Below are 276,817 nucleotides of genomic sequence, written 5' to 3'. Positions count from 1 at the left end.
TTTCTTGGAAACTTAACGATGCACTTGCAATGAACTTAGTTCAAAAGGGCAATGCACTCAGTGTCCTTTTGATGAACCAAAACTTAACAGCAAAACAGTTCTATTCAGGTGACAGAAGACACATTAATATTCAACTTTAAAATATGAAAACACTCAGTATATAAAATCATATGATAATAAAACAAATACAGAATATAAATGCAATATGAATCTCCCAAATTCTCTCACACCTTGTTCACACAATCCCTCTATCTCTGTCTCACTCTCTCGCTCGCTCTCTCTCTTTCTCTCTCTGTCACTCTCTTTCTAATAACTTTATTAATAACTGCATTAGAATGCTATTAACATTTTTTTTTACTTTTAAACTAAATTGCTCTTTGGAATGACATTAATTGGGACCTAGGCTGTTACAGTATATATTTAATTGCAGGTTTTTTTCACATGTGCAGTTTGTTGTTCATATTTAGCTGAAACTCATTTCACTTTTACTTTTTCAAATGAAATAAAATTCATACAATAATTTCTGAACATATCATTGCATTTGTGTTAAAATAAGTAGTTTTTGACTTGAAACAGTTGCATATTAAACTAAAATGTAGCTTATCCTTCCTATTTTGTTGTTTTTTGGGGCCATGTCACAGTGGGATTCTGTTAGGTGGTCCTCAGAAAAAAATTGGAAGATAAAGCGGTCCTTGGGCTGAAAAAGTTTGAGAAACACTGCTTTAAATATATTATGTGATATCACTCCACTTTGCGTCGTAGCTGCATCACCACCTCGGGTGTGCATCAGTGATGTGCGGGTTGATCCAAAATGAGCGGGTGCCTACGGTTGCCTGCGGTCACCCGTGGTTACGAGTCGTCCAAAAATATTTTTAATGGTATTCGGGTCATGGTCGGTCAGGTCATTTGAAATAAAGATGCCAATGAACTATTTTAAACAATTACTACTTTTAAAAAAATGCAGGCCAGAAAGCGGGTCGGGTACAATTTTTTGGGGGGGTCCGAGTTGCGGGCGGGTTAGTTGAAAACGTCGGTCAGGTGCGGGTTGTTTATACAGTAACCCGCGCATCACTGGTGTGCATTATTTTTCTAATAATTCAACGGCCCGTTGTCAATTATTTCTTAATTAGCAACGTAATCTTTCAAACAAGGAAGGAGCATCACATTTTCAGTTGACGTCAGAAGTATTCAGGGCAATCACAACGTACATATTAGCTGCCCAATCAGGGACACACACTTTTCAAATTTAATTAGTTTTGTACAAAATCAGTGTGTTTCAGGAAGAGAAGGAAATCTGGAGCTACAAAAATGTACGGTATGTGGAAAATAATGTGTGTTTTTAACCATAAACCACGCAATCATATTACCAAATACACATAACGACCTTGTTTTTTAGCAATGAAATAGGTGCCAGCACCTGACCGACATTTTCAACTAACCCACCCACAACTCGGACCACAAAAAAAAGAAAAAAAATTTACCCGACCCGCTTTCTGGCCCGCATTTTTTTTAAGTAGTAATTGTTTAAAATAGTTCATTGGCATCTTTATTTCAAACGACCCAATTGACCGTGACCTGAATATCATTAAAAATATTTTTGCATGACTAGTAACCGCGGGTGACCCACTCATTTTGAATCACTGATAGGTGCACTTAAAATATATATCGCTTGGCAGAACTTTGAGCTTTATGATTTTACAGGTATTATTTATGCTCTAACAGCAACATTACACACTAACTAAAGTATGAAAAATGGGATCACAAAAAACGTGACCTTTAAAAAAAGTCTTGTGAAAAGTCAGCGATGCCATAGAAGAACCTTGTTTGGTTCCACAAAGAACCATTTAGTTTAAGGTTCTTTTAAAGAACCATTTGCTTCATACATTTTTTAGAATCTGGAGAACATTTTTCATTTTCTTCAGATGTAAAAGGTGCTTTAAAGGACCATTTTGACAGAAAATTTTCTTTTATGGCAATGTGAAGCACCTTTATTTTAGATTGTAAGTTTTCGAAAGATCTGGTCCTAAATATTTGATCACATGATTCATTGCTAGTGTAATCTTTAGTGTGTGTGTTGTGCCATGTAAATCCAAGTGTGTGGAAGTTACATTTACCACATCCCTTGTGGTAGACATTTTTGTATTTGCTGACAGGTTTGAGGATGAAACTGATCTAGTCATAATCATAAGCTTATATGAATTTGTAGAAAAAGAAGTGAAAATTATCTAAATGACAAAAATTCCAACTGCTGGGTTGTTTTAACCCAACTGCTGGGTTGTTTCAACATGGTTTGGTTGACAATAACCCAGCAGTTGGTTTAAAACAACCCAGCAGTTGGGTCATTTTTTAATCATCGGGTTGTTCTGTCCAATAGTGACCCAGCCCTGGGTTAAAAACAACCCAGCATTTTTTAGAGTGATAGAGGTGTCTTCTCTTCCTTGTTCTCAATATAGATACTGGTACCATGTTCCACAAGAATTTTTGCCTCCTCTGTGCGCTCTTCGTCACATGCAAGGTAACTGCAAAAATAGTGAGGTTGATTTAATGTATGTCTGGGGTAGCATTCACATAAAAAGATGTGTAAAGTACATGGATAATACTTACAGTAGTGTATTTCCTTCAGAGTCTTCTATGTTGGTGGAAGCGCTCTGCTTATCACTTTTAGGCATCAAGTCAGAATGAAGGACAGAATGCTGGGTTACCTCCACCCCCCACTCCCCTCCCATGTTGCAAGTCGTGTGTTTTTCATTTTGTACCGCTTATGTGCTTATGTTGCTGGGGTGTTTTTTTTTTCTGTTCCCACTCTGTACTCCCCACAGGAGCATAGTCTGGGGGTTACTTCCTGTCCTGTTCCCCTCTTGTCATATTCAATGTATTGTATGTATGGACAGGTTGATGGCAAATTTCGCTGGTACCTGTGAAAATAAAGATTTCTGATTCTGCTCTAAGCAGATGCTTCTTTACTCTTCAATATAATGGTACCCTCCTAAAAATACATTTATGTGAGTGTGCAGTCATACTTTTTTATAAACCACCTAAAACCCACCGACATAACAGAAATTCTTTCAACTACAAACACTACAGAATACTAAACAATAAGTCTTCTCTTTATTTTCACCTTCATTAAAGCATGAATTAGGACTTTATTCAAAATGATTTGCATGCACAATTCCATGCAAAGCTTGCTGGTAACAGGAAATCCTTAACCAGGTTTAAGCAATTAAACGTTTACACATCAACATGAAGTTATTAATTAATGTAGTTAATGTAAAAAGGACAATGAATACAATTCATTTCTTTCAAGGCCTTGTTTCACAGACAAGGCTAAAGCCAGGACTAGGCATCTTTTATAAACATGCATGATGTGTATCTTGAAACAAATCAATGGCATATTTTAAGAAGGTATTTTCAGTTGAGACAGCTCAAACATGTTTTAGTCTACGACTAGCCATAAGCCTTGTCTGTGAAACCGTGGGTAAATGTTTGAGCTACTTGATTAAACCATGTTTATTTCAAAATGAAAATAAGTTATACTAAAGATTCAAGTCAGTTTAACATGATGCAATTGGCCTTGAAAAAGAAGAACGACCATTTACACGTCGGTGCTCTCAGCAGCACATTGCCCACATCGTGGCCACAGATGAAGAAGCAGTCTGGGTAGTTTTTTTCATGTTCTTTCCAGGGATCATCGCCTTGCTCCCATTGGGACAGAATCCCTCCACAACAGAAACACTGCACGGTGTCTTCCCTCCCAAGCCAAAACATGCCCGCCTCCGCCAGTTTTCTGGGCTGCACCAGCGAATTCAATGGCCAGTTGCTGAAAGTACTCAATCGAGCTTCCTCGCTCTTCATATGTGGCACCTTGGGAGACCTTGGTAGATACCTTGGGAGACCTTGGGTGTTATCCATAACTTCTCCCGTATGTAAGTCAGTGGCTTCTGTCAAAATTTTTTGTTAAATCACAAAACAAACAAAAACAATATTAATATTAACCATAAATGTCCACATCAGGTCTTTAGTAGTTTAAAAAATTTCACTTGTAGCCTGTTGCAAAACACTTTGTGTTCCGGGTGGTTAGGCGCCCACACCTTTATATTCTCTAATGATATTGTGATTCTTAGATACAGCTAAAGCCGATATGTTTTGGTAACCAAGAGCAGTAATAATAGTAATGGGTCAATATCACCATAGAGTGTCTTTGGGATTCACCGTGGTGCCGGTTCTAGATATGAGGGGCCCCCTGTCAGTGCCCCCAATTTGCGTATAGGAAGGACCGGTAGGCCCTGCTCTCACACAGGCTCATGCCTACCATTGAGATCCCTGTGTTGTGTATGCTAATAACAGTCATGAAAAAATTGCCTAATATGCCTAACTGTAAATACTGTGCAATGCTTATCTCTATCTGGTCTGCATCAATCAGCAGTCTAAAAGCAGAGGTGGGTAGAGTACCCAAAAAATGTACTCAAGCAAAAGTAACAATCTAATTATTAACTTGAGTAAGGGACCAGTCACACCAAAAGCGTTTATGGCAGTTGCAGGCGCCTTTTTTGAATGATATTCTATGGGCAGGGCGCGTTTGCGCGCTGTTTATGCGCGCCGAGCGCCTTGCGGTTTTTTGCCGCCTGCCGCGCACGCGTTTTTGAAGGAGCGCTGAGAGCGGAGAAGCGTCTTTCCATTGTCCAATCGAATGAGGGGAGAGGCGGGCCTTACGTTGTGGGGAGGGAAGTTTACAGTTGCTTTGAAGAACCGGACTCCACTCGCTCACTCTCTCCTGAGTGTTTGTGCACATCTCACCCTCAAACAAGGCCAGAGCAAGCGTCCTCTTTTTAAAGTTTCTGCTATATGACAGTTAACAGCAAAAGAGCGCTCACGCTTCAATATTTGATTGACAAGACAGCTGACTCTGTGTTTTTTTAAAAAGGCAGTGCGTCGCGCCTTGCGTTTGCAAGCGTTTAAAGCGCTTTTGGTGTGACTGGCTCCTAAGAGTAAAAAAGTATAAGATGAAAAAACTACTCAAGGAGTTAGTTACTCGTTACTTCCGATCTGATTGAAAAGAAGCATAAAAAAACACTGAATTTCAGACTACTTGGAGGGCTTTTACAAACCTCTCCTTAAAAGTCTCATTGTTCTGCTTAAATACTACTTAAACCTAGGTTAAAGTAAAGCAGCCTATCTCAGTCCTGCAACATCACATAATGCGTCATTAAAAAAAATCTCACTGACTGGTGAATTGTTACTTTTTTAACACAACAAAACAGGGTACGTTAGATTTTCGTGTTACACTTGTTTTTATATACATGACTATGACCTCTTTAATATGTAACTGCCAGAGGTGGGTAGAGTACCCAAAATCTGTACTCAAGTAAAAGTACAAGTACTTATACAAAAATTTACTCAAGTAAAAGTAAAAGTAACAATCTAATTATTTACTTGAGTAAGAGTAAAAAAGTATTAGATGAAAAAACTACTCAAGTATTTAGTTACTCGTTACTTCCAATCAGATTGAAAAGAAGCGTAAAATCCCTGAATTTCAGACTACTTGGAGGGCTTTCACAAACCTCTCCTTAAAAGTCTCATTGTTCTGCTTATATACTACTAATAAACCTAGGTTAAAGTAAAGCAGTCTATCTCAGTCCTCCAACACCACATGACGTGTCATTAAAAAAAATCTTAAACAAACACTGACTGTTTTCTGACAGTTAACTGTGTCTTTATTTTCACGTTCACAACAAAATTTGGCTGGATCTGCCTTTAGACAAGTATGTATTTTCTACATTCAAGTAAGGTGTCCGGTTATGTGTAGGGGAGAAATTTTTCTAATTTTTTAAAAGTTTTTTAAATTTTTAAAGATAATGTTTCAGACAGAGATATATTTTTGCTGTGGTCAGTAACTCACAAGTGTGGTCTATCATTACCAGGTGGAATTTTGAACAAATGTAAAATGACTAGTATAATTTCACTTTGAACATAAGTGGTGAATTGTTACTTTTTTTTTTAACACAACAAAACAATGTAGATTTTCGTGTTACACTTGTTTTTATTAAATATACATGACTATGACCTTTTTAATATGTGACTGCAAACATATTTTGTAATTTATCTTTGTAAAAAATAATGAAATTACATTTTCATTTTAAATTTCAGTTTTATCAAATGTTTCAAAAGCAACAAACAGTACAAACTTAAATTCAACAGTTTGAACACTATGAAAATTAAATTAAATAAAATTAGAATAATATAAATGGTACAAAAGTGTTACTTTCGTCCTGACAGGATCTCCTCAAATTTAAACCAGATTTACTTTTATTTTGAAAAACTCTTGAGAAGTCAAACTTCAGGATGTGTTAGTTAGAGCACTAAATAACCTGTAGATTGATGAAACGAGAAACATAACGCGTTATAAGAAAACAATGACCGCTTTTGGAATTTACTTATGGTTGAAAACACCTTTCTGGATCTACACCCGGAAAATGGTGAGTAAATAACGCGATATTTGTCAGCTCTGTCAAAGGTTGCAAAGATGCTGTCATAGTTTGGGATGCAAATGTTATCAGTCCTCTGAGAAAATCGCTTTGTTACTTTCGTCCAGTGTTACTTTTGCCCCGGTTCTCACGTATTATATTAATGCAAGACTTAACACTATACTGTTCAATTTGTTTAGTTTTATGAGGAAATGATATGGAAATGTGCAGATGTGAACGTGTGTTGTTTGTAAGGTTAGAGTAATTTTCATTGCTTGCACAAGAGCGCATATGAAATGAATTATAATAAGGCACTGCACAAAGTGACACGTACCGCCGTGTTGTTTCAGGTTGGAGCTTGAATTCCTGTACGCTGAGATGTCAGTTCGTTTTGGTGCACAAAGAATACATCGCATTATGAAACTATTCTTTTTTACCTTTTGTAGTGTAAACATAGACCAAACTTGAGGCCACGAGTGATCTGCCTCCGATAGCTTGCATAGGTCATCCTCCGCTTCAGTCATCTCCTTTCATCTATGTTTCATCTAGGCGCGCTAAAGTGTGATACGTAGCCACCCCTCGCAACGCACGCAGCCTCTCTAACGTCTCGCGAGACTTTCGAGCAAGCCATATAAACTTAAAAAAAAATATTCATTAATTATTACCATTTGGAAGTAGCGTAGTAACGCCACCGAATGTAGCGAAGTAAAAGTACAGTTTTTTCATTAGAAATGTACTTGAGTAAGAGTAAAAAGTACCCATCCTTAAATTTACTCTAAAAGTACTAGTTACCCAAAAAATTTACTCAAGTAAATGTAACGAAGTAAATGTAATTCGTTACTACCCACCTCTGGTAACTGCAAACATATTTTGTAATTTATCTTTGTAAAAAATAATGAAATTACATTTTAATTTTAAATTTTAGTTTTATCAAATGTTTCAAAAGGAACACAACGCGAAATATAAGAAAACAATGACCGCTTTAGGAATGTACTTATCATGGATCTATACGCGGAAAACTGTGAGTAAATAACGCGATATTTGTCAGCTCTGTCAAGGGTTGTAAAGATGCTGTCATAGTTTGGGATGCAAATGTTATCAGTCCTCTGAGAAAATCGCTTTCGTTCCGCGTTCTCCCCTATTATTAATGCAAGACGTAACATTATGCTGTTCAATTTGTTTAGTTTTGTGGGGAAATTATATGGAAATGTGCTGAATGTGTTAGTTTGTAAGGTTTACAGGAATTTTCATTGCTTGCACAAGAGCGTATGACAAAAACACTCGGACAGTGTGTAAATATATTATTGAAATAAGATAACAGTGCCCATATTACCAACTGGCCATTACTAGTGTTCAAATGGGAATTACTGCACTTACCGTTTATTTCAGGTTGGGGCTTGAATTCCTGTATGCTGAGATGTCGGTTTCGTTTTGGACTTTTTGTAGTGAAAACATAGTCCGAATTTGAGGCCATGCGTGATCTGCCTCTTATCATCCTCAGTCATCTACTTTCATCTACGCGCGCTTATGGGTGATACGTAGCTACCTCTCGTAACGCACGCAGCCTCTCCAACGTCTCGCGAGCCCTACAAACTACAGAGCAAGTGCATGTCTGCGCGATGCTTCAGGTTGTTAGCGGTGGTGAAAGAGCAACACACGAGTGGCTGCCCTTTGATCAGAGTACCGCAAGAGCAAGAGGAAATGTTACAAAATAATCCGCCTTTACCCTTTCTCTCGCGGTACACTGATGTCATATACCGATCAGCTTGCGCAGCACCATACAAAGTCGATCAAACAAACGTCAAGGTCTGGATGAAAAGCTGGCCTGCCCAGGTTCCACGCACGCAGATACCCTCAGATTTAACTGCAGATTTAAGTACCCATCATTGATGATAAGTATTCATACCCCGCGTGTGCATGTTTGTACATCTGTAAACAATTATATATTTATATATACAGAATATAAGAATATGGTCTTTACATGCACATCTCTGTTGCTTTAGTTTAATATTAAGTGCTCATTCGGTTTGGTGTATTTTAAGTGACAGTCCCTCTATTAGCACCAATCAATCACAAATCATCACTTTATGCTCCTCTTTCTCGGGATGAACTGAATCAAATCTGCTGTCATCTGCAGTTATATAGAGAGAACAGTATTCATTAGATTTTAAGAACTTTTTGGCAATTTTAACAGGAGAAAAAGTAATAGAATGGGATAAAATAATAAGAGACTGCAGCTCAGGACTATGAACTCACTAAAAAGCTTTTAATAAAATTGAATTTCTTTGAATTGTATTAGGAACCATTTTTCTGCAGACTTTTTCACCAATTCAACATAGAAATAAAAATCAACACTTTTATCTACTAAGTTGTTTGGCAAATGGTTATTTTAGTAAATAACTTAAATAATAATTTAAGTCTTTATTTAGTAAATAAATAATAATTTAATAACCACCCCAAGATGCCAAACTTTCATGCACCCCCGATCTCACTCCAAGCTGAACTCAAAGGTTTAAAGATCCCTATGGATGAAATCGCAAGTCTTCTTACCTTAGATCAGATTCAGATGTTATTCACTTGACATCAACTTCAGAAATTGCTAAATGTACTCAGTTATCTGTTTAGTTTTGATAGAGAGTGGCAGACACATATATACATTGTGTCTAACCCTAATGTTAAGATCCACCCTGTTCTGTCGACACTTGGCTCATTAATATTAATTATGTTATGTAATGAATAACTGTGGAAAATATGCAGCATTTTTGTCAAATCAACATAGTTTGTGTTACTTTAACTTATAAAATGAAGTTAAACAATTTCAAATTGATTTTATAAGTTATGTCAACTCATGAAAAGCCAAAACTTAAAAGGTTAATAGTAAATCATTTTATGTAGCATATTATTCCTTATCATTATAAGGTTCCAAAATGATTCATCTTGGACATTAAAAATATAGAAGCACCATTGTGGTAACACAATCTTTAATTATGTAACTGGACATTTTGTACGCAGCTCAATACTTCAGTAAAGTACAGCGAAAACATATTGAGTATAGACTATTGTGATTCAATTCAATTAAAAGAGACGGCGGAAGAAGAGTTGAAACTAGTAGGGTACCCGCGGAGTCTTAAAAGTCTTGAAAAAGTCTTGAATTTCATTTTCCCATATTAAGGCCTTAAAAGTTATTGAATTTCACCTCAAAGTCTTGAATTTTTCACGGAGGTCTTAATTTTTCAAATGATCAATAGAATTATATGCTGTTAATTCAGGCACAAAACTCGCGTGCACGAAAAGATAGACAGTACGAGCGCAGAACACTCTCCATGTGTGGAAAAGCATCTTAGCGAGCGCGCGGGAAAGCATTCTTGCGTGTTCACAGAACACTATTCGCGCGCAGAAAAACGTCCTCCCGAGAGCGCACCTCTGTTCAAAGCGCACAAACGCAGTCACACGGGCTGGGATGAGCGCTCGCTCGACTCTCTCTATGCGCTTAGAGCTGCACAACACGCACTTGCTCGATCAAGTTGACTTTGGGACTGTGGGGGTGTGTCCTCGTACCTGTGATCGGTTGTTTGATTTAATCAGTGACACACACACAATCTTCTGTTCCACAATGTCTCTAGTAAATCTAAGACACGTTTTAATATGATCATTATGTCGGAAAAGGTAATTTATAGTCTTGTGTGAGCCATGCAATAGTACGCTGCAAACAATAACGCACATTTTAAGCTATTATTGTTTACTATTTAATTAGATAATATCATCTTGCAATACTATATAGGCTACATATTTACATTGTCACACTAAGTTAGCATTAGAAAACTTTAGTATGGTCCCGTATAAAGATTAACAGAAAAGATTAACAGAATGAGCTTGTGTCCAGTTTTTTGTTTGGTGCAGTGAACAGATCTCTTGTCTTTTTAGGGTCAAAATAGCATTACATTTAATTTGTTGTTGTGTTTGAGGGGTTTTTGTCCATTTTGCCTTAATATGGTTAATTTTGTTTGTCAGTTTTGTTCTGCAGAGCATTACTGATGAGTGTTATTAGATGTTGTATTATCTTAACTACAGCAAAAAAAAAAAAAAAAAAAAAAAATTAATACTTCCAAATTGGTGTTATTGTTTGGTTTGCATCTTATTTCATGGATCAAACAAGACATATTGTTTTAACATAAATTACCTTCTCCGACATAATGGTCATATTAAAGCTTGGCAGGCTGCACAAGATAAAGAGGAGGGCCGCCTGTGGCCCCTGGCCCTCCAGTTGCCCATCCCTGATTTAGTGATTTCGAATTTGCAATAATGTGCATTTCAATCTATTTGATTGTTGGTTTTGATTGTTGGGTAAAGAAAAGGTTTAGGTCGTTTGGGCCTTGGACCTTTCAGAGGCATATTGTCATGAATGTTCAAGCACTTGTAAATAGTAATTATTTGAGGTATATTTACGTTATTTAAAATTATTTATTCTACCCGATTGGGTGCGATGTAGGTATTAAATTTCATTTGAAGTGGTATTAAAAAGGCCTTGAATTTAGGTTTGACAATCCTAGGGGTATCCTGATACAGAAAAATTATAAAATACATATGGTATTATTGCAAAAGGTGGACATGTCTGAAAGATATGATGCCAAACTAGAATCCAGCTTATGTTTGTTAAGGGTTCTCATACAAGTTACTAAATTTCATGTACCCCAAAACTCAGATGTTACTGAACGGTATATTAGATATTATGTGGCTTCTCTTGAACATTAAAGGATGAGTGGGGAAAACTATTAAAACGTAGGGAGCACCCCAACTAGGGGCAATTTACCTACTGTTTTTCGCCAAACTCAGAGGTCCTCTGAGAAATTTTATCCCGTCCGGATGCAAATGTCTGTGTTTGCCCGCAATATCTTTTGAAAACGCGGTTCATTTCGTGTTTTGGCCAACGTGATCTGCCGTATAAGGTCTTATGCGCGTATATTGTATTTCCTGAGTCCCATTCATAAACAATGCTTAAACAATGCCAGCATCATATGCCAAACCTGAATAAACTGCATAAAATTAATGATAAAAAATAAATTTGTGATGTGCCATCAGTTGTGGTCTTGACCGGTCTTGGAATGAAATTCCGAGTCCTCTTTGTCTGAGACCGAGACGAGACAAAATCCGGTCGATTCCAAGACTAGACCAAGACCTTTAAAAAGTGGTCTTGAGACCACTCAAGAACTACAACACTAGGAATAGCCTGAATCATTTTAATCCCGTCCGAATCGGTACATAAAATCACAGACGTCCTGGGGGACACGTTGAAACTCAAACGTTGTTTGGAAAACGAATCCCGTTTAAACATGGTGTTAAACTGAGCTAATAATACAACAGTATTAGAAAGCATAATGAATCAAAATTGTACAAAATATTTTCATAAATATGAAGAAGATAAATCACAAACTTTATGAATGACTGGCAAGTATGGGGAAGTTTTATTGGCACAGCTTTCATGTTGCTGTGGCATAACTGACATGTGAAATCTATGGGCGTGAAAGTAAACTGATGGCTCTTTTGTATTTGTTCCTCATTTTTCCACCACCATGATAGTCAATCAATCTCCAGGCTATTTGATCAAAATTTTAAATATTTGATCACAACATGAATAATATGTAAGGTCTTCTCAGATAGAGAAAACATGACTGAATTAAGTACGCGCAACAAGATTTAAAACATCAAAAAAATCTAGCAGCAACAGATAGCAAACCTATTTTTAAGCACTTTTAAACATTCTCAGTGGCATCAAGTCAGAATGACGTGCTGATCATGACACTAGCATTGCCAATATAATGGTTTAAATCAAGCAACATCCAAAACGTTTTAATAGAGTCTGTTAGAACTTCTCACTACAGAATAGGTAACAATTTAGTCTTCTCTTTATTTTCATCTTTATTAAAGCATGAATTAGGACTTTATTCAGCATTTACTGAATTCCATGCAAAGCTTGCTGGTAACAGGAAATCCTTATCCAGGTTTAAGCAATTAAACTTTTACACATCAACATGAACCATTCATGTAACTCGACTGCATTAAGTAAGTTAATGAATTTTTAAAATAAGTAAAATGGACAAGGAATACAATTGTTTTGGAATGGCCGGCCCAGCTAGAGTCCGGATCTAAATCCCATTCAAAATCAATGGGGTGACCTGAAGAGGGCGGTGCGCAGGAGACACCCAACCGATGTGACAGAGTTAGAATGCTTTTGCAAGGAGAAATGGCAAAATATTGCAAACTCAAGATGTGTGAAATTGATTGACACATACCCAGATTGAATGCAGTTTTTTTCACAACAAAAGTGTTATTTACTTTAATATATTGGTTGGAAGTACGGAATTAAGTTGGAACAGGTTCCAAAATGATTCATCTTGGTTTCATTTTTTTAAATCACAAAAACCTGCTATTTTAACAGAAGTGTGTGGACTTTTTGTATCCACTGTATCTTGAAACAAATCAGTGGCACTGGCATATTTTAAGAAGTTAAGTTGAGACAGCTCCAATATGTGTTTTAGGAATAGCCTTAAGCCTTGTCTGTGAAACCAGGGGTAAATGTTTGAGCTACGTACTTGATTAAACCATGTTCTTTCAAAATGAAATAAAAGTAATACTAAAGAGTCAAGTCAGTTTAACATGATGCAATCGTCTTTGAAAGAGAAACACGACCATTCACCTGTAGTGAACAGCGTACAACAAAGCATTCCAGGCCCCTCCCCAACTGCTACTTAATTTTGGTGGGTTAACACAAGCAGGTGTCCAGTTCGATCAGATAAGACAACTGACCGACATCTGTTATGGCCGACCTCAGTGTCAAAGCTGAGGGGAAGAGGACGTTTTGATTGGTTCACACCATTTCTCCTTATCATCCTTTCATCTGAAGTCAGGGTGTTCATAAAAACTCTTTAAGGAAACAGAATGGCTATGCAGTATTGGCTTGGTAAAGAACAAATCTTTATATTTTTTCACCAACAAAATGGACATAAAACCATCACCTATTGACTTCATACTCGTTTAAAGAGACTAGCATTCTGAATTACATTGTTATGTTATGAAACTGTTAAAATAATCACAGTTATTAACATATGAATGAATGCATGTATGTTATGGTAACATTTTGCTGTCAGGTTTATAATTTTACATTCAGGACAGTGCCAATGGTATTTTGGAAATAGTTTGGTAGTGAAAAATGCATAGATGAAATTCTAAAAACAAAGTTAATGCTATGCAGATGTGTTCCCCACTGAAAGTTAAAAAGGATATTTTTTTCAGACATTTCTAGTTCTGAGTCTCATGCACGCTAGAGATTGTAACAGATCTAACTAAATTCATATGACACATAAATAGAAAATGATATTCCATCACGTAGGCAAAGTCAGCAGTGGTTACAATGTATTTGGTTTCATTTATTCATATTCTATTTCATTTAAACATTTGTATAAAATGTATTTAAACATGGTGTTAAATTAAGCTGATAATATAACAGAATTATTAGTGGAAGAAAGCGATTCATCAAAATTGTACAAAATATGAAGAAGATAAATCACATGCATAACTTTATGAATGACTGGCAAGTATGGGGAAGTTTTATTTGCACAGCTTTCATATTTGCCTGCATATGTGGCATAACTGACATGTGAAATGCGTGTGAAAGTAAAATGATGGCTCTTTTGTATTTGTTCCTCATTTTTCCACCACCATGATAGTCAATCAATCTCCAGTCTACATTTGATCAAAATCTTAAATATTCGGTCACACATTTATCTAGAATAACATGTTAATTAATGTCATGTTGAAGACAGAATATATAAGAAAAATAGTAAATGAAATAAATGCAAGTGACATGTTTGTCAAGGACGCTAGCCCGTCCTTAAAATGTGACCTCTGTATTTAACCTATCCCAGTGAGAAGTGAACACACGCACTGCAAGTTGTGAACAGACACACATGCACGTTACTGGTGTGTATCTTGAAACTAATCAATGGCACTGACATATTTTAAGAAGTTAATCCAAGTTAAGACTTAAACTTAAACGTGTTTAAGTCTAGAAATAGCCTTAAGCCTTGTTTGAGCTACTTGATTAAACCATGTTCTTTCAAAATGAAATAAAAAGTTATACTAAAGAGTCAAGTCAGTTTAACATGATTCAATTGTCTTTGAAAGAGAAACCTGCTGCAATGGCGTTAATTCAAAATAAATGACACTAAATTAGATTACACTTAGTGTGATCACAAAGTGAATGCTAAAACAGCCTTATCGAGTCAAAAGCAATGTCTGAATATGACGCTAATGGTTAAGAATCCACCTTATGTTAGTTAAGGGTCTTCCTGCAGGTTGCTACTGAATATAATGTAGCATAATATGTTACTGAACTATGATTTCAACATTAAAGGATGAGTGTGGAAATGTACTAAAACGTAGGAGCAGCCACATGAGTGAAACTGATTTTTTATGTTCTATTAAAGGGACATTTTAACATGTATATTAATAAATCTGTGTTAACAAAGAGAAATAGATTTAAACATGGTGATATGTAAATGGAGCTACAGTGTTTTTGATAATAACCAAACAGATCTGGGACACCGTTCACTTCTATAGTGTTTTTTCTACTATGGAAGCCAATGGTGACCCAGATCTGCTTGGTCTTCTGTTGTGTTCAGCAGACCAAATAAATTTGTATAATATTAGAACAACTTGAGGGTGAGTAAATAATAACAGAATTTTCATTTTTTCAGTTAACTATCCCTTTAAGCATGGTGAAATATTTTAAACGGGGCCGATAGTGCCACAAAAATATTGTGTGAAAAAAGCATAAACATGTATCCTGTAACTTGAATACAACATATTTAATAAAAATGAGGAAGTGAAGCAGTGCAGAACTTTATGAATGACAGTTAATTATGAGGAAATTCTGTTGGCACAGCTTTTGTGTGGGCCTGCATGTGCGGCAAAACTCACACAGGTAAAAGCCAGGAGGGTGAAACTAATCTCTTTGTTCCCTATTTGTACAATACAACCACAACATCGATCTACATTCAGAATAAAGATCCAACACTCTAGAAATAAAGGTGCTTAAAAGGTTTTTCACAGCGATGCCACACCATTTCATTCATACATTTTTATTATCTGAAGAACATTTTCACCTTGAAAGGCGGAGTCCACGATGTTTGAAAGCCAATGTTGATATTTGTAATCACCCAAACAAACACGCCCCTACCCCAATAGAATCTGGACCTTCTGTTGATAGACCCGCCCCACACATACGCAACCCGGCATTTGATTTGATTTGATTGGCTATAAGTGTGTTTTGGTAGTCGGCCCATCTCCTTTTCCAAAGCGTTTTTCAAACATTATGGACTCCGCCTTTAAGAACATTTTTTTTAAACAGAAATGTTCCTCAGATGTTAAAGGTGCTTTAAAGGACCATTTTGACAGAAAATGTTCTTCTATATCATCGTGATTCATTGCTAATGTAATCTTTTGTGTGTGTGTTGTGTCATGCCATGTAAATCCAAGTGTGTGAAAGTTACATTTACCACATCCCTTGTGGTAGACATTCTTGTATTCGCTTACAGGTTTGAGGATGAAACTGATCTAGTCATAATCATAAGTTTACATGAATTTGAAAAAGAAGTGAAAATTATCTGAATGGCAAAAATTCCAAAAGCATCCACGTCACTGCACAACACCACCAAGTGTATTTAGGTATCATTTATTTTCCCTTTTATAAAACAAGCAATACAATGAAAAATGACACTATGGTGTTTTGACCTTCACACAGGAGAACAAAAAATACAAAAGTTAGAAATTAAGCGCTAAGTGACCAAACTGTGAGAAAATCTGCAAAAGAGAAAACACTGACTAAAACATCATTTTCCTCTTTAAGAAACTCACATCAAAAAAGCAGATGTTTTGCTTTACTTGTTCACATTAAGTACTCATAAACTAAAACAGCAGCTTAATAAAAAGCTGCAAGTGCATTATTTCATCTCTGTTGAAAGTCCATCAGCCCTCTACAATTCGTCTTAACAGAGTTGCCAGACCACCTTTAGCTACTTGTAGAGGTGTCTTCTCTTCCTTGTTCTCAATATAGATACTGGCACCATGTTCCACAAGAAGTTTTGCTGCCTCTGTTCGCTCTTCATCACATGCAAGGTGACTGCAAAAATAGTATGAGCTGAATTTTGTGTCAATATTATTCATTCAAACATATAGTATTTGAGAGCAAAACTATTAAATTGTTGTAAAAAAAATTAATTCGCATTTAAAAAAATGTTATCTTAAAATTATTTTACCTACAAAATACAGTGATTGTTAACCAAATTTTTTGCAATATGAATTTTTCTTTGAGCAGTTTCATCGCGTGTCCGTACATTTTGCTCTCTGCTACGCTGATTTTGTTTGCGGATCAGAAAACTTTGCTTTTGAGTCAAAAAGTTTTGCTTGCGAGTGAGCCGCATCATATTGGGCGGGGTCAAGCTAGCTGAATGAAAGACCTGATTCTATTGGCCACTTTCGACTGGAGCTACAGGTTGGCCACGCCCACTGCGCTTCACCGCCGTTCCGCTAGTCGAAGAAGAGCGAGACATGGAGAGCAACTCGTCGTTTGCAAGGTGAGGTAGCTAATTAAGTTTTATAAACTAAATGTTTTAATCGGGATTACGTGTTTGTAATGTCCATATGTGTTATGTTATTATTTTCCACTTAGATATGCAAATTAAGGTTGGCTAGCGTTGTACCAATCTGTAGTTACTGATACCGCTTGAAAGTTTTGATCAGTCATACGATGCTTTACGCTTGTTTTACATACTTAAAGCGTAGTAAACATGTTTTAGATATGTACCATATGTATCACCAATAGTTTTAAACTATGTGATCGTTGTTGATGGTGGCTGTGTAAGTTAGCACAGTGTTTCCCAAATGCAGTCCTCCCGTAACATTAACGTTACCCCCTCACAGAATTTGAAATGTCTCCTCATATGATTTAACTCATCATCTTGTTGATGTGTGTTAATTAGGGATACCTTAGGTAACATTAAGTTCGAGTTCACAAAAGAACCGACAGGCCGAGGACGTCAATGTACCGCGAGGGCGATTCAAGAAATCATATGGAGTGGAATCGTCTGCTTCGTATCGCTCTCGCGGTACTTCGACGCCATCCGCCTGTCTTTTCTTTGCAGATAAAGCGCACTGCCAACCCTTCATATGTGAATATTGGAACACGGCATAACTTAGGTCTGTACGTGAAATGACAGTGAGGGAAATGCAATTGATCGATAATGTATTTGTGATCATATTTCATCTAAACATCTAACGTTAGCTAGTGTTTTACCAGTCTGTGTTGCTCCATAGTTTTGATTAGTCTACCATTACATAAATACTTAAAATAATGAAAATATACATACAAAATGACCACAAATGTACACAGTTAAATATACATGTTTCTGCATGTTATGCATTTGCTGTATTAGTATTTTTTGCTTATGAAAGTCTTCTCCTCTTTGCAGGTCTATGCAGTACCAGCTTTTGCAAAGAACTGTGGATAGACTGGGTTCCATTATTAACAGGCAGCCCATTGATTTTGAATACCTTCATTTTGTTTGCTGTCAGGAGTTACAGTTTCTCAGAGCTGGGGTATCATACATAGATATTCCCCAGTGTGTGGTAGATGCCTTAGAACACTTATGTGAATTTATCTCCAATTACATCTCACATAGTACTGTCACTCCACTGTTGGACAATGTCGCTATGACTGAATGGAGTGGATGTGTGGGGCGTCCCAGACTAAACATTTCAAGGGAAACACTCCATGATTTGCTGAACTTGCATTTACCACTGACTTCTTTGGCTGATGTGCATGGTGTTTCGAGATCAACCTTATACAGGAGAATGAAAGAGGAAAATCTTTCTGTAAGAAGCACCTATTCTAATATTTCAGATTCTGAGCTTGATCAGAAGGTTCGATCTATAAAAACAAGAATGCCTCATGCTGGATACAGTCTGGTTAAAGGATCCCTGCAAGCAATGGGCCATCGAGTTACATGGAGAAGAGTGAAGATGTCTTTGCAGCGTGTGGACGGTGCAGGGGTACTTTCGAGGATGGTCCAGCTGTCATGCATTGCAAGACGTTCATACTCTGTTCCTGCTCCCTTGTCTCTTGTCCATATAGACACTAACCATAAGCTAATAAGGTAATTTTTACATGATTATTGCATCATTAATCATCCCTGTAGCATTTACAACATTTGTGAAATGTTGCACTTGCATAATTAAATGATACTATCAGTGTTGGTTGACATTTTTAGGTATAACATTGTAGTTTTTGGAGCCATTGATGGGTTTTCAAGAAAGGTAATCTTTTTAAGCGATTGTTCATTATTATTATTTTTGTATGTTTTAGTTTTTATATACAGTCATGTTTATTGTGTCTCACTCCTTAACAGATCTTTTACCTGGATGTAGCTGGGAATAACAAAGCGGAAACAGCTTTTGGTTTTTTCATGGATGGAGTGCAAAAAAATGGATGGCCTTCAAGGCATGCACATAGTTTGAATAATGCCCACAAATGTACACCATGTATAACAAAGTGTAAATTACAAATTAAAGTAGTACGCTATCTTGTAATTTTTCCAAGAAATCTTTAGTTAATGACAAAACAACAAATGTGACAATGCCTGTAATTTTTTTAAGATTTACTGTTTTCTACATAAAATCATCCTACATAATTCAAAGAACATTCTGTAAAAATTAACTCTTCTTTCTTTAGAGTGCGAGCTGACCAAGGGGTAGAGAACGTAGACATTGCAAGATGCATGTTTACTGTGCGAGGAACTGGCCGTGGCAGCTTTATTGCAGGCAAAAGTGTGCATAATCAGAGGTAACTATATAGAGAATATATTATGTACTGGTGTAAATGGTTATTGGACTGTATGCTGCAAAATTATTTTAATCCAAAGCAACCTAACAGTGCATTCAAGGAATCCATTTTGTATCAGAATTTGGGATTTGAAACTATGATCTTTGTGTTGCCAACACAGTGCTCTAAAAACTGAGCTACATAAACATGTCTAGTGTTTGTCTGTTTTAGAGTGGAGCGCCTATGGAGGGATGTTTGGACTGCTGTGACATCCAATTACTACAATGTGCTCCACAACTTAGAAGAGGAAGGGTTCATCGACCTGTCCAGTGATCTTCACCTCTTCTGTGTGAATTATGTTTTCATCCCTAGACTACACAGAGACCTTGAGAACTTTATAGACTGCTGGAACTGTCATCCCTTGTCAACAGAGGGAAATCTGACACCAATTCAGCTTTGGAATATTGGGACGCTGCAAACACCTGTGCCAGAGCCTGATTTTGCAGAGGTATGCATTTAGTCGAGTAAAATAAAGAAACCATACTATAAATTAATGATAATAACTATGCTTAAAGGGACAATAAGTAGGATTTTCCCCCATCTATCGGTGAAATTGAATTTTGCATTCAAACGTATAGTGCTCTCTAGCACCTCGATTTTGCAAATGCGTGTTGCAACTACGGTAGCTGTTATGTAATCACTGATCTCCTTGTCAGTTTCAGCTGGTTACGTCTTCTGAATGAAAGCGCATTGTGGTAGGCTAGTGTTTTTTGTCCCTCTCTGCTATTATAGTTTTTCAATATGGCGGAATGACATGGAAGCCTCCTTGGACTTAAAGGAATAGTCTACTCATTTTCAATATTAAAATATGTTATTACCTTAACTAAGAATTGTTGATACATCCCTCTATCATCTGTGTGTGTGTACGTAAGCGCTGGAGCGCGCTGCGACGCTACGATAGCATTTAGCTTAGCCCCATTCATTCAATGGTACCATTTAGGGATGGGGTTAGAAGTGACCAAACACATCAACATTTTTCCTATTTGGGACGAGTGGTTGTACGAGCAAGTTTGGTGGTACAAAATAAAACGTAGCGCTTTTCTAAGCGGATTTAAAAGAGTAACTATATTTTATGGCGTAATAGCACTTTTGGGAGTAATTCGACTCGGCGCAGTAACACCCTCCCTCTCCCATTATGAGAGGGAGAAGGGGAGTGGACTTTTCAGGCGAGTCCAAGTACTCCCAAAAGTGCTATTACGCCATAAAATATAGTTCCTCTTTTAAATCCGCTTAGAAAAGCGCTACGTTTTATTTTGTACCACCAAACTTGCTCGTATAACTACTCGTCTTAAATAGGAAAAACGTTGATGTGTTTGGTCACTTCTAACTTTATCTCTAAATGGTACCATTGAATAAATGGGGCTAAGCTAAATGCTCTCGAAGTGTCTCAGCGCGCTCCAGTGCTTACGTGCACGCACACAGATGATAGAGGGATGTATCAACAATTCTTAGTTAAGGTAATAACATATTTTAATATTGAAAATGAGTAGACTATTCCTTTAACCGTTCAATGTAAGTAAAGAGACGAAATTCTAAGCTTACAAAGAAAAGTCAGATCATCGGCAGAGGTCGTTTGACACTAATGAGGACATATTCATGAATAAAGACATTGATTTTGATTAATAAAACACTTAAAATCTTACTTACAGTCCCTTTAAAAAGACCTTGAATGCAAAGTAAGCAGATATGATGCACTGTAGAATGATTATTGTAATCGGTGTGGTGTATTTTTTATGTCAGATGCTGCAGGCTGAGGACATTGTGTATCCGCAAAATACAGATTCTGAGCATGGAGCCATCTGTGTCCCTAATATACTTTGCCCTTTGTCATCTGAAGGTCTTGCTGTTCTACAGAACCAACTAAACCCCACCAAAGAGTCCACATGTTTTGGTTATGACATCTACTTGGAAGCACTTGAATTAGTTTCAACTTTAATGCCATAAAGAAATATCTTGTAAAGTTTAGGCAGCAGCAGCAACATTAAAAGAACAGGCTAATATTTTGGGATTTTAACTTATTCACCGTATCCCCCAGAGTTAGATAAGTCCATACATACCTTTCTCATCTCTGTGCGTGCCGTAACTCTGTCTGGCGCACCCACCGCTAGCCTAGCTTAGCACAAAGACTGGAAGTAAATAGCTCCAGCTAGCATACTGCCCCCATTTTCCTATTTATGTGTTGTGATTTGTACATTCACATTGTGTACAAATAACAAGGTCATATGAGACACTATATTCTCAGAAGGTGAAGCACTGCTACTGGGCGGAGTGTTTAGCACAACTGTCTGGTTTGATTGACCAAACTCTCTGCTCCTCACCAGGGGGCTTCTTAGGTGCTGCGAGCAAATAACTCCACCCAAATAGCAGTGCTTCGCCTTCTGAGAATATAGTTCAGTATGTATACTGTTAAAAGATAGTTGTCTCTCATATAGTCACGGTGTGAATATACAAATCACAACATATAAACAAGAAAATGTTTGCGTTATTTTGTCAATATGTTAGCTTGAGCCATTTACCTCCAGTCTTTGTGCTAAGCTAGGCTAGTGGTGAGTGTATCAGACAGAGTTACGGCACGCACAGAGAGGAAAACGGTATGTATGGATTTGTTTAACTCTGGGGCATGCAGTGAATAAGCTAGAATCCCAAAACGTACACATGCAAGTTATTAAGCAATGTGTTAACATTAGTGAAATTGTGCTGTGTACAGTGTAATATGATGTACAAAAGAACAAATAATGGTTTGTTACAGATTAAAAGTATTACATTCAATTAAAAAGTGCAAAAACATTTGTTTTGACTTCATTAAGAAAACTGGGTTATGTTCTGCGAGGAACTTACCACAAAACATCTAAATTTACTAATGTAGCACAACAACATGCCTTATAAACATTTCAACTTGTCAAGTGTGGCAGGTAAGGATATAAACTATCTGAAATAACTATCCGAAAGGCCAGACAAAAACATTAGTACATGAACAACAGAAACCTTCTTCAGTACAGTGGATAATTTCATAAAATTTGTTAAACTCTGTCAAAACTGGCCCCGTATGTAACAGCAGTTTGCAGGACAGTTTTAAAAGACTCATAATCGGCCATATGAACTACTGGAAGTGTAAGTGTGTTGGTGCAAGCACTGACAAGTGGATAGCACACTTTGTGGTTAGGCATTCGCTGTAAACAGCAATGGTCAAATTTAACAACTATTTTAAATTTCTGCCTTTCTGCTACAAGAAGATGCATGTGAGCTTGCCCTGTCATCCACTGCATTATGTTTGGTACAGACAAGGTTCCTCCCGCTACCCCATCCTCTGGTTGTGTGTCTTTAAAAGAAATTAATAGAATACATTAGAACATTTTATTTTAAACCCTTTAAAAACTAGAACTTATAGAGCATATTTATACTTTGATAAAAACAACAACAAAGCACGTCATATTAATTGTTCATACCTTCAAGTTCAAGAAGGAAATCTTGGAAGAATTCCATGATTTTTGCCTCAGCCACTTGTTTACTGGAACCAGTTGGACTCATCTCTGGAGCCAGGTGGGATAAAATGTAATGGGAGTCAACCTAAACAACAAAAATAATACTATACCACATTCTAATAATTTAAAACAAACATAAATGCTCAAAACAGTATTGCTCAAAACAGTATTGCTACGTACTTTGTCATCATGTCCTATAACAAAAAGATCATGACATTCTTTTGGTTTTCTCTGCATGACTTTGATAAGATCGTACACCTCTAGGCCTTCACGAAGTTGTTGTAGCATTGGGATGCGTTTTGTAGTAATATGTAGAGAAATAGACCTGACAAAACAAAAAATGTGTAACTGGAATGTTCAAATAATGAAAACTTAAGAAATATGAACAATGCCAAGGAAAAACACTACATTAGCTTAAACTAATTTGCTTAAGTGTTGTACAAAGCTTATTACATAATTAGTTGTAGGGCTGCATGATAAATCGCATGCGATTGTCACGCGCATCTCGTCAGTAAAGCCTGTTCCTTGATGAGTAATAAATCACCATCAGCTGCTTTCAGATGAAGCGGCATATACTACACAGAGCCATGGTTCAAGCGGGGAAATATCGCATTCATACTCGCCGTCAGTGTTGGTCAAGTTACTTGGAAATAGTAATTAGTTACTGATTACTTCCTTAAGAAAGTAATCCCGTTACTTTAAGTTCACCCTTGTTTCATTTAAGCTTAAGGGTGTTACAAATTTTTTTTTCTGTTACATCTCCATGGCAACAATAGTATTTTATAACAACAAACCTGGGTCACTGTCGTGAAACATTTAACGATTACCCTTACCTAAGAGAATTATTTAAGGGATTATACTGTATGCAACACCTTTAAATTATTATCTTACAGTAGTGGGGAATTTACCCTTTGTCAAACTTAAGGGAAAAACTTAAGGTGCTTTATGCAACCGGGCGAAGACCTTTCAGCCTAATTCTATTCTTTCTGCATATTCCATCATCTAAAATTGAATCAAATGAAACATTATCTGTTTTAACCTCTCGACGCACACTAATTCGTGGGTGTAATGACGTTGTTTTTTTAAACGCAGCTAACAAAATCTATATAGCCTACTGTCTACAAACATTAATTTAATAATATTAAATTAACATTACTATACATCGTTTAAAAGGTCTACGGGTTAAGCATCAGTGTATGGTCTCTGTTTTGAGATACAGATGCTCTAGCATCATAAATGTAGTATTTTGTTACAGAAGTCCAGATGACAACATGCAGAATATAAACGGGACTTCTTACCTTGGTGTTAATATTACGATTGTGAGCCGAATCCAGTCTGTTTCAGATGTGTGAATAACCCATTAAAGCAGTCTAACAGAGTTCATCAAATGACAATTTTTGTCCACAAATGCGTATAATCCATGAAATAAGAGATTTATAGTCTGTTGTTTACATCAGATTTCGCGTGAACGTGTATGAGATGGAGCCGCAGCGGTCATGTCAGCTGGGGATTCAGGATTTTTTTCAGTAATTTCACATTCCTGTGCCGGCTTGCTAGGTGTTTGCTTAGATTTGAGGTGAATCAGATTACAGTAACGCGTTACTTCTAACACGTTACTGCCCATCACTGCTCGCGTACATCGCCTGCGATTATGAATGCGATATTTCCCCGCCTGTCTGTAAACCACGGCTCTGTGTAGTAAATCTCACTCCATCTGAAAGCATCTGATCGCGATTTATTACTAATCAAGGATCCGGTTTTACTGACAAGATACGATTTATCATGCATCCCTAGTTGATTCCGTATACTATTCTACATTAACTGACTAATAGTAGTCTATGAGTTTACATATATCTATATCTATATATCTATATATCTAAGTGTGAAAATGTGACAATAATAGTGCTTGAGTTAATCTGTATCATATGTGACAAATCAACCTTAATATGCTTTCCTTGTGGTCAATGTTGATCGGTCCAGTGTAGCCACAATCCAGGATTTCATTTGTGATGGTGGATAGGTCAGATGCATCTTCAATCTACATATTGATAAAAAAAAATGTTAGCAGCTTAGTATCTGCTAATTTAGAGGGTTATATATAAAATTTGTTAACCTACCATTTTGATCAGTGGTGATAACTCTGTGTCATGCACACCATCCTTTTTAATGTTACCAGTAACAAGATATTCATAGCACCACTCCTGCATAAACCGTGGGGCTGGTCCTCCTTGGGCAATGCTCACAGCAAATATTTCACCAGCAACTCTAGAAAAATATGCATATTGTACATACACAAGTATTTAAAAAATTTAATTCAGTTTTCATTGCTGTAATTGAAAGAACTGCAGTTAGGATGAATAAAAAGCAGAGACATTATTACAAAGATATGTCTAGTGATCTGCAGAAAGAAAACTTGGAAAATCATGGGAAGATTGAGTTGTTAGGATATGAAGAAGTAAACTCAAAGTCAAAGACATACTTGAAGAGCTCGTTATCTAGATCGTTGAGGGAGTACTTCGGCATTTTTCCATATTTCACATCACCTTCAAAGAGACGCTTTTCAATACCAGCAACCATTGCTAAATCCAGAACAAATAATAAAAAGCATTAGGCGAGAGAGAGGCAGCCATGACCAACAACACACCTGTATATGTAGAATGTTGCCTATAGATTCAGATTGATTAGATAAAGTTTAATAAATTAACAAATAAACAAATTTTAAACATTGTACTTATCTACATACTGGACAAAAATTCTTTCCTCAATGCCCCTGTATCAACTCCTGGTTCTCCCAGGAAAGTGATTTTCAAGGGATTGATGGGGCTTCCTAATTTTTGCCGTTTCCACAGCTTTAGACCTCTCTCAACCATGTTGTCTCGTGACACACAGATTTCAAATGTCTTTGTGGCATTTATCTGTGCTGCTGCATGAGAAATCACATTTTCCTCACTGTAAAAAAATCAGAGTTTATGAACTTTGCAAGGTACTACATTAAACTAAAGCAATGATCACTTGTAGGATAAGTTACCATGAGATGCAGAGTATGATCCAAATCAGAGTTCTGTAATTTTTCTGGCTCTCCATCTAGACTAAAGTAAAAACAATACACACTCTTTCAAATATAGATACTCAGGTTTATACAGAGGTTTTAAACAAATGTAGAAAGAAATGTTTAAAAGAGAACAGTAAGTGAGATTATGGTATAATGTTACCATATAAGAAAACATGTCTGTGAAAATCAGTCTAAAACCACAAAATCAAATTGACATTAAAAGGTTAAAAGTTTGATTTCAACCATTAATTTCAAATCAATATCAATCTTTAACACGATTGTTAATACTCTGTTAATATAAAAGATATCAAGACTATGTTTCCACAGAATGTTCTTTTAATTATGTACCATGATTTGATCTAGAAAACAGTACATCTAAAAACGACTTTAGCTGAGTTTTCACAAGCAGATGTGAAAGTGACAAAAGACTTTAAAGGGAGTCATTACAAGATATTACCTTTCTCCACAAAAGCTGGCATGGAATTCTAATTCTGACACCGGAAACGTATCTGTGCATATTGGGCATTGGGCCTCATCATGTGTCTAAACATTCAAAAAAAGAAAAAAGTTTATGCAAGGGGCAGTTTTGTAAAGATAATTGATAATTAATTTGGCTTTTGATGGTGTACCTTCTGTATATTTTGTGTAACATTGCACAATGTTGCATCTCTAGAAGGCCTATGGCTTGGACTAAGAGTTGCCTCCTCTACGAACACCACATCTTCTTCCTGCAAAAAGAAAAAAAAAACCATGAAGTTGTACTGATAGAATGCTAGGCTAATGGAGTCGCCTGAAGCAAAAACACCTCTTAAAACTAGGTGTTCTTATCACAACATAGACTTACCTCAATTTCAGAGTTTTGCACGCTGTCACACTGGTCAACATGCAAAGCCAGTGTCTGGAGTGGCATCACCGTCTGGCATTTTTTACACGTTGCCTTCGGCATTTTGGCAAATTCTGGTGCGTCTGGTGGCAGTGGTGTCATATCAAGCTCATCTTGCAATGGTACAATATAAAGCAAATTTCTCCCACTATTTGAAGCACTTTTGATGACTGATCCAGTGTATCCCTCAGATTCCAGAGGTATTGCTGATATTCTTCTCCTTCCATTACCACCTACATTAGCAAATAAGTCAACTGAAATTAAAAAATAACTGTACAGTGTGCTTTAAAGTTCTGTACTGGATGGACACATGCATATTAAGGCATTTTAACTCCAAGTTATTAAAAAAGCTCACCTGCAGCTTTGAAAAGAAGCCATCTGTCTTGCAAATCATTCATCTTAGAATAGGTTTCCTGCAGTAAACTTGATAACTACATGTAATGAGTTAAAAAAAAAACAGTTAAATACTAATACTGTGACAAAAAATACTTAATAAAAATATGTGTTTGATCATCTTTACCTCTGCATGAGTTATGTCAGATGCTACAGACAGTGTCCTCTTTCCAAGGCCTGCCTGCATGAGTTCCAGCTCCTCAGAAATGGATGGGGTCATATCAGATTTACAGCAAAGTAATGACAAAGACAAATCAAAGGTTTTTCGTGTCTTTGCTAACACTGCAGGTCTCTGACTTTTAGCAAAATGTCTTTTGATTTTGCCAGAGCTTTTAAAAAATCCAGGGAAAGACCTACAAATTATAGAACAGGTGAAACAATTTGTGATTACTTTTGAGTAGCAACATGTCTGCAAATCCTGTGTTTTTAAATAAAGAATAATTGACAATGGACAATTGAATTATTAGAAAATAATGCCAATGTTGTGCCATTACACCACAGGTGTGCATTATTTTCAAATAATTCAAAGGACCAGAGTCGATTATTCCGCTTATACCACGATTACCACGTACATTGCTCTGGTGGTTGTTTTTAGACATTTGACAGATTAAGTGTGCTTTTGTCAAAAAATAATGCATACCCATGAAACATTTCTCAACCAGAATAAAGCATTTAACAGCCCTGTGGTATAAATATCCTTCTATGGCTATATGCCACACAATTAAGGAATGTTTAAATATTCTGACTAACACTTTAACTGGCCCTTTTAAATATGCTTGCTTTTCTACCTAGCCATTTCATGCTCCACTGTTGGTCTTGGACCTGACTGTTGAACCTGGCTCTGACCCTGTCTTGTGCTTTCACCAGGGATCACTCTGGCAATCAGGGACATGAAATGTTGAGCGGCCTCTGTTGCAGCACGTTGATCATACTGGAAATAAGGTTTTGGTGCAAAACACTAATGTGAAATATTAAGTAAATCATTTTTATTAGATAGGTTAGATAAGTACTAAAACAGATAGATTAGATAGGTACTAAAAAGGTAATATCATACCTGTGGTTGAGATCTGCCTGTCTGGTTTTCCATTCTGAGAAACATAAAATAATAATAACAAATAAGTTTAAAACATTTTGATGACAAGATTTAAGACGACAACAATATATATTTTAAATGACTAACGTTATAAATGTTAGACGTTTAGGTGGAATATAATCACAAACACACAGACAAAGAGACTGGGACAGCGGTATTAAAATGGTATATATAACAATACATTATCGATCAATTGCATTTCCCTCACTGTCATTTCACGTACAGAAGTTATGTAAGTTATGCCGTGTTCCAATATTCACATATGAAGGGTTGGCAGTGCGCTTTATCTGCAAAGAAAAGACAGGCGGATGGCGTCGAAGTACCGCGAGAGCGATACGAAGCAGACGATTCCACTCCATATGATTTCTTGAATTGGCCTCGCGGTACATTAACGTCCTCGGCCTGTCGGTTCTTTTGTGAACTCGAACTTAATGTTACCTAAGGTATCCCTAATTAACACACATCAACAAGATGATGAGTTAAATCATATGAGGAGACATTTCAAATTCTGTGAGGGGGTAACGTTAATGTTACGGGAGGACTGCATTTGGGAAACACTGTGCTAACTTACACAGCCACCATCAACAACGATCACATAGTTTAAAACTATTGGTGATACATATGGTACATATCTAAAACATGTTTACTACGCTTTAAGTATGTAAAACAAGCGTAAAGCATCGTATGACTGATCAAAACTTTCAAGCGGTATCAGTAACTACAGATTGGTACAACGCTAGCCAACCTTAATTTGCATATCTAAGTGGAAAATAATAACATAACACATATGGACATTACAAACACGTAATCCCGATTAAAACATTTAGTTTATAAAACTTAATTAGCTACCTCACCTTGCAAACGACGAGTTGCTCTCCATGTCTCGCTCTTCTTCGACTAGCGGAACGGCGGTGAAGCGCAGTGGGCGTGGCCAACCTGTAGCTCCAGTCGAAAGTGGCCAATAGAATCAGGTCTTTCATTCAGCTAGCTTGACCCCGCCCAATATGATGCGGCTCACTCGCAAGCAAAACTTTTTGACTCAAAAGCAAAGTTTTCTGATCCGCAAACAAAATCAGCGTAGCAGAGAGCAAAATGTACGGACACGCGATGAAACTGCTCAAAGAAAAATTCATATTGCAAAAAATTTGGTTAACAATCACTGTATTTTGTAGGTAAAATAATTTTAAGATAACATTTTTTTAAATGCGAATTAATTTTTTTTACAACAATTTAATAGTTTTGCTCTCAAATACTATATGTTTGAATGAATAATATTGACACAAAATTCAGCTCATAAAATAGTGAGGTTGATTTTATGTATGTCTGGGGGTAGCATTCAAATAAACAAAAAACAGTGTGTAAAGTACATGAATAATACTTACAGTGGTGTGTTTCCTTCAGAGTCTTGTATGTTGGTAGAAGCGCTCTGCTTTAAAAGAAGCTGAATGAGACGGTAGTTGCCCTTGGCAGATGCTCGGTGTAAAGGTGTGGATTGCAGCTTGTCTGTTGCATTAGGATCTGCACCATTTTCAAGCAAAATCTGGGCTATCTGTTAATATAAATAAATTAAGTGCTTTAGTTCAATGTAGGGGAATGTTTTTATAAATCTGGATTGTGTGAAAAAGATTAAGTTGGCACAGAAAGATTTAATGTCATGTTTTTATAGTCATACAATGAAAAAGGAGAGCTTACTTCATATCTGTCTTTAGATGCTGCATAGTGCAGTGGGGTACAACCATTTTGGTTCACAGAGTTCAACTGAGCTCCTTTGGATATTAAGGATCTGACAATTTCTTCTCTTCCAGCAGATGATGCTATATGAAGAGGTGTCCAACATGCCTGAAATGGTTTGCATCACATAAAAAATAGTAAAGAACTCCACCAAGAGGATACTGAGTGAATGACAAAGCATCCACAGTGGTATTATCATACATTGAATCACACAATATTCATATTCATATAATTTGTTAACGACATGCTTTATAAGTACACTAAAGAATTAAAAGAATATTCTCAAAAAAACTCTCAAATGTAGCAATGTTGGGTTGATTGAGTGAAATATAGCTCACTGCTGACTCACATCATCTTGGGGATCCACATCAACTCCAAGATCCAACAGAAACTGCACTATTTCCACATGTCCAGCAGAACAGGCCCAGTGCAGGGCAGTTCTGTTGTCCTACATGAAGCAGAAAAAGTAAGTGCACATATTTTTGAATCAATAAAATAATCATCAGCATGCTAACCACTGGATGCATGTGCGCCAACACTTTGTTTTTAACATAACGTTACCTGGTCTGTTTTCGTAGCTAGCAGGTTGTCAGACAAAATACGTGTTTTAAGTTCTTCAAAATTTCCAGCATAAGCTAAATTACAAACTACAACATTTGATACACTTTTCTCCATTTCGACTGTTAGGTAGCGCGAGTATGACAAATCAACATAAACGACTCCTCCCCCAACAAACAGGCTGCAATTTCATTGGATAACGCAAATTATTTAGGCGCCTTCAAATGTTGCCTGATATAAAAGCCTTCACATGAATATTAAAGGTTTTTATTGGTCTTTGGTTTTTACAGTCAGTATAATCACACAGTCTAATCAGTTTTTGTCAAATTTTTATTTTACTTTAAACTAAAACACAAAAAGATATCATTAAAATCAGTTGACGTCTCAAACTACGATGGGAACTAACAATTGCCGTGTTGCTTTCTAGAGGGACATCTATTGTGAACGCACGCCATCGAGCGCATTTTCCATTTTCAACATTTGGATGTGTTTGTTTTTAAATGGTGATTAAATATATGTATCAAGATTTTTTTTTTAACCGAATGTCATTACTGTCAGATTTGGCCTAAATATTCCAATATTATTATTATTGTTGTACACCGTGAAGCTTTGTTACTGGTGCGTTTCATGTTGGATTTGCTATTTTGTTTCATTAGTTGCTTTGGTATTGTAGAGCGAAACGCATTGATATTTGGAAATAATCAACATTAAACCGGATACGTCTGTGTGGCGTTTAATGTCATGGCTTTAACGGTGGTAAGTCTGTTTATTGGTTCCATCAATGTAATCGCGTTTATGTAATGCGTTTTTATATAATGCGTTTTTATATAACTGTAACTTACAATGATTCTTCTTTGATTCTTCTATTGACCAGGACTTCCGGACTAAAGTTGATCAGTCATGCAGATACTCTGAAGAATTCGTCAATATTTATTATGACTGTATGGATAAAAAACGAAGGGTATGCACATTTAATTTTTGGGGTGGATCATTCAATTGAATATGCAATGAGTGAGATCCATTATATTTTAATCTGAATGGCTTCATTATGAAATATAATTGCTTTTAGCATTTGACGAGGCTGTATCTGGACAAAGCAACACTGGTGTGGAATGGCAATGCTGTCACAGGACAAGATGCTCTGGGTGAATTCTTTGAATCCCTCCCCTCCAGTGAATTTCAGGTCCACACTCTTGACTGCCAGCCTGTTCATGGTATGTAGGCTAGGCTTACAATATCAGTTATACTCTTTCACGTGATCTTAAATAATTTCTGAACACTTTCTCTTGTAGGTAATTAAAACTTAAACCCCATGTTTAATATGAACTAATAAGCATTTTACTTTTTTTGTTAATAGAGCATGCAACTCAAGGCCAAACCACATTGTTGGTGGTCACAGCTGGCTCCGTGAAGTTTGATGGAAACAAACAGAGATTTTTCAACCAGAATTTCTTATTAACTGCCCAAGCCTCCCCTAACAGTGACCAGCCTGTTTGGAAAATTGCAAGTGACTGTTTCCGCTTTCAAGACTGGGCAAACTGACTTTTTTTTTGTATAGCTTTATCTTTTGTAAACAAGAAGCAATTTATGTATGCATAATAAACAAAACCATGACACGAAGTAGAAAACCATTTTACTTTTCTAAGCATATATTAATACAGTGACCTACAATGAAAAACAATCCAAATAAATATTCATCAGAACACACCACAGGCAAATTCACATATTTCCAAAATTCAAACACTTTACCACTGTATAATCTTGTTTATGGACACTGAACCCTGAGGGCTGTGTGGGAAAATAATATTTAAAAGGGATGAAGTGACTGCTATTTGTTGGCTTAATGGCTAATAATTTAACAACTGCTAAAATCCCTGAAAAAATAGTGCAAATGACAAAATAATTATAAATAAACTTACAATGAACAGTTTTTTCTTCAGTCAAACATTTGGTACACCAAAATATTACAGTATCTATACAATCATACCTTTTCAGAAATAAATTAAACAAGGGTTAAATGAGTAAAATGCACATTTCTGACCAAATAAATTACAATGAGTGCAATGCTAATTGGTAAGGATTGTGGAGAGCAAAATTCATATGAATCCCAAAAATTTCCACTTAATGGAAAAAATATAGATGGCATATTAAGAGTTATTAGTAAATTAAACAGTTAATTTGTAACCAATATGAGAACTTGTGACATTAAAACAAATGGAAATTGGAAATACTTCCGTGACATGGTCAACATGAAAAAATTAAAACCATACAAAAAGATGATACAGCTGAAATGCAACCTTTACCTCTGTGGCTTAAAACATATCCTTCAAAGTGTTCCCTTCATTTAAGTTGTCAGTATACAGTAATAGCAACAAACCACTTTGTTTGTCCCGAGTCATTCTACTTAACAAATGTGCAAATTAGTAAAACAAAAAAACTCTGAACAAGTAAACGGCTAGTTAATCTTACCGACAACGAAAACCAAAATGTTATATAATTGTAACCGTTATGAAAGCACAAGCTCCTAGTGTACTAAGTGGATGAAGCACATAAATTCTTATGACCAATAGAGAATACTGAAGACAGTGACCAATCAGAAGGCACAAAACATCACTATACAGTATAAATTACTTGCCCCTAACATTAGGCAAAACTGCAATGACTTCACTTCAGCTAGCAATTTATGCTTTAAACATCTATTAAACTAAACAAATGTCCAGAGCAGATCAAGAATACATTTCAAACACAGTAAAAAAAAACGCAAGGTGAAGGCAGTATATCTCTGTTGTATGGTTGCAATCTTTTTACAAGTAAAGTGACTCCTTTGTTATACCGAAAGGAGAAATTGGTTATGTTGGACAAGCTGAATATTGACTCCATTGTAAACCATTTCACAGCAGAAAGACTACAGTGCTCCAAATGAAAATATCACATAACTTCTCTTAATTTATCAGGAATAAAAAAAAGTTCATTTTTCAGTCTTCAAAAATTTGTGTGCATTACACTAAGCAATGGCAGTGGTGAAACTGTTTCAAAGTTTTTTTTTAAACATTGATCAACAGCAATTTTGCAGGGTGAGGGCCTAATGGAGATGTCTTTGGCTGTGATAGAGGTCCTACTTGTGGCCATACATTCTTTCAATGTCGGTGAGATAGTGGTTCTTCAGCTCCTTCCTCTTCAATTTGAATGCATCCGTCACTAGGCCTGTTTCAGGGGTCCAAGGTTCCGGACTCAAATGGACCATGACTGGTATCTCAAAACGCTGGAGTTTAACTGGAATGATCAAAAAATCATGAGTCTAAATAATTTCATCATATCATTCATTCAGATAAACTGGCTCCTCAAATTGAACCCGATAAAGAAATGTTTCTATTGTCCAAATGTTCGTTTTGAATAAATGAAATTAATCTTGACTCTGAATTAAAAAAGCAGGCAAATACTAAATATCAAATTTTCTTTCAAGCACTTTAAAGATTATTGAATTATTTATTTTTTTAGTTTACGCCTTTTCCCTCCCAAAGCCGTCTCTGAAGTTCTTTATGCAATTTTCAGATGTTAAGCTGCTGTACTTTAACTTACTTGAATTTGCAACTTCTTTAATTGCTCTTAAAACTTCTCTCTCCATAACTGGATGATTGCAGATCTCTTCCCATGTGCCCTCGATGCCTTTCTGATGGGCAAGAGCTGTGAGTTGCTTTTGATTGGGAACAACAAAGCTGATAACATAGTTCTGATCACTGGTGGGCAGATAGAGAAGCGACAAATGAATTAATCTTCTGTTTTAAAAACACTCTTCATTAATTGAGTCACACTGGTCAAGCAAATTCAATCGTACAAACCTGTTAGCGTATGCGCAGATGTTGTCAATAAGAGGGCAGTTCTTCAGTGCCGACTCCACTTTTCCTAAAGACACATATTCGCCTGCCTGAAGTTTTACGAGGTCCTTCTTGCGATCTAGGCATTAGAAACAGAATATAAACATGTATATTTAACAAACACAAATACCAACAGATGTCCTACAAACACAAATGGCACAGTGTGAATCCAAACCAAACATACCAACAATCTGAAGACAACCATCAGGATGCATCTCTCCTATATCACCAGTGCAGAACCATCGCTGCCCTGCCTGATCCACATAAAAGTCCTCAGTTTTAGAAGCATCAATCCTGTAGTATCCCATGGTCACATTAGGACCACCGATGAGGATCTCACCACGTGGATGAGGCTTGTCATGCTTTGTGTAGCCACCTAAAAGAAAAGGCATTTTCTCAATTAAAAGCCTTTTCATCACATTGGTTAAAAAATGTAACTACATTACTATGCTAAACAAGTATACTGAGACTGTGTGCAAGCAAAGTCCATTAAAAGCAGTCGCACCATTTGAAGGCCATGTTTGCAATGCCACCAAGCAGTTATTTCTAAGATAAGTCATAACTTCTTGAATGGGGGAAGACAGATACCTCTAAATCTGACATTAATGGTACCACGACTTTCTTTTCAAATCACGATAATCTATAAAGCCCATCTTCTCTAGTCTTTATCGATTAATAGGGATGCTCCGATCAATGCCGATCTCCACTAATAATACGTTGCAGATCACTATTCTGAATCGGACAGCCGATCTTATTACAGCTATTTCGCGTACTACGGCTTTTGATCAGTAAGTCCTTATCGATCTAAAATCACTGTTAGTTTGAGTCGTTTATAACATGCAATTGAAAAAGCAACACTAGTCAAACATAATTATTAAACATATTCTTTATTATCATGAAAATACCTTGAAAAGGTTTGAAGAACAGAAATATAAATATATCCTTCAGCCATTTCATGGAGCTGCGTGTCATCATAGCTGCGTGTGTATTGTTCTTCGTCTACAGCATATTTTGAGTTTCTGCACGAGAGCGCCCCCTGGCTTTTGGATGTAGCGGCATTTCACCGTAATTCATTGAGAAACATAGCAAGCATTATCGGCCGATCGATCGGAGCATCCCTATCGATTAATGATTGGTTCTTACTAAAAAGTGGGACTTCGCTCACCAGAGCAGCCATATTGAGCATTGCATTCTCCCCCATTCATAGTAACTGCAGTGCCTAATCTTGCTATATTTATTATTTATGGTACAAGTCCTTGAGTCAGGGACACGCTGTGTTACGTTTTGTTGCTTCTTTATACTGTCGGTTTCATTTTTGTGTTTCATGAAGTTATCTAATTTTAGGATACTGTTTTGTCTCATTCTTAACTGGAAAACAGAACCTTATCATTGTAAACATTAGTATCTTTTAGGGGTAATTTCTTGTAAACTTGATTGTTTTAGTGAGATAATATCAGTGGATGGTGATCAGCTTGAAACACACTGGTATTCATAAGAATAAACAGCGCTAAGGGCACATATTATGCAAAATCCGTGACGTCACCCATAGGTTTCCGAAGATCGTTTTTACAGCTTAAAGTAGGCGTTGCCTGCCGTCGCTCTTTGTTTGTTAGCACATTGTAGCGCTAATGTGGCTGAAGATACTATTGTCTCAGATTTAATTTATTCACAGAAATCAGATCTATTATAACCAAAAGCGCTCATTGTCTGTTGGTGAGTGAAGAGCTGTAGCTCATTTACATTTAAAGGTACAGACATGAAAACAGCGTTGTTTTGCTCCCACCCAAATGGACATGCTATAAAAATGTCCTGTGGGGTATTTTGAGCTGAATTATCACAGACACATGCTAGAAACACCTGAAACTTATATTACATCTTGTAAAAGGGGCATAATTAGGGCTGCACGATGAATCATATTTTTATCATGATAACGATATGTGTGCCCCATGATTAATTAGTGAAAATCGGTGCAATAGGCTTTATGCCCAGCTGCACTACTTCCTGAACTTCAGCCAGCTCCTTGTTTCCTGTCTGCCATTATTGGACAAACTGATTAATCCAGGTGTGTCTGGTTATTGTTGTTGTGACTACTGAGGTCAGGCACACTTGGATTAATCAGTTTGTCCAATAATGGCAGACAGGAAACAAGGAGCTGGCTGAAGTTCAGGAAGTAATGCAGCTGGGCATAAAGCCAATTTATGTGAAAAGACCAAGCACAAAACAGACGGTCTAGAATCAAGCAATGTGTTTTGTTTGTTATGGGCGGAGTCAGAGTACACGGAACGGATGTTGGACAGCAGCCGACGTGAAGTCTGACGTGAGCAGCACGTGTTTTTTTTTGGCACCCATGTTAACAAGTCAAGGGCCAGGTATACCCTTTTCCATGCGCATGCATCAGCGCAGCTTTCAAAGTATACTCACCGCACCTAAGCGCGGATGGCCGTGTTCGACACGTAGCCTATGCGTATCATGTAAGTTAGCCAAGGACGTGTGTTCAATGATCACCGTGAGCAGCAAGAGGTTTAAAAAAAAGATTGCCACAAAGGCATTTCATAGGCTAGCAAACACATTATTTTTCTAAAATGTTTTGTTTCTATTTCAGTTTTACTCTAATTTGATTTCTAGGGATAATATGTGCCCTTTAATGCCTATATGGATTACCAACCTTCTGCCCAGTCTTTAAGTTTGATCTCACAGCAGATCAGAGGAGCTCCTACTCGTCCAGTGCTATAATCTGCAACTTCACAACAAAGCAACAGCTGTTGTTAGTTCTAATGATTATTTTACTTTATACCATACTATACATTATGGTTATACAAATTTTACAAACATTATAAGTAATAGTCTGAAAAATCAGAAATCTACTTTTACCATGGTAACGTTCAGCATGGTAAAGCTTTTGATGTCCCAAAAGACAACACTGAACTGTTAAAAGACACCTGAGATGTGTCAGGTTCCCTTTACCTTCAGTAATAGTTCCTGCTCCACAGGTCTCAGTAAGACCATAACCCTGACCAACAGGACAGCAGAAACAGATGTTCATGAAGCGCTGAGTGGCAGGAGACAGAGGAGCTCCTCCAGAGAGCATCATGCGCACATTGCCGCCCAGCAAAGCCCTCACTTTCTTAAATAGCCTAAAAAGAACAAAAGCATATATCACGACAACTGATAAGGAAATGTGATGAAATAAAAGCCAATTTTGGGTTTCTCTTACATATTGCAAAGGGGTGCATCATAACCCTTCTTGATCTGTTCAAGCTTGTAGTCGTAAGCCAGTTTAAACAGGGTCCTCTGCACACAGCTCATCTCTTGCACTTTACTCATGACATTTTTATTGATCCGGTCCATTATTTCCTGATAAAAAAAGAAAAATTATTATGTTCGTTCTTATGAAAAAAAGTAAACGAATATGCAAGGATACGATTTTTACGAAGTCAAACTTACAGGTACGGCAGCCATTAAGGAAGGTCTCAGCACAGAGCAGTCACCTTTACTTCCCTTCTTAATCTTGGTTGACTACACCGCAAAAAACAAGGCATTAGATGAATAGTCATCAAAGATTTGCTGTAATTTTGTTATTTATTAAACCCTAACCCATCTGGGTATAGGTGTGACACAAGCTTTAATAGGATTGATTTGTCTGATCCAATAATGAATAAAGTGCAATACCTGATCAGACAGGGTTTGTGGAGTGGAATAGCCAATCCTGCAGCCATAAGTCACACATGAAATCTCGGCAGTCATCTCTAGCACATGAGCCAGAGGAAGATAAGCGATATACGTGTCTTTCGGGCTGTAGGAACATACAAACACATACAGATTAGAGAAAAACTACTTTGCTGCATCTCATTATATTATATATTAATACTTTATTATATATAAATATATATATTTGTCTAACTTTAACCACAAGCTCTTTGTTTAACACCCCGCCCAACAAAGACATATCCACCACCTCGATGTGCAGAATGTGCAAATGATTTGCATGCAAAGGGTATTTGTGTATTTCCATTTGTTTACTGAGCATAGGGTTTTTATAGATACAGGTGTGGACTTTTGCACATGCTATTTAAATAGTATTATACACACCCCAAACCAGGTATCCTCTCACACTGGCCCGCCATCCCAGCGATAAGGTTACTGTGCATGATCATCACCCCTTTAGGTCTGCCAGTAGAGCCGCTGGTATACATTATAACAGCGAGGTCTGAAGGAACTGGCTTGACTATTTCTCTGCTCACTGTAATAGAAAAGCACACAGTTTTGATTCATGTTGATAGAGGTGGATCTTTCCTGCTACAGCTTAAATCAGATCAGTAATGTGTGGGTGAACTGTGGGCATGCTACAGGAGAGGGTTAACTTAATTAACATATTAATAAAATGTCGCTTAGTGTTTATTATGAAATATATACAGTATATTAAAACACAAGTAGGCCTATAGAAAGTGTGCTTACAGTTTTCTGGTTTAGCACCGAGCTGCTGCACAGAGTGCATGCTGTGGATCTGTATGTTTGGTGGATATCCCGTAGCGCTGATAGGCTTCTTGTCCACATAGATGATGTGCCTCAGATTGGGGATTTGAGGAAGAACGCCCTGGAAAATTACAATTTATTTAAAGTGAATATTATTTCATGTTATGCAATGCAAGTATCATTTTGGCCGAGCATGGAATGACGGCTTTCCTGCTTGTGTTGACATTTGAAACAGGAAGTTAGGGTTGGGAGATAACAGAACACAATTATTATTATTATTGGTTTTACGCTGATTGGTTGCATTTCATGATTATGCTTCTCCTGAACTTAGTTAAATAAACTTCATAAAGACACTGACTGTACATTTTAAAGAGCCACACAGATCCCAAATCGAAACTGACCTGTATTGGAGTGTGTCATGTAGCTGTCCATCAATGTAAACAATGTGCACAGTAGTTGAACCAAAAAAGTGCACGATTAATAAAGTTATTGGCTTCTAAAGTATTGAGTCAACTCTGTATCGCTAAAACGAGTCGTCATATGGATTGAATCTCTGCCTGTCTTTATCCACGTAATACCAACACTTGCATAATAATCTCTGCCCACAGCCTTGCCCGCGGGAGAAACGAAAACTATGACCAGGCAGCACACATAAACTTCAGCTAGTTAGTGTGTAAACATCATATCATGCTGTGTTTTCAGTTTGTGTTGTTTTCACTACCAAAGGATATAACTATATGAAGAATCTGTGGTTAAATTACTTTTTCAAGGAGGGATATACTAAACTTTTGTCTGTGAAGAATCTGTGGTTAAAATTACTTTTTCAAGGAGGGATATAGTAAACGTTTGGCTGTGAAGAATCAGTGGTTAAAATTACTTTTTCACGGAGGGTTTACTAGACGTTTGGCAATGAAAGAAGTACCCACTTTTTGGAACAACATGCGTCTCCTAACCACAACCTGTAAGTATGATTATAGCTACATACTTGCTTAAATGAGTGTAAAAATGTTCATGTCTGTCGTCGTTTTTATAACCTGGACTAATGATGAATGGTGTGTATTGATGTTGTTGTTTAAACTCTTAATATACTGTCAGAGAGTCACGTTAGCAAGTGGCTAACGCATGTTGCACTTACGGTTTTGCTATGACCCAGTTAGCTTACATAAATGCTTAAATGAGTGTAAAAACGTTAGTTTCTGTCGTCGTTTTATTGCTTGGAATAATGATGAATGATGTGTATTGATGTCGATAATGTCTTCTCAGTAAATCATGTTGGCACTAGGTCAATACGTTTTGCATTATTGTTGGTCAGTGCCACTAATCTGTGGTCTGTAGGGAGACTGTGTCAGTTGACCAATCAGAGCAGAGTAGGCTACTGAAAGGTGGGGTTTAGGCAGACTGAAGGGGATCTCACCCCAGACGCGCAGCTCAGCGCCGTTCTAAAAAAACCCGAAAACATTGTTTTCTATGAGTATACGCACACCGTGCCGCCCAGCTATGACTCAGAAAGTTGCTCAAATCCCTGTCACGCCACAGAGCGCCACTCACACAGTTTAATATTAAATAACATCATATTTGTCCCAAATCAATAACGATTAACATTGGCTGAGCTAACGTACATTAAGCATTTTGAAGTAGACGCTATCTGACGAAGTTCGCGCTATTTAATGTGCACTTCTGGTTTACGATACCTCCGAGTTGTCCTAGACGCGGCTCGAATCGACGCAGTGCTGAGGTCCAGTGTGCGACCCCTTTAGTCGTTGAACGGCTTCACACGAATCGTTTGGGGATCTCATAGAAATGGGGTAATTTTAAATTTATATTTTGAGAAAATTACAGTGTTGCATGCATTTTAACCTTTTGTCCAGGACTTATAAACAGTGATAGGATGCTTAAATTTTGCATCTTACTGGCTCTTTAACTGTATTGTCTGTATCTTCTAAAAGTTTGTCAATTAACATATAGAAGACGTCTCATTTAAAAAAAAATATATACCTATACAAACAATTTACCAACTAGTTAAAACTTTTTTCCAAAATTTCCAAGACTCACCTTTAGTGTAGTTTCGAGCAGTTCTGCACTGGTAACAAGGTGTGTGACACCACACTCGTTCAATCCAAATGCTACTGCATCTTCTCCAAGAGTAGCATAAAAGGTGACCACTAAACCAACAACACATCAAACAAAGTATTACAAAAGAAGAGACACAGTTATTAGTTTGTGATAAAGTAATATTAAATCAACACAAGACAATAATTTATTTAAAATGATTTAATCCTTTTCGGACATGAAAGCAAAGTGTGGCAAGTTGAAGTTAAAATAACGGGTGTGCTTACATGGGAAATTGCGTCTAAAGCAGGTCTGAGCAGTGATCATCCACTCCGCTCGTGTCTCGCAGAAAATAGCAATGGTGCTTTTTGGTTGCTGCCCGATTGCTGCCAGTCCACTCCCAAAATGAGTGATCTCAACATCCAGCTCATTGTAGGACAACCACTTATATTCACCAAGAATTAACTGCCAAAAAAAACACCTTGGGGTTAAAATAAATAATACTTCCTTTATGTTTTTTCTCCTTCCATCACCACATGTAACAACATAACATCATTATTGCTACATCCACACAAGGTTTCTGTGTCTTGTGACAAACTTTTGAATGAGAGTGATATAATTCAGCCAAATGTGGCATTGGATCAATTGGATCAGATCTCTTGCATTGTGACTTAAGTGTGAACAGTCAGGTCGAAATTCATGTGACTTTCCTGACAGATCACATTATTATTATTTTTCTTTAGGGTAGTGTCTGATATGCACACCTTTATGAAAATTAACCATGTTTTTGCAGTAATTGTGTTTTGTAATCACTGGCAAAACTATTACCATGGTTTAACTATAGTTATTTTTGTTTTAATTGTAGTAAAAAAAAAAATCATGGTTAATTTTCATGCAATGCCTTATCCCACAGACCAGCATTTGATATGGGCCATATTTAAAAAGTCATGTGACCAACCTTACTAAAAAAAATAACATGTCAGTAAAGTAGCTTGTCTTGCATTGTGAATGTAACTTTAAAGATCATATTTTTTAAAAGATATACCTTTTTGAAGACTTTCCCATTTGCTTGGGTCTCATTTTCTTCACTCAGAACTTCTCGAGTTCCCAAACAGTCCGCATTACCGAAACGCTCCACGGCATAGTCGAAAAGCTTATCAAGCGTATCTTTTCCTGGGAAGTCCACTGTTACCAGAGAATCGAAGTGATCCACAGATCGATAGGGCCCATCTGTCTGGTCTGCGGTAGACTTGGATTTGAGTCTCTTTGCTTGGACTTTCTTTTCTTGAGCTCCCGTTAGGAAATACCATGGCAGAAAACTTATAAGGGAGTACAGCCATACCAGTGCATGTACTGGAAACAGCAGAACGGTGCTTAGGTCCATGTTCAGACTCGCGTCTGTTGAAAAGGAGATTGGACGATGAAGGGACCAGGCCAAGGCTTAGATAAAGGAGGTGTGTTTGTCCGGCTGAAGGTCGTGGGGCCAAAGTTTAGAAAGATACTAAGAGAAGACTTACTCCAAAATCACAACCTGATGAAGAAAAACCCACAAATGGAATAAATATGACAATTGCTTTATTCAAGTACATGGAGAAACCACATATGTGACTATGTCTGAAAGGTTTGTATTCATTCAGATGCATTAATGAGACATGCATGGCTCATTCAAGGATGACCACATGATCCGAGGAAAGGCACATTTTTAGGCAATGAATAGTTTATATCTAGGTTGAAAGGCACTGTTTGATGTGGCAAACATCCTGCAATGCGGCCCTACCCTCAAGACAGGGCGGACTAAAGAACCAAAACCAAAACAAAGAGATAAAACTGTAATATTATCACATGCATAGATTTCAAAGATTTTTCAAATCAATTAAACTTATTTTAAACTTTATATTAGACATCTAGATGTGATCTATAAGAGGAAGTGAAAGTACATTACTTAAAATAGAGGAAGTATAAATGAATGCCACACAGCAGAAAGCTACTTCAGTTTTAACACTACGATTCAAAACCTGACCATAGAATTTGCATAGCTTTGCATCATGTTTCGTGGACATTGTTTATCACGTCAGATTCTTCCACGCACGAGCCCTTCCTGCCAGTAAAGACAGATAACTGCAGTGAATGTTGCAATAGCAGATCTAAAGAGCAAACAGCTGACTGCTAAAGGTTAAAGCAGGACACACACTACAGTACAGAGGCCACAGACAGACAATGACTCAAGAGCAACAGATAAGCATCTATTCTATGTTAGTTTAGTTTGTTATCTCGCTCACATTGTTTAGGTTGACAACATACTGGTCTACAGGCGATCATGTTATGTCATGATCAATACTGGTGAAACAGCATTTGATGTTGACACAACCAACAGCTTATGTTCATGATTCGGCCAAACAAGTTTCCTATTCAAATGTAGAGAAGATAATCAATGCCGGCAATTGTATCAGATGCCAATATCGTTGGGTGATGGCAAAATAATACAGCTTGCACAAATAAGGTTTGTAAAAATAGATTAATAAAAAGTATAAAATATATATGTACTATTATATATTATTATAGTATATATACATACATACATATCCTGAAATTTTACCAATACACCATTATTAAACAATCATCCACATACCTTCACAAGTGGAACAATGATAGCATCACATAAGTTAAAACTGTATCTTGTGATATCATTACGCTTATATGATCTAATTAGGAGACAAAGGTTAATGCTGACTAGCTCGACTGTTAAATGATGAGTTGAATCCAGCACAAAGGTAACGCTTGCTCTGAACTCTTAAATCTCACTTCAGAGTGGTCAGTGAACAGAGACAGCCAATGACAACAATCCTTACGGCTCACCCCACTCGCTGACCACATCTTCAGCAGGTGCACACACTGCGTACCGGACACAATTGATTGGATCGTGAAACTGATCTTATTATCTCTGTAGCATTTCTTGTTATATTTATCTTCATAAAAAGGTCACTTTGGCCTCAGTGGACGAGCTGACCTAAAGGTTCATGTCAAAAAGTACTTCAAAGACATGCATTGTTTTCAGAACAAACAAGACTGCTATTGCGTGTCTACAGTGACATTACAATGACTATGAATGTACACAGTACATAGATGAATCTGCCATGTAAAATATGGTAAACAAAAAGGTAATATTTTGACATGAAATATAAAAAATCCTTAAGATTATATAGTAAAACTTTAGTAACCATGCTTATTGATTTACATTTGTATAACCATCGTTTTAATACTAATAATACCATAGTAAATGTGTGGTTATTATTTATAATTACTGTAGTAAAACAATGGTTCATTTTGTAATGGTTTGAGATTAGATAAAACACATGTATTGTTACATTTTATATGTATTGTACAACAACAAATAAAACAGGATGTGTAAAAACGTGGTGTGCTGTCCAGTTACATCATTTTTGGGGTACGTCTATGGTAGATGGTTGTGTATGATTTGAAAATGATCTATAATGATCAACGTAAGGCATTTTCATCCATTATAACTTTTCAGTCAGGAAGTGTGATCATGTTAAAGCGAGGGAAGATGATGACGATGTTAGAGTTCTTTGTGAGATGCTCACGTCAAACGCAGCATCATCATCCTCCTCGTCAAGACAGCGTGCCACGACATGCTGTTACCATACTCAAATCAATTCGTTCTTTACGTTATTTTAAACATTTATTAAATATCATAAAAAAGTGATTCAAATCGATCAATTACATCTCATATTCAGATCGCATGATAACGTGCGTTGGCTGTTTTATGAAAGCCAGCTACCCCTCGACAAAGTTGTCGACCAGAATATTTTTAAAACAAGGTCCTGTTTACATTTTATTAACGGAGTAAGATTACAGTAGTAGTTGGTAAGAATAAGATGCTCAATCGTTTAGTATCTTACCTCATGTGCCGGGATCCTGTTCACGCTCCCCGCTGCCAAACCGTTTCCGAAATGACCGACAGTTACCTTAAGTGTGTGCTGTTGCACCCGGAAATAATGCGTCATCTGACTCCATCTTTTTCAGCCAATGAGCGTTCAGTTCAGGTTCAGATGAGTAAAAAAACGCATCATTGACCTCATGCTGTTTAATCTTGCTGAGGCCAGTGCAGATGTGATTGAAATAACAATAATAATATCGCGCAATAACAACATCTGTAGTTTTCCAAATAAACACTATTTTGTTTATTTTTGTTTAGTTTGAGGAAAATGTAATTATCAAGTATTAAGTTATTTTAAGCTTATTGTAAAAAAAAATCAAATAATAAACTAGACCGTGACATGAAAAGACCCTGACGACCAGTCACGTGGTTAGTCATTCAGGATGCTGCGGTCCTCAGGAAGTAGTGTTTTACTCAGGAAGTAGTGTTAACACGTATTAATCTTTTTGTAGTTTGTAAAAATGTAAAAATGTCAGTGTTTTGGTTACCATACAATGCTACAACATTTAAAAAGAAAAAAGCCAAAGATAAAAGGAACTAACACAGACGGCTTGTTAAGATCCATTTTTATTGGCTGCTATTTACATGATGAAAAATGGCCTTGGGAATGAATTTGACTACATCTGTGTGTTGTGTACAATCAAATGGCACCGATGCACAACAATCAAGCTGTTTAGTCCATTTATAAAGGCTCACTTTTTGCCTTCAACCATGATGATATGGTAGCCAAACTTTGTTTTTACTGGAGGATCCGTATATACAGGTTTGTCCATGGTGCTGACGGGTAGTGCGAACGCTGCTTCCTGAAATGGTCCCACCATTGATCCTCTTGTCATCCATCCAAGGTCACCCTGCCATAAGCAAGCCCAAACTTTAAGATATACAAGCCTTAAAACATTTTAATAAATGTAACCATGTCTGTGACATTCAGGCAAAGTCTAATCTAATTATGAGATTAGGAGCATCAAAGTTTGATTTCAGTAATTGATTTCACATTGATTTCAAGCTTTGCATGCATGACCTTACTCAGTCAATATTGAAGATATCAATGTTATATTTTCACACAATGTTTTTATGTATTTTTATGTAGAAACTTTTCTAGAAAAAAACTAGAAAGGTGGGCCTTTTATATAGAAAAGGGCAATGCTAACAGCATAATGCAGAACTAAAAGATAAATTTACCAAAACTAAGCACATAGGGGTGGTTTCCGGACAGGGAATAAAAAAACTTGTACTGACAAATATTAACCTATGTCAGTGCCATTGTTTTGTCTTAAGATAACAGTATTGTTTTTGTAACGCTTCTAAAAACTACCCAAATGTCATAATATAACTAAGACCTAGTCCTGGTTTAATCTTAACCCTGCTCAGGAAACCACCCCATTAAGTTTGAAAGTACTTAAATGGTACTTAAATACTTTATTAAGTATATTGTGTTCATAACCTCAGTTGACAATTGTGCAAAGTGATAACAAACAAACAAATTTGATCTTATTTAAAACAATAAGCTTGATGGATAACATATGTCAACAAGTAAATAGGCATTAAATGGAAGTAGCATGTGTCTTATTTTCCCCATGGTAATGTATATCTGAATGAAACGGCTTCTGAAATGAAAAAGGTAGGTCTGGACTTGAATTTGTCCATCAAGAACTGATTGGATCATTGGGGCATATTGCTATTTGCTGCAATCTTTTCCCGGACCCCGCCCACCTGCCATACCATATGACCGGAAGTTCAGAGCTGGAGGGTATACTTCCTGTATATCCTTCCTGTGTATGGCTGCATCCAAATTCCCACACTTGCGGTCTTGGCCAATCGAGAGCATGTGCACGCGACAGGAAGTAAGTGCGCAAGATTGCCTTAAAAATGTCTTAAAACAGGCAAAGTGCAGTCCCCTTAACCCACACTAAAGTGCACTTCCTGTATACCCTTCCTGTGTATGGCTGCGTCCAATTAACACACTTTGCACTTGACCACTTGAATACTTACATGACGTATTTCCTGTATTTTGCCCAAGTGTTCTAGTGGGCGTGAAGATCCTAAAGCGTGCATGTAAAAATTATTCACCTGATGGGACATTGGCAGCAATTTGCACAAAAACTTGTTCATTTTTTATTTAGGCAGGCTATACTTAAAATATATATTTTTAAGGTTTTCTTTAAATAAAATGAACATATATAAATAAATAAATAAATAAATGATGATTTAAAGAATATTATCTACACCTATCTAAAACTTTCAGGCGCATAATTTTTTGCACCTGTAAAAACTCTTAATTTTGTGCATGTAGCTTTATAAAAGTTTATTGTTTATGTCAATAGTCCCTGAATAAACGACACCATTAATGTTACCACTTCGAAGCGGTATTCGAGAAAGTGTGGGTTTAGTGTGCGTTAAGGGCACTGCACTTAGCCAGTTTTAAGACATGGGACAGACTTGCGCACTTACTTCCTGTCGCGTGCACGTGCTCTCAAGTGGCCAAGACCGGAAGCCTATCTTAAATACTGCTTCTGAGTGGTATTCAAAGCTAACCATATCCCATCATGCTCTAGATGTAAATCGTGAGACTTTTGCCCAAACCTCGCGAGATGTCGTGGTAACTTTTAATTGTAAGTTAATAAATGAATATTACATATTTTGGTAGTAAAACAGAAAGTGTTCCACATTTCATTGTGTAAAATTTCTGCAACTGCTTTTATCACATAATTAGAAACAACATTAATTGCGTCATTTATGCAGGGAGTACTGAACTTTAATAAAGCTGCATGCATAAAATATTTTTTTTAAAGTTGCAAACAACTCCGCCTCTGAAAGCTTCAGATAAATGTACATAACAATCTTTAAGTTCCGTAAATGATCATTTCACAGTGTTTATGTGTTCAATTTGAATGTAAAAATATATAAGTAGCTTAAATAAAAAACGTTTTGGTGCAAATTGCTACCACTCCCTGGATTAACATTTTTACACTTGCTAAGTGTGTCCTATCAGGTGAATAATTCTATATGCACGCTTGGGACCTTTATGCCCACTAGAACACTTGGACAAAATACAGGAAATATGTTATGTAAGTAGTCAAGTGCGAAGACCGCAAGTGTGGTTATTTGGACGCTGCCTGTACATCTAAGAAGTGCGCTTTACCCTCCCGCTCTATTGGTGGCGCTAAGAGGCTGGTTTGCCAACTGCCTCCAAACACTACAGGAAGGAGACGGCGCTTATGTTTGGCAGAGGCTCTTAATTAATGCTAATAATGTTGTAAATAATGTTCAATTTCTTGCAAAAACTGATCGTTTGGCTTCACAAGATGTTAACATGTCACCAGGAGTCACGGGGATTACTTTTGTATTGGATGTAACTGCTTTTTGAACTCTAAAAGTGGCTGAAACTGTTGACTTGCATTAAGTGAATTGAATATGCACTGGGGTTTCTGCTGAATGTCTTCTTTATTGTTCTACAGAAGAAAAAAAATGTCACCAACATATCAGATGGCTTAAGGGTAAGTATAAAGACATTTTCATTTTTGGGTGAACTATTCCTTTAAACATTTAACGTCTGCCTAAAATGTATAATTTGGTGTATAAAAAGGCATCATATAGGTTATATTTTATTAAAATAAAATCTAATTTTAGTGGATTTTAATGCATTGATGGTGACTGGAATGCCGTCTGATGGAAAAAATACATTTCCTACCCTGAAACTATACGATCTCTTGTTCATGTGTGGCAGTTTTAGCAGTGTTTTGCAGTGTAACATCCTATAATTCATCCTAAAACCCTTCCTTTGCACATGCAGTTTGTTCGACATACTTACTCCTTGTCTGGCTTTATCCTCGCTGTATTGTGTTGCCACCTCACTGAAGCGCACACCAGACTTCAGTTTCTCCATTGCTTCCATGCACTTGCCATGCTTTTCACAGAGAACATGCCGAACCTGACACAGAATTCAACAATACATTACCACAATGTAATGACAAGGGACAATAAAATTGTAATTTCAATTGGCAATACATACACATCTTTATTTGAATAAAGGCTTCAAAGTTAATGTTGCTTTACATATCTTAATAACAGTGATCCTATGATAGCTACTTAAAAGTATACAGTACCTTCACTGCTGTACCTCCTTTCTGAGCCTTCTCCTTTTTATCACTGTCCCCACCGCCTGAAGCAGCAGCGCCTGCTAAAAATGTACACGTAATTTAACAACTAAAACTTGATATTGTGCAGCTAAAAAGCAACGCTTATTAATTCATAAGTAGATCTATTAGTTATGTTACACTCTACACAAACCTTATCATGTTTACACTGTGTTAGCTGCAAACATTACATGCTAACATTAAGCATTTAACAGTTACTGACAAAAGCTACGCTGTGAATTTAGACTGTGTGTTGTCTAGTAAATAAGACGCTATGCTTACTGATTATTACACACGTGTGCCTTACCTTTAGCACCTTTGCCACCCTTTCCTTTTGGTGGCATTTTCAATCAGTCCCCTCGTGTTGATGTTTTCACTGGACTAGCAGTAGCACACAAGAGCTAACTCACTCAGATTCCCACGCGGTTAGGCTAACGATTAAACAAAAACGCCATTTCTGCGTATAGTTTTCAAAATATCAGTTATAATTTTTGTAATATTCTATGTTATAAAAAAACGAGTGCATTGATGAATATTTAAAACTCAAAAATAATACATGTTGGTGTATATTTATAACTCTGCCCAAATTTGACTGGAAATGATGTACTTGAATGCATTAAAGAGACATGCATTGTTTTTATTTTAACTTAAAACTTTTATCGTAGTTTATTTATGATAATGACTGTAAGTTGTTATAATGGTTATTTTTTTTTTTGTAGTTTTATTTTGTAACTGCAGAGTGTATAGTCGTACATCTAGATTATAACCGAAAAAATTCAGTGACGACATTTCTGCGCAAATTTACTCATCGATGATGCTCGTGAACAAGCTATAGACAGCAGACTCTCGTGCCTGTCTGACCTACATTTTTTTTAATATGGTATGAAAACAAAGAAACCTTACACGATATATTGTATACATTTATTTATATAACACATTATAACGTCAATTTATACAATATAACGATTTCACATCCATCTGACAAAGAAGTTATCTAAATCAGCGAATCCGATATCCGTTTGTTAATGCAGCTGTTACCATGGCAACACAAAGACAACACAGCTGCTTTCCGCTCCTGATACAATAAATGCGTGAGTTTTTCAATAAGGCATCACGACTAATAAAGGTAATAATGATTTTAAAGATGTATGTCGAACTATGTTTTGGAAGAATGATTGGTTAGGCGCTCAATATACGGTATTACTGTTTTCCTACTTGTTTTATTTAAAGAGGTCACCGCTTATCTATCAAAACAAGTGCCCATATCTGTTCCTGAAGGGGACAAATGAAATACCAATAAGGTAAGAGGGTAAAATATGGAAAAATATGACAAAGTCCTCACTCTTGGTAGGGGAGGAGCAGGTGTTGTGATGTTGATGAAACATGTCGATACAAAGAAATTTTATGCTGTTAAGAGAATACACGTGGACAGTTCTCGAAAAACAAAGACTAAAGAGGTTGTGTTACAAGAAGCTGATATATTGAGAAGCTTAAAGCACCCCCATATTATATCATGGATCGACACTTTTTTTGACCTAACAAATGACCATATTTACATTGTTATGGATTACTGTGATGGTGGAACACTTGATGACCACATTAAAGAGCAAAAAAGTGGGCACTACTTTGCAGAATCCAAGGTTATGGACTGGTTTGTACAAGTCGTGATGGCTGTTGGTTACATACACTCGGAAAAAATCCTTCACAGAGATATCAAGCCTTCCAATGTGCTGCTAACCAAAAGAGGTGTGATCAAGCTTGGGGATTTTGGGATATCAAAAATTATGAACCACACACTTGACATGGCCTCTACCTGTGTGGGAACACCCTGTTATCTGAGTCCTGAACTCTGTCAAGATGTCCCATACAGCAACAAATCTGACATGTGGGCTGTTGGATGTCTACTGTATGAACTTTGTGCCCTCAAACCAGCGTTTGAAGCTAAAAATCTTCTAAGTCTGTTCTATAAGATCATCAAAGGAGAATACATCGATATCCCAGAGAGGTATTCCGAGGACATGCGTACATTAATTGAAAAAATGCTGTCCTTGGTTCCCGAAAACAGACCAAGCGCGAGCAGCATTCTTAGCATGACGTATGTGCAAGAATATCTGGTAAACTTCATCGCACGTCAGGAGAAAGAACTGACCAAGGTTAATGCTGAAACAACAAGAGAGGACTCTAAAAATGAAATGTCATCTTTGGAAAGCAGAACAGACCGTTCCTCTGCTGTTTCTGATATGACACAGAGAACAGAGACTGAAGATAAAATTTTACAAAGTGCTGAGGAGGAAGTGGCCCATGAAGAAACGGAGTCAGATTATTCAGAGGACTTTGACGAACATGAGAGCATTTCATCTTCTGAGAGTGTTTTGAGGGATGATGTCTCCTCCAGCCAAGGAAATGAGCTTGAAGAGGCAGTTGAGGAATCTAGTGGTAAGTGTCTAATGTAATATATTAATATTAATACTGTCAGTTGATTAAAATGTTGTATCCAGATTAATCACACATTTTTATCTGTTCTATATTTACCTTAATTTAAAACTTTTCCAGTTTATAATAATCAACATGGGGGTGGAGAAATAGATGCTTTTCGCAAATGTATGTTTATTATTAGTGAGATTCAGCAAAAAATAATTTTGAAAAAAAAAAGATTTTTGAAGGTTCAAAGTGAATTCTTGTTATGTGTCCATATAGACGGGTTGCACGGCGACGTCACTAACTGGTTGCGCGCGCAACCGAGGGGCAGAAAGAAGAGAAGTGCATTGTGTTGTATGCTAGTAGCGGTGTCTGTAAGTCAAAATGCCAAGGAATTTTTGCGTGGAAAATAGTACCAACAGAGTCAGTGCTGGGTGCCTGATGTTAACATACCAGTAGATGCGACTATTACGTTACTAGCATTATAATTATAAAATTATAATTCATACATGTATCACAGTAACACTGCAAAAATACAGACATAAAAACAGATCCAACTAAAATCAAGTCTTATTTATATACAAACAATAAAGAACGCTTCAATAATTAAGGTTGTTGCAGTAGCAGATCAGCTCACCAATCGGGCTTTCTGCCCCTTGGTTGCGCGCGCACCCTGCAATGTTTGTAAACTTGCAACCCCTCTATATCGGGGTTCAAATGTGTCAGTCAGCACGAGGAAATTGTTTCTGAGTCTTGTCGTTTTTAAAAACTATATGAACATCACTCAGGTCCTGAACTTTATAATTAATTTAAAAATCAAGCAAGTCCTGCACTTTATTTTCTAATTCCTGCATGTTTTATAACCAATACCAAAATCTAAGACGTGCAAGTGGATGGACACGCATTCATTTAGGACGGTACACCTCTCAAAAAATGTAGCTACAAAAATAAATAATTGTAAACGTTTAATGACTATACTTTATGTATAAGGCTATAGACGGTTTCATCGGACGCGCGTGATACACGTCTGGATCCGAACCTTACTTCCGGTTTCGTTTTTTTAATGGTCCGACTAGTTGAAAAACTGATCTCTTGAACAAATGCCTCGTCGAAAATAACAAATGTTTTGGTTTCTTAGGTAATCTATGTGTTGTTTTTTAGCTTGTTATATAAATAAACTACGTTTAAAGAACTTTGATGTTATTTATTCTTAGCGGAGTTTACCGGAAGTTACAGGGGGCCGCGATATCCGCTTGTTTATGTTGTTACCTATTTTTTACGGTCTATGGTTGTTACTGCTGAAACGGTCTATACTTTATGTGTAATGCCTTATTAACACATTAGTTTTGACAGCCCTAACTAATAATCTATGTTGTCTATTTTATTTATTTAAAAACTTATGGATTATATGCAGAGGGTAAAATGAACATTTTACTTGCTGTACTGCATTTTTTATTTTATTTTGGGAAATTTGTTCTTAACTCATATCCTACTGACTGTGTGTACTGTACCAATTCAACATTTCTTTGTTAAAGTAACAATCAAATTGAAATTAAAAACTTTTTCATATTAATTTTTACAATGACTTATATGTGATCTTCATTGTTTTAAAAAAATGAATGTGTCCTCATAGTCTTTAAGTCTATTGAAATTATCTCTCTTTACTTCCAGTCACGAGGAATGTGAGAGAACGGAAAAGATTGCAGCGATTAGCAAATAGCAACATGACCCATCTTCCAACAATCCAATAAATTCCTGCCCTACCTTTTTTCCTAATTTCAGAAGCTGTTTCACTCGCACATACGTCACAACTGTGAAAAAAGACAATAGCTACTTCCGTTTCATTGTGACTTTAAACAAATAAAAAAATCCACAACTTTAAAAAAAGGTTTCATCATTACATTCCAATACAAACAGCGATATCTTAAACATGTTAACATAATGCAAATCTCCAATTCATCTTGATTTAATCAATTCAATTTAATAAAATTGTAGTTATATATACTGTTAAATATTTATGTAGAAATTACAGTATTACGTGTAGCTGTTTGCCAGTAACTTACTGTAGAGTTTGTTCAAAGTTAGGCTTTTTGCATGAAGGCTTTGCATGAGGCTGTTATTTAAATTTTATTCTGTAAAGATAAAACCTTGGTAACGTTTAATGTTCATTTCACTTTGAACAAATTGTTGCAAGTAAATAACATAACTTTAAATCTACAGTAAGTTACTGACAACCAGTTCCATAACTACAGCAACGTTTTTACAGTGATTGTTTAACTTATTTGTTACTTCATACGCCTTTGAATATTTCTCTAAGCAAACATTTTAAAGCAAGCATGACACAATTTTCATTTTCTTTTGACAGTTGTTTCTGACGAAGAGGACATCCCTGACTATCCGGATGACTTTGAAGAAGCTGAGGATGATGACCTGGCTGAAGTGGTCAGCTGTGCCAGAGAAGCCATGAACTATCTTTCAGAGAGTGACTGCTTTCATGTGGACCTGCTGGAGCTCAAAGATGCTGATGGTTTCTCTGTCACGATGAAAGTCTTACGAGAGAAATACATGGGTAAACACACATAGATAATACTTATAAAGATGATGTGTGCAATATATATCTGGTTCTGCGAGTGCCTCTGTATGCTTAAAAAGTCTGTTCTGCTTTCTGGCATTATAGAAGATGTTGGAGCCTCGGTTTATGAGGAAATCAGTGAGCACTTTCTGAATGGCCTCACACCAGAGGATCTACAGCCACAGTTCCAGCACATGATTGGGACAGACCATTTGGAGACCTGTTACCTCATATTCAATCTTGACCAAGAAACTACATGTTGAGTCATGCATCACAAATAGAGGAATGAAGTTTGAGTACCATTATAATGTGAGTTGATTAACCTCAGCAATCGCTGGAACTGTGATGTGTTTTCATTATATTATCAACATATTTTAAACAAATATAATTATAATGGGGATGCACTTATAGATAATCACTCATCGTTCAAAAAACTGAAAGCATTTAAGAGTGTGTTTTAAGTGATTATTTTGCCACTCATTCTTGTTCTTGTTAAACCAGAAGATGGCACTCTATAGTCAGAAAATGTGTATTTGGATCAAAGCTGTTCAGAAACCTGACTGAATTGTACTTTTCCATCTTGTCACCATAAATCACATCTAAGACTAATAAAGAACTGCCGCTTTCAGGATTAAATGTTAAATACAGATGTTTATCATAAATCCTATCCAACTATTTTTTTTTACGTTTTTAACACATTGGTCTCTTTTACTTATAAACCTAAGTGAGAATATCACATGAACACAGGCTAAATTGTCCCAATGTGTGTCAATTATAGTACAAAAAACAGAACCCTTCTACTGAATATGTAAATTTATGAGCCACAGCTGCAGTTCTCTTCCGCATGTTTTCCCATAGTCCAGCTGATCCCAACTGGGAATTGGTCAGCTTGACAGAACAAGCTCCATGCATGATCCATTTCTAAATGTTCACAGTTGACCTCCAGAGAAAAGTGTTTAATATTATCTAGTCAGCAGCAATAGCTTGGAACTGTGTCCGTCAGTTTTACTGAGGCATCACTTATCTAGAAAATTGTGAATGAAAACAAGGAAAACTGTAAGTGGAAATAGCTCTCCAATTACAGAAAAGAGTCATCTCATGACTATTTCTTCTGACAGTGCTCAGAACAGATCTTTTCAAAGAATAGAGTTTTGGCTATATGTCTTCATGTTTTGTTTTAATATATCTATAAACTTAAAACGTGTCAGTCCCAAAAGTGCAGTTTTTGTAGGGTATTTCTCTCAAGCTTCTATACTGTAAATATGAAAATGTATCTTTTGTGATTGTAAAGATCAATCTTACTGCAGAAGTCATGGTGTTGTTAAAAGAATTTGTGTTTTTGTTTGAATTAAAGTCTAAAGACTCTGTACAAATTTAAATTCAATCCCACAATACACATCCCTTTATCCAGGTTGTGGTTTTGTTGGAGAGAGTAAAACATTTGCATCATTCAGGATATAAAGCTTCTGTTGTGTGTCTATATCCAGCTCTGCGTTTGGATGAATGTATGAGAGATCAGTATAGTCTGAGACTGCAGAAAAAGTAGCAATCACCTCTATAGCCTGTTTCACTAAACCCTGTCAATATTTCATCCATAGTAAAGCAAGCGACTCTAAAAACTTGTTTCCTTGGGGTTTCATATTAGTTTGATGCATTATTAATTCATCTGTAGATGTGCTTTTATTTTTTATTGTTTGTAAATAATTCAGAAATGAGGTTTGGATCCTGATTGACATTTTGTTATGAGCTTCTGTAATGTACATTACACTTATAAACTTGGCTAAAGCTTTTATTCAAAGGGACTTGCAGTGCAGACACATTTTATTACTATGTGTGTTCCCAAACTCATCACATTTTAGGAAACACAAAGCTCTGCCAGATGAGCTATTGGAACGCTGTGTAATGTAGTTGATTGTTAAGAATAAGATTTTTTCTTTGACTTGTTTTGTTATCTCTCCTTATTGTTCACATCTTAAATACACATTGACACAGAAAATAAGACATGTTTTGAGATAGTAAATGACCTGGGGTGAAAATCAATACTGGATTTTTTGTTAGTAAAAAAAAACTTGTTTTAAAAGCATCAGGTTTATTTCAATGCACCTAGTGAATTTATGTTAATTTTATGCAATAAAAAAATTACATTTGCACAATTTTTATGAAAGTTAAGACTGAATGGACCTGAAAATGTCAAATCATGTAACCGCCCATTGCACCAAAGATTGAGAAATATTAAATATTGTATCCACCTTGATGGCATGTAAGCGTAATCATGAAAAAATCAATACATTTCCAAATGTAAATTTAAATGCGTTTTTGTAATATTTTTCCTGACATATGTTAAAAACAGCTTTGTTTCCTAAATAATCTTTGATAAATTATGTAAACATTTATGTAAAAAAATCATATTACACTATAGATGATTATATTTTATTCCACATTTTTTATAAAAATAGTTATATTTTCATTTAAAGGGGGGGTTCAATAGTATTTCAAGCATTCTGACTTATTAACACGGTTATAGAGTTGTTTTCTCATGATAGGCAAAGTGTCAAAAAAGCATTTGGGCGTGTTACAGAGTATTTCTGTGCCGAATGCACTTCGCCAGGTTTCATACAAGTTTCGGAAAGTTTTTTCGATTACAGGTCCAACTGACGTCTCAAGGGTTTTCTATACGTATCACTTCTTTATATGGGCACTTCCCCTATAAAACCCTGCCCACTCGTCAATCAGCAGGAGACGCTACAACTTGCACACAGCTTTGTTTAATTTCAAAACTCAACAATGGCATGAATGAAGAAGTGTGTTTTTGGATGTAAGGAGAAGAAAGCCAGCCTTATTTAAACAATGGATATAGTTTATTATCCGGGATAGCAGCTGAGTTTTGTGTGTGTGTTTGATGCAACCTGGTTTCCAAACCGGTTCATGAGTTGCATGCGGTAAATAAGAATTCTGTCTTATGTTGTAAATATGCACGCGCATATAATATAAATGACAGGAACATGTAGTGAATCATAAGTTAAACAGTGTTGTATAGTGTTGCATGACTCGTACTCGCTCCACCCGCGGTAGTAACTCCTCCTTCTTCATTTTTCGTACGTTATCGGAAAGATTCGGTAAAGCTAATCTTTCTTTTATAAATCTGATTAAACTAAAGACTCTTCAGAGATATAAATGATGTCATACTACTCTATACTGTAGGTACTCCAGATTAACATCAGAAATGCAGAAACAGCGTGTGTTACGTGAGCTTTAAAAAATACTACACTGTAAAAAATGTCTGTAGAAATTACAGTATTAATGGGTATTACTGGCAACTAGCTGCCAGTAACTTAATGTACATTTTACATTTATGTTATTTACTGGCAACATTTTTTTCAAAGGTAAAAGAACATGAAACATTTTCAGACTTTATCTTCTACAGTAAGTTACTGGCAACCAGCTGCAAAATTACAGCAAATTTTTTACAGTGTAGTTACACCAATTGACACAGACCGGTTACACCCTCAAATTTTCTGTCAAAATGAAATAAAACCAGAAATTTTAGACTTGGTCCTCAAAAAAGGGAATGTTGGCAGTTAACCTGCAAATTTATTTTGAAATTTTAACCCTTTTACATTTAATTGAACCATATGACACAAAATAATTAACGTCACGTCATTGACCCTTTTACAGTTTTTAAGGTAGATCTATCAAAAAATTTCTATTTAATAGTGATGGACCAATATATTGGCCTAATCGTATCAAAAGATAAAAAAAATTTTTCCCACTACTGGACATCGGCCGGTTGTTCTTACACTTACAGGCTATTTTGGGGATTTTCACCTGGATTTGGCCTACCCAATTTCAAAAGCTTCCCATACCCACATGCAGAGGTGCACATACAAAAGTTTGGTATCATTTTACAGGAAACTCTTTGAAATTACATAAAACACTGTTGAACGTGCTAAACATGGTTGTATGTGTTGTCAGTCCCCTAATAAACACAAAAATAAATAGGCGCTTATTGATTTTTTTTCCTAAAGTCTGTATTTAAAAGTGTATAACTCTGGCCGTGAGTGGTAACGAAACCTGCAGACAGTTTTGTTTGATTCCAGCTTACAGAGGAAAAAGGATTTTTTTCTCTATCATAATCCTTGCAAAAGTTATTCTATTCTAACTGAAGGGAGGAATAATATCCTTTTTGTAGTTAATTTCTGCCTAAAAATATTTGAAGTGTCCCCATAACCATATACAGTGGAATAAATGCAATATCTTTATATCATTTTACAGAAAACCCTGTGAAGTTACATAAAAAGCTGCTGTTTGTGACAAATATTGTTATTTACGTTGTTTTTCATATGATAAACCACCAAATTTTTCATATAAAAATACTTTGTTTTGTTTTGCACATATAATAAATAGGAAGGGATTATTCATGCACACAACCAACGAAAATGCTGTGAATGGACTGATTTTTTAGAGTAGGACCTAAGATAAAGATGGTGTAGGATTTGTGGATATCTGTGCTATCTGAGGCAGTTCACACTAAAGTTTCACATACGTTATTATTATTAATTAGACGATTGTTGGATATGTGATGATAATAGAACAAAAATAAGTAGATAATAATAGATGTAGCCTTATTCCTGAGAGTGAGAGCTTTCATTTAATATAAGACTTGCCCATGTTTGTCATACTTGAAAAATCTGAAATATGTGAATATTAAATTATATAAAAAATATGGGGGGGTGATAGTGTAAATTAAGTGTAAATAACTTTCTTACAGTGATACATATCTGCAGAAAGTAGAGAGTCTAAGCTTTCAAACAGTATCTCATATGTGGTACTATGATAGACCATTAAAAATTAAAGGAATATTTTATATTAAGTCATAATAATTAATTTTGGACCCGGTACAGGGTCCATAGTTAAATTGGTTAAAAACAGGTGATCATCAGGGCAGATTATATCCTGCACTCTCAGAAACAGGTACAAAAGTTAACAAAAAGCACCTTCACAGAAAGCATTGTTTTGTGCCTAAAAGGTGCATATAGGTACCTCAAAAAAACAAAACAAAAAAAAACATATATGTACCAAAATGGTACATATTAGGACTTTTTTGAAAGGTAATGCTGCCGTGACAACTTTTGTAAATTTTTCTGAGCATGTGGCAATAAAAAGGAGCGGAAAAACGCATCATAACTCATTCTATGTGATTATTTTGAATTGAGTCACAATGACAAAGTTTGTATGCTCTGGACTTCTAGAATTTCATGACATTCATTTCATATCTTCAAAACTTTGTGTCATGCAGGTCATATGTTATTATTTTTATATAAATTCTTTAAATTGGGAGATGGAATGGGCTGTATTCATAACTGACAGCTTCTGCGATTTTCCAGTGAGAACGGATGTACAACCGAGTGAATGAGGAACCTCTGGCTAACATGTTTTCCCTGACCTTTAATAGACAGCACATGTCTGACCAACATTGCTGTAAGACAACATACATACCATACAGCTCCTCACATGTGTGCTTCATTGTTCAATTTTTCATGTCCTTAGAGATATTTTTTAGAAAATAAATCCATTCCAGCAGTACTGTAAATCTCCAAACCTAAGATAAAGCCATAACCTACTTGGATATATTTATTCCAGACCACAGGAAGGAAGGAAGGAAACAACAAACATCAAAAACACTAAAGAGTGAAGCTCGCAGCATTCAAGTTTTGTCTCGCTTCCAAGCAAAAAATACAAAAAACAATAAGAGCCTCCAGTCTGACTTTAATGACAGAAGTCTGAAATATTGATGTGCCATTGTTTCGTGTGAAACGGGCTGACTGGGGGCCAGTAGACATTAGAGAAGTGAAGTGAAAGATGGTGACAGTATCCTGCACTTTAACCTGCTCGAGCTACCACTCCAGAGACAGCACCAATCACGAAACATCTCGCTGTGAAAAGCACCCCTATTCTAACCCAAGACCAGAGGGACTAAAATCAGCACAGCACATCTAACTCACCAACTACAGACTGTGCATGAAAGCCTATTGCTTCATCCATTGGTAGAGCAAAAGTCACATGTTAGAGAAGGTTGATGGCACTTACCTGAACTCACAAGCTTAAGCTGATGGCAGGCTAAAAATAACTATGACAACAGCTATGTCACACCCCGGGGGCGGACCCGAATATGCTACTGGGCCACACCCCTCTTAACTCTTCCACCTTGAGGAGTTTCCCAAGACCGCCCCAATGACCAGACAGACGAGTATACTATAATTAAAACAAGCTTTATTAAATATTTAAAAAGGGGAAAGGGGAAAGGGAAAAAGGGAACTTTAAAACTAATGTGGCTCTTCTTTGCCACCAGGGCCACTTGAAGAAAAGACTGGGGGCCGGGGCTCTGGCCCAGCAACCCGTGGCGCGCTCCGCTTCTCCTGGAGGCAGTGTCAAACACAGTCAGACCAGGGCAAGCACTCCACTGATGCTCCCAGCACTGGGGGATCCTCGTTCCCACACAGGGCCTCACTGGTTCAGGTAGGTAGTTGCTACAAGCACAGAACAGGTTATTCCACAGGTTGCGTTACTCACAGTGCCGGGGGATCCTCGTTCCCACACGGAGCTTCACTAGTTCAGGTAGGTAGTTGCTATAAGCACAGAACAGGTTATTTCACAGGCTGCGTTACTCACAGTGCCGGGGGATCCTCGTTCCCACACGGAGCTCCACTGGTTCAGGTAGGTAGTTGCTATAAGCACAGAACAGGTTATTTCACAGGCTGCGTTACTCACAGTGCCGGGGGATCCTCGTTCCCACACAGAGCTCCACTGGTTCAGGTAGGTAGTAGACGAAGCTCTCGTTGTCACACCCCGGGCACAAGGCTTGATTTTCTCTCTCTCCCTATAGGACTCAGGCCGCAACAGATGTCACCATCTCGTGTCTCGTCGGAGGCTGGGCAGTTCGAACGCTACAAGCACAGCATACGCACAGCAAGTCAAGCGTAAACACCATCAATCAGTGAAACTCACCCACAGCACTCTTATACCACGTCACGTGAATTTTAGATCGTCCTTGCCACCTGACCACGACGACCTCGAGAGATTGGTTGGGCAACAACTGGATCACAAATGAGGGAGAGATGTATGGTATTCACAGGCCCGGCGTGTCGGTTATCACTTCCCTGGCTCACCTGCACTTCCTCTTTCCCCCAGGGCCACTGGCTTACTAGCGGGCGGTGCTTCGTCCGTGCTTCCGGTCGACCGCGGCTCGCCCCCGCTCTCCTCTCCAGTGGGGCCAGGGACCTCACGAAACACAAGAACACACACCAGGATAATTCTTCATACAAGACATGTGCAGAGAAGTATCACAGCGGTTACTCACGCTTGGTTGCCAATAACCTCTGTTCACTGTGCTCTCGATGGCTCTGTGTCCACTCCTTCTCACGTAAACTCCACAATATCCCTTCGTCTGCTGACTGTCTCTTACTCTCTTCCCCAGGAGAGCGATCCGACCAGCGTGGTCCGTCTGCAAAGCAGCAACACAACGTACACAACGTATACCACAAGCACCCCGTTTAATGTCTGCAAAGGTGTCTTTATACCCTGACTCTTCTCCTCGTCAGCCTATTAGCAACCGCTGTGTTAATTTGCCCCACCTGAGCGTGATCAGGCTTAATTTTGCCTTAGGGGAAACCCCGGATATGAAGTGTGGAAGCCGGATTCCGCCATTCGTCAAAATAAGATGTGGAAGCCGGGTTCCGCCCGTCGTTCATTTAAAACGTCACCTGTGACATCCTCCCCCGCCGAAATGGTTCTAGTCCCTAGAACCGCTTCCTGTAACCCACTCTCCATACCGGATGGGCGGCCGCCCCCGGGTCTCACGCTGGGGGCGCTGTGGTGGGGGCTCTGGGGCTTCTTCGGCAGGTAGGTCATCCAGCTCTCCTGGAGCCTCTGGGGCTCCTTCAGCAGGTAAGTTGTCCGGCTCTCCTGGAGCCTCTGGGGCTACGTCGTTCACTGGACCCACTACGACAGGTAAGTTCTCAGGCTCCCTTGGGGCCACTCGGGCCGGCCCCTCCGCCGGGCCTCTTGGAAGGATGACCCACCCTCCATACCAGGGGGTAGCAGCCTCCGGCTCCTTAGGAGCCACCTCTGTGGCTAGTGGGGGATAATTTGGACAAGGGCGGATCATGTTCCGATGGACCACCCGATCCGGCCCAGGCTTCCCTTCTGGCCGGATCGTGTAGACCGGCTGCCCCGGTCTCTGCTGCCGTTGCACAATGTATGGCCTCGCCTCCCACCGATCACTCAGCTTGCCTCCACCTAGTCGCCGATTGTCCCGGACTAGTACCCTTTCTCCAGGGAGCAGGGGAGCATCCCGCGCCGTCCTATCATACAACCTCTTGTTCTTCTCCCCGGCTACCTGGATCTTCTTATTGACCTGCTCGTAGGCAAAGTGGAGACGGTGGTGGTGTCGTCCCACCCACTCGGTCACGTTCCCTTCTCTCTCACCTCCCGCTGCTCCCAATAGGAGATCTGTGGGCAAGCGGATGTGTCTTCCAAACATTAAGTACGTGGGGGCATACCCCGTTGTACTGTGCACGCTGTTATTATAGGCTTGTAATAGATTCGGCAAGGCACTCACCCAATCATCCTGGCGTCTCTGGTCCAGAGTTCCCAGCAGATTCAACAGGGTCTGATTGAAGCGCTCACATCCTCCGTTTCCTTGGGGATGGTACGAGGTCGTATGGGTCTTTACACACCCGTACAGTTGGCATAGCTCTTGGATGACGCGGGACTCGAAGTTCGGGCCCTGATCCGAGTGCAGGAACTCAGGGCACCCAAATGGCTGGAACACTGCCCTCCATAATGCTGTGGCTGTGGTACTTGCTGTCTGGTCGAGGGTGGGGATAGCCCAGGCGTATTTGGTGAACAAATCTGTCACCACTAGGATGTTCTGGTACCGGTCCTTGGGACGACTCAGGGTCAGATAGTCCATCGCCACAATGTGGAGGGGGGCCTTTGCGTGGATCGGGACCATCGGTGCTCGGGGTTCCTGCCGGGATTTAAACAGAGTACATCGGGGGCATGCTTGAATGAACGTACTCACGGAAATCTCCATTCCTGGCCAATAGAAGTGTCGGCGTAGCAACGACATGGTGCGTTCCTGCCCCTGGTGTCCCATCTGGTCATGGTAGGCCTCTAACAGTGCCCGAACTTGGCTGGCCGGTACCACAATCTGGCTAACCTCCTCATCGGTCCCCGGGTCCCGTATGGTCCTACACAATACACCTTCACGCAACTTCAATTTCTCCCATTGCCCCAGTATTTTTCGACCCACCTCTGTCTGGGCTTGTCTCTCGGCGGGGGTCGGTCGCCGGGCCTGCCTAAGCCACTCGCCTAGATTCCGCAGCTCTCGATCCTCCTGCTGTCTAGCCTTCCAACGCTGGGGGTCCCATCCCCAACTTACAGGTGCTGCCTCCCGTTGGCTCCCAGGCGCCTCCACTACGCCGACCATCAGTCCTTCCTCTCCTTGTTCTCCCTCGAATGGGGCCGGGCCCCTCGAATCGGCCCTAGCTGGCAACCGGGAGAGGGCATCTGCGTTGGTGTGCTCCCGCCCCGGGCGGTACTGCAGCTGGTAGTTGTAATTGGCTAGCTGGGCCACCCATCGCTGCTCTACTGCTCCCAACCGGGCTGTCTGCAAATGTACCAGAGGGTTGTTATCGGTGACCACGGTTACCTTGGCTCCCCAGAGGTAATCCTTGAATTTCTCGCTCAAGGCCCATTTCAGCGCCAGCAGTTCGAGCTTGAAAGAACTGTAATTTGCATCGTTTCGTTCAGCGGGATGGAGGCTCCGGCTGGCATAGGCGATCACCCGTTCCACTCCATCTTGTTTCTGCGCGAGCACCGCTCCCAGGCCCAGATTACTGGCATCTGTATAGAGTAGGAAGGGTTGAGAGAAGTCAGCGTACGCCAAAATCGGGGCTTGTAAAAGTTCTTGCTTCAGGACCCTAAAGGCCGTCTCACATTCTGGGGTCCAGCCCACCGTGGGGGATCCTCGTCCCCGCGGTCGTCCCGTCCCGACCAGCAGCTGGTTCAAGGGTCTGGCGATCTTAGAGAACCCTTTAATAAATCGTCGGTAGTAGCCAACAAAGCCTAAGAATGATCTCACTTGCCTTACAGTCCTGGGGGCCTCCCAGTCCCGAACTGCCGATACCTTCCCGGGATCAACGGCCACACCAGCTGCGCTCACCACGTGTCCCAGGAACTGCACCTTACGGCGCAGCAGGTGGCACTTCTCCGGTTGCAACTTCAACCCATACCTCTCCATCTCTCGGAACACCTTTTCCAGGTGTTGCAAGTGAGTCTCGAAGTCTGGGGAATACACAATCACGTCATCAAGGTATACCAGCACAGATTCTATTAACTGACCTCCCAAACATCGTTGCATCAGTCTCTGGAAGGTGGCGGGAGCGTTGCAAAGACCGAAGGGCATCCGGTCCCACTCAAAAAGACCAAACGGCGTGGTAAAGGCGGTCTTCTCTCGGTCCCGTTCCTCAACCGGTACCTGCCAGTACCCGCTGGCCAAATCCAAGGTGGAATACCAGGCAGACTTGGTCAAACTTGTCAGGGAGTCCTCAATACGAGGTAAGGGAAACGCGTCTTTCTTGGTCAAGCTGTTCAACTTCCTATAGTCCACACAGAACCTCCAGGCCCCGGTCTTCTTCTGGACAAGCACTATCGATGCCGCCCATGGGCTACTACTCTCCCTCACGATCCCCTGCTCTAGCATACCTTGCAAAAGGGTCCTCACTTCGGTATATAGGGTGGGGGGTATTGGTCGGTACCGCTCCCGACTTGGTGCAGCTTCTCCCGTAGGGATACTATGTCGTATTACCGTCGTGCAACCATAGTCCTCATCATGGGTGGAAAACACATGTTGCCATTTCTTCAGTAGCTTCTGTAGCTCTTCCACTTGTTCCTGCTCCAGGTCCTCTCCTCGTAAGGAGTCCCCTGTCAAGTGGGCCGGTACCTTGTTCTCCCTCGTCCTAGACGCTCCTACGGTTTGCGTTAGTGCTACCTCAACTACTGCCGGGTGCACTCGCCGGAAACTCACATCTTCCTTGTCCCGCACCTGATGTCCCTCGACCGACGTCACCGTCACCAGCCGCTGGTGCCTGTGTAAGTGTATTGGGTAGGGGTTTTCGTTACAGACCTTCACTGGCACTCGGCCTCGTCGTACTACCGTCAGTCCTCGGGCCACCCTCACCTGTGTGCAGTCTTCGTGAGGTTCCACCAACACCCAGCTCTCAGAGCCTCGACGCTGTTGTGGCACCCTGGCCCACACTATGGCTTCACTTTCTGCTGGCACCGACAATGCGAATCGACATGCTATTCGACCAACCTCTTCTCGGCCATCTTGGTTCTTAGCCAGCTGCACTCGCCTGCAGTCGGCCACTACTCGTTCCCAGCCTGGCCGCTCGGCCCTCGGTATTGTCTGAACGGGCCTAGCCCGAAATAGCTCCTCCCAACACTCCGAGAGGACATTCATACCCAGGAGGGCTCGATGATGGCCGAGGCAATGGTCCTGTACAATGATGACCCCCTTCTGCGGAACTCGTACTCCATACAATTCAAAGTCGGTAAGTCGATAGCCGATGTAGGGGATCTCTAAGCCGTTCGCCCCCTTCAGGGTAAGCCAGGGCGCTTCAACCTTGTGTGTGGGGTGGGCTCCAAATAATTCATGGGACAAGCTTTCTGAAAATAAAGTCACTTGAGAACCAGTGTCGACGAGACAGCGCACCGTGGTGCCACATACCTGGGCCTCTACTATTGGGCTAAGCCCAATCATCCCGTCCTCGGGTTCCATTCTTCTATGGTGGTCACTTTGGGGGGCGCCGACCACATGACCCACTGTGGCCGGTCGTCTTAAAAACCCCCCTCGGAGGCTCTTCGTGGTCCGCACTGCCTACTCACATGCCCGGCGGTCCCACACCGATTACAAATGGGCCTCCCTTGCTCGTCCCACTCGAACCTAGGCCGACTCGCCTGCCAGGGCCGCCTCATCCCATCCCGGCCTCGCTCAGAGTACGTCCGTTCTCGGGGGGCGGGCCCTTCTTCTTTCCTTCCCGGCCCTAGGCGCAGTTCCCCTACCAGGGCCTTGGTTAGCTCGGCCATCTGATCTCGTACGTCTTTTAAGAGCTCCATCTTCAATGTTTGTTTCCAGTCTGATACCTCCGAGGCTGCCGCCGGGCCACTCACTGCTGCACATACGGGGGCCTCCTTAGCTTCCGCTTGGTCGCCTTCCAAGGCCATGGCCTCCTTTTTCAGGTCATCGAACGTGAGCTCAGGGTCTCGTCTAAACTGCACTCGGAGATTTTGTCGTAGGGGGCCCTCCCGTAACCCTAACAGGAACTGGTCCCTTAACAGGGTCTCCTCATCTCCAATCCCATGATCTCGTCGTCGCTGTAGGCGTGTATACTGCTCGCGCAGCTTCAGGGCGAAGGCTCGAATGGACTGGTGGGGGCCCTGCTTACAATTAAAGAACTGCGCCCTCAGGACGGCCACAGGGGTGGTATCACCATACTGCTCGGTGAGGAAGTGGAAGATGGTCTGGGCGGTGGCTCGAATGGCTTCGGGGGCGGCCTGTACTTCTCGCCGGGCTTCTCCTCCTAGTGAGTTTAATACAAACTGCTGTTGTTGACTGGCACTCAGCCCTTGAAGGCCGGCCAAATACTCGACTTGGGCTCTCCACTCCGTCAAATGAACCTCGGACTCGACCCCAGTATACTTCTGCACCCAGGGGTTTCCCAGGAACACAGGCATGACACGGGGTGGTGTTTCCGGCCTTTCCGGCACGACACGGGGTGGGGTTTCTGGCCTTTCAGGCACAACACGGGGCGGGGCTTCGGGCAACTCGTCGTCGGCCATTGGAGGACCTTGGTCGCTCAACTCGAGGTGGAATCCTGCCGACTACGCCAAATCTGTCACACCCCGGGGGCGGACCCGAATATGCTACTGGGCCACACCCCTCTTAACTCTTCCACCTCGAGGAGTTTCCCAAGACCGCCCCAATGACCAGACAGACGAGTATACTATAATTAAAACAAGCTTTATTAAATATTTAAAAAGGGGAAAGGGGAAAGGGAAAAAGGGAACTTTAAAACTAATGTGGCTCTTCTTTGCCACCAGGGCCACTTGAAGAAAAGACTGGGGGCCGGGGCTCTGGCCCAGCAACCCGTGGCGCGCTCCGCTTCTCCTGGAGGCAGTATCGAACACAGTCAGACCAGGGCAAGCACTCCACTGATGCTCCCAGCACTGGGGGATCCTCGTTCCCACACAGGGCCTCACTGGTTCAGGTAGGTAGTTGCTACAAGCACAGAACAGGTTATTCCACAGGTTGCGTTACTCACAGTGCCGGGGGATCCTCGTTCCCACACGGAGCTCCACTGGTTCAGGTAGGTAGTTGCTATAAGCACAGAACAGGTTATTTCACAGGCTGCGTTACTCACAGTGCCGGGGGATCCTCGTTCCCACACGGAGTTCCACTGGTTCAGGTAGGTAGTTGCTATAAGCACAGAACAGGTTATTTCACAGGCTGCGTTACTCACAGTGCCGGGGGATCCTCGTTCCCACACAGAGCTCCACTGGTTCAGGTACAGGGTGTAGACGAAGCTCTCGTTGTCACACCCCGGGCACAAGGCTTGATTTTCTCTCTCTCCCTATAGGACTCAGGCCGCAACAGATGTCACCATCTCGTGTCTCGTCGGAGGCTGGGCAGTTCGAACGCTACAAGCACAGCATACGCACAGCAAGTCAAGCGTAAACACCATCAATCAGTGAAACTCACCCACAGCACTCTTATACCACGTCACGTGAATTTTAGATCGTCCTTGCCACCTGACCACGACGACCTCGAGAGATTGGTTGGGCAACAACTGGATCACAAATGAGGGAGAGATGTATAGTATTCACAGGCCCGGCGTGTCGGTTATCACTTCCCTGGCTCACCTGCACTTCCTCTTTCCCCCAGGGCCACTGGCTTACTAGCGGGCGGTGCTTCGTCCGTGCTTCCGGTCGACCGCGGCTCGCCCCCGCTCTCCTCTCCGGTGGGGCCAGGGACCTCACGAAACACAAGAACACACACCAGGATAATTCTTCATACAAGACATATGCAGAGAAGTATCACAGCGGTTACTCACGCTTGGTTGCCAATAACCTCTGTTCACTGTGCTCTCGATGGCTCTGTGTCCACTCCTTCTCACGTAAACTCCACAATATTCCTTCGTCCGCTGACTGTCTCTTACTCTCTTCCCCAGGAGAGCGATCCGACCAGCGTGGTCCGTCTGCAAAGCAGCAACACAACGTACACAACGTATACCACAAGCACCCCGTTTAATGTCTGCAAAGGTGTCTTTATACCCTGACTCTTCTCCTCGTCAGCCTATTAGCAACCGCTGTGTTAATTTGCCCCACCTGAGCGTGATCAGGCTTAATTTTGCCTTAGGGGAAACCCCGGATATGAAGTGTGGAAGCCGGATTCCGCCATTCGTCAAAATAAGATGTGGAAGCCGGGTTCCGCCCGTCGTTCATTTAAAACGTCACCTGTGACAGCTATATGAATCACATTTGGCTGTTTTAACAAGATGCATCTACAGTACATGAAACTGTAAAGCACACCCTGTCACAAAAAAAATGTCAAAATATGTATCCCAGCTGTAACTACTTTCTAAAAAGGTCCTTATATGTGCCATTTATGTACATTTTGTGTACATATGGTAGCAATATGTACTTTAAGATACTAATATGTACCTCTGTGGTGCTAATACCAACTCCTTAGCTACAAAGCTGTACTTTTTGAAAGGGTATCAGTGACAGCTGGGGTACATACACAAAGGCATCATTTATAAATTGTGCATATGCAAAAATCGACGGCAAAGTACATATTAATAAAAACTCTTTGACGTGGAAAAGTGCTTAGCGCCAGGTCAGGGTCTAAGCAGACATAAGCACTTTTGCTTGTCCGATTGCTGCAGGTTTTTGAAAATATAAGCCATTCTTGCTGCTCAAAAACTCTTTTATATGTCAATGTCATTAAATAAGCATAGTTTAAAGGACGAATATCAGCAACTGTTCAGCTGCTTACAATTTCAAGCTCATTTGCAATTTATAGACGGTTTCAGCAGTAACAACATAAACACACGGCTTTCGTGGTCATCACGTAACTTCCAGTAAACTCTGCAAAGAATAAATAACAACAAAGTCCTTTTAAAGTAGTTTATTTATATAACAAGCAATATAAACAACACATAGATAGGAACCCAAAACATTTGTTATTTTCGACGAGCTATTTGTTTAAGAGTTCAGTTTCAGCAACTAGTCAGACCATTAAACAAACAGAAACCGGAAGTAAAGTTCGGACCAGACGCTTATCGTGTCACCGCACGTGCGCCCGATGAAACGGTCTATAGATTTCACGTCTAAATGTAAGACGTTTCCTATGCATACATCAGTGGCGGCCAGTGACTCTTTTTTCGAGGGCGCTCGATGCGAAGTTCGTCACAACATGTTTGTAGCCCATCATGTGTGTGGTTCGTAATTTCAAAATATGTGTTCGGCGCGTCAAGTGATCCTATGTGCATCATGTGTCTTTTCAAAATAAATGCCTGCTGCAGATGTTTCTAAAGAGTTTATGATAAAAGAGACTTGTGTTTGCCAGATACTCAGATAAACTCATTCGTAATCATAGTTTACTGCTAAGGGAGTGTCTTGCATGTATTTTGTGAACGTGAGAGTCTCTTTTATCATAAACGGTTTTGACGCGTGTGCACTTATTTTGACAAAACATGTCATGCACACGGTTAACATGACGCAACAAACACATATTTTGAAAATACAAGCAACACACATAACACTCCGAACACTTATTTTGTATTTGCGCCCCTTGGATAAGCAGTCACGAGCTGCCACTGGTGTATATTCATTTTATGAATCACACGCGCAATTTTGAGAAATGATCGTAGTGATAAAATTTAAGACGTTTTCTACACAGCATTTTATAAATGTGGCCCAAGATACAGGAGTTCAGTAAAAGTGGACATGTTACCACAAAGTTACATGCTTTAATACAAATGCTATTTAACTTCTTTTAAAAGTAACCCAAAGTTTTTAAAGACCCAATTACATTTAAAATTAGACTTGGAAATTAAATTTAAGTTAATGTTTGTTGGCTTTACGTTAACTAGATGCTTGTATTTTTAAAAGTTGAGTACATGCATCTGAGATTCTCTCTAATAAGCAAACTAAACTAAACTGATGACTCATCATGCACTCATGGATGTGTATACGTTTTTTTATCCCATTAAAATGCCCATCCCCAAGAATCCCCTTCCCCAATCTTGTGCTCATCAAGCAAGAGTTTTTCATTTTTATACAACACCCTTTCTGACACAGAAAAAAGCAAAGTTGCAAGTTTTCAAAGTGTTGTACAGACTCTGAAGTTAACCGAGTACAACATTCACTCTTCCCCTTGCCTCCTCAGCCTGCGTGCCACGTTAATCACAAACGATGAGAGCAGGTCGAAACCAATTACATGTTAGAAAGCGGTGTCATGGCACATAATTTCACTTTATTACCTGACATGAAGGAGACCTTGAGGTGTGAGTTTCTGGTACGATCTCTTCTGAGTCTTAAGGTTGCAGAGGACCAGCTTAATAAGAGCTATTGTAGACATCCTTGTAAATGATCGGTGTCAATAGAGAGCACTTTATGTAGTTTGTAGTGTGCTTCAAAGCTGATTATACAATGACAAGAAGTGAAAAGAGTTTGTATGCCTTTCAAGATGAAACAGATAGAAAGCAATTTCAAACTTTATTTAATTGCTTTCAGAGTGTGTAGTGCTCACACTAATATTGTAAAAGTCTTCCACATGAGGGATTATGTGGATAATATCATTGAAAATGGTATTTTAAGTCATGTCTGGATGAATTGTTTCACAGTTCAAGCTAGGCCTTGTTTTTATTTGGTCTTTGAATGGCAGATATCTTATAGACAAAGAAGTTAAGGGCACACAGGCTAGATTTCAAGATCAATTTTATTTCCACAGCTCCAGCACAATATTGTTGTTTGTTATTTTGCGACTCTGGTGGCAAATCAATACATTTTCAGTCACGTTACAAAAACTACCTCCTTGGTTAAAGGTCCACTGTGTAGATTTTTAGCGGCATCTAGCTGTAAGACTGTGAATTGCAACCACCAGCTCAGTCCACAGCTCAACCCTCACTTTCGGAAACATTAGTGAATCTATGGTAGCCTTCACAGGACAAACACATCATCTTCTGAGACAACAGTTTGTCCATTTAGGGCTACTGTAGAAACATGGTGGCACTTCCATGTAAGGGGGCCCACGGTATTATCTAGATAAACGGCTCATTCTAAGGTAATAAAAATAATTCAGTTCATTATGTAAGGTCTTTAAAAACCACTAATAATAGTATGTATTTTATTTTGCATTTCTATCGAAAGATCCTCCATAAAGGGGAAAAAAAATCAAACAATGATTTGGACCACTTAAGAGTGCAACTTTGGGACACATCAGTTTTCATTTCAGCCATTTCAGCGACATTAGGATCTCTATAAAGTTGGATTGTTACCTTCTTGATTCACAGGAAAGTTCTCATTAGATGACCTGACATTTAGTAACAAGTGTCCATGGAGGAAAACTGCAGTGCATTCCTTAAAGGAATAGTCTATCCTTTTTCCATATTAAACTATGTTATTACCTTAACTAAGAAGAGTTGATACATACCTATCATCTTAGTGCGTGCACTTCATCGCTGTGGCACGCGGCGACACTTTGATAGCATTTAGCTTAGCCCCATTCATTTAATGGTACCAAACAGAGATAAAGTTAGAAGTAACCAAACACATCAACGTTTTTCCTATTTAAGACGAGTAGTTATACGAGCAAGTATGGTGGCACAAAATAAAACGTAGTGCTTTTCTATGAGGATTTAAAAGGGTAACTATATTGTATGGCGGAATAGCACTTTTGGGAGTACCTCGACTTGGCGCAGTAACACTCTCCCTCTCCCATTATGAGAGGGAGAAGGGGAGCGGATTTTTCAGGCGAGTTGAAGTACTCCCAAAGTACTCCTAAGTACTTCAAGCCTGGAGTTGGGGTTAGAGTTGGGGTTTGGGTTAGGATGTCTAAAAATGTAACAGAAAGTGATTCTAATCCCAACCCCAAGTGACAATGGTAAGAAAATAGGACAAAACAATGAGAAAACAATACATAAAATGAAACGAAAATTTTTAGAAATTTGTGCGAGTGATACGAAAAAGACATTTGTGCTCAAGGCACTAATTTTGTGCCATGGACACGAATAAATTAATCAAAGTTATATACTATAACATGACTTTCCATGAAATTAGTTTGGATAGGCATAATTGTAGATATGATGGAGTTTTGCGCTTAAAAATGACTTGTCAGTGTGTGCAAAATAATAAATTATAGTGAATTTCCTTTTGAAAATTGCATATTTAAGACATAATTAATTTAAACAAAAATAATTTACACATATATTTTACAGAATTTAACTCTGTGTTGACCAATGTGCTAAACTGCTTTACTCCCCTACATTACACATTTCTCAGTCATTTTTTCTTTATAAACTATTTTAGAACTTATATGATTTTATAGCAGTATGAAGAGATAAATTAGGGCTTGGCACAGATTTCAGTGGGGGATTTCCAGTGAGATTTTGAAGATAAAAAGTCAAGATGATGGATAACTGGGCTTTCCCTTCTCCTTGAAATGTGTTGTGCTTTAACCTTCAATCTGTGAAAAGAAACATGCAACAATCTTCAGTTTTCTAACTGATGAACCCTTGTAATAATGTGTCTTATGCTGAACATAAACAATAAGCAAACAAAATGTCTAGAAGCCAAATCATCACTTCATCTTAATTCTCCACTATCAGAAAACTAAGAGTGATGATGGCAGGCATCTTTAATGCGTTAAGGGATAAATGTTCGTAACCTTTTCAGCCCGGAGAGAAGGAGGGCAGACGCTCTTAACAAATAACCTTTAACAACTTCATCCATTGAAGCACCCTTACACTTTTTAAATCTCCACAAACTCTGCTTTTAAAAGTCATTTCAACTGCTATAATTGCTGAAGCAAAAGTGAAGAGCTGAATACAAATCTGTGTCTGAGATCGAGCCAAACCTGACGCAATCTGTAGGGCAAATGATCAAATTAGTCAAAATTCTTCAGTGCGGTTTGCATGTCTTGCTCCTTATGGAAGCAGTCTATCAATTACACAGTTGTTTGCTGCAGCTAATTGTGAATGCATGAAGGCTTCTCGTCCTTTTTGGGAGTTCACAGGCCAACAGCAGGAGGCTGGGAAATAAGTTGGTCTCATTTGGTGGGAAGAACAAGTCATCTCAAGGGCAGAAGTTCAGGTCAAACACTTTTTCCCACTCTTTCTCTTTCAAACACTGTGAATTTTATCTCTACAACGCCTCAAGAAATCAACATTTCAGAATGTAGTTAAGGAAGAATCATAATTTTATGTATGAAAGTCATACTCCCTACATCCCCAAATAAAATATTTCTAAACTGTTACAAAAAGTGGTCAAAATATGTACCCCAGCAGTCACTAGGGCAGTACCAGGGGCATAGCTGTTATCATCTCCAATGTAAATCTCTTTTCTTGGACTACAACAAACACACAGATTGTAGGCAACAGTTTACTAACTGGTGATGTAGACAAGTCCGACATTATCATAATAACTCCCACTTCAGACTCACAGCCTGTAAGTTAACTCCTGTTAGCAACCAAATCGTTCAAACATGGTAAGGAGCGTCACATTGCCGGCTTATGTCAGAGGTATTCAGGCCAATCACAACTCACAGATTAGCTGGATAATCAGGGAGACAGAGCTTTTCAAATTGATGCGTTTCAGGAAGAGAATGAAATATGGAGCTATAAAAATGTTCGGTATGTGGAAAATTTTAATGTTTTTTTAACCATAAACCACTCAAACACATTGTATGATGCCAAATATACAAAATAATGTTGTTTTTAGCAATGAATAGGTGCTCTTTAAAAGTAAGGGGGACAGAGACATGCACATGTATAGTAAAGCAAAATAAAGTAAACTGTGACATATTATACAAAACAAATTATTCATATAGTCAGTGGTCTACCAGTAAAATTGATTAAAAAGAATATGGGACAAAAAATTATTTAGACACATTGACCTGACCATGTTCGGCTAGCCTACTATTTTTTTAACAGCTTAGACTGTGTTTTCGAGGATAATTACGGAATTTTTAGATGGTTTTGTGTAAATATGTGCGTTTAAGCACACATAATGTTACGTCACTCAAATCTAACAAACAAAAAGACATGGGCAGAATGGTGACAGAACTTTGAAAACTGCAACATGTCCCCCGCTTGATCTACTTGTTTGCCATCTTGTGCACATGTGCAGTCACTGAAACAAAAACAAAAAAAATACTGCTATTTGAGCTTAAAGGGATAGTTCACCCAAAAATTAAAATTCTGTAATCATTTTCTAAATTTCTTTGTTTTAATAAGGAAGATATTTTGAGGAATGTTTATAACCAAATCGGCCATGAACCCCATTCACTTCCATAGTATGAAAAATAATAATATGGAAATGAATGGTGCTCATGAACGTTTAGGTTACAAACATTCCTCAAAATATTTTCCTCATTAAAACAAAGAAATTTATACAGTAAAAACATGAGAGTGAGAATTTTTTATTTTTGGGTGAACTATCCCTTTAAAGGATTAGTCAATTTCCTTAAAAAAAAAAATCCAGATAATTTACTCACCACCAAAGGTTGATGTCTTTCTTTGTTCAGTTGAGAAGAAATTATGTTTTTTGAGGAAAACATTCCATTTTAATGGACTTTAATGGACACCAACACTTAACAGTTTTAATGCAGTTTAAAATTGCAGTTTCAAAGGACTCCAAATGATCCCAAACGAGGCATAAGGGTCCCACCCAGCGATAGATTGTCATTTTTGAAAAGAAAAACAAAAAAATATGCACTTTAAACCACATCTTCTCGTCCATCTCCGGTCCTATGACGCCCCAGCGCGACCTCACGCAATTTCGTAATGCTGTGGAAAGGTCACGTGTTACATATATGAAATGCACATTTGGGGAGCATTACAATAAACTGACACAAAGACATTAATGAGTATCATTCGACATACAACAACGTCGGAACGGTCCTCTTTCTCCACACTTGTAAACACTGGGGTGTAATTTCGCATACGTCCTCCGTGACCTCTTAACGTGATGACGTATTACGTGAGGTCACGCTGGCGCGTCACATGACTGGAGATAGACGAGAAGTTGTGGTTTTAAAGTGCTGATTTTTTATTTTTCTTGTCAAAAATGACAATCGTTTTGCTATAAGACCCTTATGCCTCATTTGGGATCGTTTAGAGTCCTTTGAAACTCCATTGAAAATGCAGTTTTATACTGCATTAAAACTGTTACGTGTTGGGGTAAGTTAAAGTCCATTAAAATTAGAAAAATCCTGAAATATTTTCCTCAAAAAACATAATTTCTTCTCGACTGAACAAAGAAAGACATCAACATTTTGGATGACATGGTGGTGAGTAAATTATTTGAATTTTTCTTAAGAAAATGGACTAATCCTTTAAGAATCAATTATTATGGTATGCTATTGTTAGGTTTTATTGTTAGTCAGAAATCTATTGTTTAATTGTGATTTTAGAGATATCTGTCTCTTTCCCCATTCGAGTAGATAGGACTTTAGTCTTGCATGACTGAAATACCTTGCCTGGAGGCATTGCAAAGATGACTGCCTAGTGCAAATGCCCTAAAGGAACTTTATAGATGAGAAGAACATGGCTTCAAGTGTGTTTAGATGCCACATTGTATTTTACCGTATTCATGCAACAGGCGCATTGACTTTAAACAAACATGTTAAATCAATAAAGAACATTTAAATAAAAATAAGGCCTCTAAAGGCCCACAGCATGAGTTTCATACTACATAAACACGTACCAACTGTGTAATGAAAATAAATAAATAGGTTTAGACATGTGTAACAGTCAATGCATCATATAATGTGAATTATCCCCAGGTCAGTAAGCACCATTTCTTTAGATTATCATATAGAACCAAACAGTAGATTTAACTTAGCACATGTCCTCAGGAGACCTAACAGGAAGCCAAAAAATTAATGAGCTATTTGCCTTAATGACAAATGTGATCATATAAAAGTTGCAAAAAACCTTATATTTATACAATGTAAGTGTAAATGAAATGTACTATTTAAATTAAAGATAATAGAAATAGAAATGCTCCCTGAAATTCTCTCTGGATTCTTCTTCCAGTTCTGCATAGATTATTTTAGACATTTAAATGCCCTTGCTGTTAACCTTTCTTACTTTCCAAGTACTACATTTGAAATGTCACACCGTATTATCATCCAATACCATCACTTTACCATATTACTGCCACAGTATGTTTTTGTCATGCAAGGTCACGTAGGCATCACATATCAATCTATAAAAGCTTAATACTGTCCTACTGTGAACGAGCAGAATATTTCCAAAGTAAAATCCCTCTGAGGTGTGACTTTTCATGCGCAGTACTTGAGAAGAAATGGCAAGATCACTGCAAGGGCATTAAAATACCACAAACGTTCCCTGCACGACTCTGTTCCAGGCTCTTACCCACAATGCTCTTGAGACAGCAGTCACAGACTGTTTTGCGATTCACTCCAGAGAGGGATGCACACGGCACAGCACACGGACACACAACAGACTGGTGCAGAGCCAATGAAGCTTGAGGAGGAAAACAGCATCCATTGCGAGAAGAAGACACGTGACACTTGAGTCTCACCGGAAGGACAGCAGCAGCCTCCAGCTGTGGGCTGCCATCAGCAGAACCTACAGTTGATCGATGTGTATTAGGATAATGTGATGTCTACATAAGGTTGACACAGTGTACAAACACACAGATGCTTGGATCAAACTACCTGCAGAGCTACCTTAAAAACGAGTGTGTGTGTGCCAAGGACAAAATATGAGGCAAATGGAGGAGATTTGATTTTTATTAATGTTAACTAATAAGGGATTTAGACAGTCTCTCCATAAAACCACAAACTGTGTCGATAGTTAGATTAGATATGTCAGCCATACTGTTTGTTAGTCTTGCAAAAATCACTCTTATGATATAAATGAGTATTACATTAAATCTAATGCCTAAGGTTTTTGTATTATACTATATTTGCTTGCCTGTTTGGCGTGTATTGGAGCTTTCAGGATTGTGAAACTCAACCCAAATGAAACATGCAGTAATCACTGATAAACAGCTGTAAAGATCATGAAACACGCGGTATAAGGGTAATACCCTTCAAGCCACTCAAGCTGATTTCTCCAGAAAAGCTTTCGATCCCACGACGGTTTCAAAACCGAAATCTAGATGCATGCGTCAAGGTTGTTCATCCCATTTATTATGAGCGCCTGAACTAATTAGGTAAACACTGCGCCCTGAATAAATCTGCCGTTAATCTTTCTCTATCCACATGAAAGACAGATTCGATTAAATATCAAAGGGACAGACCGAACCGGGCAGGACGGAGGAAAATCAGTCCCGTGAGAATGAAGAGATATTTTTGGAGGGGTGTTTACGTAGAACAGCTTCTGGATCAAAGACCTCAGGTGCTCTTTTTTATTCATTAATCAGCTGACATTCAAATCAGCCGATGCTGTTAGCCAAGGGATCACGATATAAAGGTTTATGCTGTCTGCATGCATCAGTGCAGCAAGTTTTAGTGATTGACTTTGGATAATTCAGTTAAATTGGATTGTCTTAGTGATTGCTGTAATCATAATAATGCGTAACATTACAGAATTCCCATTATTATAATATAATCAGAAAAGGATTAACGGGATGCTGAGTCAAATGGTGTACTGTCATTGAGATTAAGGGACACGCTGAAAGATGGTGTACTGCACGGGTCTGTACTGGGCCCGCTGCATTTTTAAAAATTAACATTTTGAGTTGACTGTGGTCAAGGAGATCTCAGAATAATTGGCCATATCGGCCTAGAAAATCGCAGCTTTTATTTTTTTGTCAGTCTTAGTACACAATGTAACTACAGAAGAGTCAAGTTTTTTTTTTTTTTTTTTTTTTTAAATACTTTTTATTAAGTTTTACAGGTACAATTACATTACATTAACAACAACACATCCTGCCCTTCCCTTCCCCCGCTTACACACGACTTTAAGAAAAGAAAAAAAAAAAAAAAAGAAAACAACCCTTCATAAGAAACATATACACACATTGAGAGTACAAGTCCAGAATACATTTTGAGGTTATTTATGGTAACTGCTTTGTGAGAAGAGGAGCGTTAAGGCATAATATTCACATTATTGGATAGATGCATAACATAGATAGTGAGCTTAATGGCAATTATTAAGAAAAAAATAATAATAATAAAATAAAATAAAAATACTTGTGTACAAGTATGGAAAGATGGAGCATAAAGAAGTAAATGTTAAGATAAATAGTTACTACCTTAGAGGCTGGGGAGCCCTTCAAAATATTGTATAAAGGGGGACCATATGCTATGAAACTTGCGTGTTGAACCCCGAACAGCGTATTTAATCTTTTCCAATTGAATGTGTGACATTACTTCTTTTATCCAGTTACTATGTGTAGGTGGGTCTTTCCTTTTCCAATGGAACAATATTAGACGTCTCGCCAGAAGTGTGGTGAAGGCTATGACAGAGCAAATGTCATTGCTGACTTTAATACCCTCAGGTATAACTCCAAAAATGGCCATTAAAGGATCCGGATCAATCTGAATACTATATATATGATTATATGAATCAAAAATTCCCTTCCAGAATTCAATTAAAAGAGGACACAACCAGAACATGTGGGCAGATGTGGCCGGAGACTGCGAGCATCTGCTGCAGGCAGGGCTAACATCCGGGTAAATCTTGGCTAGTTTGGAGTTGGTAAAATGGAGCCTGTGCAGTACTTTAAATTGAATTAATCCATGCCTAGCACAAGATGAGGAGGAGTGCACCTGTTTTAACGCATTTTCCCATTCTCCGTCTGTAATTTCTTTGCCCAACTCACTTTGCCAGGCATTACGAATATTGTCACTGTTCTGTGGATTTATAGATGTTATAATAGAGTATATGCTTGAAATGAGTCCCCTACCATGGGGACTCAGATTAAGCAGTGTTTCAATAGGAGATGAAGGTGGTATACTTGGAAAGGAGACAAAAAACTTTTTGACGAAACTTCTAATCTGCAGGAATCTAAAAAAGTGGGGTCTAGGTAACGCAAAATGACTTCTAAGATCTTCAAAAGAACGAAAAGTATTATCCAAATATAGATCTTTTAGATGCCTAATTCCCTTCTCTTCCCAGAGATAAAAAGCTGAGTCCATATAGGATGGAGGGAATAGACAGTTAGATACAATGGGCCCTAGAATAGAAGCTGATTGTAAACCAAAATGTCTTCTAAATTGGACCCAAATTTTTAGAGTGTGAGCCAGTACAGGATTAGGAGAGGATATATAATTTTTTACCAATAGGGGGAGTGAAGAGCATACTATTGAGCTAAGTTTAAAATTAGTACAAGACTGTTCCCCTCGCACCCACAAAGGGGTGTTCGGAGAATCTACATCAGATAGCCAATAAGTGATTTTCTGAACGTTACTTGCCCAATAATAAAATAAGAAATTAGGTAGTGCCATCCCTCCTTGGGATTTTAATCTCTGTAAAAAAGTCTTCCTAATGCGCGGAGTTTTATTCTCCCACAGGAAGGATGTAATTAAGCTATCCAATTTAGTAAAAAAAGCTTTCCTAATAAAAATAGGGATATTTGAAAATAAATAAAGAAACCGAGGAAGGACAGACATTTTGATTAGGTTGGTACGACCTGCTAAAGACAAAGGAAGAGAAGACCATCTAACTAGATCTTTTTTACATTTATCCAAAAGTGGGCAAAAATTGGCCTTAAACAAATTATAAAATGATCTTGTTACTTGAACACCCAAGTATTTAAAGCCTTCATGTACTATTCTAAATGGAATAGAGGAGGAGTCTTTAGGGGAGATTGGAGTAATTGGGAAATATTCACTTTTACTCATGTTAAGCTTATAGCCAGAGAAATTGCCAAACTCGTTTAGGAGTGAAATAATTTCAGGTATTGAGGCAGTTGGGTTTGTTACATATAACAAGACATCGTCCGCATATAAAGAAATTTTATGCTCTATACCATAACGTGTAATTCCTTTGAAATTAGAAGACTGACGGAGCGCAGCAGCTAGGGGTTCAATTGATATAGCGAATAACAAGGGAGAGAGAGGGCATCCTTGCCTGGTGCCCCGTTGTAAGGAGAAGTACCCTGAGTGTACATTGTTTGTGCACACTGAGGCAACTGGGGAGGTATATAACAGTTTAACCCATGAGACAAGGTCTGGAGGGAAACCAAACTGTTTGAGTGTGGCAAAAAGGTATTTCCACTCCACTCTATCGAACGCCTTTTCGGCGTCAAGAGAGATCACTGCTTCATGGTTACCTGGGGGAGAGTTTGTGTACATTATATAAGCGTCGTAAATTATTAAAGGGGTTACGCCCTCGGATAAATCCTGTTTGATCATTTGAGATTATAATAGGAAGAATGGATTCTATCCGTAGTGCGAGGATTTTCGATAGAATTTTGAAATCTGCATTCAAAAGCGAAATTGGTCTGTATGATTCGCATAAAGTGGGATCTTTGCCTTCTTTTGGGATAAGGGAAATTGAAGCTTGCATAAGCGTTAAGGGAAGAGTACCTTTATTAAAAGATTCGTTGTAAACTGCCATAAGAAGTGGGCCCAGTAAAGCTGCAAACTTCTTAAAAAACTCTATCGGGAAGCCATCGGGCCCCGGAGCTTTATTACTCTGCATTGCCGCAATAGCTTCCGTGAATTCGGCTGCATCTATGGGTCTGCCCAATTCAGAGTGAGCTTCTGAGTTAATAGTGGGTAAGTTTATTTTATTAAAGAAGGACTCTAAAGTTGCAGAATCATTAGGATACTCTGAAGTATATAAGTTGGAGTAGAAATGGACAAAGCTATCATTAATATCCTTCAGAGTATATGCCATGGACCCAGAGGGGGTCTTAATACAGGTAATTATTTTTGAATTAACTGATTGGCGAGATTGAAAAGCTAATAATTTACTGGCTTTGTCCCCGAATTCGTAAAATGAATGGCGAGTTTTTAATAACCTCTTTTCTTCTTCTTTAGTAGACAACAAATTATATTTTGATTGTAGGCTTAATCTTTCTTTATACAAGGGGGGGCTAGGAGACATGGCATATTGTTCATCAAGCCTGTTTAAGGCTTCGGAGATATCCTTAAGCTTTAAGAGTTCTTGTTTCTTGGTATAGGAAGAGAAGGATATAATTTTGCCCCGCAAGTATGCTTTTAATGCTTCCCACAATATACTCCTAGATATATCAGGTTTGTCATTTAACTCCAGGTAAATATGAATCTCATTGGTTAAGTAAGTGATGAATCCTTCATCTGCCAGAAGTAGCGAATTTAATCTCCACGATTTAAAAGATGAATGTTGAGTTGGTAATTTCAGCACAAAAGAGGAGGGGGCGTGGTCAGAGATGACAATGCTATGGTACATACTAGATGAGATTAAGGGCATAAGACTCTTTTCAACTAAAAAAAAATCAATGCGGCTATAAGAGTGATGAACAGGAGAAAAAAAGGAAAATGTTTTGTTAGAAGGAAAAAGAAATCTCCAGGGATCTATTAATCCAAATTGATCACAGAGATTGTTAATATTTGTGGCTGCCTTGGAAGGCTGTATAGCTTTAGAGGAGGATCTATCCAGTGACGTGTTTAAAACACAATTGAAGTCTCCACCTATTATTAATGCGTAATCGTCAGCTGGTGGAATAGATGTAAAGACCTTGGTGAAAAAATTACTGTCATCAAAGTTTGGGGCATAAATGTTAACCAAAATTACTCGTTTGTCCAGCAAGCGGCCTGTAACAATAACAAAACGACCAGCGGAGTCACTGATAACCTTTTCACTAGTGAAGGAGATGCCCTTTCTAATGAGGATAGCCGTACCTCTACCTTTTGCGTTAAAACTCGAGTGAAATACCTGACCTCCCCAGCTCCGTCTTAGTTTAATTACATCTGAGTTAAGGATATGGGTTTCCTGTAAAAAGGCTATGTCTGCGCAGAGTTGCCGTAAGTGAGAGAAAATCTTGTTTCTTTTAATGACATTGTTCATGCCTTTTACGTTCCAGGTTACAAAATTAATATCAACATTATTGAACTTGGACATATTTTCAATGTGTTGTTCTAAGTAGTAAAGAAAATAGTATATAATCTGTTATAGCAAACCATGTGTGTACATTGAATCCGGACAATATTAAAAAAAAGAAAAAAATAGAAAGAAAAAAGGCCGTGCAATTATCCCCACCTCCCCCCCACCCTCGTCGCAAACGACATATTAACACCCTCAAACAGCAAACATTCGCTGGTATACTAAGAACCATAACTCACCAGCTCTAGTTTCTGCTCTCTATGAACTAAATTGTCATCAGAAACACCAACAGCAAAAAGAAAACACACATTTTAAGTGTGACACTAGGGGTGTGGATCAGTTCAAACTAAAATGAGTTTCTCAATTTCCATCGCATAACGTAAAGCGTGTCTTGAAAGGTTACTCGAGCCGAACAGACAGGCACAGACTCTGACGCGGTGATCGCTCCTATTTACTTGCGGATGAGGGGACAATTCCCTTCACAAATTCCAAAGCCCGTTGTGGACAGTCAAAGAAATGTCTTGTTCCGTCATGATTGATCCGTAGCCGTGCTGGGAAAAGCAAGCCGAATTCAATTCCGGCTCCTCTGAGTTGAGCTTTGACCTGGTTAAAAGCTGCTCTCCGCTTTGCGACTTCAGCGCTGACATCGGGATAGAAGTGTATACGCGATCCTTTGTACAACACCTGTCCCCTTTCTCGTGCCAAACGAAGAATAAGTTCCCTCGTCTGATAATGATGTAATCGCACGATGAACGGTCTGGGAGCTTGATTAGCTTTCGGCGGCGGGGCTAGGGAGCGATGAGCTCTGTCCACCTCCGGTTTCCTGGCAAAACTCTGTTCCCCAAATACTTCAAGTAATATTTCTTCAATAAATGCAGAGGGATGCGTACCTTCGGATCCCTCGGGAATACCAATCACACGGACGTTATTTCTTCTAGATCGATTCTCCAGATCGTCGATTTTGGCCCTCAGCTTTTCATTATCTTTCGACAGCGTTGAGCACATAGATTCCAGGGCAGTAACACGACCATCCACGTCGGTAAGAGAGTCTTCCACATCTTTTAGCTTTGTTTCTTGTTCTAGTAGTGAAGTTTTCACCGCAGAAATAGATGATTTGAGCTCTGCTAGAATCTCAACTCTGAGCGCAGCTACCTCGGATCGAATACCGCCTAGGAGATCCCTAATATCACCTCTGCAGATGGCAGTCTCGTCCACACTCTGAGTATCACCTGCATCCTCAGTATTTTCATTCGTTTTTTTAGTATTGTGTCTAGGCATGTTTTCTGTTAAGGCTTGCGAGTGGTATTTTCAAACTGTGTCACTCAATAAGTGCTAAATAAGCCGTTAATTGGTAAGAAATGTGCGGAGCAGAAACTTTACGACTTCTCACGCCGCCATCTTCCCGGAAGTCTCCGAGTCAAGTTTTAAATAGGGAAAATATCGAAACTCTTTGGTTATTTTTTAGCGTGATGCTAATGGTTTAATCAGATTCAATGGATTGTGCTAAGCTATGCTAAAAGTGCTAGCACCAGACCTGGAGTTCAGCTGAATGGATTTTAAAGCGGTAAGAATCAAATGTTTAACTCTAGGGGAGCTGGAAAATGAGCATATTTTCAAAAAACGTGGAGTGTCCCTTTAAGTCTTAAGTTTTCAGTTATGCACTTGACATCAATGATAACAATGTCGGCTTACAAGACAGTGTTTGTGCTACCCAAGATACCGAGTTTATTTATGGATTGTCTTAGTGATTGCTGTAATCATAATAATGCGTATCATTACAGAATTCCTTTTATTATAATATAACCAGAGAAGGATTACCGGGGATGCTGTGTCAAATGGTGTACTGTCATTGAGATTAAGGGACAAGCTTAAAGATGTTGTACTGCAAGGGTCTGTACTGGGCCCGCTGCATTTTTAAAAATGAACATTTTGAGTTGACTTCATGCCTCTCTGAAAAAAAATCTATGTGGTCAAGGAGATCTCAGAATAATTGGCCATATCGGCCTAGAAAATCGCAGCTTTTATTTTTTTGTCAGTCTTAGTACACAATGTAACTACAGAAGAGTCAAGTTTTAAATAGGGAAAATATCGAAACTCTTTGGTTATTTTTTAGCGTGATGCTAATGGTTTAATCAGATTCAATGGATTGTGCTTAGCTATGCTAAAAGTGCTAGCGCCAGACCTGGAGATCAGCTGAATGGATTTTAAAGCGGTAAGAATCAAATGTTTAACTCTAGGGGAGCTGGAAAATGAGCATATTTTCAAAAAACGTGGAGTGTCCATTTAAGTCTTAAGTTTTCAGTTATGCACTTGACATCAATGATAACAATGTCGGCTTACAAGACAGTGTTTGTGCTACCCAAGATACAGAGTTTATTAATGCTTTTCCAACAAAGTTTACAAAATGTTGCTGCTTTATAGTCCAGGGTCACTATGGAATAAAACTACATTCAGCTGTTATCGCCCCTAATAATGTGTGTGTGCGCAGGCACATAGTATTTCTTTAAAAAGTAACCATCAACTACTGGCCTGGCAAAATACAGTGTTTTCAGTCTTTTGTGGATCTGTAAAAATGTGTATTGTTTTGTCAATGTATAAATAAAAACGCAGTGAAAGTCAAAGTTGCTGGGCTGAAAAACATCACAGGAAGCAACTTTTCTTCTCACCTGCTACCAGCTGGTCAATACAAAGCAAAACATGCTGGTGGAAGAAAAGTCAGACCATTGTACAGGCTGTGTAATTGAGGTTACCCAAACCAAATGCCCCTGGAGGGTCACATACTGAGAAATAGCCAAACAAAGCAATCACTCACTCATAGCTGATATAAACTGTAATCCAATTCCAGCAACAGGTGTAGATCTACGACCACACGCTAAAAGCCTGGTGCCCGGTTCTTATGGCATTTAAGATATCCTGCACCTCCTGAGATGTGTTAGGTCTTGAAGAAACTCAGGTCCATCATTCTCTGTCACACACCACCATAAAGCCCTCAGGCTCAGGGTGGCTGGTGTGATTGATGGCTTCTTGTGGGATTAATCCAGGGAAGTAATGATCTACTGGCTGCTTAGATCCTCATTGCTCCGGACTTAAGGCATCGCTTCATCAGTCAGTTGGCCGGGTGCCACGCCTTCAGCCCAGTGTGTTATTTCTAAAAGACAGGTGGTACTTCTACACCGGAAACTATGATACATTTACCAGCAGACTGGATTGGAAAGATATAAGTTAGCATTTATGTATTGCAAAGAAGTGTGGCCAATAATTCATGAATTGAGAAAATAGGGAATTTGACAACTACTTTAAATACGGCCGAAAAGTTTTTACATTTACTGCACTGCAATAAATCTTGAATGTGCAAGAAAAAAATGGTTTTGTCTTGACTTATTGTGGACAGTGATAACATAGGTATTGACAGTTTAGTTAAAGGTCTAGTTCACCCATACGTCATTATTTAACATCAACCTAATGTTAAAATCGATGATTGAAATCAAACTTTGATGCTTCTAATCTCATGATGATCCTAATCTTTACGACCCACTCTTTTTTATTAAAGTTTTGCGGTTGGTACTTGGCTCGCATATGCTTCCACATACACATTCATTAAACTGAGTTTTGCCCATCTACTTTCCAGAAATCTGTCTGAAATTGGGCAGCAGCTGGTTATGTGGAGCGTGGTGGAGGCGAGGGGAGGGGTGGTACAGTTATCTGTGAAACAGATGGGACTAAAGTGGGCTGTTTCGGAGATGTTATGAAAGTGTCAGAAAGTCATCAGGTAGATGCAGCTGCCGCAGGTGCTTATGAGCCATCAGAGGCGGCCTGATGGATTTTACAACTCATTACATTCGACCATGTGCAATCTTTATATCCAGATTAATTCTGTTACTGTAATACTTTTATGCAGTCAGAATTAAGCAAAACTTAAAGGTCAGGTGAGCTTTTTGTATTGTCCTGGAGATGCTATTCAGATGTGGTTTAATTTATCTGTAACATTTAAATGTCATTTTAGGGTCATCGAGACCCTAATCACACAATGATGACGCTTCAGTCTGATATTTATTTGCTCTGACAAAGTGATGCCGTGACATATAAAAGTGATTTGTACGTAGTGACAAATTGAGCTGTGCTAAAATGCACTTTAAGGCAGATCTGATTAATTTGTTGTTTTACATCACATTAAGGGATGAGGTGACGGATAATATAAGTTGCTGTAGATCCTCTAATGGGCTCTTTGCACGTAACTACTTCCTTACCGGAAATGCGGCTCGGTCTTTTCTGGTCTAAACATGGTGCTGTTCTACACTAGGGCTGAATCCCAAACCGCCAACCACCATACTATATAGTACGCAAAAAGCGCTACTTTGCGTACTACATAGTATGGAAGTAGGCGGTTTGGATTCAGCCTAGATGTTTGCAAAAGTTGCCGAAACTTTCGATAACGGACGTACATCGCCTTTGCAAGTCCTCCTCCAAATCACCTACCAGCAAATTAGAGGAGGGCTTTAAAATGTATGTCGCTTCATACATCCACGGATATGAAGGTAACTTAAGTCTAACTTGTATCTCTCAGACTTTATGGCTTACGTTAGCTTGCTGAGCTAATAAACAATCCCGGTCTGACAGAATATGCGTGTTGTAATGTAGTACTGCTTTCTAGTAGTATTAGGCGGAAAATGTCTATCGTTGTGTCCTGTACTTGTACGTGCCTAACTTCGCATTGTGTTAATATGTGATTGGCATTAGTGTCAAACAAAGACAGAGCCACAAGTGAAGTCGCTGTACAGGCTTTCTGTTTCAGATCCATGAAGAAGCACGAAAAACCTCATTGTGTAAATGTAGGGTTGCACTTGTAATTTGTGTCAGAGTTCCGAGTTCAGCAGTTCCAAAAGGTTCGAGTTCAAATTGTGTGTTGTGCTTAACATGGTCATGTTACATTTTGACCTTCTTTATCGCTTTGTATGTGCTCACTGCTCAACTTCCAAAAACTGCTCAAGCTGTTCAAGCCTCTGTTCTGCCCTACAAAGGCAAAAGACCTTAACTCGCTATAGACCATTTCAATCAGCCACCGCTTTCTGAGTTCAACATCGCTAGGAAATCCATGGTAGCTTAAAACGCCGTTGAATTTAGACGATGACGTGCATGTGGGAACACAACAATGTTCACGATATTTTTTCTGTTGCCTCTGGAAAAAAACTATATTTTTTAAGACTCATTTTCCGCTGTTTACGCCGCCATATTTCGCCAAACCGGAAAAGGGTGAGCCGTATTTACCCGTTGCGGATATGACGTCAAGCTGATATGTGCAAGGAGCGGATTACTCGTTTAATGAAGATTGTAATTAGAGGCTGTTCCTTAGGTGATGAAGCTAAGTGGGAATTAACATTAGATTTGGACAATCGGTTACATGTTACACTCATTATCACGCACAGAAGAGCATGATTGACAAGATATACTAAAGCAATTATTTAAAGGTGCCATAGAATAAAAACTGTATTCACCTATAGATAATAGAATAATAAGAGCTCTGTACATGGTAATGACATATCGTGAGCCTCAAACACATTTCTTTCCTTATTTTTATGTAAACCTTGTGCACGCAATAGACTGTTTTAAAACAGGCCAATCTCAACATAACACCGACTGTGACTTCACAGTCAAGATAGATGTATGCCTCCAACATTAAATTACACATTAAATTAATTACAAAATTGTGACTGCTGAGTTAGCGCTTCATGCTAATTAATGTTATGCTATCATTTAGGCTGAAGTACTATTGACTGTACAGTTACGTTTTGCAGGTCCATACAAACCCCCCCCACAAATTTACCACTCAGAAACATCCATTAACAATCTCTAAACAATAAGTTTATACCTCAAAATCGGAGGGGTTACTTGACTGTAACCTTGTTCCCTGAAAAAGCGGAACGAGATGCTGCGCTGCTAAGCGCTATGGGGAAACGTCTTTATCGTTGACCAGCTGAATATAGTGTGCAAACACGTCAATGAAATTGACCCGGAGGTATATAGCCTCGGTTGATGACGACATCACAGCGCACCTGATGCGAGGCTATAAAATAGATGAACAACAGCTGTGTCATCAGATCTTTTGTTTGAAGACCAGTCCTGGGACATCTACTGTACGGCAAGACAGCGCAGCATCTCGTTCCGCTTTTTCAGGGAACAAGGTTACAGTCAAGTAACCCCTCCGTTCCCTATCAAAAGCTTTACTCGATGCTGCGCTGCTAAGCGCTATGGGGAACGACAATACCCACGCTGCCGTGCTTGGAGATGTCTGGACCCCTTACGGATGTGTAAGTGTGTGCACAAGGACCGCAAAGAAATCTCAGACATAAACAACCAAGCTAAAAATAGTGGATGTGTGCGGAAAGGATGCTCCTGCCGCCTCACAAACATCTATAAGAAGGCACCCCTTCCTAATAAATAGCAGTGGGGAATACCCCTTTATGGAAAAATGGTTTAGACAGCAGCTTGAGATGTTGACTCGAGGACATGAGACCCTGGAGTGACATGAGCATCCAAGCTATAAAATCTTATGAATGTATGCGGAGAGGACCAGCCCGCCGCATCACAAACGCTCTGTAAGGAGGCACCCCTTACTAAAAGTAGCAGTGGGGGATACCCCTTTTATGGACAAATGGCATAGACATCAGCTTGAGATGTTGACTCGAGGACAGGAGATCCTGGAGTGACATGAGCATCCAAGCTATAAAATCTTATGAATGTATGCGGAGAGGACCAGCCTGCCGCATCACAAACGCTCTGCAAGGAGACCCCTTTTACTAAGCAGTAGAAGAGGCTACTCCCCTGGTGAAGTGAGCTCTCAGACCTGCTGGCGAGACTTGACAGCGCGCCTCAAAGGCAAGAGCAATGGCATCCCTAACCCAATGTGATATGGACTGCCTGGTGGCCGCAGCACCTCTGTTGCGGCCCCCAAAACAGACAAACAACTGCTCTGACTTACGCCACTGGCTAGTGCGGTGGACATAAGTCTGAAGAGCACGGACTGGACACAATCTGTGGTATAACTCCTGCTCTGGCGTGGTGAACGGCGGAGGGCAGAAAGTCTCAAGAATGACCGGATGTGCAGTCGAAAAAGGGAACCTTACGCAGGTAATTAAGATAAGGATGTAAAATCAACTTCACCATTCCTGGGGCAAAATCTAGACCGGATGGCGAGATCGCCAGAGCCTGCATATCCCCAATTCTTTTTAAAGAAGTTATCGCCATTAGAACAACCATCTTTAGTGTCAGAAGTCTATCAGACGCTGACTCTAGAGGTTCAAAAGGAGGTCTGAACCAGACCCTCAAGGACTATAGCTAGGTCCCACGAAGGAATCTTAGTTCTTGCTGTAGGCCTCAATCGTTGGATGCCTCCCGAACGGCGCCCCGTCCACCAAAGTGTGGCAAGCCGAAAAGGCGGCCACATAAAACCTGAGAGTGGATGGGCATAAGCTGCTGACAGCTTTTCCTGCAGAAAACTCAGAACTGTAGCAAACTGGCAGTTAACAGGATCTGCATTATGTGTCATGCACCATGCTTCAAAGACACCCTATTTAAAGGCATAATTCTTTCTAGTGGAAGGAGCCCTAGCACTCAAAATAGTGTCAGTAACATCAGGCGACAAACCTGTGTCCCTCAGTTGGTACCCTTAGGAGCCAAACATGGAGATTCCACAGGTCGGGCCTGAGATGCATTATCATATGAGACAGAACGCCCCTCCTCTCCGGACTTGCCCATGGCGAGCCGTTGAGGAGAGATATTATCTCTAAAAAACCATACTCTGTTCAGCCAACGCGGTGCTATCAGAAAGAGGCAAGAGCCTTGCTGGCGAACTCTGGCTAGAACCTGCGGGAGCAGCGTCACTGGAGGAAACGCATAAAGGCGTTTGTCCGGCCATGTGTGCGCCATTGCGTCCAGACCCAGGGGGGCTGGGGAACTCAGAGAGAAGTAAAGGAGACATTGCTGAAAAGAGGCCAAGAGGTCCACTTTCTCTCTGTAAAATCAGGTCCATATCTGAGACACTATGTCTGGGTGGGGTTTCCAATCCCCAGTCGATAATGTCTGCCTGGACAGTAAATCTGCTCCTACATATAGGTTTTCTGGGATGTACACTGTTCTGAGTGACAGGAACTTGTCCTGAGCCCAGAGAAAAATCTGCCTCGCTATCTTGTTCAGATTGCGCGAGCGCCGACCTCCCTGGTGACTTAAATATGAGACTGTCGCTGTGTTGTCCACCCGCACTAGGACATGACAGCTTCTCATTTGGCGGAGAAAATATTTCAGGGCCAGAAATACAGCCGTCAGCTCTAGGCAATTGATGTGCCAACCGAGCTGATGACCCTCCCATTCCCCTTGAGCTGGACGACCATCTAAGGTCGCACCCCAGCCCGTCAGGGAGGCGTCTGTCATTAGCAGTTTGCGATGACAAGTCGCTCATAGCGTGGGACCCAAGGCAACAAACCGGGGTCTTATCCACATAGTTAGTGTATGAAGCCCGTGGCGCATCACTTTAATCAGCCTTTGAGGGTTGGCCCTTGGATGAAACCCTCCGGCTCTGAAACGGCGTCATATGCAACAGCCCCAAAGGAATCACCGTGGATGCTGATGCCATAAACCCTAATATCCTCTGATATTATTTCACAGTGAGATCCTGGCCTAGCCTGACTCTGCTCAGGGTATGCTGAATGGCCTCGATTCGTGCGGGAGACAAATGTGCCCGTATCGTAATCGAATCCCAGACTATCCCTAAATAAGTCATTCTCTGGGCATGAGAAAGAACGCTTTTCTTGGCGTTGAGTCTCAACCCTAGAAAAAGTAGATGTGCTAACACAATGTTTTTGTGTTGGAGCGCCACCTATCGCGATTTTGCTAGTATTAGCCAATTGTCCATGTAATTTAAAATGCGGATGCCACGGAGTCTCAATGGAGCCAGTGCTGCATCCATACATTTTGTGTGTGTGCGGGGTGATAAAGCTAGGCAGACTGTAAGAACCAAGAAGTATCTGCTGTAAAAGCCTGACCTACTCTCTGGAAGGGGAACATGTTCTATGGCCCCTTTCATCAGTAGAGTTGGTATTTCTTGCAACAGTACATGCGTTCATTCCGGTCTCACAGAAGTGAATATCACGCCATTGAAGTGCGGAGGACGACGAATAAATTGGATTATGTATCCTAAGTGTACTGTGCTTATTACCCAAACAGAAACGGCTGGCAGTAGTTTCCACGCTGCCAGACTCTCTGATAATGGTATTAATTTTATTATTTCCTCTTAGGGGAATGCTAAAAACCCTGCACGGGGGGCCTTTAACATTGAAGACAGAGGGCCTTTAAAATTATGCGGGAAACCGCCCCCCCCCCCCCCCCCCCCCGCAAGCCCAGAGGCGGCGGAGGTGGAGAGGCTTCGTAAAGGCAACGGGACGGAGCGATCTGATATAACATGATATGCCCCGCCCACCGGCGAGCCCTACGGTAAAGAGTTGAATATTCCCTCATGCTTTTAACTTCAGTGTATTTCGTGACAACGGAGTCAACCGTGTCACCAAATAAACCCAATGGGGAAACAGGGGCATTTAAAAGAAAAGTTTTATCCTTCTCGTTTATGCCTGACAGATTTAGCCATAAATGCCTCTCTGTGTTAACCAGAGCAGACATAGTACGGCCGATAGCGCGAGCCGTTTATTTAATGACACGAAGAGACAGATCTGTAGTCATACGTAACTCGTCAAATGTCTCTTTGTCTATCGTCTCGCCTGCACTCAAATCCTTTAACAGATCAGCCTGGTATGCCTGTAATATTGCCATAGTATGCAGCGCAGCACCAGCCTGACCTGCGGCTTGATAAGCTTTGCCCACGAGAGCTGAAGTTATTTACACGGTTTCGTGGGCAGGGTAGGCTTCTTTAATGAGGACGCCGAGCCAGGCGAGAGATAACTCGCGTGCGTCTCTTCCACCTGTGGCATTTCGGTATATCCGCGCGTCTTCGTACCCACGATAGTCATAAATTGACGCCTTGGGCATGAAGCACGCAATGAGTATGGTCTTTCCCATGATTTATTTAATTCACCATGGAGATCCTCAAAGAAAGAGAGAGGCTCATGTTCCGTCCTCTCCCTTTGTCACTATAGAAACCTATCCGCTAGTTTGCTTTGTTTGGGGTTCTCCGGCTCGCGAGGCCAATCAATTTGCAACCTGGCGCGTGTTACCACCTCGAGAAGCTCCTCGACCGACTTTCATCGTGCGAGAAACGCTCGGAGGCTGGTTTATGAAACTCCGCAGAACCGAGAGAGATATCATCAACGTCATTATTATAATTACCCCCACATAACCCGAAGAAACACCGGAGTGCGCTTCGGAATCACGCGAAGAAATATAACTTAATTTAAGGTTGCGGTCAGAAAAAATCACGGCGAGCACGAATCATTTATATTGTGAATGATTCACAATGCTCGCACTCATCAGACTGTACAAAGCCATGACCGCATGCTCCTCCCCCAAACACACAAAACAGTTAAGTGTGTGTGTCGTCCTTCGCCATAAAGCGAAAACAAACACGACTTAGACTGCTCGTGACTCTTCTTACTCATATTTTCCTTTAACTTAAACTCCTTTAAAATCGGAAAGAGAGAAAGTCTGCACTCTATCTTGTTGGAATCTAACTCCTAACAAAGATCTCAAGTGAAGTTCAAAAGGTAAGAGAGAGATTGCATTTCAGTGTAGCACACGCTCATTCAGAGTTGGTCTGAAAATAAAAAGACCTGATGACACAGCTGTTGTTCATCTATTTTATAGCCTCGCATCAGGTGCGCTGTGATGTCGTCATCAACCGAGGCTATATACCTCCGGGTCAATTTCATTGACGTGTTTGCACACTATATTCAGCTGGTCAACGATAAAGACGTTTCCCCATAGCGCTTAGCAGCGCAGCATCGAGTAAAGCTTTTGATAGGGAACTGTATTTTCGTCTGATACAGGCTCAAACGTATAAGGTCTGAATACTAATGTGAGCGAGCTACTGACATGAGCTTCAGAGCAGAGCAGAGCTCAACATTATTATTCATGACCCTTCCAAATAGGGCAAAAATAGACCATTTCATTCAAAGCACAAATCCCAGAGTTGTAAATGGACATGTAAAAATGTTTCTGGTTAATTTTTGCACTTCTATGTAAATATCCAAGAACAATATAACAGATTATTTCAATGCATTATTTAGCACCTTTAAAAAAACATTTATTTTATTTTTACCCACATACAAAATTTCTCTTATATTTACTCACATACTCAATGTAAATGACTAATTTCGGTTGAACACAAATTAGTTTATATCAAAATGTCATCATGTTCTTATACGTCATCTTGTATATAAGCTAAAAATATTAATATTTATCTTTTACAAACATACTTTTTTACTTCAGAAGACTTTTTTAACACACTGGAGTCATATGGATTACTTTAACGATGGATGGATGTGCTTTTCAGAGCTTCGCCATGCCTATTAAAAATGTACAAAACATCCGTGGGCATCGGAAGCAAAAAAATGTGGGTGTGTCCAAAATATTTACTGGTAGTAGATGCCATTTTCTTGTATTCTGGGGTCTTTTAATAAAATAATTGCTTTTATAGCCTAAAAGCTTTGTTAACCTTGTTTTTGTGTTGCAGTATAGTGCAGCAGACATGAATGTAATGAAAACACGAAATTTAGTTTAAATTATATGGACTCTAAAGGAGGCAAGTGGAATGGATTTGAGGAAGCAGCAGCATTGAAGTCACGGCTGTAACTAAAACGCGGAACAGACTTTAATTTTTTAGGGCATTCCTCAAGTGGAAATGGATTTGACTGACTGATATGACAATGATATCTTTCCTGGAGATTTTCCTAAAAAAATCAAGTAAAAAGCATTTAGTATCACAGGAATCGCTTCGGTCTGTGCCACATCATCATGCAGTGACCCAGTGAAGCATACTTGAAGAAATGGATTGAGCATGTCAGTACAGATCACAGATCAACAGCCCCTGTGAGAGACTCGCCAGCTTCGCTTTAAAGCCCATCACCTTCACTAACTTCTTAAAAGCATGAAATTTAACTTTCACATGGTTAGTGACCTGAAAGAAAGCAGATCTCTAATAGACTGGCTGCACTTTGACAAGTGAACAGACATATGCGCTAAATTAGAGAAAAAGTGCGTGGGTCCAATATCACAAGTCTTTAAAGGTGGGTGGGTCTTGTGCCACCCACATATAATGGTTCAGATGCCCATGATCTCTACAAAGGTCTTATTGGCTTTGTATTACTCAAAAACATTTTACCAAACGACTACATGGAATGTATGCGGTGCAAAGCAAAAAAGCCTCTACAGAATAAAGATGTCAAAAGCCAAGCCTGTGCCGCTGCAGTTGTGCCGTGCGCTTTGTTAAACCGGCATTTATCCACCATCTGCATTTACCATCAGAAACACTGAATATTTCAATCTGGCATCTTTGCAGTCACAGTGGCAAAAGCAAATGAAGGTCTTGTGCTGTGGCGAAGAGGAGAAAGTGGGGTGAACTCTTCCATCGGGTCTCATTTTCATGATAAGAGTCATTACTGAAGAGAGTCGTAATCGCTGATGTGACTCTACTAGTGCAGGAACTCAACGAAAAGCTATGATGAGATACTAAAGCAGCGTAGCAAGAACTCAGTGTTCATTTACACTGCCGGAAATGTGTAGAAGCAGCTGTTGTAGTTAAATGAAAGGTGCATTTCACCTCTATTACACCTTAGGGGTAACATTCATCATAATAATAGCACTGTAAGAGGCGATTCCAAAGCACTTTGTACTGAATGTAAAATATTGCAGGTTCAAAGTGGTTGTTTAATATTGTTTTGCTTTATTTGTCACGGTCTCATATGAGCACATTACAATGGAAATTCATTTACATTTACACATTTGGAAAGATGCTTTTATCCAACGTGACTTATACAGTGCATAGCAAGATAAACATTTCTTAGCAGTATGTGTTTATTCTGGGTTCAAACCTGTGATTTTTTGTTGTGCTGTTAATGCAATGCTCTACCACTGAACTATACAGAAGAACTGAAGGTGTATGCACTCAATATATGAATGGCTTTATATAAGATGAAGACCTTTATTAAAGGTGCACGTGTAACTTTAGGAGGATCTCTTGACAGAAATGCAATATAACATAACTAGATTGTCAGTGGTGTATAAAGACTTTACAAAATGAACTGTAGTTTTTATTACCTCAGAATGAGTCGTTTTATCTACATACACCGCGGGTCTCCTTAAATGGAAGTCAGCATTTGGTGCCGTCATGTCTCAACACTAGCCCAAAGGGAACAAACTGTCTTATAGAGCATGTTTCGTCACTACGTTGTCCATACCTGCCAACATTGGGATTTGAAAATAAGGGAAGTTTCCCTGACCCTAACAATCTCCCTGTTTATATGCAAGGGAATGGATGGGTACACTGCCAAAAATAACTTTCTTAGTATTTTTGTCTTATTACAAATATCTAACAATTCTTAAATCAATAGATATCTTCTCGATGAGCAAAATGACCGAAGAAAATAAGTCTAGTTTTTAGACAAAAAAATCAAATAAGTAAATTTGTACGGAGCCCCTAATATGACATTGGAATAAAAAAATCGAACGTTTAGTTTCATGTGCTCACGCGAAACCTTCATGTGCAGATTTTTTTTTAAGTTTTGTTTTGTGTGCTCACGTGAAACTTTCGTTTAATTTTTGCTTCAATGTCCCCTTAAGGGGATCGCACACCGGCCACGCAGCTCAGCGCTGCGCCGTTCTAAAAAAATTGAACACATTGTTTTCTATGAGTATACGCACACCGGCGCCACCAGGTCGCACCTGTCTGCGCCGCCCAGCTGTGACTCAGGAAGTTGCTCTAATCCCTGTCGCGCCACACAGCGCCACTCACATAGTTTTACATTAAATAACATCATATTTGTCCCAAATCATTAACGATTAACATTGGCTGCTAACGTATATTTTGCATTTTGAAGTAGACGCTATCTGACGAAGCTCGCGCTAATGTGCACTTCCGGTTTACAATACCTACACTGTAAAAAATCCAACTAATGAAATGTTGGACGGGCAAAAATATAAAAGTTAAACCAAGTTTTTTGTTTGAGCTAGTTGAGAAGACATATTATTTTAAGTCTAGATAAATCTGTGTTTAAAATATTAAATGAATGGTTATTTTCAAATTCAGTCAACATTCAGAATGGCTAGTGTTGACTGAACTAATTAAGACAAATCAGGTAAATATGTGGACTTATGACCGCTATGTTTCCTGACAACAAAATGCTCATAATATTACTGTTATTTGGTCACAAAATGTAATTTTAAGAGTTGTTCAGGCGTGAATGTATGTGCTTAAAGTTTAAATATGCGGTCGGTTAATAAAGATAGCGTCTATTTAAAAATGTGCTCGGACACTTTCGGACGTAGATGAGCTCCATATGAGCTCCAGAAAATCACAGACACTTAAGCGCTCACACCCCGCCCAGCGCAGCCTTGCCTCGGCAAGTGCATCAGAAATCGACTGCTGGCTCTGGTATCTCTGTGGCGTTTAAACGTGATTGAATTCATTTTAATTTCTCATACTTAACCCTTTCATTGTTATGTTTTAAATCATATTTTAGGATTGCACTTAATTGATATCGCTGTTGAGTGATGTTTCATATATTTTACATTTGTTATAACCGGACTGCATGCGAATTTGAACTTCAGAGCTGAAGGAGCGGGTGGAGAAATAGTCCCAATATCATAACAATCTTAAATAAAACTTCTAAATATACCCGTGTGCGCACCCGCGTGCGCGCGAGTATGTACAGTATGTGCGTGAGTTTTTAATTCAAAATGTCTTAACTTAACTCGGAAGGATCTGAATCACAGGTCATTTCATCTGAGATCATTCCGCATGTAACAGCTGGAATCACTCACTGTTTCCCACAACGACACAAGTCATCAGCCGTTTCCTCAAGGTCACGTCAGGTAAGTGTTTGTAAATAAATGTTAATTTTAGACTATATTAATTGGCAAAGACGCAAATACTCGACGTTTTTGTAAACATATAAGTTATATAAAGGTGTGTTATGTTATATGTGTCCGAGTTAAAGTGTGTGTTATGTTATGTGTCCGAGTTAAAGTGGAGCTATTTTAGTTAAGATAATACCGGACAGGGTTTAGGACTCCGTCTTAATTATAATTGGGACATTTTTTACAAACAAACCTTATAAAATACAATACTGGCGTGCATTTTGAGACAAAACAATAGCACTCATATGTTAAGAGATGTCAGTATTTTAGTCAGTGATAAGTCCTGTCTGAGAAAATCGCCCAATAGTGTTTAATTCAACTACGTGTGATGTCTGAGGGAAATTTGGCAATTTTAGGGTATAAAATCTTTCACCGTCAAGCTTTATTATATTAAACATGTTATTTATGTATGTGTGTGTGTTTATATTCCTCTGTTTATTAAACCAGAGCGGTGATGATGTGGAAGAGGCAGAGCAGAGGGCTGAAGAAAGTCTCCTAAATGGCCCTGCAGATGTTCTGACGGACTTTGGAGTGCCTTTTGGACTGTTTTATGCCCTCTATTTAGAGAATACTTAATTCTGTATGTTCAGTCTGTATGATAAGTGAATAAAGCTTTTGTTTTTATGTGACTGAAGTTAATTATTTGTTAACAACACCAGCATAAATTATTTGATAAATAATTTAAAAAAGTTTCTTAAAAATTCCCAAATAATAAATATTAATTGAAATAACACATACAACATTGAGTAATTACTTAAATTTTAATTGACAGAGTCTTTGCTGTAAGTTTTTAAAGATTCAACTGATTAAAACATTTTAGTTGAATGAACTATAAAGCTAGTTGAGCAAACATACTTTTTTATATTTGAGTCAAGTTTGGGCCAACTAAAAAACATCAATCCAGGTAACACTTTGGAGTCAGAAATTGAGTGAACGTAAAATTTCTGTGGAACTAGTTACTAAAAAATAATTTATTGAGCCAACAATTTATTTTTTACAGTGTACGAGTTGTCCTGGACGCGACTCGACGAGGCGCTGCGAGGCTGGTGTGCGATCCCCTTTAGGGGCTCCATACATTTGTGCTTAAAAGAAGCAAAAAAATAAAATAAAAATAAAAACTGCCACGAGATATGAAAAAAAATCTTAAAATAACTTTACTTTTTTCTTAAAACACTCAATTCAAGAAAAATAAATGTAAAGTTTTCATACCCCGGCAGATTATTTTGCTTGTTTTAATCACAAATTCACTTAGATTTTATATTTTCTTGCCTAAAAACTAGACTTCTTTTCTTAGGTGATTTTGCTCATTAAGCAAATGAATCTTGATTTAATAATTTTTAGATATTTGTACTGAAAACAAGACAATTTTTTTGTTATGTACACCTTGTATTATTGTTTGTATGGCTCTCTTGCAGCTGCAAGTGACTTGTTATACACATAGGTCACAGAGGTTACATTCCTTAAAGGTGCTCTAAGCGAATTCATGCGTTTTAGACCATACAAATTTTTTGTTACATAAAGCAAACATCTCCTCACTATCTGCTTGCTGCCTGTCCGCTGATCAAACTGTAAAAAAACGCGATCTCTGTAGACAGCCCAGGCTCCACAAACCGCAATAAAAACATAGTGGCCAAACCTAGCACCACGAAACAAAACAAAGTGTTCCAGCCAATAAACGACAAGAAGGATTTGGGGGTGGGGGTTGGGCGCATTCATGAAAGCACGGAAGGAAGGGGGAGGAGTTCGCTACACTCAGTTTGTTTGAAAACTGTTCAAACATCAACAAAAAGTGACGTCTCACAGATTCGCTTAGAGCGCCTTGAACACCTTCTGAGTTAAGCAGTTACAAAACACTACACGCAAAGATATAAAAAAATGCACAGCACGCACATCCAAATGTGTGAGTTTGTGTCTGGATTGTGAAAGCTGGCGGGCGGACTTATAGCTTTGCGCGCCGCTTGTAAACCCCTCAACCCATCCCCGGGATCTTTTTTCTTCTTGTTACATTGGCAGGTGTCGTTTGAGTGATATATTACAGATATACTGCCACCTGCTTTACCGGAGGTGAATGTAGCAAACATTTATTATAGAAAGACAAAAATACGGGAGAAATACAGGAAATTGTTTAAACAGGCAGGAATGAATGGTAAAATACGGGAGAATCCCAGGAAAAACTGGAGGGTTGACAGGTATACGCTGTCTCAGATGATGATGACTGCCCTTCTGTGGTGGCTACTGTAGCTTCACTATACTGAGCCAATGGTTGCAATTCACAATCTCACCACTAGATGCCCCTAAAAATCTACACAGTGGACCTTTAAAATTTATTTAATTTTTGTTTTACTTGTCAGGTGATTTTTACTGGATGTATTTACACAGTTTGTGAAATCAATTGTTTATCTATCTGACTGTATGAATGCAATGCACTATTAATACCGTTTTAAGTTTGGCTTTTGGGGCACTGTATGTTATTTAGGCTTATACTGCAGAAAACTGTTAGAGTGACCTTTGTGCCGTGTACCATCAGTGTCAACCCTCTCATGTGTCAGATTTAACAGTTGAGGAACATAAGCGCCACCCTACTGCATGACTTGGTGCCCTGCCATTGCCTTCAATGCGCTCTTGTTCATAAACCCACAGGCATAATAACTTGGCATTATTAACCTCCTCTTGCAAAACAGCACAAAATAGGACAATGACAAATTTGGGATCAGACTTTTATTTGGACTCACATAAATAACAATAGTTCATATATATATATATTTTTGTATATTATACAATTTTATATAATATATATTTCCTCCTATGATTTACATTCTTTTCTTGCTAAGTCATATTTATTGAAACAGGAGAATAATGTTAATGAACACACAGCTGCTTGCACACATAAAAGACTGAAATATCAAAAAAGATTCATCATCACTTCTTGAATCCCCCCAGAAATGTCAAAACAATCATATACTGTGAAAACAGAAATGTATTTTATTGACCAGTCAGTATAATTGCAAAAAAAACAAAAAAAAAACACGGATAGGTTGAAATCTGATATGACAATGATATCTTTCCTGGAGCTTTTCATAAAAAAAGTATCACAGGAATCGCTTCGGGTCTGTGCCACATCATCATGCAGTGACCCAGTGAAGCTTGAACGAATGGATTGAGCATGTCGGTATAGATCACAGATCAACAGCGCCTACGAGAGACGCACGAGCTTCGCTTTAGAGCCCCTCACTAACTTCTTAAAAGCCTGGAATTTAACTTTCACATGGTAGTGACCTGAAAGAAAGCAGATCTCTAATAAGTACTTAAGATTTGCCCGCAGATATCATCAATGATAAATGGCAATAAAGGCGTATGAACACATTTCGCTATGTTTTAGCATCATAAAATGAGACCCATCCAGGCCAAAGTACATGACAGTGACTGCTGCAGCCAACCAGTCAGAGCACTGACAGCACCTACAACATTGAGAACTGTCTAAATGATCCAAGAGTGACTGAGATGAGGGACAGGGCAGATGTGAGGGTGTGTTCACACAGAAATTAAACTGAAAATGGTTTGACATGGCTGTAGTACAAGCCTCCCACACTGACTGCTATTTCAGCTGTGCAGAACTCAAAAACATGTCTTTTGACTACTGATTTACTGATCGAGCATAACAAAACTCAGAATGAAACCTGAAGTGTAGTGCGTTTTTTTATGTGTACGCGAATGTACATGCACGGTCGAATGCACAGCCTTGCAAAGCAATTTATTTGACTCGTACATGTACGCAGAAGTTTGACGCATGTGCATTGCGACAAAATGCAACGCATCTTTTTGAGTTTCAAAAATCCTGCGGTGCATGTACAGTCAGGGTTCCCACACCTTAGTTAACTTCACATTTAAAGGTGCAGTGTGTAACTTTTAGAAGGATCTCTAGAAATGCAAAATCATATACAAAACTATATTATCAGGGGTGTATAATGACCTTTCATAATAAACCGTTATGTGTTTATTACTTTAGAATGAGACATTTTTATCTACATACATCGAGGGTCCCCTTCCATGGAAGTCGCCATTTTGTGCCGCCATGTTTCTATAAAAGCCCTTAAAGGAATAGTCTACTCATTTTCAACACTAAAATATGTTACCACCCCAACCAAGAACCGTTGACACATCCCTCCATCATCTGTGTGCGTGCACCAAACACATCAACGTTTTTCCCCCTCAAGACGAGCAGCCATACGAGCAGGCTCGGTGGCACAAAACAAAACGTAGCGCCTTTCTAAACGGATTCAAAAGAGGAACCACATCCCATGGCGCAACAGCACCTTTGGGAGCACTTCGACTCGACGCAGTAACACCCTCCCTCTCCCATTATGAGAGAGAGAAGGGGAGCGGACTTTTCAGGCGAGTCGAAGTACTCCCAAAAGTGCCATTACGCCACAAAATATAGTTCCGATTCCAAATCCGCTCAGAAAAGCGCCACGTCTACCCTGCACCACCAAACTTGCTCGCACAACCACTCGTCCCAAATAGGAAAAACGTTGATGTGCTTGGTCACTTCTAACTTTATCTCTGATTGGTACCATTGAATGAATAGGGCTAAGCTAAATGCTATCGAAGCGTCGCAGCGCGCTCCAGCGCTTACGTGCACACACACAGATGATAGAGGGATGCACCAACAATTCCCAGTCAAGGCAACAACACATTCCAACACTGAAAATGAGTAGACTATTCCCCCAATGGACTAAGTGTTTTTACTAAGTTGTCTCCGACGATGGCATGTTTGTCTGGTGGTGGCTTCCCTAGCTTCTCTATGTGTTTCAAAAGCGAGGGGTGAGCAGTGGACTGAGCCATTGGTTGCAATTCGCAACCTCACCACTAGATGCCGCTCAAATTTACACACTGCACCTTTAAGGACCTTTCAAGGACTTTCCAATACCCTCAAATTCAAGTACTAAATGTGGGGACACATTTCAAGTGAGAGCAAGGTTACATCGTGTTACCTTTTAAGATACATTATTACAGTTCCCTTTCGAGGGAACTTGCGCTGCGTTACTGCGGTGACACTTTGGGGACGCCTCCAGGGGTAAGTGCGTCTGAATGTGTATATCGACAAAGACAGGGTGATGCATGTCGCTATCTGAAATATTACCAAAGACGGCATTACAGGGACGCAGAAAGTATGGCAAGGCGACGCAGCGTCTCGTTACCTTCTAATGGAACAACAGTTACATACGTAACCCGAGACGTTTTCATGTGTCAAACACAACTATGCAAAAAAGCATTTTGGTATGAATCAACATTCGCATACAGAAGATATAAGCATTTAAAGTGAACAGTTTAGCACGTGTGCTTAAAAAGTCTAGAGTCCAGAAAACTTCTGGCATAAAATAGATTCAAGGACTTTCAATGACCTGTATCTATGTATGTATATTTTCAAAAACTTCCCAGGGCCCCCCAGATTCACAAACTTTCAAGGATTTCAAGGAACCCTGTACAGAGTATGCACACTCATCTGAGAATGAAAATTGTGTCACGCGCACTACATGCAGACCCTTGCGTACACATAAAAAATGGACCATACTTTGGCCTTAATTGGTTGCATGACAAAAATCAAGTGAAACTGGTTTCCTCATAGGAACTTTATCTATGCTTGCCCTTAAATACCAAACTGGTCATGCCACAGTTGGTATTCACTGGAAATCATTATAATGCTAAAAACAATGTAATGCCTGCAGCTATTAAAACCTTATTGCTAAAAAGTATAGATAAACAAGATGAAGCTGAGATAGAGGAATGAAGCTGGATGAACTGTGAGATAAATGGCAGATAGATCTCTATATCCTAAACTGATCATCCAATCCTGATCCCATCATTCTATGATGTCACGCATCTCAAGTTTAGACTGGAATATGTCACATAGTAGTAATAAAGTTTGTTTGAGAGAGAAGAGATGGTCCCTTGCAAAAAAATGTAAAATCTATTTTCAGTCAAAGATGCAAACTATAGGGTGAAAGAGTCAATTCAGGTGTCTGAATTGTAATGCTTTCCAGCCCTAATTTAATAAGTCAATTCTGCTCCAGGAGGGCCACCATCCAGCACAGTTCAGATCCAGCAATTGGCTGTAATTTTCACATAATCCTGGAGATCAGATTAGCTTGTTCAGTTGTGTTTGATCGAGGTTGGACCTGAACTCCACAGGACGGTGGGCTTGAATGCCCTCCAGATCGCAATAACCCACTGCACGCATAACAACCTAGCAATCGCGGAGAACTGCACTGCAATGTTTAGTGCTAAACTTCATTTCCTGACTCGAATGACTCCTTTAATCAGCAAGGATTATAGCGAATGCATTTCCCCATCACTATGCACCAGGAAAAGTAACATATTACCTCACGAAATGAATCTCTGTGCTTTCAATCAGATATAAAAAACAAATAAGACCATTCATGCTCATTTAGATGAGAAATGAGACAAACCCGCTAACACTATAAGCATTGCGGAGAGATACTGCATTGCTGTCAGTGTCAGTAGTACTGTATGAATACTTCCCAATCTGCATATTTACAATGAAAACAGCTTTCAAATAAAATTTAACATGCTATTGCAAAGATCTTTTGCTACACGCTTGAATTTTTTTGCCTGCACGAGCACAAGTGATTGTCTTTACGAACCCAGCTCTGGGTGTCCTTATTACAGCCCTGAATATCACACAGAGGAAGATCGTGAAAGATTCATAACAGCCATTAAGAAATTAATATTACTGTACGGTATGATGACGCGGTAATATTTGTTTGGACGCTCGATTGAATTAACGTTCACGAGTCACAGCACATATAAAACCGATAAACACTTTAGTCGCCAATTCATATATTTGCAAATGAATGGATGTGTGAAAAAAGCATGTGATGTTTACTGTGGTTTTAAAAGTCTTGAATATGGAAAAACTTATCCACGGATGGGATATTGTGGTACATTAGGAATCGTATACCAAATATTAAAGATACACATAAAAACACCTGGGGAATTTGTGCCTCATGCTTTTCACAAAAAAACTCAACAAAAAAACTGAGATAGTGAGAACAAATCACAGAGGAAATACATATCATGCCGTTATAATTCTAGATGAATTATAAATCAAAGTATATTTTTCGCTCCCTGAATATGAAACGAGTGACCAATCATCCAATTTATCCACTATAATAATCCACTACATCCAGCCCAAAACGAAGTCCAACCCTGTCATTTTACACATAGGGGTAACTCTAAAAAGTGCTTTTAGGGATACATTAAAACGGACAAAAAGCAAACCAACCTATTAGTTATAAATAATGTACAATTTCATTTCCTCCTTTCAGCTCTCATAAGAAACGATTCGACTTATTTTTGTGCCCAGAACTATTAGTAACAACTTAACATCCATAATACCAAGCTGCACTTCATTCCAGTTTTAAAAAACCAGGCAAAGAAAAAAAAAACTGGAGGCAGGAAACCCATCGGGCCCAGAAACCCCTGAAATTCAGCTCAGTGGCAACTTTTCATACCGGACACATACGGTGAATCCTGCTGGCGACAGATGCTTTCCTGGTGCTCGGAGCAGTCCACGAAATCAGGCACGGGCAGTCCTGACATAATCATCAAAGATTTATTCCAGATCATGAAGGTGGGAGCCACCGGAAGCAGGAAAGAAACGTCAAAAGTGTATATGTGCTGGGAATTCATGGCATCGTAGAAGGACAAGGCGTTGTTGTCGTAGTCCAGGAGCACGCCCACCCTGCGCAATTGCAGAGATGCTTCCACCAATGACTCTTTGTTGTTGTGTCGCACCAGGAAGTTGTTGTTGCAGCGCGAGAAAACCCAGGAGGACGAGTTTTTACCGCTCCATTCGTTTTTGGGTGCAGATTTGTAGGCCACGCCGATCGCGTACCTAACAAAAGGAGATTCACAATACTGTCATTAGATACAAGCGTGAGGCTTTCGAAGGGGCAGTCTTGTCTCACTTGATGCTTTTTATGAGCTTGAATATGATGACCATAAAGGAAAAAACTGATTTTTAACTACAGTGTTTACACAAACCCATCTTTGTGAACAGGGGCATCATGTATAAATCTGTGCGCAAGATCCTTACCAAAAGTCTACGTAAGCACAAAAGCCAAAAATGGTGTATGCCAAAAAATATTACGACTTATAAAACAAAGCAATGTTCCCTTTATAAATCACAGATCACCTGCAAGTGTGCATACATGAATCATCATCAGATCCCACCCTGCAAGCCCATTCTCCCATTAAGTTAGTTTTTTATAAATCACAACTTTTGCGTGGGAACTGGGGTATGCAAGTTTCCAGCCCCGTTTTGTGAGTACGCACACTTTATAATGAGACCCCTGGGCTCTGAAAACCCAGCTAAAGTAATTTGTTTAGTTTTCTACATAAAATCGTCCTACATAATATCTTTAAAGTCCCCATGAACCGGAAATTGCGATCGACTTTACTTCCGTGTTGTGACGTATTTCTGAGTGAAACAGAATACCACGTGATAGTGGGCGTGACTTATGTTTTTTCACCGTGCTTTTATTGGATATAGAAAAGTAGGCGTTACATTCACACAAGAGGGTGGAAAATACATGAATTTGAAAAAATAATGACTTTTTTTAATAAACACTGCAATATTAAAAAATAAGAATAGTCGGTTTTGGTTTCATTTGGGACTATAATATTGACTGAGCAAGATCATGTCAAAGATTAAAAATAAAAATTTAAAGATTAAAACTTTGATGCTCTTAATCTTGAAATTAGATTATGAGACTTTAGCCTGAATTTCACAGACAGGGTCACATATACCTAACCATGCAAGATCCGTTAACATTACTTGCATCCATGCACAAAGGCTATCAATGCCCAAACAGCCCATTAACAGAGTAAATCCATGTATATTACAAACCTCTATTGTGTGGATACTGGGTCAATGACGTGACATTAATTATTTTGTGTCCATATGGTTCAATTAAATGTAAAAGAGTTAAAATTTCAAATTAAATTTGCAGATTACCTGCTGACATTCTCTTTTTTGAGGACCAAGTCTAAAATTTCTGCTTTTATTTTATTTTGCAAGAATATTTGGGGGATAATTGCAAAAATGTCAATGTGGTAAAACCGGTCTGTGTCAATTGGCGTAACTAATAATTTTTAAAAAATTAAAATACAGTATAATTATATTTATAAAAAATGTGGAATAAAATATAATCATCTAGTTTAGTGTAATATGATTTTTTTTACATACATTTTACATCATTTATAGATTATTTAGAAAACAGAGCTGTTTTTAAGCATATGTCAGGACAAATATTACAATAACGCATTAAAATAACTAATAAAATTATATTTCCTTGGCACAATTGGTGGTTACACCATTTGACATTTTCAGGTCCATTCAGTCCTAACTTTCATAAAAATGGTGCAAATTAAATTTTTTTATTGCATAAAATTAAAGGGATAGTTCACCCAAAAAAAAAAAAAAAAAATTGTGCGCCCGGGCTTCGTTTACAGTCTGAGGGAGATGCACGCTGTAAGTTTGAAAAAAAACCTTCACAAACATGTCTGAGGATAACACGTCATCCGCGTCACTGCAGTCACGTGACTTTAGTGCTGTATAAAGTCGTAATTTTTGTTATTTTTGGACCAAAATGTATTTTCGATGCTTCAACACATTCTAACTGACCCACTGATGTCACATTGACTACTTTGATGATGTTTTTATGACATTTCTGGACATGTATAGTATACCGTACATAGATTTATAATGAAGGGTCAACAAGCTCTCAGACTAAATCTAAAACATCTTAGATTTTTGAAGATGAACGGGGGTCTTACGAGTTTGGAACGACATGAGGGTGAGTCATTAATGACATTATTTTCATTTTTGGTGAACTAACCCTTTAACATAAATACACTAAATAAACCTGATACGTGCTTTTAAAACAAGATTTTTAAAACGGATTTTTGCCAAATACATAGTCACTGACCCTACTATGTAAAATCACATACCATGTGGAGGCTCCCAGTAAGACCTCCCAATAATGGCAGCCGCTGTCGATGAAGACGTTGCCGGCGGCTCCGTACGATCCCGTTCCGCTGAAGCGTTCCGGAGTGTGACTCTTCTTCAGAGAGCTTTCATCTTTCTCCATGGTCAGACAGTCATTAGACAGACGCAGCTTCTTGTGAGCTGTTTTGGGGTCCAGTTTGAACGGCTGGCCTGAGGAAAAGAGAAAAAAAGACAGGGAAGATGAGCTCACAACGTCAAGTGGAAAGAGTTTCGTGACCTGAGGAGAAACTCTCAGTGATGTGTTGGATTTAATGGACTTTGTTAAATGTCAGTTTTAACTGTTCATATTTCAAGATGATAAAAATCGCAAAGAATGAAAAAAAAAAGAATCGCATGATTTGTCAAAACATCTCAGTATGTGATTCAAGCTTTACGTTTCTTAAAAAGCGGAGGTCACCCCCTGAACCCCGCAGAGCCGACATTTAACTTCTAAATCTTTTCCATCCTCAGTGTAATAACTGACAAGACAGGAAAACAATCAGCTACGCTTTGTCTTCTCACACAAACCAATCATCTCAACCCAGAGTCTGCTTTACTGCACCCGGATACAAAAGGTTTTTGCGATGTGCTGCTGGAAGCCAATTACATTAATACGCTTTTGTCTTTGAACTGCTTATCGCTGCGAGCGCAGCCATTCTCGATGCTCGTGCGCAGTCATGCTGTTTTACGGCATGTCTTTGAGGATGCTGGGAAAACAGATGCAGGCGCATACACGCATGGCAGGCTGCAACAAGCAAGAATGCTGGAAAACCTTTACTGCCTGCTAGTATAAAACTGATGTGCTGAATAAGACATAAAAGTGTACGTATGGATAATTGTGCAATGCTGATGCCTAAGAAAAAAACATTGCATCATATTTAAGGCATTCATTGAATGACTTTGAATGTGTGTATACAATGGTGTGGTTTCCCATGGATTATCCTAGTCCCAGATTAAAATGCATGTTTAAGATATCTTGCATGTCCTGCACTGAAATATCTAAACATATATATCAGTGCCATTGTTTGGTCTCAAGATGCACACCAGTATTTGTAAATGTCCTAATATAACAAAAGATCTAAACCTTGTTTGGAAACCACCCCATTGTGTGTAAACTATTAAAAGTTACATTGGCACCGAATTTTCCTTCTTACAAAAACAAGAATGAATGCATATATCTGGTTATATATACAGTAGAAATAAAAGTGGGAGAAATAACAACAAAGCTGCTCAAAACCAGCCAAAAATAAAATACTGATAAAGTTACAAAGTCTGACTCTGTCAGGCTTTTTAATTTGAAGCTGAGCAAGCAAAACCACAAACTGAAAAGCGTTGAGTAAGAACTTGTATATTTATGGCAGGTGTGTCAGATGCTGACGTCTGTGTCAGATATATTCGGAGGTTTATGTGCATGTCGCAAAGTGCCAGCTGCCGCCATTACATAAAAGACTGCGGTTTCCTTCAGGCAAACCTGTAAATCAACAAGATCATTTTTTAGAGAGCAATCTGATGATATATAACAGTAAGTTGCACTTGCACTAACTTACTTACAAAGAGTTTTTGGGACACGTTTTTTCTTCTTTATTTAAATATTCCTGGCCACCCATTGAATTGTGTATAGCACAATCTCAAACTCAGAACTTCAATTAACTCTTTCCTCGCCATTGACAAGTTATATTGTCAATTATCTCTTAAACTGCCAGCGTTTTTTTTTTAAGTTGCCAGCCAGCCCCAGCATTTTTCATGATTTTCACAAAAGTTGAATGCCTTCCAAAAAAATTTCTTCTTTAAATATATAAACATACAATATTGCAAATAAAAGAACAGACCACCTGCTTTCAATAAAAAAGTTTCATCTTACCTTTATTAGTTCTCTTTGTATCACCTCTTAAATATGGTTAGGCTTCTTTAAAAACACCAAATTTTGAGCAAAAACCTGAAATAATTTCATTTTTGTGAAGGACTTTTGATAGAGATCGGATTCAGAGCGATCATTATCTATTGCGAGTTAACTTGTCAATAATGGGAAAAGAGTTTAAAGAGAGAAAACGCTTCCCAGTCAATGACGAGTTTTTACTGCAATCCATATTCCCGCTATTATCCATAAGGTGGCGCTCTTTCCCAACTTATAAAGCACTAAAGCATCCACTAATCAAAAAACAGCAAAAACTCTGTGTATGTTTTGATCATCGCTCTGAATCTGATCTCTTACAAAAGGGCCTTTACAAAATGCAACCATTTTAGCTTTTTGCACCAAATTCTGTATTTTTGAAGAAACCTACATATTTGAAAGGTGATAAACGGAGAACAAATGAAGATACGATGAAAACTTTTTCTCTAAATCAGAGAGTCTGTTCTTCCATTTGATATATTGTATGTTTACATTTTTAAAGAAGGCTCATTTTTTGGAAAGGCATTAAACTTAAATCTTAAAAAATGCTGCTGCTGTATGTGGTGAGGTTACACTCAGCTCCTGCTCTTTGTCTGGGCCGCTCTGTCGTACGGTGACCGATGAAAGCTTGAGTGATGTCAGCGCTTGGCAGGATGAGTAAATATTACTCCCAGTTTTTTAACAAGTAAACAGAGTTGCCCTTGAGTGATATTTTTCATATTAGCTTAATGTGCAGTCACCACCAGCCTTCATTGCTGATCAAACAGGAAAGACATCCTATAGAAACACAGTGTGACTATACACACAAACACAGACAAGCAAACAAACAGTCATGCTCATTTTTAGATTGCTGTCATTCCAAATGTACTTTAGCTTCAAAGGCCTTAAGCCAGTGTTCCTTTTCATTCCCTTTTATGTCCCTATGTTTTCCTAAGTAACTTTTAATAACTACTAATAACACCTGCCTGTAATAAGTGAACTTTGGTGGTCATCTGATCATTTAGATTTTCTGATTTAATTTAGGTTACTTTTACTCTCTGTGGGCAGGACTGAACACTCCTGGGCTAGATGAAGCAAACTAAGCTTTAAAATAAAATATAAAAAGTAATAACAAAGGCAAAACAACACATTCAAGGTAAAAGACAGAACATGAAGGTTTTTAGTTATGCAAACTTTGTTTTTAGCATTGTAATTAATTTAATGTTGGGGCATGCATCTAGACAGTAATGTTACATTCAGTGTTATGTTGAGATTGGCCTGTTTCCCACTGGCCTTTTTCATGCAAGGTTTACATAAGAATGAGGAAACAATCGTGTTTGAGGCTCATGATGTGTCATTACCATATACAGAACTCTTTTTATTCATCTATGCCTAGGTAAATACAGTTTTACACTCTACAACACCTTTAACAAATATTACACTTATTTATTCTATTAACCCTAACCATACCCCTAACAATCTACTAATACCCTAATGAGAGTTAGTTGACATGTAGTTGCAAAGATTGTAGAATGTCTGAAGTGAAGCATTGGAATAAAGTGTAACTTTATATTTTATAAATCAAACATGGGATTGTGTACAGTCAGCCCAAACTGAGTGAAAATCAGGTGAAAATCTGGTTCTTACCCTGCTACTTAGCAAATACATGTTTATAGATAAACGCGCATAAAATATTTAAACTTACGAGTTTATGGGTGGATTGCACCAACAAGGATTAAATTAAGCAGCGTTTAGAGCTAATCTAGGGTTTGTTGATCATTTTAATTCAAGTTGTGTTGCACCACTTAAATTTAAACACAGATTAACAAATCTTAGATTAAAACTTTAAACTGTATTAAACCCTTCATATGCGATTTATTTTGTCCGCCATGTTCAATTTTTCAAACATTGTGAGTCGCCAAACTCACTTTGTTGAGACGTTATAATAAACGCATCTTTGAATAGCACCACCACGCTCGCGATGTGTGTTTCTAATCATTTAGCCAGACATTTAATTGTAAAAAAACATATTTAAACCTCCTCATATGCAAGTTTAAAGTTAATCCCTCACTGAGATTTAAAACAGAGTTTAAAGTAATGGAGCAACAGGATTAAAGACAATCTAGGTTTACTGTAAAATTTAAACTTGGATCAAAATGGCAGTTTGAGTGAAAACCTGATTATTTTTAAACAGGTTTAAAGTTTGGTGCAACAGAATTATTAAATAAGCTTTGATTTAAACCAGATTTAGGCCTAATCCTTGTTGGTGCAACCCACCCTAAAAATTATTTAATAAGCTATAGACACAAACCAAGCATACACAGAATGACCAGATAAGCGTTGCTTTATTTAAAAATATTTTACTGCTGATGGCCACAACTGACCAGTCAGAATGAAATCCACATTTTAAATAAAATATATATATATTTTTAATATAACAAAGAAAAGTATTTGTTATATTTTGGGTAACCTGGCTGAATGGTAGAACTTGACAAATGCAGTCAACACTGCAATCTTTAAAAAATGTGACCCAGGACCACAAAACCAATCATAAGGGTCATTTTTTTCTAAAATATAGAAAAGATGAAAAAAAATCTTTCCATTGATGTATGGTTTGTTAGCATAGGACAATATTTGGCCGAACTATTTGAAGATCTGGAATCTAAGGGTGGAAAAAATCGAAATATTGAGAAAATCGCCTTTAAAGTTGTTCATAGTTGTCCAAAAAAAATTTTAGGATAAAAGAAAAAATTTATTAAGTAATTATATAATTAATAATTTTGACCCATACAGTGTTTTGTTGGCTAATGCTACAAATATACCCATGCTACTTATGACTGGCTTTGCGGTCCAGTGTCACAAATGTAGAAAATGAGAATGAGATTTACTTTTGTTTCCAGCATGCTAGGCATAATTTATCATAATTGGTCCCCAACGTTTTCTGCTTTTGCAGATGACAATCCCTCACAAATGCTGCCGAGAGATGAGTTATGAATAAGAAATGGTGATCTATAGGATTGTAGGGGTTTGGTGGTCTTGGGCACAATTTCGCTCTGGTTTCCTGAATCTAACAGTTAGTTTGATTATGTAAATGTCTTTAAATAGAAACGGCTCTCTGGGGATGTGGGAGAAGTATCTGGACTTTTGTCAGTCGAGTAAGCACAGAAACCACGTGTGTGCTGAAGAAAACATGAAATAGAGAATTGACTCAAAGTCAATAATGTGTTTAAAAGAGTCAGATGGGCTAAAGACACAGCTAAAGTAAATCACGGTAAGATGATCTGATGTGTGTCTGGGGCAGCATATTGTGTTATGTAAGGGATAATGTAGAGGCAGCCGGTAGTTTTTGGGAAATAAGCCCCGACAGTGTGATCAGGACCCGACGCGAAGCGGAGGGTCTTGTATCACACTGAAGGGGCTTATTTCCCAATAACTACCGGCTGCCTCTACATTATCCCGCTTATTACACGGCTACTTGCCACATAAGAAAAAAACTGGACATGAATATGAATTTGAAACCTTTTATTGGCATATTTGTTTTAAATTAACATTTTTATCCTTCCGCGAAACTTTGCACAGATGCATAAAATGATCGCAATACCTTAAGATCCTCTGCTTCATACTTGTCTCCATTTTTTCTCTTTTAGCCAGTCTTTGAGAAGTTTTAATGCCCATTCTGTATTTTTTTGTGTGTTGGCTTCATAGCTGTCATGCTCTATTTTGTCAAGTTCAGTCTCAGTAAGCTGTCTGTGTCTTGTCGTGATTGTCGAGTGTTTGTCACAAGATGGCGCCAAACAGACAGTAATCTTTATTGATCTTTATATGGCGCGGAGCGATTTTACTCGTGCAAGTAGTCCGGCTATGCGTTATTATTTTGGAGCGGTTATTATTTGAAAAGAACGAACCTGCAAATGTCTCAACTGACCAATCAGAATCAAGCATTCCAGAGAGCCGTGTAATAAATATTAATAATACCTGTTGTCCGGGACTTATAAACAGCGATAACACGCTTAAAATGTGCATCTTACTGGCTCTTTAAAACTAATAGACATGGATAAAAAGCTTAACCTTAAACTTAAAGTATATCTACAGTACAAACATTAGTGCATGCTTATGTTTGTGTCAGACAGGCTTTAATAGCAAAATACAGCTGGCCAAGTGAAAATGGCATTACTGTAGACAAGTGTCCTTTCTGCACCAGATGCAAAAGGGCTTAAATACAGAAATCTATGTGTGAGAGAGATACTGCAGCTATATGCTCCCCAAAGCACGAGAAAGAAAAGGAAATGAGAAGAAACAGAATAAAAAAAAACAAGTGACAAAAAATGTTTGCCGTTTCCTCCAGAACATCCTGCATTTCATCCTCCAGAAGACTACTGAGAGATGCTGATGCAATAACCCACTGAATGCTGTGAGTCAGTGTGCTGGTTTCAGCTTGAGATCTCTAGTGTGGGAAGAAAAAGGTGATGTCTGACAGCTGAGGTGAGGGACTCTGGCTTTCCCAGACCTCTCTCTTAACACACACAAACCATCTGATGGATGCCACTATTAGCATGCTGGACAGTCAACTGTTGATGGGATGTCAATGAATGTATCGAACAGGTAGAGTATATGACAGAGCTGTGCATTTGATGTATGTATGTATGACCACCATGCAGACTACAACACTGTAGTGTTAAAACAGACTTTTAAATTATACCCGCTGGATGTTACTGTTAACATTCTTGATGCAGTTTTAATATTACTCTCATTATTCTCATTTTTACTTTTTCATCCTCTGAGGTTCAATAAAAATGTTAGTAAAGTGTTTCATGTGTCAAAACTGGATGATATTTTTAGATAACTGTGTTCTGCTTGCCTGAAGTCAGTCTGAAATCATTAAAAAATATTTTAAGTCTATATCTCACACTGCATCAGCTATTTATAAGCAGATATTCATGAAGGTTTACTGCATATTATACATTACAAACGATTGGACTTACTGTTGGTTTTGAGACGAGCAGGTTCACTGTTTCTGCTGCCCGCCTGGTTGATAGCCTTGACAAAAAAGATGTAACGGGTGCCGCTCTGAAGACCGTGGACTGTGTAGTGATTCTGCTTGATGTTGGGCACGATCATCCAGCTATCTACTGAGTTATACAGACCTTTAAGACAGGAAATAAACAGAGAGACAGAGTGCATTCAGTTTCATAAGTCTTATTCATGGTGATGCCAGCAGATGTTATCTTAACAAACAGCGCAATGATCACAATGCTGGAGTAAATGTTTGAACATATTTTTATAGGGAAGAACACATATGGCACACATTATTCATGGCATGTCTATTTCTATTTGATGTAAAATTATATACACAGTATAGCACACAATCCTGCATGTTTCCACGTATTTCTAAATCCAGTTTTTTATTATTTTCTAATAAAAACATTTGTTTATGTCTTAAGTGAATTATAGAGTCAGAAACCAGTCTGTGCTTATTTGTTCTTAAAGAGACAGTAACCTCAATTAACCTACTTAAGTCTGTGTCATTAATGTTAATCAATCAACCCAAGACAAAGAGAAAATCACTTCTGTAGCTCTAAAAAATAATAATTATATTTAATTCATACAATAAAGACATTGTTATGATTCATTTGATTCGATTTCTGTACCTAATGCTAATTGTAGACCTTACATAATGTGCAAATTTATTCTTTTTTTATAAATCTTTGTAATTTATTTATTTGTTATTCGATTTTTCCCACCCTTTTTTTGCTGATCCGAAAAATGATCCAATCCGTGCCTCAAAAACCGTTATGTGACCCGAACAGTGAGTAGATTTTTCTATAAAACTGCTTATGCACTTAAAACAGCAAATTGCTTAAAGTTTTTACCAGCTGTGTCCATGCTGAAGTTCTAACATCTGTACATTTTAATATTCCTTCATGAACTAAGTCATTTGATCCACGTCTCGATCAAAAAGGCGATTGATGTTGTTGTTTGATGAACAGAATTAGAATAGCTGACTATAATACGCTGCTTACATTGTAAATTCTCTGCTATTGGCTGACATTCAGAGAAAGACTTCAAAGAGAGGCAGATGAAGGTATGTGTCACTGGGTAAAAAGTAGGCAGTGTGAATAGGGATCCTGCACTGTGTGTAAGTGAGGGTGAGCGTGTGTGTGCGTCTGTAGGTAGATGAAAGGGATCCAAAACAGGAACGGTGTTCCCAATACTGCCGGCAAACCCAAATCAGCCTTTGATGCTGCAGTTGGGCTGTTATATTATGTGTGTGTGCATGTGCTCTTCTATGTTTATCTATTATTTATGACAATAAGATGCACAGTAATACTGGTATAGTTGATATACTTTAACGGCAATAATTCTTAAATACTTCCTTCCTCATCAATAAAGATAATAAATTGAATAATAGCTGCTATTAGGTATAGTATTTTAGCACGGCTCTATATACATCATAAGTTTGATTGACCATCCATATTTTTCACTCTCTTTATTAAAATACAAACAGAAATACATGAAATATGTACAAAAATTGGCTTCTTCAGGCAAAAGTCAGTAATTTGTCTGACCTCTCCTGGCACTAAGTACATCTTGAATCTAATGGCACGGTGGCTTTAGCACAGTACTGTAGATGCCTTAGTGATGTGCTTTTTCTCAAAGAAGGGACTGACAATTTGATAAAACATAATTTGATTCTGTTTGTGCCTTCAACATGTGGGTTATAAAGTAATGTTATCAGGGCAGTCGTTAATATTTTCACTTAAAACAACGTCAACAGGAGAGGGTTACATAACCGACTACATAACAACTTTCTGTCGACAAGCTCTCTCATCGTTCTTTGTGTGCGCGGTTGTCTTTCCATTGGATTTGTTTAGTTTGTCTAACTGGTGCGACCTCCATCCTGTTATAAAAAGTGTCTGCTGGCTGTCATGATACAACCCTGCGTCGAGGTGCGCACGTCAGATTAGGTGATGTGTCCTGAGTTTCTCCTGCAAGGACAGTAGCATTTGCATACTGTGCTTCAGGTTAGCATGCCACTCCAGCGTTTTGTATCACTATCAATCAATGTCACAATGCGAGCGGAGCAAAGAGCATTAGCTTGTGTCAGATCTAATCAGGGCTGATGCCAGGCCGCTGCCCTCGCTTTCACAGGGTCGGCGATAAACAGGAGTCCGCACACAAACCCGAGCTATTCTTTCAACAAAACTGACGATCCATCTTAATCGACTACAGGCCTACGGCGAAAAAGCACTTTTTTCATTTTTATTGCTTGTCTGTGTTTGATTCAAATTTTTTTGATTCAGATGAATTCTGCTCACGTTATAATTGGTCACCAAAGATCGGCTTTCCCTTCACGGCAGTCGTCCTGTCACACATATTGAAGTTGAGTGCACTGCGGGGGAAATGTATGGATTTTTACATACCACATTGTTGTTAATGGGCACGTCGCAGACCGAGAAGGTGAACGGTATTGGCTAAATTCGGGCAACAACAAAATGACACTTCATGATAAATTACTGTTACTTTTCGTGCTACGAAGACCTTTTCATATTATGCTTTTGCTCTGAATATCTTTGCAAAGTGTAACACGTTTTTGGTAGGAGCAAATATAAAATCATTAGTTTCACTAGCCTAAAAACAAACAAGCAAGATGATACCCAAACACATTATTCCAGTAAAAGATGTTGCTTTACATTTATGCATTGACATTAAAGGGGACATATCACGAAAATGTGACTTTTTCCATGTTTAAGTGCTATAATTGGGTCCCAAGTGCTTCTATCAACCTAGAAAATGTGAAAAAGATCAACCCAGTAACATGCAAGCATGTGAAAAAATACGTCATTGCAATTTGGCTCCCCTTGTGATGTCAGAAGGGGATAATACTGCCCCTTAATCTGCATTATCCAACCACGGCACAGCAATTTAGTGCAAAGATCAGCTCATTTGCATTTAAAGGACAAACCCAAAAACGGCACATTTTGCTCACACCTACAAAGAGGAAATTTTAACATGCTAGAATAAATTATCTATATGGTATTTTGAGCTAAAACTTCACATATGTACTCTGGGGACAACAAAGATTTATTTGACATCTTAAAAAAGTCTTGTGAAATGCCCCCTTTAATGCACTTGCATTATTTTATGGGAATTGAACCCATAATCTACCAGGAGAGCTACAGAAACTTCAAATTCTTTAGATTTAGATTCAATAACTTGAATCTTTCAATTACATTTCATTGAATCTTTCTTGGAAGCTTTCACTTGGCCAATAGCTGAGCAAATTCTCCTCATGGGAGTGAAGCATACGCATCTAAAAGCTGCACCGTTTAAGCATTCACATTCAACGAGCAATGCTGTAAAAAGCATTCCTCTCCATTTCAGCGTCTGTTTGTTTGTATCCTCAAAGGAGCCCGTGGTTGCACTATAGATGTTCCTGGGTCTCTGAACTATCAACGGTTGTAATGAATATACTGTGTTTGTTACTGAAGTGGCATGAAAAGATAATGTGGAAACAGGTCTGAGAGAGATGATGATGCTGGCTGTCTGTTTACTATATAAGTTTTACCAGCCTTAAAGCTGTTAATAGCTTATTCTTTTCTATCTTTCAAAGCCTTTAGTACAGCTCTCTCACTCCACACATCCTCCGCACATCAATGCTTTTATCTGCAAGCGCACCTTTTCTTTCCCTTCCTAAAAGGTATGTTCGTCTTGTAGGTGTTCAAAAATGCTAAATATATTAGCAGTATGCACATTGAGCACAATACAGTATGTACGGTATGATATACTGTATCTGGACCTAACAATGGATTAGTTACATAAAAATGCTGTTAGATTGTGAGAGTGTTATATTAGACTCACACTTGTTTAAAGTCTGTATATAGGATGAAATCTTACCTACTGAAATGTTTTTTTTTTTATGTTAAAATACTTTCTTTTTTCCCAGCAACAGTATCATTTCGTGGAGAGAAAATGACTGCATATTAAAATCCCCAAAACAATACTTTCTTAAATAAATTCTAATACTGTGTTGGACCCCTTTCACTTTCAGAACTGCCTTAATTCTATGTGCCATTGATTCAACAAGATGCTGAAAGCATTCTTTAGAAATGTTAGCCTATATTGATGCTATATAGCATCTTGCAGTTGATGGAGATTTGTGGGATGCACATCCAGGGCACGAAGCTCACGTTCCACCACATCCCAAAGATGCTCTATTGGGTTGAGATCTGGTGACTGTGGGGGTCATTTTAGTACAGTGAACTCATTGTCATGTTCAAGAAACCAATTTGAAACGATTTGAGCTTTGTGACATGGTGCATTATCCTGCTGGAAGTAGCCATCAGAGGATGGGTACATGTTGGTCATAAAGGGATGGACATGGTCAGAAACAATGCTCAGGTAGGCCGTGGCATTTAAACAATGCCCAATTTGCACTAAGAGGCCTAAAGTGTGCCAAGAAAACATTCCCCACACCATTACACCACCACCACCAGCCTGTACAGTGGTAACAAGGCATGATGGATCCATGTTCTCATTCTGTTTACACCACCTCTACAATCTGAATGTCTCAACAGAAATCAAGACTCATCAGACCAGGCAACATTTTTCCAGTCTTCAACTGTCCAACTTTGGTGAGCTCGTGCAAATTGTAGCCTCTTTTTCCTATTTGTAGTGGAGATGAGTGGTACCCCGTGGGGTCTTCTGCTGTTGTAGCCCATCCGCCTCAAATTGTGCAGGCTTCACAAATGCTTTGCTGCATACCTCAGTTAAAGAGTGGTTATTTCAGTCAAAGTTGCTCTTCTATCAGCTTGAATCAGCTGGCCCATTCTCTTCTGACCTCTAGCATCAACAAGGCATTTTCGCCCACAGGACTGCCGCATACTGGATGTTTTTTCCTTTTCACACCATTCTTTGTAAACCCTAGAAATACTTAGACTGGCCCGTCTGGCGCCAACAACCATGCCACGCTCAAAATTGCTTATATCATCTTTCTTTCCCATTCTGACATTCAGTTTGGAGTTCAGGAGATTGTCTTGACTAAGACCACACCCCTAAATGCATTGAAACAACTGCCATGTGATTGGTTGATTAGATAATTCCATTAATGAGAAATTGAACAGGTGTTCCTAATAATTCTTTAGGTGAGTGTAAATAGGAAAATGTTGGCGTTATTTTGTCACTTATTGGGAGCAGTATGCTAGCTGGGCTCATTTACTTCAATTCTTTGTGCTAAGCTAGGCTAGCTGTGGATGCATCAGACAGAGTTACAGCACGGAGATGATAAAGGTATGCATGGACTTCTAACTCTGGGAGTTGTTGTGTTCCTTTAAGATCAATGTTTTGCCATCCGGGTTCTTTAGAGCACCAGTTCATGTTTTTTTTTCTACATAAACAGCTTTCCATAGTTGCAGATCTAAATGATCAGGACAAGTGTTTTGACTTACTGATAAAGTTGGTCTGACCAGTGTAGATGGTGTATTGAAGCTCGTATGACGTGACACTGAACTCATCTTCAGAGGTCCAGTGTACTGTAATGGTGTCATGAGAGGCCGTGCAGAGCTCTTCTCGTATGGATGGAGGGTTGGGTGCTGGAAAACAAGACAGGACGTATTGATTCCACAAAAATAAAGCTGATGTAATATTGGCTTTATCAGTAAGTTTATACTACATGCACAAAAAACAGTTTCGGTTTCCCCACTGGGTTTACCTGTCAAGTAATCCAGTCCTTCCAGGATTTTCTTTTCTCTGGAGAAATCGAGGGCAAAGTTGTCAAAGGCCTCGTTTAGATTGACATCTGGGATGAGGACCTGAGAGGAGGCTGTGGCCATGGCAACTCTGAGCACAAGAGAAGAGAAAGGAGGGGGGAACAAAAACAGTAATTTAGATGACTAATGCGTATATTTTAAACAGCGTCTGGCAACACTCGTTAAAATAAAACTAAGGCAGAGGACAATACAGTCAGCATTACATAATGCCAAGAAGCCATTTGGTGATTTGATAGATAGCATTTAGACATGTCACAGTTTGGACATTTTATCCGATAATGCTAGGCTGGAACCAGGAAAACCAGGAAAGCACAGATCCAAAGTATCTAAATGTTATCACAAATGATAAGAACTGCTGGCGGAGACATGGATGATATCTGTACAGTATGTGTGTCACATCTCACCTCTCAGCCACATTCCTGGCCGTCTGGAGGAAGCGGGTGTGATCGTTTTCCTTCAAACTGAGCTCAGCCTGGGTGATGAGGGCACTGGAACGCTCTAAACACTGTCTGCAGTTTGCAATCTGCTGGGCCAACTTCCTCAACTTCATCACCTAAACACACACACACACATACATTGCAATATACAGGCTTGTTTACATTTTCACTCAAATGTACAATAGATGTATCGAGCCATTATTGCAACTAACTAAGCTATAACCGTTACAAATGTTTACTTTCTCTACAATGTTATGAAAAAGGATAAATCCTATGAGAGCGTTTTATCAAAAACTCATTACCGCCCCGTGCTCATCATCACAGTTAAATGAGCCCGTCACTTTGTTTGCTCTTTGTGTAATTACGGCAGGGAGTCAAAGAGGTAACTGATCATGACGCTTATTTAAGTTTAGCACTAATTGGAATATCACCAAATGAATGAAATCACAAATACAGTAACATGGTCTCGAAAATTGATGTTGAATGAGAATATGCTTTAAATTAGGTTGCCCCAATGGTGTAACCACTGCATATTTCATGTGAAAAATTTGTGACCCAAATCAGGCGCAGAGATGTTCACCGACAAATCCAGAGATGGCCGAAATGCAGCCTGTTGTGCCAAGAATCTCATTTGCTTAACATTGGAATAGTTTTGAATGTTTTAAGAATCACATTGTTCTTATAATATGTAAGTCTGTGTTTTTCTGGGATTACTGTTTGTGACGCACCTCCCTTTTTTTTGTTTTAACTCACTTATGTAAAAAAACAATGCAAAGAGGTCCATAAAATAGCACCCAAACAATAACAAGCATAACAATCAGATTTCAGAGTCGAAACTGTCCATTTTATAAGATCTGTCTTGAGACTTTTGTTTTTAACTCGAGTGTTTCATAACGTCAAGCTGTTTTGCACTCATGCCAAATATAATTTGTTATGAATCAGCTTATCTTCTGGTTCAGTCTATCAAGTTACATATTACAAGAAAATAATAAGTACATCTGTCAAATATTTATTTCACTGAGTTAACACCAAAATGGTTATGTAAAATGGACAATTTCGATCGGAAATTTCAACAAAAATTAAACCATGATATATGACTCTGGTCAGCTTTTCCCTTTTCTTCCTTTCCTTTATAATAACCATAGGTGGTGATCCCAAAATGGCCACAGAAAATGCCAGATATTCTCTGTCATGACCAGTGGCGGCTCGTGACTGCTCATCCGATGGGCACAAATTCAAAATATATGTTCGGAGTGTCGTGTGTTGCTTGTGTTTTCAAATATGTGTTTGTTGCCTCATGTGCGTCATGTGTTTTGTCGAAATGAGTGCCTGCTGCACACACGTCAAAACAGTTAATAATAAAAGAGACGCTCACGTTCACAAAAATACACGCAAGACACTCCCTTAACAGTAAACTCTGATATGCATGAGATTATGCGAGTATCTGGCAAACGCGAGCTTATCTTTAATCATAAACCCTTTAGACGCGTCTTCAGCAGGCAATTATTTTGACAATAAATGTGATGCACACACGATCTCTCCAAGCGCAGAACACCTATTTTGAAATTACGAACCACACACATGACAAGCTACATACATGTTGTGACGAACTTCACCTCAAGTGCCCTCGAAAAAAGAAGTCATCGGCCCCCACTGGTTATGACCCCAATGTTTGTTGAGGGGTATGAAGGGATGTAACAATAATGTAAATTATTAATTTGTTTACATTTTTATATATATATTGGGTGTGTGTGGGACAGTCAAGGATGAAGACAGCAAGTATACTACAAAACTGTGATTTATTATACATACTGAGTGATGTACTTAAAGACAAGAGTGGTGTCAAATCAAAGTAAGTAACAAAACAAAAAATCTCTAACTAATTTTGTAACCTAACTACAAAGGAAAAGATACTGAGATAAGTCTTCAGCGTCCATAAACGCCCTAACTAACGTACACTACCTATCCAAACACAAATAGTGCAGTGGATGGCACTCACTCCTAACCTAGTGTGTCTAAATTAATTTTAATCAAAAATGCTTTTGAAACTCACTCGAGTTGGAATATCTACAATGCTTTGATGGGCGCTTCACATTTTGCGTCTAAAACCGTGCAGAAAATGCGACCACTCCGCATTTTCTCCACTTTTTAAAAGCACTTGGGCGCTCCCATAGCGTCTGCGGTTGCTAAGCAACCTAAGCGGCGCGTGACGTTGTGCCGAGCACCCATCGCTGGAAAAAGAAATGAGTGCCTAGAATGTTAACCCATTTTACATGTGTGTACTGTATGTACATGATTTTTTAAAGAAGAAATCACGGATGTTATACTTTCTCATTAAGTTTCTTAAATCAGTTCATGAGTGTTTTTTAACCGAGGAACATCATGTCTGACAAAGGGGAAATCATCAGACACACTTGACCCCATTTCTTAAAGAAATCCTCAATAAATTAAACAAATCCTCAACTGATTTCCTTTGATCAAATGTTTTTTTTTGTTTTTTTTTAGAAAAGACACAAAATTAGACTGCATCAGAAAATACCAACAGAACTTCAAAAAAATTCAAAACAACTAACAGCCCAAGCTCAGACCAAATCTTACACACACTTTGCATCTGGGCATATGATCCCCAAAGCCTCTTTAATGCTAAAGATTGAAGTACATTGTGATAGAGCAGCATTACTGATGTTTGCAAAAGGGCAGAAGACATAATCTCATGATACAGTCTCTCTGCATGTCAACTCGGGGCTGTCGTGTGAGCGAGCAGCAGTACAGAAAGCTCTGATAGAGATTAGTGCATTTGCCTGGGCCTCTCGCATCACATTACCCAAAAACCCAGGACCACAGGCCTATCCTGCAGCTAAGATCCTCGCTTGACAAGAGTGTGAGTTCAGGCTGTCAAGATAAAGTGTCTCTGTGCTGCATGTTCACTGTCAAACTTGCCAAAACTGACTGCACGATGTGCACATGAGATGAATGGAAGAGAATAAAACCAGAGTTTTCAATTTTGGCAGTGTGAAGTGTAATATCATAAAATGCACAGTTTCGTTATGTACGATATGATTGGATGAGCCATGTTAGCATTTGCATCTGTTGCAGCACGTTGTACCTGTTTACCAAAACGTAGCATTGCATGGCAACCCTTAACAATCTACAATTATCCAAAAAAAAAAACTATAGATATTACTTGTTACTTATATTTGTTTATGCACCTATTTAATGAATGTTGGTGCCTTCTATATCACATCAGCTTCAAAATAAAACAGTAGGTTACAAGCAAAAAACAAAACTGAAACTGCCACTTTTATTCATAATAAAGGCAAATTAGCATTCCGTTGTTGGTAAATTGACATTTATTGTTGGTTTGGTCCTGGTAATGGTGATCATGGCATATCTGAGTAGTTTTTAGCATTATTTACAATCCCGAGTTTAGCAGTTACATCCTATCCCAGAGGAGAAAACAGTGCTATAGAAGATTATTGAGTCTCATATTACACAAGGGAAGCTTGTTAAGTGAAGTCACATGACCAGGACCACTCCACAACCAGCCAAGCTAAGCCTCCTTCTTATGGGTAATATTAACAATTTAGCAACTTGTCTCTACTCCTCACAGTCATCTCAATGGCCATCACATTTTGAACCTTCTAACAGCATCTCTAAAGCCCCATTATACCTGTACCAGGTTTCATTAAAATTGAAACCACTTAGGTTTGCAAGAACATGAGGGTGAGTTTATGACAGAATTTGTATTTTTTGAGTGTAGGCTACTGTCCCTTTAAAGGGACACTACACTTTTTTTTTGAAAATATGCTTATTTTCCACACTTGATTTTTACTGTTTTGGAATCCATTCAGCCGATCTCTGGGTCTGGGGGTACCACTTTTAGCATAGCTTAGCACAATCCATTGAATCTGATTAGACCATTAGCATCGCACTCAAAAATGATCAGAGTTTCGATATTTATTCTATTTAAACTTGACTCTTTTGTAGTTAACGTACATCGCATACTAAGACCGGCATATAATTAAAAGTTGCAATTTTTTAAGCCGATATGGCTAGGAACTCTCATTACGGCGTAATAATTGACAGTATCCACACTATTCCTACACCCATGACGCTTTGCGCGAATTATTGGTGCGACTTCCGGCACGTACTGTCACTGAACCAGAGCCGGCTATTTCCATGATGATTACTGTCATAATTTCATGTATGAACCAGTGTGAGGATGAAATTAAGAAGTGTCCTGATACATCAAGATATGAAGAGTTTCGTTGCAAAACGAGATAAATCCATTTTTTAACATTTTTGTCAAAACATGTTTATTTTTATGTTATCATGTAATTATTTTGTTTTATGGTGCTACTTAGCTGTATTTTTTAAGTTATTAAGTTTTAAATCAAAAAAAAACAACTGCAGTTGAATTGAAATAAATTGTAATCCAAAACCTAAAAACGATATTTCTTAACAATTAAAAAAACGGTGGATGTCTCGTTTTGCAACGAAACTCTTCATATATTCAACCGTTTCATGTTGTTCCTCGGTAGGTGACGGGTCTTCAATGTGCAAATATAAAAGCACAGAGACATGCCGTATCTCTACAGTGGGACAGTCAGTCGAGTGTTTAATACATGGAATATACAGAGACTTCTTGTTTTTAACATTTTCAAGTGATGTTTTAAAATGTCACAACTGTCCCTGGTGTGAGGTTTTTTTAAACTGCAATTTTTAATCAACTTATCGAGTTTTTATGGCTACACATCAAGCTTCACGCGATCCGACAGCAGCAGTAACTTATGCTTCTCATTCAACACATTGTAAGTTATTTAAACAAACCATAATAAACATATTAAACTCCTATTACATGTTTTCAGTATTGTTTTCGTTTTATGAAAATATGATACAGTAATAAGACATGAGCTTATGAAATTATTTGCTTAAAAAAATCATTTAAAACATAACAAAAGTAACGGTATGCGTAAACACATCACAAACTATTATAAACATTAACTAATAAGCAGTTAATGTCGTAGGCTATATATTATGTACTGTAATCTCATTTTTGTAATAATATATAGTAGCAGAATAAATAAATCAGCATAATCATTATCAGCATAACATGTTGATTTGAATAATTATTGTATTTATTGTTCACTGTCAGTTTCTATGAAAGATTTTACTTGATGGATGTGTGGATGCACTTAATAGATGCACGTGCGCCACATAAACATTCAGTTGTTGTGCGTGTATTATAGTTAAAACAACTGTTTTGTAAAGATTTACTGCATTTGTATCATCTATGACAACCCCTAACTGCACAAATTATGCCGGTCTTCCTGGATTTCATAATAAGCATTAAAGGCGGAGTCCACGATGTTTGAAAAACGCTTTGGAAAAGGAGACGGGCCGACTACCAAAACACACTTATAGCCAATCAGCAGTAAGGAGCGTGTCTACTAACCGTCATCGTTGCCTGGGTTGCGTATGTGTGGGGCGGGTCTTTCAACAAAAGGTCCAGATTCTATTGGGGCAGGGGCGTGTTTGTTTAGGTGATTTCAAATATCAACATTGGCTTTCAAACATCATGGACTCCGCCTTTAAAATGCCAGTCAAAACGGCAGACTCGTATCCCTTGCAATAGGACTACTATTAGCTGTAGTGGCTCACCGGAAGTTTTACCCATCTGAGCTCAAGATGGCGTCGCCCGCATTTACGTCAGGAATAGTGTGGATAGTTCCTAGCCATATCTGCCTAAAAAATCGCAACTTTTAATTTTCCGTCAGTCTTGATACACAATGTAACTACAGAAGAGTCAAGTTTTAAATAGGAAAAATATCCAAACTCTTTGGTCATTTTTGAGCGCGATGCTAATGGTCTAATCCGATTCAATGGATTATGCTAAGCTATGCTAAAAGTGGTACCACCAGACCCGGAGATCGGCTGAATGGATTCCAAAACTGTAAAACTCAAGTGTTTAACTCTAGGGGAGCTGGAAAATGAGCCTATTTTAAAAACCGTGGAGTGTCCCTTTAAATATCTGTGTAAAAAAATAAACTGTAAAGACTGAACCAAATGTGTACACATGCACAATACATGTTTAATTCATATTTGTAATTTAGACCACACTAATCACGCTGATCCAAACAGACAGAAACTGTACCTTGGATTCTTTGATCTTGACAGCAATGACCTGTTTCCTCTGGCGTATTATCTCCACCAATTCATCACACTCCTCCACCAGCTTGGCTTCATGCATGGCTGTGTTCACCTGTAGATAAGAGCATAGAGTTTCATAAAGACATACAATGAAACTTCATCAGACCAATGGACTAAATAAGTCACTCTATACTGTTTGGAGTGAGGTGGACCGAATCATTACAGAGCAGGAAGATGATGAAATTACAGACTGTTCTTCAATGCCATCTTCAATTCATTCATTCCTTCCATTCCCTGATCATCCCTGTAATTACACCAGGATGTGATATCCCATCAAAGGATTGCATGCTGCTTTATCACTGCACTGGCCAATCCCTGCGCAAAGCTTATTAATCAAGTCCGATCTACTTAAGCTGTTAATCGTAAACGCAGACATTCACACAGAAGCTGTATTAGTCAGGACCTCTCATAGACACAATGGTTTTATCACTAAAATCTGAATCCGTAAAACCTATTGTTTACAAGACTTTACAAGTATTTAAAAGTAGAAGCAAAACAATACACACAGCGACTGACGAAAGCAAAAAAACTTTCGTCTTCATCTCAGGGCGCTCAGTCTGACAGTCCTGTTGCTGTTATCTGTGTTCTTATCAGACCTCTTAACACAACATCCCTCAACCGGTATCTCAGTAGCCTTTCTTGAGACTCTTCAAAAGACTTTTCTGAGGATGGTAGTGATGTGATGTATAATCCCTTACTTTCCCTACTTCATCTCCAGCATACAGCCTACCTGATGTAAGTCCCTGAGGGCAGACGGCACTTTGGCAGATTCATGCCTACACCCTTTACGTGGTACTATGCGTTTTGGATGCCCTGAACTAGATTAATGTTTACTGGAGACTTTAGAGGAATTTAATCTAACTTTACGTTTTAGGGTCTTTGTGGACTGGAGTTAAAAGCGGTTAAAAGCATTAACTCTGCCTGATAAGTCTGATTTTATAAGAGTATTTATGCTCAGACTTTAATTGGGTCTATTGTTTAAACACACAGATTTTACAACATAGCCTAGTGTGTATAGAAGTACTAACTGCAAGGTTTGTGGACTATGTCCTGTTCTGGGATACGGTGCTGGGAATGAGGAATAGGTGTACTGATTTAAACAAGTCATTAAGCCTATGAAAAGATGCCTGAATACCGCGCAGCAGCCTATTACCTTAGTTTGCCCTCATTATTGAAGAGGTTCATCAATTTATGACCTTTATCTGTACACGTTTGTGGATTTGCTAATCCACAGGATGGGATAAACACTGTCTGCTATATACAAGAGTTTTGAATGAAGTCCACTGGTTGACTCTGAGCCCACAAACAGAGCGGACGCCTCAGAGTTTTGAGGTCTGTTTTTGCGGCATCTCTGATTATTGTGTATCCTTCCCGTATGTTGACAGATGGGGCAGATCCGAGTGCTCTAAGTGCGCGGCTGTACGAGGGTCTCCTCTGGGGTCCGCCTCATCACCGTAGAGCCCGAGTGGCCCTGTTAAAAATGGATGAGCGAGAGGCATATGCATCACAGCGTGGCGGCTCTCACCACACTGCTGCACACATGCCCATTTGGTGGAACGGCAACTAAACAAGGCGGCCCTTCGCACCGCAGGGCTAATAAAGCACAGGGAGAGGAAAGGGGGGGTTGCTCGGGTTTTTGATGCAGAAAATGAAAGTTAGGCCGATGCATATTCCCATGTGCAAGTGCAGAAATTTCCCCAGACACCAACACTCCCCTGACAGCAGGGCTCATGAGTCATTCATACACCGAACAGCACTCAGATTTCCATCACTTTCACTGTTGTCTAATGGAAACCACTATAACAAAAACTTTCGGGATACTATATATTGTGATACTATATTGTGTTCCTGTAGCACAACTGGTAGAGTATTGCGTTAGCAGCACAAATTGTGACGGGTTATTCTGTTATCTGTTCTCATTTTTTCCCAAAACGTGATAAACGCCAGTCCTCCTTCTCTGTAGAATGCAATAAATCTGTTTAACCAATCACAGCGCACCATTCCACGCATTGTAAACAACAATAGCAGCGCGTTGAATACACACAGAATATTAGTTTTCCTCATCTGCTTTGTACTTCGTGATCAACAAACAAACAAAAACAAAATAATACTTTTGATGGTATCGATAAAACCTGTGGTGGTTTTCTGTGGTGGGGAAGAAACGTAAGCCATTTGGGCGCAGAAAAAATTTTGTTGCTTGTTCTCCCGACAGCATCAAGCTTCTGTCATGCATACACATTGACCCCAGGGGATTTTATGAAAAACTTCCCATTATTTTACTTGATGTCGACGAAAATCATGCAGGACCAAAACATTTTACAGCTTATCGCTGTCAAAAAGGTTCAGCGACGACGTCCCAAGGATGACAACTGCAATGACAGTGTTCTTAATATGACAAGGTAAGTGTTTTGATGAATGCCATTAATGTTTCTTTTTTTAATCGGTGTATACCACTAGTCAACTAAATGAATATAACATGGCAAAGATGAATGCACATTTATATATTGATTCAACAGATTTATAGCATTTTGAAAAAAAAACTTGTCATGGACTTATTGCATTTTGCGGAAAAAATAATCAGTTTTTATAATCTTTGAAAATCAAATTATGGATTTGAATTTTTAATGTTATTATAACCTCAAGATGCTATGTGAAAGTTTGTAACAGAAAATAGTGGTTTTCATCTTGTCACTTTCTTGGTATAGAAAAAACATTTTTACCGAAATAAGTCAAAATGGATTTATTGCGTTTTGGAACCAAACTCTTTAAATACTAACAAAGATGTATGCAATGGAAGTTGTTTGGGATAAAAGTGTTTGCCAAATGCATAAAAGTAAATGTATAGTCATGCATCTGATGAACATCAGATGTTATCATACAAAAGTGATCTTAAAAAATAATAAAGCCATAGTACTTTAATGTAGGGAGATGAAAGAGAATACATTTTGATTTGTCCCTTATTGCCAAATATTTTACATTATGCCAAATATGTTCTCAACAGATCATAATGTCTACAAGAACGAAGAGCAAAGATAACCAGAATTTAAATGAATGCTTGATGTTAAAGCCCTATACTTCATTTCGATGCATAATTGCTTTCATCTCTGAGGATTTCTGTGTCAAACTCTCTGTATTCACACTCCAATAATTTGAAGTGTCCATGAAGTCTAAATTACTTTCCATTATTGTGCCTCATTATACCGCCAATAATGTACAGCCCTATCAAAAAACATGAGACAGCTCAGCCTTAAGTAGACTTAATCTTCATTCTGGTGATTGACAAGCAGCACATTCAACAATTATTATTGTTTTGAATGGAAAGGTTTGAAGGATGAAGGTACAAAGTGAATATTTTCTTTGACTGATTTAACTGTTTTCATCACCTTGGGGATGTTAATCTTTATTTATGTACTTTGGGATTTAGTACTAAAAAGCTGTTTTTCAAATGCCTACAGCATGCACATTATCTCACTCAAGTACATTGTCTGTGTGCTCAAAGCGAGTGGGTGCACAGATCTTTTAATGCGAGGTTTATCTGAGGTTAGTTACATGTTAAACATCCAGTCCCTCTGGAACTGGACCAGTTTGATTTAGCTAATGAAATAACAATGCCCTGTCACCTGCTTTCTTTTCAGGAACAGCAAGGACAGCCATCCTGACAGAGTTATTAAAAACGACGTTTGCATTTGGATTTCCCCTGTGTCTGATGTCTTACTGCTGATTTCGAGTCATTTTGGAGAGCTAAGCTATGCTCAAGGTGACACTATTATACAAATGCCTAATATATCCCTGCTGTTTTGTTTGACTTGCCTTTAATCAGCTCTGATATAAAGACAAAGGGTGCTAATTAGCTGTCAAAAGCATGTGTGCTAATGTCTCCATGTCTGCTAGCATCTAGCGGCTTGTGATATGCATGGTGTTAAATATGTAAGCATTGCTATTGAAAGAAGCCTTCAAAAACGAGCAAAGGCGCACACTTTAAAGGCGCAGTGTGTAAATTTTACTCTAAAACTATATCATCAGTGGTGTATAAAGACCTTACATAGTGAATTGTTATGTTGTTATTACCTTAGAATGAGCCATTTCCATTTGCATACACTACGAGTCCCCTTACGTGAAATTCGCAATTTTGCGCCGTCATGTTTAAACAGTAGCCCTAATTGGACAAACTACTCTACAGAGCATGCTACTATTTTCTCTTAGACGCCGACATGTCTGTCCTGTGTCAGCGACCGTAGCTTCTGTATGCATTTCGAAAGAGAGGGATAAGCGGTGGACTGAGCAGCTGGTTGCAATTCGCAATCTCACCACTACATGCTGCTAAATCTACACACAGCACCTTTAACTAACTAGCGAACTAGCTAACCACTAAATCATATGTATACAATTACATACAAATGAATAAACAGATTTAACCACTTTTCCAATACTGCAGTGTTAACATGTTACAGAAAAACAATTTTTGACCAAGTACTTAAAAAATTACCCCCGCCAACTCACAAAGCCTGTGTGCACGTTTTCACTTATGCAACCAATTGCCCAGATCTCTATAAAACTATACAGCATAAACTCTGCAGTTTACAGTAACAGTTCATGACTCATGCATCTATGAAGCCTATTCAAGGTTCTCAGTCTCTGACTGACCGTGAGTTTATTTGCAGTGAGTAAATACAGTCGAAAAAGAAAACTACAAATTGGTTTTTATTCATGAGAAAGACTTTGAATTGATACTGAACTCTCTTGAGTTGAAGTCAATACAAATAACAATCAAAAGTTGCTTATAAATATAAATAAATAAATAAGTAATGAAAATACATGAACAATCACATTAAAACATACCATATATTACTTATGACGCTTTTCCATTATATAGTACCCCACGCTTTGGTTTAGTTTGGGTCGGGTCAGCTTACTTTTGGGAGCTTTTCCATTGGGTTCAGTACGTAGTACCCAATAATTTTTTTAGTACCACCCGATCCCAAGGGATCCGAGCTGATACCAAACGTGATGCGAAAACACTGTAGGTCACTGATTGGTCTGAGAGAATCGTCACTACCAGCATCATCGTATAATGTAAAAGATTAGCTTTACCTTAGTGCTAGCTTGCGCTGTCTCGAACAAATATGTTGTCATCTGTGCTCTGCTATAAGTTCCCAAACTCCCTTTTAGCGATGAAAAACATCCACAACTTAAGAACAAGGAACACCATACCAGTTTTTTTCCAAACTTGCAGTTTGTAGCGGCACATTCGCAATGCACGTTCGCATTATATTTGTATATGCAACTTAAATAAGGCTAACGACGCCACCGGTGTTTGTACAAAAACTGTCATGTGATACAGAGGTAATGATAAACACGATTTGCAAACAGTCATTTAGCATTCCAACAACGCTCTCACTTGTATGATACAGCAGCAGGCAGCGCAAATATAACGGCACGCCTATAATCCCACCCACTGCGAAGTGTTACTAAACTCGATGGAAAAGCTAACCAAGCCAAAGTGAGGTGAGCTGACCCAACCCAAACTAAAACCAAACCGTGGGGAACTATGCAATGGAAAAGCGCCATTACATTCATGTACACTGCAAAAAATCCTTGTAGCACTTAAGTTTAATTAACTTGAATTTACAATTAATTTTAACTCTCTAGTGAGGAGTTGCTATGAGTTATAAAATTGAAGTTGAAATAAATTATCAATAAAGTTGTAAATTCAAGTTGATTAAACTTAAAAATGTAAGTGCAACAAGGAATTTTCTACAGCTGCACGAACCATCAGAGCAAGATTTTTCTTTTAAGCGTTTGTTGCCTAAAGCAGTTTCAAATCCAACCTCTAAATGTCACAAGAAAGAAAAACGAATTTGTGCAAATGATAAAATTTTGTTTATCATTTAGGGTAGATTATCTTTTTTTGTGCAGTAACATGATGATGGTGTTGATAAAAGATAAAAATAATACTGATAAATAAAGAAGTCAAGCATTTGGCTGGACTCACCTCCACCTGTTGGCAAATCTGGATGAGTTTGGCCATCTGGTTTTCCAGCTCACTGTTTCTCTTGACCAGATTGGTTAAGTTATTCTCCAAGGTTTGCTGTTGGAAAGAAAAACACACACAATATTTAGACTGAATGAATCACTCTTTCTACCCGACACACTGACAGGCAATGTTTTACTTTCATCTTGTCATGAGATGACAATGAATTACAATGAAAACAATAGTTCACCCAAACAGTAAAATTCTGTATTTATTTATTGACTCTCATGTTGTTCTAAAAATATGTTGTCATTTTTCCCTGAGAAACACTGAAGAGACATTTTGAAATATCTTTAAATATAGTTTTTCCACATAAGGATAATTCACAATAAAAGTCCAGTTTCACAAAGTGAAAAATGCTATAAAAGTAGTCACATGGAAAACAGTATGCAGAAAAAATGTATAAACCCAGCTACTTTTTTCATGATTTACAATTTTCTATAAAATCATCGCACATAATGTAAAGAACATTCTTTAAAAAATATAAATATATACCTTGATATGTTTAAATATTGACTAAGATCATGCTAATGATTAAAATTAATGTAAATCAATGACTGAAATCAAACTTTGATGTCTGTATTTCACAAAAAGAGTCACAACATATGGGTTTTAAAGGGGCCATGGCATGAAAATCTGACTTTTTCCATGTTTAAGTGCTATGATTGGGTCCCAAGTGTTACCCAGTAACTTAGTTTTGGTAAACCATTCTCTACAAGCACATGAAAAAATAGGTCGTTGAAATTTGGCTCCCCTTATGATGTCATAAGGAGCTCTTATTATAATAATACCACCACCCCTTAATCTGCAATATCCAACCACAGCACTGCCATTTAGTGCAGAGAAAAGCACAATTGAGTTTTAATTGCAACAAACCACCATCATTGTGATCAGTGTTTGAATTTCATCAATTCATTTGCATTTTAAAGGACACAACCAAAACGGGACATTAATGTACCTACAAAGTGGCAATTTTAACATGTTATAATAAATTATTTATATGGTATTTTGAGCTAAAACTTCACATATGTGCTCTGGGGACACCAAAGATTTATTTGACATCTAAAAAAGTATTGCGCCATGGCCCCTTTAAATAAAACAAAAAATAAATAGTAACAAAATGTATATAATTTTCATTTCTGTTTCTGAAAATATTAACAAATCCAAAAATAAATTGGGAATAAAAAGAAAGGTAATTTGAAAGAGAAAACTGTATTACGTAATATATCGGCTTTGATGTACCTGTGTCACACCAGATTGTCTTCTCATGAATCAAGAATTAAACACAGTGAGAGTGAGTATGATAATGTTAATGTATGTATATGCATGGATAAATGAGTCCACAGAGATCCCACAAAGACGGATTGGATTTGAAACAAGCAACTAACAGCAAATTAGTTCCACATCATGACCGCTAATCATCACTAACAAGAAACGGTGCGTGCTAGGCCGAGACTTTCACTCTGGGGGAAGGGTGCCCTACATCATGAGCTCTAGTGTCCACTTAAAAACAGGTTGCCCGCAGGAACAGATCTGAAGTAACTGCAGTTTAATAAGAGGTTCTCCATGTTTGAGTCATGCGGAGACATTCAGAGGTATTAGAAAGGGACAGCGATTAACCATCATGTCAAAAATTGGCCATGAACGGAATTCACCGCTGTATATGAAAAATGACAGCAATGCTTAGTTGTGAGTGATGGACAACTGTAACATTAGTTAAAGAGTTGCATGCTTCACAGCAAACACAAGTATGAAAGATTAAAGAGAGAAATCGCAGCTACAAATCAAAGAGAATGGCTCGCCATGCAAAACGAGCAGCTGTGCAAAGCGATGACCCTCACAGCGGTACAGAAGAAGAGAGAGATATGAACACAATGTTGAGATGATATTAATGATAAAATGAAAAGCAGTCCGGTTGGAATGAAGAGCCGAATCAATGGCAGCGGCACACAAAAGCATTTATATTCTCTTGTTTGGGGTTTTTTGGCTATTCATGCATGTTTGATGTAGCCTGACCCTGTCCACCTGCCTGTCCCAAACCCCCGCCTGTGGCCAGAAACGCAGTCTTGCACACATCCAGTACATAGATTGTAAAAGGCAGCCGGTGACTCACCGCGGCGCTCGTCTTTGATGCCTCCATAACCGCTTCAGAAACTCTGGCAGGGCTCACTTGAAAAGCCTATGAACACACACATATACACAGTGCCTTACTGGTCTTGGCCCACTTTGTGACGTCTGAGATTTTGGATGGTTATATCATTGCCAATGTCTTGATTCCAGCCTTGATTCTCTAAGCACCCCGTAGTACAGTCTATGTTAGACTGCCTATTCTCCACACTGACAGCATGATGTAGTCGAGGATTGGTTGCGTCAGGCAGTCACTGGGGCGCTTGCTTGTTGTATCAGCGTTATAAAATTCCAACTCACCCGGCAAGGACAGATGGGGGTCATTAATTAAATACTGAAGAGTCGAAAATGATTTATACATCAAACCCGAATATCACATCCCCAAGGGACAGAAGACTGCCGGGGGTGTGCGAACTTGGGAGCTTAGTTGGAAAGAGAGTGATAAGAGAAGAGAAATGTAGGAATGGAAGGCAGTGAAGAAAAAATGAAGAAAGAAGTAAAATGTAAAAGAAGCGGAAATCGAAAAGAGTGAGGAGTGACACTGTAATGGCCTCAGGATATCAGGATTTTGCTGTTTGGGCGAATCAAGACTAAAGTTTACTCATTAAAGCAAACATCTGAGTTCAAAGACAGAAACACAGCCATGCAAAAAATGCAAAAGAATGTTATGAGAAATCGTGTGGAGTTAAAAATAAAGATATGAAGACACATGCAACTAATATGCAACAAGTGCAGCGCTGCAGTACACATCCACAAAGCACAGGCGAATGCAAACATGCAGACAGGAATAAATCAATAGATGAGTGAGAGTAAATGAGAGATTACAAGTGAGAGAGAACTTACTTTATTATATAGAGAGCTGTTATCATCTTTTAGGTGCTCTGAGATACTAAAAATGAATTGGGCCCACTGACACTTGTTTATTTGCATGCGCCATCTGTACTGTTGCATAAAAGGTCACACTATGGACCATTGCTATGAAATTCAAAGATTCACATTTATTCTCAATTTTAGGGAATGGGAGAGTCCACACAATAAATATAACGGTAAAAATACAGGATTGTTGACCAACAAAGACCATTTGTTGGAATTACTTTTTTTTCCCTGCTGATGAACAATACAACATGATCAGATCGATGTTGTTTGGCTTTTGGTGATGTCCTAGATGCTTTAAAATTAATTCTGACAGCTTCTCCAAACTCATGTAGTCTTTGAAAAATTTCATGTATTCAAAAAGCGCCTGGTTTCCTTTTGTTTCTATGCGAAACATGAGGCAAGATCGTCTACATCCATCTTCGTGACAGTGAAGCTAGAAGTATAGTCCCGTTTATACGCATACGCAAAAGTGCGCATACAGTCCGGAAATTTCATCATTAGAATAGTATGCGCGCACTGTATGCGCAACGTCCGATTTTTGTAACCGCACATAGTTTGTACACGTAAGTCATTCATGCGCATACAGGAGAATGTGGTAGGTAGCCCAGGAGATGCATTGCATTTTGTTGCAATGCGTCAAATGTCTGTGTACATGTACAAATCAAATAAACTATGCTTTGCAAGGCTGTGAGTTCAACTATGCGGGTACGTTCACATACACATAATAAAACTAACTATACTCTGAGCCTAAAGGGGGTTGCACACCGGACAAGAAGCGCCGCGCCATAAATTAAAAAACAGAATACATTATTTTCTATGACTGTACGCACACTGGCGGCGCCTGTCCGTTATGACTCTGGACGCTTCTCAAATCCCTGTCGTGCCACAGAGCACCACTCACATAGTTTAACATTAAATAACATCATATTTGTCCCAAATCGTTAGCAACTAATATTGGCTGCTAATTTATATTTTGAATTAGACGCTATCTGACTAAGCTTGCATTTATTGTTTTACTTCCGGTGTACGATACCTCCGAGTTGTCCTAGACGCTATGATGCGCTTCTCGTCCGGTATGCGACCCCCATAACACTCCAACTCAAGATTTCAGAATGAACATAACGTTATCCTTATTGTTAGTGTGGATGCTAGTAGTTATCTCTACAGTTAGTTATCGTCCATAGTATGGATGACACTTTATTCTCTAAATGACATTATTCAAATTTGGTCAAATCAAAAACATTACAATCTGTGCTAAAAAATGCTGCAATTGCAAATCGCATGCCAGCTCTGAGTGCTAGGCCGTGGAGGATGCGCCATCTCCCTTATTGTCATCCCAAAAAATCCTTCATACCAGCCATGCCAAAAATAAGCTGTTAAAGCGCTCTTAATTATCTCATATGCCTCAAGCTCGAAGCACTACGTGTCAACAAGATGGGAAAAGAATTCACATAAGGTCATCAGATAAGGTATTACTCCAGAAACACTACAAGTCAAGAAATGCAAGAAATCTGATGAGTTGCCACTTGATGCTCGCAAAGCAGGCGTTCCACGTGCTGCATCCATTACACTTCTGGGTCAGAGCACCAACAAACATCAAATTACGGAAAAAGATTAAATCCTGAGGCGAGAGAGCAGACTTCAAAGTGGGTGTGTTTAATTATTTCGAGATCCTTTGCTTTAATGTTTTTAAGCCTGCACAATGCAGATACACAGCTATGCTTCTCAAGCGCCGCAGACAACAGGCGGCTAAGTGCGCGTATGTGTCAGCAACCGAAACCTGCTGGGAAATGTCGCTCGCGCCAGATAATGCTCCATACCGGCGCTCTCTAGAGACTCGCAAACCTACTCTAATGAGAAGCCACTGCTGTTTCTTACCAGCCTCCGCTCTGCTAATTAATTAGACAGAGTCATTTAATTCTCTCTACATTAGCCTTGTTTGAAGCTTGTCTGGGGAGTGCTATTAAGCTTTAACACGGTCAACAACACCCCCTACTCTCCATCAACAAACAACAAATCAATCCCATGACACCGTTTTTGGTGCTTTGACCCTCTATCAAACAACCTGGCATGACATTTCAGTTGAGGTTGTAAAGCCCAGGTGGTTTTTCATGAGAACATCCTTTTCCAGACTCCGCAGTCTCTAATAAGACAGGGGCAGGGTACATCTACATAAACCAATGGGAACGGATAGTCTATTTGACAGTCAGTAGCCTGGAGACTAAAGGCACCACCACGACATCTTCCTCCTCACACTAACCAGTTTGAAGGTTAAAGGAACAGTGGCAGAGGGATTATTTGCTCTCAAGAGGAATGATAATCCTTTTTATGGAAATGCGATGAGGTTAAACAATTTAAGAAAAATCTGTGATAATTATACCCACCAAGCACATTAAAGTTAAATATTTTACTCAATAATTAAAACATGGATAAAAGTATTGCTTACATGATAATTATAATTTTTGTAAATGCTGAGTTTCTAATGGCACACAACTCACTGAACCCCTCAAAGTGACGTCTTGGCTTCACTTGACACTGCACATCAGTTAAGCGGTGCAATTTGATGCTCAAATTTCAAATAATTCAAATTCATAATTCTTTGACCCTTTGCCACTGACTTTTCAAAGTGCAGCCAAGAATTAATGAGAGATATGCTGACTTTGAAACAGCAGGTCCTGTTCAATTTCAAGTTCCTTGAAATACTCTTATAAAATATTACAATGGCAGTCAATGGAATGGTACCCTTTAAAAATTATAATTTAGGAACAAATAAGTGGTACCAATATGTACCCTTGAGGTTCTAAGAGGCTGTTAACACCTTGTATTAAGATACATTTTGGTCGATCGGATCACACGTGGATGACGCTAAATACTGATGTAAATGTGGTGTGAAACGTTTTGAGAGGTAGTTGAAAACGCATTCGAGAGTAAACACGCATGTGGTCGAATGTGTTTTTTGGGGAGCCACAACTCTCCGCCTATTGATCTAATATGTGATGTACCACCACAATGTTTTTCCATCAGTCCTGACTTCTAGAGCGAACCCACATTGTTCAGTGCAATCTTTAGGCTTTCATTGATAAAACTAAAGCGGCTGCTCTCCACCCCTTTCATTTATATTATATTTTGCAAACGTTTAACACAGGGGTCACCAACGTGGGGCCCGCGGGCACCAGGTACCCCGCACAGAGTCTGTGAGGTGCCCGCCAAAGCACATTCTATTAAAAGTCTCAACTGTAATATTTATTCATTACATATTTTTTTATATTAGCTTGGCTTGGTTTACGTATGTTAACATTTTAAACAATACTAAAACATATAAACAAGTCAAATAAAATAAAATAAACAAGTAAAACAAAAAAGTTTTAAGTAGACTATATCAAAAAGTAGCCCTCCAGATTGTTTTATACATTGTGGTAGCCCTTGCTTATAAAAAGGTTGGAGACCCCTGGTTTAACAGTTGTACAAGCTTATTTCATCAATGACTTTGAAATATCAAAGAAAGCTCTTACATATACACGTACAAAACTGGTGAAATAAAACGTGACATAATATTAGTTCGCGTCAATTTAAAACCCGTAATATCTCCAGTGGGACTCGCCCCCAGACCGGCCAGAAGCGGTCGCAAGTGGACAAAAGAGACCGATTAAAATACAATATGTAAACGTGAATGTGTCGCTCTTGTCAGTTTGTGATCTAATCAATCAAAACACATCTTAATACTTAATGCACTATTTACATACAAAGGTTGAAAGCTTATTTGGGAGTGTAATGATGTCTTAGGGTACAGATCTTGATTTTTAAAAATAAATTATTTATTGTACAGTTTCTTGTTTAAAATTTGCTAAGCTTTTTCTTCAACAACAGCTTTATTTTTGCAATATACATCAAAACAACCACAAAAATGGTTCAAATGTTCAAATGCATGTTTTCATGGTTTACTGTGTATACACCCCACTTCCTGCTACCTAGCAAGCTTGTGAAATCACTCTTTCAAGACAACATCTGCAACTCCTTTCTTGTGGGTTGTTCAGATGTCGGGATTTGAGGGAATAGACAGACTTTAGCTTCTACCAGCAGACATCAGGTTAGTTAATCATATTTTTTCTGACACAAACAAAAACAAGATGTGAGGGATAAAATTAAATTACATTCAACATGCTAAAGCATCTTAAAGGAATAGTTCACTCAAAAATGAAAATTCATATAAATTTCATTATTATGATAAACATGAAGGAAGATATTTTGAGGAATGTTTGTAACCAAACCGATCAGAGGCGCCATTGACTTCCATTGTCTTCTTTTTTCCTATACTATGGAAGTCAATCGGGCCACTGATCGGTTTGATTACAAACATTTCTCAAAGTATCTTCCTTCATGTTCATCAGAACAAAGACACTTTTACAGGTTGTGAAACAACATGAGATTCAGTAAATGATGACAGAACTTTTATTTTTGGGAGAACTATCCCTCTTTAAAGTAGTAGTTCATCAGAATATTGAAATTATTCCACAGTTTACTCACCCTCATGCCATCCCAGATGTACTGTATATGACTATTTTGCTTTAGCTGAACACCATCTTAAATAATATTAAATAATATCCTGGCTCTTCTTAGCTTTGTAATACCATTCTGAAGTGAAACAGTATGTTTGTGAGAAAAACAGATTCAAATTTTGAGCTTATTTAATGATTTGTTATGTATATAAATCCGTATTAAAGGTTTAAGCATGGTAGCATGCTGATAACGTTGAATTTCGTTGATTCTTGTGTGTCTTGTAAAATAACATCTAGTCATGAGATTTTTTTCCCCGCTGCTGGACATTTGTGAATATATGTGACAGCATGGTACACAACACTTCAACACATCAAACAGACTACAATTAATACCATCAAAGCCTTGTTTTGTTTGTGTCTATGCCATCTACATGACTAATGTCTATAACCAAGAGCCTGTCCACACAGAGATGTGTTTAGCTGTATACGTAAAAATATCGTATCATCGTTACGTCGAGACAGATCTTGCGTTTTTGGAACCTGAAACAGGTTTTTTTAACAGGGCCCCAAAGTGGATAAATCTAAACATGACACTCCTGCTGTTTCGTTTGTACAGCCAATCAGCATATTTTGTGATACGATGATGTCATCACCCCACGTCTCGACCCTAGTTAGACACCGCTACGTCACGTAACAGCAGCAACAACAACAACAATGGTGGACTACAGGCTTGTGTTCGTGCTGCAGAAGGTAGTGAGCCTATTAGCTTTACTAAAGCAACATGTTTTGCCCCTTTGCTACTAAGGTAAGCAACAAATGATTATGAACAACAAGGTTTATGGAACATTCCACCAAATCGGTGCCATTCTGTCCCCATAACTTTATATGTATAAAATGCACAAAAAAAAAAGCAACAACTCTAAAATACATTTTATTATTAAGAAAATTTCTTGCATGTTAATTTAATGTCATTTAAAACATTAATACATGCTACATAAAACACAGCATTTTTTTCCATCCCTGCTCTCTATGGCTATACTTTACCTTTAAATATAAAGCATACAATTCTTCAAATATCTTTATTTTTTGCATTTTTGTGTGGGTCCATCCTATATATGATTTAAATATTTTTATCATTGAAAAAGTCATATTTATTTAGATAAAATGCACATTTTAGTTATGTACCCAGGATTTCACTCAGCCCTGTTACCCAACACGTTTCACCCAGGGTCCGAAATTAACTTTTTGGCTCACCTGCCACAGGCACTGGTAGATGAAAAAATCCACCAGCCAAGCATATTTTTTACTGGCCAGAATAATAAACAGCCTTTTTTGTCACAAGTACATTAATTTCATTTGCTATATTCATGGGCACAAATGTTCTCAAGTTTCATCGTTTTTTTTTCCGATAACAAATTAGTGGTTTCTGGTTTTATCTTAAGCATACTTGGCGACACCAAACAACTCACCACGACAGCGTCAGAATCATATTGTAACCAGCCTCTTGAAACTTTATTTGGCGGCTGGCGGGTGTTAATTTCGGACCCTGGTTTCACCCATCTAGGAATATTCCACAAGTCACATTTTCAAGAGGAAGTGACATCATCTGGATCTTCTGAAGGTCACATGAAGATCAAAAGTCAATTTTCTCATTTTCTTTTCTGTATATTTTATGATATTTGATGCCATGACTGTGAATGTCAGTGTTAACGTTCAATCCTGTTACCTATATTATTTCTTTGATGTTATGGTTTATTTTAAAATAAAACATTTGGCAAATCACTAGAATTTGCTCAGTGTCTTCATGCTATTAGCACATATTTAACGCAACTATATTACTTGTGTTTTCTCAATCTATGCCCAAAACTTAGTCCTGTTAGTCCTGCAACCAAAATGTCTCAACCCTTTATAAACTCTTTCGCCACCAGTGTTTTTTAAAAAGGTTGCCAGCCAGCGCCAGCATTTTTCATGATTTTCACAAAAGTTTAATGCCTTCCAATGCTTTCAAATGTTCTTCTTCAAATATACAATACAATATACCAAATGAAAGAACAGACCCTCTGCTTTCAAAAAAAGAAAAAAAAAACTTTTCATCCTACCTTCAGGAGTTCTTTTGTAATCAGCTTTTGAATATGGGTAGGTTTCTGTTTCAGAGCGATCTTTAAAACAGACACGGGCATGCAGCCGCTTGCAATAGGGCAATACTTCCGGGTTTAAAAAGTTGCAGATAATAGTGCATAATAGTGGATAATAGCGGTATTGCGGAAAGCCGGAAATACTCGTCATTGGCAGGGAAGCGTTTTCTCTTGATTGATGAGATATCTCGTCAATGGCGGCGAAAGAGTTAAGAAACCATGTTAAAAAATAAACAATACTCATTTTAAAAACTAAATTGTGTGTTATTAGATTTCGTGTTAAAAAAGATAACTAATTAACTTCCATTTTGATGAAAGTTACAATATGCAAATTGAGTTACAATATGCAAATTGCACCGATTTGGTAAAAAACACATACCCCATGTCTTCTTTTCCATTTTTAGTATATCTCTGTGGCAGAATTACAGCGTCACATATGAGTCTGGTATGTAAACTGCATTGATTTGAGTCAGTTTTATGCAGTTTTGTATGCAGATACTTCTTGAGACTGCGCCATGTTTACGGAAGTTTTTTAGAACAAGGAAAAAATAGATCAGATAGGGGAAGCACTGGCAACGTGTGGATGTGGTCCAAGCCCTGCTACACTTGCTACAATGACACTGTTTAAATTCAAAGGATATCTTGTTTAATTTACTCTGATGACAGTCAACAGACCTTATGGTAATTAAAAAGATAGCTGAGATTAAATGGTGTAGAACGTTAAGACTTAGTTATACAATGTTGTCCTTGGTAAGCAAGATTACATCCTTTTTTTATTACTAATCCTTGTGTGAAAAAGTCTGACAGCTGAGACTGTCAGACAGAGAGGCAAACAGCTTTCATAGTTAGGACCATTATCTCCTCTTACTGTGTGCCTGGGAGGCTGATATTGGCATCTGCTCGAGAGATGAACATGGAGGTCACTGCTAATGGCTGTTGTGGAGCAGGAGCGAGGGTCATGTAAGGGAAGGTCACAGCATAAAAGAGATGCAAAGCTGATGAAACTGCACGAAAACGGCAGAGGCGGAAACACAAAAAGGCAAAGCCGTTGAGAACATTCAAGAGTCTTGATGCAAAAAATGAGCATGAGATTTATTCACACGGCAAACTCTTGAGGAACTTTTGCTCTTTTTGATCTTCTTTATTTGACTTTGAACAGCGCCTTAACCCAAACTTTGTCTGTAATAATAAGCTGAAGATGGACTGAAAGAGTGCCTGACGTCTGTCCTTGACAGACAGCGTAACAAATGGTTTACTCAGAAAATTCATTTGTGGAAACAAGCCTTGGCTCATCTGCCAGTGAGTTAAGTGATATCAATTTGGACGAGCTTGGGAATGCTATAGAGTGACTCACGTGACATGTCTGACAAATGCCTTTACATTTTGTGTAAAACAATTAACCACTGTGGGGTTTACCGAGATTCAAATGTCATGGTGATTCACTTTCCTTGGAACGGCACTGCTAGTGATGAATCAAGCTGCCTTGTGGTTAAGGCTTGATCTTAGGACAGCAGATTGTGCGAGTCCATGGCTGTAGTTTTGGAGAGTGTACGCAGCTGCATGACTTAAATCATCCCATTTAACACGCAGTGCCATGAATTCAAGGTGAGGGAGGGTGGAGACTTGTGTAGGTGGATAGAACGACAGCACTGTTGCTTTTTCAACATCATAAATTATTGCAGCTGTGTTCAGACTTGAGTAATAACGACAAATCTACAGCTGATGTTATTATATGGGTTATTGTTTTGGTGTCCAGCTCATGCCCTGGAGATGTTTTGGATGCCATAAATTTGACTCTGCAAACCATCAATCAAAATGAATAATTGAGAACGTGTTTTAAGTCCTCATTGGAGTAATCCTGGAAGCTCACATCATATATTTCCTGTCAGAGGGTAACATGCTACAATGTTTATCTCAATTTGTGGAAAAGGTTTTGACTGCTTCCCAAATGAGAGAACCGTATGTTTTCTGATATAAGGTTGAGTGGGAAAAAGATGTATCATTGGGTATTTTGTGTTCCCACCTTATTCTAATCAGTCATGCATTAATCAATGTTCGACTTCATGTGGTGCCACACGAACCGACAAGCTCAATTAGCTCAAAAGCGATTCGAGAAATCACAGATTTACGCTCTCGCGGTTGATGTCATCTGCCTGTGCGGCGTCCTATAAAATCAAACACGTCTAATGATTTAAAGGGGCAATGAACCTGTCGATTTTATTGTTTTATACTGTTGTCTGAGGTCTACTTATGATGTTTGCGTGGTTTTTAGATTAAAAAACATCAAAAGCATAAGTAATTTTGTAATATGGTTCTGATGCTTTCATGAGAATTGGTTTGTTTGAAGGGGCGGGCCGCATTAATGACCTGGATGTAAACACCCACTGCTATGATTGGATAGCTTCATTCGCTGTCATTACATGTGGGGAATTGTTTTAAAACCTTAATTTGTAAAAATAGCAGCCGAACACATATATGTTTGAGAATCTGATACACATAAATGACAAAGCGTATAGAAGTAGAAACAAAACTTTAAACTTGACGTGACTAAATTACCGTAAACAACACAGTAAGTGGACATCAGAATCTAAATCGCGGCTGGTAAGTCCTTTCTTGGTGCCAAAAACTGTTATATTTCAGTAAAGAGAACGTTTTCAGTTCTGAAACTTGCAGGATGTTCATTTAAGTATGATGACCTCTTATATAACAAATTATCAAGTAAAAATTTATTTTTTGATTCACCGCTACTTTAAAGGTGTAGTGTGTAAATTTTAGCGGCATTTAGTGATGAGGTTGCGAATTGCAACCAATGGCTCAGTTCACTGCTCACCCCTTGCTTTTGAAAGCATAGAGAAGCTACGGTAGCCACCACCGGACAAACATGATATCGTTGGAGACAACTTAGTACAAAAAGTTTGCCCATTAAGGGCTTCTGTAGAAACATGGCAGCACAAAATGGCGACTTCCATGTAAAGGGACCCTCAGTGTGTAGATAAAAACGTCTCATTCTAAGGTAATTAAAGCATAACGGTTCATTATGAAAGGTTTTTATACATCCGTGATAATATAGTTTTGTATATTATTTTGCATTTCTGTCAAGAGATCCTTCTAAAAATTACACACTGCACCTTTAAAGCTGCAATCTGTAACTTTTGCCTCTCTATCACCATCTCTGAGACATTAAACTGAGACTAGCCATTAAACCTGACCAACTGACATTATCTGCAACATCTTAAAGGGGTCATATGACATTGCTACATTATTTTGTGTATTAGATGTAATGCAATATATTTACGCAGTTTAAGGTTAAAACACATTATTTTCAACATACCGTGCATTATTGTTGCTTCTCTATGTCCCGCCTTTCTGAAACGTGTCGATTTTTACAAAGCTCATTGTTCTAAAAAGTGCTATGTGCTCTGATTGGCCAGCTATCCAGTAGGGATGCAATGGTTCAAATTATTCACGGTTCGGCGTGTGTCACGGTTTAAGGGTCACGGTTTTGGAATGTTTTGGTGTGTGTATGTTTCCGGGGCCAAAAAGGCTACTGTCAAATTCAAAGAAAATAAAATGATTTATTTGGCTATAAACACCTAACACTTTGGTGTTTATAACACTGAGTTACGTTTTATATTCCACTGCCACTGTCTTCAAGTCTTTTCGCAAGAAGATCAGTTTGGTAGCCTCTTATGGAACGGCTGAAATTCCACAAGGGGGCGTATTTGTTCCTCAGACGTTGCACAATAAACGTGACATCCGGATATATTCATTATAAATCGTGAATGAAAAGTAAGATTCGAACGAATGTCCGTTAGTGAACTAATTGTATACAGTATTTATATCATAATTCGGTCAGAAACGTCAAGATTGTGAGATAAAAAAAATCGTTTTGGATTAAAAGGCTTGGATATTCCATTTCCTTGGACTTTTGAGGATTTATGAACAATTTGTTTTGGACAATTTCACCGAAGCGGATAAAGGGAAGATTTTGAAGGTAAGTAAATATCCTAAATCGGCGCGGCCCGGTTCAGGTAACTAACAATCATATGATGCTTTGTGTGTACGCTTAATGGAATCCCGAAAGTCTAAGCTTTCAAACGATATGCCGCATGACCGTATATTTTGAAGATTTAATGCTTCAAAGTTACAATGACGTTTATGCAGCCTCACGTGCAAGGGAGGGGGGTGTGCCGTGTACGGCACAGTGATCCTTATCAGGTTAACATTTAAACACAGAAGGCAATGCTTGCATTTTCGATCTCACCTGCGATCGCATGCTATCAACAACACCCTGGTAATGATTTCTTGAGCATCACTGCTGCAGTAGACCTAAATGAAGCTGGTGCCTCTATTAGCGGCTTTTCTCCGTCTCTTGCCGCGATAAATGGTCCGCAACACACACACACCAACACGTGAGGAGGAACTGTGAGGTTGGCAACAGATTTGCATACTACGAGTTGATTGGACAGGTACTCTCACACATGCAGAGCGTATTCAAAACCATACATTAGCGGATTTATGTGTTGATTTTTCAGCAAACTATATTAGAAATGTGTGGTCGAATCAAACACGGTGCACCACGGTGCACGTGCGTCCCGAACCGTGGGAGGATAACGAGTCGGTTTGATTCTTTAACGAGAACCGTTGCACCACTACTATCCAGTGTGTTGTGTTTGGCTAATATCTCAAGGGTGTGATGGAAATGTTACGCCCCTTACCATATTTGGAATATCAGCTTCCAAAGCACAGCATTTTCACGACATGGCGCCGGCGGCAACAATACTACAGTGAGAATAAAAGTTAAGCCTTCTTTCTTTGCGTATACATTTGGGTGGTGTTATGCATATCTTCCCACACAGTAATGTAGTTATGTAAGGGCGTGTTTAAATAGGCATTTTATAAATCTTTATAGATCTTTAAACTTTATAGATCTTCTAAAATTTACAAACTGCTTTTAAGACTCCAAAGAGAAAGAAAACATGAAATTGCATCATATAACCCTTTAAATTATAAATCATTATTATAAGCTTTCCATCACTTGGGGCAAAGTTTGTAGACTGGCCTCTGTCTAAATTTCTCCTTAACTCTAGGACACATAAGTAAAAAGAAGCACATTTTCACACCCACCCCTATCAGTCATATTCACACATTGAACGAGATCTCAGATCTTCTTTTTTTTTTAAATGAAGCTTTGTCAGCCACAGCAGTACAATTATCCTGTCCAGGCAAGTTTGAACTTTCCCATTAAAATTTCCCTCTATAATTGTATCACTCCTTTGAACAACTAATTGAACTATTTCAATCATCTTTTGCTGATCCTTTACACAAATCATGAATAAATCCTGCAGAGTAGGACCTGCTGAGGGGAAAGCCTCAAAACAAATGTAACCTTTTTATGTGGGTGAATCCTAAATCCATAAATCCATAGATTAGCAATATCCCTGAATAATTACTTAAATATAAAACAAGAGACAGTAGGCAGAATTCCCCTCTTTAGGCAAAGCACGTGGGCAGGCATGTGCATGAAGCTGCCATTTAAACCTTCTATTGTGGATGCAGAATGAGTCACGCTGTCGTCCTGCATCAGATGACCTTCTGTCTCCTCACTCTACACATTGTCCATCTCGCTGTCTCAATGTCCTATGAACGTTGAGGAAGAACGAAGAAACATACCCAACAGCTAATCACAGCCATTTTAAATTTAATCAAATTGAACAGAGCTATTATAACATTGCTTGCTGTTCATCTTCCTCTGATACTTTCTGCAATTTATTTGTTTAACATACAGAAAATATTCAGAGTATAGTCCAACAAAAAGTTATGAAGTAAACTGTCACGGCTAGTTTATTGAATTAAACATTGGATGGTGTGAGTATTTTTTTTTAATATGATGCAGGGGTCTTTCCCCGCCATTGAGGAGTTAACTCGTCAATTAAGAGAAAACGCTTCCCTGCCAATGACGAGTATTTCCGGCAATCTATAATACCGCTATTATCCACCATCTTCTGCTACTTATAAAACCCAGAAGTATCGCCCTAAGGCAAACAGCTCAGCTGTATGTCCGTGTAAGTTTTGAGGATCGCTCTGAATCTAATCTCTAACAAAAGTCCTATTTATAAAAATATAATTATCTCAGCTTTTTGCTCAAAATTAGATTTTTTTGAAGAAACCCCACCCATATTTGATAGATGATAAAAAGATAACTAATGGAGGTAAGATGAAACGTTTTTTTTTTAATCAAAGGATCTGTTCTTTCATTTGATATTGTATGTTTATATATTTAAAGAAGAACATTTTCTGGAAGGCATTAAACTTTTGTGAAAATCATGAAAAATGCTGGCACTGGCTGGCAACTTTTTAACTCTTTCCCTGCCATTGATGAGTTATCTCGTTAAATAAACAAAAATGTTTGCATAAAAACAAGTCTCTGAAGAATTTTTATGTTAATCTGCAATACTGTGATTATGCGAACTTATGAAAAAACTGAAGCCAAAACGTTATTTATTCATTTTAAACTCTGTGTATGTTTTGATAATCATTCTGAATCTGATCTCTAACAAAATTCCTTCACAAAAATGCAATTATTTAATCTTTTTGCTAAAAATTTTTTTTATAAATAATTATACCCATATTTAAGAGTTTATAAGCGGAGCAAAAAATATAGATAGGATGAAAAATTTTTCCCGTTTTGTTTGTTTGTTTATTGTTTGTTTGAAAGCAGAGGGTCTGTTCTTTAATTTTATATATTTGTATATATTTTTAGAAAAAAAAAAAAATCCGGGTAAGCATTTTGTGAAACTTTTGTGAAAATCACAAAAAATGCTGGTGGGCAGCTTTTCAAAAAATGTCTGGTGGCGAATGAGTTAAAAAGCGCTGGCGGGTGTTAATAAATATACTGCAAAATTTTTTGTCTTGTTTTAAGTATACAAATATCTAAAAATTATTAAATCAAAATGCATTTTGTTGATGAGCAAAATTACCCCAGAAAATAAGTCTAATTTTTAGACAAAAAATATCAAATTTAAGTGAATTTGTGCATAAAACAAGCAAAAAAAATCTGCCAATGGTGTAAGCAAAAAATCTTGAACTTTTTTCTTAAACACTTAATTTAAGAAGAATTCAAGAAAAATGTGCTTACCCCATTGGCAGGTTTTTTTGCTTCCTGAGAATAAAGTACAACACAAATACTGCAAAATCTTGATTCGTCACAGCAAAACTTTACAATGCAGCCACTTCTAACATACAAAATCTCCACATCTAACCATAAACCTGAGCTGGACTAAAGGTGACATTGAATTCAGTCGGCCACTGCTGTACTCGAGAGTCTGTAGAATACAGAATGACTTCACACAGAAATAACTTCTCTGAAGTGTAAACATGTTTTCAAAGGCGGATGAAAAGGAGCGCTGACGCCATGAGTGACAAGTGCTGCTTTTTTTAAGGGTTCACAGCAAAGCCACGGCCTAGTTTTAAACCGCTGGAGATTTCGATGGGCATTTCAGATCCGCAACAGGGGCGGGTGCAGTCTCACAGGAGCAACAGAGGGTGAAACTGCTGTAGCTCTGCTCACAACAGTTTGCAGCGTCTAATTGGCTACATAAGAGTGAAAATGTCTTTTCATGGGCATTCAAAGGCTCTTGATGATACTCTGCATGCAGCATAACACTATGTGAGATATTCTGTCAGAACAGTGTGATTTGAGATTTAAAATGAGGAAGAAGTGCTATAAAAAGGGTTGATCCAGAGTCTCCACAACCATCCTGATCTCAAGTACAACCAAACCAAAAAAGATAAGAAATGATTAAAGCAGAGAGTCACTGAGAACTGCAGCCAGAAACTCGCCATTATAACACTTTATAACAAGAGCTGTCATGACTGAACTTCTGGGGTAACCAATTTATCAACTAGCCTACCTGTTTTCTCAAACAATAGGACAAGAGGAGATGTCAAAAGCATTTAGAAAATGCTGAATTTATACATGCATCATTTTTCACTAATGTTTAAAAAGGTGGAAGGTGTTCTGTAATTAATCCATGTAAATGAAATTGAATCAATTATTTTGGATATTTCGAATCTGTGTCTGAATTTGACTACTTCATTCTCTCTGTGTACTCTGTGCAGCGCTTAATGAGTTTAATGTGAAAGCGCAATGACCTGCATCACACTTTCAATGAAGCGCCTTCTCCAAAACTGACTGAGCCATAAGGTATAATCTCAAATCTCTTAATGGATTCTGTCAACAAACCTGTATTTTTTAATGATCTGAGGCTGGGATAAGGAGAAGTTTTAGCAAAAGTATTTAATGAACGTATAATACGTGCCAAGACCATTCAATTAATAACATTATCTTCTCAAATGTCAATATAAATTTAACATGCAAATGGCATTTCTTACACTTTGACTGCATGGTGAACGAGAAGCACAGCATAATTTAAATGCTTATATTATAATCAGTGTAGTTGACTATATAGCAAGCATGGGATTAATAGAGTTGCAGGGTATGGTGATTGCAACTTTTAACAGAAAGTTAGCAGCCACATCTAAGATATAAGAATTCACAGATTTTCAGGACCTGATCAATAACTAGCCTAGCATTTTCATTAACGGTAAAGCTGCTTGGTCAGAATCTGTGAATGTGGGTATGAATGCATTTTATATTGCACTGCACACTGTCAGGGGACTGGTGCAGATGGTAGCTTAAAACAATCAAATAACAGATGAGAAAGTGAGGAATCCAGGTATTGAATTTTTGGAATTACACTAAGCGTAATGCATCATCATAGAGTCAAAAGATTTAAGATGCAATGCTGTCTTTTACATAAGAGATTTCAAGATTTAATAACAAACCAAATTCACAAGCATATGACCCTGGACCACAAAACTAGTCATAAGAGATTTATTCATCATCTGAAAGCTGAAAGAATAAGCTTTCCATTGATTTAGGACAATATTTGGCAGAGATACAAATATTTGAAAATCTGGAATTTGAGGGTGCAAAAAAATGGAAATGTTAAGAAAATCTAATTTAAAGGTTACCTATTATGCCCATTTTTACAAGATGTAATATAAATCTCAGGTGTGCCTAGAATGTGTCTGTGAAGACCATTTATCTGTGAAAATCATTTATTATATCATGTCCAAAATGCCCCCGTTTGTGCGGGAGCACAAATGCGCTGTTTTTATGTCTGTACTAGGGCTAGAACGACACGCCGACGTAGTCGATTACGTAATTACATCGATGCGTTGCACTGTTTACATTTTGAAATGAAGGCGGCTTCAGCTCCGACCGGGTGATATAAGTGTTATACCAAACAGCCAGAACGCGATCAAAAGTGTTGGAATACTTTAAGCAGAGGCCAAATAAAACAAATACTGTGTAAAACTAAAATGGCATACCACAGCAGAGCAACATCTGTGCATGAACATCTTAAAAGAAAACAACCTGTGGCTCTCCGACCTCAAAATGATGAGATGGCAGTGTAAGTATTTGAACTATTGCAGTAAGTTTTTATACAACAATAGAATCAACGCAGGCGATATATTGTGCTTAATACAGCTGTGTTTACATCTTAGTTTAATACGAGCTGCGAAACGCCTGCCAGACGCGAGATTGCATCGCATCTGGGCAGTATGTTGAAACAGTAAATAAAGAGCAGGACATGTTTTTATATTAAGAAGTTACGAAATAATAAGTTACTGTCACACTGAGAACTGATAGGCATGTGCCCGCGTGCACTGAAAGCAGTGCGGAGTTCCCAATTAATGTATTTTTTGCGAATATGTGCGCAGATATTACAGAAGCTTGTCTCATTAGGTATTCCTGACATGCGTTTATTTAAAGTAACAGAAGCGAAACGCTGTTTATAAAATATTAGAAGATCATACTAACTAAACTTGTTTTTTTACCCGGAACTTAAGAAAAGTTAAATGTTGATGCTAAATGAGAATGCAGTACTACTAATAGTAATAATATTAACAGTAATAATATAATAGTTACATTTTATAATAAGGGTTTATGAATCACAATTAACTTATTTTTACTTTAGTCTGAACTAATGCTGAGTTAATGCATGTACTAATCATAAACTAATGAAGAGTCATCATTAAGTACAACATGACATGGTTTTTAGTTGTTAGTTAATGTTTTAATAAACAATGAATTCATGTGTGAATCATGAGTCATGTTGTAGTTAATGATGACTCTTCATTAGTTTATGATTAGTACTAGGGCTGGAACGATAAAGAGCGGGACATGATTTTATATTAATAAGGAGTTATTATTCAGTTTGATTTATTTTTATTTTATTTCTTTAGTATTAATGTATGCCTATTTTATTGTTTAAGGGGAATAATGCACCTTTTGCACTGTTAATGTTAGGCTAAATTTATGTTGGACTTGTTTTTATGTGATTTGTTATATTTTCCTTGGCACTGTCACTTTATTTTTCATGTTGAAAATTTTGGCTTGTGTATTTATTTAATTGAGAAATTGCTTAAAAAAATGTTGGCATTAATGGCAGATGTTACATTTATTATTTTTTGGCGAATTATATGTATAAAAAATCATTAGACTATTCGATTAATCTGAAAAAATAATCAATAGATTAATCGGTTGAAAAAAATAGTCGATAGTTGCAGCTCTAGTCTATACCTTTAAATGCAAATGAGCTACTGCTCCTCATGCTCTTACAAACAGACAGTGAGTGCTTTTAGTTCAAATAGATCTGATTCCTTTGAATACAATCTGAGACTATAGTATCTAACGTACTAACAAACACATTTAGAAAAGCTTTTGAGTAAAATTATGCAGTCAGTCTGTGGGCGGGGCTTTATCAGTGTGACGTCACATTAACAGAAGAATAGAATCAAAACTGGTTTAAATCACCCTGCCACCATTTTCAGCTTAAAATCGCTTTTCCAAATACATGCGGTAATAATTTTTGCATCACATTGTGATTCTGAATATATAATTATGTAGACAACGCAAACTATTTTTCCCCCTGGGTTCTTAATTTGCATGTGTGCCATGGGGCTTAACTCAAGTGTTGAGATAAGCAGACTGTATGATTACTGCTGGGATTCTCCTGTTTGTTTTAGCATAGCAGATGTGTTGGACCCCAGGCTCTTTGACACTTGCACATTATGGACAGAAAATGGGTGACACAACCATTTTTAACAGTTCATTAAAGGTGCCTCTGTGTTTACATTTGCCTGCACAGGCTTAGACAAATCTCAAAAATAGTCCTTTTTGGCTGCTTATGCTCAATGATTAACTCAATGCATGATATTGCAGTTTTATTAAACATAAGCTATACCATAATTAATCCGATAGTTTGTCTCGCAATGAATCTGTCCCAATTTACTCATCCTTATATGTTATTCCAGACCTGCTCTGTTTAAAACAATAAAAGTGAATGGTGACCAGCTGTTCCTAGTCCCACTTACAGAGTACGGGGTTGAAATAATGAGGGGTAGTACATGATTTTGCATGTACTACATTTAAAAGTTTGTTTTATCTTATCACAGTGATAAGATTCAGGCGGTCCGTCCAGCTCCTCGGCTCATTGGCAGCAGCACAGACAAGCTTAAGGGGAAAAGCAGGTGGACACGAATCTTGGCAAATTCGATGAGTGTCCTGGGGCAGGACAAAGAAGTTTGGGATTCCTCATGGGTTGAGAAAACACGGTGAACGTGCTCGCGGTCTCACGCTCCCTGCTCTTGTTTGTCTCCTGAGAGAGGCAGTATCTTGGCAGCTGAACAGCTAGCTTTAGTCAAGCCGGATGAGCCGGAATGTCCTCAGCAACTAATGCACGATGAAGAACATCCACAGGAAATTCCATGGACTGTCTTCTAACATTCCAGCTCTTGGTGGAAATGCTCCTAGCATCCCTAACAAAGACAGCAGATGACCCATGTCACCTAGACCTTGAACTGTTAGATGAGAATAGCTTGGAGCAAAACAGATGCTGAGCAATTTACAGATTGTTAATCTTTGAAAGCATAGCCGGAAAAAGACAGAATGACAAGAAATGTTTGATCATGATCGACCGTGCCCTGTGTGCAGCATAGTGAGAAATGTATTAGGAACTGCATGTAGAGCCTGAAAACAGTTGCTTGAATAAGATCGAGCAATGTAGATAAATGTCAACACATTTCCGCTTAAACAAAACCCACACCCAGTCTGATTGTCTTGCAGACCTAAATCAGACTGGGAGACCAGGTTAACCAACTGGAGACCATTTTAGGCTTGTTGAATCATTTAAAAACATCAAGAATGGGTTTTTAAGCACCTTTGTGAAACATGAAATAATGGAACACACAGGTACATAAGTTTCTCTATGAATAACTAATAATAAAATCCCAGTTTGAAGGCTAGGACTGAGTGGAAAAATCACTTAAAACCACAGCCACTACAGCTTTTAATCCCCTCTCCGAGCATTACCGATTCATTCTATCATGTATGTGACTGAAAGATGATATACGAGGCGCCTTGTACATCACAGCACATCGCACATTAGACCCCTGCACTCCAGAAACCCCTTAACCTGAGGACCGGAGGCCGGCGTCTCCAATGCGCTGCTCTTAAAAGCCTTCTAGTTTCTTTTTGCATTAATTGTGCATAGGGATCACAAGGTTCAAAGCAATTTAACAACACGCCTCTATATTCAAGACAACCTGTCACTATATATCTGCAGCATGCGTCACGCACCACACACAATGTGGTATGCACGTGTGGGCATCTCTGCACGAAATTGTGTGCCAGGTATCCACATGCATTTGTAGGAGAGTTTAAAAGCTCCATATGGAAACAACTAGCACTCTTGGTACACGCGGTTCCTCAAACAGCTGCAAAACATTGGCCTATCTCCATACAGATGGGAGGGAAAGGAAATAGGACATTTTATGCTCCAGAAAAGCAATAATAGCAACAAAAACTATCAAAACACCTGCTAGGTAATTTTATTGTAATAGACCGGTTTTGGGAGGTATCTAAATAGAATGACAGTGTACGTAATTAAAAACATAGTAACAAGCTCCTAATGTCATGTCTCATCAAGCATTTTGGGAGTCTTGTTGAAACAATTCCTTTGGACAGTTCAATGAAGCAAAAAATTATTTTTCATTGGTTCAAAAACTGCTCCATATCACCATACATGTGGTTGTGCTGTATTTTTCTTTTTTTGTAGTGACAAAATAACATTATCATACAATAACTTCAAAATAAAATTAGGCAAAATGCTACTGTTCACCACTCTTTATTTCCTTTTACATTTATTAGTGGTATAGTCAGTTCGACCAGGATTTTACAACTTTTTTGGGTGATTTTTGAAATATAAAATCACTTTTTTGTGAAAAATAAATAAATACAACTAAATAAATAACATAAAGATACAAACAGTGCTTTAAATGTACGTACTATTCGTTTTTTAATTCACATTAATGCCCCGTATACATTACAAGCGACAATGTCGCTGTGTGTCGCCCGTCTCTTTCAATGAGGTTGTTAGGAGGCGTTTCTAAACCTGGTAAACAAATGAGTACCATCCACTTCAGCGATGGTACTGGCGAGAGACGGATGACGTGAATTCACTGATTCGCTCTTATTGGTAGTCGCTTCCGAAAGTCATTCATCATTTGCATAAAGTTAAACTTTTCTTAACCTTGGCATGTTGCTGGACACGGACCAATGGTCACTGTCGCCGGAAATCGCCAAGCTTCCATTGAAATGAATGAGATTGCGTCGTTCTGCTACTGCTAGTCGCTGGTAGTCTAGACTGCCCATAAAGGTACATTCACATTATAAGCGACTTTGTCGCTGTGTGTGTCGCTTGTCTCTTTCAAAAGAGGCGTTTGTCATAAACAAATGAGTACCTTCCACTCCAGTTACTCACGAGAGACGGATGACATGAACTCCACAGCTTCGTTCTCATTGGTAGTCGCTCTCAAAGTTGCTCATAATTTGCATAAAGTTAAACATTTCTCAACTTTGTCGAGTGACTGGTCACTGTCACTCGTGTCGCTGGAAGACGCCAAGCTTCCATTGAAATCAATGAGATCGTGTTGCTCCGCTACTGCTAGTCGCTGCTAGTCTGAATGCAGCTTAAGGTCACAGACGGGTATTAGGTTGCTGTGATTTTAAGACCCACAGTAATGCAGGCCAGTCGCCAAGGGCAGGCATTAGGGGGCCGCGCCCCCCCTAATCTTACGGTCAAACTTTATATTAAATGTTAAAAAAATTAAGTTAACTTGCTCACATTCATTCCGTAAAACAATGGTTAATTTTCGTAAGGGTTAGCTGGTTATTGGGTATAGTGCCATCATCAGCTCATGTCTGAGAAAAAGTCACGCGCAAAAATCAACATGAGAGGAAAGATTGAGTTTTTATGAGATTTTACTCCTGTGACCTCTGATTATTTTAAGGTGAGTACACTTTTATTTGCTACAGATCACGTTTGTTTTATTGCTACCCGGTATGTATTGTTGTTATTGTGTTGTTGGTGGAACTGAAGACTTGCCGTTACATCGTGTATAGGCGTGAAGTAACTTTTGTGTTTTGTTGTCCTTGACTGGACTTGTATTGGTCTATTTCAAATGAGTTTGTTCAGTCTGTGGCCGTTTATTTTAATCCGAAGGCTGCAGCCTCCAAAGGTGGCATTTGTAGGCTGCATACGTCATTATTTCAGAATATTAACAATTATAAACTTGACTATTATTCTTAGTTATTCGCAAATTGTTGTAATATGCTTATGACTTGCGAATGTAATGCTCAGTTAACCTAAATAAACTTGTTTTATGCAACCTTCAGAGGCAGTCTTTGGATTGAGAAACGGGCAGTTTCTCACTTTATGAAGTGTGCCCCCCATGAAAACAAAATGCCCCCCAAATGCCCCCCAGTTCTGTATGTTCTGGCGATGGCCCTGCAGTAATGCATACCTTCAATAATGACACACGTCCCAAATTGTTTGTTCACCAAGTTACCATTTCAAGTATCTCCTACACTACTTCGAAAAGTGTTTAATATATATATGGTCACAATCTATCCTATGACTAGGAGGAAGGCAGCACCGATATGCATAAGCACAAGTATTTTACATTACACTAAATGAAATGGATTTATACGTATGATACATTTCTGCATTATCTCCTCTGGACACCTTGAGCTAAAGGATGTCCAAAATCAGGCAAATGTGTCATAGGAAAATCTGCAGTAGGAAAATCTGTGGAGGTCCTGTAAAAGGAAAGCCCACATTATATTAAACGCCTTTTCAGCTTCCGACTTGCTCCTCTGGCCTTTAAAAGGGTCTTTCAGGAGCATTTTGAAACTGACCCAGGTGGCCTACGGATGCCGACTGAATGCAGCAGAATTGGTGGAGTTGGTGTCTGCTGAGCTGGGCTCATATATCTGTAAGAAGATAGACAGCTTCCCTAAGGAGCTTAAAGTAAGAGGCCCAACCGCCAAACGGGTGGAACTTTAATCAAAGCTGACTGCTGCAACTTGCAACTTTTTCCAAATAGAAATTAAGCCTTTAATCGGCACATTTTTCATATTTTGTGTTTTGTCCCTGTTAATACCTAATCCCTGTGCGTTTGCAAGTGCGCTGTCATGCTTTGAAGGCTTCACCGTTAGACGTTCCTTATGCGAGTCACGTTCAAACGCAGGAGAACAGTGTGATCAATAAATGGAAGATGAGCACCATGCAGAGCGCCGGCCCAAACCTAATGTTTGTTTTTGTTTGTTTCATCTGCTTCAGAATGGAGAAGCATTGATGAGTTCCTAAAATGACAGCTCATTAGCTCCTTAAAGTTAAACAAATAGTAACTCGAGTACCTGCTTTTCAATCTTTTCAAGCTTGTAACAATAAGGCAATGGACACAAGATCCTTTTCAAAACCACCCTAATGTATAACTTCAGTTTGTGCTTTGGCTTTGCAATAAATGCGACATGTGACTCAGCGGATGTTGACTAGAGAATAGCAGAGCTCGTATTCACGCACAGAACCATATGAATCATCATCATCCACCGTGAAGCTCGCGCACAAACTGGGATTTCTCATTTTACTTGAGCCGGAAGAAGATTAAAAGTTTGAAGCCCTGAGCCCTGACAGTGCCATCTCTTTCTCTCTCTCCTCAGGTTGTGGATTGGAGTTCAAAGTTAGGCAGGTTCAAAGCTCCAGCAGACGAACATTTGAATAAGCTTCTGCAGTGTAGACACAAACCCGAATATGGATTTTTTTTGCACATTTTAAGCCCATTTTAGGCATAGCATCCTAAATAACGCTTTTTAATGAATGTAATTGATCTGGAATGACACAAAGCTATTTAGTAGCATGCAGAAAGTGTGCAACAAGCAAAATATGTAATAATGGACATAACATTCCAGCGAGCAATTCCAAACCAAAGGCAATCCCTTTTATTCCATCGGGATTCCAAGAGGAAATTGCATGTCGATATGGATGTTGTAACCTTTGCATAATGGCAGCTTCCCTGCGAGAAGACCTTTGGACAATAGCGGAGCAACTTTCTCAGGTATCGACTTTCTGCAGCACACAATGAACTTCATCTGGCACAATCGAGGCAGTTTCAGCGAAGCCGCATTCATTCCTTTATTCCTCTTTGTTCATTCCTGGTGTCAGCTGGGATAAAAGATCACAGGCAGATCACATGGGCCATCTATGCTTGCTATTCTAATGCTGATGCAGAAGTCAATGGCTGCCTATTCATAAGAGCCAAGTTATGACGATGCAAAACCATCGACGTGGGCTCATATTAACAAGTACATCCCATGAGTACCTCACTAGCACACTGGTTAGGGCTGTTTTTCATGGCATAACCATGGTATTGGGAAGTTGATCTACAGCAAACCATAAGATCTACATTATAATGATTTCTTCTCTAAAGTTATGATGCCACTAAAATAACAGCCCATTAAAATGGTATTCTGTCTGTTGTTAAATATCATGCAGCTGTGAATAATTTTACTGCTATGTGAGTGTATTTACAAAGAGCTATGCTTAGGTGGAGAGCTCAGTGACTTCAATGAGCTTCTGTATTTTAGTCCTGATTCAGCAATCAGTTTCTTTGTAGCAGGTCAGCATTGCGTTTCAGTGCTAAACAGAGAACGGCTTTAGGGACTGCAGACTCATCTAATATGATAATGACGCCGACTCAGTGGAACATCTGGGTAGTCCCATGCATGAAGCACCTCAATATGAGTTAGTTTGATGCTAATGAAATGAGTTTACAAAAAGAGAGTAAATAATTGTTACGATGCGTCATGTCTGACAACAAAGATTTTATGAAAGAGACTGAGGAATGTTGATATAGGAAAGAATCAAGCAAGTGAAATTGAATTTCATCAAAGATAGTTCAATATATTGAGCTGTTTCAATAATGAGGTGCTAGATTGAAAGTCTGACCCCATATTTCAAAAATGTATTTCAATGGTTGTACAAAAGAATAGTTCACCCCAAAATAAAAATTCTGCAATTGTTTAGCTTTCTTGTGTGAAATAAAAATAAAGAAATACTTCAAAATAATCAATATATATTTAGAGAGACTGTGGCTGATAAACTTAAAAGAACTGCATGAAAAAGTATTATTTTCTGTCTTCATCATCATACAGATTTTGGGACAACATGAGATTTTAGTTTTTGGATGAACTATTCCTTTAGTAATAGCTCAACAAAACACGCTCTGCACTTACCTTAAGCTTGTCGAAGCGATCGCTGAGTGATGTGACCTGGTGCTCGCGGTGCCGACCCACCAGCTTGCAGAGAGCACAGATCAGCTGGTCGTCCACCACACAGTACATGTTCACCTTCTCGTTCTCATGCTCCAGACAGGCCAGTCCACGCAGCTGAGAGTCTGCCACCGGCTCTACCAGACGATGGCTGGTGAAAGGTTTTTTATTGGGGTGCGTGGCCCGCAGGCAGCGGTCGCAGTATGAAACCTCGCATGTCACGCAGGTCTTCACCGCTTCCCGTGGTGGCTCCTGATCGCAAAACTGGCAGCCGACGCGCTCGACGGACATGGCGCTACCGGCGGGGCTCCCCCGCGCGCTCCCGCCGAGCGTGGCACTGTAGGGCCGCGGCCGGCGACTTTCGTTGGGGGAGTTGGGCCCGCTGACAGAAGCCTTCTGGAAGCGGTCGATGATGTTCTGCAGCGTCACATTGCGCTTCAAGCCCTCCAGGCCGCGCTGATTGAGCGTGATGACGTAGCGGCAGGTGGGGCACTGGAAGGCGGAGATGGACTCGAGGGGCTTGGTGCTGGAGCAGTGCGAGACCAGGATGCGGTGGGCGCAGTTGAAGCACAGGCTGTGGGCGCAGGGCAGCAGGAGAGGATCCTCAAACAATTCCAGGCAGATTGGACACGTCAGCTCCGACTCCAGTGTTTCCATCTTCAGTTGAACCGATCTAAAGGTGACATCAAATCCCACAGAAGCTGGTCAGTCACCTGTGCAGCGGATAGCTATGGGTTAGTGGCAAGCAACTTATGCACGGCACAAAGCAGCACAAAGAGATTTTCCCATTTAAAATCAAGTATGGACAATTAAAGTGACATTCAGGAAAAGCGAAAGGTTTTAAAGTGGAAAATCTCTTTCATTTTAAGCAGCTTGGTTAATGATAGCAAGCGCACATTCGTTTGTTAACAACAAAGCAATATCTTTGACTCAACAGTGTCCGCATGCATCAAAACATGATCAATGAATTAACCATAACCACATTTTAAACGTAAAAACGAAAGACGACCGTATTTAGATATTAACTTACTAGTGGTTTAGGCTTGAGAAAGCGACACACAAACACACTTCAGCTAAGCAATGAAATTCATCAAGCAACATTTCTGCCAATATAATGCATCACTTCCTCTAAGACCGTTTAAAAGAAAGCAAAAAACCCTGAATGAAAACACTCTACAAGTATTTTCCTGCTCAGGAATTGTTAACCACACATTCCTACCACATCTTTGAAGCTTAAATAAAATGGGTTTAGCAGATTACATTTCTGCTTTGATGAATATGAATGGCTGTAAATCAGCACAGCCATCACTGAGCATGAATGTAGAGGCACCTGTGCTTCCAGCCTTCATTTTCAAGCATGCAAAACTGTTTAAGATAACGTAGTGTTCAACATGTTAACACCATTAGAGACATTGGTTCGATTCACAGAAAATGCTAACTGCATACTGATGTATAATCCACAAGTTTCTTCAGATACAAATGTTTGCTAAATGCATAAATTATATAATGTGCAATAAGGGGCGGTTTCGCGAACAAGGCTTATCTTAGTCCCAGACTAAAATGCATGTTTTAATTTAAAAACATCTTGCACTGACGTATCTTAACATATATCAGTGCTATTGTTTTGTCTCAACATGCACACCAGTATGGTTTTTTGTAAGGTTTGTTGGTAAAAACTTAAACATCCTAATATAACTAAGGCCTAGTCCTGGATTAATCTAAACCCTGTCCGGGAAACCACTTCAGTCATACACACCAAAGTAATACAGATCAACAAAAGTATCAACAAATTATAAAATATACAGATGATGAAAAACTGTGAGGGTTCTTGGTTATTACTATTTCACACTTTCTTACTTCTGCGTAGTCAACTCTCCTTTGCGGGTCTATGTTCAACAGTGTAACTTCATATTGATTTGGCCTGAACGCTCTGTGGATTTCCATCTCTGATGTTACCTCCAAATCAATATGGGACTTTAAACTCAAATAAACGAAATATGATCACATTTCACAACACCTTTAGATCTAACAGTGACACCATTCATCTCCATCCTATCATACCCACATTACACTGTAGCTTCCATCCTCTTTAATGGCTATTGAGCGTGTCAAAACCTTCTAGACAGACTTATCTACTGAAGCGGCAAGTTACTGCCATCTTGACAAGAAAAGTCCTTAAGACTGCCGCTTAAAATATCTGACAGCTATGAAATCCAAAAGCTCTTTAAGTCTGCAAATATCCTGAGATCTTTAACTCGGCAGGCACCTATGACAGCCAGTCTGTGATTAAAGCCAGCAGGAGATCACTGAGAAACAGTCATTACTGAAAAATAAACAACATGCAGATATCGCAGCGATAAAAGGTCGTGCCTTTGTAACAGTCACCATGCTGGTTATCAGGAGGGTTTTATGAGACCAAATTAATTGAAATCCCAGCTACATGTCGAGTTAACGTAATTACTGTTATCTGTCAATTACTGAATTGATGCAATCAGGTTGATGGATGTACGGATGATAAAGAGGGATGAATGGAACAGTCATGAATGACTTCAGGTCAGCAACCACCATGTTTCAGGAAAATCTTGTTATTATAGGCAAACTTTTGTATTCAAACGCACATTTAAACGTATTACAATTTTTTTTCTGTCTAATTCACAAGACTAGTGCACGCATGTGAACAACGAAGGATCAAGTGATCAACTGGCCTTCAAGTGATGTAAAGATTGCATATCAATTCAGTGTTTCCAGCTCGACCCACCCCCATTGAAGGTCAAGTAAATTTGATTTGATTTTCTTTATTCTTTATTTTCTAACCCTAACAAACTAAATAACCCTCAAGTAATATGTTATTTATCTTATTTCCACGATGTCATGTCTTTTCTGTATGTGTTTCCACGTTTACAATTATCAAATTGAGTGCACACATTTATATTTTACTATTAATTCACATTTATATTTTGGCTTAATTCACTGCGTGCCTCTCTCTCACGTAACTGAAAAAATGACATGTTTTCAAAGTCCGTTGCTCCGTATACTTTCTTTTTTGCGTAAACATCAACAGTCATGGATGTTACTGACAGAGAAGACGGCTGATCGAGTTTATCATGACTTGACGAAAGGTTAGCGTGTTTCCCACACACACCCGCGCATTCTCTCCCTCTCTATGATGCTGTATATGGCCGCGCCACGCACGTGTTTTGTAGTAACTCTGTATAACAGTAACAGTGTATGCTGTCATATTTCTGAATTTGCACCGAATTGTCTGAGCTATTAGGCTACGCGATATACAATAAAACTCACATTTGAAACAAAAAAGCTCAAAACACAGCAAGACATGATGAGACAAGCAACAGCAGTAAGGCATCAATGTATGGTGATTTTGTCAGACGATTATAAATCGCGTTTATATATCAGGATTTCAGCAGAGTTAAAGGGACAGCTGGTTGGTTTTTATATATATATAAAATACATATACATACATACATACTAGGGCTGTGCAAACATATCGATACAGCTAACTATCGTGATAGTTTGTTGTATCGATAGTGTATCGATATTCGATCTCTACTATCGATATTTTAAAAACCCATCAAATCCCTCTGTGTGAGTCAAACGACCACCTCTGCCGCTGCTGTAGTTGTCACTGTCCAGTTGTCTGCCATATACGGCCATTCTGCCAATGTCTCAGAAGTTAGAGGGAGTGAGATGAGCTGTTTTTTTTTATACATTTTTGATAAAAAAAGAAAAAGTATTGCAATGTATCGCAACGTTCAACGCATTGTATTGTATTGTATCGTGACATGTATCGTATCATGGCCCATGTATCGTGATTCGTATCGTATCGGGAGGCCCTTGCCAATACCCAGCCCTAATACATACCCAACCAACCCCCCAACCTGTAAACCTAGGGGAAACACTGCAATTTATGTGTTATATTATTATATGTGACCCTGGACCACAAATTTTATACAAATATACAAATTTGGCTATTTGTAGCAATAGCCAATAATACATTGTATTTGTCAAAATTATACATTTTCTTTTATGCCAAAAATCAATAGGATATTCTATAAAGATCATAGGGCTGGTGGACATAATTCAACATTTCATTGTATTTTTTCCCCAATAATGGCGATGTGTTTTCTAAATACATTTTTAATGTTTTGATATACATTACGGCGTCCTGTGGCAGTTCGCATATAAAAACTTGTGTTAAATGCGGGTCAAGGTGCAAAGCGTGCGCCCGTGGCGTGTTTCGAAGCTAAACAACCATGCGCCGTGCTCTCCGGGACTCCGAGCCTACTACCATTCAAATGTTTTTGGGTCACTTTCACAGGCTATTTATTAATATATATTACTTTAATACCAAAATGATCAAAACTCAGAACAATGATACTGTGACTGAAGAAATTCATTAGATTGAGACCCCTGCATTACAGCATTTATCACTGACTGACGTTCAGGTGAAAATTAATAATATTAAAGGTGAGCCTTAAAGATATATTTGACAGTGAGTTTACTTTTAATTTTGTATTAAGGCTAAACATAAATTAAGGTGAACATCAATTTATTTATACATTATTTTTAAGTGGATGCAGTGCTAAGGACTACATTTGAACAACTTTAAAGGTGATTTTTTTCACCTTCAGATTCCAAATTTTCAAATTAATGGTTCAAGTTGTATCTCGGCCAAAGTTTGTCCTATCCTAACAAACCATACATTAGTGCAATGCTCATTTATTCATTAAAAAAATGTACCCTTTGTGGTCCAGGGTTACCTATACGTGTACATTTGATTATAGTGCAGGTGATTCCTGTGTGAAATAAGTTGTATTTTTGTACATTTTAAAGAAATTTAGTACAATTTTATTGTTGAATCATGATTTGTTTATGAAAATGTCTGTATGCACATTTCATGCACAAATTTTGGCACATGCATGCTTATTAAATGAGAACCAATGTATAGATGCTGCCCGAATAGTACAAGTTTATTTATACATGTACAGTAACCCATAAATGTATTGCAAATCATAAAAATGTAAGAATTTGCAGTGTTTTTAAGTGTCTAAATACGTTTAGGGCCACTGTAAAGTAACAGGCACAAGAAGGATGTAAGACATTAAAGAAGATTTTCATAGAGAGGTAAACTACTTTCAAAGAAAGACCACACATCTCATAATCTGATTATGATGAAGTGCTCCATATGGCGGCTGATCAGAGCCTGCTTTTGCTCAGGCACACGCTTTGAAAGCGGAGTCTGCTTCATGTGATCTTTTCTGGAGTTAAGACATTATTTTCCCTTTGATGTCAACCTGGAACTAAAAAAAACAGCACTCTAAACTACTAGAGATGAATCATATGGTAATGATTTAACAAAGCCACTTACCGCTCAATCGTACGCAAACGTATTTTCATCTGCTACCCGAATTTGGAGTGTACTGTATTTACATCATCACAAGCTGATGCCTCGCATAAACGCTGCATTTATATTTGCTCATGAAAACACATTGGTAATGCATTAGCTTGTAATTTTTTCTCAAACACTTTCAAAATAACAACCTACAACGCAAATACGAAGCGAAGCATAAAGTAGCTGCAAGAAGAAAGCTGAATATGACTGCCCGTCTTTATGTCCCCTGGGACTTTTTCTGCGCCTCTTAGAACAGGGGAATAAAGAAAAATCACGCGTCACTGGGAAAATGACATTTCTGGAACAAAGAAAATTAGCCCTGTCCAAACAATAGGGACAATTTGCTTTAAATATGTCTCAAAGGATTTTACTTCCTTGAATTATACTGTGTGTATACAAAGATAATGAGACAATTATCACCTAATACTTACTGACGGAAACTGAAACTACCGTATTTTCTGGACTATAAGTCACACATTTTTTCATAGTTTGGTTGGTCCTGCGACTTATAGTCAGATGCGACTTGTATCTCAAAATTAATTCATACTGACTAACATGAACCAAAGGAAAACATTACTGTCTATAGCCATGAGAGGGCGCTATATGTTGCTCATGTAGACTACCCCTGAAAAAAACTGTTAACTGAAAGACAACGGAGAAAGACTTAACAAACAAAATGTCCCCCAAAAGAATAATAATTTTCTAAATAAATGCAATTTGTAGTCCAGTGCGACTTATATTTTTCTCTTCATGATGCATTTTTTAACTGATGCGACTTATACTCCAGAGCGACTAAGTCCGGAAAATACGGTAAATATGTGACCCTGGTCGTAACTCGGATGAGTATATTTGTAAAAAATAAAGTCAAAAATACATTGCATGAGTCAAAATGATAGATATTTCTTTAATCCCCAAAAAAATCATAAGTATATTATGTAAATATCATGTTCCATGAAGATATTTTCTAATTTCCTACCATAAATATATCAAAACGTTATTTTTGTTTTTATTTTTGTGAGTGGATGCAGCAAAATCGTGATCAAAATTGGCCAGAAACTCGCCTACAAACTTCGCTTTACTGCCGGTTCTAGAGAATTTCCCATTAAAATCTGTTTTTTTACGTAAAAGCTTACAACTTCCCTCATTCAGTCAACAACGTCAATACAGCGGTAAGCCAGTAGAGAGTGCTAAAACAAACTTTTCATTAGTAATACTGCATGTGTTAAAAAGACTTAACTTGGACTTTGAACTTTAACTCATTCCCCGCCAGCCATTTTTTTAAAAGTTGCCAGACAACATTTTTTATGATTTTTGTGAAGTTTCACAAAATGGCTTCCAGGAAAGGTTCTTCTAAAAATATATAAACATACAAATATATCAAATGAAAGAACAAATCCTCTGCTTTCAAACAAACAAACAATAAACAATAAACAAATAAACAAAACAGGAAAAAACATTTCATCCTATCTATATTTTTTCTCTGCTTTTAAACTCTTAAATATGGGTATTTTTCTTTAAAAATAATTTTTTTTTAGCAAAAAGCTGAAATAATTGCATTTCTTTGAAGGAATTTTGTTAGAGATCAGATTCAGAACGATTATTAAAACATACACAGAGTTTAAAATTAGTAAATAACGTTTTGGCTTCAGTTTTTTCATAAATCGAGTAAGTGCGCCATGTGGTAGATAATCGCGGTATTGCAGATTAACATAAAAAGTAATCAGGATCACTTTTTTATGCAAACGTTTCCTCTTATTTTACGAGATTACTCGTCAATGGTGGGGAAAGAGTTAAAGGCGATTGAATTAATATTTTGATTCTCTGTACAATCAGACTCCAGATTTGCAAATCGTTGTATCGTGGCCAAATATTGTCCTATCCAAACAAATATATCAACAAAAAGCTTATTTATTCGGCCTATCAGGGGTGAACATACCATGGATCTTTGGTTGACGAAAACACAGCAAAATTAGAAACCATAAGAACCATTCTAAAACCTTAAGACTGGTTTTGTGGTCTAGGGTCACAAAGCATTTAATCAGAATGCATGTGCTTTCGAAACAGTGTCCTTAATGCATCTACTCTCATCTTTTACACAATACAAAGCCCTAAGCCAATACACTCCCCACCACATAAATATGATCATACTGCATATGTTGACATAAACAAACTGTAACATTAGATTGTTAAACTCAAATTAATCTATCATTCATCTACCATAACACTGACCTGCACTCCAGATGGTATAATATAGGCCACCACAGCAAGGACACATTGACTGATGATACCTCACTGTGCTAATGTTCCCTGGCATGTCTCAGAAAGTATGTTATTTGATGTTTGTACGTCGCTTGCTGTTGTGCTGTGTGGGCCAGTGGGTCAGACTCCACCCTGCGGCCCAGACACTTTAATGGAGCCATTTATCTCCTGTCAACCTGCAGCTGGTTACTGGTTTCCCGGAGCCTCTTCTACCGCTCGAGTGACCAGGCAGCTGGAGTCACGGGTAGAGAGGAAGTCTGAACCGGACACGGCACAACTGGAGCACTGCTGTAGCCTCACACCTCATGGGTGGCTGGAGAGATATCAATTAAGAATGAGTGACTTGACTTGAGGGATTCCCTGAGCGCTGCTGTTGGGACAGGTGCCAGGGATGCCATTCGCGGCTTATCACCTCCGAATTTTTTACGAGTGACCCAAGGGCAGGCTGGGTAAAGGTTGAAAATCTTCCATAGTAAACAAAGGGTCTTTGAAGGTTCAGAATAGAAGCACTTAAAAAAACGATTTCAGTATTTGTGTTAATGCACATTTTACTACATAGATTAATTCATAAAAATACTTTAGCAAAAACATGGTTTTTAATACAAAATTTGAGTTGCCTATGTGATTTTTTATGTGATTAAAAAATGCAGCACCATACGATTCACTAGAACATAGATGACAATTACCTAGCAACCACCCAGAACACCCTAGCAACCACACACTTATACCCTGCATCAATCCACAACAACCTGACATCTTTGTTTCCAAATAATAATGTACACAACGAATTCACCCTTGAGGTATCAAACAAAGATGTATTTAACAGCTTCATCACTTGTGATCTCATAAAACCTTAAATATAAATCCTTAAATTGTGCAGCATCACACAAATGATCCATCAGCGTAACATTTCTTTTACCCTGTGTAACATTGCGCTACCTCAGCTGTGGAAGCATTTATGAGGATGCTGAAATGAATAAAAGCAAGCAGGTGTATTTTAGGTGAGGTGTCTGGCACAAAATCAGCGTCTTTTCACTGCATGCTGCAAACATCCAGGATTCTCTTTCTTTACAGTTCACTGCTAAATTGTGCCACCGTACAAATGCAGCATGCATCTCAGAGCGCCCACACCGAGCAATAATCTCTTCACCCACATCTATTGCTCCGAGACAAACTGGTGAGCAATTGTACTCCAAACATGTGTCGTCTGTACAGTAAACTCGTAAAATACGCTAATTTTCTCAGTGATCAGCATTAATATGAGTGAATCAGAACCAAGCTAACCTAGTCTGTTTTCAGGGAGAATTCCTTAAAAATCTGATAAGTATAACAGAGTTATGGATGTTACGGCGATACCTGACGCATGACAGTGAATTCGTTTTTAGAAGCGATTTTCTATTTCCGTTTCGGATTATAGTTCCACCCCCACAGAGATCGCATTTTTTTGTATGTTTTGCACATGATGAATATTAATAGCCACAATGAATATCCTACAAATAATAATGTAAAAAAAAAACGAACAGGAATTAGTGCTGCAACAGTTCGCAGTTCATCCTTGATTCGTATGGATAATGACCCACGGTTCGGCTCGGATGTACGCATTCAGGATGAGCGCTTACGCAGCATACAGAGGTTTCTCTGCTGCTGCTCTGTCCCCCCGCCCTCCGAATTTGTCATACGTCACTAAGAAAAGTGCGTACACTACGCTAATACTCTCTCCTGAGTCTAAGATTGCGGCGCTACCGGAAGGTAGTTAATTACGTTAATAAAATTTTAAATATGGATATTTCTACAACAACACCGCACGGATTACCCTCAGAAGACCTTTGTTTATCATCCTGGAGCCGTTTGGATTTCATTTGTGAAGGATGGAAGCACTTTTTTTGGACTTGAAGGTCGTGGACTATGGCTGGACCCCGTAACATTACATTTAATCAACAGAAAGATCTAAAATATTTTCTAAAATATCCGAAAATGTGTTTGTCTGAAAAACGATGGACATATGTAACTCGGACAGCTTGGGGGTGAGTAAATCATGGGTTTAATATCGTTTTTGGCCGAACTATCCCTTTAATCTTTGTGACTTTACAGATCAAAGGAAAATATGAAATTGCATTATATGACCCCTTTAATTTGATTATGTATATTTAGCCATTTTTGAGAGTCCGAGACGGGCTGTTATGTTTCTTAGTCGCGTCACAATTGGTCTGGACAAATTGCTTTTCTCTTGAATGTTGTTGCATCGCATCTGGTTAGGACACAGTGTGAGACATTGTGTTAAAAATGAAAAGCTTTCCGAAGCACATGCTAGTGCTAAAACTGAGTCCAGAGGTTGAAAATGTCTTTTACAGGTTGAAATATTTCTTAAGCAGGCGGTTTATTTCGTCTCCCTGGGGGACTGTGTAAAAAGTCTATGTGTATGGCTGGGTTTTAGCTAAAGCACAGTGAAATTTCAATGGTGAGTGGGCAGCTTGGCTTCAGCTCAACCAAACAAAGTAGCCACACTGGGAGAGTCAACACAAAGCTGCCTGGCTCCCACCAGCTGGTCCCGAAAGTAAATGGTCAGTCTCCTAAACCGTAAGTGCTACTTTATTTATATTTAATGTCAAAGCTTTATATAGAGAACAGCCATGGATAATTGCAATGGATGTGCTTTTATAAAGATACACAATGACTCTCGGCTTGGACCAAAGTCATAGTTGGTCATATATGTGTTTTCCTCAGTTCTGAAATGGCTATAGATCTGTTAAGTTTGTAGTCCTAAATCCAACAATGAGCATTTTCAAGCCATGGCTTCCCTTGGGAACCTACGACGAGTTTTAAGAAATGCTATTTTGATTCATGAGAAAAATAAGGTCTGTAGTTAATGTTACTTGAGACTTAAAGCGTAACTAAACCCTAAACTAACTTTTTTTAGTTAATGATCTGTAAGAATGGGGCTTTATTAGTGCTGTTCATTGATTTTAGTAAGTTTTTTGACATTTGGATGTAAATTGTTTCAATGCTACAATATATGGTTTAAAAACGTCTGAGTGCTGCCCTCTTCAGGTTGAACGGTGGCTACTGCAGTTGAATTTTCCTATTGGATGTTGGGTCCAAAAAATGACTCGTGACGTAAGCAGGTTCAAGATCACCACGCCCTTGTTACGATCTCACCACACACTTAGTTCGTCCCCTCTATCTCCTTGGGATCTGCCCACTTTTCTTGCATTTTTCAAATATTGCCAGTGGGTGGAGTCAGACTCTGACCAGGGGTTTAGTTACGCTTTAACAACAATTTATATCTTAAATATCCTAAAAGTTTAAATTCATTGTGTTTAATAAACTAAATTACCTAGGGGTGTAACAAAACATCGATATGGATCAATGCATCGATCAAAAAATAATGTTATATGCATCGATGCCACACGTAAAATATCAATATATGGTACCTTTATTTTGCCAAACTCCATGTTCACGTAACGTCCGTCTATGCATTTCCGCCAAAGCATGCAGTCATTTTTTTGCAGTGTAACAGATATACTGCCACCTGCTTTCATGGAGGTGAATACAGCAAACATCAAATACAGCCAGTGGTATTTTTTATAGAAAGACAAAAAAATACAGGAGAAATACAGGAAATTGTTTAAATGGGATGATGGCGGAAAATAATGGTAATATACGGGAGAAACCCAGGAAAAACGGGAGGGTTGACAGGTATGCCCTGAACTGAATCAAATCAAAATTGTATCACACATTTTTTTGAGGTTTCGATAAACCAATCACTGAGCTGAGAGAATATATTTTATCATTTCATGACGAGTGTCTGATTTACATCCCTAAAATAAACTACCACAAGGCTTTAAGTTTATATAATTGATAAATGTTTTGACTAATCTATTTTAGTAGTTAAAAAAATTACATCTGAAGTATGACTATGTAAATTTGTCCTTTCAGGTCCTTATCGAATGGCGAATAATCCTTCCGACTTGACAGACAAATTGACGGAACAGCTTTACATATCTGGAACGAACAAACTAGTCCCTAAACTATTTGCAACACGAGTACCAATGGTAAATGTGCTTTTCTTGTACAATATTTAGACCAGGTCAGCTAAGTTATTTAAAAAGTAGCTTTGCTTTTCCACACCCATGGTCCAGCTTCTACTTTTATGTAATCCATGCGGCTACTGGTTTCCTTTCCTCAATGATGGGCTGGCTTAATAAAACAAGTGAATCTATTCATAGAATGTAAACAGCACTCCTGTTGGTTAGATTCATAGAGGATCAGAGAAGTCGGTGCTGACTAAAGGTCCAATACTCTGGCATCTGCACAAACACAGATGGGTAACCTTCACATCCGAAGATCACAGATCCAGGTCAGAGCCCATCTGCTGCCCAACAACATGAACATAGTAGCCCTGTGAAATGATGGAAAAAGCCTCTTTTGTCCCAGATATGAAAGTGACGGGGTCAGCAGATAGCAGAGAATACAGGAAACCTGTAGAGATGTTCTCCCTTAGAAAATAGAACCAATGTAATATGCTGTTCCTCCTAGACAGCAATGTTATTAAATTGAAATATTTTCCTTAAGTCTCCTGCTTTTTGGGATGTTCTCCTGAGTGTACATCTCACGTGTTTCAGATATCAGCAATGTCACAACTGTTTCCAGGATTTTTGCCATGATACTAAAATCTCATTAAATGCCATATCATTGCAATATTGAGAACTGAAACATTTCTCATCACAAAAAATTCACATCAAGCTTTGTACTAATGCAAAGTTAAGAAGAAGGCTACGTCAAACTTGCAGACACACAGCAGCCACAATAAAAGTCTAAAAACGCTACCGTGCAATAATTAGCATATGACTTCTTATTTTTATGACTTATTTTCTTTATAGTCTTCAAAACTTCAGCATGAGGTCAACACCTTATTTTAACTGCTTGTAAAATTAATTATCCACCACTAGCAGGCATATGAACCAACTGCAAAAAGTTAACACTCCAGAGAGACATGTCATTTTCCTAAAGAGGTGTCTTATCTAGCTGAAGCACAACAGATGATACCTCCATGATCTCTTTCTTTCACCTACCCGAAAGCATTTTCATTATTGATGTGCATTTGATCTGGTGAGAATAAAAATGGGATAAAATGCGCACAAAATCTCATAAAATATTAAGCCAAGATTATAGAGAAACAGGTCAGGAAAAAAGCCCTGGTTACATTCTCTAGCTTGCTGTTTCTGACATGAACTGCTGACCCCATGTCTAAACTTCCAGATCCCTTCAGGGAAGAGACGGGTGAGAATTGAAAACAGGGATAATGTTGCTTTTCTTTAACCACAGTGTCCTGACAAACTGTCCCAATGGAGTCGAGTATTAGATGTCTTAAACTGGGGTTTACCATCAAAGGCACCAAACATCAGAGTAAATAAACTCTTTGATTTAAGCACTTAGAGAATCAGAGACTCGATTCACAAACATTGAAGATGATGAGAGGTTTATCTGATGTTCCCATCACCATAATACTTCTATATCATGCATTTAAAACGATGTGCTGAATCTCCAAACATTACTGGTTTAGCACCATAGTGTTTACCTTGATAAATGCATAAAGATTGTGATCTTTGAGAGTGTAAACGTGCATAAAATGCTGCAAATCCTTTAGTTAAGCCACTGTAAACAAACATGTGTGCGAAAAATTTATTTGCAGTCTTGTTTCATTTCCAGTTTGCTGACATGAAGAGCAGAAAGTGTTGACATGAAAGGAACTGACGGCCAAACTAATGCCGTACCTTTACGCTAAAATTCCCATGAATAATATGCAAATTGTCTGCGGACTGCATGAAACTAGTCTGAGCGGCACATAAATGGGCTTCTAGCAAAACTTCATTTCTCATCTGCTGGTTCATGAAGCAAAAGCAGGTTGAAGGTCTGTTCTGCTCAGGTTATGGACAGTAAAGAAAAACTATGTTTATGAATACCAATGATAAAATAACACTAACAAGAACCAACTGTGCATTTAGGATAGCAAATTAGCAAAATAACATAGACATGCCCTCATTCTCTAAAATCATGAATACAGCTACTATATGAGCTAGTTATAAATGAGCAATAGTAATGTAGACCATGTGAAATTGAAATTCTGTTCATGTTTGGCACTGCTTGAGATCCCTCTGACCCATGAATATTTTATCTCCAGCCAAACAGATTTCATCAGCAGTACTAAATGTGGCAAAGTGTGAAAAACGTGCCATTATTTGACCAATCAACTGAACTGATTAGTTTCTAGGACCATGCAGCCAGAATGCTTATGTAACCTTTTAAAGAGCACCTATTGTCCGATTCTCGTTTTTAAATTTCCTTTGGTGTGTAAGTGTGTTTTAGTACATGTTAACGATATGCTAAAGGTAAAAACCCCAAAGTAAACAATGACGCGAGTTGTCGTCTCCAACATAAATCTCCTTTCTTGGACTACAACACACACACAGATTGTAGGCAACAGTTTACTTCCTGGGATTGGTGATGTATACAAGACCGACATTATCATAATTCCTCCCGCTTCGGACTCACAGCATGTAAGTTAACTCCTGTTAGGATTGCATTGTGACCCAATCTTTCAAACATGGTCACGTTTCCGGCTGATGTCAGAGGTATTGAGGCTAATCACAACGTAGAGATTAGCTGGCCAATCAGGGACACAGAGCTTTTCAAATCCATGCGTTTCAGGAAGAGAGTGAAATCAGGAGCTACAAAAATTTATAGTATATTGAAAATAATGTGCTTTTTTAACCAGAAACCACGCAAACACATTGTATTATACCAAATACACAAAATAACTTTGTTTTTTAGCAATGAAATAGGTCCTCTTTAAAAGTCCACAAGGTTCAAAACTAAAAACAGCCGGCTGCACTTTCTCATTCTAACTGTGCATACACACCACCAATGACATTGTCGCTATGTGTCGCTAGTCTCTTTTAATAAGGTTGTTAGAAGGCGTACTAATTCTGGTTGCTGTAGTAACAGCTATAAACAAATGAGAAACCGTCCCCTCAGTAAATGATGAAAGATCTGAACTCCACTGCTTCATTCTCATTGGTGGTCGCTCCAGAAAGTTGCTCATCATTTGCATAAAGTTAAACGGTTTTCAACTGTGTCACATAGCTGGACGCCCACTTTCTGTCACCAACGATCGTTGTCGCTCATCAATTTGCACTGCACTTGATCCGTGATCCATACTCACCATCCCCCACGGTTTGGCACGCATGCAATTTGCGGATAAATACGCAAATTTCAAAAGAGAACGTTTATCATTTGCACATGTTTCAAAGGTTTGGAAATGTTAACACTCAAGATTTTAAACAAGTTAACTGCAAAAAAACACTAAAGTGAGCAGTTTTCTGTATGCACAGACGCACATGTGGTTGAATGTGTCTGGTCGAATTCCAATTACACGTGATCATCCCTATGCCCTATTCCCACCAAAGAGTCAAAAAGTGCATAGCCACCGAGACGCGTTTCATTTTGGAATCCATTCAGCCGATCTCCGCGTCTGGCGGTACCAGATTTAGCATAGCTTAGCATAATCCATTGAATCTGTTTAGACCATTAGCATCACGCTAAAAAATAACCAAAAAGTTTTGATATTTTTTCCTATTTAAAACTTGACTCTTCTGTAGTTACATCATGTACTAAGATCACAACTTTTAATTTTCCGTCGGTCTAAGTACACAATGTAACTACAGAAGAGTCAAGTTTTAAATAGAAAAAAAATCAAAACTCCTTGGTTATTTTTAAGTGCGATGCTAATGGTCAAATCATATTCAATGGATTATGCTAAGCTATGCTAAAAGTTCTACCGCCAGACCCGGAGATCAGGTGAATGGATTCCAAAACGGTAAAAATCAAATGTTTAACTCTAGATAACATCGATAACACAAAAGAATGTGTTAAACTTAACACATCCTTTCTTAAAATGTAAATTTTTTCCAACCTGAAAAATGATCCAAAAAATTATTCAAAAAATGATCTGGTCTGTGCCTCATAAACAGTAATGTTATCTGAACCGTGAGTTTTGTGATTCATTTCACCACTATTAATAAATAAACAGATGTTTGTTAAGTGTTACAAGGTTGCTACTCATTCAGAAGGGGGGAGACAAAGAGACAGAGGAAGAGTGAAATGGTGTAGAGGAAGTGTGGGACAGATGCGGTTGAGATACTGGCGTGTCCCCTGCGTCGTGGTGCCCCTCCTGCATTTGACTGTGGAAAGTGAAGAGATGCTATTTATAAGCAGCTGTAATGTTTGGTATTTCCTTTGGGGACGGGGTAGGAAGAAGGCATTGTTTTTCTTCACTAACTTTGATTGTTTTTGCTGATTCTTTTTGTTGAAATGTCAAAGTCTTGCTGTTCCATTTATGCATTTCCATTTGTGTTGAGGCAGGCCATTGCATTTCTCACCCCCTTCAGAAAAAAAGGCAATTTGTTATTTCGGTGCACGTAGCTTTGACAGGATGTTTCGGTGTATAGTAGCCCAATGCTCACACCATTAGGCTCATTCGATACACTGCAGGGCACACATTTAACACAGGATTCTGGGACATCAGAAAACAGACTGGAAAATTTGGCTTCAGGGGGGCAACATTAGATCACTTCTATGAGTCTGTTCAGCAATAAACAAGAGGATTAGATTCCTCTGGACTTTACAATTTCTATAAAGATGGACTGCACTATGAAATCCATTCAATACTTAAAGGCACCATATCACAGAACACTTTTCACATTTAAAATGAAAAGTTTGCTGTACTATGTAGTACTATGTACTTTTTGATAGAAATCTTTCATTTATTCCTGTGAGACGGGTTTTTTAAAGCTTCAATGAGCAATGGAAATCGAATGGCACTGAGCTATGTGCCAAGTGAATTATTGCTGTTTTGGTGAAACCCTAACACCATTTGTCACCTAAAACAGCATTCAACACAATTCACATCGGCCTCTTCGTATGTTTATTCTAGATGACAGAAGATAATCAGCCATCAAACATATAGCTTGGAAAAAATGTGTTTTAACACAGTGTGCTATAGATAGCATTCCACAACCGGATACACAAACATATGGATCATGGATATTCATAATTCATGGATTATGCATGGCATAAATCCGGTATAATCCTGCTGTGCCTGAAGTTGGGTTGTTACTACTGAACCGACAGTATGCGTAGGAGTCTCTGCTCTCCGCACGCCTGATTGAAGAGTGAGTGGCTGGCCTGCCTCATGATTCGCAATCCCCTTTCTTCCTCCTACCTGCATTCCCAACAAAGGAGCTCATATCCATAGAGATTAGCTTTAATGGGCAGAGCTGGGATGTGAGAACGTTCTGTTGTGATTTTTAAAGTAAATATGCAAAAGGTAAGGAAGGGTTATTCACATGAACTTACAGCGAGACAGTGTTTCTTTTAGTCATAATAAATGAGTCGACGGCAGATGATGCGTGCAATGAAATATGGATTTCAGACACTACTACTGTCTCTGCATGTCACAGCCCGCCAAGTATTTAAGTATTATTAAAATGTTAAAAATTTCCCTTATTTGCTGCAATCATGTGGATTAAGCATAAGTACTCATTTTCAATGAAAGATTTTTTTATTAAAATCTTTTGTCAAACTCTGAAATGACTTTACTGTACTGCTGTAAACTAGACGACGTGGAGGGGAAAATATTATTCACCAATAATGCCATAGCTCACCATGATTGACCCATTCACAATCTATTTGCGTAATTCTCAATAGGAAAAAAGTCCCACCCTGTATTCCTTTGTTACTCTATTCTAAATCTATTATATTTTATGTATACTTTTTCAGTCTTTTTCATAACATATGAGTTTGGTAAAATAGGCGTTTTTGCTGTGGCAAACACTTTTTTATATTTTTAAGTTTAAAACTGTACAAGAGTTGTACTTTCATGTGTGTATATAATCATACTGTTGAGACGCACCCCGCCCTGAGCTTTACCAGCCCCGCAGGATGAGGCTTTGAGATGAGGGTGGGTGACGTCACTGACAAGCCTTTGTGCCATATGAGGTCACTGCATGCGCAAACACATGTATAAGGAGGACACACACGGCGTCTGGCTTTTAACAATCACTGTGGGAGCCTCCCTCAATCAGCTGCTGCAGGAAACTCCTGACCTCTCACCCGCCTGCACATACACGCCAGCGCAACCCAATAATCCCATATGCTCACCTCTGGAGCAGCTGCGGGCCCTGACCTGTCCTAAAACATTGTAGGCTGACTTGCTGTCTACTTAGACAACCTCCCAACTAGCGCACCACACTAACAAACACTTACATTTATGCATTTGATATGTGAAACAACTTACAACTTTTCCCTGTTTACAACTTATTTCAAGTTACTGTACTTTTATCAATTTATGTTCCCTGGGTATCGAACCCATAAGGGTGCTTCTCGCGAAATTAGACTTATGAGGTGTCATGAAACATTTTGATAAAAAACAGTAAATGCAAAGAGTATCAAAATAAGCATTTTTTGTTGTTTTTTCCACATTTAAGGGGCAAATTTTCATTACCGCAACATGTCCATGAATGGATTTGAGTTCTTTGACATGGAAATATTTATAATTAAAACATTTAAAAAATAAAAAGCTTCGGTGCATGCTATAATATAAACATTTACAGTAAAGAAACATGGTATTTGGTGATTATTGGTAAATGTAGAGACAATAATAAGGAATATAAATGTGTGCAAGACCAATTTTCTCATCCTCCGCAACAATTTTCAATAATTGTTTAAGACCTCAAGGAACTAACATTTTCAACAACAAAAAAATAGTTGTAAGGGACATAATTGACTGTGACACTCAAGATGGCTACGAGGTAAGCAGTTCTTATTTTTTCTCTCCAGATAAAAGTTGAAATTTTGTTTGTCATAGTACCTAGACAACTTTTTAGTTCTCATTACCGAAACATGAGTTTGTAAATGCATATATTTAATGTAATATCATGTTGCGGTAATGATAATTTTGATAAGTAAGGGATAATGTAGAGGCATCCGGTAGTTATTGTGAAATAAGCCCCGACAGTGTGATCAGGACCCGACGCGAAGCTGGACATGAATATGAATTTGAAACATTTTATTGGCATATTTGTTTTAAATTAACATTTTTATCCTTCCGCGAAACTTTGCACAGATGCATAAAATGATCGTAATACCTTATTAAGACCCTCTGCTTCATACTTGTCTCCATTTTTTCTCTTTTAGCCAGTCTTTGAGAAGTTTTAATGCCCATTCTGTATTTTTTTGTGTGTTGGCTTCCTAGCTGTCATGCTCTATTTTGTCAAGTTCAGTCTCAGTAAGCTGTCTGTGTCTTGTCGTGGTTGTCGAGTGTTTGTCACAAGATGGCGCCAAACAGACAGTAATCTTTATTGATCTTTATTGGCGCGGAGCGATTTTACTCGTGCAAGTAGTCCGGCTATGCGTTATTATTTTGGAGCGGTTATTATTTGAAAAGAACGAACCTGCAAATGTCTCAACTGACCAATCAGAATCAAGCATTCCAGAGAGCCGTGTAATAATGATTGATAATCTAAAAAATTTAAATAATTTGGGAAATATTTTTCAAATCCTCTAAAAATAATGGTTATAGTAAGTTCAGACCTTAATCAACAAAAAAATGGCTTCAAGGGCTTTTTAAAACTTCTGATGCTGGACACCTTCTAAGTCTGGATTTCGTGAGAATCACCCAAAATCTTTGGGTTGCTAACTCAATGCTTCTCTAGTTAAACAACAGGAATAGTTAAAAAAATATTAGATTTAAATTACATTAAACTCAGCATTGCTGTTAGCCTTCTTGGGCTTTTTTATTTACTGATCTTGCCATAGTAGATTCTAGGATTTACTTCTTTTAAAGGGATACGTAAAAGGCTGCCTTATAATTTGGCCAGTGTCTACTGCGCCTTACAATCCTGCTTCTAAAGGCAACTCTTAAAGTTTTGAAGCAGCAACAAATTGAATAATAGCAGAGAAAGGCTGAGGTTATGGTAATAAGATATCCATTACATTGATTACCTCATCCAATTACATTGTTGTTTGGATACCCTAAAAAATCCAACAGGACAACATTTAGAATCATCAACCTCGTGAGGTATAATAAGATTGTCTAAACCTTCCCAGAACACCCACAATCCGATGATTTGAATTGAATGTGTTAGTGGTTTAAGTCTCTATGGAGACCTCTTAGTCACCAAACAGACCACAGCCTATTTCTTGCTCAGCTGCTGTTTGCTGGAGAAAGTTTGGAGAAAGGAGTCTATCTCACGTCCAGCGGCTCACAACTCAGCATTCCTCTCTGGGCACAACAGGATGGGCAGAAAATCCAATTAAACCTCGTTTTTTTTCAAGACACACTTAAAAATGTGACATGCAAACAGAAAATGCCACTCAGTAAATGAGTAGCATGGAGACCAGAGGCGGCATGAAAGCTTCCTCACGGCACTGTAATCTAAAGCTGGAGTGCTGTCATGGAGAAGCAAGAGGCCACTCATAGATGATGCACTCTCACATTCAGAAACAGTTAAACAAAGCACAGCTGAAAAGAACACAGAGGTCTTGAGAATTTTTTTGAAACTTAAACTTTGTAGACACATGGCGTCTAAAAGATGCTGCTTACAATGCGAGAGGTTGCGTTTCACTTTTTCATTGCCTGTCATTTTGATAGACAGGGTCGTAAGTAAGGGATAATGTATAGGCAGCTGATTGTTATCGCAGAAATGAGCCCTGACAGTGTGATTACCTCAGACAGATGACTTCTTGTTGCGGTTTTAATTTTGTTCTGAAGGCTGAACCCAACTTCATGAAGTGTTGCGCAGACCAATCAGCGCATTTTGAGACAAATGGTTACTAATCGCGTAGCCTGTCGGTCTGCGCAGCACTGCTTAAAGTCAAACACCTTTTGGCTAATGTCAAAATGATGACCGTCTTGCCATGACAACCCGTCACTGCCAAAACAATTCAGTTAAGGATGAAAAATATTCTGTTAACGCGACATCTGGCTGAAACAGTAAAATACTTTCATCTGAGACATCTGAGATGTATACAGCAACTTAAAAAGTACTGCAGATGGTATGCAACAATGGATTCAGCCTGCAAATTTGATTATCTGAAGGCTTGGTTGAGACCCAGAACTGCAGAATCATGATTAAAAGATTGCAATATGGTACCACAAAAAAACAGTGGATTTGTTATATATTTGTTTACTTCTGTTACAACCATGTACAGTTACATGGTAAAACCATGATCTTTTGCTAGCTTTTCCCTTAGTGACAACAATAGAAGCCAAACCAAGATGTTTGTTTTTTCAAGCATTTCTGCAGCTTAAATTAAATAGCAGCATGTTGAAACTCCTTCATACTGATGTCCTTGTGTGATACCCAAGGGCTCACTATGAACCACTATATAAATAAAGCATGGGACTACCGCAACACCTGCACGTCTGCGGTATTTGGACCTGCGGGTCCTAAATAAAACATGACCGAGAGCATGGGTCAATGTGCAACACCTTCATTGCATACATTATTACCTTAAATCGAATTACACTAGAGCTTTAAACCAGTCTGCGAGCAGCACCAGCTAACGCAAAGCGACCCAATCAGTGCAGCGTCTGCTAGGAACCGTGCAAAACGTACCTTTTACGGTTTTCTCAGAGCCAGCCAAATTAATCCACAATACGGTCCTTCTAGAAGCCACAAAAGTGCACTACTGTATGTGAGCTGAATTTGATCGATACTCGCAATGCATGAAATGTTTACCTTCGTGGATTAATAATGGTGTAATAAGGGTGCATCTACGGTACTTTACTCAAAAGGTTACAAAAGCTGAAATGTCACTCTAACTTTGACAACAGGAAGGTTATAAGCTTTACACTCGGACATTTGTTTCTATTAATTATGGTTATTTATGTTCCTTATGGAATGCTGACAACAAAGTAGACTTGTAAATTAACCCAGCCACACCTGCCTGGATCCAACAAACAAAGGTAAGGTTAAACGGTTACATTCCCGACTTAAATGCAACAACAATGCATTTAAGTGGCATACACATAAGTAACGATTATGAGCAACGACAACCAATTTTTACATCATCTATCCTTTAGATTGGTTCTGAGTTCTGGTTGATTAATGTAAAATTGGTCACGTCAGATGAAAGATCTGCACATCGGGTTGAATCATGTCAAACGACGCTTGTGATCTGTTCCACAATGGCCTCTGCAAAACAAAGCAATCGAAACAACAGGCTTTCTGAAAGACTTGATTTACTCTTAGGATTTACAGACTTTCACTGCAAAATGAATATTACAATTATGCATAAATGACAAAATGGCAATTTATGGGTCCCTCTGGCCACATAACAGTCGATCACATTTTGTTCATGCGCCAGAGACAACAACAAGCAACACAGTTATGTTCAATTTTCCCCAATTTTAGCCTTTTCTGTACCATCTCATTCAGCTCCTGCTTATGTGTAATTCAGCTGTGTCGAGCACAACGGTTTAAAAAATTGGGATTCTTAAATACAGTGTTTCTGCTCAAAGCTTCGAGTTTGTTTGCTTAGAGAGTTGTAGTCATAATTCATGTGTTTTTTTAACAGCTAATCTCTTGTGTTTTTGTTGGCGGTGAACTAAGTCTATCTTGAATAGAATATAAATATGTAGGAACATGAAGGGTGTTATTGTGCACTTGCCACTAAACATACCTTTAAGTATCCTGGTCATAAATGTTAAATGGTTTAGTATTGTAAGTAACGTTAGCCAGCAGTGCCACAAATCATTTCAATCTTCCAAATAATCTTTTCATAATGACTGATGCGAAATGACATTTTAATGACCTTCAACTCAGGGTCTGCCTACAGGGTGTTTTACATGCCAGCACAACAAACCACCATGTACCTGCTTACTGTTAAAAGATTCTGACAGGCTTTGATGAAAGCTTCCACAAAAGAAATATGCTATGTGCTGCTTCGTATTGTACAGAAATGGGTAAAAAATCACTTATAAATCAAAAACAGCTGAGGCATGAAAACAATTAAAGTGGGGTCATGTGATCCAAACAGCTGCTGATAGATTTCTATGTTCTTGAGTGTACAATGATCATGCAGTGATGATACAATTACTACCAACATAAATTTCATTACTTTCCTGTATTATTATATAACTTTAAGTAAAAAAAGAAATATTTAAGTTAATTCTGTTTTCAAATATATATCACTAAAAGCTACCACTTTCAGACTACAAAACAGGGCACAAACAGCTGTCAGCAGTAGCCTATATAATTATATACATGTACTTCCGTTGTACTGTAATTAGTTTGTTTACAATAAGTTTGAAAATGCATTTCAAAATCATCTTAATTAAAAAAAATATATATTTTACTTCTCATTCAAATTGTTATTTGGAATAACCTCAGTTTTACCGATAAAAACATATTGACAGTTACACAAAATTACAGAATTTTATGAATATACTGCAACAAATGTTTACGTTATGAGTCTCTTTATCTGTGTCTACGTCATCATCCATCATACAAAACAATGTTAGTCAATATTACAAAACAGATGTTTCCAGACGCATACTATAAATACTGCGTCAAATATGACAAGAAACAAGTAGGCTGAGCACAAAAAACACAACTAAATTTAAAACACAATGACTACAAAAGGCAATTTTTAAGGAATTGTGTGCGCGCGCAGCATTTTAGGTGCTCAAAAGTATACTGTCTAGGAAGCAAACTAGCTTTTGTAATACAGCCCTGGTTTGAAGAAGAATCACGGCCGGACAAACACACGCATTAAAACTTCTCCGCTTTTACTTAAAAAGTATCCCGTATAAACTCAAACCTGACAACTAAACTAACTCTATAACCGTAATCTAAAGATGCCTGTGTCCTTGCGTTATAACCCAACTAACGTTACTGTAATTCCAGCAGCGCGAGCTGACCGGATGAGTACTCACATACCAGCTTTAAATGTCGAATACTCTTCTCTTCTGTCATCTTGAAAGAAACCAGAAAACGGGAAACAATGAAAATATAGGTGTCAGAAAAAAGTAACAATCTGTGTCCGCAGCCGTGTCGACTCAATCCTCGATGCGGTGTGTCTCGACATGCAACTTTGGAGAAATGAAGAGCGAGCTCGCGGCCAGACAATCGCAGGAAAGCGGCTCCGCCCACCCGTACAGTGTGAACCTCTACTCAGAGGCAGAGAGTCTCCCAAATGAGACAGATGCCAAGATGTAGTCCGCTTATAGTCAGTTTAAATGGCAGATTTTCGGTTATTGGCCGTCATCTTTCACCAGAGGAGGCTCCTGCGTCTCTATTCGATATGCAATATGAAGCATAATGTGAATTATGGATCTTACGATCGGCTGAGGAATGGAAATGAGAAGCCATGACCCATTTGTAAATCTCGCATAACTACAGTATATGTCTATGGAGAGCTTGTATGTGAGTAAATTAATAAGAAGAAATCAGCAGGGGTAAAAAATATATGCTACAAAGAAATTAACCTATATGTGATGTATGCAAATTACAGTATGCACTTCTCAGATAAAGTCCTGACTGAATATTTTCTGGAACAATGACAAAAAGCTAAAAAAAAGCCATTATACCAAACAAATAACAAATGCAATCCAAGAATTTACTAAATACACAATCTAACATTGGAGTTTATTAGCAACATCCTGATATTCGACTAAGCAATGTGAACCTAATTTAACCGCATGGTTATCTGCGATTTATTTCCTGTTTTAATGGAAAAAAACATAGACAGTTTAAAGTAGAAACACGGATGTTAGACTACACAAAGATGTTAAATTATTAGTAGATTTCATTTTGATTGGATCACGGTGAGATAAGATCAGGCTGTCATACCATGCTCTTAACTTATTACTGGTAATGTACCCATAAACAATCACTATTTATTGGTAGTCTAGGATACTAGTCCATAAATACAGTGCAGTTGCTGCCTAATGTCACTTTAAAAAATCAGTGCAGAAATCAAGGGTACTTGCTCTGCCAGATTTAAGAGTTTGATAGACCCTTTAGCACAGCTTTTCTCCGTTAGAGATTCCTAAATATGCCATCCATAATATTGGACCACGTGTTGTTTATTTCCAAAGTTGTTTGACAGACTAAAGGCCTTATTCTTTTTTTACTTTTTTGCAAGAATGTGATTTGCGAAAGTAGTGTTTTTCTATTGTATGTGAAGGGAACTGTTTGCGACTTAGTCAACTGACAACCTCAATGAAATGCTTGTCGTCATACAGTTAAAGACAATGATTTTTCTGTATGCCTGCTGTCACGTGACACGCCTATCATAGAAGGAAAACCTGTCAGACTCGTAAAGCTTATTCCTTTTGGAGCGGAGATAATATGTTAAAAGACATTACAGGAATGTAAACGTCTATGGTCATCTGACGAAATGCAAAAATGTGTTTTGTAATAGCTGCCTTGAGAGGCAGTAAATCAATTGGGGCTTCCTTGGAGTGCAGTATATGTTTTAAGGCGGTCTAACAACATTGTGTCTTTCTTATTTCATGATGAAGCCTCAGTGCAGCCTGAATGAACCCTTCCGCAGCCTGAATGTTTTTGAGACATTCCTGTCTGTCTTTTTAAAACATTTATTTCAGCGAATGAAGTATCATAAGCCGTTCATCAACAGTTTGAGGCCCCTGGGTGAAGGAATGAGGGTAAAACTTTAGCTGACAGGAAGCACAGTGACACAAGGGCTGCTTACGTAACAAATAATCATCAGCACATCAGCATGAATAACCAGGGGGAAACGCATCGTCGCCCCTCTTTAACTCAGTCTGTTGACTGTCTGTGGTGGGCGACACGCTGCATGACAAGCTGCCTCCACACGCCCTCTTGAATCGGAAACATGGGGAGACGGATCGTTTCCAACTTAAAGATGTTAATGGAACTTTCAAACAGACTTGACTGATGAATGTTCCGAAACGTTCAACTGTCCGGGAGGCGGGATTAGGTAGAAAAACGATCCAATCAAAAGCAATTGTAACAAAGACCAGCTGTAGTGAGTAAAAGCTGTGCAGTAAAGTAAACCTCACTGCCTGACCTCAAGAGGCTATGGGCTGTTGTCTTCAGCATCCTTGTTAGAGCCTTACGGCGCATTCACACAGGGCGTAAGCGTTAACGTTTAATGAAAGGCTTGTCTGAAGCGTGGCCAACAGCCAATCACAGTGTGCTCTGGTCTTCCATAAACGTAATTGGCTTGCTCTGGTTATTTGCGGCAATGACGCGGAGCGAAAAATTTGCATGACATGAGGTTAAATCCCACAAGTAATCTAGAGCGAGCAACGCGATGCGATTGCACGCTTCACGTTTGGTGTAAACCCACAGTAACCCCTCGTTCAGACAGCCAGCGACGTTATCGCTGTGTGTCGCCAGTCTCTTTCAATGAGGCGTTTCTAAATCTGCTTGTTATAAACAAATGAGTACCATCCACGCCAGTAACTGACGAGAGAAGGATTATGTGAACTCCACTGCTTCGTTCTCATAGAGACAGAGCGCAGCGCGTCATAACCTGAAAACCATGCCCACCGGGGGGGGAGAGCAATCCAACCGTCTCCATTGACTTTGTATTGCGAGAGGCTGCCTTCTTGTCATTTCTGGCTTATAACAAAAAACTGAATAATGCCTAAAAACTGATGTGTGACAATATGTACAGCTAACAAGCCAAAGAACCCAGAAATAAGTTTTTATAAGCTGTCGAGCCGTAAAACCCTGCCTTTAAGGAGAATAAAGTGGATCGCCGACTACGTTTCCCCCTATTGGACGCAGTTTTACTAATAGGAGTACTATGAAAAGTTGCCTGTTTCCATTTCTGTGTCTTTAAACGCTCGTTTTTTGAAGTCGACAGCTTATAAAAACGTATTTGGTTTTTTTTTTGGCTTGTTAGATGTACACCTTATCACACAGCAGCTTTTAGGTATTATTCTGTTTTTAAGTTTAATCTGTAAATAAGTTTTTATAAGCTGTCGACCCCAAAAAACGAGCGTTTACAGACAGAAAAGTGGAAACAGGCAACTTTTCATAGTACTCATATTAGTAGAACTGCGTCCACTAGGGGGAAACGTAGTCGGCGTTCCACTTTTTTCTCCTCAAAGGCAGGGTTACGGCTCGACAGTTTATAAAAATGTATTTCTGGGTTCTTTGGCTTGTTAGCTGTACATATTGTCACACAGCAGCTTTTAGGCATTATTCTGTTTTTTGTTATAAGCCAGAAATGACAAGGAGGCGGCCTCTCGCAATACAAAGTCAACGGAGACGGTTGGATTGAATTCCCCCCCGGTGGGCGTGTTTTTCAAATTTGCATAACTGCGCTCTGTCTCTATTGGTAGTTGCTCCCGAAATTCGCTCGACATTTGCATAAAGTTAAACTTTTCTTAACTTCTCGTGTCGCTAGACACGCTCATACGGTCGCCAACGGTCACTTTTGCTCGTGTCGCCGAAAGTTGCCAGGTTTCCATTGAAATGAATAAGATCGCGTTGCTCTTCTACTGCTGGTCACTGGCCGTCTGAATGGGGCATAAGATGACTGCCTACCGGACTGATCGCAGGTTCAAGTCCCACCTGAGACGTGTGCGTGTAGGACTGGTTAAACAAGTCATAAAGAAGGAGCAATAAATAAGAAAAAAACTATTGAACATTTCATTGTATCTTATTCTTGTCTTTCTGGCATTCAGCATAAAAAAAGAAGAATTAATATTTGTACGGGAGTTAACTATTTTACGAGGGATCTAGTGTGAATTATGTTAATCGTAAAAAACATATTGTATGTAACAACGTATGAATGAAATTAATCAAATTTGCCTCTTAAAATAGGAGTGTTAGGAGAAGTAGCCAAATCCACAGGAAGCTGTGGTGCTAATTGATGGTAGAGTTCTGGTTAGTTTATAAATCCTCCACCTCCTTAATATGAAAGTTTGGGTTAAACCACAACATGTGCACTAAACCACTGATACAACTTTCCCACTCTTTACAAAGTGCATCTATTCCTATTTTTGTTTACTTTCAACATCTGATTTAGCGCTGTTTCCCACAAGTTTCTTGAACAACCAAGTGAAGCTGCCATGACAGTCTCCTATTTCTATTTTCCTGTTTTTCTTTCTAGCGTCATTAAAAATTGCAGAAGCTACTAACACACCATTTATCAAAACTGTTAAAAATAAAAATAAGCACAGGTTCATTGTCTGTTGTTGGCTTCCAATTAATATCTTTCTAGATAGTATTTGTCTTAATCATTAACAAATTAGACTTTTTTTACAGTCTAACTTTATATTATATTCTCTCATATGTTAGATAGATATATAAACATGCTTAAACTTTATAGACATGTTTCGATTCTGCATACAGTATATCCGTACTGTATATATTGCATGTATCCCTACACATAAAGGCATGTTTTTAGTCTGCATATTTCTGTAGGCCTATATATTGCCTGTACCACTCGACAAAAGGTTAAGTGTTGGTTATGCAAAGACCCGATCTACGTTCTGCTTAACAGCTCTTACAATGCAGAAGAGAGCGATAACAATAAACCGACTTAAATTGTTTTCTAGTTTAATTAAGCAGTTGCTGCATAGGCGTTTATGCAAATTTCGACATAAACACCTAATTTTAACTACTATGAGGTAATGGATTGTGAAGCAATGTGAACTTAAACACAACCACAGAATATGACCACAGGCTTCCACTACGAATGATGGGAAAATACCCTGTTCAGAAAAAGGTGGATACAGATAAAGTAAGGCATGCAAACGATGGCAAATATCAAGTACTGTTGGTATGTATTTTGCTATATACAGAAAACATGTTTCTTTGTGTCCTGGTTATAAAACACTGGCCAAGCTAAATTCTCAGTAAAGCTGCAAAAACAGTAAAGACAGACTATATTGTTGTTGTTGCTGTGTATGTTGTTATTTTCAGTAGAACAAATACGTATTGTTTCTGACACAGACGTGGAGGTCTAATACACAGACTCTATTACTATCATACATAGATGCCTTCACACTGACTAACCAACTTAAACTGCCAGAAATATCAGTTCTACTTTCCCTAGAGATATTCTTCAGTTTGCATTACCTCATTCACATACCCATAACTCAGACCCTAACATTTGCTGTGTCTTAATTCATGACATATCTATACAAAACAAAATAACTGATCCATCTTTCCCATGAAGACGTTTAAAGGGGTCATGGTTTGCTTTTTTAACTCTGAATATCCATTTAAATGTTTTAACAACAAAATATATATATATATTTTGACTGTGTGTCACTTGCTCTGTGATCCTTTGCAATTCAGTTTTGCTTTTGTTTGTTCTTTAAGACTGTAATGTAAATGCCCACTTATGATTATGACAGTGTTATGACCAGGTGTGCCTCATAAGTCTTGAAAAGTGAAGCCGCTGGCTCTTTGATCGCCCCCTGGTGGCTGGCTGCAGTACAAGTCATAAACCCCGCCCTCTCCATTCAAACGAATGGGACTCTGCTCTAAATAAAAAAATATTTACACTTCCAATAAAAGTTTCTGAAAGATGGTTTTGGTTCTTTCAAGTAGTTGTTATCACGCTGATATATGTTGAAGTGTTAATTTTTGTGATAAGTTTCATTTTAGCTTGTAATTTGATGCTATAGAAACGGTGCGTGTCGTTATGATTGGCATGGTTGAATTGATCGCACGAGCGTTTGGGCGGAAGTTTGATACCGTGGCTCTGCTTCTGGCTCCACTGACGATTCCTTTTGCGCATGCCTTGGCTCCAAACTGACGTTTTTCCGTAACATGTCGGCGACCATGGTTGGACATTTTTGGCTTTAATTCATTACAATGGAGGGAGGGGACATCGCGTCGGGTTATGGTGCTGATTTGCATTGTGAGTTTGCAGCACTTCGATGTTGGGCGCAGTAATATTGACGGAAGTTTGAGCGAGAGGGGGTATAGTTCTCATTTTTTATCCGCATTAAAAAATGCCACGTTTTATTTTGTGCCACCATACTTACTTGTGTAACTACTCATGTAAAAGTCTTTAAATAGGGAAAACATGGAAGTGTTTGGTGGCTTCTAAATTCATCCCTGTTTGGATCCTAATGTTGCGTGATTTCAATATTAAGTCAATGTATAGACGCATTGACGCGCGTCTGGAGGTATCGCACAGCGAATGAGCCGTTTAGCGCAACGCTGTAGACACAATTCCGCTTCATTCGTGCGTCTAGTTTGCGCGAATGGCGTGAATTGAGCGTTGCGGCTGGAAACGCGTGAGTTGAAAAATTTTAACTTTGGCGTAAAAACGTGCCACGTTAAACAATCAGGAGCTTGCTCTAGTAGTGAAGTGATAGTCACAGAAAGTGAGTGTAGTCGCAGAAGCCCCTCACATTCACGCGAATTTCCGCGTGAATGTCTCGATAACTAGAATTGCAATTAAACTCCAAATGTTCAAGCGGCAAACTAGATGCGGTAGACACGAATTTGACGCCTCAAACGCGGCTGGTGTGAACCCACGGTAAGGAATGAATGTGGCTAGGCTAAATGCTAACACATTCATGATGCGATTTACAAAGATTAAGTGCACACCCTGAAAAAAATAGGTATGTATTCGTCTAAGTTGATGTAAGAACACAGTAAAATATTGAAAACGGTGGTGTTTTCCTTTAAAAATTGGAAATGCAAGAAAAAGTGGAATTGATTACAATGCACCACGAGAATGTATTAAATACACAACCTAACAGTTGGAATTTATTAGCAACATCCAGATATTCAGCTAAGCAATGTGAACCCAGTTTCACTAAGTGAACAAATATCTATTTCTTGCTTTTCTGAAAGACACAATTAGCAAACTGCAGGAGAAGCACAAATGCCACACAGTAAAAGTATGAGCAGACCCCTGTGGAGTTGATCATGCTGGGATAAGGCCGGTCTGTCCTACACCCTCAACTAACTGAGGTATGATGCACAAACACTCAAGATCAAAACAAACAAGCGCTAATTGCCACCTAGACTGCTATTCCAAAAAATATAGTAGACTTACAATCTCATGGCTCTCTAGTGCCAAAATATAGCTCACACTTACAACAAACAAGTGTGCTTCCTTTAGGGGATGTATGGAATTCGTTGCAGTATTGCTGAGTCTGCATGTAAATACCTATACAGCTATTTAATGTTTTTTTTTTATGGAGAATAAAGTCATGCAAGTTTAGAATAATATTTGTAAACTGTAACTTTAAATGATCTCAATGCAAATCCACCAGAGGCACGAAATGACTTGAGTCTGAAATAAAAATGAGAGATAGACCGTGATTATTGAAGTGGGTAATACCATTATTGCTTTTGCTTTAAAATTGATTTACAGAACGGCAGTAAAGAAAATAATCAAAAAAGTAAAACAATAATGATTAACCAATGAAATAATTAGGGATATATGGTTTGTGCCTACCACAGAGCCAACAGTCATTAGTGATTGCAGAGGACGTGGATTGATTTGAAGACGTTCAAGTCCTTCATTTAATTCAGACGTACACCCTTAAATAGATTTAGTACAAACGCAGAGCCTGAAAATAAAAGCTTTTCCTTTTAAGCCACAGCCGTACTGCTCTGCATGAGTGGCTAGCTCGACATGTTGTCTTGAACTAGCCTAAGTTTCTGTCGTAGGCTGTCAGAAAGGATAAGATCACTGGTGGTTTTAAATGGTTTGCTAAGGGCCATCTCATCGCCCACTGCTCGAGAGCAGATGATTGCAGAAGGCAGTGATTTGTTTTATGGGGATGGAAAAGCTTGCCTGTGAAACGCAACAGGAATTAAAGTGTAATACAAGTTGTAAAATAAATAATGACTGGGCTACTGCATTAAACTCTGTCATACATTCTCGCCAGACAAAAGTAGATGAGCTCATGTAATAACTAGCTTCAGGACATGTTGACACAAGGAAGCCGCATCAAAGTCCTTTTAGGGAAGTCGCGCTACTCAGCGGCCATGTTTATGACACCTCTGGGTAGTTATTTCAGTCATGCAAGACTAAAGTCCTATGTACTTGAATGGGGAAAGTCAGATGTCTCTAAACTGCGTGCTAAAACAACATATTTCTGACCAACAATTAAAGGGATAGTTCACCCAAAAATGAAAATAATGTCATTAATGACTCACCCCCATGTTGCTCCAAACTCTTAAGACCTCCATTCATCTTCAGAACACAGTTTAAGATGTTTTATATTTAGTCCGAGAGCTTGTTGACCCTTCATTGAAATATACGGTATACTGTCCATGTCCACAAAGGTAATAAAAACATCATCAAAGTAGTCCATGTGACATCAGTGGGTCAGTTAAAATGTGTTAAAGCATCGAAAATACATTTTGGTCCAAAAATAACAAAATTATGACTATATTCAGAATTGTCTTCTCTTGTGTGTCTGTTGTGAAGCGCATGCACGAGACTAAAGTCACATGACTGCAGTGACGTGGAAGACGTGTTATTTCAAACTTACAAAAAACAGCTGGGGCGCACCAGATAACACGTCAGTCGCGTAGAACGTCATCCGCGTCACTGCAGTCACATGACTTTAGTCTTGCGCATGCGCTTCACAACAGATGCGAAAGAGAAGACAATGCTGAATAAAGTCGTATTTTTTTATATTTTTGGACCAAAATGTATTTTCGATGCTTCAACACATTCTAGCTGACCCACTGATGTCACATGGACTACTTCGATTATGTTTTTATTACCTTTCTGGATATGGACAGTATACCGTACGTAGATTTTCAGTAAAGGGTCAACAAGCTCTCGGACTAAATCTAAAACATCTTAAACTGTGTTTTGAAGATGAACGGAGGTCTTACGAGTTTGGAAGTGAGTCATTAATGACATTAATTTAATTTTTGGGTGAACTATCCTTTAAACCTGACATTAACTATACAATTCCTTTTATTTCTTAAGCTGAAATAGCACTAAAACACTTTTTCAGTGACTTGGCATGTACCTCATGTGAGTCTGTATAGAGCCCCTCCCCTAGAGAATCGTTAGTCTTTATTGATTAACGATTGGCTCTTTAACTTGAAGACGGGGCCTCCGTTGCCATCCAGAGCGACATTTTTGAGCACTGCATTGATCCCCAATTCATAGTAATATCAGTGCATATTGTTATATTCAATATCTTTGACTGCATCCCGTCACAAAATGCTTAGTAACTACGGACCAATCGGCTGCGGCCTGACCAATCACATTTATTTTCAACTTTATTTACAATAAAAATCCACTGGTAATAAAAGGTCAGTTTAAATGTGAAATAGTTTATCAAACCAATAATCCACCAGAGGCTGTGATATAGAGATTTTACCTTTGCAGAGAGCCAAACATCATATCACCCATATGTTGTTGAATGAAAATGTAATAACATATTAATTGTGCAAATGCATCATTGCAATGTGTAAAACGTGTCCAATAACCTTACTGATTTGTGGTTGCTAAGCAACATAGCAAATTGGCACATGAACAAAAATGTGTGGTCATATGTATGCATATGGTCAGAAACAAAAGATTGTACTTTAAAAAAAAAGTAGGTCAGGTCAGAAACATCACAAGCCTAAACATTCAAATAGTTTTTGTGAAATTCATAGAAATAAATTCGTACATGGCACTTGTGCACAGCAAGCATTGCAGTGGGCATTTTGAGTGTGGACAGCTTCATCGATTATAATAGGAGTGACCTACTTTTGTCATGTCACAATGCACCGTATACATCCAGTGCAGAAATGATGTCAAAATAAGATACAACTTCCAAAAAATAAAGCATTTCTTTCTAGAATTGTTGCATTGCGTAATGTTTGAATAATGATGTTTGGTCAATCAGTCATTTTGATCAGTTTACGAATAAATAAATTATAAAACAAGGCACCCATTTAAATTCAAACAGTCCAGTTTGTCTAGAGTGGATTTCTTGGTAATGAATGATTATAGAGTAGCTATTTAGTGCATTAAAAATGCATAGCGATGATAAATAGCCAAACCTTTGGTCATTTAGGATTAAGCCCTCTTTAAACAGGTTAGTGTATCTTATCTTCTTAAGGCCAAATCAATACAGAACTAATCTCATGCACCTCTGCTTTCATTCTGAAGCCGTGGGTCATTAGGAGGCGTAATGCAGTCGTCCCATGCTGTGAATGGAAATGACCAGTAAAGATTCAGTGGGAATCGCTGCTGGTGGTGAGGCATGCCAGATGAAATCTCACGCGTGGACCATTTAAAATGACAGATCATTAACAGAGAAAACTCCAGCAGTTTCAAAGCAATTTCGCGGGCAGTCCTCTTGGCCGACCGTCAACCTCAACACACGCTTCAGTATATCTCTTGGATATGAATCAGCCACATGCAGCCTGGCTGAGTTAGATGGTAATTTTGGATTTATTGGTTAATGGTAAGTGGGGCGTTTGGACTGATATGAATCAGTACTGGTAAACACGTTTCAGACTAATCTCATTACGTTCCCTCCTCTTACATTTCAGTGGCGAGATCAGAGATAAAAGAAACATGAGGGTTATAATAAATGTAGCAGGGCAGACAGCACAGTGCAAATGAGCATCTCATGATTTAAAATAAAGAAAGGATATGTATTTCAATACAATCTTTGTTGTGTTGTTTCTAAAGCAATGTGGCTTATGTCACTGGGTATAAAACAATGCATCCCAGCGTAAATGTTTCAGCTCGAGAAACAATGTAACATAGATTTGATCCCTGATGTCTGCAATATAGATGATAGGCACCCTTCATTCTCCTAATGAAATAGTCTTAGTCAGTGCGACACAGTAACATTGCTGCTCTTTTAATATCGAGTTTTTAGAGATTTGGAAATGTAAAGTGAAATATGCACATTCTAACCGTCATTTCATATAAATAATCTGGCCTGTGGCAAAAAACTGTGTCATGCCCAAGATGCACGTCTCTAAGATGGTAAGATTGGAGATTGCATTGATGTTGTTTATCAATTCTAAGAATGCAACTGAAGGCATTTGTTTCTCCAGAGAAGCATAAGAAACTGAAATGAGGTGAGTGAAGCATGAAAGAAGCACCTACTCTGAATAAAACAGCACAGTAAACACACAGAGAAAGTATGAATGCTATGTCTGTACCCATATGAAAATCAGATGCACAGAAATAACACTGTTGCTACAAACACTACAGCAGAGTAAACACACAGAGAAAGTATGAATGCTATGATTGATTATACCCTTATGAAACCTAATGCAACAGAAATAAAACTATTTTTCCAAATTCTTTAAAACAGCAAACACACACAGTATGCATACTATGACAGCAAGCATATAAATTTAGATGCAATGGAAATAACACTATTCTTATAAACACTGACTTAAAGTAATCAATGGGAAAGTATATATGACATGCAAATCAATCAGTAAACACATTTAATAAGTATGCATACTATGTTACTATACATATAAAACCCACATGTAACAGAAATAACACTATACTCCCACAAACACTACAAAACAGAGTAAACAAAGAGAAAGTATGCAAGCTATGACATGAAAATCTAACAGCAGAGCAGATACAGAAAGTATGCATACTACGATAGTACCCATATGAAATCCAATGCAACAATAAAAACACTATCACTATGAGCACTATGAAACAAAGTAAACACAGAGAAAGTATGGATGCAATGACATGTAAATTAAACAGCAGAGTAAACACATAAAGAAAGTATGCACCTTAAGATGGTACCCATATGAAACCAAATGCAACAGAAATAACACTATGGCTGCGTCCGAAAACTTAGGCAGCTGACATGTAACTGAAGCATCTAACTGTGTAATTGAAGTGAACATACAGAGAAAGTATGTATAATAATATAATACTATATATGTTAAAAGCAGATGCAACAGATTCAGAAATACCGCTATTCCTACAAACACTACTTAACAGAATAAACACAGAAAAGTGTGTATGCTATGGCATGCAAATCAAACAGCAGAGTAAACACATACAGTAAGTTTGCATACTATAATAGGACCCATAAGAGACCAAATGCAACAGAAATAACACTATTTCTATAAACGCTTTGTAACTGAAGTAAACACACAGAGACAGTATGCATGCAATGACTTGCAAATCAAGCAGCATAGTAAATACATACAAGAAGTATGCATACAATACTAAATATATAAAAAAGATGCAATGGAAATAACACTATTCCTACAAACACTACTTAACAGAATAAACACGGAAAAGTATGCATGCTATAACGTGCAAATCAAACAGCAGAGTCAACACATACTGTACAGTAAGTTTGCATACTATGATAATACCCATATGAAACCAAATGCAGCACTATTCCTATAAACGCTATATAACTTAACTAAACACACAGAGACAGTATGCATGCAATGACATGGAAATCAAGCTGCAAAGTAAACACATAAAAAAGTATGCATAAAATACTACAAATATATATAAAAAAGATGCAACGGAAATAACTCTATCCCTACAAACACTATAAAAAAAGATTAAACACAAATATAGTATGCAAGCAATTACATGCAAATCAAACAGCAGAATAAACGTACACAGAAAGTTTGCATACTTTGATAGTATCCATATGACACCAGATGCAACAGAATTAATACTATTTTTACAAACACAGAACAAGTATGCACGTAATCACATGTAAATCAAACACTAAGTATGCATACTATGATGCTCCACAAATGAAACCAGATGCAACAGATATAACACTAATCCTCCAAACACTCTGACTCAATAGTAAAAACTTTTGCTGGTGTAGTGATATCATTACTCATGAGACTGCACTTTATTGACATTAACATACAGACCATTTAATTGTACCATTTAACCGTTGCATTAGTCAGCCTCTTCTGACATTCATAAAGCTGGCTTGTGAATCACGCTCTTCTGGATGGCTGGTGTTTGGGTCTGATAACTCACTTATGTGATATACAAGTGCTTCAGACTGAGCTCCAAATCATTTTTACATCTGTTGGATTGGGTTTTGGATGTACTACTCAATCTAGTGCTTCCTCTTGGTTAAATGCCCGGCATAGTTTGGCTCAGCCTCATTTAAGAGATCATTTCACTTCTAAATTAAAGGAATACATCACCTAAAAATGAAAACTCTGTTCCCCATCAAGTCATACTAAAAGTTTTGTCTTTTCTTTTGAACACAAAAAGGAAAAAATGTCATAGCTATTTTACAATGACAGTGACCAAGAGCTGTTAAGCTACAAATATGACAAATGCATAAATAATAAAAGAAGTATTGAAGAGAATTATTAAAACAAATAAAAATTAACATATTTTGATGCTGCAGCTGATCGAGGAGAACAAACCAAAACATGAGAAGCCAAGACAACAAACCCTGAACTGCTGCTGCTGTTGATAAATATACATTATTACTTCTAGCTAGAGCTCTTAAGAACTAAACACAACTTTTGACCAACAATGTGAGCAATTTCTGTGCAATCTTCTTTTTGTAAAAGATTTTGTTTTCCCTATCTAAAAATAAAATATTGTACCATTCGACAGAGTATCTCATGCTGCGTGACAATGTCACCTCGGTTCTCATGCGTCTCATTAACAAATGTCATTGCTATTAAAGAGACTACAGTCAAATATCAAAATTACCCCATGATTTACTCACCCTCAAGCAATCTGAGTTATATATGTCCATCATCTTTCAGATGAGCACATTTTAAGTTATTTTAGTAATGTCCTTGCTTAATAATGGTAGAAAACAGGGATCCGGCAACAACTTCTGACTTTAAACTAGGACTGTCACAATGGTTAAATAATCGTCTCATCACAATTGTTTGACCTCATCATGATGATTTCAGATCACCGCAATAATTGCACATCTCTTTAAAAACACAAGAGGGAGCTGCAGAGCCTGTATAAACAAGACAGTATCAAATGACGCCCCTCACTGACAGTGTGATGCGATACATTGCAAAGCCATTCAATACAGTGGAAAAAACTGCATTTAAACAAATGCAAAACTTTGATAAGCAGTACGAACTGCCAGGTAAAACATACATTTCCAAAATAGCAATTTCAAATTTAGGGAAGTGAAAGATGCTATTCTGAAGGATCTGAAAGGAATAGATTTTTTTGCAGCCACTACAGACATAAGACAAAAGTTTTAATTTAAATAATCACATCAATGTGTGAAAATGATTTCATGAACAAACAAAAAAATGTATGAGAATTAAATGGCAAAGCATTAAAACAGACAATTAATCGTCATAACCTTCATAATTTATAAGACAATTAACCGTCAGTCAAATGTTATAATCGTGACAGCCCTACTTTAAACCATAGAAAAGTGCATCCATTCTTCACAGAAATGATCCACACAGCTCCAATGGGTTAATAAAGGTCTTTTACGGGTAATCAATGCAAATTTGTCTGCAAAAATCCAGATTTTGAACTTTATAAATTTGCTTACGGTAACGATACCATCCTGGATTCACACAAGAGTTTTAATGTAGTAAGCGTTCATTGCCACGTTCATTGTATGTTGCATAGTGACTCTCGTGAAAACCTGATTCCAAGATGGCGTAGTGTCCAGAGGCTAGTTGTTATAGTTTATAAAGTTTAAAATAAGGATATTTTTCTTACAAAATCGCAGTTATTACCCGCAAATACCTTTATTAACGCCTTGGAGCCATAGGGATTACTTCTGTAAAGATTGGATGCACTGTTTTGGGCTTCAAAGTCAGAGGTTGTTCCCTGATCCCTGTTTTCTACCATTATAAGCTTGGAAAAGCAAGGACATTTACTTTAATAACTCCAAATGTGTTCATCTGAAAGATGATGGACATATGCATCTCAGACTGCTTGAGAGTGAGTAAATCATGGGGTAATTTTGACTGTATCGCTGCTCATCTTGGCCAGGACACTCCTGTGAAAGAGATTTTTAATCTCAGAGAGGTTTTCCTGGTTAAATAATGGTTAAAATAAATAAAATTATGCTTGATTCTAAATTTTTTATGAGTAGAGTAGATGGAAAGATTTCCTTAAACCTAAAATCGCATAAAAACATGACCGGAAGTGCTTTCTTCCTTATTTCCAACGCGGCATTCTGAAAAGTTTTCAACTGCAGCCATGTCACTCTCAATTTGAACGCGCTGACACACATCTTCATCAAAATAACATATTTGAATGATTAAAGACGTGAAATGTGAACCGCCCCTTACAGGAAACTTATACTGAAACTGCCCATTCATCCATTTATCATCCATGATAAACATCTCTCCCGAGGAAGTCTAGACAACTGATATGAAGGTTATTTAATGATGAAATAGCACAGTATGGAGGAATTGGCATTGTTCTGTAGTTAAATTTAATTACAAGCAGTGGTGATCAGACTAATGAGCAATGCCCCCCTTTACCTCTTCTGTAATTGGGGAAGCAATAGTGGCCATTGGGCATAATCTCGGGGGATGAGTCAAGAGATGATTAAGGTTAAGTCGCAAAATACAAAGACAATGTTTCTTTAGTAAGGAATAATCAAGACTCGTCATTCGGCTGTCTGCAGAACAGTGCACAAATCCTGACTTGTTAAATAATTCTGTTACAGCAGAAGCAACTACTGGTAAAGCGAATGACAAATGTGGTCGCTTCATGTAGCTATTTTTTATACGGTCATTCCTAATATTGTGTTTCACAAAAAAAAAAAAAAACTTATAAGGATGAGTAAATAAAGAAAATTTTCATATAGTATTTGGGTGAAATCCCCTTGCATTAGGAACGCTCAGGAAGTCAGTTGTTGCCTTTCCTTATCTGTTCTGTAAGATTCAGACAGATAAACATTAGTCACTGTGCTGTATACATTCATGTTACATCATGTTTAAGATATCTTGGTCCTGTGCTTTGGATCGGAGATGAGATTGATAGTTTGGAGGGGCGCCATTAAACACAGATCTTCTATATTTCTGATGTAAAAACCTAATCCCATTTTAACCAATTTAAGAAATTGATCGTTGACAAAAAGCATGAACTCACAGACTCATCCAAAATAAAAAAGTACTCAGTTATATGCTATTAGTATTTATTACACAGCTTGTTGGAATGCTTGATTCTGATTGGCCAGTCAGGACATTTGCAGGTTTGTTATTCCCAGATAACAAAAACTCAGAACTCATAGCACACGGTAACCTGCATGCTACAAATCATTTTTACAGGTACAGTTTAATTAAATATAATTATGTATTTTAATAACATATAAGACATTATTTTCATGGCGTGAAAATCTGACATTTTCCATGTTAAATTGTTATAATTAGGTCCCCAGAGCTTCTATCAACCTAGAAAACGTGAAAAGGAACAACCTAGTAACTTTGTTTGGGTAAGCCATTCTTTGCAAGCATGTGAAAAAGTAGGTCGTTCAGATTTCGCCTGTTTTGTGAGGTAGATAGCAATTTTTCAAAATAGGTAGGCCAATTACAATAATACCCCCCCTTAATCTGCACTATCTAACCACGTCACTGCAATTTAGTGCAGAGAGGAAGAAAGAGAGAGAACATTTAATTGACAGCACAATTGAGTTTCAATTGCAACAAACCACTATCATTGTGATCTGTGTTTGCATTTCATCCGCTAATTTGCATTTTAAAGGACACACCCAAAAACGGCCTACAGTGACAATTTTAATGTGCTTCAATTAATTATCTGTGGGATATTTTGAGCTAAAACTTCACATACGCATTCTGGGGACACCAAAGACTTATTTTACATCTTTAAAAAAATTCACAATATGACCCCTTTAAAACCAAAAATAAACGGGTTTTCCTCGAGAAAGGTCTGAATTTGTTAAAAATGAGCAAATAAAATATTTCAAATCAATATTTAATGTCCCTTACCTTACTTATAAGGTAAATAGCTGTGAAATAAGTGGGATAATGTACAGGCAGCAGGTTGTTATCGGCTTTGCGCCGGGTCCTGATCATACTCTAGGGGCTTATTTTTGCGATAACAACCGGCTGCCTATACATTATTACTGAGATTATTTTAACAGCAGACAAAACAGCCATGTTTTAGAAATTCTAGAGGAAAATCAATAAAGAAATAGAAAATGTTTAAACGATGGAGTTGATCGAAGAGAACAACCCAAAACATAACATATTACACTGAAATAAGGCAACACAAGAAACCCCAAACAACCACTGCTATTGACAGATCAATATCCACCATTACTTTTGTCTGGGTAGAGCTTTTTTAACCAAACACAACTTTTGACCAACAATGGGAATGATTGTTGAACAAATCTTTGCAATTCCAAATGATGCTGTTCAAAATTCACATCCTTATAATCACCAATAGCAGAAAATGTGAAAAATAAAAACATAACTATAGATAAAAAGGCTGTTTAAATATGGAAATATTGAAATAATACTATATAGGTGAGTACCAGTGTGGCGCTATTATCAGTCTGATCGAACCCTCAGGATAGACTGCAACAATCCATCACTTTGACATTTTGGGAGCAATAGTATAAAAGTTTAATGATGGTTAGAGTCACTCCTTTGACATCTTGTATTTGAGCAAATGTGAATTTATTGCATCCAAAAGTCCAAACTCAGCACTAACGCTGTGCAACTGATAAAACTTGACAAATCGACATTTTAGCTTAATGTCCAACAGGTCAGAAAGTCGTCAGAATCAATTTCGGTTTGATTATTTTCCCCTCTCTTTATGTTTGTCTAGTCACACTGGTGACAAAAAAGGCACCCCAGGCCGTACAAGCTGGTGCTTTGATGGAATTTAACATACTGTTCCACTTCCACACACTTGTTTTGGAGAAGATGGGACTTCTCTCCGTCAGTTGGGGACAGCTGTTCAAAAAGCCCTGAGGAGTTTCGCATCGAGCTCTTTGAAGGTTCACACTCCTGCACTCGCTTTTATCCATCTCAACCTCGCCAGGCTTTGGGTTTCTCAGGCGTGCATCACAGACTGTGCATACCTGCAGACTCTTACAGTGCATACATAAGCTCTTGTTTGCATAAAACCGAGTGAGTTTTGGCAATGGTGCAGCTTACAATGGAGAGATTATTCTTATTCATACACTTTATTGGCATTCATGGATTCACACCAGAACACATTTTACATACATTTCCATTGTTATTCCTCATAAAAATCAGGACTGGAGTCCACCTTGATCAACATCTTTGCCAACTGTTTTTAAAAGCAGGCTTTCAGGATATGGTTTAAAAATGCTGAATACTCAAAAATATCAAACTCATTGTTAAATGTTAGTTCATCATATGTCCCACAGAGAAACCTGAATGCAGTCTCTGATGTGCCCAGATGAATAAACATCTTACAATGATCAGCAGAATGCCAGGAGGACGAGACGTACAGTAATCTCTTAACACCTACGCACAAGCTTTTGTACTGCGCTCACATTAACACTACATCACACAACTGAAGACAGCCCCCCTACCATTTACTGTACCATTGTGTTGGGGAAAAATGCAGCTGGTGCTTTTTGGTTATAAGTAATTGGGAGAACATGGGACTGGCAGATGTGATTTACTGTACTTGAATCCCTCACAGATACAGCTATGGGAGCATCAGGAGAAAAGCTTTGGCAAAAGCACCGTCAGGCAGAGGAGGAAGGTACCTGCACAGTGGGGATGACAAATGTATGTGGGGGCAGAGCGTAAGGGATCGCCCGAGACAGCGTTTATCAGCCGAGTCAGCCTGAGAATCCTTAATGCACTTTTAAATCATTGGTGCTTAACTTCAATTTGCTTGGAATAGGGCATCATTACTTTCCAATATAATGAAGAGATTATCTACAGGGCTGGAATACAGAGGATGTTTTGGGGGGAAAGGCTATTTTAGCTTTTTTTGGACCATGCACATTTAGATTTTATTCTAACAAGTACACTGTAGCAAGCAGTCCATTTTTAGCATGCAGTCCATTTTTAACAATTATTTCCACTGAAATAATGGTGTTTAAGCTATACATACAGTACACAGACCTACAGTATAGCAGAATAAAATAATATATTTGATGTTAAATGTGATCCTGTTTGTAAAATCCATGCTAAAATCTCCATCTCCATGGTTCCCACTCAAAGTCAAATTCTCTGACTTTTACTGACTAAAAAGCTGAATTTCCATGACCTATGCCTGGGATGCCATGAGCCTGGATAATGTAGTGTACACTTTGAGTTTATAGCTTAAATGCATGAAATTAATAAACAGCTGTTAAACTCTTTCCCCGCCATTGACAAGTTATCTTGTCAATTAAGAGAAAATGTTTGCATAAAAAACGTGTTCCTGATTAATTTTTATGTTTATCTGCAATACCGCGATTATCCACTAGATTGGGATATCCACATACCCAATTTATGAAAAAACTGAATACAAAACGTTATTTACTAATTTTAAACTCTGTGTATGTTTTGATAATCGTTCTGAATCTGATTTCTAATACAATTCCTTCACAAAAATGCAATTATTTCAGCTTTTTGCTAACACATTTTTTTATTTTTTTTAAGAAAAATACCCATTTAAGAGTTTATAAGCAGAGAAAAAAATATAGATAGGATGAAACGTTTTTTTTCCCATTTTGTTGGTTTGTTTATTGTTTGTTTGAAAGCAGAGGGTCTGTTCTTTCATTTGACATATTTGTATGTTTATATATTTTTGGAAGAAAATTTTCATGGAAGGCATTTTGTGAAACTTTTGTGAAATCACCAAAAATTCTGGTGGGCAATTAAAAAAAAAATGGCTGGTGGGGAATGAGTTAAATGGTAGTCAGGGGAGGCTTGGACCCGGAAATGGTATTCCTTACGTCACAAGTTAAAAAGCTGATTATATTTTGATAAATGGAAACTAAAATTTAAAGCAACAAACAAAAATCCCTAATATGCCATGACTTTGACAAAAAATATAAAATTCCCTGACTTTCAATGTCTGGAAAAGACCTTTTAAAATTCCATGATATTCCAGAAATTTTATGACCCGTGGGAATCCTGTATCTCATAATCCAATTGTGAGATTATGAGCCATTATTTCATTTCAATAATTGATTTTACATTAATTTGAATCTTTGACATGACCCCACTCAGTCAACATTAAAGTCAATATTTTATGTCGAAAACAGTAAATCACAAAAAATAGGCTGTGTTTTTACAGGCAGAGTAACATAAAAGGTATTATTTAAACATCTTAAAAATAAATTTACTACAGGGATATTTTTAATAATAACAGATATTTTTGTCACTTTCACTGGCTGTTTTGCCCCAAGTCCAGCGTAATTTCTTGTGGTACTCATGAATAACACTACTAACCATTGAACGCTGCAGTGACCGAGATAAATCAGAGTGCAGTATGAATCCATAAACAGAAAGGTAGCTGACAATTCATCATGGCTCCACAGTTAAATAAGGTTGAGATAAAACTTTATTGATCCCTGGAGGGAAATTCAGGTATGCCAATTTATAGCTTAGGCAAGCAACATAAAGCAGCTTTATCTGCCTAGCCTTATATTAAACCTCTTGTAAAGACAGCATTTCATTGAAGTTTATCTCTCTAAAGAAAAGTGTAATTTGAAATTAGACCTTAGCACTAATAGAACCACTTGAAATGTAAAATGTTGCTTTATGCGGCACGGATACAAAACTGAGGTTACTAGATGTACACTTAAACGATTCCGGGCTAAAGACTCCCAGCATGAAACAGTTGTTGTATACAGAACACAAAAAATGTACATGCTTACACATACAACAGGGCACGACTCGCTGTGTGATCCAAGGGAGGCAGATGAGTCCAGGGAGACCCCGCTATGAAGGCCTGGCATTACACAGTATACTGTCTCTGGGAGCTCTGACTTTCTGCCAGAGTACAGTCAGCAGTAATCGTTACTGAGACTAAACCTGCAAGATATCAAATTATCATAGAGATGAAGGGAGTGTTTGTCTCTGTGTTGTCAAAATCTGGTGAACAGCGAGTGGTTTCCAAATGTGGATAAGAGGAATGGTAAAAATAGCCCAAAAAGCTAGTGTGCACCTGTGGGCTCCAGCCTACTTAGTGCAGATCAGCAGAGGCAGGGACATGAAGCTCTGGGCAGGAGCTGTAGCGTGAGCTAAAGACAGGATGAAAGACTAAAAGAAAAACGTAATTAGAGCGGAGGCCACGGTGAGCCATGGAGGTGCTGAGTGTTACTCCTAGGACAGAGGGCTTTTCAGGCCCGTGGCTACCAGAGCACTCTGAGGACCTAATAAACAGCTAATGTAATCCCCCCACAGACCCAGCACACAAACCTGGCCAATCAGACAGAGCTGTGTACAGGAAGCAAATAACTGATCGCTGTACCAAGACATGTAGTGCATTCAAGCTATACAATTATCAGTGTATCGAACACGTGCATGCTCAAAGTACGTGTAAAGTCAATTCAGAGAACTGTTTCCCCTTAACACAATACTAACTAGAGAGCATTAACATCAGTGGTTTGCCTGTTCAAAGCCAAGTTACTGTCATTACTGTTACTGTCATTACCGTAGCTAGCTATGCCTTCATCACATAAATGCATATTTTCCTGGTTGCAATAATTTACAAAACAGCTCATTTTACTTATTTTAAATTTCCTAAAAACGATGATATAAATAAGATGTGGATTCATTTTGTGAAGAGCCATCTTGATTAAGAACTAACCATCACCACCAACTTCTGCAGTGATTATTTTACAAACTTACATCAGAGACAATCATCCATTCAGGTTGTAACGGTATTGGACAGTTGATAGATAGTGGGCGTGGTTTCAGTGCAGCCAGCGTACACGCCCCCAGCATTCAAGAGTGTAGAAACCTGCTTATTTGTCCCAAGATTTTTAAAACTTGAGAAAAAAGAGATGCAGCCCAATAATCGGTATCGGTCGATAAAAACAATCTGCTAACAGACGATAGTCATGGCCGATATATCAATCAAAATAGAACAGGACAATGCAATGAATTTGAGATCTGGGTATACAAAATGTAAAGAAACATCACCAGTTTAATGTTCAAAATTAAACCTCATATTACCCTAAAATCTGATAACATTTTTACCCACTGGGATTAATTTGGCCCCTAGCATTTTAAACCTACAGAATATGATTTTTTTTACTGAAGCCCAATTTATAGTCGTGCATAAGCTCTATGCCGTAGCTACGCCGTAGGATATCCGTAGCCTGTGATTTTAGATTTTATATCTTGCACATGGCTGGTGGACCCTGTAACCATTTTCATGACATTAGCAGCACTAAGGAGCGGTTCACAATTCGCGTCTAAAACTACGTGAAAAATGTGACCACGACGCATTCCTCCTCCTTTCCAACACGCTTTCCGACGCAACATTCTGAAAAGTTGAAGTATTTTCAACTGGCTGCAGCGTCAACACACCTGAATCTATTTCAGTGGGCTTGTCGCGCCTCTACATTTGAAATATGTAAACCATGAACTGCCCATAGGGCGTAGTCTGTTTTTTACATGTATGCGAATGTACGCATATGGTCTAAAGCACAGCCTTGCATAATGCAATGCATCTCTTGAATGACCTACTACATTCTCCTGTAAGCACATGCGCGACCTACGCATACAATGTACGCAGATTTTCAACAGTATGTGCACACTTTTCTGATGACAAAAATTCCAGCACGCGCACTGGATGCGGACCCTCAAGTACATGTAAAAATGGACTATACTTCGTCCTTTAGTCTACACTGGCGTTTAAGTGGGACCATAATAACTTTCCATATTTGAAGGGTAATGTGTCTGCTGGAAAAACAACAAGAGGGTCAACACTAGGAGTCTCATTCTCCTAGTAATTCCTAATAATCAGGGCCCTCCTCAACATTATCTGTCTCAGACACATTCTCCTCTGTCACTTTTACTGTCAAAAATCTCTGGCAAAATCTCATTGAGAGAAAACATTTGCTTAAAGGCAATTTTTAATTGAGAGAGAGCACAAAGAGAAATGCTTTAGTAGGCTTCTGTGCAGGCTTTTATATGTTTACTCTGCACATGTAAACAACGAGAATTATGTTTTCCCCTCCACCATGGCACGGAAATATCAAAGTTCTCATGAGAATTAGGATCATGTGAAATATCAGTGGTTCTCATAGTAGGGTTGTTAGGTTAGATCTCAAAAACAGAGGAAAGATGTTTGAATATTGATTATTTATAATATTTACATCAATAAATATCACCCCAAAACAACCAAAACAAATGTATGTAAAATTTTGATATTTCCTATGTTTTATACAGCTTAAAGGGGACATTCCATGAAAATCAGACTTTTTCCATGTTTAAGTGCTATAATCGGGTCCCCAGTGCTTCTACCAACCCAGAAAACATGAAAAATAGCAACCCTGTAACTTTGTTTTGGTAAGGCTCTCTCTGCAAGCATGTGAATAAATAGGTCATGCGGATTTCGCTCCCCCCATGACGTAGCTAAGGGATCTTATTATAATGATACCGCCCCTTCAACTGCGCTATCCAACCATGATGCTACCTCGAGTGCGATAGACAGAGAGAGAAAGAATGACTGACAGCACAACGCGTTTATATTCCATCAAACACAAACAGGAGCCTACAATCTTATAACTTGTAGTTTTAATAATCTTTCTAAAGATTGAATTAACGTTCTAAAGGATTAACGTTACCTTAGTGCAACAGAGAGAGAGAGAGCGAGTGAGCGAACGAACGAGAGAGAGCGAGCAACGCGACGGTTCGCTTTCAAGCAAGTTATGTTGTTTAATATGTTTCTCTGAAGTTTATATAAATGAACACGAGGATTAATGCACTGCACGAGACAGAGTGAGTGAACAACGCGTATTCACTATCATACACAATAAGTAAATATGTTGTTTAATGTTTCTCTGAAGTTTCAAATGAATGAGGAGTTACAAAATAGATGAGAGACTGACAGAAACGCGAATGTGTTCAATCACAATAAACTTAATCATGTCATTTGATCTGTTTCTCTAAAGTTTAAGCATTAAACGTGTTGTTTTATTACAGATCATTTAAATGTGCTCGTGTGGTTTGGTCAAAAAGTAAACTTCTGAGTGTTTGTGGACGTGTATTTTATTGTAACATGCTGAAACTCATTATGCCTGTTTAAAACAAGTGCAACATGAGACCTTAAGTCTTTATTTTTATTCCACAATGTTTCCCATCTGCTGATTAACATGTATTTAGTATGCATAAAACAGATAATTGACTTTTTAAACTTGTTCAAATTTATAATGCTTAACATCGCTCACTAACTTCTTTCGTGAGTGAATCTCCCTCGAAGCTCTGTGTCAGCTCTACAGCGGGAGCGCTTGAGACTCCGCCCACCTGAGCAGCTCGTTTGGATTTAAAGGGATACACACAAAAACGGTGCATTTTTGCTCAGCCCCATAAATTGCCTATTTTAACATGCCACAATAAATTACCTATATGGTATTTTGAGCTAAAACTTCACATATGTACTCTAGGGACATCAAAGATTTATTTATTATCTTAAAAACGTCTTCTGGAATGTCCCCTTTAAAGAGCCTGGGGTCAAATTGACCCAAAAGAACATCGATGCTACACGATGTTTAGAGGACATTGAAAAAAATATCATCAAGAGCATTTTTTGTAAACCGACTTATCCTCGTTAAATTAGGAAAAATCATGAAATACAAAAAAATAAAATTATGTCTATCATGTTTTTACAGACGTTAAACTTTAAATGGGGTTAAATTGACCCCAAAGATAATTGGAGGGTTAATGGTCATTATATGAATGCAAGTTTATATGACGACCAAACCATCGGCAGATATCAGTATAAATAATCAGATATGAATTGATGTGAAAAATTTAATATCTGTGCATATTTTACTCTTTTTATTTTATTTATTTTGTTTTTAGCCGTTTTTATCATTCAAATTTGGCTGAGTGATTAATAACACATAAAAATAAGTTTTAATGTAAATTCAATTCATTCTAATTTAGCTCTGCTCTGGTTTGCTTAATTTAGGTAGTTTGGTCTCCCAGTATAACCAGACAAAAGTGCCTAAAACATCCTAAAACTAGTCACTAACACCAGCCTGACCAAAACGGGAGACTAGCTTTTGGCTAAACTGTTTTACAGAGTTGAAATCGGCTAAGTTTAAATGAAAAAAAAAAAAAAAAAAACTAGGAACATGTGCACCATAAGAGATCAATGTAGATAACACTGGTTACCTAAAAAGCACCTGCTCTGTGAAAAGTGAGATACTGAGCCATTAGTAATTTAAATATTTATTTAAATATTTATTGCAATGAAATACCCTAGTGTAATGGCCCATTACACTACGCTATTTCATTACAATAAATATTTAACTCATCCACAGACTTAGCAATGACTTAACAATCTTTATGTACACTGGCAAAGCACAAAACTGTTTACATTGGTTGGCTGCCTAACACATTACAGTTAATCTCTTTGTGGAAGCTTAATAAAAAAAACTGTACAACTCAGCCTTAACTAATGAAAATTAAGTCAGGACTGTGCGAACACAGTAGCTGACTACTAAAGCAGAGCTCAGATGCAAAAAATATTTGTTAAATACCAAAATTAGGCATTTCAATGACTGACTAATAACCTTTATATTGCTCTTAAAGAGAAATGACTGAACCTAAACATATTCGTGCAAGTTTCTGAAAGTTTTTTTTCGAACATGAAATATTCATACGTAACAATCTTGCTCTATTTATTTTATGGGCAACTTCAGTGCAGGAAGTACAGGGGAAGTCCTTATATGGGCACTTTAACCGGAATAGCGCTCACCAAAAGAAGTGTGGTGTTGTTCTGAGGAAAATTTAAGCTTGTTTTAGCTTCCCAAAGAATCCAGCATTATGAAAACCATGAATATAGTTTGTTTATCCGGGGTAGCAGCGGAGTTGTGCGTGTGTTTGTTTAGCACTGGATTTCGGTGAAATGGGTCTTTGTTTGTTTGCAATCGATGCGTAAGTGCATATAACATTAATGCCACAAACATGTACAGTAGTGAATCATAAGTTATCCAGAAATAGTGGGATAATGTAAAATGTTTGTAAAAGAAACGGTACAGCTGATCTGTCATTTGCAAATCTGATAAAACTAAAGCCTCTTTGGATATGTATAAGTATGTAATACTACTCTATAGGTACTCAAGATTAATATAAGATAAGCAGAAACAGTGCGTGTTATGTGAGCCTTAAGCCATTTTCAGAGGATAAAGATGTTTGGGCTCAGACTCAGGACAACAAGATGCACATTGAGATTATTTTCAGTCCACACAGCAGTCTCTCCCTGAATCAGGTGATTCAACAAGCTTTTTGATGTGTAATGAGAAACGCATCCAAACTTAGCTGACTATTAAGAGTCTGCAATCGGACATCGTCTGTAGGGAGGAATCTAGACGCTTAAAATAATGTGCACTGCGGCAAGCGATGATTCATCATAAAAAAGACCATCATGCAGAAAATTATTACACCAAGGGCTTCTACAGAGAGAATGAAATATTCAATTGAAGTATCATTAAACTTTAATCACTTTCTCTTTGTTTTGCTGCTTTTTAACACAGAGAATGCCAAGCGTCAAACAAAAGAAATATTATTCCCGGGGCACGATGACGGCACATTTTCATTTATTCTCAAGTAATGAATAGGACACATTTGCCTTTTATGTTCATTCACCCTGTCTAGACTATTAAATGACAGCTAATAGTGAATCCAGCCATTCGTGGAGTAAAGACCCTAATGTTTCTCCGTGATTAATACAGTTCAATGTCCTAAACTGTTTACTGAGGCAGAGCAGAGCCCCGAGATGTAGAGCTTATGTAATGAAGAACAACAGGCCCAGAGACGGCCCCGTCTGAGGCTGTTTGGGTACGGCTCATCCACCCAGCATGCTGAGTGTTCCAGCCCTCATTTATCAGTTTGGGTGAGAGGTCGGCTTCCCTCTGGTCTCACAGTGTTTCAATGGGACTTTTATTACCACAGACGATCTGCAAGCGTGGCACGAATAACCAACGGCACATCACCAAGCCGTCTGCAGATGGAGAGTCGGTGGGAATCGCTCGCATTCAAGGCCGTGTTTACATGCGCTGCGATTTTCTAAAGCTTCGGCTAGCCGGCCCCGGCAGAGAAACATTGTTAGGTGGGGGATCAATGCCTGAGGAAAACAACAGGCGCATTTGGACATTCAGATGTCTGCCTGCTGTTACAGATTACAGAAGGAATCCACTTATCTCTGTTTGTATCTGCTCAGTCTCTCGCTGCATCCGAGATCACACGAAAGACGGATGGAGCAGGTATTCAATCTGAGCACATTAATGACTTTATACAGACAGAAAGAGCTGTTTCCTGATGCTTTATATCCCATCCCTGTTTGGAATTAATGATGGCTTTCCATACTTTAGGCCTGCTTAAATAATGCCTGCATGGGCATTGTGGGAGTAAACATACTCTTCTAAATAAAGCTAATTAAAGATAGTAATGAGCATGCTCAATTAGAAAATGCTCATTTGGTTGAAATTTGGAGGGCTGAGTGTAAGCACTGCAGATGTGATTTAAAGTACATTTTCTGGAAAAATCTTTTTGGTGCATGACTTGAAATCATCTTCATGGGCTCACATAATGTTTAGAGTGAGCCACCTGATCTTTAAATGTCATGTGAAAGTCAAGCTCATGCTTTATACATTTTAATACAGTTAAACTTAAGGTCACTGTTTTAATAAATGCATTCAAGGGACTAGGGTCTACCCAAATTGTAGCACAAACCTATAGCACAGAATGTATTGGGTCTTATGAACTAACAATGAACAACATTTTCTCACATCATTTATCATGTTAATTTAAAAATTTGTGATTGTTCAATTTGTGTTTGCACAATGCAACTAAATAATGTGCTTTAAAGGTGCAGTGTGTAAACTTTAGCGGCATCTAGTGGTGAGAATGTGAGTTGCAACCAACAGCTCTTCTACGGCTCACCCCTCGCTTTTGAAACACATAGAGAAGCTATGGTAGCTGCCACAGGACAAACATCTCATCATCGGAGACAACTTATCAAACAAAGTTTGTCCGTTAAGGGCTTCTGTAAAAACATGGCGGCACAAAATGGCGACTTCCATGTAAGGGGACCCGCAGTGTATGTAGATAAAAATGTCTTTTTCTAAGGTAATAAAAACATAATGGTTCATTATGTAAGGTCTTTATACACCCTTTATAATATAGTTATGTATATTATATTGCATTTCTGTCAAGAGATTTTTCAAAAAGTAACACACTGCACCTTTAATTCTTAAAATGTTAGATTTGCAAGATTAGTTTGTGTACAAGTTATTATATAGAAATTGCGGTGGAGCAAACGCCAGAGGCCTTCGAGATAGATACAAACACACAAATGCCCATGTACAAATCTATACATAGATTTTATACACTAGAGGCGCTGTAAATTACTGTATAATACACAATATTCACAAAGCAATATATACAGAATACAGTATACTAGGGATGCGCGATAATTTGCATGCGATAGTCATTGCGCTTCTTGTCAGCAAAGCCGGTTCCTTGATTAGTAGTAAATCGCCATCACCTGCTTTCAGATGGAGCCGCATTTACTGCACAAAGCAGTAGTTCACTTATAATAGGCACTGCGATAATCTATGCTCAGCTTGTACGTGAACTACGGCTTTGTGTAGTAAATGCGGATTCATCGGAAAGCAGATGATGGCAATTTACTACTAATCAAGGAACCGGCTTTACTGACGAGAAGCGCAATGACTATTGCATGCAAATTATCGCGCATCCCTACAGTATACAAAATACACATTACACAACATACAATACAATACAATACAATACAATGGAACCTAACAAATGAGGAGTTCAGATGCAAAACCCTCTAAGTGCGTCTGACATGTTTTCTTGTAAACAAATTTGACAGTTTTTCCTGCGAAACTGCGAAATGTATCCTAATATATTCTGTACTCTTACAGCTCGACAATTGAAACGATGCACACGTGTTATTGTTCATACAATTCATCTTCCGTGCATTTTGAGGACTTTATTGAAATTTGGACGTGCCGTTTAACTGATTCTGCCAACAAGCCGATATTAATTGCCAGGAATTACAGTTAGTGGATTTGAAGCGAAAGTATTTGATGAATGTACAGTATACATGCAGAAAGCATTTGGTCAATATCACTTTTGATGGAGGTGCATTTAGTGGCTTTTGCATCTAAGCTCTTTAAATGTTTATAAATGTAGACATTATGGGGTGGTTTCCCAGACAGGGTTCATCCTAGTCCCAGAATAAATTGGTACTAGTATGTTTGAGCTGCCTTACTTTTTTTGCCCTGAAAGTGATGTGCTAGCATGGTGTGATTGTCATACTTCACATCAATAAAAAGATATTATGCAGTAAAGTGGAGGACAAATGGTTAAAGCCCCCCTATCTTGGAAATGCACTTTTAAATGTGTTTCTAGTAGAAAATGAGTTGCTTATAATTATACAAATCCATCTATTTTTTTGTGTGTAATCTCCTTTAAACCGCAACAGTCATACAAAACAGGTTGGGGATCCACTATCAATGTGATGTCACATTGATTATGCCCCACCCATGACCGCTCACAGACTCCTTATGAGTGCGTAGTTCAATCTTTTGCCAGAGACACACGTTTTGATGTAGTCCAAAGCACATGTGTAAGCGCTCCACCCCCTACTTTGCATACGGGGAGGGGAAAAGAAGCTTTCTTTGCATTTAAAGAAACACACACACAAAAACAGCATATTTTTCATTTGGCCATGTTCAACATTGTATTATAATGAAATATCTGTGTTGTATTTTGAGATAAATCTTTACAGCCACATTATGGGGATACCAGAGTTTTAAAAGCTTTGATAATACTGCCACAAAAGCCACTTCAGGTCATGATGAATGGTTCTTCTTTCCAGTAAGCTTTCAATGAGACATACACTCAAAAATCACTTCAAAGCCTCATGGTTAATCCAGGTATCAAATGATTCGTCTGAAATATCTTTGCTTCTTGTTGCCAGACAAAAACATCCAAACATGCCTTTTTGATGATGAAATCATGGGAAATACCAACAAAGATTATCTATAAACAGCTACCAAGAAAAGCTATGGATAGGTGACAAGTGGTCGGTTCAAATAAAAATCTGCCTTTCTATGCAGTCCTCTTAACCTTCTTTTAAGCTGTGACAAACATCTTCATTTGCATTTTTTTCATCTTATTAGTAAATATATAATATCTGTAATTCTATATATACACTTTTGTTTTTAGGGAGAAACAAACATTGTGCTGTATGCTGTATATCTCCAAGTCATCTGAATATGGCCTTCCTCTGATGTCTGTACGCTTTAATGGAAACAGGAGACTATAAATACAGGCAGGTGTGGTGAAGTGAAAGGTCAGCACTTTAGTGAACCTGTGACGCAGGGGTTTTTCTCTTGATGGGTATCTGAAGCGTGGCGGCGAAAGTGAATCTGTCAGCAGCTGAAGGTTATAAAGATTCCTCCGAGTTATACCACACGCTTTATGTGAAACCGACCACATCGCTCTCCAAATGCTTCCTGATAATACCACAAGGAATGAGAGGCATTTCCTACGATGCCTATGAAGTTATTTTATTGGGACCACTCTACACTCTCAAAAAAAGTACAAAAGCTGCCACTGGGGTGGTAACTTCTCAAAAAAAATATAGGTTTGCACCTAAAAGTAAGGTACAAATCTATACCTTAATGGTACATATTAGGACAACCTTAAAGGGTACCATCCTAGTGACAGCGTACAATTTGGTTGTGGTTAAGTTATACTGTATACATAATGTATACATATGCACCTTAATCAAATATACATTGTTTTAATCCAATTTTAGTGCAGAATTACAAGAATTTGTTGGAAATAAGTCAATCCCAACACCGAAACAATCCTCAAATGCAGCACACGGGTCAGCAAGTAACACTGAGATAAATGGAGGTTGTAAAGTAATGACTTTTGAATGTTGCTGACACTGGTTTGCGTATAGGAGATGTGAAGGCACACGATGGAAAACACACCCTGTATCCGATTAAACTGCCTACTTTGATTTGACTGCGAACACTGTTTGTCTCTCGTCAAACTTCCTGCAGGCCGTCTTGTATTTATCAGACATGCAGGAAAGAAATTACGTGTCACCATATACCTGTGGCGAATAAATGAAATGCTGCCTTCAATATTACTCATGGCTCGGGCTGGGCATAAAGCTCATTTTCATGTTTATGACTTTATAGTCAAGAGCCCCATTTCAAATAAAAATGCCATTTTACTACAAAGTGCTTTACAAAGTCAAACAACTTAATATTCGTCCTTTCAAACATTACAATTGCTTCCCCAAATTTGACACTAATAGTGAAAATGTTTTTTTCTTTTTATGTAAAGCTGGAGGACTCAGATTCACTATAGGAAATAATGCTGATTTATATTTTGGGCTGTTGAGTTTTCCATTCGTTTATATGAGTTTAGGTCGTCTCAGTAAGTAAAGTAATGAAGGGCTCAATGATGCAAAACCCTCTAAGTGCGTCTAATATGTTTTCTTAATGGCTTCTGCCAACAAACCGGCATTTCTGAATAATATAAGGTTGGGATTAAGTGGATTTAAAGAGAAAGTATTTGATGAACATAATTTGTGACACTAATAATCAAGAACTTTGTAATAATCAAGGACTATCAGAGACTAGAGACTTTGCTGCCGTAACATGGCAATGATATTACGCAGCGCCTGAAAATTGTCCCCTGCTAATGAAACTAACCAAGGGGACTATTTTCGGGCACTGTGTAATATCACTACGCCTGCTGCAACCATGTTACAGCAGCAAAGTCTCTGATTATTACGCCAGAATGAGAGTATAGTTCCTAGCCTTATCGGCCTAGAAAATCACAAATTTTAATCTTCTGTCGGTCTTAGTACACAATGTAACTACAGAAGAGTTAAGTTTTAAATAGGAAAAATTATAAAACTCTTTGGGGTTTTTTTGCGCGATGCTAATGATCGACCGATATGGATTTTTTAGTGCCGATGCCGATACCGATTTTTGTTTCATCAGCCTTAGCCGATGACCGATTCAGGCTGCCGATTTTCTTAAGCCGATATTTGGAGCCGATACTGCTTTTGCTCACTCAATTTACATCATAAAATGACATGATCATACCAAAAGTCTCAATTTAAAAAAAGTAACATTTATTGAACTTAAAAAAAAAACTATATCTATAACAGTAAAAACAGGTGAGGGTGCTATGGAACCATAAACTGCACTCTCCACAATGACAAGGAACTATCAGCAAAGGATATTGATTTCTAGCACTTTACTACTACAAATATATATAGAGATGAGAAATAAAAACCCACTTTGTGCAGCTAAGATCAGCTGTTAGGCCGAGCTTTCGATGTTGTAATGGAAAGGTTGGTTGTTTTTAGTCACATGACCTGCAATCGCTTGCGGCTTCCAGCACTCTGTCTGTTAATAATTCTGGAAAAAATCGTCGTACACAGCAGCCACATATCGGCTGATGCCGATACACATTAAACTTGCAAATATCGGCCAGCCGATATATCGGTCTATCACTAGCTAATGGTCTAATCAGATTCAATGGATTATGCTAAGCTATGCTAAAAGTGGTAGCGCCAGACCCGCAGATCGGCTGAATGGATTCCAAAACTGTACAAAATAAAGCAATAAGCCCCAAAAAGCAGTGGGTTACCAGTGCATTTTATAACAGCTAAGGGGCATTGTTAGGCCTAAAGTGTGCCTAAAACCCCCTTAGCTGTTATAAAATGCACTGTAACCCCACTGCTTTGCGGGGCTTATTGCTTTTATAAAACGGTTACTTCATATGCATAAGTTAGCAGGATTTCACAAAATAAAACACAAATAAGTTGTAATTATATTAGTACAAATATTACTCTTCTGCCAAACAAAGTAGTTCCTCAGAATTAAGTATGGCTGCAACAGAGCGCAATTCTCAGCCAACACAGACGCAGCAAAGACACAATGAAAATATGATTAAAGACTGTGGTGTTTATTTTTATAAATCAACATTCATCAAAAATATACATTAACATTTATATCGTGCAACTGTTGAAGTGATAATCAAATATGCGTGGAAGCATGCTTAACCCTTTCCCCGTCAGCTTTTTTTTAAAGTTGCCACCCAGTTTTAGTTTAATGGCTTCCAGAAAAATTATATTCTTTAAATAAACATAAAATATATTGAATGAAAGAACAGACACTCCGCTTTAAAAAAAAACCCTGTTTCATCCTACCTTCATTTGTTCTCTTATCACCTCTCAAATTTTCAGCTAAAAGAGGAGATTATTCCATTTTTGTGAAGAGCCATGAACAGTACTACATGGTGTTTTCTAGTGATACGCGGGTCGTCTCTTAACCTGTGGGCCCAGCGGGTGACCCGCGGGTCGGGTTGGGGCGGGTAAAGAAATTGTACCTTTAATGCGTGGCGGGTTGGGGCGGGTCATTAAAAACAAAATTAAAAAACTGATATGTTGCGTCTAATTCCCTGTAGCATATATATAAAATATTTGGGAATATATATTTTTACATTTTATTACGTTCTTTGATAAGGTTAAATTACGTAGGCCTATGTGGCAACGTAACTTGCGCAACGTAACTTGCGCAACGTAACTTGATATCCCCAAACCTTTGGCGTCACGTCACGGAAGCGCCATGTAGCTCCCTCCCGCTGCCAGCCACAACAACAAAACAAACGGAGAATTAAAAGATGAAAGATGATCTGCAGGAGAAATTAAGGTAGGGAATTTGTGAATAGATAATACAAAGACTGCTTTTTTTGTGTGGTGATCTACTTTTAAAATGATAAAGCCGACAAGTTCTACATGCTAAAAACACTTTAAATGCGTGGACTATACTGCATATACCTCTACATTGGATTTAGGGCTGTCACCATTACTCTATTTTCTTGAGGAGTTAAAAAAAATCCTGGAGTACATGTCTGTTCACGAGTACTGTTTAAAATAGCGGAGATTTAGTGAAACAAACTAGAAAGAAAATTACAGTAGTATCAGAAGCATATATCAGCCCAACGCTGCCCCTCTCTCTCCCTCGTTCGCTCGCTCGCTCTCGCGCGCGCGCACACACACACACACTACCGGCATTGCCTTTGCGATCGGCGTATTGGAAACCCCTAGTTTATCATTATCCTATCTATATTAATATGACCATGCTGGTTTCTATGGCTCATTCGCACATGTTGTTGCCAGTTTACAGGGCGATGTAATCTAATGGTTGTTTCCAAGCACTTTTAGGCTGAAATAACGTCTCTTTTTATTTACATTACAAATGCCTATGTCTATTTTAATGGTCGCGGGTGATGGGCGGGTTGCAAAAATAGAAACAGTGGTGCAGGGCAGGTTGGAGCAGGCCAAATATTTTATAAAAGCGAGACCCGCGGGTTGGAAAAAACGCCGACCCGCGCATCACTAGTGTTTTCAGTGTTGAGTGAATGCGTCAGTGTTTAAGTTGGGTAAGATCGCCATCTAGTGGATAATAACGGACCTATGAATTTAAGGTAGAAACTTCTCAGAGAACGTTTTCTCTTTATTAACAAGAAAACAATTGTGCAATTGTAGAAAAATGAATATATATTTAAAGACTGTGGTGTTTATTTTCATAAATCAGTACGCAGCAACAGTGGCGCAGTGATACTTATGTTATGCGGTCTGAACCGTGGGGTTACCGGGGTATTTCATCACGGCTTAGAACGCGTTTCAACCAATCAGAATGAAGAACCAGAACGGGCCGTTTTATAATAAATGTTCAACTCTAGGGGAGTTGGAAAATTAGCAGATTTTTCTAAAAAGTGGAATGTCCCTTTAAGCTCAAGTACACTCTCAGAAAAAAAAGTAAAAAAGTTGTTGACCTTTTCGTCACTGGGATGGACCCTCTAAAAAACTACCATTGTGTCCCATTTAGGTACAAAAGTGTACTTTTTGAAAAGGTGCCACCCCAGTGATAACTTTTTTACCTTCATGGGCCTTTTTTTGTAGCTGCTGCTGGGCAACTACATTGAACTACATTGAACTATATATGTACAGCTATTTAACAAATTTCTATTCTTATTCTGTTAAGATTTTATGGAAAAAGAAACCATGCACCTTACTGACTACTACAAGCATAAGTGTTAATTCTCCAGGTTCATTCTTATCAAGTTCAAAAAACTCAAAGAAACTAACTTCAACATGGCAAACTTTGAAAACAACCTTTAAGGCCATAAGAACAAAGGCAGGTCATTATACTGTAGGCTGACAACACTTCAGACACGCTTGTTAAACTTTTCAGGCATCTATCTTTCTATTAAGGTTGACGTGTAGTGTCAAGACTGAGGTAATTGTGTGTGAAGTGCTGGCTAATTGTACATGTGATGCTGGACTATGACAGCATTAAACCTTAGAGTATTACACCTTAATAAGGTTCAGAGATCATCTGTGCTGGTCTGATGCACTTTTAATTGCATACTGTGCTCTTCAAGGTCGCACCCTGGAGAAACCACTTCGCCTTCTGAAAACCTTGAGCCATTTTGGGTAGAAGCTTCAAAACGGCTCGTAATGCATTACACAACTTTTCCCTCTAAGAACATAAACTGCTTTTAAGTCATCTACTAACATGCTCAAGAGTAATGCAAACTAAACATATGCAGACTTATTTAATTATGAATAAATACTAAATAGTTTCTAGACCAGAAATCACTTGCAATAGATTTTGCAGATATATCTGGAAGGATATGTAAATGCATTGATATTTTTAATTTAAGTAACAGTGACATAGTGTTAAAGAGAGGTGACCTTAGCATTAATAGCTGGATGGTTTTTGCCTTGAATCTTTACAGTAAATCAATCACAGTGCTAATCAACAACCAATGGCTGTATCTTTTCTTTTAGTTTACAAACTTTTTTAACTTTTTCTCTATTTATAGCTACTGCAGATAAAATCAATGCCTCATTGCAACGTGCTTATGCAAAGTGCATTATTAATGTGTTTATTATTTGCTGAGAACATCGAGCTCTTCATTTTTTGAAATGTTAGAAAGATGGAAGTTTTGTCCCTGTCTCCATAAACAGACTTCAAATACTCTGAACAAGGGACATAAACTGTATTCATGAGTGTTGTGATCCACTAACATACAGCATAGGAAGTGCTCGAACCCTTCATTAATGCTATGTGTCCTGGAGGTTTCCTGTTAACACAAACATTGACAGCAAGAGATAAATTATTCAGCAAGTGAATATTTCATGATCACAGTGTACCCTGAGGGGTCACAGATGCCTTTGATGTGTATGTTAACTGATTGATTAATACAAATAAACTATAGGCCTCTTCATTAGGGCTATTCACTGTCTATGTTTACATAGTAGGTCAATACTGCGATTAAACTTTAACTCGTGTAAATAAAACATCCTGAGTATTTTAGTGCTTTTCATTGGCGTAAACATAATCACAGTAAGAAATGTGAAACACTGTAATATTTATTACATTTTAAAGGCATGCACAATATATACTTTGCTTCTCATAAAGCATTCTTATGGACGGCCAAATACAGATTGGAAAACATTAGTCAGTCACTGAAATCTATTAGAGCAATGCATAATAATCACATTATTATTACTAACTAACATAGCTTCATTCTTATTAGTTATTTATTGCCTGCTTGCCCTGAATATGCACACACGCACACACATAAATACAGTACACACATAAATGGGTGGTAAATCGGAAGTTTTCTTTACATTAATTCTGTATCACTGTTTCCATCCTCAGAAAAAGTTTAGTTTCTGGGTCTGTGAAGCCCCTCCCTCATAAATACTGAATATGCTCATATTGGTTAGCTGTCCCAGTGTGTTGTGATTGGCCGTTTCAAAAAATCCCCCTTGGCTGGGTGTTCCCGGGGGCTGGGTCCATTTTGGGGATAGTAATATTACTATACCATGAAAAAGCTCAGTTGTAGGCAATCAAGCCATTCGTTGTAGTTTTTTTAGAAGTGATTTTTTTTCTAAATCAAATAACTCCCGTTACATTGAACTTTGCAAATGTTGTTTATGCACAAACAGCAACGTTACACACAAATCAGAATCAACTAAAATCTGCCATAGAGCAATCCTTTCTTACTGAATATTATTCCAATCATGTCTAATGTCAGTAAATCTCTATTACCCTTGAACAGCTCTTTGCTTGGTGTTGCATTAGGAAAAAATGTGTCATTGCCTTGGCCGTTTATTTAATAAAGGTGGACAAATATACTTTCAATGCTTTCCCACCTCTTAAATCTGAACTTAAGCCTCTTTGTGTTAAAAAAACAGCACTTCTGATGGGTAACAAAACTGCTGCTGTTCTTTCTCATTAGTGGGGTTTCCATCCAAAAGTGAAGCAAATTTCAAAAGTGAGTAAAAAAAGAAAAACAAACTAATTTGAATTAGGTGTGTTCCCATCAAGTAGTTGACAGTAGTAACCAACAGTAAATAAAACAGGGCACACTGAGAAAATAGAGACAGGACTGCATTTAGTTACGATTGGGCAGCTTGAACTGAATGCTGTGCACAGACGAAGAAATGCAGAATTGCATGCAGGCACTAACAGTAAGGGCTTTATGCAGGGTTCACACCAGATGCGGTGAAGGCGGCAAGCGCGGGTGATTTACATGTTAAGTCAATGCAAAGACGCGATTATGCGGGTTTCACATAGAACGCGGTGTGCGCTCTGCTGGCCAGACCAAAGTAGGCGGAGTTTTCAAAACGTTCAGTTGAAGTTTTAAACGTCTAGTCATTTGATTGTTTTCTCACCTTTACTATAAATTACTACAGTATTTATATTTGGGTTAAATAGCGTATGAGGAATACAGATGCTGATCATAGCGCAGCGTACACCGAATTCTATGTGAAAGCTCCATAAGGCATCCTGGCGTGAATGGTGCACCGCAAGTTGAAAAATCTGAACTTCGACGGATTTCCATGCTGTGTTAACCAATCAGGACCTTGCTGTAGTAGTGACGTGATTCCAAAACGTGAGCGGAGTGGTAGAGTCTCAGCAGAGTTGCAGAAGCCCCTCCCATGACACAAATTTCCGTGTGAATGTCTCGAATGACAAGAATTTCACGCGCAAATGAAGCGAGTAAACTCAAATGTTCAAGCGTCCAACTACGCGTGAATAGCGCGTTTTTGCCGCCTCTACCTCGGCTGGTGTGAATGCACCATTACGATGACGTTGAGCTCCATATATAGTAAAGACAACATCAGACAATAAAACCCCATACACACAGACCTTTGGTCCCAGGAAATACCAGTAAAATTGCCAGACAAGCGTCTGTGTGAATGCAAACACGTCCAGTAAATCTTCTGGGATCGTTGCCTGAAAGAGGACCTAGTAAGATACTCGGAAAACCCTTGTGTAAAACAAGAAGCCGAAACAATGCCGTAATGGGCGTGTCGTAGTGAGGACACACGCATCATCACAACAAAGTTATGGTGCTTGTTATTTACATGCATATCAACATTCACAATGAGAAATGTCGCAAACTAGCCTGAAGCATTATCAGGAAATGATAAATGAGACGCATAAACAATGCTGGCTGTGCCGTAGTGAGGACGCAAAAATGCCCCCGCGTCATCCCAACAAGATATATCGTTCAGCTCCTCAAAACAGGGGTTTTAAATGTATATAAACAATCACGATGAGAAATGTCTGCAAACTGGATTAAAGTAGAGATCAGGGAGCTCATCAAATATCCACTCTGAAGCTGAGATCATTCACCAGCATAGAACGGTGCATCACATGCTCCTTTACAGTATACTCTTATCATAAACAAAAATGCACGCGAGTGGTTTGTGGAGAGAGAAATAATAAATAATATGCAAACTTCAGACGCTGCGTAGAAGAAAGTGCAGGACTTTAAAGAGGTCACGTGTCTTTCCGAGACCTACAGCTTCCGGCAAAGTATTGGCAGTGTGACTGAACAAAAAATCAAACAATCCCAGAAAAATCCTGGGTGCATTTTCCGTAATGTCTGTGTGAAAAGGGCTTCAGTCACATGGGTTTAATGTTTGCTACATCAGAATTTATTTGGCAAATGTGTTTCCATCTGCCATTATTCGCAATTAACTCTTTTTCCAACTCAAGCAAGCATAAAAACTTCCAGCAACTTTCCATCACTCGCTTCTTATGCGATACTCTTATGATTAGCAGCAAAAAAGGATCAAAAGATTTTAAACTCTTATAAAAAGGCTGGAATTGAGGAGCACCTATTTTTAAACTGTGTCCTATTTCTTAGCTAACACCTGTAAGCTACAGAAAGTCTTGCTATTGATGGGTACTGTATCCTTAATAACCTGCATGAGAATTTTCCCTGCAGTACACTCTGAAGTCCCATCACATTGGCTGGTAATTTATTGAATAAAGCATAAAATCATATTAGTTTATTTTAAAACAATTTAAGAAAACATAGAGATAACTTTAATATAATTTTACGACTTTACTACTTGCAATTTTCTAAATGGCCTACAGAAATGGACCTTTATAAACAACAACAAAAATACAATATTGGAGATTTTAACTTCATGTTTTTCTTTATCTAATCCAAATTTCTTAAATATGCCTTTTTAATGATTTATTACCTACAACAGCATACCCGACACAAAAAAATTAATCAGCCACACAAGTGTATAACGATCAGTTTGTTCGTGTTAACAACCTAAAATTACATACAAATATTAAAATCAATGAAATACTTATAGTTTAATAAGTTGGATAAGAGTGCAACCTGGTGGATAATAGTGGAAATATGGATTGCTGGAAAACCTCGAAATTGCCATGGAAGCGTTTTCTCTTAACTGACGATTTAAGTCATCAATGGCAGGGAAAGAGTTAATGTGTTGACCTTAACCAGACACAAAATGTGTTATTTTAACACAACCATCTTAGGAGAGCAGTTAGTCTCCAGCTTCAAAAGTCACTTTATCTCTGTTCACAGTATGTTTACCACATGACAGTTACCCTTTGAAAGTGCTTGTTCTGGTCTCTTTGCCACAAAAGATGCAGGCTACGGTTTTGGGAAACGTATACTTAACATTGCCTGTCAAAGCAGTATATCAGTACTTTCCCTGTACCCAAAAACACATAAATAGATTTGTATGAACGCAGCTCTTTGAAGGCCGTGGGTCTGTGGCTGTTGTGTGTTTTGTTGTTCTCTCTTTGATCAAACACAGATCACCTACTCAAATATCCACATACCGCTGGTTCAGAGATATTTCCATAAGTTTCTGTACCTGCGGTCCGCCTCACGGGGGAATTGCACAATGCAGCCGAAAGTGGAGATGTGAGATTCCCGACGGGACGCGGCTCACAAAACAAAAGCTGCCACTGAACATCTAACATTAGGGGCAGCTCCGCTCCATTTCTGGTGCCATTCAAAAGAATGCAAAATAATATTCTCTTTGTGTACTGTGAAGTCAGTGCATGCCCCAAGACAACAGGGTGTTTTCCCACCCTGCTTAATGATTTTGAGTCACAGAGAACATCATTGTTGAAGCTTGTGAACAGAATGAAAGGGGTCTCAGTGTATTGTAGTCATTTCAAATCCCTCCCTCTTTCTCCAGTGCTAGCATCAGCCACACTCAATAAAACTAAAACACCTTTTTTTCCTAATACACCAGCGTTATTGCTCCACGAGGAGATAAAGGTCAGGGAAAATTGAGAGCAGTAAATCCAATTGCTTCGGAGAATGCAATGCTAAAAGTCTGAATCTCACTAGTTGCGGTGAAGCACATAAGAGAACAATACAATGTTCTGGATCATTTGCTCCTGATATCCCATTATTGCTAAAGAGACTAAATAACCATTGTTTTACCTCATTCACAAAGCAGTCTCTATTTCTCAACTTTTGTGTTCATATTGCGTATTTAAACAATAGCAGAAATGTCTTTAATTATTCTTCAATTCTGTCACATTCCTAAATTTAAATTACATGGTACCTTTATCACTTTATCAACCAATATAAGGTTTTAAACTGAATCCCGTTAACCACCTCATAATATTAACACTTGCATTGATAATTTAACATCAGCAGTATCAAAGAAAAAAAAGGTGAAAAGGTCAAAGGTGAAAGGACACTTTGCAGGCCGAGAAGAGGTAATTTTATATCCAGCTTTTTGAAAATAAATTACTTATGTCTTAGAGGGGCTATGTCATGAAAATTTGACTTTTTCCATGTTTAAGTGCTATAATTGGGTCCCCAGTGCTTCTATCAACCTAGAAAATGTGAAAAAGATCAACCCAGTAACTTAGCTTTTATAAACCATCCTCTGCAAGCATGTGAAAAATATTAAAATTTGGCTCCCCTTGTGATGTCAGAAGGGGATAATACAGCCTGCACTATCCAACCACAGCATTGCCATTTAGTGCAGAGATCAGCTCATTTGCATTTTAAAGGACACACCCAAAAACGGCACATTTTTGCTCACACCTACAAAGTGGAAATTTGAACATGTTATAATAAATTATCTATATGGTATTTTGAGCTAAAACTTCACATACGTACTACTCTGGGGACACCAGAGATTTATTTGACATCTTAAAAAGTCTTGTGAAACATCCCCTTTAAATGTCATCAAAAGGCAGAAGCTGCTTGGATTAGATGTGTAAAAAATAGCAAAAAACTAAAGGTATAAAACCTGACAGTAAACCTTTACAATACAATTCCTGGAAATAGTTTTATAACCAACTATCCAATTTCAGTCAAATGAAGGCTGTCCAAGCAACATCAAGAACAAAAACCCTTTTAAAATCAGCATGCACAGCTGGTCATTTATCATTGACGTCCTAGACACAAACTAGTGGTCAAGCAGAATGAAATACACCTAAGAGAGCAGTTTCACTTGATCTTATTAATTGGATCACTTAGAAAAGATCTTTGTGTACAGTAATCCCTTCAATAAAGATTAACTGTAACATGTAGAAAGCTTGTTTCTTGAGGCAGTTTGTCTCTGAGAAAAGAGATGAAAAACTACTTTCACCATTGAATACAAATGCTGCCAGAAATACACAAAACTGCATAATGTTCTTACTCGGTCCGTCAGTGAATAACAAAAACAACATTGCTCTATTACCTTGCAAATGAATACACGTTTAAAATAACCACTAATAAAATCCTGTAATAAACTGAGTGAGATATTGAGTTGCAAGGCATGAAAACATCTTCCATATGTCTCTCCTCTCAAACACGCTATTATTTCAACTACAGTATAGCAGTTTTACTTGACCTTTGTTTAAATTAAATATATTCATTCATCAAATATATTCATTTTAATATTTGTTACACTAGATAGCCTTTTATATCAGTTGCTCCGCCCACTCCTCGCAGTTCTTTTCACAGAGTCCACGCCCATTTAAATTGCATTTTTCAAAACGATAGTAAGGGTAGACTAGAGCTGAAACTGTGGGGTTTCATGACTCTTTAAATCACAGGATGATGATAAGAGAGATCAATAAATATTGCACATCATCAGTGAATTATTCCAATAGGCGAAACATGATAAATTATACTGATAACACTACAGGACAATGGGAAAACCTTAAAACAAACGACAGCCAGTGTAGTGTCATATAGTGTTTGCTGCATTTCAGTGGGAAAAGTGATTTTGAGACATTTACTTGAGGTCATTTTGTATTTTTTACACCTATTAGTATCTTAACAAAGTATGCTTATTGAATGCTGTTTACGCATCCACAATACATGTGCATGCTCTGGAGTACATGATTGTTATGTCTATATAATTGTGTATGTCTACAGTCAAAAAAAACTGACATACACCTTGTTTATGCTATTTTGTGCATTTGGTGAGAACACTGCACCTTAGTAATATATTGTAGGTCTGGAGTGTGCATACATACTGCCATCTAGTGCCATTAAGTAGCTTCAAAATGCATGTCCACTTTTTTAACTCTACAGCATTCAGTGGCGGTCCTGGCTAGATTTACGCCCTGGGCGAACCATCCCTTGGCCGCCCCCAGAAAAAAAAGAATTACCCCCAAACCCCGCCACCAACATATATTATTTTGTTATATATAATCTTAAATACAAAAAGGTAGCAAGAACAGAGAAAAACATGCAATACAGTATAAACACCCACTCATACACACACACACACACACACACACACACACACACACAGTTGCTGCTGTGGAAGTATCTGACTCCTCATTTTGGCCAGTGGGTGCTCTAGCTCTAAAATATTTCAGAAGTGCCCCTGAATTTACAATTAAGTTACCCAATTAAAATGACCATAACACACATTTTATTAGTATTTGTTAACATCCTATAAACTAAGCATACACTACAAATTATTTAAAAAGCTATATCACTGTAGCTTACAAAATGCCATGTCAATGTATATTAGAAGTTATTTAAGTTGACACATATAGCGTAAAGCAATAAAAAATTAGACAGTCAGGAGGTCTGTGTGAATTTGCACAAACTAGACTGTGTTGCCTATAGAGTGAATTTAGTTGCATGGCTTGATTCCTCAATTCTAATAGTTGCTAGTTCAGCAAAACTAAAACCAAATACAATCGTATTCTGTGGCTAATAGCAACATATTAGCAAGAGTGCGAGGCTAATATAAATAGCCTATTTCCTACTGTCACTCACGTCGTCACTCATAGAATTCGGCATACCTTTATCTTTTGCCCGTTTCTCCTCATCTTCTTTTCCTGAACCGGGCAACTGAGATGGCTACTTTGGTCTTTTAATTTGATCCATGATGATGAAGATGAAGACTCGACATAATTAACTTTGCATTACATTTTGCCAACAACAACGTCCGTTTTGCCCGTAAATCAACCGGAGTCACGTGACGTGAGTCACGTAGATGACTCTACAGATTTTTTTTCACATAACCCAATTAATTACATGTTCGTAGGTATATGGGTCTATGTTAATTTTAGGAATGATAAATACAATTTACTTGGAAGCAGACGCAGCAGTTTGTGTTGTGTGGCCTCTGACCTGGGATCAGTCAATCCCTCGCTCGCCCCCCTTAAGGCGAGCGAGGGACTTGCAGTCGCAAGTTGATTCCCCGCCCCCCTCACCGGTGCCTCTTCTGACACGCACACAACTGTGTTTCTCAGCACTAACTTGACATGGAAATGAGCGGTTTTGATATAGTTTTTTTTTTTTTTTTTTAGGGCGCTCGTGCGCCCTCACATAGATTGCGCCCTGGGCGTTCGCCCACATTGCCCATAGCAAAAACCGGCCCTGACAGCATTTATTTGACATTTAATAGATTTAATAGAGCATATTCACAACAGCAACAATCAATATCAATAGCAAATGTGTAATAAAGAATAATTTGGATGGATTCAATGTACTGTATAATTATTAACTCATTGTATGTTTTCCTAATATTTGTTATGGGCTTAATAACATACACACACTGTAAAAATAATACACTGAATTTACTAAAAAATATAGTGCATCATTTTTGAGTTTCACATGGAATTTTAGGCAATTGCTTAATTTTTTAAAGCTTAAACTGCTTAAGATTCCACGTGAAACTAACTTAAAAAAGTGGGTGCAGAAATTATGCACTATATATTAATTTTTTTGGTAAATACAGCGTATAATTTTTTTCAGTGCGTGTTTGATGTTAGTCTGTTTTAAAGGTGCAGTGTGTAATTTTAAGAAGGATCTCTTGACAAAAATGCAAAATAATATACAAAACTATATTATCAGGGGTGTATAAAGACCTTTCATAATGAACCGTTATGTGTTTATTACCTTAGAATGAGACCTTTTATCTACATACACAGAGGGTCCCCTTACATGGAAGCCGCCATTTTGTGCAGCCATGTTTCTACAGAAGCCCTTAATGGACAAACTTTTTTACTAAGTTGTCTCCAACGATGACATGTTTGTCTGGTGGCAGCTTCTCTATGTGTTTCAAAAGCAAGAGGTGAGCAGTGGACTGAGCTGTTGGTTGCAATGCAACCTCACCACTAGATGCCCCTAAAATCTATACACTGCACCTTTAATGTTGATGTGACATACATTATATTGCATTGCATACTTGAATTTGAATTTTATTTATTTAAAGAAACAGGGACAACATACATTAAACATTAACCTTAAAAGGAAAGATGCATAGTATCAGGTTATAGCTCAAGAGCTAATTTGCACCCGTAGTCCCTGGGCAGGCTGTTGTTATGTTAAAATACATGCTTATTAATATTTAGTTAGAATTCAGTATTAATTCTGAAAATACATAACAATTATTATAAGAAAACTTTTGTTAATTTGTGTACCTTCTTATATTACATGTTTTATTGTAGTATTATTACTACAATGCCAGTAAACAAGTTATTTTGGAGTAAGTTACTAAATACATTTTTTATTTGATAAATAACACACTGCTTCAAGGTCTTTTTTTTGTTCTCAGTCAGCATATGCCAAGATATATCATCAGTATAAATACTGTGATGTTGTGGTGCTATCAAAAAATTGCTCTGTGTGTTTAAAGGGTCTGACCAGCCTGACATAGCAACACTGACTAAACCAAAGTCATGACCTTAACCAGTGAACATTAAAGATACCAAGGTTATAATTTCACATTGTATAGTCTCCTATAGTCTTTATGTAAAAAGGAAAGCACAAAAAAATGTCTTTAGCTGCGTTTACACAGGCAGTGTCACAAATTACTTCTGTATTTCTGTTTGGTGACACTAGTGGCAGAAAAACGACACAGCAGCTACGTTTTTAATACCCTGAAAAAATGAGACATGTCATGGAGGATAGAGCGGATACATTTCTCCCGTCATGATGAATTATAACCCACCATGTCCCAATCTAATTAAAGAGATTCGTTTTATCGGGTTGATGTGTATTTTGACAGAATATGCCTTGTCAAGTTAATCAGTCTAAAATAGCTATAGCTTTAATATTTACAATACATAAAGCAGAAAATCGAATATACAAACAGATTTGCCACCCATTCCACTCTTCTGAATAGACTTGATAAAAGTGATAGCATATAATAATAATAATAATAAAAGGATGTGAGGAACGGTCCTACATAAAGATTACCGAATACAAACTAGCACTTTGGTTATCATCACATCTATTCCTAGGCAACCATCCACACTTAAGTGCCTCAAGTGCTACTCCATATCGCAGTAGAAATTCGATAGCCCCGGTGTCAGGGGTCCCGTGAGATTGACTCTGGCTCAAGTACAGGCTTGGCCAGCGGTGTTGGACGTGAAAATTGAGCTCTGATGATTGTTGGGGGAAGAGGTGAGGTTACACAGACCTGCCACTGAACTGTGTGGTTCAACCGAGGGCCAGCCACCTGTCATTGTGCTATCTCTTTACCTCCACCAGTCAAACACATTCAGTCTCTCCGTCTGCCTCCTGGCAAAGCATTCTTCACGGCTCCCGTGTGTTATTGTACATGTCTGGCATCTATTCTTAAACAAGGTGACGTTGGCATAGTGCGTCTGAATACATGAAAGAGGTTAATTTATTGAACCTCGTAATGTTAAAGGAATAGTCTACTAATTTTCAATATAAAATATGTTATTACCTTAACTAAGAATTGTTGATAGATCCCTCTATCATCTGTGTGCGTGCACGTAAGCGCTGGAGCGAGCTGCGACGCTTCGATAGCATTTAGCTTAGCCCCATTCATTCAATGGTACCATTTAGAGATAAAGTTAGAAGTGACCAAACCCATCAACGTTTTTCCTATTTAAGACGAGTAGTTATACGAGCAAGTTTGGTGGTACAAAATAAAACGTAGCGCTTTTCTAAGCGGATTTAAAAGAGGAACTATATTTTATGGCGCAATAGCACTTTTGGGAGCACCTCGACCCGCCCAACAAGTCCGCTCCCCCTCTCACTCTCATAATGGGAGAGGGAGGGTGTCACTGCGCCGAGTCGAAGCACTCCCAAAAGTGCTATTACGCCATAAAATATAGTTCCTCTTTTAAATCGGCTTATTTTGTACCACCAAACTTGCTCGTATAACACCTCGTCTTAAATAGGAAAAACGTTGATGTGTTTGGTCACTTCTAACTTTATCTCTAAATGGTACCATTGAATGAATGGGGCTAAGCTAAATGCTATCGAAGTGTCGCAGCGCGCTCCAGCGCTTACGTGCACGCACACAGATGATAGAGGGATGTATCAACAATTCTTAGTTAAGGTAATAACATATTTTAATATTGAAAATGAGTAGACTATTTCTTTAATACAGAAAATATGTAAAGTAATCTGATGAAAATGATTAACTATTGTTAATATTATTGATATAATGCTGTGGTTAATCTTTGTGTTGCTATTAGTGCACCTGTACTAGCAAGCATATATTTTAAGTTTCTTACAAAATATATCCTTAGACTATAACATTGCATGAGGCAACAGTGGCTAAAATAAAGAATAAGGAAAATGTTTAGTACATGCCAAAAAACTGAGTACTGAAAAAGCAGATGAGGCATAGCACCATTATAAACCCACTGAAACACAAGGTTATAACAGATGAAAAACTAAAGCAATGTTGTCTGTCAGATGGCACAGGCTGTGCCCACCAGCTGTGGCTGATGACCCGGAGAGAGAAAGCAAAGCTGTCATTACAGTTGCTGAATGTATTATAGGAAGAGGATGTGACAAAATGGCCTTGATGCTCTTTTCGAGCGAAACAAAGTCTCACTGATGGAGAGCAGATCTCAGGGTGCTCATTCAAGAACAATATGCTTATGAATTGGAAGAAAGAGTCTCTGTGTGCCTCTGCTGGTTAATTGTAGGTTGTGGGATTTTCAAAGACGCTCTGCCACATTGAATATGTGGGAGGACAAACTGAACCGAGATGACTGGAGGGTTAAATCAAGCCACTGTATTAGGTTCACACAAGCCTTTATGTGAAAAAAAGTATCAAATAAATGTTTTCATCAAAGACTTAAATATGCATATTGGTAACATTCAGAAAAGTGATGTTTGTTGGGTGATAAAATAATTCTTGGTTCTGTGTAATAATTGAGCTGTAAGGTATTCGGTAAAACTGTCAAACTGTATCTAAAATCAGCAGCATATTTAAAGGTGAAGTGTGTTTTTTACACCACTAGTGGCAGAAAAAGGAATTGCGATTGAACTGCTTATTGTTGGACCTGGACTAAGGGCGTATTTAATCTAAGCCCAATCCCAATTTTTATTTTATACCCCTACGCCAGGGCTAGTCAACTGGCAGCCCGCAGGCCAAGTGTGGCCCTCCAATCATTTTTATCTGGCCCACCGGTCATTTTTGTCTGATTTAAAATCAGCGTGGTTACTTTTACCTTTACACTGTACATGACAAATGACGACTGAAAAAAGAAAGACACACACAGATTTACGATTAAACTGAAATTTCATTACTGCCACCAGGGGGCGAACTCCCGACAGTTGTGTCCAGATGTAGTATACAATGGAAAGGTGGTTTAGGCTATATATTTTTTAAATATAAAAAAAAACATGAAGTGCAATTTTAGTCATAAAAATTGTGATGGACAAGCAAATCAAGAAGTTCCAGACAACAGAAAAAACTGAATCTTGGAAATTCAAAAGAAAGTTTTTTTTTATGAATATGGTTTTGGATGTTTTAAAATGGGCAATAAGTAAGATTTACCCCCATCTAGTTGTGAAATTGTATTGTGCATTCAAACGAATAGTGCTATATAGCGCCTCGCATTTCCAAATGCGTGTTGCAACTACAGTAGACGTTATGAAATCACTGATCTCCATGTCCGTTTCAGCTAGTTTACGTGTTCTGAATGAAAACGCATACGTGTTGGTAGGCTAGTGCTTTTTGTCCCTCTCTGCACTTATAGTTTATCAATACAGCGGAACAACATGGAAGCCTTCTTGGATTTACCGTTTAATGTAAGTAAAGAGAAAAAAATTTAAGCTTACAAAAAAAAGTCAGATCACTGGCAGAGGTCATTTGACACCAATGAGGACATATTTATAAATAAAGACTGATTTTGATTAATAAAACACTTACTTACTGTCCCTTTAAGCTTTTGATTTAGAAGACTGACTATATGTTGTTAAGGTGCAGTGTGTAACTTTTAGAATGATCAGACAGAAATTCAATATAATATACATAACTATATTATCTGTGGTGTATAAAGACCTTACATAATAAACTGTTACGTGTTTATTACCTTAGAATGAGACGTTTTTTCTACATACACTGCGGGTCCCCTTACATGGAAGTCACCATTTTATGGCGCCATGTTTCTACAGTAGCCTAGCCCTAAACAGACAAACTGCTCTACAGAGAGTATTTGTATTTTGTCATAGACAACAACATGTTTGTCCTGTGGCGGCTACCATAGCTTCTCTATGCATTTCGGTGAACGTGGACTGAGCCGTTGGTTGCAATTCACAATCTCACTGCTAGATGCCGCTACAATCTACACACTGCACCTTTAATACTTGAAATGTAACAATTTATGAAGGTTAAGCAGTTATAAACAAAAAAAGTTTAAGAGCTCTTCATGTGTTGATCTTTTACACTTGATGTTCAATGTTCATAGTTTAACTGTTCAATCACATAAATGTCGCACACCTGTGTGCGATAGGTGCGTAGGAAAAAAGAACTCGAAAGTCCAAATGTAGACAAATAGAAAAATCCCGCACACTATCCACTTGCAAAAATAGAAAAATGTATTGCTTTAAATTTGATTAAATTTAAATTATTATTTATTAAATTTTTCTATTTTTGCAAGTGGATAGTGTGCGGGATTTTTCTATTTGTCTACATAGTTCAACTGTTAAAATTTGTCCTTTGTCTTGCAATTTTAAACTGCAATTGTTTATAAAATATTAAAAAAGAAAATATGAATTTTCAGTAATTAAAAGGAAAATACTGGATACTGGATTGAAGTGTTTTTTTTTTATATATATGACCTATAACATATATATATATGTAAGCAATAAGGTACGAGAGGCTGTGCTGTATCGTGAATAAGTAATGGCTGAAGGGCGTTGTTAGGCACGACGCGGTTACTACACAATGTTAAAGTTAAAAAAATATTAGTGCAACTTTCATGAAGTTAAATCAATAAAAGCATTCCTTCTGCTAGAAAAAATAGTCCCTGACTGCGAACAACAACATGAAAGTTCAAATGAAAACAACAAACTGTTCTCAGACTTTGTCTCATTATATGTTAATGTGTTGCTAAGGGTGTTGCTAAGGGCGCAGTGATATTAAACAAAACCGTTGGGTGAAGCGGTCATAGCAGTGTTTTATAGTGAATAATTTTAAAATCTGTCCCCTGAAGAAAAGTAGTTGAAGAGCAGAAGAGCACTTAGGGGTTGTGTACACCAAACCTTTTAAACGCGGCTGAAAACGCCTGAACAACGACGAATGCGGCTGAGTGTTTTTCAGCTGAGTGCCAGCTTTCTTCAGCTAAGCGCTTTGGTAGCTCTGATACGTCAGCTGTGAGACGGTTGGTTGCTGTAATACTTGTCCCGCCCCATCTCCACTGTGATTGGACGGCCGCGTGAGAACTGACATTGACGAGCGTAGCTTTTCTTTCAAAGTTGAACATTTCTCAACTCTCGGCACTCAGCGCTGAGCGCGGAAAAACCGCCGGGCGCCGGTTTTCAGTGCGGAGGAAAACCGCTAGCTGCTGGCTTATATGAAAAACGCCGAGTTTCCATTGAAATGAACTGAAAACATGCGCCGGCCGTGGGCGTAAAAGCGTTGGTGTGCACGCCCCCTTAGTTTGCAACACTTCGACCTCAAGCGCAGTAATATTGACAAAAGTTTAAGTGAGAGGGGGAGTAGTCAGGAGAGATGATGCCACTGCACGCAGAGGTCAAAGTGCTGCAAACTAAGTGCTCCTCCGCCATACATTATAGTTCTAATTTTTATCCGCTTAAAAAATCTCCACGTTTTATTTTGTGCCTTTAAATAGGGAAAACATGGAAGTTTTTGGTCACTTCTAAATTCATCCCTGTTTGGATCCTAAGGAATGAATGGGGCTAGGCTAAATGCTAACACATTCACGATGCGGTGTACAAAGATTAAGTGCACGCATTGCATAAAGATAGGTATGTCTTAATTGGTCTAAGCTAAGGTAAGAACATAGTAAAAATTGTGGTGTTTTCCTTTTTAACAGTTCTCAACCAATCAGAATGAAGCATTCAAAAGCCCTGCGGTAAAAATTTATTTATATTGGTCACATATTTTTATTGAATTGCATAATTCTTGCATTTCAGAATTAGTAATTATTTACATAAAATCTTGTGTTTTTTAACATTACTTTCCGGTTTACTGAATTATTTCAGTTAAAATTAAGTAAAAAAAGGCTCTTTTGACATCATATGGAAAAAACCTTGAATCTGTTACTGAAAGAGTCTCAATGGAAATGTAAAGCATTGGACATCCATCATATGTGAACATCTTTCATATACAAGAATGGAATGTTATAGATGAATGCAAGGTTACCCAGCTTCATGTTCCATTTAAATTGATAAGACGAGAACAAATTTTCCCAGGATCCCTGGCTGATTTCTTCAGAGGCATGCTGCTATCTTTTTGTTACTACTGTGGATAGATTTCCTCTCCTAAGCTCTGGAATTTAGCAGCCTGAGCGGGTGGCAACAATGCGACTCTTTATGCACTCCTTAAGGCGCAGTGAGAGCCGCCTACATGGGAGCATAACAGTGCAGTGATGCACATGCTGTGTCCTACAGGCCAAGCGGGACGAGTATGAAAACAGACATGACAAAACTGCAGGGCTAAAACACAGACACTCCAGAAGCGTTAACACATCAAGAGTCACAAATAACAATGACTTTCACTGTCGCAAGTTCATTCATGTTGCTGTGCGTAAGTGTGACTTTGAGCGAATCGCTTAATAAGATCAGTGATGGAGAACAGACCAGTGATGGAAGTGAAAGTTAATGACTTTGTGAGATTTAATCGCTGCATTGCCATTGGCTAATTATCTGCATTTGCGTGCTCTTTAACCTTTTCCAATTCTCACAAACAGAGTCCGACACGCGGTTCATTTCCTGTTCGTGTTGGAGACGGGGAACGGGTGGAAGAAGAGGGTCGGAAATTAACAGCAGGAAATTTGTGGTGCTGCATCAAAGCAATTAGGTTTTTCTGAATAAGCACTTTTCAACCTTGCGAGTTTGTGGCGCGGCTCAGAACTGAGTGCAGCAATTAGCTTATGGATGTTTGCTTGTGAATGCAAATTACCAAATGAAAATGGTGCCATGAAGTATAAAGAAATACATTTATGACAAAGTGCTCTGCCCTCCATCTATCCAATTAACATTTGGACAAACAACAGTCAACAGCAAGAACGGCAGAAGCGCTGCAGTACTAAACAGAATGCAATGCAAAATTATGTTAAAATATTCATCATCAGAAAGAGGCAAATGACCTGCACGTTTTAGATCTATAACATTCATTAGGAAGATTTACTCTTTAAATCAAAGGTGACAATATGTAAAATATGACGCTTTAGTATAGTCTTAACTAGTTTTCATACGTGTACGCGCACCTAGTCGAACGCACAGCCTTGCAAAGCATAGTTTATTTGACTTATACATGCATGACCTACAGTATGCATACAAAGTATGGCATATAGTGCGCGCATACTATTCTGATGACAAAATTTGCGTCATCCCGCACTGTACGTGGACGCGAGTTATGCGCAAAAACATAGAAAGTATATAAAATTCAATGGAAAACACAGATATAAAAGCAAGGAATAGGGTGAAATAAGGTGAACTGGGACAGTTTTCACAATTATTTCAGTGTGTCAAAGTGGCCCCATTTACTTCTGAAAAAAGCATGCAATAACTTCAGGCTGGTCACACAATCATCCACTCCAGACATCTGAGACATCTCTACATTACAAACAAGCTAGCCAAGGACTTTTTATGGGTCATGTGTTTTCATAGACTGATTATTTTTTTAAGTTTTAGGTCATTACACAAGCATATGGTGCCCTCCAGAGTTCAGATATCCCAGTCCTGCTGACTGACATTCTGGACTTCCGGCAAACAAAACGACAGGAAAAATAGCATTGTGTATTGTTTACAGATTCACATCTCTTGGACAGTATCTATTTGAAACTGAGACCAAAGCGTCTATAGTCTCATACACTCAAAAACAATCATTGCATATTCAAGAAAGAAGCCAGGACAAACACTGTGTTTGTTTGATGTGGGGGAGTGGCGTGTTTATCATGGACTGAATGACAGGACTTATAAAGAGATTGTTTAACTCGCAAACAAATTAAAGCCTTTTGAAAGCGGATATGGCAGGAATCACGGGACAGCTCAGGACAGCCAATGGCTGACGCAACAAATAAACTCAGAATCAAGAGACGACCGGTCCTTGGAAGAATTCGTTGAGGTCGTCCCATGACCTTCTCCTGTGAATTTTTTCCCACGGAATTCCCATAAGGATTTATACAGAGTCTTGTAATGTGGGGTGAGGCAGACTGACATGTTGTGATGCCGAGAGATGGGGGAATGTTTGAACATTCATCTAAGTGACACTAATGTGCATTGTAGCTAATGAGCTTAGATGCTATGTTAATTATTTCAGTAGGAGACAAAAATGACAATTTAAGATGCACTTAAAGTGTGCTGGAAAACAGCTTAAACTGCATCACATATCTCTTACAAATGAGATAAACTATCATTATACTGAAAATTAAACAATTTATGGTTGTTTAAAATTATGGTGATGTACTGCGTTTCAGAAAGGAAGGAAATCACATAAAGGGTGACACTTTTATGAGATACCAGTATATTATTATGTGGCAAAAATTGCAATCTTCTTTTTACGAGTTCGCATCAATATGTAATCAAATATGAAATAAAGCATATTTGGTGTGCTGTCCAAGGGGAGGGCTCTGAGCTCGGAAAATTAGCCAAACCCAGTATTCCCCACTCCTTAACTGGGATAGATATACAAGCTGAGAGTGAGGTCATAAGGCAAAAAACTGTCCTGGGACAAAGGTGTGGGGCGGTTGTACAGGTGCTGGTCATATAATTAGAATATCATCAAAAAGTTGATTTATTTCACTAATTCCATTTAAAAAATGAAACTTTTTTATATTCCCTCATTACACACAGACTGATATATTTCAAATGTTTATTTCTTTAAATTTTGATGTTTATAACTGACAACTAAGGAAAATCCCAAATTCAGTATATCAGAAAATTTGAATTTTTTGAAAAGGTCACCTGGTGCCACCTTCTAATTAGCTAATTAACTCAAAACACCTTAAAAAAAGCCTGACTGACTTGACAGTTTGCCAAAAGACGACCATTGACACTTTGCACAAGTAGGGCAAGACACAAAAATTCATTGCAAAAGAGGCTGGCTCTTCACAGAGCTCTGTGTCCAAGCACATTAAGAGAAAGGGGAAGGGAAGGAAAAGATGTGGTAGAAAAAAGTGTACAAGCAATAGTGATAACTGCACCCTGGAGAGGATTGTGAAACAAAACCCATTCAAAAATGTGGGGGAGATTCACAAAGAGTGGACTGACATATGCAAGACATGGATTTCAGCTGTCGGATTCCTTGTCTCAAGCCACTTTTGAACAACAGACAGCGTCAGAAGCATCTTGCTGCTGGACTGCTGCTGAGTTATGTTATCTATTTTGCAAATCCGGGTCCTAGAGTGTGTAGGAAGAGAGGAGAGGCACACAATCCACGTTGCTTATGGTCCAGTGTAAAGTTTCCAGAGTCAGTGATGATTTGGAGTGCCATGTCATCTACTGGTGTTAGGTCCACTGTGTTTTCTAAGGTCCGAGGTCAACGCAGCCGTATACCAGCAAGTTTTAGAGCACTTCATGCCTCCTGCTGCTGACCAACTTTATGAAGATGCAGATTTTATTTTCCAACAGGACTTGGCACCTGCACACAGTGTCAAAGCTACCAATACCTGGTTTAAGGACCATGGTATCCCTGTTCTTAATTGGCCAGCAAACTTGCCAGACCTTAATCCCAAAACCTATGGGGTATTTTGAAGAAGATGAAATATGCCAGACCCAAAAATGCAGAAGAGCTGAAGGCCACTATCAGAGCAACCTGGCTCTCATAACACCTGAGCAGTGCCACGGACTGATGGACTCCATGCCACGCCGCATTACTGCAGTAATTCAGGCAAAAGGAGCCCCAACTAAGTATTGAGTGCTGTACATACTTTTCAAGTTCATAATTTTCCGTTTCTAAAAATCCTTTCTTTGTATTGGTCTTAAAGCAACACTATGTAGTTTTTTTTACCTTTAAATAATGTCTCTAAAATTATTTCAGTGATAGAACAACTTTAAACTGGACAAATTGTACTGTTGCTGCAACCTGAGCAGCCTCCTAGCTGCTACAAGCACACTCTGAAAGTGGCAGTGGAGGGTAGAGCACACAGCCTGCAGAAGAGTGTCTGATACCAGGCACTGTTGCGCTTTTCAACCACATGGGGGAGCTGTAAGTCATTTTTACATGGAAACTACATAGTGTTGCTTTAAGTAATATTCTAATTTTCTGAGATACTGAATTTGGGATTTTCCTTAGTTGTCAGTTATAATCATCATAATTAAAAAAATAAACATTTGAAATGTATCAGACTGTGTGTAATGAATGACTATAATATACAAGTTTCACTTTTTGAATGGAATTAGTGAAATAAATCAACTTTATGATGATATTCTAATTATATGACCAGCACCTGTATATAGACATCTTTGCGTTGATTGGTTGGATTACATGACCATGCTCCACCCAAACTTGGTTAAATAAACTTGTATAAAAAAGTAGAATTTTTATTTAATTTGAATCCATGTATTTGCTGAAGTTTGTAACAACTGAGTAAGAGTAAAATACTTCTCTGTCACTGTGATTACAGAAGCATGGGATGTTTACCTATTAAATGCACACTTAAGATTAAATTACATAAAATGCACATTGTAATTAAAGTTTTTGTGCATTTCTTGCATTTCCATCAACATTTATGAAAAGTTCTCGGTCCTTAAGGATCATAAAAATAGTGTACCTGTTGCTCAACTGGCAGAGTGTTGCATTAGCTTCACAAAAGATTGTGTGTATGACTCAAATGTACAGCTCAAATGCATTATAAATCGGTCTGTAAGTTGCTTTAAGTCTGCCAAATGTGCAAATGTGATGTAAAAATGTGGGAATTATCTGCAGATTATAGACTTATCCAAGCAGATCCAAGTAGAATGTACAATTCCGGAACCAGCTGCAATACATTTAGGTCTTAATGTTTCCAAATGGTCTATTATAATGGGTAAAAAAATTTACAGCCATCCCGATTCCACATAAAGTTAACTATTTTATAAGATGTCAATTTCATTTGAATTAATCCGGAAAACAAGCAAAAAAAAAAGAAGAAAAGTCACGTTTGTGTCATTACAGGCTTCACAAAACTTGTTGTGGAGCCTGGCCAGGGCCACTCGTAAACTTCACCCTGTCTTATAACAAAATTAGTCACTGCTCGGGCCATTTCAACAGTGCTGCATTATTTGAAAGCAACGTTGCGTTATGAGATGGCCTGCCATACAGGCGGTTTCATTGAGTCATCATTCAGTGAGAGCTGAATATAATGGATAAAAACAAAAAGAGTTTATGTCGGCATGCTAAGTATACCCACAGTATAAGCATTAAGCTCACAATAATTTCTATTCATCCACAATCCAACCCGGAATGAGCTAAGAATATAAAACCAAATACCAATGCAGATAAAAGAAAACCTCGATGCTGCATTAACATAACTGCTGGCATGAACACAAGAACCTCTAATTGAATATTAGACCCCTGATGAGAAGCTAACAACATTAATAGACCTCCCTTCCAACCTTCATCAGGATCCCTGCTATCATAAAGTAGTATATCTATGACATATCTCAATGTTTTCAGTAGATACAGCCTTCAGTTCTGCCGCAACCTTTCTTAAGCTGTCTTGCCTGAGATAAGAATAGCACATAGCCTCAAGAAATACATTTGGCACAGCAGGTCAGCCATGGAAAATTACCTTCTGTGCTTCTTAATATCGAAAAACTTTTCTTCCCCTTGGTCCAGCAAGATCACCAAAGGGAAAAATTGCAGTGAAGACGCTTGGAGAACAACTTCAGAGTTGATGTTTCCAAAACAGAATGTTTCGTGCAAATAAGCTTAAAGGATAGTGCACCAAAAAAGCATAATTTACTCACCCTCAAGTTGTTCCAAACTTGTTTAAATGTCTTTGTTCTGCTGAACACGAATGATGATATTTTACCAAAAGGTTAAAGGAATAGTATACTCATTTTCAATATTAAAATATGTTATTACCTTAACTAAGAATTGTTGATACATCCCTCTATCATCTGTGTGCGTGCACGTAAGTGCTGGAGCGCGCTGCGACGCTTCGATAGCATTTAGCTTAGCCCCATTCATTCAATGGTACCAATCAGAGATAAAGTTAGAAGTGACCAAACACATCAAAGTTTTTCCTATTTAAGACGAGTAGTTATACGAGCAAGTTTGGTGTTACAAAATAAAACGTAGCGCTTTTCTAAGCGGATTTAAAAGAGGAACTATATTTTATGGCGTAATAGCACTTTTGGGAGTACTTCGACTCGCCTGAAAAGTCCGCTCCCCTTCTCACTCTCATAATGGGAGAGGGAGGGTGTTACTGTGCCGAGTCAAGGTACTCCCAAAAGTGCTATTACGCCATAAAATATAGTTCCTCCTTTAAATCCGCTTAGAAAAGCGCTACGTTTTATTTTGTACCACCAAACTTGCTCGTATAAGTACTCGTCTTAAATAGGAAAAACGTTGATGTGTTTGGTCACTTCTAACTTTATCTCTAAATGGTACCATTGAATGAATGGGGCTAAGCTAAATGCTATCGAAGCGTCGCAGCGCGCTCCAGCGCTTACGTGCACGCACACAGATGATAGAGGGATGTATCAACAATTCTTAGTTAAGGTAATAACATATTTTAATATTGAAAATGAGTAGACTATTCCTTTAATAACTAAACAAATCTGGGGCACCATTCACTTCCATAGTATTATTTTCCTATGGAAGTCAATGGTGCCCCAGATCTGCTTACTGGTTACAAATGTTATTAAAAGTATAAAATATAATTTCCTTTGTATTTGACAGATTTTTTATTTTTCAGTGAACCACCCCTATAATATGAAACATAACGGTTACATAGCAAGGTCTTTAAATGGCAACAAATGGAAAAACTTATTTTTGCATGTCTAAAATTACACCAGGAATGTCTACATTGGATATCCTAAATCCTAAAATTCACACAGGAAGTTGGGACTACTCAGTATAAACACAGGCAAGGCTGAAACAACATTGAAGGAGCTCGGTTTAACTGCACTTGTGGGCATCCTTAAACAATGTCTTCAATAGTGAACATACAGATGTTGAAAGATACCTGCTCTTGTAAAACAAGCCACTGTCTCACTAACAAACGCGTCACCTGTGCCGGTCTTATAATTAGCACAAAGCCACGACTTCAATCTTTCAATAAAAACCTGTAAAAAATTGCAATTGAAAAGCTGCACTGTAAACCATTATGAAAAGCATTCATCCACATCAGTGTCATATCAGCGCTGACAGCACAGCTGGTGACACAGGTGTGGATCTCCTGTTGATTTACAATAAGCTCAGTGTTCCTAAAGGGATGGCAGATTTGTTGCAAAGAAAAAAGCACCTTAATAACACTGCAGTGCAGAACAATGCAATGTAACTTATATTCTTTACCCAAATATACACAGGAAGAAACATACAAGTTACAAATACCTTATGAATAGAACTGAATGAAAAAGAGACATGGAGGTGTGCAGAATGCTTTCGCTTTGTGAAGGGCAAACACACCTGTACATTTCTGCTATGGAAACGTATATGTATTTACGATACTATAACAAACACACACTCCACTGAGGCCGTGCATGATTTAGCAGGGTGCAGTTTGCAAAAGTGTTTTTATGGTGACATAAACCAACAAAGTAGGCATATTAACGTTTCATCATTACTAAGAAAAAAGAAATTAAACATTGGAAAATGCAGATAATGCGAAATTGAGAGGCAAAAACAGTGGAAAGAAGGAATAAAGTGCAGGAATACGAATCTGGTTTAGCTTGCTATATTTATTATGCTAGTTGTTATATCATATTTATTATGTGTTTTTATGTATCTTCTGCATTTGTATGTTGCATAATTTTTTTTATCACATACGTCACACGGATCGTCTGTATTTACAATGTTGCTCACTATTTATTAAACACTTTTATTACAAAAGCCATATGCATCGTGCATGTTGCACACAGTTGCCATTATCACACAAGATTTATGCATTTTCATACTCGTAAACACGCGACACTAGTGCAAACACGAGAAATGTACAGTGAGGCAATGATAACATAACTTAATATCAATGTGAATGTAATGGTTTCCTCTGAATAACGTCTGAATCGAGTTATTGTTAATTTGCGCCTCAGGCAACTTCAGGCACAAAAACAACCGGGTTATTTGTAGTTAACTACTGAAACTTATAAAACAGAATAAAATCTGAGAACGTACCTTGTGTTGTAGTGACAGTCTGTTGTATATAGCAGTAGTAAATAGCAGAATATTGCACTGATTGTTATTGTTGCGCGTGTGATGCGCGCGAACTTTATGGATGTAGAGATCCTCGCGCTGTGTTTACAGTACTCGTGACAGACACACGCACATATCGTCACATCTCTGTGTTGACAGATCCCAGGTCTACACGACACTGCGCTACTCCTCCTACTCCACACACAACTACTCCCCACGGACACGTGACCAGCCCACGGGAAAACTGTAGCGCGCTCGTAGCGCGCTCTTCTTTCTCTCTCTCTCCCTCTCTCATCCCTTCCTCACCAGCAGCTGGGATCTGTTACGCGTCCTTGTGTTTGCTTTCATTCTTCTTATGCAATTACCACAATGATGTGGACAATAGAAACAATTTAACAAACTATTGACATTCCACGTGGACAGTCTTATGTAAACAGATATTTATACCAAACATAGCCTACAGTAGGGTATATTGTACACATCTCACCTTGACATTTGTTTAGACAATTCGCCACTGTCGAGTACAAGCTGATGATTTTAGGAATATTCTTAAATTGTTTATGGATTAGTGGACAAAAACTTTTAAGAGTCAGGTTAATTAGGCTTCTTTAAGTAGGAATTTTAAAATGCAGGTTTATAATTTGATAATTATGAATGCATTGTTTCTTGTCAGATGTTATTACAATGCGGTTGGGAATGCTTGATTCTGATTTGGTTAATGGCAAAAAAGATTGTTATTACACGATAACAATTGTAATATTTTGTTCCATGTTCAATTTATCAATGTGGTAATGGCTGTGTAATGAACATCCAGACGGGTGTTATCGCAAATAAATCTCTTCAGGTATGCTACTTATCTGGGTACACCAAGTCATCTTGACTGTAACAGCTTGACGTAAGACTGATGTCGGTTTTTGAGGTCAACTCAATGTTACATGTGGACATCAGTCCAAAGTAAGTTTTTGACGTCAACCCGACGTTGGGTTTTGGTGTCAACTCGATGTTACAGCTTGACTGCAGTCCGACGTTGGTTTTTGATGCCACCTGACGTTACATCTGGACGTCAGTCCGACGTTGATTTTTGATGTCAACCCGACGTTACATCTAGACGTCAGTTGGACATTGGTTTTTGATGGCAATCCGAAGTTACAGCTTTACATTAATACGACATTGGTTTTTGATATCGACCAGACGTTAAATCTGGATGTCAGCCTAAGGTTGTTTTTAAAGGCTATCCCATGGAGCAGCTTTACTTTAATGACTTCAGCTTGACTTCAATACGACATTGGTTTTTGACGTCAACCTGATGTTACATCTGGACGTCAGTTGGACGTTGGTTTTTGATGTCAATCCGATGTTGCAGCTTTACTTCAACACGACATTGGTTTTTGAGGTCGACCCGACGTTACATCTGGATGTCAGTCAGACGTTGGTTTTTGATATCAATCGGATGATGCAGCTTTACTTTAATACAACATTTGTTTTTGACATCGAACCGACGTTACATCTGGACGTCAGTCGGGTGTTGGTTTTTGATGTCAATCCGATGGTACAGCTTTACTTCAATACGACATTGGTTTTTGATGTCGACCCAACGTTAAATCTGGAAGTCAGTCGAATGTTGGTTTTTGATGCCAATCTGATGTTGCAGCTTTACTTCAATACGATAATGGTTTTTGATGATGACCGAACGTTACATCTGGACGTCAGTCGAACATTGTTTTTTGATGTCAATTTGATGTTGCAGCTTTACATCAATATGACATTGGTTTTTGATGTCGACCCGACGTTACATCTGGACGTCAATTAGACGTTGGTTTTTGATGTCAATCCGATGTTGCAGCTTTACTTCAACACGATAATGGTTTTTGATGAGGACCCGACGTTACATCTAGACGTCAGTCGAACATTGGTTTTTGATGTCAATTTCATGTTGCAGCTTTACCTTAATACAACATTGGTTTTTGATGTCGACCCTATGTTACATCTGGACGTCAATCAGACGTTGGTTTTTGATGTCAATCCGATGTTGCAGCTTTACTTCAATACGACATTGGTTTTTGATGTCGACCTGACATTACATCTGGTCATCAGTCTAAGGTTGTTTTTTCATTTCAATCCGATGTTGCAGCTTTACTTCAATACGACATTGGTTTTTGATGTCGACCCAACGTTAAATCTGGACGTCAGTCGAATGCTGGTTTTTGATGTCAATCCGATGTTTGCAGCTTAACTTCAATACGACATTGGTTTTTGATGTTGAGTCCTGACATTACATCTGGACGTCAGTCGGACGTTGGTTTTTGATGTCAACTGGATGTTGCAGCTTTACGTCAATAAGACATTGGTTTTTGATGTCGACCCAACGTTACATCTGGTCATCAGTCTAAGGTTGTTTTTTAATTTCAATCCGATGTTGCAGCTTTACTTTAATATGACATTGGATTTTAACATTAACCCGACATTACATCTGGAGGTCAGTCCGACATTGTTTTTTGACATTAACCCGACATTACATCTGGAGGTCAGTCCGACATTGATTTTGACATTAACCCGACATTACATCTGGATGTCAGGCCAACACTGGGTTTTGACGTCAATCCCAAGTTACAGCTTGATGTCAGGCCGACTTTAATTGAGGACGTCAACCCGATGTAAGAGCTTGAAATCAGTCCAGCGTTGGGTTTTGATGTCAATTTGATGTAACAGCTTGTCGTCAGGCCGGCATTATACAAGACTGTCCTGATGACATTGTTAGGGTTTATTTTGCAAAACAACTAGCTGGTTGTCTGTTATTCCTTACTTACCTTACTTACGTAAGACCAGCATGACAATACCTTTTGTAACCAACAATTCTGTAAAATTGCTTTGTGGGCAGGGCAAGGTAAATAAAATTAAGCTGTAGTAAACAAAATACATCATTGTATCATATAAAATTTTGACTTTTTTCTGCTTCTTTTCCTTCTTTAAAAGATTACGAGTTTTGCCTGAGGGCTGTCAAAGCGAACTCAAGTCATATCCTGGCACCTGACTACACTGGCCTCCTCCACAAGTGGATTTCGGAGCGGAAAATCTTTCCTTGGGACATGCTTTACTGCCAAAGTTCAGCATTCAAGTATTCACCATTACATAACAAACCAGAGAAGAGAAATGTTGCACATGGTTAGTTGCTAAAATAAAGGATTAGAGTGCAATTATCAAACAACACAGCGGTGGCAAACCTCTGCAATATAATTAGAAGCAAACTTGCACTTTTGAAGTATACACTTTTGCTTTTGGGGCTTACGCTTACTTGAAATTATGATAAAAGTGTGAGAGCAAAACTTGGAATTGCAATTACCATTGGATACATTTCCCTGACTAACAGAAGTTCACTTAATGCCCTTATTTATCTCAGCACATTAGCGACAAACCCCTCCACGAGAGAGATGCTATGAGGTTTCACTAGCTGTGCCAAACATCGTTTCTTCATGACTATGAACATTCATTTCCATTTGCTGTGTCTTGCGCTCCCATTAGCATTTATATCTAATGGTTCTTACAATTTCCCCATCACATTATAGATGGGCACATTTTAAGTGCCCAGTGAACAGCTGACGTGTGAAAAACAAAAATGACATTGTAAGTCTAATTTGGACAACAAACAAAACGAAAGCCCTTAAGGACGTCTGCTCTGGAACAGAAATCGCAGTTCATTCAGCTGTTAGAAACGCTCATGGAGAGGAGCAGTGGGGAGCGGATGGATCTTTGTTAGGCTGTCATGCCTTCAACTTCTCATGGTTTTAGTAATAAATACTTTAACATCCATTTTCACTCTGAGCTGGAGGACACATTTAAGCTTTATATTATCCGATGGTGGGTCTTTGCTGAAATATTTATATGCAATTTCATTTCATTTTCTGCCTGGGAAAATGTCTTTAAATACATCATTTAACATAAAATCTTTGTTTTTTGTCATCATGGGTCTCATGTAATACTGGAGGACAGCCTACAGAACTTAAGTGTTGATTTAAACATGAGGCAAGACATGGATATCAAAAATAGTTTTATTTTCTGGTCTAGTAAATGTAAAATAGACCACAATAGCCCATAAAACATACCCCCCACTCACAAAAACACTAGAAATTCACTTTTATTATTTTATGGGATCTAAATGTGCAAATGACTTTTGTGGGTATAGACACCCACTGGTACTATACACAGCATTACAGTACAGTGTATTGGCTCCTACACTTAATAGACATGGTTGGTATAATTGCCAGTTGGACTCTCATGATAAAATCATTTATTCCAGCTGAGCTGATGGTAAAGTCTTCCCAGGACGCTCATTACCACGGAGCGGTTGCAAGGGAAATTTGACAAATTTGACGTTTCACAACTATTTCCCTTTGGATTTCACACAAGGAAGGAAACTAATATTTTGCACTCAATAGATCTACAGTATCAAAAAAATCTAATGATCCAGTAATGTGATGATCGTAGGCACTCAGGGTAAAACACCTGATTCTTTAGAGATCAACAGATGATAGTTTATACTGCAGTAATATAGGTGATTTATTAAAAATATGAAAATAATATTGTCCCTTATCATCATAAAGATATTGGATGAGGTCAACCTAGGACAACAGAATTCCACATCCATTGCAGAGTTATAAATATTGTTAACTAAAACTACTGTAACTAAAACCATTAAAACATGTCAGTTAATTGTAATTAAAGGTGCATTGTTTAGAAGGATCTCTTGACAGAAATGCAATATAATATACATAACTATATTATCAGTGGTGTATAAAGACCTTGCAGAATGAATTGTATTGTTTTTATTACTTTAGAATGAGCCGTTGAGTCTCTGTAAGTCATCATGTTAAGAGGTCACAGATGACGTATGCGAAACTACGCCCCAGTAATTACAAGTGTGGAGAAAGAGGACCGTTCCGATGTTGTTGTCTGTCGAATTCATTTTTTTGTGTCAGTTTATTGTTTAAAATAGTCCTCAAATTTGCGTTTCATATATGTAACACGTGACCTTTCAATGTCATTACGCAATTGGTCGCACTGGAGCGGAGGAAGAAGAGAAGTTGTGGTTTGAAAGTGCATATTTTTTATGTTTCTTGCTAAAAATGACAATCGTTTCGCTAGATAAGACCCTTATGGCTCGTTTGGGATCATTTAGAGTCCTTTGAAACTGCAATTTTTAACTGCACTAAAACTGTTAAGTGTTGGGGTCCATTAAAATGAGAAAAATGCTGGAATGTTCTCCTCAAAAAACATAATTTCTTCTCCACTGAACAAAAAAAGACATCAACATTTTGGATGACATGGTGGTGAGTAATTTATCTGGATTTTTTTAAAGAAAATAATCCTTTAAAGCTCAAATTATTACACTTACATTTTTAAGTTTAAACAACTTGAGTTTACAATTCTTTTCAACTTTCGTGACAAGTGAGGAGTTGCTATAAATTATAAAAATAAAGTTAAAATTAGCTATAAAAGTTATTTCAACTTAAATTTGATAAGTTATAGCAACTCCAAGAAAGATTAAATTAATTGCAATTTCAAGTTGATTAAACTTAAAAAATTTAAGTGCAACAAGGAATTTTTACAGTGTAGTAAAACTAAAATAAACAGACTGATCTCACAGAAAGTCGTGTTATATTCACGCAAAATTTGATTCAATTTCTTCGTGTCCATGGTCTGAAATGCAGCTTTTTTATGTCTTTTTTGTGTCAGTCGCACTAATTTCTATAAATAGTTTTTCGTGTCCGTGGCATGACTTTCTTTTTCGTTGCATTTTATGTATGTTTTCTCGTTTTTACTATATTCTTATCATTGTCGCCTGGGGTTGGGGTTAGAATCACTTTCTGTTACATTTTTAGACATCCTATTCCTAACCCAAACCCCATCTCTAATCCCAACTCCAGGTGAGAATAGTTTTAAAAGCTGAAGAAAAACATGTAGAAACCAATACATAAAAGTACATCCTAACCCAAATCCCAAATCTAACCCAAACAATGATTAACTCTTTCACCGCCACTGACGAGATATCTCGTCAATTAAGAGAAACCGCTTCCCCGCCAATGACGAGATTTTCCATCTTTCCGCAATACCGCTATTATCCACCAGGTGGCTTTTTAAACCCGCAACTTTTTAAACCCGGAAGTATTGCCCTATGGCAAGCAGCTGCATGTCCATGTTTGTTTTAAAGATCGCTCTGAATGGGATCTCTATGAAAAGTCCGTCTGCTTTTTGCTTAAAATGTGGTGTTTTTGTAGCCTGGTAATACCATCCTCTGCTATTTTGCTTCGCTTCATAGACAGAGTCTGGCTGGGCATAATTGACAATCGTTTTCCTTCTCGTGGGAGGGGCTTGTCTGAAGTTTAAAATCATTGGTCTAAACGTAAGCCAATCACACATAACATTTGGATATGATGTGCTTAATGTGCCGGATCAGCCGCATCGAATCTCTGCTGTAAAATACACGTAGGATGTGAAAACAAACCCATCGAGCGAAATACCAGAGTTAACATGGCTATGAACGACTTTTGCAGATTATGTAAAGTAAATCGGGCCAGAGCTAATTGAACACTATCCTTACGGTGGCTTTCCACTCACGTCTAACGGGAGGAACACCCCTCTCTCCTCTCAAACTCTTCCACCAGACAACCATAACCATATGTAAATTAAATCTTCCTACCTTATTTTCTGGTTAATCAGGAATGTCACCAAAGAATGCTTGCCCACGCGTCCTCCACCATTAACTGTGAACAATATAATTCCCTTCCATGATTTCTCGATCGTTGTGCACGTCAAGCTGTGCTGCACACAGTTTCTCGCTGACGATCGGTAAAGTTGATAAATTAAACTTTTCCAAAAACTTGTCGGGAGTAGGGCAACAACATAATCTCCATTCAAATGTTTAACAAACACTTTTCTTGTTCGGGTTTAAGTTGGCAAGTGCCGGTTCTCCACAACAGAGCAAATAGCTTTCTGTCTCTCCATGTCCACAACAAACTACAACCGTGATTCGGCGTTTAGCGTCTACGTCACGGCTCTCAGCCCGCCCTCTGTTCGTTGATTGGACGGTCGTTTTGAGACCGGAGGAAAACGGTTTGAATGGGAGGTATCTCAGACTGAGTACAGAAGCGTAATGAAATTTAGCGGAAGTACGAAGTCTGACGTAGTCAGGCTAGTGTTTTTGCAGAAACCTACCCATATTCAAAAGCTGATTACAAAAGAACCACTGAAGGTAGGATGAAACGTTTTTTTTTGTTTGAAAGCAGAGGGTCTCTTCTTTTATTTGGTATATTGTATGTTTATATATTTAAATAAGAACATTTTCTGGAAGGCATTAAACTTTGGTGAAAATCATGAAAAACGCTGTCGCTGGCTGGCAACTTTTTTTAAAAACGCTGGCGGTGAAAAAGTTAAACGAGAAAAAAAATAATTAAATGACATGAACACAAAAAACAATTTTTAGAATTTGTGAGGGTGACACGAAAAAAGCTGAATTTGTGCCATGGACACGAATAAATTAATAAAAATTTTTGTGACTACAACACAACTTTTCATGAGATCATGTTGAAAATAAAACTCAAATAAAAACTAAAATAGCTGTTTTGTTAAAGGAAACATGCCTTAAAAGAAGATCCAATCGAATACAAAGGTTGCCGAAACACAATTCGAATACAAAGGTTCGAATTTCAAATCCCTCAAAACTCAAGGTGTCTATTCAGAGTTTGTCAACCACATCCCAATTCTAGATTGTAATTTGAACAAGCCCCTTAAATGGCCAAATGATCAATGTGTTATACTGTGACCTGCAAGTTTTTATTTTGTCTTAAAGTCCCTCTAATTTCCTTCTGTTTGGAATGGATTAGAGCTTCAAAAGTGAAAAGGAAATGATCTGCCATGCCTTTACTGTACAGACTGTATTTTCAGACGGGTGGAGTAAGATAAGATCAGATGATATGTGATGAATCATACTTTTTTTATAGTGTGAATCATTAAAGCTTTATAAATAGTTCATTATATAATGAAGGAGTCAAGCAGGTCCTGTGCAATAATTGATGAGGAAGAATACAGATGGGGCACGCGGCCTAATGAAGTTCTGTAACTGATAACCCTGTGCTTTATTAATGGCCCCAAAAACCTTTTTAACAGCACCAGGCAAACCTAAGACCACTTAAACAATAAAAAACTTAGGTGAAATTATATGTGCTATAAATGTTACTTTGGGCACTTAGAAAAGAAAAAGAGCATTTTAATCATCTCACAATTTCTCCACCGTTCACACTTGCAAGTCAAACTTCCACTTTTTAATTTTGCTCACATTCAAGCCTGGTTGCCACCCCAGAAAAAAAGCATGGGAAACAGTTTCCACCAGGGCTTTAGTTTTTGATCATAAAGTAATAAAAAAATGTTGAAGCTCTATCTGTCATGCTTCTCTCATCTCATCATCAAAGAGCCCACAGCAGCTTCATTTCAATAGAACCTCCAGAGAGGAGAACTTCATCATTGCTTTCTGAATTTTACTGATTAAAAAAGTAAAAATGGCATATTGTGCATTGCTAAAATAAGCATCTCTAGATGGGTGCAGAATTTTTAAAAAACGTGACTAAATCCAGGCTAAAGTCTCAATCTAATATTGAGATTAGGAGCATCAAAGTTTGATTTCACTTTGATTTCAATCTTTGACATGGTCTTAATCAATATTAAATATATCAAGGTTATTTTCACAGAATGTTATTTACATTATGAATGTTGATAAATGACTTCACCAACTGGGTCACACATTTCTTAACGTAATATAATGTACTGCGCGCTGAATGTATATTAGCATTTTCTCTCTTCTTTTTTTTATTTTTTACAAAGATCCACAGTGGATCCAGCTGGTACGAACATAGAAACCAGGAAACAGAAGTTTAAGAGCTTCTTGCTGTTAAGGGATTTCAAGGATATGCATCCACCTCAGTTTGATCCTCAAGGATCCTCGAGGTTGGCCACCCTAAATTTTCTCACATGCATCTGTGAAAACTAGTTATTTTGTGCCACAGCAGCCCCATGCATTTGCTGTTATTGAAATCACACCCTCCAGCTATCATTAGCTCTATCCATAGTAAACACATGGCACTGTCAGACTCTAGGATTCAGATTGGTGCATTTCTTGGTTGACAAGTCAGCGAGAATCATGCAGCTATGAGTTTATGGTTGTTTCTCAATATGCGTTCTTCAGCGATCTACGTCATCATTTACCGTCAAAGTTCTATTACAATTCTCAAGAACGCAAGTACAGAGGACGCATTAAAATACCCGGATGTGTTCTTGATATCGAGGATGAATCGAGTGCAGACTTGCGCTCTGAAATCGATTTACGCCTCAGAAGTCATTGTGGCAAAACAATGGCGGAGGTCAGGTGACCAACAGGAAGATCGCACACATCTCAGTTCTCACAAGTGCGTTCTGTGTTCTCGCGACCTTCTGAGTTCGTTCTTCCAAGGTCGCCTGGCAAGACCGATCTCCACCAGAATGCAAGATCGTTCTTTGCGTTCTTGGAATTGAGAAACAGCCCATGCCCCAAAGCCTGCTGCTGACTTGCTTATCACACTGGGAAATTTTTAAATATAATGCTCTGGGAGCGTAATTCCAATACACCAAAATTAAAATGGTCGATGCAAACATTTGTTTTTATATTTGAGTACCTGTATAATGATTTTAGCAGTAAGTGTACTGTAATCATAGCTGCCTGAGAACACAGAAGACATTCAGTAAGTCTGATTTGACAGAACACCTACAGTTTGCAGCTGCTCCCTGCTTTTGCCATGAGGCAGAATAGAGATCATTGTAAAGGTCAAACATTATCTGGCCAGGTCTAGTGTCACATTTAAGAAATCCAACCTTGGGCTGTGTTAAAACAGCGTGTATTCCTGCAACAGAGCACTAGAAATGGCTTCTATTGTCTGTAAAGTAGCAGATTTGGGCACAGTTAAGGCGGACAGATGGTAATGGTAATGGTGATGGTGGTCGTTTTTTACTGACTGGATGCTGTGTGTCAAGGTCACCATTTAATGGCTGGAAACCGCATCTGACCCAACAGGAAAATGGCTGTGGAGGTGATCGGGCTTCGTCTGTCAGAAACATAAATACAGAGGAGTCATTAGCAGGGTCATGGAGAATGCACTAAATCAGTTTAATGAAACGTTGTGTTATGTGCAATCCAGCATATTTGTATTTGTTTATTTCTTTGCTTGTTTTCTGCACACATTGCTGATTTCTATTAAACCAGAACTGTTGCTTCTAATGATCTGCACTGTCAATCATTTTAGCTCTGTTGAAATACTTCAGTGCTCCTCTTTTCCCAGCACCATATGTTCTGTATGAAGCCTCGCACATTCAGGGACCTGTAGAGAGCTTTTACTGCGTTCAATATGCCGAACAGACATCATATTTGAAACAAATTCCATGCATTCATTAAAAAACTTGAAGCCAATAAATAAACGAAGGATGAATTGAATCGCAGACTCTGGAGGGAATCCACATTTACATTTATGCACTTGGCAGACACTTTTACCCAAAGCGACCCTAAAGACACTTTACAGTGCATTACAAGATACACTCACCTAAAGGATTATTAGGAACACCATCCCAATACTGTATTGGACCCCCTTTCACCTTCAGAACTGCCTTAATTCTACGTGACATTGATTCAACAAGGTGCTGAAAGCTTTCTTTAGAAATGTTGGCCCATATTGATAGGATAGCATCTTGCAGTTGATGGAAATTTGTGGGATACACATCCAGGGCAGGAAGCTCCCATTCCACCACATCCCAAAGATGCTCTATTGCATTAAGATCTGGTGACTGTGGGGGCCATTTTAGTACAGTGAACTCATTGTCATGTTCAAGAAACCAATTTGAAATGATTTGAGCTTTGTAATATGGTGCATTATCCTGCTGGAAGTAGCCATCAGAGGATGAGTACATGGTGGTCATAAAGGGATGGACATGGTCAGAAACAATGCTCAGGTAGGCTGTGGCATTTAAACGATGCCTAATTGGCACTAAGGGGCCTAAAGTGTGCCAAGAAAACATGTCCCACACCATTACACCACCACCACCGGCCTGCACAGTGGTAACAAGGCATGATGGATCCATGTTCTCATTTTGTTTATGCCAAATTATGACTCTACCATCTGAATGTCTCAACAGAAATCGAGACTCTTTAAACCAGGCAACATTTTTCCAGTCAGCTCGTGCAAATTGTAGACTTGTTTTCCTATTTGTAGTGTAGATGAGTGGTACCCATGAGTGGGGTCTTCTGCTGTTGTAGCCCATCCGTCTCAAGGTTGTGCGTGTTGTGGCTTCACAAATGCTTTGCTGCATACTTCGGTTGTAACGAGTGGTTATTTCAGTCAAAGTTGCTCTTCTATCAGCTTGAATCAGTCGGCCCATTCTACCTCTAGCATAAACAGGGGATTTTTGCCCACAGGACTGCCGCACACTGGATGTTTTTCCCTTTTCACACCATTCTTTATAAATCCTAGAAATGGTTGTGCGTGAAAATCCCAGTAACTGAGCAGATTGTGAAATACTTAGACCGGCCCGTCTGGCACCAACAACCATGCCACGCTCAAAGTTGCTTAAATCACCTTTCTTTCTCATTCTGACATTCAGTTTGGAGTTCAGGAGATTGTCTTGACCAGGACCACACCCCTAAATGCATTGATGCAACTGCCATGTGATTGGTTGATTAGATAATTGCATTAATGAGAAATTGAACAGGTGTTCCTAATAATCCTTTAGTGAGTGTATACAATTTTGTGTTCCGCAGGTTCAAACCCATAACATTTTGTGCTGTCACTACGTTGTCTCAGACGATGACATGTTTGTCCTGTGGTGGCAATCGTAGCTTCTCTATGCGTTTCGAGAGGAAGGGGTGGGCTGAGCCGTTGGTTGCAAGTCTTACCGCTAAATACTGCAAAAAATCTACACATAGCAGCTTTAAAGAAGTAATCTGGTCAAATCTGTGCCGAAATAATACGAGTGCAATTTTTGCTAAGTTGATTCGGCTGTTTAAAATGCACACCATGCGCTCGACTACACACACACATGGATATATGCCCGGTTATAATGCTCTTCTCCATCATTTGATCAGGATTTGATGAATTGGTACTGTCAGGATCAAAAGCAAACCCTCCTGTGCTGATTGGTTTAACTGGATTGTGGGCGGTCACTGAATTAAATGCAGGTTTTGAGCTGGGATACCACACGCAGAAGTGGCTGTATAGTGAATTCGGCATATGCTAAAGTCTTTGATGCCGGTTGATTGTTGATGAATGTAGCCACAGAAGAACTGGAGGCCATACTTCACTGCCTTATGAATAATTACTGTCAAGGATGGCATTGTTTGCCTTTTTGACAAACTGTTGCTATATAATCTACTGAGTATAAAGGCCTGTGTTGCTTTTGAGCTCTAGATGGATGAGGAGTTGATAGTGAAGATGGACGAAAAATGCGGTGCACAGCAGATGATGATAATAGAGCAATAAATGTATTTCTCATGGATTTATGGCACAGCCTTGAACTGAAAGAACTGGGAAGTCAGATGAATTCAATGGTTTAAAATATGGAGCAATTTTATATGAGGCTTTCTTTCTGATGTGTGACATTGACATTCTCTTTGTAGGGAAGGCACAGTGAGATCTTTGTGAAGTTTTTATGGGCCAACTGTGTGAATTTGATATCAAAGACTCTACAAATCCTTTGTAATCAAGAGATTTAACGAAACCAGGAAAGCTGACTATAAAAAAAAGTCAAATGTGTTGTATTATTATTACTAGTTTTTTATTTATTTATTTATTGGGTTTATTTATGCACTGTGTGCATAAGTGTGAAGTTAAAACAAATTGGTTTTGCAGGTCAATTCAACCTACTATTTTAAGTTGACATAAGTTATAAAAACAAGTTAAAATTTTTGAACTTAATTTGTTAAGTTAAAGTAACATATACACTCACCTAAAGGATTATTAGGAACACCTGTTAAATTTCTCATTAATGCAATTATCTAATCAACCAATCACATGGCAGTTGCTTCAATGCATTTAGGGGCGTGGTCCTGGTCAAGACAATCTCCTAAACTCCAAACTGAATGTCAGAATGGGAAAGTAAGGTGATTTAAGCAATTTTGAGCATGGCATGGTTGTTGGTGCCAGATGGGCCGGTCTGAGTATCTGCTCAGTTACTGGGATTTTCACACGCAACCATATAGGGTTTACAAAGAATGGTATGAAAAGGGAAAAACATCCAGTATGCGGCAGTCTTGAAATACCTTGTTGATGCTAGAGGTCAGAGGAGAACGGGCCGACTGATTCAAGCTGATAGAAGAGCAACTTTGACTGAAATAACCGAGGTATGCAGCAAAGCATTTGTGAAGCCACAACACACACAATGAGGCGGATGGACTACAACAGCAGAAGACCCCACCGGGTACCGCTCATCTCCACTACAAATAGGAAAAAGAGGCTACAATTTGCACAAGCTCACAAAAATTGGACAGTTGAAGACTGGAAAAATGTTGCCTGGTCTGATGAGTCTCAATTTCTGTTGAGACATTCAGATTGTAGAGTTGGCGTAAACAGAATGAGAACATGGATCCATCATGCCTTGTTACCACTGTACAGGCTGGTGGTGGTGGTGGTGTAATGGTGTGGGGGATGTTTCCTTGGCACACTTTAGGCCTCTTAGTGCCAATTGGGCATCGTTTAAATGCCACAGCCTACCTGAGCATTGTTTTTGACCATGTCCATCCCTTTATGACCACCATGTACCCATCATCTAATGGCTACTTCCAGCAGGATAATGCACCATGTCACAAAGCTCGAATCATTCTAAATTGGCTTTTTGACCATGACAATGAGTTCACTGTACTAAAATGGCCCCCACAGTCACCAGATCTCAACCCAATAGAGCATCTTTGGGATGTGGTGGAACGGGAGCTTCGTGCCCTGGATGTGCACCCCACAAATCTCCATCAACTGCAAGATAAGATATCTTATCAATATGGGCCAACATTTCTAAAGATTGCTTTAGCACCTTGTTGAATCAATGCCACGTAGAATTAAGGCAGTTCTGAGGACGAAAGGGAGTCAAACACAGTATTACTATGGTGTTTCTAATAATCCTTTAGGTGAGTGTATATGTATATGTTTATTTGACACCATATTTTTTACATTGTGTGAAGCATTTATTTGCATTAAAAAAACAAGTTTTTTTAATATCAAAGCTCATACTATACACTGCCGTCTATGCATTTTATATTCGTGATGGGTGTAAAAAAGAGTCAGCAGATCTGTACTTATGGATTACAATGCATCACAATAAACATTCATGTGGAGCTAACAATAAAGAAAGAGATTCTGTCATAAAAATTGCAAATATTCGAATAAGCATGTTAAGGTTTACAGAGACTAAAAAAGTTCCAAAACTAAAAACGAAAGTCTTAAACTGTGTCTCTGTAGTGTTTGCAATGCAAAAATCATGGGTTCAAACATTATAAATATTATGCAAATATTTGCTAATTATTGCGGAAACAATAATACATCAATTTAAACTGATTTATCAATCAACAATTTAATAATTTCAGCTTTGACTATTAAGACGTCAGTGCCTTCCTCTGCCCTGGCATCCCTTATCGGTTATCTTTTTAGGAGGCTAAAGACCTAAAGCCTATAAATAGACAGGGGCAGGAAACATGGGGCCAAATATACCCAATTGTTTAGTGCTGTCAATTCTCTCAGCACTCTGAAAGAGAGGAAATGCATTTAGATTAGTCTGTCAGGGAAAGCTTGTTCTTAGAAAGACTTTATGGCATGATATTTTAAAAAGTCATGCGAGTGCTCTCAGAGCCAGGTACAAACATGGTGTCGTGAACCATTGTTTTAGTTAGCCCATGTCGCAAGGCAAAATCAGACTCTCTCATCCCCTGCACTTCAGGGCCAGACATATACAAAGCATGCACATAAAAGTCTGCAGGCTCTCCAGATTCAAAAATACACTGAACCAAGGGAGCTTTGTGGGTATGATATATCTGGATAAACTGCAAGTAAATACTTCAGTCTAAATAATGTTGGATTGTTTTAACCCTTGATTGGATAAATATTAAACAAAACCAACTGTTGGGTTATAAATACATTTATGCTGGATCTTTTTAAAGGGTACTGCCCCAGTGACAGCTTTGTACTTTTTTCTGAATGTGTGGGTTAAACTCATAGACTGCAAAAATATGGACATGAAGTCACCTATAGGTTTTGAAGCCATTAGGTGGTGGGCCTGCCGTCGCCATCTTAGCATCGCTCATCACTCGCGGATAACAGAAAATGGGTAAAGAGGAAGGATGTGGGTGAAGCCCACCTAGCTCGAAGGGAATGAAAGCAGTGGCAGTTCACCCGTCACTCAAGTGGCCACGCCCTTAATTATACAGAACTTTAAGGTTTAACTCTTTCCCTGCCAATGACGTGTTTTTCCGGCAATCCGTATTTTTGCTATTATCCACCAGGGGGCGATCTTAACCAACCTATAAAATCCGAAAGTATTCCCATAGGTCAAACAGTTCAAACTCCGTGTATGTTTTGAGGATCGCCCTGAATCTGATCTCTATCAAAAGTCCTTCAAAAAATGGAATTATGTCAGCTTTACGCTCAGGATGAAACTGTTTTTTTTTTTTAAAGCAAAGGGTCTATTCATTCATTTGATATATTGGATGTTTATATATTAGGGTGGTCCTTACTTTTCAACTTTTAAAAGTTCATGCTCTCACCCCACCAATATGTTAACTTTGAATAAATAAATGAAAAAATTGGGCAATTTTTTTCAATAATAATATATTTAGAGGTTGCTCAAGACTTTTTAAGTTTAACACATTCGCATATTATGTGATACTTTGTGCTAACATGTATAACTGTTTAATAATATATACTTATGGCAGCAATTGACTTATTTGACCATGCAATTAAAACTCCTTTTTAGTTGTGATATGTCTTTCAAAGCAAGAAAGCGTCAATGTGAATGAAGCACAATAGACAATATGAGACAATGGCTGAAGCAACATGAAGCAAGTCCGCTATGTGGTTACTGGGATAAGAAGAGACTGAAATAACTGGAACAAAGTTTTATGTGTGTTATGTTTTTAAATAGTTTTTGCCAAAATATGTGATTTCGGAAATATTCAAAGGCTTTGAGCAACCTCTAGATATTGTAGGAACAATTCAACATTTTGCACAGTGTGTTTTTATTGATATCCTACCTAACACATTTAGGGGGTGAGAGTTAAACATTAAAAACCCATTATAAGGACCACCCTATTATATATACTTTATTTTTTACAATGCTGGCAGGGAAAGAGTTAATATAATTTAAATGAACGAGTTATAAAAAAATCACCCTTCTCACAGTTGTCATGAAGGGCAAAATTAGCTATATAGACGAAAAACACGATTTGTACCAGGTTGTATGTAAACCTTTTTATTTCTGCTGTAAAGTTGGACATTTTAACATGGTGGTCTATGGGAATCATGGACTGTAAAAAAAGATGGACGACGCCTGGTCGCTCTCTTCCATTGGTGAAAAGTGAAGGCGCTAGTGTCCCGATATGGCGCTGACATCTTGGGTCTTGAGTCTGCGCAGTAGCGATTTCGGGACCAGTCCTGCGCAGTAGTGAGCAGGAAGTAAAGCCGCGAAATCAAGACCCCGCCCTTGCTCTCGCAGAATGCGCATATCACATGATATCACAGCTGTCAATCATGACGTGACACCACCGTTTTTACATCATTAAATAACTAACTACACACAAACTTATTTTAAAAAGAAACATTTGAATTTACATCAGCGTGATAAAAAATACAATAAATGACAGAAACCAGGTTCGGAAAAAAGATAATTGAAGTGTAATTAAATTTTTTTGTTGGTCTCAAGTCCTATTGAATAACATAGGGAGGCGGGGTTTATGACCTATACTGGGACCAGTCACTGGAGGGCGATCGAGACGTTTTGGCTTCACTTTTCAGGGCTTGTGCGGCAAGCTTGATGGGAATTGACTCCCTTTTGGAGCCAGCCTCTCTAGCGGCCAGTCGATGAATTGCAGTTTATGTCACTTCCATGTTGGCTTCACGACAGAGATCAGGAGGTTGCCCCTTGGTTAAACCCCAACATTTTTTAGGGTGTACCAATGGGGAACAGACTGACATTGAAAACACTGTATGTCTGATATCTTAAGTACAAGAAATAACTCGACAACGAAGCATGAGAATTAGTTTGGGACTGATGTGACCCTCAGTCTATAAAGCAACATTTTTAGAACACGGACTACGAAAATTCCTAAGAGGATCACATCAAAGAGTGCACGAGTCAGAGGAATGCTGTGCTGTGCTTCGCAATAACGTAAGAAGCCAAGTTAGAGAAGAAATTCTCCACAGACAAGCAGATGTTCAGTGCCACTCTGCTTCACTGCTCCAGTCTGAACAACCTCTTCAGGGAAAAATGATTTACGATCATACAGCTGGAGTAAATGTTGATTAAAAAATAAAAAATCTTTTTTTTATCATACAAGACATGCTCATGCTTTAAAAGAAAATACAGCCTATCTGACAAAATATATTTCACATACTTTGATGCAAAATACAACTCATCGCTTAAAATCCTGTTTACGTTGTCACTCTGGAACAGAAATATATAAGTAAACACATTTCCCTTTTTGCTTGCCACAACACTTTATTTCCCCCTGCTTGCCACTATTTATGTAATAATAAGAGTAGACAATTTTGCTGCACATCATATTTGACAACAAGCAATAAATGCAATAGAAATTACAAATGCCATCATACCTGCATGTTTTTGTCAATCACCAAACATTAGCTGGCAGCATATAATCATTCTTTTATTTATATGCTAATACTTTGTTTAGCATATAAAATACTTACAAAGTTACAAGTGCTGTCTTTAACAGGTCCTGCAATATAAGTGACGATCACTAATAAATTAGACACCATGACAAGCAAAAGCATGTGACCCTAATAAATAAGCACTGCGGCTGTACTGTAATAACAATAAAAGGCAACAGTCCTTATCTGTAACTGGGGCAGAATTCTTTAAAAAGGTCACAAAATGAACCATTTAGGCACAGATATGTGGGTGATTCTCACGAAAACTTGGTTTTAAAAATGTCAAGCATGAAAATGTAAAAATTGCTTAAATTTACTTTTTTTCCCACCAGACATTGAAAAACAAAGTCTGGAGTAAGTGGGAACATTAATTTAAAAACTTTTACTTATCATTTAACACTTTTTGTAACATAATTTAAAAAATTAGTCCTAAAAAATCTCATTACCGCAACAGTCAGAAAACATCAACACTGACATATTTTCAAAATGACATGACAAACCTGAAAGAACATAATTTGGAGATTCTGCACATGCATTTAAAATCAAAGTATTATGCTTCTATTAATTAAATTAACATTTAATAAGCATCTGTTGCGGTAATGATAATCAAAATGTCGTGTAAGCATTCTGACAAGACAATATTTCAAATTAACTGTTAAAAAAATGATCTTACCTGGTAGCCATCTTGAAGTAACTGGTCCATGTGCTTGGTCACTCAAAATCAAACTTTATTAAAATTCTGTATGTGTGCTTAAACTGTTCTCAAAAAGTGTTGCGGAGGATGAGAACATCAGGCATGGACACATCATTTTCCTAATTTTTCTTCATTATTATTATACATGAATATTCAGTTGATTAAATTACAACATAACGCATGTTCAAACACAGCCGGACACATTGCGGTAATGAGAATTTCAGCAGAAAATGAGATAAAATTTACAATTATAAATTCTTATGTTGAAATCACACATTGTGCAAGGTAGAACACAGTATTGTGTTAATTCTGATGCTTTTTAATGTTACTATATTACTCATTTTAAAGCTAAAATCATTAGTGCCGTGGTGTTTCAATGGTTTCGTGAGAATCACCCATGTGGTACCTCTGAGGTACTAATATTAACTCTTTAGGTGTACTTTTTTAAAGGGTACTGCCCCAGACACAGCAAGGACCACTTCATTTCTGACAGTGCAGTCCACAGATTCTGTAAATCAGCCGACGTTGTGATTAAGACAGTTTTGCTGTGGTATAAGAAACACTGTTGTTACAGTACAGTATGTGCCATCGACCACACATGCCCACCAGCATCTGTTCAGGATGGCTAAGAATGCCATTCACACATACCAGAGGACTGTAGTCATAACTAAATCTGTCTCCAGTTAACAGCACCATTAGCGGTTTTGACCTAATTAGAGCGCCATCCCATAATGTGACAGCCGAGCACACGCACGCAGCCGCTGTGACCCTCAAAGCGTCTCTCCTCTCGCTCGTCTCCTGTCTAGAATGTCACTAATGCTAATAAAGGAGAAGACCCTCAGCAGGGAGCTAAGAGGATTGTCTTTAACTGACCTCCGGTCAGACTCATGGCAGCTATGAACACACACAGCACAAGCTCATAGTTAAAGTTAGCTTAAAGGGGAGACACACAACCCTCTGGCCTTTCTTTTTGTTGTAGCTGACATTTCCTTGCTAAATGTTATATACATATAAATACAGTATAAGTGTATACAGCATAAATGCTTACATGCATTGATTTGACCTCTTTGCTTGTAACATGGTTTCGTCCTAGGTTGCAAGTCTGTTTCTGTTTGTGTGGGCTTTAAGTGAGATTCAGCTGAATGTAGTACAACAGACACAACATGTCTTGATGCTACCAATCAGAAATAGCATGAGAAAGGTGGATTGTTGCATATACTGTAGATACTGTATATATTTCTAATGCCATATCCTGACTATGTGTAATAAAAAATTTAATTTGTCTGTGAAAATCCACTCAATAGTCATTTTTGGTGATTTACTGTTTTCTACATAAAACAACATTACATAATGTAAAGAAAGTTTGTGAAAATATAATCTTGATATCTTTAATATTGACGGAGTAATGTTTGAAAATCGAAATATATTATATTAAATATATTAAAAGCCTCTTTGATGGGAAACTACTTTCTTCCGCCACAGATTTGAAGCTCAATATGACAAGTTATCCTTTCGGTTGTTTTGAATGTCATAATAACCCAATAGACAAAATATCAGTTTCTCAATATTACCATTTTTAGATTAGTTTTAAGATTAGTTCAGGCAAGAATATATATGTATAATATTCCAATCTGCAGTCGATTAGTAAATATTGCACCAAATTGAACATTTGCTTGGAAAGATTCAGCTATGAGATCCAGATGTGGCCAGCAGACGTGAGTGTTCGCCTTCCCCGCTCACCACAGCCTGATTTGGGCTACATCCATGGCTCTGATGTATCTGTGTTTGATGGTCAAAAATTACATACAGCAAACATCTCCTCACTATCTGCTTGCTGCCTGTCCGCTGATCAAACTGTAAAAAAACGCGATCTCTGTAGACAGCCTAGGCTCCACAAACTGCAATAAAAACAAAGTGGGGTGGGGGTTGGGCGCGTTCATGAAAGCATGGAAGGGAGGGGGAGGAGTTAGCTACGCTCCCTTTGTTTGAAAACAGTTCAAACGTCAACAAAAAGTAGCGTCACACAGATTCACTTAGAGCGCATTTAAACTTTGGCGGAAAAACGCACCGCATTAACCAATCAGGAGCTTGCTCTAGTAGTGAGTGATTACAGGAAGCGTTGATAATGTGATTATGTGCCTCAATCGCGCATCTAGTTTGTGCGAATGGCGCGAATTGAGCTTTGCCACGGGAAACGCGAGAGTTGAAAAATTTAAACTTTGGCGGAAAAACGCACCACGTTAACCAATCAGGAACTTGCTCTAGTAGTGACGTGATTACAGGAAGCGTTAGACGCGATCAGTCTAGTCTAGATGCTTCTAGTTCATGCGAATTGAGTGTTGCCACGGGAAACGCGCAAGTTGAAAATTTTGAACTTTGGCAGAACAACGTGTCACGTTAACCAATCAGGAGCTTGCTCTAGTAGTGACGTGATTACAGGAAGCGGGCAGAGTCGCAAAAACCCCTCCCATAACGAAAATTTCTGCATGAATGTCTCAATGACTAGAATTTCATGCACAGCTTTCACGCGTGAATGAAGCAAGTAAACTCAAAATGTTCAAGCGGCAAACTAGACACGGTCGATGAGAATTTGACGCCTCAAATGTGGCTGGTGTGAACCCACAGTGAAGAAGCATCTGCAGCAGGCACTTTTTTTGACAAGACGCTTGATGCGGATGGTTGACATGACGCACCGAACACATATTTTGAAAGGATGAGCCACACAAATGACAGGCTAAATACATGTTGTGCCGCCACTGCATGTACTTTTTCCCAATCATTTGGGAATGCAGTAAATAATGAAAACTCGTTTGCAACACATCTATACAAACTTTTATTTGCACAAGCAACAAAATCAAAGCAATAAATAAACAAAAGGCATTGTGCAGCAGTAGTGTTTTGCTATTATTAGCATCCACAATTCAAATGAGAGCCTTGCAGGAGACTCCCTAGGCACTCTCTATCTCTAAAAGAAACCAAGACAATGTAAACTACTGTGGTGTGAATGCAAATATGCCTTTGTAAATTAAAAACACAAATGAAAATCATATATGAAAGTTAATATTAAATGTCTATGAACCTAAAGTCTCTGGAGAGTTTGCATGAAAACATCTTCAGGCTAAATTTGAAATGCGCCATATAACTAAACAAACAATACTACATAAAAGTAAGGGTTAATATTAATATTGGTTCATGTCAGGACGGCTTAACGTCTCAATGTTATTGTTGTTATAATTATACTGAGGTAAAAATAGAAGCAGTTATTGCTGTGAAATTGAAAACCAGTCATTTAGAAAGTAAACACACAGGGCTCTTGGCTGGGGAAGATGATGTGTAACCAAATGAGGTGGAAATGTAGACACAAAAATACTTTATTGTAAATAAAAGGCTGGATAAAAGTCAACAGTTATGACTACAGTATGCTAAACTGAATGAAATGAGTAACACATCTGTGCAACATTTCATAATAAGCAGATTCAGATTAAAAAGTCCAAAAGTTGTTTAGTCTATAGGAAATTGCACGAAACTGGACCAATGAGTTAAACTTTACAAAATGTATTGTACACAATTAAATAATGCACATTCTATAAAAATTGGCTCAAAAGGGACGAGCCCAGTCGTTGGGTTAAATTAACACAGAAAATGTTTATATTTGGCACAACAGTGGGTTAAAACAACCGAGCGTATAGGTAAAATTACAACCCAAGGGGCTGGGCTTATCCCTTCTTGACCCAACGCTAAGTTGAAAATATTGATTGATTGATTGAATGATTGATTTTGATTGATTTTATTTGACCACTTAAATATAAAAATATGAAACAGTACTCCGAGTCATACATTAAAATACATAAATAGTCAGGGATAACACAATAAAGCCCAAAGACTTATTTCCATTGTGGTCCCATAAGGGCAAAGGGGAAAATAACCCATTTTTTTCTATAGAATGTACATGATTTAATTGTATACAGTGCACATGCACTTGAAGAAAGCATCAGAGTTAAGAGGATGGCAGCTTCTCACAGTTATTTATCATCCACTCCCCCTAGATTTGACTGTAATTCTCAAACAAAGACACACAAGATATCAGTAACACCCCCATTGTCATACAACATGCCATTTCACTGTAAAATAAGCAGATTTTAGAGTTTAAATTCCTCTGTGCTTGCATAATGATTGTCTGCACATTTTAGCACATGTACTCTGTACTGGTCAAGAAAAAAATCAATATTTAAAATACCAAAGAACCAGTTTCTCAATCATGTGTTTTGGTATGAGCAAAAATCCCCTCTCTATCAGCACTTCTTTGAATAAAACACCAGATTTAGATTTTTTTCCTACAAAAAAGCTAAGCTTATTTCATTCAAGCATTGAAACAGATGGAGATGTTGAGGATCAGTTGAATCAAACAGCAGCTCTGGTTTGTCCATGTACGCCATACAGTAACAAAAGCAGCGTGTTGCTCGGCCTCCTACGATCGCGGTAATGATAGCTGGATTTATAATGAGGCCCATAGGGAAATGGCTGAAGATTTCATCTATTCTGAGCAAGAGCAAAACTGTGCACTTCAAAGCATGCTAGCTGACAGATGAACATAAGCCGCACATATACCTAAAAAAAATGTGTGGAACTGAGGAACCGCAACACTCACACAAACTTAAAGGAAAGGCAAGAAATAAAAGAAATTGAGTACCTATTCAGCCAGAGGGAATAAAACATTTTGTGCATTTAAGAAATTAATGCATTTAAGCAATGTGTCCATATGTAAATGCTTGAAAGCAATGCAAGACATATTTAAGAGTATATTATTTCGAATAGTCACAGGAAAGCACATTGGTTGATGAGATGAGGAGAAGCAGAGTTCATGTTTTAAAAAATATGATTGTTTTTTCTTAAGCAAATTAATTACTAATTATATAAAATGTATAATGGTTTGCTATACACATAATTTAGCAGCTGGCTGGAAAGGTCCTCGCCGTGTCATATCATGAAGCTATTGAAATAATGTATCAGCATACAGGAATAAAAAGGCTATCTGTAATTCTTCATAATCTACAAGTGTCATATGTGACATGGTCTTACTCAGTCAATATTAAAGTTTCCCTATAGTCAATAAATGTATTATTTAAAATTCATATTTGAGCATAATAGCACACTCTAAACCAGTAATTCTCAAAGTGTGGTCCGCGGACCACTGGTGGTCCGCCAAACCCCCCCAGTGGTCCGCCAAAAGATGACCTAAACTAGGCAAGTGTTTATACAATTGTCACTTATTTAAGTAGATTTTTAATGCACTTGCGAAACTGTGATATCAGTTTTTGCCTTTCTGTTTTAATTAGGGATGGGGCCGATCCGATCCAGTATCGGTATCGGGACCAATATCTGCGTAATTCACGTATCGGATTTTCCGATCCAACATGCTTAGATATCCGATATCCGAGATGTCTGCGCTTTAACGTTGTCTGCTGAAATGACTCCGAAAGTAATTCCCGCCGGCAGGCTGCAAACTGTGGAATGGATTTCCTGAACGGAGGCGCGGCTCAACGAGACACAGTTATGAGACACGCCCTCACGCAGGAAATCCATTCCGCAGTTTGCAGCCAGCTGGATAGCGCTGACTGAGGCTGGACAACATGTCCGCTGTGTGGAAATTCTTTACCTTGGAAACACCGCAAAGCAAGACGGCAAAATGCAATGTTTGCAAAGCCGTTATTCAGAGAGGCGGAAGCTCCCTCGCGTCGTACAACACAACAAACGCAATCAAACATTAAAAAAAACACCATGTTAAAGAGCACAAGGATTTTTTAGCCAGTGAGCAGAAAGACAACGGGATTGTGTACTTGATTTTTACTGTTCAGATGCACATCGTTTTATTGATATTGTAAGATGTTTACACTTGCACTTTTCATTCCTAAATGTTCAAGACGAAAGTATTTGTAATTTATTAAATGTAATAAATATTGACAATCAATTTGAAACCCTTACAGTTGCATATTTGTTTTCAGAATGGGATTCCCTGTTTTTCTGACTTCCTTTTCTGACCTTAAATTTACCTCAAGTTGCCTTTTAGGACATACATGCATGCATACATACACATACATATCATACTTGCCTGTTGAGAGGAGTTTATTTCAGTATCATATAAAATCAACAATAATGATAATATTAAATGCAGCAAATACAGCGCTGATATCGGAATAGTATCGGTATCGGACGATATCCAAATTCAGGTATCAGGATCGGATCGGAAGGGAAAAAATGTGGATCGGTGCATCCCTAGTTTTAATAACATAAAAATAGATCGGTTGGCTAAACCAAAGAGGAGTCAAAATAAAAGATCAAGCATCATCTGAAAGCAGCTAAAATCCACAGATCTATTAGTTTTGTAATGTACTAGTTTTTGTTCATGTGTAAAATCCCTGTAATTTCAGTGATTTTGGACATTTAGGGGGAACATTTTTTTTCAGTATTTTATTGTTACCATAGTTACAACCATTTAATTGCATTTTTTTTCACATGTGCAGTTTGTTGTTCATATTAAGCTGCAACTCATTTCACATTTACTTTTTCAAATGAAATAAAATTCATATAATAATTTCTGAACATAGTATTGCATTTGTTTTAAAAAAATAGTTTTTGACCCGAAACAGTTGCATATTAAACTTAGCTTATCTTTCCTATTTGGTTGTTTTTTGGGGGAGTGTTAGAGTGAGATTCTGTTAGGTGGTCCTCAGAAAAAAATTGGAAGATTAAGTGGTCCTTGGGCTGAAAAAGTTTGAGAAACACTGCTCACACATTAAGGGGTGGTTTCCTGTCCACAGATTAGCTTAAGTCAGGACTAGACCTTAGTTTAATTAGAAAATATAACTATTTTGAAAAAGCGTGCCTTACTAAAAACATAACTTGGGCACTGATGTATTTAAAGATATGTCAGTGCAAGTTGTTTTCAGTTTGGACAGCTCTGACAGTACATTTTAGTCTAGGACTAGTCTAATCCCTGTCCGGAAAACCGCACCTATTTGTTATTGTAACAAATTATGTGTTGATTTTGTGTTCAAATAAATAAAAGGGACAACCAAGGAGATTTTAAATTGCGGGAATAACAGTTTATGGTGAAAATACTCAGCAATGGTGTTAGATAATGAATTTGCCCATGGCTTACCATATTAAAAACACCACATAGACATATAAACAAAAATAAAAACTTTATTTTTTTTCAAAAATGTTCTTTACATTATGTAGAATTTATAAAGAAAACGCTAAATCACAAAATAATAAATAATGACTTGAGCTGGGTTTTCACATGCAACCATAATCCACATGAAAGCAACATGACTTTAAGAAGAAACCGCTCGTGGAGGACAAGAGCTAAAATCAGACTTCTTGCTGTTCAAGTTCCCACTCAGACTCAGAGCTTCATGTCTGATGTCTGAAAAATCATCAAGCTGTGCTCTCTGAGCTTGAAACAACCAGCAGCAGGCAAAAGTGAATTCATATACTTTGCTCTAACCAGAGCATATGGTTGTCTATGAATGTCATTAGATAAGCTGGATGATGGTGTATGATTTCGTTTTTGTTTACTAGTGATAATTAGCATGTAAAATAAAAATAGCATTATTGCTAATGCTTATATGCTTGCTGAGCACATTGATATACTGTCATAAGGATTTGGTGGAGATGCACAATCTGTTTTGCTAAGAGCACTCAAAAACAAAATTATTTTTATCTTCAGAAATCTCTGGTAAGAGAAAAGACATCCATCAATGTTACATTATTTATTAAGGGAATAAAATAAATAAATAAATAAAGGTTTTAATTGTTTGTTCAATCTCAACCCAAAATGTTTTGTCATGAGAACATGTTGCTGTTTAGTATGCACAAGAAATGTCTGACAGTGTCAAAAAGGCACAAAAATCATAATCTATGTAAAACGGCACCTGTATCTCACATTTCTTTTCTACTGTAGATGGGCTTTAATGTTTCATAACTTGCTTTGGGCCTGAGGCAAACCTATCACTGCATGGGAAAGATATGTTCATATGTCAGAAAAGATGTTAGATTTCCCCTGGCCTCTGTGTAGCTATCTATAACAAAAAATAGTAGACAGTTAAATAGAAATATAGGCCTTACTGTCAGCTGTGAAACATTTGGAGGTGACAGGTCTGTATGACGTACAGTAGTGTTTAATCAAGGGAGAGAGAGACATCTAGTGTTTCATTAGAATAGTGCAGGTCAAGCAGGAGTTTTTGCTTCCTTTTGAAGTTTGATTTAAGACTTTAAATGGATTTGCAAAATGGATTTTGGAATTTATCTTAAAACTAATTTATAAGTTCAAAACACAAGCCATAAGTCAATTTTATGTTCATTTTTTTTCTTTTCGAGAGCTTAAAGGTGCAGTGTGTCATTTAAAGAAGGATCTCTTGACAGAAATGCAAAATAATACACAAAACTAAATTATCAGGAGTATAATAAAGAACCTTAATACCTTTCATAATGAACCTTAATGTGTTTATTACCTTAGAACGATAACTTTTTATCTACATACACTGAGGGTCCCCTTACATGGAAGTCGACATTTTGTGCTGCCATTTTTTGCCCTTAACGGACAAATACTTTTACTAAGTTGTCTCCGACGATGACATGTTTGTCCGGTGGCAGCAACCGTAGCTTCTCTATGTGTTTCAAAAGCGAGGGGTGAGCAGTGGACTAAGCCGTTGGTTGCAATTCCAACCTCACCACTAGATGCCGCTAAAATGTACACACTGCACCTTCGACAGCCTATGAGCTTGTATGCTAAATGCATAATGAATCTGACTTCATCTGATTACAGAAAGGTTTTTGTTTTGCTTTAGGCAAACATTATTTTAGTAACCTTTTAAGTAACCTTTCCTAGGCTAACTATAGAACAATAAATGATTAAGAACTGCTATTAAGAGGATTGTGGTGCACTTTTTTTTTACTTCATCTAATAATCAATACCAAGGTTTTGATAAAAGATACATTTGGTTCATCTTTATCAAAAATGTTATACCTTCATGTTGAGGATAAAGGTCTATCTGAAAAGAGTAGAAGAATGAAAGGATATTATTAATACATGAAGCAGAATCAAGAAACTGAAGTAGATCTATCCATCATTCAAGCATCAGAGGCTCTTTTAACTGAATACTGAGTGTTAAGCATCAATCGATTTATTGAAAGAAATCTTTTTTTATATCACAAGATACTGATATATTAATTTAAGTGAAGCATTGTTTATCATGCAGGAAATATATGTGTGACCCTGGACCACAAAACCTTAAATAGCACGGGTATATTTTTAGTTAGGGTGTCACAATTTCGATTTTAAACCGGTCGTTTCTCTGTTTAAGTTTTCAGTTGCTTAAGAGTTATGAAAACAGCATTTAAACTTGACTTATTGGGGTATAGTCTCACAATCTCGTCTGACGGTAATAAAAGCGCATTTTTAAGGTGCAAACTACCGACAAATGTTCATCTGACAGGAAGTTTTGTTTTATCAGGTATGTGCGTGTACCATATTTTTCCATTGACAGAACGACTAACATGGCAGGGCATCTCCGGGTTCAATGTCAGATATTATATTTCATAAAAGTCTATCTAAAAATGGCATAGCATTTTTTTGGTGCTTTAAAAAAAATAAAAAATCGAGAATCAAATCGAACCGTGACCTTATAATCGAAAATGTAATCGAATCGTGACACCCCTAATTTCTATCAATAGCCAACAACACATTGTATGGTTCAAAATTATTCATTTTTATTATTATTCATCATTAGGATCTTAAGTAAAGATCATGATATTTTGTAAATTTCCTTTTCGGAAATATATAAAAAAATATTTTGCATTAGTAATATGTATTGCTACGGGCTTAATTTAAACAACTTTAATGCTGATTTTCTTAAAGGGGACATATTATGAGATTTTTTTAAGATGTAAACTAAATCTTTGGTGTGTAATTTAAGTTCTAGTTGAAAATACCACACAGATAATTAATTACAGCATGTTAAAATTGCTACTTTGTAGGTCTGAGCAAAAGTGTGCCGTTTTTAGGTGTCATTTAACTCTTTCACCGCCATTGACGAGATATCTCGTCAATTAACAGAAAACGCTTCCCCGCCAATGACAAGATTTTCCGTCTTTCCGCAATACCGCTATTATCCGCAACTTTTTAAACCCGGCAGTATTGCCCTATGGCAAGCAGCTGCATGTCCGTGTCTGTTTTAAAGATCGCTCTGAATGGGATCTCTATGAAAAGTTGTCACAAAAATGGAATTATCTCTACTTTTTGCTCAAAATGTGGTGTTTTTGCAGAAACCTACCCATATTCAAAAGCTGATTACAAAAGAACTACTGAAGGTAGAATGAAACGTTTTTTTTTTTTGTTTGAAAGCAGAGGGTCTGTTCTTTCATTTGGTATATTGTATGTTTATATATTTAAAGAAGAACATTTTCTGGAAGGCATTAAACTTTGGTGAAAATCATGAAAAACGCTGGCGCTGGCTGGCAACTTTTAAAAAAAAAAACGCTGGTGGTGAAAGAGTTAAAATGCAAATGAGCGGATGAAGTGCAAACACTAATCACAATGATGGTGGTTTGTTGCAATTGAAACTCAATTGTGCTGTCAATTATTTTCTCTCTCTCTTTCTCTCTGTACTAAATGGCAGTGTTGTGGTTGGATAGTGCAGATAAAGGGGGCGGTATTATCCTTTTCTGACATCACAATAGGAGACAAATTACAATGAGCTATTTTTTCACATGCTTGTAGAGAATGGTTTACCAAAACTAAGTTACTGGGTTGATCTTTTTCACATTTTCTAGGTTGATAGAAGCACTGGGGACACAATTATAGCACTTAAACATGGAAAAAGTCAGATTTTCATAATATGTCCCCTTTAACATTTAGATTTTTGCACCCTCTGATATTCAAATTGTTGTATCTCAACCAAATATTGTCATATCCCAACGAACCAAATATCAATGGAAAGCTTATTCATTCAGCTTTTAGTGATGTACAAATCTCAATTTGAAAACACTGACCCTTATGACTGGTTTTATGGTCCAGGGTCACACAGTATAGGGTTGAATTCAGATAGATTTGAAAATTTTTTGTCATTGAGATGACAATTTACCTGGCTTAAGCCTAAATACTGTATTTCTTCAGTGTTTGATATTTCTTTATACTTCATAAATCAACATTCATTCACATAAACGATTATTTCCAAAATGTAACGAAACCTTCACTCCAAAAGATGGCAGCAAAACGTCAAGTGTCAGCAATGCTTCATTCCTTCAGCCAGAAGTAAAATGATAAGCAAAAGAGTTATGAACTAATACATGATACATCTTTTACTAGCTTAACAATATTACAAACATTTAAACAATATAGAATGTGCAGTAATCCCAATACACGTGTAGTATTTTTTTTTTTTTTGCCTGATTTTCCTATAAAAATGTCTTAACAACCATAACAGCTTCAATTTACTTAGAAAAGTTGCATAAGATATCAGAACTAAGATATAGGACTTACTATTGCAAAACAAGCGTGTTGTTGTATTGACTCAGAGAAAATCAGCTATAGTCAGCCGAAAACCCTTCACCTCAGAACCTAATGACCTTTCATGTGACAACCAAATATATAAAAAACATGTAGATGAATTTGGTTATTTAAGTTTGTTAACTCTTCTAACTTTAGATTTGTGAAGGCTGATCAGTTTGCACGCAACATATATACTGACACAAGTTAGTTAAATAAACAAGATGCATAACTGGATTACGGACCTTTAATCTAAAATGTTTGCTTTGGTTCCAAAGGGTCTGAATTGATCAGTGCAAGAAATGCAAGCTACAAGCAATGTTTTCAACTTAAACATGTTTACATCTCTGCTCTCCTAACAAGACAAATGCATAAATATACACAGACCTTCGGTTTGAATTGATTTAAAAGAAATAATGATAAGAAACTGCATCCACAGCACAACCCTGCATGTAAGCCCTGATAACAGTATGCATGCTATATAAGGAGTTGGCATGTATTGGATCAAACACAAGACTGAATTTCATCCATTTGACTTCTGCCAAAGCATGCATTTCTAAATCCCCAGTCGACACACCATGTACCAGTGAGAGGCCAAAGCTGAAATACAAACTGTACTGGATGGTTCTGCACATTTCATGCTGGAACATAGCAATGTCAATGTAAGGGTGTTGTGTAAACATTAGGTCACACTCAAATAGACCATTAATATTACACTTGCTTCAGCCAACACACACACAACACCAGTCGCATATGTTACCCACCTGTGCCACATGGCCTTTAATTCACCCCAAGCTCTATGGTAGGAGTGCATGTTTTAACGTGATTCGGACTGGCACTGAAAAACAACTTGAGACCTACCCCGCCAGAAAAAATAGTCAAAATATGTACCCCAGCTGTCACTTGGGCGGTACCCTTTCAAAAAGTACAGTTCATTTTAGTACCTCAAATGTGCATATGCATATTTGTAATAAAGTATTATTGGGTTCTTGAAAGGTGCTATATAAATAAAAAAATATTATTATTATTATTATTATTAATGGTACATATTAGGACCTTTTTAAAGGGTACTGCCTCATGTGACAGCTGGTGTACATATTTGGATCATTTCTACGACAATGTACAGTATGCCAACAGCATATAATCACTGATTCACACTAATACAACTGTTTAATGTATTTTATTAATTTTATTACTGACTTTTTTATTTATTTATTTTTTACATCAAACATATTCGGCCCTAAGCAGGTGAGAAGACTCACAGTGGGATAAAGTTGTACACAGCAGGCAGAGAAGCATAAAACAGGGAGCTGCTTAGATCTAGTGACCTTCTAGGACACATTTTATTTTCAATGGCAGGCCTGGGTGGAACTTAAAGCAGGTGGAGTCCCATATAACTGCTAATAATGTGTGATAGATGGTGGAGTGTGTGTCTCGGGGTGCTGGGGGCTACGGCCAGAGCTGCTTTACAGTCAGAAAGTTCAGCCAGAGGTCTGTGAAAGCACTGCTGGGGATCCGTGGTGGACGTTGTTCCTGTACCACAATCGGTAAAGCATTGCGATAAAGGTCATGGGTTCGAACCTCAGGGAACACACATATTGATAAAATGTGTCTGTTATAATGTGCCGCATGATGCTTTGGATAAAACAAATAATTAATGGACAGTGAATCTGTATCACAGAAAAAAAAAACACCAGTACTATCTGCAAGTTAAACAATTTAATAAAAAATAATAGTAATTTGACAATATGACTACAATTCTTCAAAAATATGAAAAGTGTAACTTGCTGATTGTTTTGTCTGTGATACTTTCTTCACTATCCATGTTACAAGCAGACCAGTATTGAGTCCAGACATCAGCAAAATATCAATCTATAGACAGTTTCACTGGACGCATGCGTGGTGTCGTGGTTACACACCTGAACCAAAGTTTAGTCCACAAAAGCTGTTTGTTTATGTTGTTATATGTGTTATTAATGTGACAAGAAAGGACACAAGTTTATGGGAGACAACATATTAACTTTGTAGGAATTCTGCAAATGAAAAGCACAATATCGAAGCAATAATATTCAACACATGGAGAAGAGATGGTTCACCAAATAACAAATAGTATTTATTTTAATTAATTTGTGCACATTTGAAACTATGTTATAAATGTGACATTTCTCTGTTATGGATCTCACAGTTCTGAAAGCTGCACTAACCTAAATATAAAAAATCTTTTGAAACTTAAACCGTGACCTCACACTGATATTTAAGCCACGAAATTGACATTTGCGATCTCAGTAAAACTTTTGATTAAAACTTTATTTAGGTTGATCATTGAATTGCTCAACTGCATTAATGAACATTAACTAATAATCTAATAAGCATAATATGTGACAGTAATAAGGGTCAATATTTTAAAATTGAGATGTATACATCATCTGAAAGTTGAATAAGTAAGCATTTCAATGATGTATGGTTTGTTAGGAAAGTACGGTATTTGGCCGACATGCAACTATCTGGAATCTGAGGGTGCAAAAATCTAAATATTGAGAAAATGGACTAAAAGTTGTTTTAATCCATTTAAAGTTGTCCAAATGAAGTCCTTAGCAACTGGGTCCACTTACAAAAATAAAGTTTTGATATATTTACAGGAAATTTACAAAATATCTTCATAGTACATAATCTTTACATACTGTAATATCTTTGACATAAAAGATAAATTGATAATTTTGACCTATATATATATATCTTAGGCCACAACCACCAGACTTGTTGTTTTAAAAGTTTTAATGTCCATCCATATTTATTATTCAATCAATTTTATTAAGATACAAACAGGACACATGTAGAAACAAATAATGGACTAAATGTCTTCTTTAGGCACCGTCAGTGTTTAGTGTGACCTCTCTTGGCACTAAACACATCTTAAGCGTTTTTCAGCAGAATGAAGTAAAAAGACTTCTTTAAAATT

At 38.2% G+C, this 276,817-nt stretch overlaps 9 protein-coding genes and 1 long non-coding RNA gene across 19 annotated transcripts; 4 read left to right on the top strand and 6 right to left on the bottom strand.

Annotated features, from left to right (window-relative positions):
* Window positions 1-16,175: 16,175 nt before the first annotated feature.
* Window positions 16,176-30,767, bottom strand: psmd10 (proteasome 26S subunit, non-ATPase 10). Its single transcript, XM_055178018.2, has 5 exons — window positions 30,591-30,767; window positions 30,379-30,477; window positions 29,991-30,137; window positions 29,681-29,847; window positions 16,176-16,638 (listed from the first exon to the last, which is right to left on the bottom strand). Exons 1-5 carry the CDS (start codon window positions 30,702-30,704, stop codon window positions 16,485-16,487), a joined length of 681 nt encoding a protein of 226 aa, XP_055033993.2. The 5' UTR covers window positions 30,705-30,767; the 3' UTR covers window positions 16,176-16,484.
* LOC141350040 (uncharacterized) lies at window positions 16,683-21,339 on the top strand. Of its 2 annotated transcripts, XM_073854159.1 has the most exons (7): window positions 16,683-17,092; window positions 17,987-18,670; window positions 18,785-18,830; window positions 18,923-19,014; window positions 19,246-19,356; window positions 19,567-19,843; window positions 21,136-21,339. In XM_073854159.1, exons 1-7 carry the CDS (start codon window positions 17,067-17,069, stop codon window positions 21,337-21,339), a joined length of 1,440 nt encoding a protein of 479 aa, XP_073710260.1. In that variant the 5' UTR covers window positions 16,683-17,066. The 2 variants fall into 2 exon arrangements, with proteins under 2 accessions (XP_073710260.1, XP_073710261.1); XM_073854160.1 differs by lacking the exons at window positions 18,785-18,830; window positions 18,923-19,014 and having other exon boundaries at window positions 16,684-17,092.
* On the bottom strand, window positions 21,311-25,821 carry LOC141350042 (G2/M phase-specific E3 ubiquitin-protein ligase). The gene is made up of 7 exons (XM_073854162.1): window positions 25,621-25,821; window positions 25,357-25,456; window positions 24,995-25,142; window positions 24,818-24,915; window positions 23,058-23,202; window positions 22,842-22,962; window positions 21,311-22,714 (listed from the first exon to the last, which is right to left on the bottom strand). The coding sequence occupies exons 1-7, from the start codon at window positions 25,745-25,747 to the stop codon at window positions 22,416-22,418; spliced, it is 1,038 nt and encodes a 345-aa protein (XP_073710263.1). The 5' UTR covers window positions 25,748-25,821; the 3' UTR covers window positions 21,311-22,415.
* Window positions 25,849-29,595, bottom strand: LOC141350041 (uncharacterized). The gene is made up of 9 exons (XM_073854161.1): window positions 29,153-29,595; window positions 28,260-28,293; window positions 27,994-28,136; window positions 27,333-27,558; window positions 27,168-27,243; window positions 26,774-27,045; window positions 26,559-26,657; window positions 26,387-26,472; window positions 25,849-25,966 (listed from the first exon to the last, which is right to left on the bottom strand). Exons 1-9 carry the CDS (start codon window positions 29,176-29,178, stop codon window positions 25,864-25,866), a joined length of 1,065 nt encoding a protein of 354 aa, XP_073710262.1. The 5' UTR covers window positions 29,179-29,595; the 3' UTR covers window positions 25,849-25,863.
* Window positions 30,768-30,847: 80 nt separating the features above from the next.
* On the top strand, window positions 30,848-32,218 carry nxt2 (nuclear transport factor 2-like export factor 2). Of its 3 annotated transcripts, none has more exons than XM_055178021.2 (5): window positions 30,848-31,090; window positions 31,261-31,343; window positions 31,462-31,548; window positions 31,657-31,801; window positions 31,945-32,218. In XM_055178021.2, the coding sequence occupies exons 2-5, from the start codon at window positions 31,329-31,331 to the stop codon at window positions 32,127-32,129; spliced, it is 432 nt and encodes a 143-aa protein (XP_055033996.1). In that variant the 5' UTR covers window positions 30,848-31,090; window positions 31,261-31,328; the 3' UTR covers window positions 32,130-32,218. The 3 variants fall into 3 exon arrangements, with proteins under 3 accessions (XP_055033996.1, XP_055033995.1, XP_055033994.1); XM_055178020.2 differs by having other exon boundaries at window positions 31,244-31,343; XM_055178019.2 differs by lacking the exon at window positions 30,848-31,090 and having other exon boundaries at window positions 31,114-31,343.
* acsl4a (acyl-CoA synthetase long chain family member 4a) lies at window positions 32,202-45,060 on the bottom strand. The gene is made up of 15 exons (XM_055178017.2): window positions 44,905-45,060; window positions 42,030-42,515; window positions 41,272-41,449; window positions 40,988-41,097; window positions 38,918-39,056; window positions 38,552-38,702; window positions 38,132-38,255; window positions 37,907-37,978; window positions 37,677-37,816; window positions 37,427-37,596; window positions 37,128-37,202; window positions 34,647-34,838; window positions 34,427-34,541; window positions 34,167-34,324; window positions 32,202-33,860 (listed from the first exon to the last, which is right to left on the bottom strand). Exons 2-15 carry the CDS (start codon window positions 42,366-42,368, stop codon window positions 33,703-33,705), a joined length of 2,121 nt encoding a protein of 706 aa, XP_055033992.2. The 5' UTR covers window positions 42,369-42,515; window positions 44,905-45,060; the 3' UTR covers window positions 32,202-33,702.
* A 431-nt stretch (window positions 45,061-45,491) lies between these two features.
* Window positions 45,492-49,654, bottom strand: pin4 (protein (peptidylprolyl cis/trans isomerase) NIMA-interacting, 4 (parvulin)). Of its 2 annotated transcripts, none has more exons than XM_055178562.2 (4): window positions 49,386-49,654; window positions 49,049-49,119; window positions 48,754-48,873; window positions 45,492-45,793 (listed from the first exon to the last, which is right to left on the bottom strand). In XM_055178562.2, exons 1-4 carry the CDS (start codon window positions 49,420-49,422, stop codon window positions 45,635-45,637), a joined length of 387 nt encoding a protein of 128 aa, XP_055034537.1. In that variant the 5' UTR covers window positions 49,423-49,654; the 3' UTR covers window positions 45,492-45,634. The 2 variants fall into 2 exon arrangements, with proteins under 2 accessions (XP_055034537.1, XP_055034536.1); XM_055178561.2 differs by having other exon boundaries at window positions 49,049-49,122; window positions 49,386-49,648.
* A 556-nt stretch (window positions 49,655-50,210) lies between these two features.
* On the top strand, window positions 50,211-56,104 carry nek12 (NIMA-related kinase 12). The gene is made up of 3 exons (XM_055178560.2): window positions 50,211-51,514; window positions 53,862-54,065; window positions 54,174-56,104. The coding sequence occupies exons 1-3, from the start codon at window positions 50,395-50,397 to the stop codon at window positions 54,329-54,331; spliced, it is 1,482 nt and encodes a 493-aa protein (XP_055034535.2). The 5' UTR covers window positions 50,211-50,394; the 3' UTR covers window positions 54,332-56,104.
* Window positions 56,105-97,105: 41,001 nt separating this feature from the next.
* On the top strand, window positions 97,106-98,121 carry LOC129422523 (uncharacterized). The gene is made up of 2 exons (XR_008637430.2): window positions 97,106-97,447; window positions 97,940-98,121. It is a non-coding gene; the product is annotated as an uncharacterized lncRNA (long non-coding RNA).
* A 4,098-nt stretch (window positions 98,122-102,219) lies between these two features.
* Window positions 102,220-243,911, bottom strand: mid2 (midline 2). Of its 6 annotated transcripts, none has more exons than XM_055177749.2 (11): window positions 243,669-243,807; window positions 160,214-160,962; window positions 134,989-135,054; window positions 132,837-132,932; window positions 126,789-126,896; window positions 120,602-120,750; window positions 120,140-120,267; window positions 119,877-120,020; window positions 114,414-114,575; window positions 107,525-107,732; window positions 102,220-105,407 (listed from the first exon to the last, which is right to left on the bottom strand). In XM_055177749.2, exons 2-11 carry the CDS (start codon window positions 160,904-160,906, stop codon window positions 105,005-105,007), a joined length of 2,157 nt encoding a protein of 718 aa, XP_055033724.1. In that variant the 5' UTR covers window positions 160,907-160,962; window positions 243,669-243,807; the 3' UTR covers window positions 102,220-105,004. The 6 variants fall into 6 exon arrangements, with proteins under 6 accessions (XP_055033724.1, XP_055033726.1, XP_055033721.1 ...); XM_055177751.2 differs by having other exon boundaries at window positions 160,214-160,922; XM_055177746.2 differs by lacking the exon at window positions 243,669-243,807 and adding an exon at window positions 183,920-184,190.
* Window positions 243,912-276,817: the final 32,906 nt, after the last annotated feature.

Source organism: Misgurnus anguillicaudatus, chromosome 16 (assembly GCF_027580225.2).
Source record: "Misgurnus anguillicaudatus chromosome 16, ASM2758022v2, whole genome shotgun sequence".
In the NCBI taxonomy this organism is placed as follows: Eukaryota; Metazoa; Chordata; class Actinopteri; order Cypriniformes; family Cobitidae; genus Misgurnus; species Misgurnus anguillicaudatus.
This window is presented reverse-complemented; position numbering and strand designations above follow the sequence as displayed.

What these genes read in the sequence shown, in the direction of transcription:
- LOC141350040 (XM_073854159.1), top strand. Translation starts at nt 17,067, where the DNA reads ATGGAGAGCAACTCGTCGTTTGCAAG. An exon ending in AGCAACTCGTCGTTTGCAAG is followed by an intron (nt 17,093 to 17,986) that starts GTGAGGTAGCTA and finishes TCCTCTTTGCAG; the next exon opens with GTCTATGCAGTACCAGCTTT. An exon ending in AAAAATGGATGGCCTTCAAG is followed by an intron (nt 19,015 to 19,245) that starts GCATGCACATAG and finishes TTCTTTCTTTAG; the next exon opens with AGTGCGAGCTGACCAAGGGG.
- LOC141350042 (XM_073854162.1), bottom strand. Translation starts at nt 25,747, where the DNA reads ATGGTTGAGAGAGGTCTAAAGCTGTGGAAACGGCAAAAATTAGGAAGC. An exon ending in CTAGATAACGAGCTCTTCAA is followed by an intron (nt 25,143 to 25,356) that starts GTATGTCTTTGA and finishes ATATTTTTCTAG; the next exon opens with AGTTGCTGGTGAAATATTTG. An exon ending in TATCACCACTGATCAAAATG is followed by an intron (nt 24,916 to 24,994) that starts GTAGGTTAACAA and finishes ATCAATATGTAG; the next exon opens with ATTGAAGATGCATCTGACCT.
- LOC141350041 (XM_073854161.1), bottom strand. Translation starts at nt 29,178, where the DNA reads ATGGAGAGCAACTCGTCGTTTGCAAG. An exon ending in GCTTCTTTTCAAAGCTGCAG is followed by an intron (nt 27,046 to 27,167) that starts GTGAGCTTTTTT and finishes TTGCTAATGTAG; the next exon opens with GTGGTAATGGAAGGAGAAGA. An exon ending in TTACACAAAATATACAGAAG is followed by an intron (nt 26,473 to 26,558) that starts GTACACCATCAA and finishes TTGAATGTTTAG; the next exon opens with ACACATGATGAGGCCCAATG.
- psmd10 (XM_055178018.2), bottom strand. Translation starts at nt 30,704, where the DNA reads ATGGAGAAAAGTGTATCAAATGTTGTAGTTTGTAATTTAGCTTATGCT. An exon ending in ATGTGGATCCCCAAGATGAT is followed by an intron (nt 30,138 to 30,378) that starts GTGAGTCAGCAG and finishes AAACCATTTCAG; the next exon opens with GCATGTTGGACACCTCTTCA. An exon ending in TCTGAAGGAAACACACCACT is followed by an intron (nt 16,639 to 29,680) that starts GTAAGTATTATT and finishes CTATTTTTGCAG; the next exon opens with TCACCTTGCATGTGATGAAG.
- nxt2 (XM_055178021.2), top strand. An exon ending in GTATGGATAAAAAACGAAGG is followed by an intron (nt 31,549 to 31,656) that starts GTATGCACATTT and finishes AATTGCTTTTAG; the next exon opens with CATTTGACGAGGCTGTATCT. An exon ending in TGACTGCCAGCCTGTTCATG is followed by an intron (nt 31,802 to 31,944) that starts GTATGTAGGCTA and finishes TTTTGTTAATAG; the next exon opens with AGCATGCAACTCAAGGCCAA.
- acsl4a (XM_055178017.2), bottom strand. Translation starts at nt 42,368, where the DNA reads ATGGACCTAAGCACCGTTCTGCTGTTTCCAGTACATGCACTGGTATGG. An exon ending in CTTTAGACGCAATTTCCCAT is followed by an intron (nt 41,098 to 41,271) that starts GTAAGCACACCC and finishes TTGTTGGTTTAG; the next exon opens with TGGTCACCTTTTATGCTACT. An exon ending in TGCTCGAAACTACACTAAAG is followed by an intron (nt 39,057 to 40,987) that starts GTGAGTCTTGGA and finishes GTAATTTTCCAG; the next exon opens with GGCGTTCTTCCTCAAATCCC.
- pin4 (XM_055178561.2), bottom strand. Translation starts at nt 49,422, where the DNA reads ATGCCACCAAAAGGAAAGGGTGGCAAAGGTGCTAAAG. An exon ending in GGGTGGCAAAGGTGCTAAAG is followed by an intron (nt 49,123 to 49,385) that starts GTAAGGCACACG and finishes GTACATTTTTAG; the next exon opens with CAGGCGCTGCTGCTTCAGGC. An exon ending in AGGATAAAGCCAGACAAGGA is followed by an intron (nt 45,794 to 48,753) that starts GTAAGTATGTCG and finishes TGCTTATGGCAG; the next exon opens with GGTGACCTTGGATGGATGAC.
- nek12 (XM_055178560.2), top strand. Translation starts at nt 50,395, where the DNA reads ATGGAAAAATATGACAAAGTCCTCACTCTTGGTAGGGGAGGAGCAGGT. An exon ending in GGCAGTTGAGGAATCTAGTG is followed by an intron (nt 51,515 to 53,861) that starts GTAAGTGTCTAA and finishes TTCTTTTGACAG; the next exon opens with TTGTTTCTGACGAAGAGGAC. An exon ending in CTTACGAGAGAAATACATGG is followed by an intron (nt 54,066 to 54,173) that starts GTAAACACACAT and finishes CTGGCATTATAG; the next exon opens with AAGATGTTGGAGCCTCGGTT.
- mid2 (XM_055177749.2), bottom strand. Translation starts at nt 160,906, where the DNA reads ATGGAAACACTGGAGTCGGAGCTGACGTGTCCAATCTGCCTGGAATTG. An exon ending in TCAAGATCAAAGAATCCAAG is followed by an intron (nt 120,751 to 126,788) that starts GTACAGTTTCTG and finishes GTGTGTGTTTAG; the next exon opens with GTGATGAAGTTGAGGAAGTT. An exon ending in AGGACTGGATTACTTGACAG is followed by an intron (nt 120,021 to 120,139) that starts GTAAACCCAGTG and finishes CTTGTTTTCCAG; the next exon opens with CACCCAACCCTCCATCCATA.